This window comes from Schistocerca piceifrons, chromosome 2, assembly GCF_021461385.2.
Source record: "Schistocerca piceifrons isolate TAMUIC-IGC-003096 chromosome 2, iqSchPice1.1, whole genome shotgun sequence".
In the NCBI taxonomy this organism is placed as follows: domain Eukaryota; kingdom Metazoa; phylum Arthropoda; class Insecta; order Orthoptera; family Acrididae; genus Schistocerca; species Schistocerca piceifrons.
The window spans coordinates 196,938,112-197,226,469 of record NC_060139.1 but is presented as its reverse complement, the minus strand read 5'-3'; the positions used below and the strand labels follow the sequence as shown (position 1 = coordinate 197,226,469).

Below are 288,358 nucleotides of genomic sequence, written 5' to 3'. Positions count from 1 at the left end.
TTTATGTAGGTTCACTTTTACTATCTGCTGTTTTAGCATGAACCATGTGGGCGTCATTGTTTAAATCTGATTGATGCAGTCTTGTATAAAATTAGCTTGACTTGTCGCAAACCGAAACAAGCTGCGTACGGTGGTTCTTTCTCCCTTGGATGAGATTTGCTTTATACCAAATCTTAGTTTTAGCTACTTGTTCCTGACCTCGGGCACTTTAATGAGACAGCCTCTACCTGTTTATGAGAGAACGAATAGTCTTCCTGTGATTTATGTAAGGTCTGAATTTCAAACGCACAGCAATCATCTGATTTAATATTTCAGCCGGCCGCTGTGGACGAGCGGTTCTAGGCGCTTCAGTCCGGAACCGCGCGACTGCTACGGTCGCAGGCATGGATGAATGTGATATCGTTAGGATAGTTAGATTTAAGTAGTTCTAAGTTCTAGGGGACTGATGACCTCTGATGTTAAGTCCCATAGTGCTCAGAGCCATTTGAACCATTTAATGTTTCAAATTATCGCTGAAGGGTAACAGTTCTCTCAAACGCTTATGTAAGCAGCACAAATCACAGTTTCTGCGGATGACTGACTCGCTTCTGTAGCGCAAGTATAGTCTGTCTGTAAACTGAAGAGCGAGCAGCGCTCTTGGTGGGGGAAGTGGCCTTTCCCGGAAGAGACCTGTCACTGGCCTACAGGGCCACCCAAAATCAACTGCCCCTTACCTGTCTAGCAGTGTAGTTCGGGGTGCAGTGATATACGTCGTTTCTGTTCGTGGGATCTTAGTTGCCAGTGTCAGTCGGTTGACTTTGTATACTCACTGATATACTTCGGTATCCAGAAGTGATGGATAATCGCCCTGCATTGCAAGAAAATGTGCAGAATACGAAGAAGAGGAGGTATTTGCGGGGTAACGAGCGTTCGATCGTCTCTAACGTTATTACAGCGTGTGTTGGGGAGGCGACACAAAACGAACTGTTGGCTAAGATTACCAGTCCCAATCAAAGGGCTGCAGTTTATGCAAACGTCAGCCTCGCCACAAAAGGACGCATAAGGAAGGAACGCGAAAATAAGCCGCATGGTTTACTGGAATCGTCGCAAAGGAAAACTAATAATTTAGGGAGGAAACCCACCGTTATAGACAGTTTAACAAAATCGGTCATTCGACAAACGTCGGAGGACTTTTACATAAACCAAAAAATAGTGCCCCCATTACGGAAATTATTTACTGCCGTGAAACAAAACATACGTTTTCCTTGGCAGAAAGATGTTTCACACAAGACATTGCGAGAAATGGGATTTACCTGGAAATACTTTTCAGACATGTTTACGAAGACGGTGACAAAAAAAGCAGTGCGAATCGAACTAGTATAACACACGAAATTATAAATTTCTGGTCACTTTTTAAACACTCTTCATGATGCAAGAGTTGTTAAGTTTCAATGCAGCCCTTCGAAGAAAACTTCAACCTTTTAGTAGAAACACAAAGTAGGAACAAGCCTTAAATTCTACAGATTTATTGCACTATATCTGCTTCGTCTTACGAATAGAGGAACATAGATTCACATGAGTAGGCATTCGGTTCTATGTTTGTAGCAGAATACTGACTTCCGTTCTTATGTTAATATCAGTTACTCTATAACGTTTTGTTTCGAAGAAGCTATCGTCTTTTGTTTTCCTTATACTCTTGAAGCATTTGTCTAAAAATAAACGCAGCCGGGACGTATCTGCACACGGCGTCGCCACAGATTTAAACGCGCGCCGCGGCAGGGCTGGAACTACGTTGTGAAACAGCCTGTAGAAGCGCCTCGTGACGTAGCAGGGTAGGCAGAGTGGGGACTTGCTCTCTCGCTCTTCAGTTTACCGACAGACTATACTTCTACTTTCTGACAGAATCGTTTCAGCATGTCACATTTTGGCAAAAATTTTCACGAAACTTAAGTAAGAAACAATCGCTCTGTACGTACAATTTAAAAAAATATGCAGAGTTCTGTGCAGTGATGTGTCTTTTGCTTACTATTTTTCCTTGAAGATATGTTGTTTTTAACGTAAAATTGCTAAAAGATGTATGTCGTTTGTTCTGCACCTTGTCAGTTACTCTGCAACGTAACGTAATTTAATCTGCGTGAAGTGCTTAGTGCGTAACGGTTTGTGAGTTTGCGCCAATATTTCATAATGGAAGTCTCACTGTGAGTTACTAGCTCTGTCCCGTCAGTGCCCCGGCGAAACACTCGCACTGTGAAGTCACAAGAAACATTCCGGGGCCCAAGAGAAATACACCCCTCACCCCTCCCTGCGTAACGAACGTGTGACGCCACAGTAGTCGGCTTCTCCGCCACATTATGCGAACACTCGGCTGCGTGCAGGGCCAACGGGAAATGTAATTGTAATTGAGATGGTACCCACTATAATTCCAGTCCCAAAGAAAGCAGGTGTTGACAGATGTGAAAATTACCGAACTATCAGTTTAATAAGTCACAGCTGCAAAATACTAACGCGAATTCTTTACAGACGAATGGAAAAACTGATAGAAGCCGACCTCGGGGAAGATCAGTTCGGATTTCGTAGTAATGTTGGAGCATGTGAGGCAATACTGACCCTACGACTTATCTTAGAAGAAAGATTAAGGGAAGGCAAACCTACGTTTCTAGCATTTGTAGACTTAGAGAAAGATTTTGACAATGTTGACTGGAATACTCTCTTTCAAATTCTGAAGGTGGCAGGGGTAAAATACAGGGAGCGAAAGGCTATTTACAATTTGTACAGAAACCAGATGGCAATTACAAGAGTCGAGGGGCGTGAAAGGGAAGCAGTGGTTGGGAAGGGAGTGAGACAGGGTTGTAGCCTATCTCCAATGTTATTCAATTTGTATATTGAGCAAGCAATAAAGGAAACAAAAGAAAAATTCGGGGTAGGTATTAAAATTCATGGAGAAGAAATAAAAACTTTGAGGTTCGCCGATTACATTGTAATTCTGTCAAAGACAACAAAGGACCTGGAAGAGTAGCTGAACGGAATGGACAGTGTCTTGAAAGGAGGATATAAGATCAACATCAACAAAAGCAAAACGAAGATAATGGAAGGCAGTAGAATTAAATCGGGTGGTGCTGAGCGAATTAGATTAGGAAACGAGACACTTAAACTAGTAAAGGAGTTTTGTCATTTGGGGAGCAAAATAACTGATGATGGTCGAAGTAGTGAGGATATAAAATGTAAACTGGCAGTGGCAAGAAAAGCGTTTCTAAAGAAGAGAAATTTGTTAACATCGAGTATAGATTTAAGTGTCAGGAAGTCGTTTCTGAAAGTATTTGTATGGCGTTTAGCCATGTATTTAAACGAAACATGGACGATAAATAGTTTGGACAAGAAGAGAATAGAAGCTTTCGAAATGTGGTGCTACAGAAGAATGCTGAAGATTAGATGGGTAGATCACATAACTAATGAGGAGGTATTGAATAGAATTGGGGAGAAAAGGAGCTTGTGGCACAACTTGACTAGAAGTAGGGATTGGTTGGTAGGACATGTTCTGAGGCATCGAGGGATCACCAATATAGTATTGGAGGGCAGCGTGGAGGGAAAAAATCGTAGAGGGAGACCAAGAGATGAATACACTAAGCAGATACAGAAGGATGTAGGCTGCAGTTGGTACTGGGAGATGAAGAAGCTTGCGCAGGATAGAGTAGCATGGAGACCTGCATCGAACCAGTCGCAGGACTGAAGACCACAACAACAACAACAACCCACTATACGTCTTAACTTCGTCGTATGCTAAATCGACGTTTCGACCCCTCTGCTGGGATCTTCTTCAGGATCTTCCGGTGTCCGCTATTGCTAGAGTGTTCCAGATCCTGAAGAAGATCCGAGCAAAGGGCTCGTAACCTCGAGCGATCTAACACCCCGAAGATTTTAACTTTAAGAGTTATTATACTCGGCTGATATAGTTACTCACTCGCGGCCGGAGACAGCTGCTGGCATCCTTAAGACCTGCAGTGCCACGTGCTGTGGAGTACGCGCCACAGCCTATCTTTCTCGTGGGCTTCACACAGGCCTAGTTGCCGTCCCGTTCTTCGCGGCACCTGCCGACACGACTTTTGGACCCGGGGGATAGCAGGTAGGGCCGCCCCGTGTCGTGTCACAGCGTGTCGTGTCCAGGGACAGACGCGCCGACATTACTGGCCATAATTGCCGGCTCGGCCGCCATTACAGCCCTGCTTTTGTCTAGATTACCGCCGCGCTCGACAAACGACTTCTCGGAGGACGCTCAAAAAAAGCTGTCATTTCACTCCTGCCGACTCCTTCCGCTCCACACACACACACACACACACACAAACACACACACACACACACACATATCTACTCGTTATGAAACATCTTCAAGGCTAAGCTATTGTTGTAAGCTTGTTTACGTGACGAAGTTGCGCTGCACCTTCTCCCGTCATTTCCGCCATCATCTTACGGCACTTACGTTCATCACACAGGATACCCAAGGTGGAGTAAAATAATTTCTTTTCAATCCATTTGAGTGCTATAAATCTTTATAGATGTGGTCCTATTAAAATTGACGTATGTGTGTATTTTTACTCTTTCTTTTCAGAACAGTCAACACCACGCTTACTTGCGTTGGAGAGGGTATTGTAATACTTTTTTGTTACCATCTCAATTAATTTATTCCTGTATTTTTGAGTCCTCAGTCTTCTGACTGCTGGAACCGCGCGACCGCTACGGTCGCAGTTTCAAATCCTGCCTCGGGCATGGATGTGTGTGATGTCCTTAGGTTAGTTAGGTTTACGTAGTTCTAAGTTCTAGGGGACTGATGACCTCAGCAGTTAAGTCCCATAGTGCTCAGAGCCATTTGAACCATTTTCTTCTGACTGGTTTGGTATGGCCTGCCACCAATTTCTCTCCTGTGCCAAGCTCTTCACCTCACAACGGCACTTTCACCCGACGTCCTCAATTATTTATTGAATATATTCTAACCTCTTTCTTCCCACACAATTTTTACCCTATACGTCTCTATCAAGTACCATCGAAGATACTCCTCAAGGTCGTAACAAATGTCCCATCACCCTGCCCACCCTGTCAATATTTTTCAAACGTTCCTTCTAGCCGATTCTAAAGAGACCCCTGATCCTCATTTCGCATCAGTGAACCTAATTTTTAGCATACATTCACGGGAGTAGATCGTAAGCTCTTAGATTCTATTCTTTCCAAGACTTCCAACAGTTCACGATTCAGTTTTCTCATTCTGAGAAGGCCGAAAGAGCGATCTGTTTTACTTGCTAAAAACATTCAACAGCGAAGATAGCATAAATATTTCCTTATTCAAATCAACCGACTTCGACAGTCTTTGCGAAAGATTATTTAAGACTTGAAGATGGCGGCAATGTCTGTCGAAACCGGTTATCTCACATAAAGAAATATTTAAGCGATCTTCGCTGTTGAATGTTTCTAGCAAGTCCATGATTCACTTCCAAACAACGCCACGCCCTAAATGTATAATCTCAGAAATTTCTTGTTCAAATTAAGTCCTGTGTTTAGAACTAGCAGCTTTCTTCCTGTGAGGAGTGCCCTCTTTGCATATGGTAGTCTGCTTCATACATCCTCCTTGCTACTTCCGTCATGTGAAATTTTGCTTCCAAGGTTGCAGGATCCCTTCACTTCGTCTACTTCCTGGTCCGATAACTGAAAATGTGACAAGGATTCACCACATGAAATACGTACTATGACCCATTACAACAGTCGCGTAGCTGTCACTGCGGGAGCACATGAAGCCACCACAGTTGTCTTATACGCAGCCTTCTTGACGACGCCACTACGTATGTTAGGGGCGAAGGATTCTATAAGCAGCACTGCTTTGTGAGTAACATTGTGATACACATTCCTAAGCCAAAACATTATGACCACTGCCCACCGCGGCGTTGAAAACCGCCTGGTGGCGTTGCGGGCACGTGCCGTGGCAACTAGAATGCGAGGTGCGTGGGTGGAGAAGAGTTTGTACCTCTTTAATTCTAGCGAATTTTGCATGAGAACTGGACATGCACTCGACCCCCTCCTTACCTACCACCTAATTGATTATGTGCATAACGATAAGGATAGTAATTGATGGTGGACCCTGCTAGTTGGTAAAATAAGAGGTGCACACTCATAAAAATTTGATAAAAATCATTATCCACTCAGTATATAAAAAGGGAATTTTATCATAATGAACGACAAGAAATGGGATTCTACATCTATCTATGAAATTATATGTCGATTAAAAATTACGAAGCGATTTATTATAAATCAGAACACAAAGGTACTTGATTCACAATACAAACTTTAGGCTAAAGGGTAGGTCATACTGAACTATTATGAGAATAAGAGTTTGCTCGACCACAAGGGGCTCCTACTCTCTGTGATGCCATAGACTGACAATAATGACCGGAGGTCCTAATGAATCATATATTACTCCCCCGCTTATAATGCAGCAGTGCGATTAGCTGCGAGAGTTCGAATGGGATCACATGACGAAACAAGTAAGGTGGACTTTTAGTAAAGCGAGCACACGTGCCGCTGAGGAGTTCAGTATAAAAATGATAGGTCCTACAATGCCAGTGCCGCAAAATACTTTACAAGTCCTGAAACCTGCAGCACATTGTCGGTAGGCAGCGTTCTGATTATGTAGGCGCCGACTTATGCTGTGCAGCAACTCTGTTTCAACCAATGGCTCGAAGGCTGTCCAGTTCTGCCGAAAAAGTATGACTAAGTCGCAAGACTGCCCGACTCCAACAAAGATCAGATCCCGAATGTCCTGCGCCCACGCAACGCAAGAACGAAGCCAACATTACTCAACTCCCCACTACTCTCTAAAAGCGCGAATCAGCATTCAGTGCTGATTCCAAAATTCCCCAACACTATCTCAAAACTTCATTCGTGCCCATTCCCTCCAATTTCGAGCAGGGCTTTATGGCGTCAGGTGGCTTCAGTTGAAGTTGACCGATCAGGCCTCTGTTATTTAGCTTGGGGCACTGAACTTGCCATTTGACCGGCTATGAAAGCAACATGCCTAGACCACCGGCCATGTGGCGCTAGACAGTCGCGCCCAGCAGGGCACAGTCCACAAATATTCTCAGAATCATGAGGACAATGCAGTCAGTCGGCGCCAGCAGTCTTCGTTCCAGACGCGCGGAATGGTAAACACAGACTGCAACGACTCTCAGACGGCTCGCAAGTCGTTTCGCCCTGCCTACAATATGCGAAACTCGACCAAGGTCAGTCGTCCCACCAGTCGCTCAAGCCCATAGCTGTACGACCCTTTCAGTATTCACTGAAGTACAGCCCAACACCGGAAATGCAGTGTGCTGCGTCCTCCGGTGCTCGCCTTGCACAGGCCACCCAGGGAAGTAACAGAGAAAACTAAAAGCAAGACCACATACAGTTCCCAACATGCATAGCAATCATGTGAAAAGTATTTTGGGCTCTCAGTACAAATACTCTCATTAGAATAACCTTATTCGGCCTGTTACCACCGTGCAATGACAAAAAACATTAATAAAATTGATGAAAATGAGAGGCGACATGCAAAAGAGGGCATGGAACCTCTCAAAAGTACGCCGAGGAGAAGACCCAGACGGCCGATTAGCCTAGCATAGATATGGGCTCCAAATAGGGATATCCATCGAGATAAGCGACTTTGACAAAAGGCAGATTATTATTATGCAGAACTTGTGAAAGAGTATCCCGAAAACGGCGAAGGTGGTAGGATGTTCACGTGCTACTGACGTGAGGATCTACGGAAAAACTTAGGACAGTGAAACTACCCCTAGGCGCTAAATGGTTGGACGTCTACGACTCTTCACAGAACGTGGGCTTCGGAGGCTTTTCTTCTCTGTAAAGTACTACAGATGGTGATCTGTGCATCTGTACTGAAAGAGCAGAATGCTGGTGCACGCCCAAATTTTTCGGAGCACACCCTCATCGTACATTGTTGAACATGGAGCTCCGCAGCAAATCACCTCTACGTGTTCACATGTTGACCCAAGGACATCGTCAATTACGACTGCAGTGGACACGGGACTATAGCGATTCGACCGTCGGGACTATCGCGATTCGACCGTCGATCAATGGAAACGTGTCGGCTCTTCCGGTGAACACATTTTTGCTGCAGTACGTCGCTGGTCGTCTCCACAAACGTCGTCATCGAGGTGAACGGCGGCTCGAAACGTGCGGCGTGCCACAGACGCAGGCTGGTGTGAGCAATATTGTGCTAGAGGAGACATCCTCCTCCGCTTGCATGAGAGCTGTGGTAGCAATTGAAGACACGCTTACAGTTGGAACCACCTGCATCCCTTCATGCTCGATCCATCTTTCAGCAGCTTACTTGTCTGTGTCTCAGAGCTAGAACCACGAGCATAATAAGATGAATGAGGGGTGTTTCCTCTGTTGGCTTTGCCGTTTGCCATCGGGCTTCGGAATGCCTCCTGAAGGAATCATTTTATTCCACGATAATGACCCTTCCTCCCCCCCCACCCCCCTCTGCCAATAGAAGGAAGGCGACACATTTAGGGAATTGGCTGGGGGGAAACTCTGCAACATCCTTCTTCCAGCCTGGATCTTTCACAGTTTGATTTTCACATCTTTGGCGAGCTCAAAAAAAAAAAAAAAAAAAAAAAAAAATAGGGCAAGGAAGGATGTCGGTTTCACTCGGACGAGGAAGTGCAAGAGTGGGTGCGGTTGTGGTCCGTCAGTGGCCAACCTCGTTCCACGAACGAGGTATTGATAGTTTCTTCTCCGAGCGGGATAAAAGTCTTAAAACGTGTGGTGATCACTTTTGAATTGAATCATTTCATAATCATGTTATGACGGCTGTTCGGTTTTCATTTGAATGCCCCTCATACATAGTCGATGTGCGTTAACCAGTAGTGTTCATATTTTGATCTTACCTGAAAATTTTTGTGACATTGTGGTAGTTCACCATTATTTATGGCGTATCTATAGTCTCCGATTCCTTTTTTTCGTCGAAAAGAACTCCCTTACCAACCTGCAGATGACCCGGTAAGTGTGCGACCCAGCCTTAACAAAAATGCTTCGTATTGTAATTGTGAGAGCGGGCCGCACAATCTTACTCTAAGTCCTGCTAAATTTGCTTAAAGCCAAAAATTTCTTCAGAGAAACTTTATGAATTTAATAATGACTTTTAGTTGACAAATGCGACAACGATTTATTGAACGAAATATAATCTGGAATTTAACAGCGGTTACCGTTTCTTCAGTAAACATGGGGATTAACCAATGGCGTCCAGAAAAAGTTTACAAGTTTGTATGAGAATGGTCCGACACTTTTAGAACTGAACTGGTCTTCGGAGAAGTTTGTATTTGCGGAACACGTGCAGAATCTCTAAACTTCATCGCGTGATATGTGGGTAAATATCAAGTCTTGATGTGCTCAACATGCTGCTTCGTAAATTACGTCCTGAAGCCACACAATCGAATGAAATAAAAGTTCAGGTTCCGCTAGTTCCCTGTACATTTTACCTTACACAGCATGTCCCAGGACGAATGGTCAGTATTCTGGGAATCCAAAATCAGATAGCTCGGTACAGATTTAATATACATCACTATTTATTTTCATAACTAACAATTTACATAAAATGTTTTATAACTCGCTAACCATTCGAACTGCTTCAAATTATGAAACTTCCTGGCAGATTAAAACTGTGTGCCAGACCGAGGCTCGAACTCGGGACCGAGTTAGAGTCTCGGTCCGGCACACAGTTTTAATCTTCCAGGAAGTTTCATATGAGTGCACACTCCGCTGCAGAGTGAAAATCTCATTCTGCTTCAAATTATAGTGTCTGTCGTACCCTTGAATATTGACCATTCCTGCCAGGACACCCTGTATAAGGGTTACTCGTAGTAATCGTAGTTCAACTTCCAATATGCTTCGAAAAATTTATTAAAGGGATTTGTTACGTATTATCCAACTTCGACCAAAAACAGCGAATTCGATAAGGAATCTACCTTACAATACTTGTTTCCTTAAGTGTGTGTACGTATTGTGGCGTGCTTTCGATTCCAAAACCATGTAGCCACAAGGAAAGTTTGCAAGCATTTAGCGGTATTAAGGATAGCAATATTTAGCGCGTCGGATGACATATCTCGCTTCATATATAAATGAAATTGACAAATGAACTTCTTGGAAGATATTTTAAACTCAAGAAACTTAATTATTCCTTCGGAGACGATATTCCTTTGGAGGATTTCCTTGAAATGTTTATAATAAGAAGTCTGATTATATATACACATTACTTTTTAATCAGACTGCGTAAGTATTTCCGTACTTTCTTAACGATATAGTTTTGCTTCTCATCTCATGGTGAAACCGTTTTGAAAGGCTATCTCTGACCTTAGTTTTATTACGAAAACGACAGCTTATTAATTGAGGAAATGCTAAACTTTAGGTGGGTAGACAACAAATGAAGAAATGCTGACTCGAACTGGAAAAAAATGAAAACTTGGCTTAAAGAAGGGGTCAGTTAACAGGACCCATCACGAGAAATGAAGAACTCGTCGGTCTAGAAATGAGGGAAATGTTGGTGAGGAGGGGTGGGGTGGGAAGTATAAATAGGAGGGATGTATCATGCGTTGACTATAGCGAGCAGGTTCTAATGAATGTGGGCTGCCGTAGGTATGCAGAAATCAAGAGGCTTGCACAGGATACAATGGCGTGGAGAGCTGTATCAATCCAGTCCTCCACCACCACCACCACCACCACCACCACCACCACCACCACCACATTATACATTTGCTTCCTATGAATTACGTGGTTGGTTTTACCCACTACGCGCTTGCGGCTTTCCGTATGGGTTAAGGTACCTAGAAACCACGCAACACGCTGAACACTATCGTCACGCGGGTTGTCGCTACAAGCGCCTCACTGAATGGAATAATATTGTTAATACCGACAAGCTGGTTGGTTCGCTATTTTGAATAGGAAGAAAGATATGTGTATACGTCCTACACCATCTTCATTGTGTAGAATGCGTCATTTGTGCAACAGCTACACGCATTCCGCCAAATTAATACTTTGGCTACTTATTTTTATTTAGACATTTGTCTGTGCAACAGAAACAGTTGTCGGAAATAATAAGCTTTAATCTCTGCTATCAAAAGTTTCTGCTGCCATACAAACTATGGTAATGGTTGAATCAGTTAAGAACTCTATAATTGTGCATTTTAATTCTCCCAAGAAAAATTCAGCTTGGCTAGTAGTATATATAATGTTTCCCCTTCTGTTATATTTGTAAAAGTCGTTGTTAATGTCAAACAGTAACAGATGTTATCCCTCCCACTGCTTAAACAAATAAGTAGATCATGTACGTTTGTGTATCCCTACATTTTTATAGTGAATTCTTTCCTACTAAGTGAAGGATAAACGCAAAATATTGTTCCATGCATCATAAGTATTCCAATGGAACTGATTTTTTCGTTTCTGTAGTTAGAAATTTCACTCGAGGAATTAATCTGAAACTAATCGTTTCACAGTGAAATTTTTTGTCCTGGATTAAGATTTCGTGATTACGAACTCCTAAGGTTGATTACTTTCTACCATTAAAAATTCAGTCTTTTAATTTACATTAAGAAATACAGAACAGGATATGCTACGAGGGCTATTCGGAAAGTAAAGAACGATACGTCGCGAAATGGAAACCACAGTGAAAATCAAAACTGATTTATTTGCAACAGTTGGCTACAACTTCAGCTACTTATTTCCATAGTTGCCGATCCGACTTAGACGTTTGTCGTAGCGTTGTACCAACTTTCCAATACCCTCGTTATAGAAGGCAGCCGCCAGTGTTTCCCGCCAGTTCTCTACGCTGGCCTACAGCTCGTTGTCTGTGCCAAAATGTTGTCTTCATAGCCAGCTGTTCACGTGAGCAAAGATGAAACTCAGAGAGAGACCATTACGGGCTGTATTGTGGGTAATCAAACATTCCCAACTGAAAACGATACAGGAGCATCTTCATTGCCCCTGCAGAATGCGGCTGAGAACTGTCTTGAAGCAGAAAAAGCACGACCGTTATGTAATGTTGGCTGCATAGCTTCAGGCGAAATACCTCACCAGGCCCTCGTACTTGACAGGAAACACTATTGTTCTAAGTATTTTTATATGCTCCCTGTGTGCTCAGAACTAAAAAGAATGACGTAACGCGATCGTCGGGCATGCTAGAGACACTGCCCAACACACCTGTGCAAAACTTCATCGGATTTTCACTGTGGTTTCCATTTCGCGACCGATCGTTCCTTACTTTCTGAATAACCCTCGTAAAATATGACGTCGTCGTCGTCGTCGTCGTCGTCGTGTGTTGAAGGTTTTGTCCATTATAAATATGTGCAACAGCTTTTAGTGTTTCAATGCAAATATATACAAATCCTAAATTGTATCATAAATATAAATGAATCCAATATAATGTAATATATAAATATACGATATGTTATTTTCATGTACATTCAGATATAATTTCTATGTAATACTATCATAGTGGGAAATGCTAACACCCGACAGATAAAAAAATTCGCCCCTGCAACTTCATCGAGGAGGACAGGAACCTCAGGTGGACAGGTGGACAGAGAGGAGATGGCAGGTTTGTTGGCGGAGAAATGAGCGTAATTTCGTGGAAGGTAAGTTGTTTCCTACGTGGTAATATTTGGATAGCAAAGTGCCGAGTGGAGTGTCGGAGTGTAGAGAAATTGGAAAGCAATTTTAGAAGTTTAGCGAAGAACGGATTGAAGATGTTGCCAGAATGGGTGATTACGTCATTGTTCTAATGAGTCATTGAATTTTAAGTCGAAACATCGAGGTCTACGTGGAAAGTGAGAAGATGAGAAGAGCGGAAGATTTTCAAGATAATCGACGCGGAATATCATTGAGAAGGCAGAAATAAAGGTGACGAAAAAAGTAGTGAATTGTGTGGAGTTTCGTCACAAAAGTGCTAATGTAAGGAATAACAGCTGTGACGGAGCACGGAGAAGATAACTATTTACTAAAACAGAGAGAAAAGTGAACCGCATAATCAAAAAGTGACTGCTGCAAGAAACCTCCTGCACTGGGAAACATACATTGGGAACAGTGCACAGAAGTCAAAATTATTTATTGTGAGGTTGAAGCACCGATTAGCTGGACAGTGAAGTTTGAATAAACCGACGCCACGCCACACGCCACTTACATACACTCCTGGAAATTGAAATAAGAACACCGTGAATTCATTGTCCCAGGGAGGGGAAACTTTATTGACACATTCCTGGGGTCAGATACATCACATGATCACACTGACAGAACCACAGGCACATAGACACAGGCAACAGAGCATGCACAATGTCGGCACTAGTACAGTGTATATCCACCTTTCGCAGCAATGCAGGCTGCTATTCTCCCATGGAGACGATCGTAGAGATGCTGGATGTAGTCCTGTGGAACGGCTTGCCATGCCATTTCCACCTGGCGCCTCAGTTGGACCAGCGTTCGTGCTGGACGTGCAGACCGCGTGAGACGACGCTTCATGCAGTCCCAAACATGCTCAATGGGGGACAGATCCGGAGATCTTGCTGGCCAGGGTAGTTGACTTACACCTTCTAGAGCACGTTGGGTGGCACGGGATACATGCGGACGTGCATTGTCCTGTTGGAACAGCAAGTTCCCTTGCCGGTCTAGGAATGGTAGAACGATGGGTTCGATGACGGTTTGGATGTACCGTGCACTATTCAGTGTCCCCTCGACGATCACCAGTGGTGTACGGCCAGTGTAGGAGATCGCTCCCCACACCATGATGCCGGGTGTTGGCCCTGTGTGCCTCGGTCGTATGCAGTCCTGATTGTGGCGCTCACCTGCACGGCGCCAAACACGCATACGACCATCATTGGCACCAAGGCAGAAGCGACTCTCATCGCTGAAGACGACACGTCTCCATTCGTCCCTCCATTCACGCCGGTTGCGACACCACTGGAGGCGGGCTGCACGATGTTGGGACGTGAGCGGAAGACGGCCTAACGGTGTGCGGGACCGTAGCCCAGCTTCATGAAGACGGTTGCGAATGGTCCTCGCCGATACCCCAGGAGCAACAGTGTCCCTAATTTGCTGGGAAGTGGCGGTGCGGTCCCCTACGGCACTGCGTAGGATCCTACGCTCTTGGCGTGCATCCGTGCGTCGCTGTGGTCCGGTCCCAGGTCGACGGGCACGTGCACCTTCCGCCGACCACTGGCGACAACATCGATGTACTGTGGAGACCTCACGCCCCACGTGTTGAGCAATTCGGCGGTACGTCCACCCGGCCTCCCTCATGCCCACTATACGCCCTCGCTCAAAGTCCGTCAACTGCACATACGGTTCACGTCCACGCTGTCGCGGCATGCTACCAGTGTTCAAGACTGCGATGGAGCTCCGTATGCCACGGCAAACTGGCTGACACTGACGGCGGCGGTGCACAAATGCTGCGCAGCTAGCGCCATTCGACGGCCAACACCGCGGTTCCTGGTGTGTCCGCTGTGCCGTGCGTGTGATCATTGCTTGTACAGCCCTCTGGCAGTGTCCGGAGCAAGTACGGTGGGTCTGACACACCGGTGTCAATGTGTTCTTTTTTCCATTTCCAGGAGTGTATGTTAGTGAGTGAGTGTCCTTGTTGAAATAAAAAAGTCTTTGTATTCGTAATATGATACAGAGAATTCTCAGCGCTGTACCTCATCTGAAGTGATTCCACACTTTCATGTTACCGATTTATTGTTTTGAAGCGGCTATTTTGCAGGAGAACTCCGTCTAGTGTCAGCTGCCTTGCAACTGCCTGCACTAGTAAAAAGTCCTGATAAAGGAAGGGAGTTTGGCATTGGGCTCACGACCCAGTCCCGTAAAAAGCTATTTGTTACGAAACGCTAAGCTGCCTCGGACTTGGATGTACAAAAGGCGTTCAAAAAGTTTTGCACAGTCGTCTCTAATTTTTTTTATTTTGTGCAGGAGGTGAATGAAATTTTTTGTGCACATACTCTGAACATTTAGCTATAAGTTGATATATAGAAATATTCACAGGGAGTTGCTTCCTGTTTATGGGGAGGACGCAGTGGATCGCAGCAGTATCCACCGGTGGTTACAGAGGTTTCAAGAAGGTGATTTATCTCTACTAGACAATCCACAGGGCGGTAGACCTTCGACGCAGTGAGTGATGGGAATAAGGAGACCATTGATCATATCATCCAAAATGACAGATGTGTGACGACACGACAGCTTGCTGAAATGACTCGTTTATCATTGGGTAGTGTGGTATCACTGGTACAATCACTAGGGTACAGAAAAATCTGTACACGTTGCGTGCCTAGCTTACTGACAAGAGAAATGAAAACAATGAGAAAGAACGTGTGCGAGGGTCTCGGGAAAACCTTTACTGAAGTGTGGAAACAGTGTTTTGACGGCGTCATTACCCACGATGAAACATGGTTGATTTTGTCCGAACCTGAGAGCAAAACCCAATCGATGGAGTGGCGTCATCCGGGTTCCCCTCGGAAGAAGAAACCAAGAGCCGAACAGCAGGCTGAAAGGTGATGGCCTCCTTCTTCTGGGATCAGTGTGGTGTCATTTTCATTGACTTTTTTGAACCTGGCTCCTCAATTAACCGGGACCGATACCGCTTGTCAGTGGACTAGCTGCGACGTGCCATCAAGACCCACAGACCACAGCTTCAGGGTCAGCTCATCAATGCCAAACCCAAAACAGCCCGTATGACGTAAGTGAAAATCAGGAAAATGGGTTGGAAAATTGTCCCTCATTCTCTCTACAGTCCGAACTTAGCTCCGTCTGATTTTTACCTCTTTGGTCGTCTGAAGGCCCACCTGCGCGGTAAAACATTTGATAGTGAGAAAGACTTTATTTTCTGTGTCAAGCGATGGTGTAAAAGCCAATCCCCAGAATTTTACCAAAGTGAATTTACATCATGGAAAGAATGTTGGGCCAGATGCGTCACAGCTGATAGAGCCACATTCAGTAGGCTCAATGTGTAGCTAAATGTTCCAAGTATGTTCACAAAAAATTTCGTTCTCCTCCTGCAAAAAATAAAAGAATTAGAGGCGACAGTGCAAGACTTTTTGAACGCCCTTTGTATACAATGGAATACGACAGGTACAAAGGAAAAACTGTCTCATTTGGAAATATTAATTTTGTACCTTTGAATGCTCAAAGCCTATATATACCACACAACACTCGGACTATGGTCTCAGAAATTAAGCGATATGAACTGGACCTTGTGACAGGACAAGAGACAAGATGGTTGGGTGAGGGTACTCACAAACAAAATGGATACTTACTATTTTAAGATTTTATTAATTCGGCACTAGTTTTGTAATACAAGACGGAACAGCAAATTCTGTTAAACAATTAAAAACTGTTAACAAAAGAGTATACTACATACCACTAGAAAACCAAGTGCTAGGTATCGCGCCGTGACAGAGGGTAAAACAAATGAGGAAACGTAAGAGTTCTGTGACCAAGTAGAACAAACATTTGAAAGCACACTACCCAGAAATATCGAGATAGTTCTTGGAGATTTTAATGGAAAAGCAAGAAAAGAAGAATTCTATATACGGCTGTAGGACGGCACGGTCTGCACGACGAGACCAATGAGATTAGTCAGAGGATGAAAAGCTTAGCTGTCTCAAAGAACCAGGGAGTAAGTTCGACACAGAATTCACAAGGAGACCTGGCATTACCGGATGGAACAACTACGAGCCAGACACATTACATTTTGGTGGGACTGTGCTATAGCCATCCAGTCATGGAGCACAGGTCGTATACAGGAGCCGACTGCGCAGCGGACCACTTCATCCTTGCGTATGGACTTGAACTGAAGATCACCTAGATGCACGAGACTATGAAGGAGACACTACAACCCGCTTTGAATATGATGAGACTGCAAGAAAGTGTGACTAAAGAAAATATGGTACTGAAATCAATAACTGTTTTGAAACCCTGGATGTAAGAGAGAACGCGGCGGAAAAGTGGAAATAAATTAAGCCCATGGCACGAACTGTAGCAGAGAATACGTTGAGAAGAGAGAGAGAGAGAGAAAAAAAAAAAGAATGAAGAAGACAAGAGAGTTCAACGAGACCTACCAGAAGGCTACAGAAAAGAGAAGGAAAGTGAGGGAGAAGTGGATACACATGACGCAATATTGCGATTAACTTGTATAAATTCCAGTAATCGTGCGTATGTTCGAACAGGCTAACCCGTAACGATCCTTAAATGCAGCCGAAGTAATTGAAAGACCGAAGGTGCACGTCGTCGGACACTCGAGAACAGTTGAAAGTCTATCCTAGATAAAGTGTTCGTGCTTCCTCCGCCGCTCCCGCTCCCCCTCCCACCCCCCTCCGCCGCCACCAATGGCGCTGAGGACCACAGTGACAGCAGCTGATATGGATCACATTACCTCTAAATTTTATCGCCTTCCATAAAAGGTTTCAATGACCGTGCGTTGATACCTGGAAGATTCGGCATTTGGGCAGAGAGGATTGAGCTCGAGACCAGCACCAGTTGGGACCGTCTCGCTGCTCCCGTACTATCCCAGCTAAAAAGCGGAGGTCGGCAGCTTGGTCCCGGAGGAGCGGACCTCCCCGGATAGGTAGGTGGGTACCCAGTGACCCGGTTGCTTACTATGGTAATGAGGCCCGGACAGGGGCAGCCTTTTACAAATGATGGCCTGTCCAGTCTCGGCGGGACGCCGTCCTTCTGACCTGCGGAACACGTGGCCTGTGGGGGCACGTGTCATCTGCCCCCCCTCCGCATTACTTCCTTCCCCCCCGCCCCCCCTCTCTCTCTCTCTCTCTCTCTCTCTCTCTCTCTCTCTCTCTCTCTGCCCCCAACGTGTGCACGCCGCACAGACACAGACACACACACACATATACACACACACACACACACACACACACACACACACACACACACACACACACACGTGTGTGTGACTAAAAATCAAAATGGCGGAAACTTCTGTGAAAAATGGGCATCGGAGCAGGTACACTAGATATGGTGGTGACAATTTTGATATGTACGTCCATAGTGTTTCACATGAACGCCAACTGAACGAAAGAAAGGTGCCGAATGCCTTGGTGTGTCTTTCCTAGACATAACAGTTATTTCATAGGAGCAATTCCAGACAAAGTTTTCTCTTGTCACATCCGACCCCACGCTCGGACCGTTTACGACAGAGAATGGGGCTGGCAGTGACAAACATAGACAATGTTCAAATAAAGAATTGAGTGGTATTTTTATTTCGATTGCTAAGGCATTTTGGCAACAAATTTTTAATTACGACACAAAGGAATTTACTGCATTTAGCTGCTAATGTGCATTGATTTACGTGAATCGGGAAGGTTGAAAATTTGTGACAGACGAGTATTCGAACCCACCAGCAACTAAATGTCATAAATTCCTTTATGTCGTGATCAAAATGGCGTCCATTACATATTTTTAACTCTCCAAAAATACAAATTGTCCATAATTAATCAGAATTAGAAACTAAGCAAAATAATCACAAAATTAAAATTAGTTGAAGATCAAATACGGCCTCATTATGGAGGTGAATCAATAATATATGAAAATTATGTTTTAGTACAAAATAGGAATTTAACGTAACAAAAAATGGAAAGGTCAGGTCTCCTCCTTCACGAATACAAAATAACAATTAAATGTGAACAAGTCGCTCATCAGTCTCATGGCAGTTACGTCAAATACTATAGCAACCGACATCCGTGCAGTCTGAGTGAGACCAGAGTCCACACTTTCCGTCACATTTCTCCAGACCTGCTTTCAGTATATTGTGTAAGACAAACAAGACAAAAAACTTTCTCATTTTCTGATGATGGTGGAGGCGTCTTCCTTTCATTTCTTTTTCCTTTGCCTTCTTTGTTAAGTGAGTACTTTGATGAATTCTTTTTATTCATATGTTTCGCCTTTTCCCGTTGTTTGGCTTCGAATTCTTGCCTGATCACTTCCTTATCACGCGTATCTGTGTAAAGTATGGTTTCTTTTTAGTTTTGTAACCTCGGGTTCTCATTTTTTTCTCTGAGAAGCCTTTGGGTGAGGCCGTTGGAGTAGTCACAGGATCACTCAGCAAAAATGAGAGAGAGAGAGAGAGAGAGAGAGAGAGAGACAGGGGGGGAGGTATGTTTCTTAATCATTCTTCATGCCTTGAGTAACTCTGTTGCTGCGTGTCTGTACAGAACGCTCATTAGGAAAGACATCATTTTGCTGTCGACATTTGCTGAACTGCAAAGGGCGCAGTTTGCGTTGCACCTGCGTAAAAATTAACGTTAGTGGGGAGAGAGAGTGCGTGATTTCACGAGTTTCAAAGCAAAATATTTCAGAATTATGTGTTATTTATTTATTATTCTGTAATATGCGAGTATGGAGTGTGACGTAAAATTAAATGAAGCGAAGACAATTTATAAAATCTGTTGTTCATCGAAATGGGACTGAAGGGGAAAAAGTAACGGAGTACATGTATTGCGTTAGTGAGTGAGGAAGTTCTTTATTTACAGCAGCTCGCTTTACCACAACGTCGAAGAAAGAGAAAAAAAGTGTGAACTGGCTTATTGCGTCGAAATGAATAAACATGAGGACAGCATAATTAGTGAGTCCCTGGGCGTTCTTGCAACCCACGAACGTATCGCTATTTTGTGCGACCATGAATACAAATTTTTTGCATGAAAATTCACTCAACGGAGGAGGAAATTATCTCCACTAACTTAACGAAATTTTTCGGTCGAAAACACAAGGTTATTCATTAAGCTGTAGCACTTATACAGGGAGAAACTCACATAAATACATTTGCTTAGTATTTATCGTCTATGTCATAGTAATATTTCACACTAATAATATGTGACAAACAAAAATAAGAACATCACTTTTCCACATTCTTAATTCTCTTAACTTTTACCTGTGTTACTTATTGAATAGGTTCCTTACGACTTTTTGGCGCTGTTCAATAGGTTACTTGTGAGTGATTTGTCGCTTTTAATGATTTCATTTTTTTAAAATTTGAAACCGGCCAATGATGTTTTATCTCTTATTATCAGTCTTGTATCTGCCATGATTAACACAAGTAAAATTTTAAGGCCACATGTGCCACTTTTGTACTTAGCGTGAGCACAACCATAAATTAATGACGATATTGTAGTGTCTGTGTTATTCTGATTACGATGCAGAGTTCCTTTGGACACATATGCATGCATGTCTAAAGGAACCTTGCATCGTGAGCAGAATAACACAGGCACTGCAAAATTGTATTTATTTGCCGATGCCGGGCAAGCGGCTTTCTTGTACAACGTCTGACCTGTACGGGAATATACATAATGGACGTGCGAGTACAGGTCGCAGACGCATGGTTAACGGCATAAGGAAGTTTGGATCGGGCCGTTAGTTGTGCACGGATAGCCGAATGGTGAGACGACCGCTAGCGATAAGCAGGAAAGCCGGCTTCGAATCCCGGTGCGGAACAAATTTTCGTTGTCATTCCATTCTACAGCTGATGGTAGTCCCCATTTGGAATTGCGAATTAATTTAATGTGCTAAATTAATGAAGCGAGCTGAGGCGTTCGAAATGGAATCAGGGAAATAAATTTTGGTAGCTGCTCGCTAGAAAAAGAATGAACTGGAGAGAATCATCTTGTGTAAATATTTAGGGGTAACAGTGAAAAGGGATATGACAGGGATCACTTAAAATCAGCATCAGAGAGGGAGAATGTAAGGGTTCTGACAAGGAGCAGTGCATATCGAATACAAGGCGCCAGTGCGACCACCTGTATTACTCCAGCGTTTGGAGTCCTCACAAAGGAGGCACGGCAACAGACGCCGAACGAATTCAGAGGCGCACTGGTAGGATCAGAAGAAGTCAGTTTAAACTACCCCGTCCGTGCAAACAGTTTCTGGACCGGGTTAAGAAAAAAATAGAGAAAACTTATAATGTTGAGTTCAATGATCCAAGCGTTCTACATAGTCTCTCCCCCCACCCCCAACGCCTCCTATCACCCCCACCCCCCACCCCACCCTCCATCCCTGGTCTTCCTGACGAAAACGCACAATGCTTCATACGATCATGTTAAACAGTAAAGTCCTCCTTTGGAATGATGATGATCAACTCGGATTGAGTGACGGTTATGTCGTCAGAGCGTCGACCCTTCCTGCCAATTTCTGTACTTCGTCGTTCCGTCGCAGACTCTTATTGGTAACACCAAGCCATGACGTTCGGATGTCTAGGTGTGCGAGTCAAACTTTGTACACATTTTTCTCTCCTTCGGAAGATTGCGGAGAAAGTCTTGAACACTTGATTCAGAGATGTAGCTCTATCGTGATTTGTGACAACAACTTTGGCGCAATACGGCCGCGTATGTACTACTTAACACTGTCTACTCACAACTGAATGGACGAATGAACAGTTGTTGTTTACAGTTGTTATTTCAAGCTTCCACCGTGGTTACTGCGCTGGCGTCGCCTAGACGTTAGGAATAACATTAATCTCGGAACGCTATGGACGGGCGGTGTATACGAATGTGTAAAAGAAGTGCTCTGGCATTCTTTGGAAAAATGACTACTTAGTTCTCGCGACATCCAGCCCGATAAGTGTCGGTAGTCTCTATATTATACCTCGTTTGGGATCGTGAATTTAAGAGAGATTAGAGCGCATGCAGAGGTATATAAGGAAGTCCCGCTGTCGGAGTACGACTGTAGTAGGCAAAATACAAATATCAGTACGAGGTGCCCACCGTCACGTATTGTAAAATGTGTTGCGGCGTATATGGAATAAACCCGAACGCCGTCAGAATTTAGGGTTTGTTCAGGAATATTTTCTGAATACTTTGGTACAATGGAGCCGTGGTGTCTTGCGGTTCCTTACATGTTTGCTGCATTTCGTTTGATTTTTTTGCATTATTTATCTTTCGACCTTTTTCGCAGTGAAAGTACCTGTACGCTCAAGAAATCGAACAAACATACAGTCATGTGCCCATCGGACAGACTCTTGTATGGACGACGTATAATATGCATCACTGGCATAGACAAACCAATGAAAGATTTGACAGCAAATAAGTCACCAGGGACGCGTTAAGTCCGAAGTCGGCTTTACGAAGAGTACTCCTTGGCATCAACTCCTTATCCAGCCTGTATTTATCGTGAATGTCTCACCCAGCACAAAGTCTCAAGCGACTGGAAAAAAGGGCAGATGACTGCGGTATGTAAGAAGGATAGAAGAACGGACCTGCAGAATTACAGATCAATATCCCTGATTTCTGTTTGCTGCAGAATCCTTGGACATATTCTCAGTTCGAATATAATAAACTTTTTTGAGATTGAGAAGCTTATATGCACGAATCAGCATTGTTCTACAAAGCACCGCTCGCGTGAAACTCAGCTTGCCATTTTCTCACATGACACATGATGTACGGCGAACTATGGATGAAGGGTAAAAGGCAGAGTCCACATTTCTACATTCCCGGAAAGCATTTGACACGGTGCCTCACTGCAGCATGTTAACGAACGTACGAGAATAAGATATAATTTCGGAGGTTTGTGAGTGGTTCGAAGAATTCTTAAAAAATAGAACCCAGAATTTGTACTCGACGGCGAGTGTTCATCAGAGACAAGGGTATTGTCACGAGTGCCCCAGAAAAGTGTGATAAGACAGCTGTTGTCCTCTATGTACATAAATGATTTGGTGGACAGGTTTGGCAGCAGTCTCCGATTGTTTGGTGATGCTGCTATGGTGTACGATAAGTTACCCAAATTGAGTGACTGGAAAGATACAAGGCGACTTAGACAAAATCATTTAGCTCTAAATGCGCAAAAATGTACCTTAACGAGGCTGAGTAGGAAGAACAAACATGTAATTGTTTGCCTTCTCGAGGTTCAGGGCAGGTGGGTGGGGAATTTCTGTTCGCGAAAAAAAAAAAAAAAAAAAAAACGAAGTGCCCACGCGCCCGCCCTAAATCTCTAGAAGGCAAACAATTTCATACGAACATGCTGCTGCTGCTGCACGCGAAATGCCTTCTTATGTTTTTTGCAGGATGAATGTACCAAAGGATGGAATGTTTTTAATTTTTGACTTGAGCATGTCTACTCTAAGCTTTGACTACACCCTTCTCGCAGTGTAACTTTACGGCTTTTAAATTTTCATTCTGATGAAGACAATCTTGGAGTTGTCGAAATCTAAGGAAATGTATTGAAAAATTATTTGTAATCAGTTTGCGTGTTATTTCTCCTTTGGAATATATCCACTGCTAAAAGTAATTTGTTTCACTAATTACTGCTTGTGTATACTGTAAAGAGCCATCTGTTGGTCATTTTGTGCACTTGTTTTGTTTTCAATGAAACTCCATGTCAGTTCAAATGTGCGTGTCAAGTTTTACTTCTCTACCTATATTATTCCTTGAAGTAATGAATTTTCAAATGTTAACGGACATTCGAGTCACCCTATATTTTCACAGAAACAAAAGCAATTGGAAAGTAATTAATCTAATAAATGATAATTACGTTGTTAATTTGTAAAGAGTGAATCACAAACTGACGGAAAAGCGAAAAATGTGGGAATTTGAACTTTTCAGATATGGTTCTATAAAATAACACTGAAAATTAAGTGAACTGTTAAGGAATGAGGTTCTATGCACAATCGGCGAGTAGAGGAACACGTCGAAAACATTGAAAAGGAGAAGGGAGATGATGATAGGACATGTGTCAAGATATTAGGGCATGATTTTCGCAGTGCTTGAGGGAGCTGTAAACGGTAAAAGATGTAGTGGAAGACAGAGATTGGAATGTAACCAATTTTTCAGTTAATGACAAGAGAGAAGGGAATAGAATAAAATCCAAGGATCATGCTGATAGGACGATAGACTGCGAGAAAAGATAACGAATTATCAGCCGACTGGAAAGAAAAAAAACTAGGTGGTCTTTGTAATAGATGGGTAGATGGGTGGGTGGATAAATGACAAAGATCGGAACAGTGACCACAACATTCAATCCTTGAAACGACATGAGATGATGATAGCTAAAGACGATGGACTCAAGTGCTTTTCTGAGATAAGGGGGTTATTGGTATAGGCGAGAAATTCGTGACGTGTCACATTAAAGCAGTCGGAAGACTTATGAAGCAAAAAAAAGTTCCCCTGGATTTTGCAGTGTAGCATTGGTTATTGGTGAGAATGACCCTGTCCCACCAAAAACGCTCACGTTGGCGAAAGATGGTCGTGCCTTTTACATACATTTTATATACTGGAAAAATCCACTCTGCTTTCCCCGATCCGTGATCCGTGCAGATGGTGCGTATGCAGTGGCGGAACACAGCAGGGGCAAGGCGTAGCGTGGTGAGCGCAGCAGCGGTTACTGGACGTGGACATACATGCCTTGGTGATGCCACTTGAAGATGTCATGAACTCCTAGAGAAAACAGACATACTACAGTGTAAACGCTCAAGACAAATGAAGACTGTAAATGTTAGATCTTAAGTCGATTTTGGTGTGGTCAGACATATGGAATGATGTTTTTTAGTTTAGGAGTTATTGATAATTGGACCGATCTTCACAATTGATGTGAAAAGTTGAAATCATACAGCATATTATCGTTGAAGACGGTTTCGTCATTCAATAGTTAGAAGTAGTGAGACACACACTTACGGCATCACCTTGCCTGGAGACGAAGTCGAGAAGAGTAAGTTCGCGCACGGCCGTGGTTCTGTGTAACCGGACCATGAGAACAAAACAAAGAGAGGACTGTATTGTAAAAAGAAAAGTAAAACTTAACTTAGACCGCATAAAACTGACAGGTCCACCAACCTCCAAAATTCTGTAGCTAGAGTCGCAGTTCACCCTGTAAGCGTAGTACACACACCTCAACGAATCTTTCGAATATTATAGAGTTTACTACAATGACTTCCCATACTCCACATTCTGAGGTTTTACAATGCCTTATCAACACAATAAACATAATTCCTTGCGCAAACAAGAAAGATCTTGGTTACTTACAAAAAAATCATAACAAAGCAGGCTCTCTCCTAAACGTAAAAAACAAAAACAGTGAAAATGTTTATCTCGTGGTGATGATTAAGTATTAAGTATTAAGTATGTCCTTCCCATACACGGATGTGTTCTTCCAGTCTGCCAGACCTGCTCTGGATGAGAACAAGCTAATCTCGGGGCATGAGGTCCTACTTCTCAATGGCAGCTTCAGTGAGGTCCTGAAAATTGTCAGGTGGATTTGGTCGCTGTGCGATGGCCACCTTCAACAGAACCCGTGCATGATGAATTGCATTAATGTCTGGGGACTGTGCTGGTGAATGCATTCGGTAGATGTTGCGTCTTTGAAGATACCGAGATATTACGCTGTCATCGACTACGATGATTTTGTCACCGACTACATGTCTTTAGAGCCTTACAGTTCCCTTGGAGGTATCGGGGACCAGTCAAATTGCTGTAGATGGCAATTAGAGGAGTCACTGACGCTGCGCAGAACATTACACTTCGACCTCCAAATGGATGGACTTCCTGAAGGCAACAGAGTTCCTTGTGTCGTCTGGCACTTCTCCAAACCCTAACGTCTAATGTCCGGTAGCAGATCAGTCCTGGTCTCTTCAGCAAGCATGACATTACTCCATTCCGCAGTGGTCCAATGTTGATGTACAGGAACCCAGGTCCTTCGCTTGCGTCGGTTAAGTGCAAAACGCCTCATTGGTCTTCTGGAATGAAGGCCACCCTGATGCAATCTTCTGCGCACTGTTTGGTCTGAGATACGAATCCCTGTTGCCCGGGAGAAGACATTTCCAATAATTCTGCAGTTGATGTTAGGCGCCTGCGAGCCAACCGTTGGAGGACAACGACCAGTGCGAGGTCCATCGTTCACATTCCCCGTCTCTCTGTACTTTCTTCACACCTTAGACACACAACTTTGAGTGACATGTATCCGATCGGAAACATATTTCTGTGTGTGACCTGATGAAAGTAAAGTCACTATCCTGACTCTATCAGTGTGTTGTATGCCTCTAGGCGGCATGTTACTGCAGTGCTGAACACAAACTGAATGAAGCTGTTGTTGATAGTGGACTTCACGCGGTGTGCTGCTGCGGCAGTGGTGTGTTTACATGACTGGGAAACTGATACAAAGCATGCCAGCAGTAAACGCCATGCAGTAGGTAAGCTTGAGAGATTGCAGGTCACTCTCACTTCTGATTAGGTGTTATGCCGCTTCATGTTCTTAGGGAATATGATCTTTATTGCACTTTAACTTCATACATTATGATGAAATGGTAGGCAGTAGTTAATGCTCTTGCTTGCATGCTCTAGGGAAGGAATAACGGTAAGCTTTACCAGCGTTCAAAGAAATAAGGCGCCGATTTAAACGACTGCATTAAAAGTACGGCGACGGTGAGCCGAGGGAAGCTCATTTTCCCTGCGGAACCTGGGAGGAAACATTTCCGGATGGCCGAGTTCTGCTGTCTCATTGTGCAGACACATTGGTTGGCGCCAGTCAGCCAGCATCCACGTCCAGGTACACTGACTAGCCCCGGGAAGTCGCTGCTGCAATGGAAAGCGCATTGTATACAGGCAATAAAGCAGAGGATGGGGCCTTGTTAGGCATGAAGCCAATGGGACATCTGTGTGCTTTCTGCGAATTTCCGTGGGACAGGTCACTGGCGCCCAGACGTCCAGACTCTGTTACAAAACACATTTGTGAAAGCACGAGGCTTTTAGGGAATTTATGGCCGTTCTTTGGAAACTTCGAAATGGACGAAACAGGAGACACAACAAGCTTTTTATGGAGGGCTGTGGTTCCATCCTGGCCATGTTGTTAGCAAAAGGCACGGCGTAAACGAGTGGGAAAGAGGTCACCAACCTGAATCTTTTTTCCTTTTCTCCCAATTAACTTTAAAGTCTCTGATTGGTCGAATCGGTGAATGCAGAGCAAAGGGCGCTCTCCCAGATTCGAAAGAAGCGCCCGTGATTGGCGTGTGCTAAAGTGGGGGAAGTCTAAGATGTAAATGTGCTTTGCTACCGAGCTGAGGAGGAAGCTGACAGAAAGAGAAGAGATCTCTAGTAAAGAACTGCAGGTCTCTACCCTAAACGATGAGACTTGTGTCCTTTGCTAGTGTGTCACTTAGAGCCTGTGCAATTCACCTTCTGAGACGTCATAGGTACTGCTTCTAGCATTACGCACACGAGTGATGCGTGGGTGTACTTATTTGTCCTGAGTCGGCCGTCTAAACATTTGACATATTACGTCACGCATAGTCGTGGGACGGAGTCAGCAAACGGCTCCACCTGCACGTTAGAATCCACCGAGGTTTCAGAGGCTCATAGGAAAGTACCTGCGTTCCGAATTAACCGAACGAGAGACCGCATGCTTGCATTTTTCGGGCGCGTGTCATTAATAACAGATTGCGGCCGTCTACTACTTCAGTCGCCGGACGCATCGTGGTTTGCCGCCCTGACTAGGAGAAGGGTAAAGTATTCGCTGCTACAGCGTAGGGCTCCAATATATGTTTCTCAGCACCCTGTTCTTTCGAACCATATTTTTCTTTTTTGGAATGGTAGAGTATAGATGATTGTGGGGTAGTTTTTGTGCCATAACCCGTGTATGAAGTCAGATAATGCGATTAGTGATCTGGTTAGTGTCGTGTGCGATTCCCAGCTGATCACTTAGTCCACCATAGACCCCATGTTAGTGAAAGCGTTTGTCAAACGAAAATGTTTGTGAGACGGTTCTTTAGTAATTTTTTTGTCTTGTGATGTTAAGAATGAATAAATCTATTGTCATTTAGATTACAACTTATCCCTGTGTTCTGATTAACAGTACCTTGCCATTTTATTGACGTCTATATTCTAAAGGAGAGTAGCAAGCTGTAACTGGATAATGCAGAGGTCAGAGGAACCTCTAGTATTGTAGATTTTACCCATAGTATTCCAAACTTCTGTTAAGTAGTGTAGACCCACCTTATATCCTACATATCCTGTTCCCTGCCCCTCCATCAATTACGTTCCTCTTCCCACCTCTACCTTATCGTGCCACTGCCTTGTGGTTAGTGTTGGGAGAGATGATGATTAAGGGAGAAAACCCTAAAAGAGAATCTGGAGTGGGGCTCCAATGGCAGGTGTAAGGCGTAGTGTGTCCTCAGCCGACAGCTCCTGCAACCGAAGTTATACCCTATGTATTGTCTTGCCCTTCCTCTGGGCACTATCATTTAGGTCGAGTGGGGTGACCGTCGTGCTTGGGTGATTCACGTGTCTTTATAATTATCGTTCAAGCGTGTATCACTTCAGCGACGTCCGGGGACTTCGGCGCAACAGGGCAAGAGGCAGTTGTTATCGGTTATAAGCTCTCTCTGATAGGCCTGAGACTCGAGCCAGATGTAGATACGGATGTGGAGGTGGGTTTGACGTTTTTCTTGGAACGGAGCCACACACGACGCACTCTGGAAGGATGGAGGGGCAGGAAGCACGCCGCCGTTGACGTGTCACGCCGCCACATGTCAAGTCACGTCACGTCACGTCGGGTCAGAATGTGCGTCACGGGCGCGTGCTGGCTGGAGAACGACCTGGGCAGACGCGGCAGTGAGCCGCTGCGCCCTGTAATCCCGCCGCTCTCAACTACACCTGCCGCCATTGTTCGCCTAACGCATGTAATTTAGTCAAAGTATTGTTTCTCTCACATGTATCTCGCGGCGGGCGGCTGCCATTACCTCCCGACAATCCCACACCACCCGTACAGCTAGCAAGTAAATAATAACAGGCCCGTTCCTGCTCAACGACTTTCTAACTTGTTAGAGCGGCCGCGGCGGCCACAAAGAAACCGCTGGAAGACGCATTCCCAGCTACTCTGGCGCCGCGTGCGCGCCTCCAACTCCCTTTCTCTCACGTACGTACGCACGCTAGCGGCGCCGCCAGCATACTAAAACAGAATTTCCTCTTCTTCGATATAATAGATCTGGCTGCGAGATGTAAGTAGGAAGAAATTTCTACTACGGCCTATCGTGTATACCACGAAAACAATTTCAATCGCTCGCGTGTTCATGGTATAGCAACCAAATACGTTAAAAACTAGTACGAACAACGGATATATTATGGCACGCAGCGCCAGAGTTATCCCTTATCACTTGCGGGACGTTGAGGATCATTGATGTTGTAAACATGAATTACAGCAGTCCTCGCATGAAACGCAAGTTACTCTGTTCGTTCACGAAATCAAGATCGCTTGAGATGGCGATGGTCGGGTGGCGTCGGTGTTTCTTAGCTTTTCAGTCCCAGTGTTTGTACATATTAAAAGTTAATGTCACTTCTTTTCGTCAAGAAATGCGCTCAGAGCATTCAGATAATATACTTACATGGATATGGTGTCTGTTCTTTCGGACATCTCCGGAAGAACAGACACCATATCCATGTAAGTATATAGTTCTAACAATACCGGCCATGACCTCCTCCCGTGCGGATGCACACATATTACCGAACTCTTACGGGAATTGGTAAGTATGTATCCCACGAATGTGTTGGGTAGGGACACTACGAACGTAGTGTGTGGACATATAAGGTGGGAATGTGGGTCTCGCGGGAGGCGTGCGCGAGATAGTCCCTGCAGTCGCACTACCCTCTGTGCCCTCGGTGGTTCAGATGGATACAGCGTTTGCCATGTAAGCAGGAGACCCCGGGTTCGAGTCCCGGTCGGGGCCCACATTTCACCTGTCCCCGTTAGTCTAGATCAACGCCCGTCAGCAGCTGAAGATATTAATATATAATTCTAATTTCATTCAGGTAATGCCTGTCTGATCATGCTCGAACATAAAAACCATAGCTGTAAATAAACGATACTAGCTTAGCATAACAGTGCCTATTTCTTTAAAGTTAAACAGAGCAAGATTTCAGCTACAGATTGTGGCTCGATATGCACTTCTGCTAACTATTAGCGAGAGCCCCCATGTCGCCTGCGCTCTAAGAACCTGACACAGCTGGGACTAGCCGCAGTCTCAGAGCTTTGAAGACAGATTTTGAGTCAGGACAACGTTGGCCCCGTATTCGGCCTTTCCTGAGCCCAAAGAGATGTAAGTCTTAAGGTGCAGAATTTGAACCACAGTTGCGCGCTACCAAAACTATGGTTCTGTAGTTTTTGTACACTACATTAGTGACGTAGTAATGGTAGGACTGCCGTTAGTGCTGGTTGGCTCTGGTAGGGAAAGAAACCTAAATGAATGTAAAAAGCTTCCAATGGTGCTGAGCCACATGTATACGGTATTTTTCGAAAGAAAATGCTGCCATTTGACTGCATATTACTGTATTTTTCTAATGTAAAATTTAGATTTCGGCTTTTACGCCATTATCGAGTACAATGCTGGAAGTTCTTAGACTAATAACATGCTATACGCGGTAAAGCCCAAAGCAGTCTTGTTTACCTGCTCTGGGCTGACTTTACCACGTATGACGTGTTAATGGTCATCATCATCATCATTTAAGACTGATTATGCATTTCAGAGTTCAGTCTTGAGCATAGCCCCCCCCCCCCCCCCCCTTATAAAATTCCTCCATTATCCCCTATTCAGTGCTAACATTGGTGCCTCTTCTGATGTTAAACCTATTACTTCAAAATAATTCTTAACCGAATCCAGGTACCTTCTCCTTGGTCTGCCCCGACTCCTCCTACCCTCTACTGCTGACCCCATGGGTCTCTTGGGTAACCTTGCTTCTTCCATGCGTGTAACATGACCCCACCATCTAAGCCTGTTCGCCCTGACTGCTACATCTATAGAGTTCATTCCCAGTTTTTCTTTGATTTCCTCATTGTGGACACCCTCCTGCCATTGTTCCCATCTACTAGTACCTGCAATCATCCTAGCTACTTTCATATCCGTATCCTCAACCTTGTTGATAAGGTAACCTGAATCCACCCAGCTTTCGCTCCCGTACAACAAAGTTGGTCGAAAGATTGAACGGTGCACAGATAACTTAGTCTTGGTACTGATTTCCTTCTTGCAGAAGAGAGTAGATCGTAGCTGAGCGCTCACTGCATTAGCCTTGCTACACCTCGCTTCCAGTTCTTTCACTATGTTGCCATCCTGTGAGAATATGCATCCTAAGTAATTGAAACCGTCCACCTGTTCTAACTTTGTTCCTCCTATTTGGCACTCAATCCGTTTATATTTCTTTCCCACTGACATTACTTTCGTTTTGGAGATGCTAATCTTAATACCATAGTCCTTACATTTCTGATCTAGCTCTGAAATATTACTCTGGAAACTTTCAATCGAATCTGCCATCACAACTAGTCATCCGCATATGCAAGACTGCTTATTTTGTGTTCACATATCTTAATCTCACCCAGCCAGTCTATTGTTTTCAACATATGATCCATAAATAATATGAACAACAGTGGAGACAGGTTGCAGCCTTGTCTTACCCCTGAAACTACTCTGAACCATGAACTCAGTTTACCGTCAACTCTAACTGCTGCCTGACTATCCATGTAAAGACCTTTAATTGCTTGCAAAAGTTTGCCTCCTATTCCATAATCTCGTAGAACAGACAATAACTTCCTCCTAGGAACCCGGTCATATGCCTGGGTCTAAGAAATTTTAGCATTGTACTCGATAATGGCGTAAAAGGCGACACCTAGGCTGTACAGAAAAAAAATTCAGTAACATGTAGTCAAATGCTGGTGCGTTCTTTCAAAAAAGAAAAAAATGAATGTGTGAGATAAACTGGGAGCTGACTTCTTCTCTTTCTTTTTTGTGTTTTTATTTGTTTTGCATATACTTAAAATAGCACATCGTTCAGTGTTAGTCCATCGCGTATTTTAATAAAAATCAGTTGATCGCGTAACTTCTGCCATTTTATGTAACCAAAGCAATTACTTTTGATGCAAGTAGACTTTACAGGAGCAAACCTAAAAAACATCTACGTAATAATTGTTGTTATCTACTGAACAGTGTGTTCCTCGTCATGATCAAAGGCAAGATTTTCCTGTTATTACTGACAACTGCAAAAACTGTTTATGAATAGCAGAAACATGTTTTCTACATGCTCCATGAAGTACTGAAGAGATGTTTGATACTTTTTGCTTTTTTTTTACTTTATCTTCTTTGAGAAAATTGCGTTTTCTAGCTGCGTGATATATATTACAACATCCCTCAGTTTGACGTTACAGATCAACAATTTCCGGATAAAACCTGGATTAAACACTGACAATTTCATTTTGCTAGAAATACTGTTTATTTTAAGTAACAGTGAGGTGGGTAACTACGAAGAACAAAAATATTCCGAAGGTTATGCGGCACTTTATAAACCCTCACTCAGTTTCCAAACGGTTCAACGCTTCCGGTTACTAGTGGAGTCTAGTAAGACGTTGATACCATATGCAGACAATGCGATCGCAATGAGATAACGCCCAATAGGTATGCAACACACCTAACAAACAGGTAACGCGGGTGCAGCTGTAACAGACCAAAGCCACCGCGAAAACTCCCGCAGTCTACATTTACCTCTGGTAGCCTACAGTAGCTTTACAATAATATAGACTGTTCACTGCATGTAAGGCAGTCCACCCAAATCTGACGAAGAATTTCACAGTAACAAAACTCTTGTGGGGCCTGGAGTTGTTATGCTGTAAGCGGAAGTTAGTACCCTTCTATGGCCTGACTGGAAATTCGGGTTTCCAGCCTAGTGAGTATTGCCTTGCAGCGCTTTGAATTGAAAGTTGCCTTAGGCTCCAAGACATCCAAAAGAACCATACCTTACCTGTTTCGGGAGTATGTCCGTATCACCTTCCCTACGGATGGCTGTCTCGAATTAGTTCTTTTAGAAGAATTTTCATGTCGCCAATCTTTTCATTATCCTTTGGATTCCAACTTGTACTGCTATACTGATTATGGCAAGTCTCATCTCCAGCGGTTGTAAAGTGTACTGCTATCTTGGACGTTATAACGTAGCGATTTGTACTTACTTATTACCGGCTTGTGGATTTTTCGAAGCAGAGTGCGCCTTTTCTCTGGCGGAATTGACCTGCTGTATAACGCAAGGGTCGCGCGCAGCCGCGTTGCGAACAAAAAGTATGAAGCCTTTGCTAGAAAGTGTAACTGAAAGTGGGAAGTATTGAGTCGGTTTGTAGGGAAAAATGTGTTTCAGTAATTCAATTACTTCGCGGAAAGGCACGCGGATTTAATTATGAGATTTTATGATTGAAACAGTACTGTGTTTGTGTGAAAAGGTTTTCAAATTCCTCTACCAGTTACAACATTTGTTGGTAACTAAATAATTTATTTAGCGACACGTTTCGATGCGGTACCTCACATCAGGTTATATTGGCTTCACGAAAACACTCAACACATTTTTTTAACAAATATTAAAGCTACTTTACATGACTGATGTGATCATCATGTGGAGGGGAGAGGAGGATAGCCTAGTAGGAGGCGATGTCACTTTATGTAGTGCTCTTCCGTTCACATGAAAATTTTGTTCAAATGGTTCAAATGGTTCAAATGGCTCTGAGCACTATGGGACTCAACTTAAACCTAACTAACCTAAGGACATCACATACACCCATGCCCGAGGCAGGATTCGAACCCGCGACCGTAGCAAGAGCAGCGGCTCCGGACTGGAGCGCCTAGAACCGCACGACCACCACGGCCGGCGAAAATTTTGTAAAACAGTCACTTGATTCTTGTGGCGTGGCAGTTTTCTTGTGATGAGATAAGCCATCGCTATTTCCAAGGCTCTTTTTCGACTTTTTGACCGTTGCTCACAGAATTCACAACGGTGTCTTTAAAACGCGGAACACAAAAGCAGTGCAGAACACAAGCTGGCGGTCAAACCAAGGCTAGTTTCGATTTGACTGTCAACAGCTGTCAACAAATTTTGTGACTGGTAGCGGTATTTGGAAACCTTTTCATATTTTTGAAACAGTCACGGTCGATTAATAGTCAATACGACTTCAAATTATTCTGTTTCTGAATCAGTAATTTTCAAGGAGCAACATACTGACAGCAGAATGTAAAATGAAGTGATCAGTGATTACTTGTTTACTGAATGTGGTAACATAATGTAGCAGTGCTTACTTTAGTATGAATGTGAAACGGGCATAAACTTTTACACAAGAGTTTAGGTATTGTTAGGGAAACGTGTTACATGCTTAACGGGCAATAAACTAAGTCACTTGACCTTTACTGTTATTATCTCAAAGCCACATTTTCCAGTTTTAAATTGAGCTTTAATATTTGGAAAGCACGTAAGGCGCTTATTCGTATTTGGCACATCGTCAGGATTATTTTGTAACGGAACGCGCTCTCTTAGTAGGGGTCCGATAGCTGCAACGTTAATTAAAATAACCGGAAGGAGAAGTTTTACATCTGTCGCCCTGTCAGGGATACAGGTACTACAATGGTGATACCTCGTAGTCATCCAGCAACTCCCAACAACTTTTCATTCGATGATTTTTTGGTCTTGTGTAAGCATCCATAGCAACCATCTCCCACCCACTTTGTGTTAACCAAATATGCCTAACGTCTTGTCTAAGGCACTGCAGCTGACGTTCAACTGTACAAACAATTTCTTGGACGTAATCCACCTGCCCATTATGAGGGATGACAGCAAAGCAGGGTCGACCGAAGTGTGGCATGTACTGAAACGATGCACCCAGCGCTTCACATTACTCGTACTTACTGAATCGTCTCGAAGCACCTTTAGCAACGGTAGGTGGACTCCGCTTGGCTCGTTTGTTCAGTGTGACATTTCTTTTCTATGCCCATATCTACCTCTGCCTCAACATCAACACTTCTTGCAGCACTTTATGGTGTGTAACAGATGATACGTTTTGCACCACTGTCAGTTACCCACCTTAGCAGCCACTGAGCCACACGAAATTATCATTACACGGCAGAGTACATCCTGCTACACAACGCCTCTCGAGTAGCGTACCGAGCGAGGTAGCGCAGTTGTTAGCACAATGGACTCGCATTTGGGAGGATGGTGGTTCACAACCACGTCCGGCCATCCAGCTTAAGGTTTTCCGTGATTTTCCTAAATCGCTCAAGGCAAATGTCGGGATGGTTTCTTTGAAAAGGCACGGCCGATTTTCTCCATCCTTGACACAATCCGAGCTTTCCCTCCGTCTCTAAGACCCGACGTCGACGGGGCATGAAACCTAATCTTCTTTCCTTCCTTCCTTCGTGTAGTGTCCGCCAGTGGAACTAGCTGAAGATCTCTCTGACACTTTCACGCTTGCTAAATGTGACGAAACAGTTTTTGATGTTGCTGAGCAACAGTCATAAAATTTTTTTGAAGGAACACACCGCAATCTGACTGTTTTATTGATTATTTAAATACAACCCAGGTTTCGGCGTTTTATCCCAGTTCCAAGTACTTGATTTTATGTCTTTAACTTATATTGCAGGACAGTTAACACGTTGTCAAGCTCAGCTATTAATCTTTGGATCACGGTTTCCTCTGCTATTCCTTTCTGGTTCAAATGGCTCTGAGCACTATGGGACTTAACAGCTATGGTCATCAGTCCCCTAGAACTTAGAATTACTTAAACCTAACTAACCTAAGGACATCACACAACACCCAGTCATCACGAGGCAGAGAAAGTCCCTGACCCCGCCGGGAATCGAACCCGGGAACCCGGGCGCGGGAAGCGAGAACGCTACCGCACGACCACGAGCTGCGGACATTCCTTTCTGGTATAGGTCCCAGACTGAAGTGCATTATTCAAGCGTTGGTCGAACAAGGGTTCTGTAACGTACCTCATCCGTGGGTGGACTTCAACTGCTGAGAATTCTTCCAATTAATCTATCATTCAACCGGCTTTTGCTTCGATGAGGATTATGTGGCCGTCTCACTTTTGAATCACTCCGTACGTCTCCCCCCACGTATATAATGGATGTAACTGCTTGCAGTAACTGCTGTACAATGACGCGTTTCACGACGCATATAGTGAGAAGTTTTCCGGATCGTCTCAGTCCATCACACACAATTCGTCCGACTACAGTAACGGCTGCGATAAAAATGGCGTGTTCGCAATTAAGAGGATTGAGGTGCAATGATGGACAGACTGCTCGCTTCTCAGACGCTGGGGGGAGGGGGGGGGGATGGTATTTGCAACAAATGTTGTAAATATAGTAGCTTCTGAAATTTGTGGAGGTAAATGGAATTAATTATTACTGTACCGCAGATTTAGGATTTTGAGTCTCTCTGACATCAAGTAACGTGTGGCGCCATAGTCCATCAACAGCGGCAATTATCTGAGGGATTTGGGGGGAGGGGGCTATTCAGCGGGAATTCTGTGCGTCATCATCAAGGTTTGCAAGTTGGTGCCCTTATTTTGAGCACTGTGCGAGGCTAAAGCGGAACTTCGACTCGGTAGACTAGGGTTCCTTACCTCAAATTGGTACATAAATCCTTCTCTGTTATCCCCGAAAGCTTGTAACATCACCTCGGAATCATCCTGGATATTCCGAAATGTGGTAGTGTTTGGTATCACACACCATTTGGGAACAATCACTTGCCACTATCCGTGGCAAGGCAATGAAACTAACATAAGCGGGAAGATTAAAAACAGTCTTGCTTGGGTCCTCAAGGACAATACGAAAAGAAAACGAGGCATTAATTTCCAAAAGATCCCCGTAGATGTGACGCAAGTTGTAGTGCACAGTGGTGATGAGAGTAGTGGTTGCCAAGGTGTTACCTCCCGGAACCCCTTCCCCCAGCAAACACGCCACACTCGGTTACGCAGCCGCCACCCCTGGAATGCGGGTTTTCACTTAGGGGCGCGCTGCCCGCTCCCCGCGGTGCTCACAAATCTACCCCGGCAGGGCCACCGGGTCAATTATGGCTCCTAATTTACTGGCAGGCCGAGCCGGACGGCGCTAATGGAATTAATACGGCCGTTCATCACGAGCGCCGTAATTGCGTTTCTCTCGGCCTCCCACGCACCTGCGGCCGAAACAAAAGACTGGCGACAGTGCTGTTCCCGCCTCGCCAAACGCTTTCCCCAGTGGTAGCAGGCCGGTGGCTGTGGTCTGGCGTATTTATCGCTGCCCCGTTCTGCCGTGACAGCTCCGAAGAAGTGAGCAGGTGCGAACAATCTGTACAGGCAGCTTTCTACACGACCCTGCGAGGTGGCATCTGCCTCTGGTGTCGACTCTGATTCAGTATCTTAAGGCGGGAATCACACTGGCAAGAGGAACACGACAAGTGCAATACCCCGATTTCCCAGAAACTTCGCTCAGCTGAAGAGGGGCCAAAATAAGCGAGCCGCTGCCATTGCTATATCGTGTCTCGGCTTATCCGTGGATACTCGTCCGTTTATCAGACAACGATCGTCGAAGTTTTCGGCGTAATGTAGATGCCTTTTAGCGCGCGCTACACTCTTCCCGACTGGCGGCATAATGGCTAGCGATGCACTTTCGCGTCTCGTGTTCGAAACCCGATAACGGGTTTTATTTATTTGATTTGATTTTATTTTTATTTTCTTATTTATCTTCCTATGCCCGTAGAAGGCTACTACACGAATGTTTCTTATCAAGTTAGAGGATAAAAGGGCTTTATATTAATTGAGTTTCGCAGTAAATGTCATACATTTATTATATAATACATGTGTGTATGGAAGGGGTTACAAGCTTTTTAAACTGTCATTTTTTATATTTCATTCTTATGACAGTTTTCAATTCTTGTATTTTATTCTTGTGGTTATTCTTTAGGAAAATTTGGTGCATTCCTTTCTTCCATGATCACGACCGTAGAATCCTTCGAAACTAAGTAATTCCGAACATCAGGAGCATCGTGCGAAGGTATGTTTGCCACAGTGATATTTCTTCGTACGAATTTCATGCAGGGAAAGAAACATCGTTAACATCGCTGAAGATTTCATGTGTCGGCAGTAAATTAGCCGCAAACCGCACGTAATGGATCATTTTTCCGAAAAATGGCGCTTTCAGTGGATTGTGAATCAAGGTACACAACAGGAATTTCACCGAAAACAATTCCGAGTAATTTTTCGAATATTTTACTGTTTTTTTAACTTTTTAAAAATTCACTCGCCAGACACAAAACTAGCAGAAGAATAAGGACAAAGTTATTTCAATATACATGGGAAAACATTCGCTTAGTAGTAGATAAATGAAAAACAAAAGTACAAATAAAAATACTAGTCCGTTTTCGAACACGGAGCGCGAAATCAATGACCAGTGATGAGTTGCTGTAGATAGTGAACTCTTCGTAGGGGTGAAGAAATGGGGGGAGTCCATGATGATAACAAAAATCCCAACTTTTTCTCTTGAGCTTCGTCCAGCTTCTCAGTCTGAAGTAACGGGAATTTAGCTTTCAGATCTCTTTTAAGCCAGTCGCGAAGTTTCCTGAAATCAAGGAGCATACACTGAAACATGAAAACAGTCATCGGCACAGGCTGATGTCTCCGAATGTCTTTCCATTTCATTACGTTTTTCGTTTATCTCTTCGGCTTGTATCGGCAGCATACGAAAAAGGTAAGCACGAAGTAGCTTCATATTCTGCCTAGCAGGCGGCAAAAGCGTCGTCCAATGTATTACACGCATTTTCTCGAGAATGGAAAGAGGTATCGCTCTCCTCCCACCGTTAAAAACAATTTTGTTATTTTAGCTACATTTCGTACCTAATACCCATCAAACTTAAACTGGCCAGCGACTGCATACTTCACTGCGATCTTTTCGGAATATGTCTACATCTACATTTATACTCCGCAAGCCACCCAACGGTGTGTGGCGGAGGGCACTTTACGTGCCACTGTCATTACCTCCCTTTCCTGTTCCAGTCGCGTATGGTTCGCGGGAAGAACGACTGTCTGAAAGCCTCCGTGCGTGCTCTAATCTCTCTAATCTCTCTAATTTTACATTCGTGATCTCCTCGGGAGGTATAAGTAGGGGGAAGCAATCTATTCGATACCTCATCCAGAAACGCACCCTCTCGAAACCTGGCGAGCAAGCTACACCGCGATGCAGAGCGCCTCTCTTGCAGAGTCTGCCACTTGAGTTTATTAAACATCTCCGTAACGCTTTCACGGTTACCAAATAACCCTGTGACGAAACGCGCCGCTCTTCTTTGGATTTTCTCTATCTCCTCCGTCGAACCTATCTGGTACGGATCCCACACTGATGAGCAATACTCAAGTATAGGTCGAACGAGTGTTTTGTAAGCCACCTCCTTTGTTGATGGACTACATTTTCTAAGCACTCTCCCAATGAATCTCAACCTGGTACCCGCCTTACCAACAATTAATTTTATATGATCATTCCACTTCAAATCGTTCCGCACGCATACTCCCAGATATTTTACAGAAGTAACTGCTACCAGTGTTTGTTCCGCGATCATATAATCATACAATAAAGGATTCTTCTTTCTATGTATTCGCAATACAATGTCCGGTGGTTTACTTATTTGCGAAGTATCAGAACAACTGCTGGCAAGTAACTAAAAGAAAACTTGTTCATTATTAAATTGTGATGTCAAACTGCTTGCTCAAAATCGAACGAAAAAGACAGGAGAGAACACCCGCAAATAAAAAAAAAAGTTTTTATTTTTTACTTAACAAGGGAAAGTTCTACTGAGAAATTAACTACAGACACTGGTGTAGCTTTGCTTCATCTATACGATTTTTTTCTTTTTCCTTTTTTTTTTGGAACTACATCAGATGACTTGAAATTTTCCTCGCAGTGTATTCTCGAAGTTGTGCGGAGCGATCAGCACACCGTGTTGCACCGGGCGGTACGACACAGGTAAGTGTTGATGTACCTCTGCGATCCCAGTGTGAACCAGGTAAGTCGCTTTAACTACTTTTCTAGGCGTTCCACTAATGGTGGTTGCTTCTGATCCGTATCGCGAGTCGCATCGCGCATCGCGAATCGCCTGAGTGTGAAACGCGCCAAACGGGACAACCACAAGGTACGAAGACCAGTTTTAACGCCCCGTCGACAAGGTTAGACACGTAGCACAATCTCGAATACGGGAAGGCTGGGAATGGAACCATTCCAGCATGTGCCTTAAGCCAGGGGGTGGGCATTTATTTTGGCTCGGTGGGCACTTTGTGGAAGAGGAGGTTAGCGGGGGGCCGCATTCATTAGTTAACATTACATTTCAGGAAAGTTATAAATTTTTCTTAAAAATCAATAAATATAGATTCAATAAAATAGTGGCAATTTTAATCGCTTCATTTACTGCGCTAATTTAATATCACCTATATCTGCAGGCACAATTAATTTTAAACTCATTTTAATTAGACAGTGTATCCTGCCACCCAGTTCTACATCAACCCTGACATTGCTTTGTTGAGAGTCTCGTTGCTGCCTGCAGGTTAACGTCTGTTGTAGAGCATCTAGAGCCCTATATTTATGCAGTTATGATACTACATTTATTAAATATTACGCTCATTTTTGCTTAGTATTTAGAACTATAATTTCTTTCAGGCATTACAAGTTCATTGAAGTTTTGAGATGTGATATTGCGGCTAAAAAAATGCGAATTTGCTTTCAGATATTTCAGATAAAATGCTGGATGTTAGTAAACTGCATGTCCTCGTATGAGATTTTTTACTCTGCAGCGCAGTGTGCGCTGATATGAAACTTCCTGGCAGATTAAAACTGTGTGCCCGACCGAGACTCGAACTCGGGACCTTTGCCTTTCGCGGGCAAGTACCAAAGCACCACTCACGCCCGGTCCTGACAGCCTTACTTCTGCCAGTATCGTGCTTCGGTAGCTCAGATGGTAGAGCACTTGCCCGCGAAAGGCAAAGGTCCCGAGTTCGGGTCTCCGTCGGGCACACAGTTTTAATCGGCCAGGAAGTTTCATATCAGCGCACACTCCGCTGCAGAGTGAAAATCTCATTCTGGAAACATCCCCCAGGCTGTGGCTAAGCCATGTCCCCGCTGTATCCTTTCTTTCAGGAGTGCTAGTCCTGCAAGGTTCGCAGGAGAGCTTCTGTAAAGTTTGGAAGGTAGGAGATAAGATACTGGCAAAAGTAAGGCTGTGAGGACCGGGCGTGAGTCGTGTTTCGGTAGCTGAGATGGTAGAACACTTGCCCGCGAAAGGCAAAGGTCCCGAGTTCGAGTCTCGGTCGGGCACACAGTTTTAATCTGCCAGGAAGTTTCATATCAGCGCACACTCCGCTGCAGAGTGAAAATCTCATTCTGGAAACATCCTCCAGGCTGTGGCTAAGCCATGTCTCCGCTGTATCCCTTCTTTCAGGAGTGCTAGTCCTGCAAGGTTCGCAGGAGAGCATCTGTAAAGTTTGGAAGGTAGGAGATAAGATACTGGCAGAAGTAGGGCTGTGAGAACCGGGCATGAGTCGTGCTTCGATAGCTCAGATGGTAGAGCACTTGCCCGCGAAAGGCAAAGGTCCCGAGTTCGAGTATCGGTCGGGCACACAGTTTTAACCTGCCAGGAAGTTTCTGTATGTCCTCGTGTTTCCAAAGTGAAACTGCCACCTTAAAACAGTTGACGGCTTTCTCTTTGAAAACTACTTCTTGTATTCTTTGCTTCCTGGTATCATAAAGGTTGCTTTTGTTGTCAGCTCCGCACCTCAAACTACTGGTCCTAATGAAGAGGAATTGCGTGACCTGTGAGTAGACATTTTGTGCCACGTACCTGCGGAAACCTGGCAAGGACTTCTCGAATCGATGCAACCAGAATCGCTGTAGTCTTAGCTACAAAGTATGACGTAGGTGGTCATAATGTTTCGATTCGTCAGCATGCTTTGTAGCGGCTTACAATAGACGCAGTGCAGGCTGAATGTGGTAAATCTCAGGTACACGGTAAAATTAAAATCACCTCATCGACAACGAAACCATTTCACTACCATAGTGGGCAGTGGCTATAGTACGCATGGTAGCGCCGCAACAACATCGGACCATTACCTGGTAAGATGACCGTAAGCCGAGGCGGTGGTGACTCACGGGCGGCCTCGGACGCGGAAGCTGCGGCCGGTAAGCGACACCGCAGCTGAGAGCGGCACGCACCCGCGGTCACCGGGGCACGCAGCTGTTAGGTGGGGGCGTAACCCGAGGCATCTGGCCGTACTGCCTCTGACCACAGGACAGCCGTCGTACGCTCCAAGAGCGTTCAACAACGCCGCGTCAAGGCGAGTGATTAAAGACTGTCTAATTATCTGAATAACACTCTCCGAACAATAATATTTACTATACTGTCGGTAACCGGTTTCAGCCACTACAGGCCAGCTTCAGGTCTATGAATGAACGTTGAAAAATTGAAATTATCTCTGCATGGGCCGGCCGGAGTGGCCGTCCGGTTCTAGGCGCTACAGTCTGGAGCCGGACGACCGCTACGGTCGCAGGTTCGAATCCTGCCTCTGGCATGGATGTGTGTGATGTCCTTAGGTTAGTTAGGTTTAATTAGTTCTAAGTTCTAGGCGACTGATGACCTCAGAAGTTAAGGCGCATAGTGCTCAGAGCCATTTGAACCATTTAGCTATGCATGGTGATTCGGCTGCCCCTACCGGTGGCGTTTTACGCAACCCACAATGTCATACTTGCCCTTCTTAAACCACAAGCGACGTCTTCACATTCTAACGTTCGCTACACGCATACCCCTAGTCCTACACAAAAAAAATGAACTGCAACTTTTTGTAGGAAATTTGACCGTAGTTACATTTTTTTTTTTTTACAAGGATATATTTTAGCTGGAAACTGTTTACCTCGAGTGACAGAAGTGAATACTTCATTCCGTGCTGCTTTAACTCTGTGCCAGGGTTCCTCAATTGTACACTACTGGCCATTAAAATTGCTACACCACAAAGACGACGAGCTACAGACGCGAAATTTAACCGACAGGAAGAAGATGCTGTGATATGCAAATGATTAGCTTTTCAGAGCATTCACACAATGTTGGCGTCGGTGGCGACACCTACAACGTGCTGACATGAGGAAACTTTCCAATCGTTTTCTCTTACACAAACAGCAGTTGACCGGCGTTGCCTGGTGAAACGTTGTTGTGATGCCTCGTTTAAGGAGGAGAAATGCGTACCATCGCGTTTCCGACTTTGATAAAGGTCGGATTGTAGCCTATCGCGATTGCGGTTTATCGTATCGCGACATTGCTGCTCGCGTTGGTCGAGATCCAATGACTGTTAGCAGAATATGGAATCGGTGGGTTCAGGAGGGTAATTCGGAACGCCGTGCTGGATCCCAACGGCCTCGTATCACGAGCAGTCGAGATGACAGGTATCTTATCCACAAGGCGACAACCATCTGCACGAACAGTTCGACGACGTTTCCAGCAGCATGGACTATCAGCTCGGAGATCATGGCTGCGGTTACCCTTGACGCTGCATCACAGACAGGAGCTCCTGCGATGGTGTACTCAACGACGAACCTGGGTGCACGAATGGCAAAACGTCATTTTTTCGGATGAATCCAGGTTCTATTTACAGCATCATGATGGTCGCATCCGTGTTTGGCGACATCGCGGTGAACGCACATTGGAAGCATGAATTCCTCATCGCCATACTGGCGTATCACCCGGCGTGATGGTATGGGGTGCCATTTATTACACGTCTCGGTCACCTCTTGTTCGCATTGCCGGCACTTTGAACAGTGGACGTTACGTTTCAGATGTGTTACGACCCGTGGCTCTAACCTTCATTCGATCCCTGCGAAACCCTACATTTCAGCAGGATACTGCACGACCGCATGTTGCACGTCCTGTACGGGCCTTTCTGGATACAGAAAATGTTCGACTGCTGTCCTGGCCAGCACATTCTCCAGATCTCTCACCAACTGAAAACGTCTGGTCAATGGTGGCCGAGCAACTGGCTCGTCACAATACGTCAGTCACTATTCTTGATGAACTGTGGTATCGTGTTGGAGCTGCATGGGCAGCTGTACCTGTACAGCCGGCCGGCGTGGCCGTGCGGTTCTAGGCGCTATAGTCTGGAGCCGAGCGACCGCAACGGTCGCAGGTTCGAATCCTGCCTCGGGCATGGATGTGTGTGATGTCCTTAGGTTAGTTAGGTTTAATTAGTTCTAAGTTCTAGGCGACTAATGACCTTAGGAGTTAAGTCGCATAGTGCTCAGAGCCATTTGAACCATTTTGTACCTGTACACGCCATCTAGGATCTGTTTGACTCAATGCCCAGGCGTATCAAGGCCGTTATTACGGCCAGGGGTGGTTGTTCTGGGTACTGGTTTCTCAGGATCTATGCACCCAAATTGCGTGAAAATGTAATCGCATGTCAGTTCTAGTATAATATAGCTGTCCAATGAATACCGGTTTATCATCTGCATTTCTTCTTGGTGCAGCAATTTTAATGTCCAGTAGTGTAGTTGGAGGCGATTGAAAGCAACTCGTGGCCCGGGTGTCATATCTGGAGAAGCTGCTGGCCTGGACAAGCGTCAAGCATCCTCGTACCGACTGGGTGACCAACTCTCCCGTATTTCCAGCAAGTTCCCCTATCGTAGCCATTTGTTTTAACCCTCACGGGTCCCTTATTGACCGTCTGTTTCTGCAAGATATTTCATCACTGATTAAGTCATAAATATCAATCCCACGAAGTACTAACGAAAGTTCAAATTCCCTGACTGACAAATCGCTACAAGTTTTCGTATAATAACCGGTACCATTGTCGATATACAGAGTGATTCAGCTGCCGCTATCGCTGCGTTTTATGCTATCTGTAAAGCCTTCGGATACCATGTACAGTATTTTCATATTCTCTCACTCACTACGAGTAAACTAAAGTCCTACAAAAAATGTAAACATGAGTTTTTTTTTCTAGAGAATTTTGTACTGGGACACGTTCCCGGTAAAAGGCACGGTTTTTTGGAGATATTCGAGAGAAACGAGCTTGAAGGCGACTTTCGTACGTTTTTCTTGAATAATTCTAAAAGCATGGTCTTTAGAAAAAAACATCCCAGTACAAAACTCAACTACTTTAAATTTTGTACTGAAAGGTACTGTTCACTTATTCTGTAGGACTAATAGTTTGTGTGTAGAGAGTGAGAGAACACGGAAATATACCATGTGGCACTTACAGGTTTTGCAGGTTGCATAAAAATGGTTCAAATGGCTCTGAGCACTATGGAGGTTGCATAAAACCCAGTGGTAGGCACAGCTGAATCGCGCTATATAATGTATTTGCTGTTCGCGTATCTGCAGAAAATAGATGATTTGGCTCATGGGAAAGCGAGAAGTGGAGGAATAATTACATAGCCTACGAATCTAGAGGAGTCGCAGTCGTGATAGAAGGGAATGTTTACTTGCTTCTCGGCCAGAACTGGTGACTCTTGGATGCGCTCACATCGAACCGATCACCAGTTGTTGTATAAATTACACACAGAAATAACATGGACTGTCGGAATCGGGTTACACTTTTCTGAGGAAACGAAGGTCAAAGTTTGCGACGTAATGTAGATGCCTTTTACCGCTCGATAATCTCAGTCGAAATGGTGTCCAAGTGCCTTGCATCTCGTGCTGTCTCTCTTGCGCCCCATGTTCGAAACCCAATTATTGTTTTTGTTAATTTAATTTTTTTATTTATCTACCCATATCAGTAGAATGCTACTATATGAATATATCTTACCAAGGTATGGAATACAAGGATGTTATATTAACCGTAAAATTACAACTGAGTTTCAAAGTAAGTGTTGTACTGAAAAAGTTTCATATCAGCGCACACTCCGCTGTAGAGTGAAAATTTCATTCTAGAAGTGTTGTACTGTTTCTCTTGGGTGGACTTGGGTTTTAAAAAAATGTATACTAAATATTACCACAAATTTTATAAATAATCGACAAGTACGCCAAAGAAGAAGAGATAGAACTACAATGGACATTTTATTCCATTGACTCTTGCGCTTCTATGCATGAAATATCTTTCCTTTGTCATTCGCTTGAATTCGGACCTAAGAGGACGTTCTTGTGTAAAGCTCATCTTGCTGTACCAGCTGATAATGTAAGTTGTACTTAAAACCCGAAAAATATAATGATTATTTAGTCAAAAGAATTTCTGTATGTGGCCAATCTATTGTAAATCTGATACCTTTATTGTCTTAAGTAGATATGGGCCCTAACAAAGAATTTTCATTGTTAGGCGCCATCTTAGAAAAATCTTTAACATTTTTCTTTTAGCTCATGTACGAGACGTGCCGTCGGTTAGGACAATTAACTTTATTTCAGATCCCACGAGACCGGAGGCAGCTACTAATAATTTGACAATTTTATTTACAGATTTTCTTTATATAGCGAGATAACATCCCAGGCATAAAAGGTCTGGTCATAGGATTCCAGTTCCATTATAGGATTTCATTTGTAGATGCTACTCTTGTTATATTGGGGAATCGAGACGAAACCACGATGTATCGACGATTACGTAACTACCCTGAGAACTGAGCTAGTTTACTGAGTGCTTCAGGGCTTCCCAACGTGTGGTCCGCCGGCTCTTTCTAGGGGGTCCGCGGCCACCCTTCACCAAATCGTGTAAAATAATGAATAAAATTATTGAATAAAAAGGTGAAAATCAAATTCATCACTTTTTTTTCGTGTGAAAAAAATGTGTACTTTTACTTCAGGTCGTATTCCCAAGCAGCCTTTGCGGTTCCTACGTGAGAACGCATACACAGTATAGTGCCGGAGAATGCGGATTCTCTGATCGACTGTTTCGCAACAATACGGGGGTCGTTTGTGCACCGGCTCACGGCGGTAGATGCGCTGAAACCTTTTACGCATGGGCGGAGCGAGCTTTGTCGATCAATCACAGCACTTGCTTTGTCAGTGCACTACCTATTTCATAAGTCGATTTTTGACCTTCAAGTTGGTTTCATTCATCTCTAAACCAAAGTCTATTGATACTTCTGGGGGGGGGGGGGGGGAGGTAACTGGGAACAGACTAGGGGTCCGCCACGGATTGTCGACTGAAGAAGCGGTCCACCAGCTGAAAAGGTTGGGAAGCCCTGGCCTATACACGTCGGGCTAAATTAAACAACGTATTACACTGTTAATAATATTCCTACATTAGTTATTTATCTTTTATGCTGAGCCATTGCATTAATGTGTATTTCTTTTTTGTATAAGTCACGGCTCATATTTTATTTTATTACATTACACTAATAGTCACAAAACAAATAAATTTATATTTTATTATATTACAGTGTTTATGTATATACATGTGTGCGTGTGCGCGATATTTTAACGGGTTACAAGCATTTTAAATTCTCATATTATTATATTTCATATTTATACTTATTCCTATATTTTATTCTTATGTTTATTCTTCAGCAAGATCTGGTGCATTTCCTCGGATGATACCGATCGCAGAAACATTCGAAACATGTAAATTCCTAACTCCACGGGCATCGCGCGAGGTCACGTTTGTCATAGTGACATTTCTTGTATGAATCTCACTCGGGAAAGAAACGTCGGTAACATTGCTGAAGATTTCGCGCCTTGGCAATAATTTCGCGTCAAACAACGCGTAACGGATCACTTTACCGAAAAATGTTACCTGAAATTGATTATGACTCAAGATACGGTACAGGAATTTGACCGAAAACAATTTGAAACATTTTTCTCATTCATTTATTGCTTTTTTTAATTATTTCACCAGTCACACAATTAGCAGACGAACGAGAACAACGTTATTTCAATAAACATTGGAAAACATTCGTGTAGTAATCTTCTGTGAAGAGAGGTGGGTGAATGAAAAAAACAAAAATAAAAATAATAATCGGGTTTCGAACACAGGACGCGAAAGTGTGAAGTCGCTACGCTGGCCGCTGTGTCACGTCTTCGGTTGAACTTTTTCAAATGGTTCAAATGGCTCTGAGCACTCTTAACGTCTGAGGTCATCAGTCCCCTAGGACTTAGAACTACTTAAACCTAACTAACCTAAAGACAGCACACATATCCATGCCCGAGGCACGATTAGAACCTGCGATCGTAGCAGTCTCGCAGTTCTGGGCTGAAGCGCTTAGAACCGCTCGGCCACAGCGGCCGGCGGTTGAAATTTTTATTCTTTTATATTTATACATGCAGTACCTAAAAACTTCTGGCCATCATTTTCTCACAAATGGCCGAGTATCTACGGATAAGCCGAGGCACGCGTTGTCTGATTTTGACCCGTCTTCCATTGAGCGACATATCTGGGAAATCAGATTATGGCGCTTGCCGTGTTCTCCGCGTCAATAACGGTTGCCGTTCCGACAGTCCATGTTGATCCAGTGATCGTCGCACTGTCCGTATGGATACTTGTCTTGCTGCCGCTGCTGTGTGTGTGTGTGTGTGTGTGTGTGTGTGTGTGTGTGTGTGTGTGTGTGTGTGTGTGTGTGCGCGTGTGTGTGTGTGTGTCGCACAGGGGTGGGGTTAGAGAGAGAGAGAGAGAGAGAGAGAGAGAGAGAGAGAGAGAGAGAGAGAGTCACCGGGAAAACGAGAAATTCCTAAACTGGTGGGGATAGGTCGGACAAGGACTAGCCCATGTAAAAACGCTCAAGACTGAAGACGAAATTAAACGAACGTTAACATACGGCACGCGGAGGCTTTTATTTAAACTCGTCTTTCTGGAAGCGAAGGGCGTGACTGTCCAATATTCTAACGATACTTGAAGGGCCTTCTACCATGGTCGTCTTCCTGTATGGAATGGCGGTTTAACTGGGTACTGTATACGGTAATGAGCTCTTCGCTCAATTCCCGAGCCCTCGTAAAAAAGGAATTCAGTGTTGGAGAGTAGAATGGGAAATTAAATCTTAGTGTTTATGACTGTGCTTCCAGGGAGAGTGTGACTTACAAATCGGTGGAGAGAGAAAAAAAAGGGGTGGGCTAGAGTTTAACATCTCGTCGAATCCGAAGTCATTAGGAAGGAACACAAACTCGAAACGGGAGGAATCGGCCGAGTCCTTGTTGAAGAAAGCATCCCGGCATTCGCCTGAACGAATTTTGGAGAAAATATCTTTATGGTCGGAATGGAGTTTGAATAGCGCTGTACCTGAACGTGTGGCCATTGTGTTAACCATAGAGCCACCTTATTAGCAGTACCTTCAATTATTTCGTCCTTAAAGAGTGACATCATGAGCATTCCTAAAACCGGGGCCACCAATAAGTTATATCGGTGCAGTAATTTTGAGCTATTTACAGTTCATGCATTTCTAAGCCTCTTTTTTAAGAGAGAGTACTATATTTGCCCAGGCAGTACTTTTTCGTTTGACAGTGTGCTGACACGTGAGAAGGGACAGATCCCCCTCGTATGCAGTGTGCATGTTCGTATGAATTACCAGCAATAATACACACTGGATAACCTGTGCTAGATGTGAGGACCAGACTGCAACCATTTTATTTTCCTCCTGTCGTATCACGGAGGCGTTGTGCTTTTGTACTTACCTGAATACGCAGGAAAGTTTACCTATCCTTGTCCTCTGTCTAGTGGACGAATGTTGATACACATGAAGGACTTCGAAGCCAGGGGCTCATACCTCAATGTCGACCAGCAGGCGAAGATGAGAGTGGGTCATTCCCCCTAAATACGACCGGGATGTTAGTACAAGGTCTGGAGGTAGAAGGAAGAGCGCTTACTAGGAGTCGCGCGATCTAGGCGCCTTACCACGGTTCGCGCGGCTCCCTCCCCCCTCCACCTCTCGCTGTCTGAAGTGTGATGTGAACGTTCTAAAGGCTTGCTAAGACCCGCAGAATTCCTTACTCGTCCGTCTTGTAAGCGATTTTCTGTGTGACCTATGGGTGGTGGCTAAGTGACTATTCCCTCATCGCACTGTCCGTTTATGTTAGCTTTCATTCAACAACCCGCTTATTCTCTTCCACACACTCCTGATCTTCAACGTTTGCTAGAAGATTGTTTGTTATAGACTGGTCATGAGCGATAGCGATGGCTACCAGGTACAAAAATTCCTGTCAAACACTTTGTCGGGCGAAGTCCGGCTGCAGCCTTCTTGCAAGCAATAGCTGCAGTACTTAACATTCTTGAAATTTTATATTTGCGTATAACAGACATACATAAACAGACCACTTTAAGAATGTTAATTATTGTAGTTGTAGAATGCACGCTCTGAATTTGACCGATGTCGTTAGACAAAGTAAAAGGAAGTACAAATTCCATATACTGTGCAGCAATTCTAAAATTTTTGAAAGCTATTCGACATCGCGTGCACAAAATACAATATTGAATAAATCGTTTTCCTATGTGCTCTTGACACAAGTTCAGCACATAGATCAGTTTCTCAACATGGAAGTAACTGAACTGCCTGCTCCACCCCACATAGTTCACCAAGAACCGGCTTCATTGGCCCTTCGAAGACTACGTCTACTTTCGGGGTGGGCAGTGCCCCTAAGTTTCCTTAGGTTCCTCCTTTTTAGGACGTCTAGCTTTATAACGAACAACAATTTTCGTTCCTACCATGTTCTTGTAACGCTTTATTTTGGTGTCAACAAATTAATTTCTTGCCAAAGATGTTTTTTGTCAGCATACATAATCACGATAGATGAAAGGAAAGAAACGATAGTTTCAACAAAACAAGTAGTTGCTGCTACATGGCGACACATACATCAGCTGCAAAACTCTGGTACCACAAGTAAACGGTTGTTTAAGAAACGGGAAAGAGCAAATTGTACTTACCCCCTTACCGAAATGTGCGAGAGAAACAGGAAACTTACCTGAAAAATAAAAGACAAAATAATTATGAAGCCTGTTTATCTAGGCATGCAAAGTAGGGTAATACACGAAACAAAACAAGGTACCTTTGGCTACAGGATTAATGAGTCACAGATAGACCCAGCCACGTCATAAAAGTATGCGGAACAAACAACGCGTAGAGAAGTGGAGTCACCACATGGGTTCAGTTGTAGAAAAGGAGGAAAATTAAGGTTTAACGTCCAGTTGACGACCAGTCATCAGAGATGGGGCACAAATACAGTATGCGTTTCAATAGAACGATACCGGCATATGCCATAATAGATTTTGGAAAACCACTGCAAGCCTAAATCTAGAGTCTTACCACAATGCCATCTCATACGATGCTCTGTTGTAGATAAAACAAATCGCAGGGAGGATACTGGAAAACTGCAGTTTATATAGAAATTAAATGCATATGTATACTTTTAGGGATCATATTTCAGCAATACTCAAGTGTGCGGGCCCTATAGTGTCTGTAGAGGTACATTAGTTCATTTTATTGGTTATCTGTCTCTTCAAACTGTCCACGTGAAGCGTTGTCCATCGGTACATTGTCATTTTCGTACATAAAATTCTGTTGAATCAATCTAGATTACCTTTTAATGTTTCTGTAAATAACGCTTGTGCGTGTGGTCCTTTCACATCCATTTCCAGCAATTAATATTTTTTAAAAAATTATTCTAATCACAATATAAAATTAACATGTTCGAAATAATTATTTCCTCTCGAAAAAGTAGTTTATATACATTACAATTATTCTGACAAGTACACACAAAATCTTTCTTTTATGTCAACTCAGTATATCTTTGTAATTCACTATTTTCGTATGTTGAACAGCTTCGAGTCGAGAGTGTTAGTATCCGTTATAGGAGTACAGATGTTATGTGACCAAAAACAGGGTGCCGTAAATAAACTGAAGTTTTTAACGGAAATAGGTATTTAAATTAACTGATAAAGAATAACACAGGTACTAAGTCCACTTCCAGCACACAAAAGTCAAGATTCCGGGAATGCATGCAATGAAGTTTCGACAAGATTTTCAGTACAAAAGGTAAGTAACATTACGTTGCATTTCCTGTCCATAAATATATTTTGAAACGTTGCCGTGCTCCAATATATTAGTGTAAATTACAATTACCATTTAAATATGAATCTATTTGATACTGAAGCAGAGAAGCGTTTCAGACAGCATACCAAGTAAGATTAACGAGAAACATCGTGCATGTACCAAGAAAGCCGTAAAATAATCAACGGAAGAAAGTAGCGACTACAACCTTCTTTAGACTAAGTTAGCCTTAGCTTATGAGAAAACATATCACGAAATAAACAGTTAAAAATAATAGAAAATAATGCAACAGTATGTCATTCCATGAAGGTTAATAAATCACAGTTAATAAAATATTCCGGGCTATAATGCCGTGGTCTAAGGGATTTCACTTCAGAACCCGACGTTCCGTCCCTATCTGCGGAGAAAATTATTTGGCACATTTAAAATTTATATTATTAATTTCACAGTCTAGTACTGTTTACTATGTTTATTTCTGGATTCATTATGAAATAATAATCGAAACTAATAGAAATTCATTTGTCAAGAAAAATTATAAGCCCTTTGGAATATTGTTATCACCTCAGAGTGAAGTGGTAATAAACATGCCTCTGATGTGATCGGACGTATTTTTGTATTTCGGGCGTACAATGTTATTTCTGCTTTCTTAATGTGAAAATTCAGAAGACTGTATGATATATTAAAATGTGACAAAATACATTAACGTAGCAACAAAAATTCTGCAACAACAATCTTCAAATTTATTTACATCAATTCAACCGTGAGGACCTAAAATGTAATAAGTTCAGCTTCAAGAATCAGACCCCTAGGCAAGAAGAACTGGAGTCAACTGTACACGAGAAGCTAAGTGAACTTAAAAGTTTATTGTAATATTCGCTCCTCTCAAATTATTCATAAATGATTTTGCTTATTGTGCACAATAGCTGGAATTAGGAAGGGGGAGGAGATTACCACTTCATTCCTCTCCTGTAATTTAATTCAACTCCTTATTCCTGATATGGCAAGTGAATGTAGTTCCATGAAAACTTTTGACGTCAGTTCCTCCACTGAATACACGGTCAACCTATCAGAATGAAGAAAACCTGGCTGCTAGCCATTACTTCAACTTCAATTCGACGCAGCACAAAAACAGAAAACAAAAATCCCACCCAAAACGACACGGGCTATAAAAGGCATATTCCCACACAAGAGTGAAGGCAGTGAACACAGTACTATATTGCCACATTGTAGCTGTAATTCTTCATGAGGAAAATGTCGTCGACTCTGGTTTCAACGCTTTGTGTCCATTCAATGCTATGTTTCTAGTTGTTATCCAATTCACTACATTTTACGCACTGTAAGGCGGACACTAAATCGCGCTCATACGAACATTCGATGGCCTGTTCTCCAGATCGAATAACGCTTCAATCACCAGAGATAAAAACGGCAACAGTGAGTATACGAGTATATATTAGAAAAGCGAGCGCGTAATTCTTTCTTCGCCGACTGGGAATGCGTTATCTTGAGGAATGAAGTGCCCGCGGACGCGCCGCTTCGCAGGAACCTGCCGGCCGTCGCTGCAACGTCCCTCCGTGCGCCGCATCTCAATGAGGCCCAAGCAGACGAAAGGAACATTGCGTACGTGGCCGCGTAGGCTGAGGGATGGCGTTGGGGGCCGAAGAGAACGCTCAAGTCGGATAAATGGCGTCAGAGCCAGGCCGAAGGGTCTGCTGCTAGTCGGCTTGACGAATAAGATTTCGGTGAGAATAATGTTTTAGGGGGCTATTTACCTCACATGAACTACTTACTGGAGATCTTTATCGTCTAGTTGTCGTTCATGCGAGAAGTATCACATCCAAGGTGACACCGAGGACGTGACGAGAAAGGCGCCAGCCAAGGGCAAAGGGACGAAAGGAGGGCACAGAAACTGACCAGGAAAAAAATAAAAAAAACTGAGAAGACGAGGAGTGTATTTGTTGGGACCCAGGTTGTTAACAGTCGGTTAAGCCGCTCAATTGGAAGGTTCTTTCAGAACATTTCTACACTACTGGCCATTGAAATTGCTACATCAAGAAGAAATGCAGATGATAAACGGGTATTCATTCGACAAATACATTATACTAGAACTGACATGTGATTACATTTTTAAGCAATTTCCGGAGAAATCAGTACCCAGAACAACCACCTCTGGCCGTAATAACGTCCTGGGTACGCCTGGGCATTGAGTCAAACAGAGCTTGGATGGCGTGTAAAGGTACAGCTGCCCATGCAGCTTCAACACGATACCACAGTTCATCAAGAGGCCTGGAGTATTGTGACGAGCCAGTTTCCCCGCCACCATTGACCAGACGTTTTCAATTGGTGAGAGATCTGGAGAATGTGCTGGCCAGGGCAGCAGTCGAACATTTTCTGTATCCAGAAAGGCCCGTACAGGACCTGCAGCATGCGGTCGTGCATTATGCTGCTGAAATGTAGGGTTTCGCAGGGATCGAATGACGGGTAGAGCCACGGGTCGCAACACATCTGAAATGTAACGTCCACTGTTCAAAGTGCTGTCAACGCGAACAAGAGGAGACCTAGACGTGTAACCAATGGCACCCCATACCACCACGCCGGGTGAGACGTCAGTATGGCGATGACGAATACACGCTTCCAGTGTGCGTTCACCGCGATGTCGCCAAAAACGGATGCCACCATCATGATGCTGTAAACTGAACCTGGATTCATCCGAAAAAAAAAAAAAAAAAAACAAAAACAAAAAAAAAACGTTTTGCCATTCGTGCACCCAGGTTCGCCGTTGAGTACACCGTCGCAGGCGCTCCTGTTTGTGATGCAGCGTCAAAGGGTAACCGCAGCGATGGTCTCCGAGCTGATAGTCCATGCTGCTGCAAACGTCGTCGAACTGTTCGTGCAGATGGTTGTCGTCTTGCAAACGTCCCCATCTGTTGACTCAGGGATCGAGACGTGGCTGCACGATCCGTTACAACAGTGCGGATAAGATGCCTGTCATCTCGACTGCTAGTGATACGAGGCCGTTGGGATCCAGCACAGCGTTCCGTATTACCCTCCTGAACCCACCGATTCCATTTTCTGCTAACAGTAATCGGATCTCGACCAATGCGAGCAGCAATGTCGCGACACGATATACCGCAATCGCGATAGGCTACAAACCGACCTTTATCAAAGTCGGAAACGTGATGGTACGCATTTCTCCTCCTTACACGAGGCATCACAACAACGTTTCACCAGGCAACGCTGGTCAACTGCTGTTTGTGTATGAGAAATCGATTGGAAACTTTCCTCATGTCAGCACGCTGTAGGTGTCGTCACCGGCGCCAACCTTGAGTGAATGCTCTGAAAAGCTTATCATTTGCCTATCACAGCATCCTCTTCCTCTCGTTTAAAGTTCGCCTCTGTACCACGTCATCTTCGTGGTGTAGCAATTTTAATAGCCAGTAATGTAACAGTCAGCTCACCGAACGCTGGCCCATGGTTTCATTTTACACGGACAACCCAAAAAAGTGTAGCTTTCGAAACACATTTTGTTGAACTTTGATGACGACAGTCGACATTAGAAGAAATATAAGTCACAAAAATAATGAAACTGAGCCAGTAGCACGGCCGTATGTGAAGTTTGTCAAAAAAGTTCCAAAGCTGAATAAGCCTTATTTTTATAAATTTATTTCTTGTTGTCCACTTGGAGGAGCTTTTGCTGCTATCCGATAGGATTTTTTTCAGTACACTGACATGTGAATAAAAATATTTCTTGAAAACCCTTCTAAAGCTGAGATCGCCCAAAATATTTTTTTATTCAATACAACCTGTTTCAACATTCTTATTTGTCATCTTCAGGTCTTAAACATTGTTTTGTAGTAAAACATATTCATTTTACGCTGAACCTCATGCACAAGATGTCAAGTGGATAAAACTCAGCACATCCACTTGACATTTTGTGCATAAAGTTCAGCGTAAAATGAATATGTTTTAGTAGAAAAAAATGTTTAAGACCTGAAGATGGCAGCAAAGACTGTTGATCTTGAATAAATAATATTTTGTGCGATCTTAGCTTTTGAAGGGTTTTTAACAATTAAAACAGATTGCCCTTCAGTACTGTCATAGTGAGAAAATTCAATCTTATTTCTTAATTTACTGAATGTAATAATGCTAAAACGTGTACATTGTAGATACTAAGAACATACCCTTACCTCTTAGATATGAATGTAACCTTATATTAAAATACATACTGAGTAGACAACCGTTAAACACGTCATGGAACACAAACATGTAATTTGACGAGAGTACTGTTGCTGAAAATTTTGAAGTTGTTATGTGATTTCATGTAACTTTTATTATTCTGATAAAGATAGTCTTAGAACTATCAAAACCTGGTTAATGAGTTTTTTTTTAAGTTGTTTGTCACCGGTTGGCTGATAGTTACATTTTATATAATTGCATACACGGTTACTGAGTTCGCAGCCAAAAAATGTTTAAAATGTCATTTGATGTGGAATAGAACACCTTTTTGTTTTGTCTTTTTCAGTCCTGCATTGGATTATATGCAGCCATTTCCAAGTATATGGAGTAAACCAAAAGACTAACATATATTTCGGTTATAGTCAATTAAAAAAAGGTTTTTTGGACCTGCCAACCATGTGAAGTGTTTAAATATCCATGGTCTTTCTCATGAGTGCTACTCGGCCATAAGTCGGAAAGCTATTGAATGTTTAACCACTTCATCAGTTTATATTGTTGCGAAATTATGCACTCTTACATACAAAATACGTCCGTCTGACGTGTTAAATCACAGCTACACTTTAACAATCAATGACTGTAAGCCATTTATGTTAATTTGACGAGTTGTACTATGCACTTGAAAATAACTACACAGCAGAAGTCATTCAATGAAATGAATACCCCTAGCTACATAAAGGCGTTGATATAAGTCAAGGGGAACAGTTGAAAATGTGTTCCCCGACCGGGACTCGTACCGGGGATCTCCTGCTTACATGGCAGACACACTATCCATCTGAGCTACCGAGGACACAGAAGATTGCGCGACTGCAGGAACTTATCTCTGGCACGTCTCCCGTGAGACCCACATTCGAAACTTATTGTCGCGCACTATATTCCTGGTGCCCCTACCCATTATACTCATTACTCGCGGCTTTACCGCCGATTCCCGTAAGAGTTCGGGCACTGTTTGTGCATCTGCACAAAAGAAGATGGTCAAATGGCCGGTGACCTTAACTATATATACAGGGTGTTACAAAAAGGTACGGCCAAAGTTTCAGGAAACATTCCTCACACACAAAGAAAGAAAATATGTTATGTGGACATATGTCCGGAAACGCTTACTTTCCACGTTAGAGCTCATTTTATTACTTCTCTTCAAATCACATTAATCATGGAATGGAAACACACAGCAACAGAACGTACCAGCGTGACTTCAAACACTCTGTTACAGGAAATGTTCAAAATGTCCTCCGTTAACGAGGATACATGCATCCACCCTCCGTCGCATGGAATCCCTGATGCGCTGATGCAGCCCTGGAGAATGGCGTATTGTATCACAGCCGTCCACAATACGAGCACGAAGCATCTCTGCATTTGGTACCGGGGTTGCGTAGACAAGAGCTTTCAAATGCCCCCATAATTGAAAGTCAAGAGGGTTAAGGTCAGGAGAGCGCGGAGGCCATGGAATTGGTCCGCCTCTACCAATCCATCGGTCACCGAATCTGTTGTTGAGAAGCGTACGAACACTGCAACTGAAATGTGCTGGAGCTCCATCGTGCATGAACCACATGTTGTGTCGTACATGTGAAGGCACATGTTCTAGCAGCACAGGTAGTGTATCCCGTATGAAATCATGATAACGTGTTCCATTGAGCGTAGGTGGAAGAACATGGGGCCCAATCAAGACATCACCAACAATGCCTGCCCAAACGTTCACAGAAAATCTGTATTGATGACGTGATTGCACAATTGCGTGCGGATTCTCGTCAGCCCACACATGTTGATTGTGAAAATTTACAATTTGATCACGTTGGAATGAACCTCATCCGTAAAGAGAATATTTGCACTGAAATGAGGATTGACACATTGTTGGATGAACCATTCGCAGAAGTGTACCCGTGGAGGCCAATCAGCTGCTGATAGTGCCTGCACACGCTGTACATGGTACGGAAACAACTGGTTCTCCCGTAGCACTCTCCATACAGTGACGTGGTCAACGTTACCTTGTACAGCAGCAACTTCTCTGACGCTGACATTAGGGTTATCGTCAACTGCACGAAGAATTGCCTCGTCCGTTGCAGGTGTCCTCGTCGTTCTACGTCTTCCCCAGTCGCGAGTCATAGGCTGGAATGTTCCGTGCTCCCTAAGACGCCGATCAATTGCTTCGAACTTCCTGTCGGGACACCTTCGTTCTGGAAATCTGTCTCGATACAAACGTACCGTGCCACGGCTATTGCCCCGTGCTAATACATACATCAAATGGGCATCTGCCAACTCCGCATTTGTAAACATTGCACTGACTGCAAAACCACGTTCGTGATGAACACTAACCTGTTGATGCTACGTACTGATGTGCTTGATGCTAGTACTGTACATCAATCAGTCGCATGTCAACACAAGCACCGAAGTCAACATTACCTTCCTTCAATTGGGCCAACTGGCGGTGAATCGAGGAAGTACAGTACATACTGACGAAACTAAAATGAGCTCTGACATGGAAATTAAGCGTTTCCGGACACATTTCCACATAACATCTTTTCTTTATTTGTGTGTGAGGAACGTTTCCTGAAAGTTTGGCCGTACCTTTTTGTAACACACTGTATAAACTATTCAGTAGCGAAAACAAAAGATATTCTAATCCAAGTTACAACAGCTAGTATGTCAGATTGTTGCATTCAAATAAAAGTGACAATTTTCCTTTGTAGATGACAGAGCCAGTACTCTTGCGGGTGTCGAGGCCAACGAGGTATACGGGCCCTGCAACGAACCTGTGACGTCACACTAGTGGGCTTGTCCCCCCACACTTCGCGAACGTTCGTTCACTCCCAGGCCAATATCTAATTAGAAAGGTGCATACTAAAGGTCTCAATTTTTTCCTATGGTATCGAGAAGTTGCATACGCTTACACACAGTCAAAAATGATACAACTCCTCTGAATTAGTTACTCGCTCTTCGTCAGAGACGGTTGCTGATACTCGCTGATGTACTGCAGTGGCACTTGTTGTGACGTACGCGCCACGGCTTGTCTTTCTCTGGGCTTCGTGCGAGTGTTTGGTGACGGCATCAGACAGAAAGGTATCCCCGATACGTGTACGTGTGTACGTGAGCTGGGAGTGCCACGCTCGCTTCCTGCCGACGCGGCTGGCGCATGCCTGACACGGCACGGCTCTGGAATGGAATGCGTCCTCATCCGAGGCGGTTCCCCGTCCACTGGATAAACCCACCGATCATATACATAAGCCTCTAGGCACGATTGGCAGATCTGGGTCAGCTTAGTCTATCCCCTCGTAAATAAGATACGTTTAGTGTATACTTGGTGAAAGCCTACTTCTTTTAAGAAATGGAAAGTGGTTGAACCATGAAGTACCAGTTCGATCTCTCTCAGATTTTGTGGATGACGTTCACCGCAAACTTTCATTCAGTTCGGAAATGATGTCCACTATCAGCAACATCAGTATGAGATGTGTTCTCCACAGGTACGAATGCACCCATGTATTCGATGCGGCTTAGAAGAAAAAATCCTCCGAGTCTCATCTGTTGCCATACCCGAAACGCATGCTGTGCTGGTCAGTTTATCGAAGATTGCTGATTAGAGGCCCGTGTGAAAGTATACACTCTTCTCGTCGCAGCCCACACATTACAGGTGGCGAATCAGTCGAACGGGTAGGCCAGTCAAGGACACGCACATTCCTCAGGGCGTATCAGTGCATTGCTTACGGCGTCTGTGTTATGCACTGCAGTGAAGGAGTTTGTATCATTCTGGTGGAAGACTCTGTCGGTAACTTGGCCGTGAAACGTAACACAACAAGTTTTACCACTCCTTCCACATAATGGCAAGCATTCAGCCTTCCTTCAACAACTGCTATTTTTTTTGTGGATTCAGCTACGTAGCGAATATCTACAGGATTTTTAGCTGAGCTGTATTTTTTATTTCATCTTACTGACTATCTCACACACGTACGATCGATTACAAGACGTTTTCTTCTAATACCTGTTACGCGTGTTTCATCAATTGAATGTCGTTAGCACAGTGAGTGTCGTTCCACCTCTAAGGCTTTCAGGTGTTTTCTGCCATTGTAAATAATTCACATTTACTGTAGTGGTAAAAAGACGCATGAGCGCGCTGCACGAGTGGGGGTAAGATCCTTGAATCTGTATTTAATGTAATCTGTGGTGTACTTGGTCACCTGGCAGTTGTGGAGAGCTGGGGAATTCTTATTAGAGGCATCTTAAGGGAGACAAAATAGCGAACTGTAGAGTATTCAGAGAAGGAGACTTGATATTTTTTTTTAATCTGGGAGAAATTATCTGGAATAATTTATTGTGGAAGCGAAAACTTGTTTGTAAACGTATGCTATTGATTCTATTGATGGAGAAGATATTTTGGAGAAATTTTTGATGGTAACTAATGTATGCACAAGAATGAAATGTTTGTTTCTCGAAACTATTAATTGACGGAAATCTTTGTCCCTTAGATAACTAATAATGTTCATAATTAGTGTTAATTTCATCTCTTTGTTTTCATTGCGTTACAAATTACACACTTGGTTGAACTGTCTGTAACTGAAGTGTCTGTAACTGAAGTGTCTGTAACTGAAGTGTCTGTAACTGAAGTGTCTGTAACTGAAGTGTCTGTAACTGAAGTGTCTGTAACTGAAGTGTCTGTAACTGAAGTGTCTGTAACTGAAGTGGCTGTAACTGAAGTGGCTGTAACTGAAGTGGCTGTAACTGAAGTGGCTGTAATTTTCTTAATGACAGAATTTCGTTATTGTAAGAGTCGTATTATGCTGCAGACTCTTTTTGACCATAATAGGACTTTAATTGTTTAAGACCAATTATCGTTAACTGAGACACTGCTCCAGCATTCTTGGTCGTTGTGCGTTGCATCTTACGCCACATGCGGCCACAGATCTTCTGTGGCAAGAAAAGAAAAATTTAGAAGAAAATTACTTTTCTTTAGCTGCATTTGCTGATTAAAATTTTCTTTTGAGAACGTCAGTACACCAGACAGAAAACAGTTTGCTGAGCAAGAGGTAAGTTCTATAATTTCAAGGCCGATCTCACTTTGCTTTCTCGAGAGTAAACCGTACACATTCAGAATTTCCAAGTGCTTTGCTACTTAAGCAGATTAATCTACAGTGAACAGTGTAGGTTGTCTTAAACAGTTATTTTCTACCGTGTTGAGCTGTATTTTATTTGATGACTATTTCAAGTCAGTGATTGCACTTCATATTATGTCACTTTCTCAACATATTTCAGTGTTGAGTTTCAGTTAAATAATTTTCGCGGAGTACACAACTAGACTCTTCTGGAACATAATTAGATTCCTTATCATTATTTCAAATTCAATATTTCACTAAGACTGAAGTTTTGTTTTAAGACGCCGTTCACATGCGCAACCTAGAGGAAACAACAGTCAGTATTGCTCAGCAGTTGAATACGAATCTAAACCACACGTTACACTAAGAGAAAGTGTTTGAAAAAAGAATATTCGGTATCTCACATATATAGAGATAAATTACTTTTGAAGCTTACACATTACGGGAGGCGTCTGATAGAACGAGCTACGGTACTTACTGCTTCGTTTCATGAAGCACGCGTAACAGGTACCCGAGGACGAGACAAAGAGCAGAATAACGTAAAATATACAGTTGCAAGGAAATTAGCTTTGATTGGAATAAATTACGAAAGCAATCCTGTTCACACAGTCAATAGCTACCCACACCACAACTCCAGGAGCTGGAGAGGTACGGGTCTCGATAATCACTGGTTCCTGAGACCCTCCACCAGGCCGTATGCGGATACCTGGCATAAATCTGGCAGCCACAGGCAGAATCGAAACTCATCGCGGAACACCACAGACTGCCACTGACTGTCCCTGTTGACACTGGCTCTACATCGTATAACAATCTGTTGTTCGTGATATTTAAGCGATGTACGACTCTTGGCAACTCAGGACCTCAACCAGTTTCCACTAATCTGGTTTCGACGGTTCAGGGAGACATTCTGGTTGTAGCCTCTTCCTGGATTTCAGCTATTGGCGAATGGACGAATGACAAGTGCCTACGATCTTCTCGTGATGTAATCCTATGGTAAGCACCCATGCTGTTGTCTTGAATCCATCTCACCACCACTCTTACTTGCAGTCACTGGTGGTTTTTTATTCCATTATATTACAATTCGTCACCCTGAACACGTGTCTACCTTGTGCCAATGACAAACTGAAACATACTGCATACAACAAATTAGCTGTATCACAGTATTGCTGAAAATGCAGGAACAGTTTTAATACTTTCACAATAGCAGCTGGCGTAAGCTTGGCTGTAAAACTGAGGTCAGGCTAGTAGTTTCAATGGTCTGAAGAAACGAATAGCCGCAGAAGAAGAGAGAAAGGTGTCACATTGGGTACCATAATGGGGTGAGGTTCCAGCATTGGTTTAGAGACAATCGTGACACCAGATTGCGTAACGATTTCAACCTAACATTTTCGATACCCATGAATTTTTCCCTTCGCAGTCCGTGGCTCTGATTATATAGTTTATGCCACTTTTAGCTAAAACGCTGAAAGATGACCGTTTAGAACAGGCACCTTCCCTGTATCGCAGGACCGTCCGACGGTCGATCTAACTCGTTTCAATCACACTAGAACTACAGTATATTTATTTTAAAAATGAAGAAATCCCTCCAGCTGTATTTAAGGTGTCGATTTTATTTTTACAACTAGATTCAACGTTGTTACAACGTCATCTTCAGGCCGCACGCAGTTGACGTCAACAAGTGTATGGGCCTGAAGATGACGTTGTTACAACGTTGAAACTAGTTGCAAAAATAAAATCTACACCTTAAATACAGGTGGAGGAATTTATTCATTTTTATAAATTTATACCAGCTGACGTCCCACTGTCCTCCATTTCAACTATGGATGTACGAAAGAACAACATTAGGTGTCTCTGCCAAATGGAGGAAGTGCAGGTGTGTGTCAACGCGAGGTAAGGGCTTGACAACGTTGGTCGGCAGTTTTAGTTTTTGTTTGCGCCATGCTTCGTGAGACAACCCTTATTTCCTCCAGCTTCGTCGTGGGGGCAGTACGCTGTAGCAAGCAGTTTCCGTGTCTAGCGTGAATATGAACCCACGTGACCAGCAAACCTCGGTATAATGGCAAGATCGCAGGCTACAATTGCTTTCAGTTAGTTGGGAACTGCGTTAAAAGTAAAATCGTGTTGCTTCCACGTGTTTGCGTGTGCAACTCTCGCATCCAGAATATCGTGTCTTTCACGCATTACTTGATTCAGAACACTGTGATCTGAACACATTTCCGAATTACGCGTCTGTAAACCCAAGTAAAAGTAGCCTCTTACTCTCATTTCCAAGGAAGTTTTCAGAGTTTCTTTTATGATTCCGTGATTACATAACAAACTTTCAGGGGTAATGGAGAAGGTAAAGCGTATTAATTTGAGGTAAGGGGCACTGGCCCGGAAAAATCCGAATCGAAAGTTATAAGCGAAAATCGTTCTGGTACCTCTGATCGTGGAATATATGTGCGGGGTATACTTGTTGCTAACATTGTAGCGTAGGCAACTTTCATAGATGGTAGTGTGGACCAAAAGAGTAAATAAATGTCCATTAGATACGGGCTCAGAACGCATTCATTAAGAGCTATGAGCACTTGTTCAGCGGAAGAGATGTGTTTGAAGATAAACTGATGCACACAGATCTTAAGGTATCCATTTCAGAGCCCATATCTACTGGATTTTTACTTATTTTGGTCCATACTACGTTCTCCAAAAATATGGAAAACCAAGAGGTTCACAGTAACGAAGATGAAGAATTGCTCATAGTTCTAAGGTACGTACTCTAGAGCCCATGTTTACCACACACATTTCCTGGTTTTAGTCCATACTATCACTTCTGAAAGTTGCTGCCTTGCAGTCTCACTGAACCATGTTACATGTTTCGAGATTTACGCTGGGATCGATTGACTGGTTTGTCTTCGTAGAACGTCTTTGGTGGTATGGATGAGGCGTGCGAGGCCAGCAAGAGAGAGGGCATGCGGACAAGGACGAGACGTTACTCTGCACGCGCAGGAAGAGTTTGCGAGCGGTAAGTGCTAACGAGTTGACGGCTTTGTTGGGGCTGTTGGGAACAGAGGAGCGTGCGTTTGCGAAGGAGGGCACATGCTCAGACTTTCGCTAGTTCGGAGGAAGAAGACTGCACGCCATGATAGCGATCTTGTGTAGAATGATGGTATGTCGCTTTTGAAACTTTTGGTCACTGAAACCAAGGGGGACTGGTTTCGGTTTCACATGATGAAGTGATCAGAACCTCATAGAACTGTATTGTGAAGCTGATCTTCTAAGGGGGGGGGGGGGGGGGAACATGGACATTGCCGCTAACTAATAAGTTGATTTGGTTTGAAAGAACGAAGGCACCAACTGTAATCTGCTGTACTGGTCTAGAAGAACCTGTTGTTCTGGTGGTCCGGCCTGAGAAGTAAGGTATCAGTAGTACGAAGGCACGACCGGTCAAAGGGGTGGGTAGATGTTAAATAATTTTAAGTAAGGTTGGTCTGTACATGGTGCTTTGATAAAATGTTGTCTTTTCTGTTATTGTAACATCTCAGTGTATACAGTTATAGAGAGTGTTACAAAAAGGACTTTACAACTTTAAAAATTCATATAAATGTTTGAAAGAAGATATAGATCTGGGTTTAGTGTTATTTTGTAGGAAAGCGCATCAAGTTCTTTTTACCTTGAACTAAAGATGTTGTATGTAGCTTCCGTTGTTTATCCTGCACACATACCATCGGAAGTCAGTTTCTTCTCAAACTCGTTGTAGCATTGCAAATGTAACTTTCTCAATGGCGGCGTAAATTCTTGCTCTAAGTTCAGGTAGAGAAGCCGGCACAGGAGGTACAAACATGATATCCTTGATGAATCCCCATAAAAAAATCGAGTGGCGTCAGGTATGGTAAACGTGGGGGCATGCAATTGGCGCAGCACGGCCAATCCATTGACCTGGAAGGTGGTTACTGAGAAAATCCCGGACGTCAGCCAGGTAGTGGGTTGGTGCATCATATTGCATGAAGTAAACATTTCGTTCTTGATCATCCTCATCGATCTGTGGTATCAAAATAGTTGTAATATCCAGGTACACTATCCCTTGATGGTTCTGTCACGGAAAAAACGTGGGCGGTACACTTTGTTCTTGCTCAATGCAAAAAAAAAAAAAAAAAAAAAAAAAAAAAAAAAAAAAAAATATTCAGTTTAGGGCAATGTTGCAATGTGGATTTTCATTCACCCAAATCCTTCAGGTATGCGTGTTTACCTTGCCACTTAAGTGAAAAGTCGACTTGTCAAGAAAGATGATTTTGTTCAAGAAATGTTCATCCTCATGTAATCGATTTAACATATCCGCAAAGATGTTCTTGCGAGCAATTTTTTCTGTTTATTTTATTGCTCGTACGATCGTCAATCTGTACGGTTTCAATTGCAAACGGTTTCTTAGCACACGCCAATCAGTCGCATGTGGGATTTGCAATTCGCGAGATGCACGCTTGGTCGATTTTGCAACGCTGTTGACGAAACGTTGTCTCTCTAGCTCAACTACGTTGTAAGATGTGCTTGGACGACCTGATGATTTCCCACGTCTTACTGAGCACCCTGTTTCTGCGAAACATTTATGCCACTCATAAATTGTAGGCCTACTTGGAGGATCTTTAGCGTACTTGGTACGGAAATTACTCTTAACTGCTGTCGCCGACCTCGATTCTTCAAACCGAAACACGCCCGGCTCCAGTGAAGGCAGCCGTATTTATCGCAATTGCCGCTAGCCCTCCTTACGGTAAAATTCGGCACTAGCGAACTATGCGAGAAAAAACTTGTCGTATTTCCCTACAAATTGACACTACTATAACTTCTGTAAGTACTATGAATTAATGCATATGAATTTTCAATGTTATGAAGTCCTTTTTGAAACATTCTAGTACTCTGGAATTTTTCTTGTTTGAGGATTGAGCGTATTGGCACAGTGTAGTAATTAGTAGTTTAAAAATCTGATATTAAAGGATTGAAATGCAGCTTTGTTCAGTGGAGGTTGTTTCCAAAAATTGTTTTAATATTGTTACTTAAATTCTTTTGGTTGGTTGGTTGGTTGGTTGGTTGGTTTGTTTGGGGAAGGAGACCAGACAGCGTGGTCATCGGTCTCACCGGATTAGGGAAGGATGGGGAAGGAAGTCGGCCGTGCCCTTTCAGAGGAACCATCCCGGCATTTGCCTGGACTGATTTAGGGAAATCACGGAAAACCTAAATCAGGATGGCCGGACGCGGGATTGAACCGTCGTCCTTCCGAATGCGAGTCCAGTGTCTAACCACTGCGCCACCTCGCTCGGTAAATTCTTTCGGATATTGCCTTTGCATAACCTCTTGTTAGAAAAAAAAAAACAAAAGGATTTCTGTGTAAGATGGAACTGATTAATTAATGCATTTGGATCTTAAATAATGGGAATGACTAACACTTGCCGGTATCAAAATAAATGTAATCGTATGGCACGGTGTTGATTGTTCAACCGATGTATAAAACAGGTTGTTGGACTACTGAAAATTAACAAACTTTTGTGATAAGGAGTGGTCGACTTTCAGTGTACAACCAGTACGCTCCATTTCCCCCTAAATCCGTCTCTGTCTATCATTTACCAACAACAGCGCCGGTACATACAGGTTGACAATTACTGAACTAAATGAATAAGATCATCATAACTTCTGAACGGTTTGCGTTAGAACGCTCAAATTGCACGTCTGGTCGCATGGCATGATGGGAATTAGTATCCGCAGTATGGTTTGGTTTAACGATGAAGCCCACTTACATTTGGACGGGTACGTCAATAAGCAAAATTGGCGCATTTGGGGGACTGGGAATCCGCATTTCGCGATCAGAAAGTCTCTTCACCCTCAACGGGTGACTGTGGTGTACAACGTTCAATCATAGAATAATCAGTGCGATACTCCTTGATGGGACCGCGAATACCAAATGGTACATGAAGGTTTTGGAAGATGATTTCATCCTCATTATCAACAGTGACCCTGATTTCGATAAGATGTGGTTCATGCAAGATGGAGCTCGATCCCATCGACGCAGGAGAGTGTTTGATGCCCTGGAGGAGCAATTTAGGGACGGCATTCTGGCTCTGGGGTACGCAAAGGTCACTGGCATGGGCAACGATTGGCCGCCATATTCTCCGGATCTGAACACAAGCGACTCCTTTTTGAGGACCTATATCAAATACAAGGTGTACAGCAAGAACACCAAATCCATTGCTGAGCTAAAAACAGCGATTCAGCCTCGATGTTCCGACACTTCGGCGGGTCATGCAGTATTGCGCTATTCGTCTGTTCCACATCTTCAACAATAATGGCAGGCATATCTCATAATCAAAATCCAAGTATCTGTAGTGACGTTTACTTATTGAATAAAGTTTGTAACTAATTTAAGTGTTTTTTTTTTTTCATTTAGTTCAACAATTGTCGCTCTGTGTTTGTGACAGAAGTATCAGAATGATTTTCGATTACAGCTTTCGACTCTGTCGTTTCCGCAACAGGGTCCCTTACCTCAGACTGATACATTTTTCCTTTTCGATCCACCCTGAAAGTTTCTATCACTACCACCCCGTGACTCTGTATGACTTATCCATTCCACTTATATTTCGTGGATTCGTTAATTTGCACCATTTCCTGGTATTGCCAATTTCAGCGACTGGTACCAGCATCCATATTGGAGTTTTCATGTACTTTCATGTGGTGACCTACTTCTTACTTACTCTTTAACTTATATTCAGGGCTACATTGCTCTTGTATTCCCTGTGAAGCTTTTGTGTGACGAACAATTTGGGCATATTTGAAATAGACGCAGGCACTTCGAGATCTACGGCCGTTGGGTTTACGTGGTTTGTGTACCATTGCATTCACCACACAGACTAAAGGTTACAGACCGTTAGGCAAAGTAGGTAACACACGACGAAGACATTTGACCTTGCACAGACTATACCTATAAGACCCGACTTCCAAGATTTCGAGCTTGTATATGTTTTACAGTTTTATGCACGTGCTCACTATTCAATTTCGTTAGTTCCAAATAAGCTTCCCCCATCTTGTTGAGCTTTTCGTGAGCTCGTTTTCTCCAATCGTTAATAAAAATGGTCAGATTCATGGGTCACATTCACTTTATTGGGGATAAATATCAGGGTATAAAATGTGTCCATCGTTTTGTATGAAAACTTGTAATTCGTCAAGACAGGAGGGCGGCTTCCAGTAGGAAAATGATGCCTGTCAAATATCCAAGTGAATGCAGGAATGCAGTACGGCACCTTCGCGTTACGATACTTGCAATGTTTGTGCTCATTTACGTTCGCATAGTGTCATTCCTGGCCGTTCGTTTCACGAGTTACTGTGAAACGTATTCAGATTTTTTGATGACGATTTCTTAAAACCTCTACACCGCTAATTATGTCATTTGTGTCACCCGAGGCTGACTTTTAAAATGCAAGTATTTCATTAATAGGTCCTCCTCACGGTCAGTGTTTACATACCGTTATTACATGCTGGAGACTTCTAAACTCACTGTCCGCGTAATTTTTTAATAACTTCGTATTAAAGTTAAGGAATCTGTTAGTATCAGCCTTAATCTTGGGAAGAAATTTCTGAGAACGTAGATTTGGAGCACAGCATTGTATGGTAGTGAAACATGGACTGTAGGAAAACCAGAACAGAAGAGAATCCAAGCGTTTGAAATATGGTGCTACAGGAGAATGCTGAAAATTGATTGATAAGGTAAGGAATATATGGAAAACAGACAAGAAGAAGGAACAGGATGATAGGACATTTGTCAAGACTACAGGGAATAATTTCCATGGCACTAGAGGGAAGAGCAGAGGCTAAAAACCGTAGAGGCGAACAGAGATTTTAACACATGCAGCAAGTAACTGAGGACGTAGGTTGCAAGTGAAGTGCTGCTCTGAGAAGAAAAGGTTGGCACAGGAGAGGAATTAGTGGTGGTCCGCATCAATCCAGCCAGAAAACTGATGACTCAAAAATAAATAAATAAAGTAAGTAACATAGCTTTCCAGCTGCCATCAGTACCAGTGAATAAAGGATTTCTGAGATCAACTGGAAGCCGTTAGATTTCTCAGGTGTGTATCGATTTAGCTTGCCACATACCAGTACCTCGCGACCTTGGACGGCGACTTTGAGCGCTCGCATTGACCGCTGACTCACCGCTGTGCCAGTCCTACCGTGTGCGTGCATCTACAGAAGGCCTCATCTTTTTTAATGAAAGTTCATCGTGAGACTCAACGAGTATCCTGGCACGCCTGAAGACTTTAATACACGGCCTACACGGCTGCATCATGGGCCGTTTCTGCGCTATAGGTCAGCGTAACAACAGGTACTGCGCAAATATTCCACGTGATCTACTCTTAAGCAAATACAAAAAACTCATCATGAGGAAGAATGATTTTCCAGACTTTCACGTAATTTTCGGCATACTGACGACACAACTCATGATCTAAAAAATTTTGTGGAATTTGCTCTTTCGACAGGCAAGGTAACTTCCAGAAGCGATATGGAGAAAACTTTGACTATGGTGATTACTAAATATGCACTGCTGTTGTTGAGCAAAAATTTGTGATTATGAACACTTCATAATCATCGCATCTAAAAATGCGTTTCCAAAACCAAGCGAAAACCAAAAAAGCGGAAAATATGTTGTAGCTGAGTTAGAAAAAATGGGTTTTGACGGTGGTGAAGGAGAAGGTGTCATCAGTCTGAAAGACGTCCAGCAATACAGTACTCCGTTAGGCACGTCCTGTTGGGGGGGGGGGGGTGATCTGCCCTTGCCTTCATCTGCCCTTTGAACTGGCTTATAAAGCCAGTTCTAGTGGGACCTACATTCAAATAATAAAATATCCGTTGTTAGTTTTTTTATCTGTCCAATCATTGTGTAGATCACGCTACTCTCTTATAAAGACTTTAATATAACTGATGGCGTAACTAACAACTGGTTTGAATCCCAGTAAACAAATTGAATGTGAAAGGTTGTACAGAATAATTAAAAAAATAGACGGGAAAAAATTAGAGTGACTGTGAGAGAAACCAGAGTTCCTTAGGGTTCGATTTTGGATCCACTCCTATTCCTTACATGTATTAATGAACTTCCACTTAACATTCATCAAATAGAAATTGTACGTTATGAAGACATTTGTAGTTTTGTAACAAATCCCGTTAGAGAGAAACAAACACAAGAAACTGTTAATGATATTAAACAAATAATTATGAAGTGGTTCTCTTAAACAAAGTCTTCCTTAAGTGTGAGAAAACACAATATATTGAGTTCTATACAAGAGTCATATCAAAAATGGATGGAACACAAACGAAGTAGAATTCTGTTAGTAGGCTAATATTTTTTGGTATAACTGGTACATTGTGTTGCTGTTTTTGTGAAGGGGTCTACTTTTATCTTGATTAATTTTTCCCATTTCGCATATAATTGCTTTAACTTATTATTTACATTCCCGTTTTTGAGTGTACATATTGAGGAAAAGACAATTGGGAAAAACGTATTACTGAGCTATTCGAACAGTTAAGTACAAGTACATATGATTTCATAATTGCTATACTTAAAAAAAAATCAGCCTCCTGATATTTTGCATACTTCTACTCAATAATGCTTTGTGGAGCAAATTTCTGGGGTTGGTTATCGCTTGGAAATGAAGTACTGATTGCACAAAAGCAAGCAGTAAGAATAATACGTGCTGTTTACTTGCAGTCAATACAAGGACTCCAACTGGTATGAGGTGTGTGTGTGTGTGTGTGTGTGTGTGTGTGTGTGTGTGTGTGTGTGTGTGTTCTCATAAATAACCCATCATAATTTCAGAACAGAACATCGATAGCCAAACCTACAATATTAGAAGATGAATAACCTGTAGTACTCATTATCAGAGTTGTCTGTGGCGCAGAAAGTAGTCCATTACCCAAAAACATAGAAAGTCTGCCTGGTAGACTGACTAAAATAAAATGGTTTCTACAGGACAACTCTTCCTGCTCCATAGGCGAATTTTTGCTTAAAAACTAGGCCCTATGAAAGAAGCCGTTTCTGCAGTACATTTACAAAAGCTGCCGAAAATATCGATCCTATATAAAGTTCATAGCAAAATTAGTATTTGAGTAAGATTTTGTACTATCTGTAGCACAGCTCCAGACGTAAGTCTCGTTTTTTCATTGTCTAGGAATGAAAAAGAGCTGCAGGTTTTTTTATTCGTAGTGAACCAGGTTTTCTTCGATCAAAATATTTACTAGTTTATTTCACATATCAGATTCTTGTTAGCATATCAACACTTCACAAGGAAAATTATTTTCTTACTAAAGAGAAACACAGTTCGCCAACGCAAACATAAACATACAGACAAAAGCCGCAATATTGTCACATCCATGTTACTCAAATTGTTGCAGGCAAAGAAACAGTGTTTCGCACACACGTTACATAGTATATGAGACTCTACATCGACTGCCGAATGTGGAGTGCAGTTTGTTCTGTATGTTAGAACAAAACTTTCTACAATATTCCAGAAACGGTAATAATTCCAATAACAGTTTTATATTCATTTCATCTTTATCAGTGGTTAATAATTTTAACAAAGCTATATTTTTTAAATTAAGGAAAATCTAAGGATAAATTTAGTGGAATAGGTTGCTTTAAATAACTGACAAATATAATTTTTAAGATTTATAAATTTGTCAGGTGCTTAAGACACAATATTTTGCTTTGTGTATTGTGCGATTGTAAAAACGAAGTCTGCTTTTGATAAACAATAACAATTTCACATTTTCTAAATAAAGAAGTTTCTGGAGTAAGAGAACTGTTGATAATTATCTGAAAGACGTGGCTTGCTTGCTTGGAACTCACGTAAGAAAGAACCTCTAGGATAACAAATTTACTTAACACATGGTTAATTCACAGATACAAGGTGACAATTATTGAATTATATGAAAAAAACGTCAATTAGTTACAAACTACGGCGAGCACACAATTTATTCAACCAACGTGACTACAGATATTCTGATTTGGGTTCTGACATGTTCGATATGCCCGCCATCATTGGCGATGATTTGACGCAGACGAATAGCGAAATTCTTCATGGTCCGCTGACGTCTCGGAACATCGATGCTGTCGATGATCTCCTGAATGGCTGTTTTCTGCTCAGCAATAGTTTTCGGGTCATTGCTGTACATCTTGCCTTTAACGTAGCTCCACAAAAAAGGAGTCATATGTGTTCAGATCAGAGAATATGGCAGCCAATCGAGGCCCAAGCCAGTGGCCTCTGGGTATCCCCGAACCACAACGCGGTCCCTAAAGTACTCCTCCATGAACCACATCAGGGTCGTTTTGGATAATGAGAATGATACCATCTTCCAAAACGTTGACGTACCTTTCGGTAGTCACCGTGCCATCAAGGAATACTGCACCGATTATTCCGTGGGTGGACGTTGCACACAGTCGCCCATTGAAGGTGAAGAGACTTCTAGAGCGCGAAATGCTGATTCTGTTCCCCAAGTGCGCCAGTTTTGCTTATCGACGAACCCATCAAAATAAAATTGGGCTTCGTCGCTAAACCAAACCGTATTGACGATACTAATTCCCATAATGCCCTGCGACCAACAGTGCAGTTTGAACTTCCTAACGCAAACCGTTCAGGAGTTATGACGATTTTATTTCATGTAGTTCAATAATTGTCACCCTGTATATACAATCTTACTATGTTGTGCACCGTTACTCAAAAAAGGTGGTATCGCAAATTTAAGTATTTCCAGGCTTTGCCATAAATCTCTGTTCGTCAGGAACTTTCAAGAGGTCAGAACGTTACTATCCAAAGGAACAAACCACGTATACTTATTCTTAAACTGATTAGTTTCATTTTGGGAAAAACGTCATTTTGTCCATGGAGTGCGTGATTCGTTCTTTTGTAATTTTTTTTTGTTTATTTAAGACGCAATCACATGTTTGCGACACAGTCATAACCGGTTTCGGCCATACAATGACCATCTTCAGATTCTAAAGGCGGAATACACTGAACACAGGTTCATGCGTTGATTAGTTTCATATCATTCCGATAAAAAGAAAATTATCTACGGAACATTAAGTAACTAAAATGGACTCCCAACTACGGCGAAACTGCATTTTTCACATTAACAAATATTGCCAGGTATGAAAAAAGTGGTATTTGGCAGAAAGCATTCTACGGCTGATCTGGGATCGAAACCTAGATCTTTAGACTGAATGATGAAGACCAGGTTTCTAAAACTGGAAGAATGCTGTAACTTCTGTATTTTACACGAGAAGATACAGAACAGATGTAAAAAAAAAAAAAAAAAAAAAAAAAAAAACTGAAGAGCTATCAGTGACATCACGATACTGTACAAGGTAATAATTAAAATTACCACTATCTACATACGAAACGCTAGGAATTTTAAGCAAGGAAATGGAGCAGATGATAACTAATTTTCAACATTAAATGACAAATAGCTCTGGAGAATCTAAGTATCGATTACAGCTATGTTAGAGTACCGAAGAACACATATTTACAATGCTAGAGCTTCCAATATACTTAACATGGATAGAAATTCAGAACTGAGACAGGACGCTAGGCAGGAGATTCTAAGTCACTAAATTATCATCAGTCGTCCTACAGGAAGTTTCCAGACTCTTAGGGTGCAAAAACTAGTGGAGTGCGTCCACTCTACTTGTGTGTAATTTATCCATCTGACTTTCGACGTCTATGTTCAGCTGCTGGTGGATACATCCAAACTTTGTTACCCACTGAAGGCCCTTTACTACACAAGTTGTTTCTTTCTTGATTTCAGGACTTCTCTCCATGTGCTACACTCTAGCAGATAGCCTTGAATCAGCGTGTTAGTGTGGATAACAGCAGGAGAAGTGAAGTGCTTGTTCTGGAGGAGCGATCGTATCTCGAAGAAAACGATTTGTTGACATATAGTCAGCACGGATTCAGAAAATATCGTTCTTGTGAAACACAATAGCTCTTTATACTCATGAAGTAATAAGTGCTATCGACAGGGGATGTCAAATTGATTCCATATTTTTAGATTTCCAGAAGTCATCGAGTAAAACAGAAGTAATATCCGGCGTTCCCCAAGGAAGTGTTATAGGCCTTTTATTGTTCCTGATCTATATTAACGACATAGGAGACAATCTGAGTAGTCGTCTTAGATTGTTTGCAGATGATGCTATCATTTACCGTCTTGTAAAGTCATCAGATGATCAAAACGACTTGCAAAATGATTTAGATAAGATATCTCTATGGTGCGAAAAGTGGCAATTGACCCTGAGTAAAGAAAAGTGTGTAGTTACTCACATGACCACTAAAAGAAATCAGCTAAATTTCGATTACGCGATAAGTCACACAAATCTGAGGGCTCTAAATTCAACTAAATACTTAGGGATTACAATTACAAATAACCTAAATTGGAACGATCACATAGATAATATTGTGGGTAGAACAAACCAAAGACTGCGATTCATTGGCAGAACACTTAGAAGATGCAACAGGTGTACCAAAGAGACTGCTTACACTACGCTTGTTCGCCCTATTCTGGAGTCCTGCTGTGCGATGTGGAATCCGCATCAGGTGGGACTGACGGACGACATCGAGAAAGGATAAAGAAGCGCAGCTCGTTTTGTATTATCGCGAAATAGAGGAAATAGTGTCACAGACATGATACGTGAATTGGAGTCGCAATCATTAAAACAAAGGCATTTTTCGTTGTGATGGGATCTTCTCATGAAATTTCAATCACCAGTTTTCTCCTCCGATGGTGAAAACATTCTGTTGGCACCCACCTACATAGGGAGAAATGATCATCACGATAAAATAAGAGAAATCAGGGTTCGCACTGAAAAATTTAAGTGCTCGTTTTTCCCGCGTGCCGTTCGAGAGTGGAACGGCAGAGAGACATCATAAAGGTGGTTCATTGAGCCCTCTGCCAGGCACTTTATTCTGGATAGCAGAGGAATCACGTAGATTTAGATGTAGATCACAGTTACCATCTCTTAGAGTATTAATTTTGTGAGCTTCTTGACTGGCAGATATGCGTAGTCCTTTTATGCACACACTTAAAAGAACACGCCACAAAGAAACTATCCGAACTGGATAGTGGCAAATGTGATGTACACGTACTGACGAAAAATTGATTGCAAATTCAGAAAAATTGTATCTTTTATTCAAGAGAAACAGCTTCATAAGTTGAGAATGTTAATAACGCGTTGCGCCACCTCTGGCGCTTCTCCAGTCTGTTATTCGTCTCGGCATTGATTGACAAAATTGTTGGATCTCCTCCTGAGGAATACAGTACCACATTCTGTCTGCTTGGCGCATTATATCTTTCAAACCCCCAGCTGGTTGGAGCGCCTTGCTCATAAGGCTCCAAACGTTCTCAATTGCAGAGAGATACGGTTCGTTGCTGGTCAAGATTGGGTTTGGCAAGCACGAAAACAAGTAGCAGAAACTCCGGCCGCGTGCGGGCGGGCATTATCTTGCTGAAATGTAAGCCCAGAATGGCTTGCCACGAACGGCAACAAAACAGGGCGTAGAATATCGTCGGCGTACCGCTGTGCTGTGAGAGGTGCCGAGGATGGCAACCAAAGGGGTCTTGCTAAGAAAAGAAATGGCACCCGGACCATCACTTCTGGTTGTCGGGCAGTACGGTGAGCAACACTCAGGTTGGTATCCCACCGCTGTCCGTGGCGTCTCCAGACACGTCTTCGACCTGGAATCTCATTGACTGAAGTAGAAATGACTTCAGTGACGAGTCCACATCGAAATGAGACGCGATGACTAGTTGCTGCAAATTTAACAGATTTGTCGTGAAACATTCCTTGAACCGTTTCGCCTTTGTGATTCAAGCTGCAACGAGAACAACCTGCATTTTCCGATTGTTGCAAAAAGGTTGTTTCAGAAAAATCACTTTCAGTGTCAATGAAGCAGCAAAGGCAGCAATATGTTTACAGCGTTCCGACGGACTTGCTTTACACCCACATTCACGTTTGACCACTTTCTGTCACAGCCCCTCTAAAAAACAATGAACTACTGTACATGTCGCTTATTAATATTACACATATGAATTTCTCGTATTACATAATTGCAATAAACATATTCACTCGACAACTGAAAGAAAATCAGCCCTCGGTCACTATCTTCAACAAATTAACCTGCTTTCGACACTGCTAGGAGTGTCTTTCTCAGAATTTAAAACAAAGAAGGGTCTATATTCTATAACATGGTCACAGAATTATGACTAAAAACGTATGATAGAGTATAAGTACGGAATCGTTGTCAAAGACTGGCAGTACTTATATGTCATTTATGTTGTTGTTTTTTTGGGGGGGAGGGGGAGGGGGGGAAAGAGACCAGATAGAGAGATCATCGGTCTGATCGGATTAGGGATGGACGGGGAACGAAGTCGGCCGTGCCCTTTCAAAGGAACCATGCCGGCATATGCCTGAAGCTATTTAGGGAAATCACGGGAAACCTAAATCAGGATGGCCGGACGCGGGATTGAACCGTCGTCCTCCCGAATGCGAGTCCAGTGTGCTAGCCACTGTGCCACCTCGCTCGGTATATGTCATTCATAAAATAATAAATATGCCAAAAGGGCATTAGTCACAAAGGTATTTAAGATAAAGAAAACTGTGATAGCGAGCCACTAAGAGCTGCTCGTTACCTGCGTGGTGCAGGTTGCAAAACCTACCTGAGCCCCCATCTTATTCTGTTACTCGCTCCTGTGAACGGGAACGCGTTATGCAGATCTTGGTGTCACTCGCGTCCATCTAGAAAAGTTTTTACTGAGTTTAACGAAGGCGATGTTAGCCTGATATATTCGACGATGCCCTTTGGCTACACTGACTAAAGAATTCTTCTAAGAAATACCAAATTAAGATAACCTGAAGATGCCTAAATAAGACGAAACGCGTAGCTGAAAAATAAAAAAAACTAAAATTGCAAGCAAGCCTGTTTTTAACCAATACTGCAGAAAAAGTATCATACTGATCTTTAAGAATAACAAAATGCAGTCGCAGCGGAATCCTCCGGTGCTCTCGATCAGTCTTACACGGAAATTCCGGAATTTCCGTGGCTGGGAGCGCCCCGGCCACGACGTGATGTGATCTGAGGCAGGTGGTCGCAGAGCGCGCGCCGCGGCTCCGGGTCGGCCTTTGTTCGCGCCAGCAGCAGCTGCTACTGGAATGTCAGCTGCCCCGCCCGCCTCAATAGGGCTGCCTGTCGGGACTTGCACTTTCCGAGGACTGGATTTACGATTACGCCGCATTCTGGCTGGGTAAGTTGCTATACTGCTGTATAACACTGCTCTTCGTAATTGCTAATGCTGATGGCAAAAACTGTATTGACCTTGTGTACAGTAAGTGTCTGTGTCATGACGTGTTAGCTTTATATGTTAGTACAGCACGAAGACTCATAACCTGAGCTGCGGTAAAATGTGTGCGATACTGCAGGAATAAGAGGAGAGGAATGGAAGGAGGAGTGGTTGGCGAGAGGCAGGGGTTCTGGAATATAGGGTGAGAGACAGGAATGGGTAAGATGGGCAATCGAGGGAGAAGGAGCAAATCGAGAGAAAGTAGGATTCAAGTGTAAGAGGAAATCAAGGAATGGAATGGGATAGACAGGATTTGGAATGAGAGATACAGAAGCAGAATGAGAGATAAAGAATCAGAATGAGGGATAGAGGGGTTAGAGAAGTAGAGGGACGGATAGAGAGCGATAGGAAGAGGGAGAGGAATTAGAGCGAAGTGAGTGAGGGAGGGAGGGTGAAAGGCAGAGGGAGGGAGGAAGGTGGAGGGAAAGAGGGTGGAATGAAGGAGACCGGGAAGGGTGAAGAGGAGAATAAGGAGGTGGAGGAGAATGAAGGGAACTGGAAGGGGTGAGTAGGGAAATAACGATGAGAGGTAATGGGGAATGAAGGGAGGGAGGGAAAATGTAGCTTATTTGGGACTATTTCATTTGCCTGTCTGAAAGCGTAATATTGGGAGGAGAACGATGGAAGGCACTGGTGCATGAAATTAGTCGTCACAAACCATCTTTCTGCTACAACGAAACAGCGAGATCATCTGTCTCGTCGGATTAGGGAAAGATGGGGAAGGAAGGCGGCCGAGCCCTTTCAAAGGAACCATCCCGGTATTTGCCTGAAGCGATTTGGAGAAACCACGGAAAACCTAAAACAGGATAGTCGGACGCGGGTTTGAACCGTAGTCCTCCCGAATGTGAGTCCAGTGTCCTAACCACTGCGCCGCCTCGCTCCGTTGTTGTTTTGGTAAAATGAATGTGGCTGAGTAAAAGTTATGCAGATCCAGTTGAAGACTGATGCGGAATGCAAAACACATTAAATTGTAAATTGTGGAAAGAGCAGCGTGTAACAGTAATTCTTTTTGCCAGAGACATAATTCGATATTTAAAGGAAAGGAAAGGAAGCTAAATTACGTTCAAACATTCCCTCGCTGACAGGGGCATTCGAGACTAAGCGCATAGTTCAATGGGACAAAGACGCAGAAGAAAGTTACCAGGCTCCTTTCTAGTATGAGCATCTCAAAATTTACTTCTAGTGATTTAGGGGAACCAAAGAAGACTGCAGAAACATGAATTGTGTGCTATTTGCTGATTGTAAGATATCAATTGATGAGGCTACAATGAAGAGTTTATAGGCGGCATTCAAAAGGTCTGATCGATATTCTACAAACGTGTATAAAGAAGAAGGCAACTGAGAATAAAACGGTAAAAAGAGTTATATTTAAGCAGGAACAAAGCTTCATTGTTTGTGAAGCACCATTACTATTCATAGGAGGTGCGATGTAGAAATTAAGAGAACAATATCAATGGGGAACGTCTTATTCTGGAAGAAACAAACATCGTTCATACTTGGTTACCCGGTTAGAAGAGAGATGAAGGTATAATAATTACGCTGCCAGCATCAACCAACTGCCGCTCACGTCGCAGCGCATCGATTACAAAAAGATAAGCTGCAACGCCAAACTCTCCTCTCCGTAAAGACAGAGCAATCCATGTAGTTTCACATGTTATTTCTTTCTGTGACGAACTTCGTAATTTTGCTTTCCTTACAAATATAAGTAATTTCAGTGAACTGTGTTTGGAATCTGCGTCAGTACCATTTGCTATCTCCATTATTCTCTTTTGTTTTATTGTAGCTGTTATTGGTACGTTTTCCGCATCTTTGGAGGTATGTGTTGCAACATGTGTGTGCAGTTCGTTTATCACGCAAATTGATGAGTTTTGTTGTTGCGGTATTTGGTGGTCCTCTTAAGTTCCGAGCGTCGGCCAATCATTGTAAGGCTGTTCGTTCGCTATTGGTGCAAGGCACGCTGTAGGTGGGATTTTGAATATAACAACAGTCAGCTACGTAAGCCATGTCCACGTTTAGCATACTGGTTGATTTGGGGGAGGGGACCAAACAGCGAGGTCTTCGGTCCCATCAAGATGGGGAAGGAAATCGTCCGTGCCCTTTCAAAGGAACCATCCCGGATTTTGACTGGACGGATTTAGGGAAACCTCGAAAAACCTAAATCATGATAGCCAGATGCGGGTTTGAACCGTCGTCCTCCCGAATGTGAGTTCGATGTGATAACCACTGCGCCACCTCGCTCGGTACGTTTAGCAGAACGTCCTGTTGGTGCAGACAGATGAATCATAACCAACTGCGGGCTTGTTTGGCTTTCCATAAAAATTAAGGGTAATTACAGTCATTTCTTTAAATATTTACAGAATTATTTACGAGATTCTTTGTGTTTTATGCTGTTTCAGAGTTTGGTACAAAACTCCGAGGTGATTCTTTTGACAATCGTTTTATTTTGAAACTCTTTCACTGGTCCGTGTTTTCATAAAAACAACAATATGGGATTGTGCGTCCGCTTACATAGAAAACACTTTTATTTATTTATTTACCCCCAAACTAGTTTCAGCGACAATATGACCATCATCAGTGGGTTGTTTAATTCTAAAACATGCAGAAAACAGCATAAACTTCATGAAACACTTTTTTACGTTAGTACCTCTTTGGTACAGAACCGTGGCGTGGTTGCTGGCGTCGTCTTTGGAGTTCCTGGCGCCACCAGCTCGATCCGTCGTGTGATGTCCCTCTGATATGAAGACGTTTATATCTTTGCTCGAAGTGGGTAATGGGGGACGAGGAGTATTGTGGAGTGGCGAGGCCGTGGTGGTGGTGGTGGTGGTGGTGGTGGTTGGGGGGGGGGGCGGAGCGCGAGGAGGGATGGTGTGATAGGGCCGCCCGGCGCTTAAGGCGAGTACTTGCGGAAGCATCTTTGGGCACAGAGTCCGGCGACTCGTTGAAGGGCATATTTGTGGGCCGATTTGAATTCGTGGCTGACTTCGAGTGCCGTCTTCGTGCGGAGCCTGGCCAGCCAGTTAGCCAGCTGTGGGACGTGGCACGCCGATAAGAGAGTTGAAGCCAGTTTCGCTGTGCTGAATTCTGGGCCGCCTTTGGGGCCGGCAGCTTCAGCATCGATTGGTGAACTTCAGTTAAGTATTGGATTTTGAGGTCTTAGCTGTTGTTACAGACTGATGAATCATAACCAACTGCGGGCTTGTTTGGCTTTCCATAAAAATTAAGGGTAATTACAGTCATTTCTTTAACTATTTACAGAATTACTTATGCCTGCTTTCTGTTTGGTAATTTTACTTAACTGAAGGTCCGTAGCTCGTGGTCTTGCGGTAGCGTTCTCGCTTCCCGCGCACGGGGTCCCGGGTTCGATTCCCGGCGGGGTCAGGGATTTTCTCTGCCTCGAGATGACTGGGTGTTGTGAGTCTCGCAAGTCGCCGAAGTGGCGTCAGCTAAAAAGGCGGTCGAACACCCCGCATGGGGTCTCCCGGCCAACAATGCCGTACGATCATTTCACTCAACTGAAGCTGTTATTAAAGAAAGCCTGCCTGCTTTGTATTTGGCGTTTTCACTTAACTGAAGCTGTAACATTGGAGCACCCTGTTCTCTGTTTAGTAATATTACTCGTACTTAACTGAAGCTGCTGATACTGAAGTCCTGTCTATTAGTATTTGGTAATTTTACTTAACTGAAGCAGCTATTGAAGGCTTGCCTGTTGGTATTTGGTAACTTTACGTAACTGAAGCTGTTATTAGAGATGGCCTGCCTGTTTTCTATTTGGTGATTTCATTTAACTGAAGCTGTCATTAAAGAAGGCCGACTTGTTTTCTATTTGGTAATTTCACTTAACTGAAGCTGTAATTACTGAAGGCCTGCCTGTTTTCTACTTGGCAATTCTACTAACTGAAGCTATTACCATTGAAGGCCCGCCTGTTTTCTGTTTGCTAATTCTCCTTAACTGAAACTTGTCATTGAAGGCCTGCCTGTACCCTTTTAATTTAACTAAGAGCTATTTCATAATTTGAGTTAGCTGAAACTCTTGAAGGCTTACCTGTTTTTATTGCTCTATTATTGATATCTGGTTTCTTCCTCAATCTGTGTTGTAATTAACTGAAATTGCTGTTGCCGAAGGTCTACCTGTTTCAGACGTATTTATGTCAATAAGGCAATAACAGAAAATGACACATGAAGGCATATGGGCCCTAACTTTTCGCTCTACATCCCTTTATCCATTGTGTTATGTGAGTAGTTCCATAATATCTTATTCACTTTAAAAAATGTTCGAATGTATGTGAGTTCCTAAGGGACCAAACTGCTGAGATCATCGGTCCCTAGACTTATACTAAGAACAACACACACACCCATGCCCGAGGGAGGACTCGAACCTCCGGCGAGAGTTGCCGCACAATCAGTGACGTGACGCTTCTAACCGTGCTGCCACTCCGCGCGGCTATTCACTTTAAGTCACAGTACGGTTTTACTTTTGTTGCCATTATTTCCAGCCTGTTTTGTCCTTTTTTTAACGATTCCTTCGGCGTACAGCATGTCATCTGCAACTATATGAATAAACACTACCATCTCTTTAATGTCCAAAAACGTCTGAGGCAGTTTATACCGAAAACTAACAAACAGAAGAAAATTATTACGCGCAAAAGTCTGTAGTGGAAGGGGAAAACGTAACAAACGAAAACTCAACATATCGCAACACCGCTGTAAGGTAACTGACACAGGACAGGAACAAAACACTAACTCTCTCTCTCTCTCTCTCTCTCTCTCTCTCTCTCTCTCTCTCACACACACACACACACACACACACACACACACACACACACATATATATATATATATATATATATATATATATATATATATATATATATATACTCCTGGAAATTGAAATAAGAACACCGTGAATTCATTGTCCCAGGAAGGGGAAACTTTATTGACACATTCCAGGGGTCAGATACATCACATGATCACACTGACAGAACCACAGGCACATAGACACAGGCAACAGAGCATGCACAATGTCGGCACTAGTACAGTGTATATCCACCTTTCGCAGCAATGCAGGCTGCTATTCTCCCATGGAGACGATCGTAGAGATGCTGGATGTAGTCCTGTGGAACGGCTTGCCATCCCATTTCCACCTGGCGCCTCAGTTGGACCAGCGTTCGTGCTGGACGTGCAGACCGCGTGAGACGACGCTTCATCCAGTCCCAAACATGCTCAATGGGGGACAGATCCGGAGATCTTGCTGGCCAGGGTAGTTGACTTACACCTTCTAGAGCACGTTGGGTGGCACGGGATACATGCGGACGTGCATTGTCCTGTTGGAACAGCAAGTTCCCTTGCCGGTCTAGGAATGGTAGAACGATGGGTTCGATGACGGTTTGGATGTACCGTGCACTATTCAGTGTCCCCTCGACGATCACCAGTGGTGTACGGCCAGTGTAGGAGATCGCTCCCCGCACCATGATGCCGGGTGTTGGCCCTGTGTGCCTCGGTCGTATGCAGTACTGATTGTGGCGCTCACCTGCACGGCGCCAAACACGCATACGACCATCATTGGCACCAAGGCAGAAGCGACTCTCATCGCTGAAGACGACACGTCTCCATTCGTCCCTCCATTCACGCCTGTCGCGACACCACTGGAGGCGGGCTGCACGATGTTGGGGCGTAAGCGGAAGACGGCCTAACGGTGTGCGGAACCGTAGCCCAGCTTCATGGAGACGGTTGCGAATGGTCCTCGCCGATACTCCAGGAGCAACAGTGTCCCTAATTTGCTGGGAAGTGGCGGTGCGGTCCCCTACGGCACTGCGTAGGATCCTACGCTCTTGGCGTGCATCCGTGCGTCGCTGCGGTCCGGTCCCAGGTCGACGGGCACGTGCACCTTCCGCCGACCACTTGCGACAACATCGATGTACTGTGGAGACCTCATGCCCCACGTGTTGAGCAATTCGGCGGTACGTCCACCCGGCCTCCCGCATGCCCACTATACACCCTCGCTCAAAGTCCGTCAACTGCACATACGGTTCACGTCCACGCTGTCGCGGCATACTACCAGTGTTAAAGACTGCGATGGAGCTCCGTATGCCACGGCAAACTGGCTGACACTGACGGCGGCGGTGCACAAATGCTGCGCAGCTAGCGCCATTCGACGGCCAACACCGCGGTTCCTGGTGTGTCCGCTGTGCCGTGCGTGTGATCATTGCTTGTACAGCCCTCTCGCAGTGTCCGGAGCAAGTATGGTGGGTCTGACACACCGGTGTCAATGTGTTCTTTTTTCCATTTCCAGGAGTGTATATATATATGTACACTCGCAAAATGCGATACATTCTCGAGACACGAGTGAAGAAGATGACGTAAAGTTTTAGATTCCAACGAAGGTGTAACAGTTATGTTTCTCTAAAAGCAACTGCAAGCGGACCGACGAACATGAATGCATGACAAACTGCGTAACAAATCAATGAACATAAAAACTGAGTCCACAACACTCTTGCAGTCCCAACAGTATATCGCTGACGTATGTAAGTTCACTTTTTGCTGCTTGTTTACCAACGGCCACTCAAGAGCTGCAGATGACATGCGGTATACCGAAGAATCGGCAACAAAAACAGAAAATATGCTGTAAATGACGTCAACAAATGTAAGAGCCATGCTGTGACTTAAAGTAAATGCCGGCCCGTGTGGCTGAGCGGTTCTAGGCGCTTCAGTCTGGAACCGCGCCATTGCTAGGGTCGCAGGTTCGAATCCTACCTCGGGCATGGATGTGTGTGATGTCCTAAGTTTAGTTAGGTTCAAATAGTTCTAAGTCCTAGGGGACTGATGACCTCAGATGTTAAGTCCCACAGTGCTCAGAGCCATTTGAACTTAAAGTAAATAAAGTGTTATGAAACGATTCTCAGAACACAGTATTTGGAACAAAACAGAATAAATGTAAAAATACTTTAGAACGTTTATAATTATGCTATTTTTGGCATGTTTTACGAAAAGAGCCCACTGATGATGGCGATATTGTCGCTGAAGCTAGTTTAGGAATAATTAAAAAACAAGTGTTTTTCATCAAGGCGGACGCACAATGCGACACTGGGTTCTACATCTACATGGACACTCTGCATATCACATTTAAGTGCCTGGCAGAGGGTTCATCTTCACATTCTCTATTATTGCAATCTCGTGTAGCACGCGGGAAGAATGAATAACTATATCTTTCCATGCGAGCTCTGATTTCCCTTATTTTATCATGGTGATCGTTCCTCCCTATGTACTCAGTCAGTCCTATCTGGAAAGGATCCCACACCGTGCAACAGTATTCTAAAAGAGGACGGACAAGCATAGTGTAGGCAGTCTCCTTAGTAGGTCTGTAAGATTTTCTATGTGTCCTGCCAATATAACGCAGTCTTTGGTTAGCCTTCCCCATAACATTTTCTTTGTGTTCCTTCCAATTTAAGTTGTTCGTAATTGTATTACCTAGGTATTTAGTTGAATTTACGGCTTTTAGATTAGACTGATTTATCGTGTAACCGAAGTTTAATGAGTTCCTTTTAGCACTCATGTGGATGACCTCACACTTTTTCGTTATTTAGGGTCAACTGCCACTTTTCGCACCATTTCGATATTTTTTCTAAATCGTTTTGCAGTTTGTTTTGATCTTCTGATGACTTCATTAGTTGATAAACGACAGCGTCATCTGCAAACAACCGAAGACGACTGCTCAGATTGTCTCCCAAATCGTTTATATAGATAAGGAACATCTAAGGGCCTATAACACTACCTTGGGGAACGCCAGAAATCACTTCTGTTTTACTCGATGGCTTTCCGTCAATTACAACGAACTGTGACCCCTCTGACAGGAAATCACATATCCAGTCACATAACTGAGACGATATTCCATAAGCACGCTATTTTACTACGAGCCGCTTGTGTGGTACAGTGTCAAAAGCCTTCCGGAAATCCAGAAATACGGAATCGATCTGAAATCCCTTGTCAATAGCTCTCAGCACTTCATGTAAATACAGAGCTGGTTGTGTTTCACAAGAACGATGTTTTCTAAACCCATGTTGACTGTGTGTCAATAGACCGCTCTTGAGTTTTGATAATTCAAGGTCAAAATTACACAAAATATATCTCCGAGGACCGTGTTTTCCCAAGGGGAGCAAAACTGCATCGCCGCCTTTCGCACTTTTTATCCGAGCACTTCCCTCTTTGTCTCCATTCCACTGCAGTTACGTGTCCGTTTTGCCGCCCAGAACTGCCACTAGCGCAGCCCCACCAGGCGGTGCCTTTCTGAGCTGCGGAACGGCAGCTGAGCGCGCCTCGCGGCCGGTCGCAGATTCCGCGCTGACTTACGAGTCCTCCCGCGTCCCGCCTCACCTCGGCTTGCCGCGTCTGTTCACAGAACTCAGGAGTAACGGCAGTTTCTACCCGCTCTCCTCTGCATACGCCCGAATGGAAATTTATTGGTCGACCTGGCTGCAAAAAAAGTTCTTAGAAGCTAACAGCCTTCCCCACTCTGCATGCGACAGGGCAGAAACAGCGAACCCGTAAGGGGAGCCGCACTGCAGCAAACTCTGTTTACAGCTCCTCTCCTGTAAGGAAAGTAGCGAGAAGTGGATAGGAAGGATGCAGAGTGCCTTTGCAATGCAGTTGATCATAATTTCTTGCTTTGAGTGAAGAATAATGCCACGTTCCGTTTGCTCATTGCTCAAGGTAGGTAAGGAAACGGAACTAACGAGTTATAATTTCTGAAAGGCTTCGTCAGCAATGTTTGGAGATTACGTACATCTTCACAAGAAGTGGCAATAAATATTAAGTTGGTTGGCTGGTCTGAGGTACAAAGGGACCAAACTACAGGGGTCATCAGTACCTTTTTCCTGACGAAGACTCAAGGTACAAAAACACGGAACACCACACCTAAAAAGAGAACGAACGAAATGAACAGAAAACGGGAATAACAGACACCACAAGGAAAAGTAGACGAGAATATTAAAACCATAGAGCAGATGGTCTGCGCTGGTTGATCACAATAATAAACGAGGATGAGCCAGCCACTCTGCAACTTATTAAAATGTCCACGCCAAAAAGACAAGGTGACATGGTCACATGTAAGGAAAAGACGACCACTAAGACAAACAAATGCAAAGAAAGTGCGACAGAGTTAAAATGGAGGGAGGGTGGCGACCTCAGGCAGAAGGCTGAATGCCCACCCTTAGACGGTACGATAAGAAACCCCCTCATAAATAAAACGTAAATCTAAATCTGCTGCTGAGGCATTGTCGCCCAACATCGAAGGTAGGGTGCTGGGAAGGTTAAACGTCCGCCGCAGAGCGGCTGAAAGGGCAGTTCAGCAAGATGTGGACGACAGTCATATGTGAGCCATAGTGACACCGAGGTGGGTCCTCACGACAGAAGAGATAGCCATGTGTAAGCCACGTATGGCCAATGCGGAGCCGGCAGAGAACCACAGAATCCCTGCGAGAGGCCCGCATGCAGGTCTTCCACACATCCGTAGTCTCCTTATGGGCACGCAGCATGTGCATACTGACTATGCCATTCCCTCTCCCAAAGCTGAAAAACCTTGCGGTGTAATAATGATTGCAGGTCAGTTACAGGAATGCCGATCACCAGAAGTGGTTTCCGTGTAGCCTGATTGGCCAGCCTGTCGGCAAGTTCATTTCATGGGATTCCGACGTGGTCTGGGGTTCACACAAACACCACGGGACTACTGGACCGTTCCAGGGCACAGATGGACACCTGGATGGTCGCTACCAAAGGATGGCGGGGGTAGCACTGGTCGATAGCTTGTAAGCCGCTCAAGACGTCAGTACAGAAGAGAAAAGACTCGCCAGGGCATGAGCGGATGTGCTCAAGAACACGAGAAATGGCCGCCTGCTCTGCAGTGAAAACACTGCAGCCATATGGCAACGAGTGCTGTTCAGTATGTCCTCCAGGAACATACGCGAAGTCAACGTGACTATCTGCCATCGAGCTGTCAGTGTAAACCACTTCATGGTCCCGGTCCCTGTCAAGAATCGAGAAGAAGTGACAGCGAAGAGCCGCGGGATGAACTGAGTCCTTAGGACCATGTGAAAGGTCCCGGAGAAGCTTCGGCCTAGGTGAACACCATGGAAGTGTACGTGAATGGACCTCGAGTATAGGTGGTAAAAACAAGGACACCACTTCAGACAGAAGAGATCGGACCTCCGATGCGGGAGGCTGAACCGCCGTGGATGGGAAAAAGAGACGGTAATTCGGATGCTCAGGAGAATTACGAATGTGTGCAACATAACTGGCGAGCAGTTGTGCACGCCTAACCTTCAATGGAAGGACTCCGGCCTCCATCAGGACGCTGGTCACCGGACTCGTCCTGAAAGCTCCTGTTGCCAGTCGAACGCCACAGTGGTGCACAGGGGCGAGTAAACGCAACGCTGAGGGCGCCGCCGAACCATAGACCAGTCTCCCTTAGTCAAGGCGGAATTGAACAAGGGCTCTAGAGTTGCAGCAGGGTAGCGATCTGCAAACCCAGTTGGTGCTGCTCAGGCAGCGGAGGGCATTGAGGTGATGCCAACATTTTCGCTTCAGCTGACGAAGATGAAGAAGCCATGTCAATCGGGTGCCGAAAACCAGTCCTAAGAATCCATATGTCTCCACTACCGGATGCACGGTGCCACGTCGACAGAAGTGCATGACACACGACTTGGCGCCTGAAAACTGGAAGCCGTGGGCTAGAGCCCCTGACTGCGCCCTGTGGATGGCTTCCTGTAGGCGCCGCTCGTCGACACCAGTACTGAAGGAGTAGTACCAAATGCAGGGAAGGTGAAACCGACGCCCCTACAGATGCTGCTGCTAGGCCGTTAATGGCCACTAAAAATAGAAATACACTCAATACTGAGCCCTGAGGAACGCCATTCTCCTGAATACCGAGGAAACTATGAGGCACCAACTTGTACATGGAAAGTACAGAGCGACAGGACGTTCTGGATAAGAGTCGGGAGCAGGCCCCCGAGACCCCACTCGCGCAATGTGGCAAGGATATGATGTCGTCAGGTCGTGTCGTAAGCTTTTCGTAAATCAGAAAAGACGGCAAGCAGGTGTTGGCGTCTGGAAAAGGCTGTTCGGATGGCAGACTCGAGGGACTCTGGATTATCACTGGTAGAGAGACCCTGGAGGAAAACGCCCTGTCATGGAGCCAGTAGGCCATGTGACTCCAGGACCCAACCCAAACGCTGACTTTCCATAGGTTCTAACAGCTTACAAAGAACGTTGGTGAGGGTGAAAGGTCGATAGTTATCCACATCAAGCGGGTTTTTACCGTGTTGGGGCACTGGAATGATGGTGCTGTCTCGCCATTGCGATGGAAAGACGCCATCGCTCCAGATCCGGTTGAAGGTGACGGGGAAATGTTGCTTGTACTCGGACGAGAGATGTTTGATCCTCAGACTGTGGATCCGATATGGCCCAGGAGCTGTGTCAGGGCGATGTGCAAGGACACTGAGGAGCTCCCACTCTATAAATGGAGCATTATAGGGTTCACTGTGACGTTTAGTGAACGAGAGGACTTTCCTTTCCATTAGCTTTCTGAGGGTGCGAAATACTGGGGGATAATTCTCTGACGCGGGGGCACGAGCATAGTGCTCAGCAAAGTGTTCAGAAATTGTGTACCCGTCGGTAGATAACACGCAATTGATGTTAACGCCAGTAACACCTGTCGGTGTCTGGTACCCACAAACACGTCTGATCTTTGACCAGACTTGGGAAGGTGACGTATGGCACCCAATGGTTGAGACGTGCCTCTCCCAACACTCCTGTTTTCGTCTTCTTATAAGCTGGCGGAAGCGGGCACGGAGCCGTTTAAAAGCTATTAGGTGCTCTAGGGAAGGGTACCGCTCATGTCGCTGTAGCGCTCGCCGACGCCCTTTAATGGCCTCATCGATTTCCTGTAACCACCAAGCAGCCTAAAGATCAAGGGATCGTGTTTTCCGCCGCAGAAACGATCGTTCTAGTGACCTGCTGAACTACCACACCGAACCGACGGTACCGTGGGGGGGGGGATTCAACCGTGACAGCAGAAGCGAAAGCGTCCCAGTCTGCCTTGTTTAAAAGCACATCTTGGTAGACGTCCAGGGGAATAGCACTAAGGGAGTGACATGAAGATGGGAAAGTGGTCACTACCACACGAGTCATCGTGGACTCTCCAGTGGACAGATGGTAGAAGTCCTGGGCTGCAGAGGGTTAAATCAGTGGCTGCGTAAGTGCCATGAGCCACACTGAAATGTGTTGGGGCCCCAGTATTTAAGAGACAGAGGTCGAGTTGAGACAGAAAAGTTTCGATATCCCTACCTCGGCCAGTAAGCACAGTGCCACCCCACAAGGGGTTATGGGCGTTAAAATCTGCCAAAAGAAAGAAAGGTTTAGAGAGTTGATGAATCAGTGCAGCCAATGCGTTCAGGGATACTGCACCGTCTGGAGGAAGATATACGTTGCAGACAGTTATTTCCTGCGTCGTCCTTATCCTGACAGCCACAGCTTCAAGAGGGGTTTGAAGGGGCACAGGTTCACTGAATACTGAGTTCAGGACAGAGAAACAAACTCCACCTGACACTCTATTATAGTCGCTACAGTTCCTGTAATATCTCCTATAGCTATGATGACTGATCACCCGTGGTCTAGGGGTAGCGTCTTTGATTCATAATCAAAAACGTCTTCGGTCCCGGGTTCGATCCCCGCCACTGCCTAATTTTCGATAAATAATCAGCATTGGCGGCCGAAGACTTCCGGCATATGAAGTCAGCCTCATTCTGCCAACGGCCTTGTCAAAGAGGGCGGAGGAGCGGATAGAGGTTCAGGGTACTCTCTTGTCCTAGGGGTGGGAAATTGCCCCTAAAGGCGGAAGAATCAGCAATGATCAACGACATGAGGATGCAGAAGGCAATGGAAACAACTGCATTAAAGACACGTAACGTGTATCCACAGGACATGTGGCCTGTAATTGAAGAAGTGTCATGATGATCTCTCCATTGGCAAAAGATTCCGGAATAGTCCCCCATTCGGATCTCCGGGAGGGGACTGCCAAGGGGGAGGTTACCATGAGAAAAAGATTGAATAATCAACGAAAGGATAACGTTCTACGAGTCGGGGCGTGGAATGTCAGAAGCTTGAACGTGGTAGGGAAACTAGAAAATCTGAAAAGGGAAATGCAAAGGCTCAATCTAGATATAGTGGGGGTCAGTGAAGTGAAGTGGAAGGAAGACAAGGATTTCTGGTCAGATGAGTATGGAGTAATATCAACAGCAGCAGAAAATGGTATAACAGGTGTAGGATTCGTTATGAATAGAAAGGTAGGGCAGAGGGTGTGTTACTGTGAACAGTTCAGTGACCGGGTTGTTCTAATCAGAATCGACAGCAGACCAACACCGACAACGATAGTTCAGGTATACATGCCGACGTCGCAAGCTGAAGATGAACAGATAGAGAAAGTGTATGAAGATATTGAAAGGGTAATGCAGAATGTAAAGGGGGACGAAAATCTAATAGTCATGGGCGACTGGAATGCAGTTGTAGGAGGAGTAGAAGAAAAGGTTACAGGAGAATATGGGCTTGGGACAAGGAATGAAAGAGGAGAAAGACTAACTGAGTTCTGTAACAAGTTTCAACTAGTAAGAGGAGGAAGTATACTTGGAAAAGGCCGGGAGATACGGGAAGATTTCAATTAGATTACATCATGGTCAGACAGAGATTCCGAAATCAGATACTGGATTGTAAGGCGTACCCAGGAGCAGATATAGACTCAGATCACAATATAGTAGTGATGAAGAGTAGGCTGAAGTTCAAGACATTAGTCAGGAAGAAGCAATACGCAAAGAAGTGGGATACGGAAGTACTAAGGAATGACGAGATACGTTTGAAGTTCTCTAACTCTATAGATACAGCAATAAGGAATAGCGCAGTAGGCAGCACAGTTGAAGAGGAATGGACATCTCTAAAAAGGGCCATCACAGAAGTTGGGAAGGAAAACATAGGTACAAAGAAGGTAGCTGCGAAGAAACCATGGGTAACAGAAGAAATACTTCAGTTGATTGATGAAAGGAGGAAGTACAAACATGTTCCGGGAAAATCAGGAATACAGAAATAAAAGTCGCTGAGGAATGAAATAAATAGGAAGTGCAGGGAAGCTAAGACGAAATGGCTGCAGGAAAAATGTGAAGACATCGAAAAAGATATGATTGTCGGAAGGACAGACTCAGCATACAGGAAAGTCAAAACAACCTTTGGTGACATTAAAAGCAACGGTGGTAACATTAAGAGTGCAACGGGAATTCCACTGTTAAATGCAGAGGAGAGAGCAGATAGGTGGAAAGAATACATTGAAAGCCTCTATGAGTGTGAAGATTTGGCGGATGTGATAGAAGAAGAAACAGGAGTCGATTTAGAAGAGATAGGGGATCCAGTATTAGAATCGGAATTTAAAAGAGCTTTGGAGGACTTACGGTCAAATAAGGCAGAAGGGATAGATAACATTCCATCAGAATTTCTAAAATCATTGGGGGAAGTGGCAACAAAACGACTATTCACGTTGGTGTAGAATTTATGAGTCTGGCGGCATACTATCTGACTTTCGGAAAAGCATCATCCACACAATTCCGAAGACGGCAAGAGCTGACAAGTGCGAGAATTATCGCACGATCAGCTTAGCAGCTCGTGCATCGAAGCTGCTTACAAGAATAATATACAGAAGAATGGAAAAGAAAATTGAGAATGCGCTAGGTGACGATCAGTTTGGCTTTAGGAAAAGTAAAGGGACGAGAGAGGCAATTCTGACGTTACGGCTAAGAATGGAAGCAAGGCTAAAGAAAAATCAAGACACTTTCATAGGATTTGCCGACCTGGAAAAAGCGTTCGACAATATAAAATGGTGCAAGCTGTTCAAGATTCTGAAAAATGTAGGGGGTAAGCTATAGGGAGAGACGGGTCATATACAATATGTACAACAACCAAGAGGGAATAATAAGAGTGGACGATCAAGAACGAAGTGCTCGTATTAAGAAGGGTGTAAGACAAGGCTGTAGCCTTTGGCCCCTATTCTTCAATCTGTACATCGAGGAAGCAATGATGGAAATAAAAGAAAGGTTCAGGAGTGTAATTGAAATACAAGGTGAAAGGATATCAATGATAAGATTCGCTGATGACATTGCTATCCTGAGTGAAAATGAAGAAGAATTAAATGATCTGCTGAACGGAATGAACAGTCTAATGAGTACACAGTATGGTTTGAGAGTAAATCGGAGAAAGACGAAGGTAATGAGAAGTAGTAGAAATGAGAACAGCGAGAAACTTAACATCAGGATTGATGGTCACGAAGTCATTGAAGTTAAGGAATTCTGCTACCTAGGCAGTAAAATAACCAATGACGGACGGAGCAAGGAGGACCTCAAAAGCAGACTCGCTATGGCAAAAAAGGCATTTCTGGCCAAGAGAAGTCTACTAATATCAAATACCGGCCTTAATGTGAGGAAGAAATTTCTGAGGATGTACGTCTGGAGTACAGCATTGTATGGTAGTGAAACATGGACTGTGGGAAAACCGGAACAGAAGAGAATAGAAGCATTTGAGATGTGGTGCTATAGACCAATGTTGAAAATTAAATGGACTGATAAGGTAAGAAATGAGGAGGTTCTACGCAGAATCGGAGAGGTAAGGAATATGTGGAAAACACTGATAAGGAGAAGGGACAGGATCATAGGACATCTGCTAAGACATGAGGGAATGACTTCCATGGTACTAGAGGGAGCTGTGGAGGGCAAAAACTGTAGAGGAAGACAGAGATTGGAATACGTCAAGCAAATAATTGAGGACGTAGGTTGCAAGTGCTACTCTGAGATGAAGAGGTTGGCACAGGAGAGGAATTCGTGGCGGGCCGCATCAAACCAGTCAGTAGACTGGAGAGAGAGAGAGAGAGAGAGAGAGAGAGAGAGAGAGAGAGAGAGAAACGCTATGATGGGCAGGGGTCCGTACTGTCGGGAACCAAGTTTCCTCTCGCGGTTCTAGGCGTTCAGTCCGAAACCGCGCGACTGCTACGGTCGCAGGTTCGAATCCTGCCTCGGGCATGGATGTGTGTGATGTCCTTAGGTTAGGTAGGTTTAAGTGGTTCTATGTTCTAGGGGACTGATGACCACAGATGTTAAGTCCCATAGTGCTCAGAGCCATTTCAACCAACCAAGTTTCCTGGAGGGCAATGCAGAAAGCAGGTGTAAAGCTTAACAGTTGCCTTAGTTCAACCAGGTGGTGAAAAAAACCGCAGCAATTCCACTGGAGGATGACGTTATTGTGAGGTTGGGAAGACATGAAGCATGCAAGGAGGCAGATTACGCCTCAGGGTCACCTGCTGCCACCGATTAAGTATTTGTATTCATTCCTATTGTGGATGAGGCATCAGTGAAATCCGGGTCCTCAAGGGATGCTGAGATCTCCACCTCATCCGCAGGTGCAGAATTGGTAAGGAGTGGTGGTGTTGGGTCCACCGGATGGTCTTTTTTCTTAGTAGACTTCTTTGTTTGCTTGCCCTCTCGCTTCTCTTTAGGAGCTTGCTGGGAGGACTTACCCGAAGCAGATGCAGGCATGGAGGAAGACCGTGGAGCTCTTCGTGCAGCAGCTTTTGGCTCCTTTAGCCACTGGCGAGTGTCCACAGTGGCATTAGTGGAGACGTTGGGAGAGAGTGGTACTTCAGGAGCAGCGGAAGCAGATTTTCCCCCTATCACTAAGGGGGCGGATGTATTGGTTCAAATGGCTCTGAGCACTATGGGACTCAACTTATGAGGTCATTAGTCCCCTAGAACTTAGAACTAGTTAAACCTAACTAACCTAAGGACATCACACACATCCATGCCCGAGGCGGGATTCGAACCTGCGACCGTAGCGGTCTCGCGGTTCCAAACTGCAGCACCTAGAACCGCACGGCCACGTCGGCCGGCGCGGATGTATTCTGGAGGCCCAGAGGGTGGACTGTTCGTGGCACAGAGTGTGGTACGACTGGTACTTGTGATGGCGATGGTAATGTAGCTGCAGCGTATGTGAACGTCAACTGAATGGGGTGTAATCGTTCAAATTTACGTTTAGCCTCTGTGTAAGTCAGCCGGTCCAGGGTCTTGTACTCCACGATTTTCCGCTCCTTTTGGAGTACTGTGCAGTCTGGCGCGCAGAGGGATTTCTGCTCTCGGCAGTTGATACAAGTGGGAGGAGGCGCACAGGGAGTATCTGGATGCAGTAGACGTCCATAGTCTCGACATGTGGCGTTGGTAGTGCAGCGAGAAGGCATGTGCCCAAATTTCCAGCATTAAAGCACAGCATAGGGGGAGGGACATATGGTTTAACGTCACAGGCAATGAATCACCCTCAAACGCCAAGATGCAGCCACCAGTAGCAACTCTATTGTCTTTCAGTCCCCTGTAAACGCTCCGGATGAAATGAACACCCCGCCATTCTAGATTGGCGCGGAGCTCGTCATCAGACTGCAAGAGGAGGTCGCGATGGAAAATAATCACGTGGACCATGTTGAGGCTTTTATGGGGAGTGACAAACAGAAATATCACCCAGCCATTCACAAGCGAGTAAAGCCTGGGATTAAGCTGGGGATGCTGTCTGAATCGAGACTGCACCGCTTCTCATCTTGGACAGCGCTGTCACTTCCTTGAACTTATCCTCAAGATGGTCAACAAAAAATTGAGGCTTCGTAGGTAGAAAGGAGTCCCCGTCCATCCTGCTACAGACTAAATACCGAGGCGAATATGGCTCTCTTCTTTCTGTAGCTCTACGTTCCTCCCATGTTGCAGCGAAGGGGGGAAACGATTTAGGGTCATATCAGAGATGACTTAGTCCGCTTCATTGCGGGTCATCCATCCTGATGCCACCCACTCCAATCAGGGGCTCTCCCCAAGGGCGCCACCCAGCCACAGCAAAGGCCAACCTGGCGGGAGTCCCGATGCCCCAGGAAGACAGGTACTGCTCCTTGGCATCAGGAGTGCGATCACTGTGTTGTCAGGGGGCTACCACCAAATTGGTACATGACAGCACCACCACAACGACTGGCTACTGTGCTGCATATTGGGTGCAGAGAAATCCAATATTGTAATGGGGGTGAAAGAGGACAGGAGCCGATGGAAGACGATGTCATACCCCAGAAAGCGTCCTCGCCCAAATAGTTGAATTGCAGATGGAGATGCAAAGCCATGACAAGAGGTTCAGGAGATCGATCTATGGGCACTATGGATTAGTCATGCACCACGTAAGGAGTCCTTCCCCATATGGCCCGCACTTCTGTAGAATTTGGAAAGTGGCAGGTCAGACCATAAAATGGGACCTGAACTTACAGGGCCGAAAAGTGTGAGACTCCTTTTAGTCGCCTCTTACGACAGGCTATTCTAACCCCCGGACCCGCAGGGGGAAAATATTAAGTCAGGTTCAGATTCAGAAATGGCTGCTAATCAAGTTTTCACTGACCTTAATAAATGATTTAAAGCTAATTAACTATGAAACGTTTAAAAGACACACTGTATCGAGTAGAGAACATGTGAAAGATCTTCTTACAGAATAGGTATAGCATATACTGAAGCGCCAAAGAAACTGGTGTAGGCATGCGTACTCAAATACAGAGATATGTGAACAGGCAGAATGCGGAGCTGCGGTCGGCGACGCCTATATAAGGCAAGTGTCTGTCGCACTTGTTAGATCGGTTACTGCTGCTACAATGGCAGGGATCAGTGCGCGAACATTACCACATAGGTGATTTATTTTTACATAACACGCAAGCTGAATATATCGGATATACGTAAAGATACGCTGAGGTGACAAAAGTCATGGGATAGTGATATGCACATATACAAACGGCGGTGGTATCGGTACACAGCGTACAAAATAGCGGTGCATTGGTGGAGATATCACCTGTACTCAGACAATTCATATGAAAATGTTTCTGACGTGATTACTGCGGCACGAAGAGAATTAGCAGAATTTGAACAGGGAATGTTAGTTGGAGCTAGACGCATGAGACATTCATTTTCAAAAATCGTTAGGGAATTCAATATTCAGACATCCACAGTGTCAAGAGCGAGCCGAGAATATGAAATTTCAGGCGTTATCTCTCACGACGGACAAAGCAATGGCTGACGGCCTTCACTTAACGAAACAACTCTGCAGCGTTTGCGTAGAGTTGCTAGTGCTGACAGACAAGTAACACTGCGTGAAATACCCGCAGAAATCAATGTGGGACGTAGGGCGAACCTTTCCGTTAGTAGAGTGGGGCGAAATTTGACGGTAATGGGCAATGGCAGCAGACGGCCGATACGAGCGCCTTTGCTAACACCACGACATCGCCTGCAGCGCGTCTCCTGGGCTTGTGACCGTATCGGTTGGACCTTAGACGACTGGGAAACCGTGGTGGCCTGGTGAGCTGAGTCCCAATTTCACTTGGTAAGTACACATGGCAGGGTTCGAGTGTGGCGCAGATGCCACGGAGCCATGGACCCAAATTGTCAACAAGACGCTGTGCAAGCTGGTGGTGGCTCCATATTGGGGTGAGCTGTGTTTACAAGTAATGGATTGAGTCCTCTGGTCCAACTGAACCGATCATTGAGTGCAAATTGTTATGTTCGGCTACTTGGTCACCATTTACAGCACTTCATACGCTTCCACGTTCCCAAAGAACGATGTCTCCTCATTGGGCCACAATTGTTCGCGTGTGGTTTGAAGTAGCCCTTCTTGTGTGTGTGTGTGTGTGTGTGTGTGTGTGTGTGTGTGTGTGTGTGTGTGTGTGTGAATACAAACCTGGTGTGTGTGTGTGTGTGTGTGTGTGTGTGTGTGTGTGTGTGTGAATACAAACCTGGTGTGTGTGTGTGTGTGTGAATACAAACCTGGTGTGTGTGTGTGTGTGTGTGTGTGTGTGTGTGTAAATACAAACCTGGGAATGCTCAAAGCAAACACTTACATGAAATTGAAAAGAATCCTGCGTGTGCGAAAACCGATCTCATTTATAAGCAGATAAATAAGCAAACGAATAATTTCATGCGCAGTAGCCTTGGTCAGTGCGAACTGTTTGAAAAAAAAAATTAACTATATTAAAAGAAACTTTAATGTCAATCTGTATAAGAATGCGACCTGAAACACACGAAAATTTCTGCAACAACATATGGCCGTGGTAAAATAAAGTAACGGACTGAACCTCCATTGCTCAAAGGAAACGAAACAATCACGTATTATGAATCTCACCTAAAATGAAGTACTAACAGAGACAGCAAGACTCCGCAACAGCAAAAAAATACTGCTAAAAACTAACTGTAGCGGGTCCAGGGAAATTGGGTTCATAATCTCGACACGAAGTGCCAATGAAACACATGACTCAACCTTTAAGGACTGAAATTTCTGTTAGGAAGGAACTTATCAAAGAAAGCAATTACAGACTCTAATATTAAAATTCATTTAGTCTAATAACTTCGATCGTACAGTAAATTAACTCAGAAGATAAATCAATACAATAATTATCAAAAATTCGACTGAGACGAGGTAAAGTGGACCAACAATACAACTTTTTACCTCATCAAATAATGCTTTGCTCTACATTTCAATACCTTTTTTATGTCCGTATGCTATCGAACCATTGTTATAAGTCATAATTCCTCCTCGTAATACATCTGAAACTCACATAGTTCGAAAAGTACGTCCATGCATTACACTCTACATTCAACGAATCCCCGCCTGCTGCACACCGCAGCTATTCACTACTGACTGTCACAAATTCTACGACTCCACAGTGTTGCCATCGCAGACACACATACTGTTTCCTAGCAACTGTTCCTCTGATCACAATTCTTCAAACACATTATTTCACTCTACAAATATTAACAACTCCTTTAACATAATAACAAAATAGTCTCGTCACAGTACATTCTGGACAGTTCGAGCGAATGGTTTGTCCACCCAGATCGCCTGACGTGAAAACCATCGAACTTTTATAGGACATAACCTAAATGTCAGTTCTTGCACAACATGCTGCACAGGCAACATCTCTGGAATTATGGACGGCTATAGAGGCAGGATGGCTCAATATTTCTGCAGGGGACCTCATACGACTTGTTGAGAGTTTATAACGGTACAGCCTCCCCCAGGACTCATATGAAATGTCCGATACCACCTTTTTTTATATGCATCCGGATAGATATCTGACAATTCAGTGCTTCCTTAGGCCTTGTATGTGTCTTTATGTATATCAATCTGTCCTATTGGATAAAAAGCTTGATATTCATTACGAAAGCAAATGGAATGTTCGGGAAGGAAGTGCGTTGTCATAATTATCGGTGGATTGTTGTCATTGATAAAATTATGTACATATACTAAATTAAATAATTAAGAAACTGAAGCAATAAGTCCTAGCAATAAATAACTAGAGACTGCAGAGACGTTAGCACGAAAAATCAATCAATCTAAAAAAATCCAGTAACAGAAGACCTCACTATCTTGAGAAACAGCTTAAAAGTTATTTCCAAGCGATGTATATTCATTTTTTATCTATTTCTAAGTCTTCCTCTGCAATTAATATGCTTTGTAATTATATTTCTAATTAACTCTCCAATTGTTTACATCTCGCAGTTTTCCAATTTCCAGAATTTGAGGCCTTATTTGCGCATTTTATGTATGTAATCGGACAAGCACGAGCTCTGTACTGCCATTGAATGTTAGTAAACAAATCCAAACTACAATTAATTACGTAACTAAAATAATACAAGAGACATTATTGTAATTAAAATTCAGACTGATTTTCTTGTGGAAAGCTAAGATATTACTATAAAAGATTGTCATTCAATATTGTATTTTATACCTTATTCGGCTGTAACATCAAAATCTTTACATTTTGTAAATTTTAATTATAACATCAAAACTGTACAAAATTACTAATGCTTTATTTTGGAAGCAATTGTTAAAATTCTATATAAAGCGATGCAGCCACCAGTCAGTTTTGAAGTTACCTTTGGAAGTCAAAGAGATCAATGAAGTCCGTCCGTGTTTCGTTTACATGACGAGTGTGTAGATCGGATGTCAATGGTTCAAATGGCTCTGAGCACTATGGGACTCAACATCTGAGGTCATCAGTCCCCTAGAACTTAGAACTACTTAAACCTAACTAACCTAAGGACATCACACATATCCATGCCCGAGGCAGGATTCGAACCTGCGACCGTAGCGCGCGCACGGTTCCAGACTGAAGCGCCTAGAACCACTCGGCCACAACGGCCGGCTTCGACAAATGACCAAGACGGCCACTCTTGTTTCTCCCATCGAAGATGATGGTTGCAGTCGTCGAAACCTCGAAGTATTACCCAGAATTGAGGCAACAAGAAGTCCGATAATGTTTTATTCAAGAATGTCCTCGCGAGAAACCTCAGTGTCATAACTGTAAGGTCTATCGTATAAAGATAATGTGCCGCATTTAATTCTGCAGAAGCAATGTGGGAGCTGGCAGCGACTTAACTACCGCGGAATCGGCGACATGACGAGCCGACTCCGGCTAGCCCGCAGTACAATGGCCGCCTCACCACCATTACGTGCCTCCTCGCGCAGAGACGCGTTCGCGCTGCAGGCACGTGGGAATTAATCCGGAGCGGTCCTGAGTTATAACGCGTTTCTCCGCGCCTTGCCCACCGCGCAATTTACGGCCTCCTTATGTAAATGCTGTCCGGTGGCCGGACCAGGTGCTGGCCGGCAGTACAGTGACGTGGAGTCTGCCGCACCGGCCACGCTCCCCACACAAAGCAGCCGGCCTCCCACGCGCCAGAGGCCAGCCGGCGAGAAACGCCGGGCCCCTTTATACTGGCCGAAAGCACCCACCCACAGCGTGAGTGCGGCGTGCGAGTGTCAACCTCACGCGTCGTTGGCCCAAGAATATTCTGCCCTCTATGTGGGTGCGCGCGAGATACGATGCAAAATTAATATGGCATTACTCTGTCAAAGCTAACAGTATGGACTGGATATGGGCTGTGTGGTTTAATCAGAAACTTGACGACATTATTGTTCCATGTATTGTCCTCTAATTAAGCTTTACAATGGAGTCGAAGGGGAGAAACCCTCCTTGGTTGTTTTAGGGTTGGTGCTGAAGAACGGAGGAGCATCTTTGACGGGTATGTTGATCTGCGAAAGCAGCAAGACGACAGTCTACATATTTATATGCGAGGTATCTGACCATCTCGGTCTAAGGCGCTGCAGTCATGGACTGCGCGGCTGGTCCCGGCGGAGGTTCGAGTCCTCCCTTTCGCATGGGTGTGTGTATTTGTCCTTAGGATAATTTAGGTTAAGTAGTGTGTAAGCTTAGGGACTGATGACCTTACATACGATTTCGCACACATTTGAACATTTTTTTCTGATCAACTAACACACACTGCCAGAAAAAAAAAAACATACTACGGTTTCAAATTCTGAAGGTGGCAGGGGTCAAATATAGGGAGCGAAAGGCTATTTACAATTTCTACAGGAAGCAGATGGCAGTTATAAGAGTCGAGGGACATGAAAGGGAAGCAGTGGTTGGGAAGGGAGTGAGACAAGGTTGTAGCCTCTCCCCGATGTTATTCAATCTGTATATTGAGCAAGCAGTAAAGGAAACAAAAGAAAAATTCGGAGTAGGTATTAAAATCCATGGAGAAGAAATAAAAACTTTGAGGTTCGCCGGTGACATTATAATTCTGTCAGAGACAGCAAAGGACTTGGAAGAGCAGTTGAACGGAATGGATAGTGTCTTGAAAGGAGGATATAAGATGAACATCAACAAAAGCAAAACAAGGATAATGGAATGTAGTCGAATTAAGTCGGGTGATGCTGAGGGATTAGTTTAGGAAATGAGACACTTAAAGTAGTAAAGGAGTTTTGCTATTTAGGGTGCAAAATAACTGATGATGGTCGAAGTAGAGAGGATATACAATGTAGACTGGCAATGGCAAGGAAAGCGTTTCTGAACAAGAGAAATTTGTTAACATCAAGTATTGATTTAAGTGTCGGGAAGTCGTTCCTGAAAGTATTTGTATGGAGTGTAGCTATGTATGGAAGTGAAACATGGACGATAAATAGTTTAGACAAGAAGAGAATAGAAGCTTTCGAAATGTGGTGCTACAGAAGAATGCTGAAGGTTAGATGGGTAAATCACATAACTAATGAGGTGTTGAATAGGATTGGGGAGAAGAGAAGTTTGTGGCACAACTTGACTAGAAGAAGGGATCGGTTGGTAGGACATGTTCTGATGCATCAAGGGATCACCAATTTAGTACTGGAGGCCAGCGTGGAGAGTAAAAATCGTAGAGGGAGACCAAGAGATGAATACACTAAGCAGATTGAGAAGGATGTAGGCTGTTGTACGTACTGGGAGATGAAGAAGCTTGCACAGGATAGAGTAGCATGGAGAGCTGCATCAAACCAGTCTCAGGACTGAAGACCACAACAACAACAACGCCATTTTAGACGTTTGCACTTCATATGTATTGTTGCAACAGTTTATGTGGAGTACAGGGAATGATTACATTTACAGATCAGTAGCACAAGCGATTCTGAGGTACCAGGTATCGACCCATTCTGAAACATCCATGTTAGTTTGTGGTATAGCCTCCAGGGGCGGAAATACAGGCGCTGACTCTGGCATCCAGTCGAGCCTACCGATGGAGAATACTGTCGTGGGACACGTATGCCACGACATGTTGACGTAGATCTGAAAGGTCACTTCCGTCCCGTCTTATGCCACACGTGCTCGTCTGGAGGTGAGTTAGGAGATCGTTTCCCAGGGACGTTGCTGCACGTCTTGCAGAGCAAGTTAGAGTTTCAAGGGCAGTGTACGCGCGGGAAGTATGCTGTTGGAACAACCCATCGCCTTCCTCTTGCAAGAACTGCAAAACGGCGGGTCTAACAACACTCTGCAGGTACCGAATATTGGTTAGCGTCACCTGTACAAACATCGAAGGAGAACGAGAGTTGTAGCTTTTCACACCCCAAACCTTACGGCTTGGGGTGCGGCCATGGTGTCTTGGATGAACGCACTATTCAAGACAACGCTTGCGAGGTCTACGTCATAAGCGCAGACGACTATCACTTGCCTTCAGGCAGAATCTGCTTTCATCACTGAAGACCACGACGCGCCATTCCATCTTCCAAGTGATTATGTGATTCCACCAGTCGTGCCGTGCACGTCGATGCTGTGGTGTGATTGGAAGACGGGCCACAAGTGTGTTCGGCCGTAGTCCCATTGCTAATAACCGGATCGCAACAGTTCGTGTTGACAGGCCTGAGCTCACAAGCCCTCGTATCTGTGCTGTGGTGACTACGAGCTGCCACTGCCGCCCTTACATACGATCCTGGCGGGCGTCTGTGTTGCACGGACTCCCAAAACCTCCACAGGTGTGAGTCACGTGACCACTAATACTCTTGGATCGGGCCGCGCGGAAGTTGAATGCCCGCCGGAACAAATGGAAGTCGATAGCCGATAGAGGGCAGTGTCGCCTAGTGAGTGTGCCACCGTCTCGTCAACAGTGTCCCTCGCGGCCGGCAGAAACACCGTCTCGACCGCTCAGTCAGTCGGTGTGCTTCTTGTGATGTCTTTCGTTACTATCTCCACCTTGACGAGTACTTCGCTTGATAGTGGGTTTCCTCATTGGTCTCCATTTGGATTGTGGCTCGTACGCACTTCATCTGTTAACAGCGAGTTAGAAGTTTGTCGCACTTCGTTGTAGGCTGAACTGTTTACTTAAGTGATTGGTGTAAATGAACGCTCAAGTAATGTTAGCTTGTTCTTACATTCATATTTCTTTGAGCTGTGAGTCTATGTAAATTGGCTTTGGTATGTTGAAGATCATTAATTTTAAATTTAATAAAATTTCAATAAAAGTTTTATGTAAAATGTGTGAGTCAGTCTCAATCAATCGCTCCACCCTTTTAATCCTGATGGTCCAGTACTCTTCAATAGCTGCCTACTGAACACGTGAGCAATAAATGGTCTCTGGTTTCAGCGGTTGTTTTATTCATCTGAGCGCGGGCAAGCAAGTAGGTAACAGCCCAGTGGAGTCTCGGTCTTACGCTGCAGCAGCAGCAGCAACAGCAGTAACTGTAGTAGCAGCATCAGCAGTAGTAGTAGTAGTAGTAGTAAGGTTGTGGAGCGAGGGTGTAGTGCCATGGCAGACTGAGCAGCTTGAATAGCGGATGTACCGCACAGAGATTTCTATTGAGATCTTCGATTACGTATAATCTGAGGATGAATGATGTTTTTTAAGATGGTTGTGTTAAGAGACAGCCGGCCGTTGTGGCCGAGCGGTTCTAAGCGCTTCAATCTGGAACCGCGTGACCGAGTCGGTCGCAGGTTCGAATCCTGCCTCGGGCATGGATGTGTGTGATGTCCTTAGGTTAGATAGGTTTAAATAGTTCTAAGTTCTAGGGGACTGATGACCTGAGATGTTAAGTCCCATAGTGCTCACAGCCATTTTCTGAAGAGACAGCATTTCAGAAAAAGGTAATTTAATATGAATTTGTTGGCAGCAAGTGTGAGTTCAGTAATCATTGCTGTGCAAAGATATCATTACGTCTAATAATATTTTCATGTTGGTAAACAGGGAGAACTATCAATCATGTGTTCAGTACTTTGAACAGCCTTCGCTCATTAAAAAAAAAAAAATGGCTCTGAGCACTATACGACTTAACTTCTGAGGTCATCAGTCGCCTAGAACTTAGAACTAATTAAACCTGACCAACCAAAGGACACACACGTCCATGCCCGAGGCAGGATTCGAACCTGCGACCGTAGCGGTCGCTCGGCTCCAGACTGTAGCGCCTAGAACCGCAAGGCCACTCCGGCCGGCGCTCATTTACATTAATTAAATAGTAGTACATTAGGAACCCAAGAAAAAAAGTTCTAAGAGAAATATTTTGTGGAATCAGTAATTGTGGTGTATGACAATGCGAAGGAAGACAATGCTGATTGTTCATATTAGTTTGAGTTTACTTTTGTGTCATTAAAAGGACTGAATATAATTTCGAAGCACTTCCTTTTGTCATTTATAAATATTACACGAAACATATCCCCATTTTTGAAAGAAAAATGTATTTGGTAATATTTGCATTGCGACGTCTTGCACTTTGGCGTCAACAGTAATTAATATTGTTGAAAAGAGAACCTAAAACCTAATTTGCTAAAACAGCAATTTAAATGGAAAAGAACACGAAGACAAACTGCCGCTCAGTGATTCACGCCAGCTTATTTTTTTTATTTTATTTTATTTTTTCAGAGCTACCAGAGCAGAGTCAAGTTATGATGCAAGGGAAGAATTTTTTACAGGGCCTAATGAACCTTTTGATACAATATTAGGGTTTTAAATTAAAGAAAATTCACTTAAATTCAACAGATACTTTTTTGTGTAATAGTGTAATTGGGTACATTTAAACTACGTTAAGCGACGTTAAGTTCTGCATACTCTTGTGACTCATTCTCTTTTATGCAATCTAATTTACACACAGTCAGATGCACTGCAGATTGATTAAAATCACATTCCTAAAATGTAATCTGCATAAATAAGTTCATGTTCAAAAGTGGGGTACCTACGCTGAGTCTAGATCAGAATCTGTAACTGCAATTTAGAAATCAGTTTTCAGATGGTTTGCGAGAAATTGAGTTACGTACAGTTTCAGCACTCAACTTTCGACTTACATAGAACTTTCATCCTAATCTCATGGGCAAGACGGCATTCTGTAAGCAGTCAGGCGATCTGTGATTTGGCACAGTGCTCCGTTGATGACTTGATATAGTTGAGGCTAACGGGTAGAATGTGTGCTACGGTCCAAAATGCGGAAGACAAGGAAAGCACAAAAAAGGCAAGTTGCTAATGATGTACATCACCACAATTATAGCCGACGAAGTACTATTCATTCTTCTAGTGAAAGCAGAAAATATCTCCACTACCGGTTCTCGGTGTATCACGATACAAAGTTACAAGATCATATATTGCCATAGGGTGCGACGCCGAAGTCCGGCAAACACTCGTATCAAAAAATTGACTTATTTTAAAAAAATGGTTCAGATGGCTCTGAGCACTATGCGACTTAACTTCTGAGGTCATCAGTCGCCTAGAACTTAGAACTAATTAAACCTAACTAACCTAAGGACATCACACACATCCATGCCCGAGGCAGGATTCGAACCTGCGACCGTATCGTTCGCTCGGCTCCAGACTGTAGCGCCCTGAACCGCACGGCCACTCCGGCCGGCCTGACTTATTTTAAAGAGGAAACCATATTCTATGACACGTGCAAGAAGCTCGTCTTCCGATTCCTCGAGATTGGTACAAAATAATAGTTATTGCATAATTACGCATTGTATTTTATCAAGTTACATACCACTGTGACAATTACTTGTGTTAAGCATTTCATCTTTTCTTTTTTCTGTTTTATATTACTACATTGTTGGGGGAGGTGATTTGATGGATTATTGTCTTTTAACTGCACGAAAAATAATCCAATCGACTGTGAATCGTTGCCGATTGCACCCAATATCTTGTTTTTCTGATGTGTTCTACATCCTGGACGATCTCCTGACTATGGATCTATTGGAACGAAAAGTACATCTGATCTTCAACACTATTATTTGTAATGAACCTCTGTATGCCTATACGCCAAGATGAATAGAAACAGAAGGCTGCTTCGATTAGATGGTTCACAGATCTGAAAAAATTAGGTACGTATTATGCCCAATAAAGTGATTTTTGTCGAACTTCAGTTTTTAGATGTATAAATCTATAACGTAAATAAGCAAAAGCGTAGAAGTCTTTACGATGAAATGTAGTTGACAGTACAATATGAGGTAGGTAATGAATTAATCACACAAACTGTAATATTAAAAACAGAAAAAGTAAGAAGAAAAATGTGACAAAGTAGAGCGAAAATGACTAGTGCAGAAAGAAATGATTGTGAAAGATCCGGATGCAGAGTGGAAAGAAGATTAACTAGGAACAGCAGCAACCTTTAACAGAAATTGGAAAAACTGGTGGCAAGAAGGAAACACGTTCTTGTACTTGCATCAGGTATTGGGATACTGTGCAATGCTGTTAAGGCTATTACGAAGCGTCAGCTTTTTATTAGAGGCCACTCAGTCTCCCGTACATGTGGCGGTGCGAACAAACCAAATTCTAGCGAAGACAGTACTCACGACGATATACCTGTATTTCTTAAACATGACTTTTCACTTGTATAAATTGTGTTCACGAGGACTAACAGTCTCTTCTACGCGCACATGTTTCCTTAATCGTGGTAAACGATACGAAAAACTTGAGTAGCCACTTCCTGTACTTACATGCGTGTTTTCCAGCATCGCGGTACTTGCAGTCCTCCGGCGCCATTTATTTCAGTGCTGCAGGTTCGTTGAGCCTACAACGTAAGCAAAAAGGTCTGGCTGCAGGGGAGCGGATGAGTCGTAGCGCATGTTCGCAGTATTTTCTCGGAGCCGCGGGTGCACGCTAGCGCAGAAGCCGCCGCTTCTGCAGAACGAGTCGCTGCCACAGGTCGCATTACATCGCAGTGCATGTGTGGCGAGAGAGAACGCAAACAGCACTTCATCTCCCCAGAGGGAAGACCAGGGTTCGCACTCTAGTATGTGTGGAAGTCGTCTATCACCAATACGAAGGCAGGACATCGACTGAAAAAAAACTATACCCCGCCAATAGCAATCACGCGGTGCACTCACTTCGCAAGCTTGCATTCACGTAATTTTAAACAGTGGAAACACGGTGGTATAAAAAAAAAAAAGATGTTTTGAAATGTACACACATCAGCTAGAACCATAAACTTTTAATGATCACCTCCACGAATAAAGTTACGAAATGCGTTTATTATTTCTTCTGTCACGAAATCGTATCCTATGCCAACTACTTCATCTCACACTTGCATACAATGTCTTCAATTATTTGCTGGACGTATTTCAATCTCAGACATCCTCTACAACTTTTGACATTTAAAACTTCTTCTAAGACCATGGAAGTTGTTTCCTGATATCACAACACGTGCCGGTATCATCTTACCCCTTCTTCTTGTCAGTGTTTTCTTTACATTCGATTCTACTCCGATTCTGCGGAAATCCTTGTTCCTTATCAGTCCACCTAAATTTCAACATTCTTTTGCAGGACCACATCTCAAGCGCTTCTTCTTATCGGGTCTCCCAATAGTCCATGATACACTACAATGCAATTTTGTGCTCCAACGTACGGTCTCGGAAATTTCTTAGAAGAAAGTCTAGATCTGATACTAGCTGATTTCGTGTGGACAGCGATACCTTCTTTGGGAGTGCTATTCTGTTATTTCCTCCTTGCTTTTTCCAAGGCAGCAGATTTCCTTAACTTCTTCCAATTCGTGGTCACCAATTCTAACGTTAACTTTATCCTGAACTTCATTTCCGCTTCTCCTAGTTATTTTCGTCCTTCTTCGGCTTATTGCCGTTCTGTACTCCGTACTCATACCGCTCATTCCATTCAATACTTCTTGTGATTGTTCCTCAGTTACACTGGGGATGAGAATATCGTCAGCTAATCTTACCACTGATAACCTGTCACTCTGAACTTTAATGCATGCCTTGAGCGTTTCTATATTTGCGTCATTGCCTCTGCGATATATAAATTGAACAGTAGAGGCGAAAGACAGCATACTTATTTTACAACTTTTTTAATCCGAGATCTTCGTTCTTAGTTTCTCTGTCGTATTGTTCCCCCACATTCTTGTACATATAGCCTATCACCCGTCTTTCCGTGTAGCTCACTCCTAATTTTCCTCAGAATTTCCATCATCTTGCCCAATTTTACGTTTTTCAACGAATCCTATGAGCGAATCTTGATTTTTTCTGAAGTATCTCTTTCATTATCAAGCGCAACGTCAGAATTGCCTCTGGTGCCTTCGCCTTTCCGAATGCTGAACTAATCATCTAACAGATCCTTAGTTTTCTTTTCCGTTCTTCTGTGTATTATTCTAGTCAGTAACTTGGATGCATGATATGTTAATCTGATTTTGCGAGAATTCTCACACTTTTCTGCACTTGCTGTCTTCGGGATTGCGTGGATATTTTTCAGAAAATCGAAGTATTTCTCCAGTTTCTCCAGACTTCCACATGCAGACTTGAATGATCGTTTGGTTATAATGCGTATCAGTGTGATTTTAACTGCGAAATGCGTCATTTGTGCAGACACGATCAGTTCTAAAATTCACCATCACTCCCTTCTTGGAGATTTACTTCAGTTGAAACTACGTATACTGTTGCCTTCCGTAGCCGGCGATGCCAACTCCGCCACTAGCGCCGAAATCCAGGCAACCTGCGCATCGGATACGTCGTGCAGTCTGCCTAATTCAACTGCCTGGCTACACCTCTCTCTCGAGCTCCACTCGTGTAACACAAAGGTTAGGATTTAATTCCACGTCGACGACGACGTGAGCTAACGGAGCCCAATTAGAATTGGGCAACGTTAGGGAAGGATAGCATCTATGTCGTCCTCAAAGGGAACCGGCAGCGTCTATCGTCTTGTTATTGGTTTTGCCCTCATACTTCCTACGAGGTTAAGTCAATTATTACCCGCAATTTAGTTATATTTTTGTTTATTTTGGCAGGACTGTCGTTTTACGTTGGTGACGCATGCTTTGCTTATTTGTTGTTATATCTTTGCAATTTTCAAGCTGCTATGTTAATTTCGTGATCGCTGCCGTGCAGTTAATCATGGCTGCTCCGCTGTCTATTTGCACCAAAGAAGAGTGATCCATTTTTTGCGGTCGGAAGGCGTATCAGGGACCGAAATTCATCGGAGACTTTCGGTACACTAAGGGAACACTGTTTTGCCACAGCGGAGTGTCTACGAATGGATTGAAAAATTCCGAAATGGTCACGTAAGTGTTACGCACGATGAAGGAGCCCGACTACCGTTTACCGCCACAAATGAAGAAAAAATGCAGCGTTCACGTCAAATGATTCTCTTGGACAGACGATTAACTATTGACGAAGTGGCACATTGTTTGCAAATTAGTCACGGTTCTGCCTACGAAATCATCCACAACAGACTTGGGTTTCATAAAGTTTGTGCAAGATGGGTCCCAAACAACTCACACAGTTGCATAAACAAACACGCTTGGACGTCTACGAAAAAACATTTGGATCGCTATGGTAACGAAGGGGACAACTTCTTAGACAGTATGATTTCTTGTGACAAAACATGAATTCATCATTACGATCCGGAGAGTAAATGGCAGAGTATGGAATGGAAACATCCGAATTCGCCGTGCAAGAAAAAGTTCAAGACCCAACCGTCTGCAGGAAAACTGATGCTTACGGTTTTCTGGGACGCACAAGGCCCAATACTGGAACATTATAGGGAAAGGGGCACTACAATAAACAGTGTACATTACAGTGAGATGCTTACTGCCGTGATAAGGCCTGCAATTGGAAGCAAACGCCGAGGATTGCTGTTAAAAGGTGGTGTGTTATTGCACGACAGTGCCCGTCCGCATACTGCTGCCCACACTGCTGAAACGCTCCAGAAACTAAAATTTGAAGTAGTGAATCATCCTCAATATAGTCCCGATCTTTCCCCTTCTGATTATCACTTGTTTCGTGCACTCAAAAAGGCATTAAGGGGCTGTCGATTTGCCTCGGATCAAGCAGTAAAAGAAGCGGTGAATTCCTGGCTCGCAGCTCAACCGAGAACCTTCTTTTATGAGGGCATCAGGAAGCTTGTACAACGATGGACCAAGTGCGTTGAAACGTAAGGAGACTACGTCGAAAAATGATGTTCTTGTAAGTTTCCTATTTGATTACAATAAAATTTTATAACTACTTTGCGGACAATAATTGACTTATCCTCGTACATACATCACAGAGGCGGTTCCGTGAATGTTCTCAGTGACGCAGTTCCAGCTACCTACCGTTCCTGATCGCCGTTCAGCGCGCTTTGCTGCAAACGTCCTCAAGCACTCACTTTGAAATAGTACAAATTTTGGACTCGTCATTGAAAGGTTACAGTCACCATCCAGTTGTATCGTTCTATATTCATTTACACACAAACTAAGCCTAGCACAAATTTTCATGCCTTTAGTACCATGGTACATTCATCAATACGAAGACTGTTTTGAACATCACAGATATAGTTCCGTTGCAGGTGGTAGGCCGTTGCCTTCACAAGCCCTCTGGACTGATTGACACAGCCAGTTATAGAGGATCTGTACTTTAATGACGGCAATTTTCATATCAAACAACATTGCTAGAGGTGAAAGATGTGATAATTGATGGACTGGGGATTGAACCCGAATGCTGTGCAAATGAAAAATATCTCTTCATGGGTCATAAATATCAAACCTACCCGCCTGCTTTGACGTAGATCTCGGGCAACGGATCGGTACGTCGCCATAAATTTCATTCCAGAAACTAATATAGACAAAATAAAGGTGTTCAATTTCTGGTTGTGCACGTATGACCAAGGCACCAAATCACTATCACTTTACAGGCTAAAGCCGATGTCCAGTATCGGTAGCTTCTCTGTGTGTTCATTTATGGTAGCCTATGTAAGAACCACGAAGCAATTCCTTGTTATATTTCTGGAACACTGCACTTTAGGACTTCTTACACACTTCACCCTTGTTTTCTAAAACTAGTATTACATTAAGAAAACCAGTTAAACATGAAACTACGTACGCAGAATGTAATACTTAGGACAGAGACAATCTGCAGCTTTGTGATACTGTATTGTAACAATTATTCAGTGCCTAAGTTTTGAATAAGTTGCTGTGAACACTTATCACACCATAAAACAAGTATCAGGAAAGGCAGATGCCAGGATGATATTTACAGGAAGAATCTCAAGGAACTGTAACTCATCCATGACAGAAGTGGCTAACATGGCGCTTATTCGTCCGATTCTGGGATACTTACAAGCAGGCTTGAAGGAAGAGATAGAGAAGTTCCAAAGCAGAGCGGCGCGTTTCGTCACGGGATCATTTAGTCCGCGTGAGAGGGTTACAGAGATGCTCAACAAAGTCCAGACGCTACAAGAGAGGCGTTGTGCATCACGTTGAGGTCCACTATTGAAATTCCAAGAACGTACGTTCCGAGAAGAGAAGAACAACATATTACACCCTCCCACGTACGTCACGCGAAATGACCACCACGAGAAAATCCGAGAACTTAGAGCTAGAGGTTTACCGAAAATCACTCCTCCCACGCGTCATTCGCGAAAGGAACAGGGAAGTGGCCATGAGATAGTAGTCCCAGAAGCACCCTCGGCCACACACCATAAGGTGACTTGCGAAGTATAGATACGAATATAAGAATGTGATTGTGAAGCGCGAGCTCGTGAATTATCTTTCCTTCAATTTAAATTAGGATGACAGACACATTCAATGCCAGCAAGGGTTTAGCTGCAGTCAAGTCTTCGAAGGAAGCACTCGAGAATTCGTGACATGCAGAAAAAGATGGTCCCAGTATGCCAATATTAATAATTTTTGAGAGGTGCTTATGGGTCTGAAGATGGCATACTGAACTGCCGAAATTGACAGCGAAAATAAAATAACTTCTCAATTTGCACGGCTGTTCGGCGATTTTTTTTGCTAAATACTTTGAATATGTTCTCTTGAAGTCCAGTTACGCAATAAACGCGTCGACATGCTGGCAGAAGAAAGAATAACATCATAAAACGCAGAGTTTAATAGGAATGCGGACCACAAGCAAGCAGCAAATTCATTCAGATCCTCCACTTGTAGCACAAACGATGGAATGCTGCTCATACAGCGAGGCGCACATATGGTTTTATCCAAAATACAAAACAATATAGGAAATAAAGCACCTGATCCTTAAAGAGGGCTGACACACTTGTTGACGGACCACAGGTCTTACACCAATTACTGGCATTGAATGTGTGTGTCGTGAAGAAGGCACGCCAGAAGATACGATCTTGAGATGTCCGCTGTGCGCTGATGATATTCATTTTGATCGACAGAGAATGAATCAGAGTGGAACAGCCGATGTCAAGCAGATACTGCGTTGCGAGACAGATTGGTTGGTTGTTTGGTTGATTTTGGGGGAGGGGACCAAACAGGGAGGTCATCGGCCCCATCGGATTAGGGAAGGATGGCGAAGGAAGCCGGCTGTGCCCTTTCAAAAGAACCATCCCGGCATTTGCCTGAAGCGATTTAGGGAAACCAAGGAAAACCTAAATCAGGATGGCCGGACGCGGGCGCGAGACAGAATGGCAAATGCTGGACAATATTGCCGATACTATTTCAAGAAAAGATTGGGTAGTGCATTACCTTATCGATCAAGCCCTGTCTATTGCACTACAGAATGCGAAACAAAATGGAGAAGCAATGCGGCGAAGAGTTACGGCAGAGGAACAGTCAATCGCGCAGGCACGAAGAGCCTAACAACAGCACCAGAATAGAAACATAACCGTTTGCCGTGTCTCGCCAGTTTAGGAACTGGAAACAGGGTGACTTGAGTCTAAATGTGGTTAAGCTTCTCCCTGGCTGCAACAGTTCTCCCTCGACCAGGGGAGTTTCCTCTGCAACCAGGGAACCGATAAATAATAGAAGAGGCAGCTGCAATCACAACACCAATAGCAGCGCCTAAGGAACCGGCGGGATATGCCTACGGACCGGTCAGTGATGGAATGCATTGAAGAATGTGCCAGACAATTTTTTTGTTTCGGTTTATCTTAGGGTGCAGAAACATCTGAGGCCATAAGAGCGCCTGTCATAACCTGAGAGCAATAATACGAAAAAAGAGTTGAAAGGCACTATACGTTAAAGGAAGGAAAGAGAGGTAAGAACAAGTTGTTCCTCTTCGAGAAAGGTCCACAAAATACACCTTAGGGACAGCGGAGGTCCGAATCTAACGCTGAAATGTCCCTCGCCATATTTCTGCGACGGATAAAATGTAGGCTAGAAAGCGGTCGACAGCCCGCGCATCGTTCGCGAAAACGACCAGTTACTCAGACGGTAAATGGACGCTAGAACGTAAGTGGATAAAGAAAAGGCATTCGATCAGGAATGACGAACCGACGTGGCCGCAGGGCATGGTGCGACTTTTGATGTGAATATTGTTTGGTTTCACGACGACGCCCACTTTCATTTCGGTGGGTTCGTCAGAATGCAAAATTGGTGCATTTGGGGTACTGAGAATCGGCATCTGGTGATCGAGAAGACTCTTCACCCTCAACTGGTGACTGTGTGGTGTGCAATGTCCACTCACGAAATAATCGGTGCGATTTCCTTCATGTCATGGTGACTACCGAACGGTACGTGAAGGTTTGGAAGCTGATTTCGTCCCTATTATCCTAAGTGACCTTCATTTCGAGAAGATATGGTTCACGCAAGACGGAGAAGCACTCTGGGTTACCCAGAGACCACTGGCATCGGCCTCGATCGGCTGCCACATTCTCCGGATTTGAACACATGCGACTCCTTTTTGTGGGGTTATATTAAAACAAGGTGTACAGCAGTAACCCCAAAACCGTTGCTGAGCTGAAAACAGCCTTTCAGAAGGCCATCGACAGCATCGATGTTGCGACACTTCAGCGGGTCATGCAGAATTTCGCTATTTCATCTGCGCTACATCATCGTCAATGATGGGAGGCATATCGAAAATGTGATTACCTAAATCCGAATATCTGTAGTGGCGTTTACATGTTGAAGAAAGTGTGTGCAAGCAGTAGTTTGTATCTAATAACTAATTTACGTTTATTTTTCGTGTAGTTCAACGATTGTCACCCTGTATGTTCATGTCGCTATCTCAGGACTTTTGTCACCTCACTGTGTCACTGTGTATGAGAGAGAGAGAGGGGGGGGGGGTTCCAGGCCGTCAACTGTGCGATATATTGCGACCCGGACAACGTCGGATATTGCAGAAATAAATAAATATTATAATGTTGTACTGATTTTTTTTTAATGAACGGTAAATGGTAGAGCCAAGAACAGAACAGATACTTTCGAAATAGATTGCACTACAAGAATGCTGAAGGGTCGCTGGGTAAGTCGGTTAACTAATGAACAGGTGTTAAATCGAACGGGGGAGATTACATGATTAAAACAAGGGAGCGGTTGAAAGTATACGTCCTGTGGCATAGAGGAATGGTTTGGTTACGGAAGGAAGTGAAGAAAGTAAAAATCGTTGAGGTAGACCGACGCATGTTTGCAGTAAGCTGTAGCTGGAGTAGTTATTCCGAGTCGAGTGGTTCTCACAGCTTACACTAGCGCGGGGAACTGCATCCAAGCAGTCTTCTGACTGGAGACCGCAGCAAAAATACTGATGGCACTGGAGAACGCTGGAAGCACGTACTCCTCGGCCAAACGACGAGCTCTCCTATTGAGCAGACGCGCGAGGCAGCAAGTTATAGGTGTGCGAAGAGTGGTCGTTATTCAGGAGGGGCTGAACTGCCAGGCAGATGCGAAGTGTGAGGGGGCGGCGATGATGGGCTATCAGCGGCCTCAGTGACGGCCGCCGGCAGTAAATCACCGCCGCGACGCGACGCGCCTTAAATCAACCTCTCGCCCATTGTCGGCGCGGTAATGGCGTCGGCCAGACAATACACGTCGGCTGCCGTCACGCACCCGCGGTACCCGCTTCGTTCCCTGGCGCGGGGCCTGGCGAGAGTGTGCGTGAGCCGCTCCTGCAACCGTGCCCTCGCGCGTTAAACGCTTCTCGGGCGCTCACAATACATTCCACACAAAAGCTGGTCCTACGCTTACTCGCACGGCTGCCGCACTCCGAAGCGCGGATGGTAAAAGCTGCTCGAGTTACAGACTGCGTATTTTCTGTAGGAATGAAAAGTTGCCCTGGAAGCACCTTGTCTAAAGACGCGTACGCACTAGGCGAACAAAGACAAAAACTGGACTCGGCCGAACGTTGGTCGACAATGCACTGGCGTCCGGCTTCTCATCCACGGCAAACGAAGGGCTTGGGCCAAGTGATTGGGCCATGTGGAATCCTTGCCTCTGGTAACTTGCAGACGTTCCTCGCGCTTTGTTGTTGTTGTTATAAAGCAGCATTTCAATTGCAATTTCAGTGGCCGATATTACAAGGGGAGAAGAGGATTTAGCAGCTGTCGCATACACTGCATTTATTTTTCGTACAAGAAGCTGTTCAGCAGAAAGAAGAAGAAGAAGAAGAAGAAGAAGAAGATGCAACGCTGGTGGACCACATCTCTCTTAAAACTGTCAGTGCCAATAAAATTCACCAGCAGCCGTGTACTGTAAGATTTTTTAATTCGGAAAGCAACCAGTTTCGGCACTTCATTACGTTTCTTCAGTATACATGTAGACATGTAGTATATAAGGGTGTAGAAAGAAAGCTTACAGAAAATGACGGGTAATCATAATACCGCTTAAGCTTGAAAATGAAAGTAGTGGCGTTAAATCAGTTCTTTGTATACATCCAGCACAATAGACTAAAAATGTGTACATATTTGTTGGTCATAAAATTATTTAACACTACACATACACAAGGGAACATGCAAATACATTTAAAAAATGGTTCAAATGGCTCTGAGCACTATGGGCCTTAACATCTGTGGTCATCAGTCCCCTAGAACCTAAAACTACTTAAACCTAACTAACTTAAGGACATCACACACATCCATGCCCGAGGCAGGATTCCAACCTACGACCGTAGCGGTCGCTCGGTTCCAGACTGTAGCGCCTAGAACCGCTCGGCCACACCGGCCGGCAATACATTAAAAAGATCAGCACTAGACCGTATACAATCAAGAGCTCCGTTCAAATAAAGCTCGGGCGAGGTTTATTTAAACGGAGCTCTTGATTTTATACTGTCTGGTGCTGATCTCTTTAGCCCGCATCTCGTGGTCGTGCGGTAGCGTTCTCGCTTCCCACGCCCGGGTTCCCGGGTTCCCGGGTTCGATTCCCGGCGGGGTTAGGGATTTTCTCTGCCTCGTGATGGCTGGGTGTTGTGTGACGTCCTTAGGTTAGTTAGGTTTAACTAGTTCTAAGTTCTAGGGGACTGATGACCATAGATGTTAAGTCCCATAGCGCTCAGAGCCATTTGAACCATTTTTTTTATCTCTTTAATGTATTTACATATACAGAGTAGGCGCTATCGCGGAGGGTGATACGATTAGTTGTCACAGCATCAAAAATAGTATGACGCAAAACCCAACGGCAGTCGACATATTAAGAGAAAATGGCGTGCAAAGCGAACGCTAAGGATGTTCGCAACTACCTTGTGGCCTACGTCATACAGCAAATCGAAATACAAAGGTATGATTTGGTTTCCTTTATATCAAATAAGAGGTCCGCGTTACCACAGTGGAAGCAACCAACAAGGATTTCAAATCCTACTTAAGCAAACCGAGTCCTCTAAGTTCTCAGCTGACAACGTCATACAATTTCACTGGGAGTATAAGGCACTACCTTAACGAACTATCTATAGATGACAAACCATATAAATAATAAAACACAACAAGTTGTGTCGCGATAGGGAACGGGTACGGAAAAATAAAAGGTAAATGAGTGTGCGAAGACCACCAGACCATCAAAGTTGAAGCCCATAAAGCGAGTGTCATCATATAATTCCATGAACACGAAAACTTGTCTCTAATAAGAACAGCACAACATTCCCCCTAAGGTGTATGAGGAAGTAAGGACAACGCTGACACCCCGTTAAAGTAAACTGGTCCTAATCATACTCTTAAGGTACAGTCAAGACGTACAGAATTCTCACAAGTGAACTGGGGAATGTGTCAATTTGGATCTAAAAATGCAACTGGCTAAAAGGTGGCTAAAGCGGAATTATTGAACGCAGTTTTCCGAAATTCCTTCACCAGGGAAGACGAATGGAATATTCCAGAATTTGAAACACGAACAGCTGCTAGCATGAGTTTCTTAGATGTAGATACCTTAGGGGTTGCGAAGCAACTCAAATCGCTTGATACGGGCAAGTCTTCAGGTCCAGATTGTATACCGATTAGGTTCCTTTCAGATTACACTGATACAATAGCTCCCTACTTAGCAATCATATACAACCGCTCGCTCTCCGATAGATCTGTACCCACAGATCGGAAAATTGCGCAGGTCGCACCAGTGTATAAGAAGGGCAGTAGGAGTAATCCATCGAACTACAGGCCTATATCATTGACGTCGGTTTGCAGTAGGGTTTTGGAGCACATACTGTATTCAAACATTATGAATCACCTCGAAGGGAACGATCTATTGATACGTAATCAGCATGGTTTCAGAAAACATCGTTCTTGTGCAACGCAGCTAGCTCTTTATTCGCACGAAGTAAAGGCCGCTATCGATAGGGGATCTCAAGTTGATTCCGTATTTCTAGATTTCCGGAAAGCTTTTGACACCGTTCCTCACAAGCGACTTCTAATCAAGCTGCGGGCCTATGGGGTATCGTCTCAGTTGCGCGACTGGATTCGTGATTTCCTGTCAGGAAGGTCGCAGTTCGTAGTAATAGACGGCAAATCATCGAGTAAAACTGAAGTGACATCGGGTGTTCCCCAGGGAAGCGTCCTGGGACCTCTGCTGTTTCTGATCTATATAAATGACCTGGGTGACAATCTTAGCAGTTCTCTTAGGTTGTTCGCAGATGATGCTGTAATTTACCGTCTAGTAAGATCATCCGAAGACCAGTATCAGTTACAAAGCGATTTAGAAAATATTGCTGCATGGTGTGGCAGGTGGCAGTTGACGCTAAATAACGAAAAGTGTGAGGTGATCCACATGAGTTCCAAAAGAAATCCGTTGGAATTCGATTACTCGATAAATAGTACAATTCTCAAGGCTGTCAATTCAACTAAGTACCTGGGTATTAAAATTACGAACAACTTCAGTTGGAGAGACCACATAGATAATATTGTGAGGAAGGCGAGCCAAAGGTTGCGTTTCATTGGCAGGACACTTAGAAGATGCAACAAGCCACTAAAGAGACAGCTTACACTACACTCGTTCGTCCTTTGTTAGAATATTGCTGCGTGGTGTGGGATCCTTACCAGGTGGGATTGACGGAGGACATGGAAAGGGTGCAAAAAAGGGCAGCTCGTTTTGTATTATCACGTAATAGTGGAGAGAGTGTGGCAGATATGATACGCGAGTTGGGATGGAAATCATTAAAGCAAAGACTTTTTCGTTGCGGCGAGATCTGTTTACGAAATTTCGGTCACCAACTTTCTCTTCCGAATGCTAAAATATTTTGTTGAGCCCAACCTACATAGGTAGGAATGATCATCAGAATAAAATAAGAGAAATCAGAGCTCGAAGACGGAGGTTTAGATGTTCGTTTTTCCCGCGCGCTGTTCGGGAGTGGAATGGTAGAGAGATAGTATGATTGTGGTTCGATGAACCCTCTGCCAAGCACTTAAATGTGAATTGCAGAGTAATCATGTAGATGTAGATGTAGTAAGGAACAATGTGGTAGGGCAAAATTAATGGCTCAAATAGCTCTGAGCACTATGGGACTCAACTTCTGATGTCATTAGTCCCCTAGAACTTAGAACTAGTTAAACCTAACTAACCTAAGGACATCATGCACATCCATGCCCGAGGCAGGATTCGAACCTGCGACCGTAGCGGCCTCGCGATTCCAGACTACAGCGCCTTGAACCGCACGGCCACTTCGGCCGGCGCAAAAGTAATGTCTGAGCTTAAAGCTGATTTCGAATATGTGCTATTTTAAACTTTTTTTCCAATGAAAACTAAAGATTTCAAAATGGTACCGAACTGTGTATGCATTAAAATTTCCGAAGGTAACTCCCTCTTTCAGAAGAGAGAAGTACTGTCACCAGAAACATATTGGTCGCACCTAGTTTTGCTTTTTTGCCTCTGTCGACCAAGGCGAAAAGATGTTAATGAAGACACCACTTTGTTTTTCACATTGTGCATATCACTTTGTAATAGCTGAGTGATTTCCCTCCAAGCGTCTAGTCTTTTCAGTTTGTTTTCGTAATCGTATTTTGTAGGGGCCCATAAACACTCCCGCCGCTCATGATAGAACTGTGTCAGCTTTAATGCTCTGTCCATATTTCTCTCTGAACTCCAGTATTTTTAATCACAATAAATATACACCATTAGCGAGAGCAGGCATTGCCTGCAGGGTGTAACGTCTCTTAGCAAAACACATATTACATGTGGTTAAAAAAAAGGAGAAAGGAATAATTGAACTGGATGATTGTAATTGCGTGGACAACGATTGTGTGAACTTTATGTAATAAAGAGAAAGTATTATGTGTCATGTTTTGTTCTTGTATAGAATTATGTACTGATTTTTTAAAATAATATCTGTGTCGGCGAGTACTGAAACCGCCACAGACGATACTTACTAAATATCAAACAAAGATGAGAATAGGTGACTAGTATAAATAGTAAAAAACGAACATTAATTTCTCTGTCGTCTTCTTGTAGTTACGTGAGTAGGATGAGCCTGTGACGTTATATTGTATGCTTGCGTAGCATTCTTTTGTCAAGATTGAGACAGGGACGCCATTAGACATAGATTTGGAAAGGTGTGTAATAACTTAATCTGTTTAAATGTTTTGAATAGAGTTACTTAGTGAAAACTTGCATTATGATTTGTAATAAGCTTGCCTGGCATTTTATCCCATCCCTTTAAGACATTTTCAGTTATTTAAATATTATTCGTGGTGCAGAGCTGCGCTACGAACGAACGAGCCGCTACCGCGGCGCATTCAAACTGCATTAAATGAAACCAATCATACCGCAAAGAAGCGGGCAGGTAATAGTGAACTAAAATTATTTCTTTCAGCTTCCGGAATTGCAGAGCAGCATATTTTATGATGTGTTTTATAGGTTGACGCGGGCTGCTAATAATATATTATTAACAGTGCAAAAAGATAATTTACCTTCATAACATAAAATAAATCTTGCTGTGCGTAGTTCTGGTCTGGCAAACCTTGTAGTAAAAACATCTTTTTCTCTGATAATAGTCTCATGTTCTCGTGTTAGTCGTGGTACATATTGGTGTTTTAAAAAATGGTTCAAATGGCTCTGAGCACTATGGGACTTAACTGCGGAGGTCATAAGTCCCCTAGAACTTAGAACTACTTAAACCTAACTAACCTAAGGACATCACACACATCCATGTCCGAGGCAGGATTCGAACCTGCGACCGTAGCAGTCGCGCGGTTCCGGACTGAGCGCCTAGAACCGCTCGGCTACCGCGGCCGGCTATTGGTGTTTTAGTGTTAACAAAAATCCACTGCAATATTTTGATGTTGAACAAACATTGTGTACTGTAACATCAGTACTGATAACGAAACAATTTTCAGTAACCTGAACTGTAAAGTCAGGAAGATATGTTGGACTTTATGGCGAGTTACAGTAACGAAAAAATGTTCCTTTAATAGAAAGCCAGACCCAGAACAATAAGAACATAATCTATTTTGTTTTGTTGAAAATTAATGATCCAAAGAAAGTCACAGCACAGCATCACTAAAAGGTGTTTCGGGGCTCTTTTCGTAGAAGATATTTTATCTCATATATTAGTTGTTACGCGAGTAATAATAAAACAAAGCAAATAGTATAGGCAGCGAAAAGGGTAAACGGCGACTGTTGAAATTAAGTTTTTCAGGACAGCCGCAAGTCGCTCTCAGTATGTTTTATTGACTGACACCCCAGCTGTAGTGTACGTACAAGTTTCCAGTGTGGAAAGGTACGATCTCCCGGTATGAAGACACTCTGGACGCAGCGATGCGGCTGATAAGGTGGACGGTGCGCAGTTTCCGGGAGCGCGCGCTTAGCGCTCTGTCGGCGGGGGGAAAGCGCGCTCATGCATTAATGCATGCCGGCCGGGAGAGCCACGTAATTACGGTCCGTGCTGCGCATAGGCAGGAGCACGTGCGCGGGTCGCGGCGCATTCCACAGCCTAATCACTGTTTACCTGCCGCGCCGCCCACTGCCGCCGTTTCGCTTGCGCTGGCTCACACTCGGTAACGTGCAAACGCGAAGGGGGGCGATTGGTTGGACGGCACCTGCCGACATTGGCCCAAACCACGTGCCGTTTTCTTCGGTTTTCTCTTAGGGCGCAAAAACATCTGAGGTCATAAGCGCCCATGTCATTGCCATAGAACACTAATAACTAAAAGAGTTAGAAAGCGACTACGCGTTAAGCACTATCAATAGAGGGTTCAAAAAAATGGTTCAAATGGCTCTGAGCACTATGGGACTTAACTGCTGAGGTCATCAGTCCCCCAGAACTTAGAGCTACTTAAACCCAACTAACCTAAGGACATCACACACATCCATGCCCGAGGCAGGATTCGAACCCGCGACAGTAGCGGTCGCGCGGTTTCAGACTGTAGCGCCTAGAACCGCTCGGCCACCCCGGCCGGCCTGTCAATAGAGGGAAAGAGAAGTGAAAACAAGGACTTCCTCTTGGAGAAAGGTCCATAATATACGCCTTAGAGATTGTGGAGGTCCCGAACCAAAATCAACTGTCCTTCGCTATCTGCTACGATGGACAGCCGGCCGTTGTGGCCGAGCGGTTCTAGGCGCTACAGTCTGGAACCGCGCGACCGCTACGGTCGCAGGTTCGAGTCCTGCCTCGGCCATGGATGTGTGTGATGTCCTTAGGTTAGTTAGGTTTAAGTAGTTCTAAGTTCTAGGGGACTGATGACCACAGATGTTAAGTCCCATAGTGCTCAGAGCCACTTGAACCATTTTTACGACGGACAAAAAGTAAAAAGCGGTCGACAGGCCTTACGTCGTTCGGTAAAACGGCCGGTACCTCATCCGGCAAACATACTCTGGAACGTAAAGGCTAAAAAATGGGAGCGGGGAGCTTTCGGTTAGGAGATGGCGAAATGTCAAAGGTTGATGACAATGAGCACAAAGTGGTGGTGGATCCCCGCTTAACAAATGGTGACGGCTAAAATGACAGTGCCTAATACGCAGCCTAGCTAAAGAGATCTCGCGACGAGAGGGCCGAGAGGGAGTCGGCCAAGGCGTTAAGAGAGTTTTAAATCCCCGAAGCTTGTTCCCGTGAAGAGAAGACAGCAGTGGTCATGCCAAAGTGACACCATCTGCCGGCACACAGCAACACGGGAATCATGAAATCATTCGAAGGAATGGAAGAGCTAGAGGAGGGAGATAGGACTGCAGCCTAGGCAGCAGCCTCTGCTGCCTCGTTTCTTGTCAGGCTCACGCGACTCTGACCCACGTAACCAGGAACCCATATCAACATCAAGGTGAATCCTTAAACAGTGACCAAGTGGAAGTTTTCCTGTATTTGTTGAATTAAGGGATGGACTGTGTACGCTCGTCGTGGAAATGGTATTGTGCTGCGAAATGTATCCTTCGTCACGAATTACAGCATCATGTTCGCCAAAAACGCCAGCCCAGTAATGTTTGCGGCAATATATTTCTTCTTCTTCATCATCATCATCATCATCATCATCATCATTATTATTATTATTTCCTTCACTTTCTCAGACGTTAAGTCCGGTTAAAAATGGAGTGACACGGACCTTGATCAAGCGTCACTTCCTTTTAACTGTACGGTACGTGTTATATTGCATTTCGGAACTTTCGGGTAATTGAACATGTATCAATAATTACGGATTTCTGTAGCTGTATATATATGTTTGGATGTAGCTGTATTGCATTGATGTACTGGTGGATATTGTGTGGTATGACTCCTGTAGTTGATAGTATAATTGGTATGATGTCAACTTTATCCTGATGCCACATGTCTTTGACTTCCTCAGCCAGTTGGATGTATTTTTCAATTTTTTCTCCTGTTTTCTTTTGTATATTTGTTGTATTGGGTATAGATATTTCGATTAGTTGTGTTAATTTCTTCTTTTTATTGGTGAGTATGATGTCAGGTTTGTTATGTGGCGTTGTTTTATCTGTTATAATGGTTCTGTTCCAGTATAATTTGTATTCATCATTCTCCAGTACATTTTGTGGTGTATACTTGTATGTAGGAACGTGTTGTTTTAAAAGTTTATGTTGTAAGGCAAGCTGTTGATGTATTATTTTTGCGACATTGTCATGTCTTCTGGGGTATTCTGTATTTGCTAGTATTGTACATCCGCTTGTGATGTGATCTACTGTTTCTATTTGTTGTTTACAAAGTCTGCATTTATCCGTTGTGGTATTGGGATCTTTAATAATATGCTTGCTGTAATACCTGGTGTTTATTGTTTGATCCTGTATTGCAATCATGAATCCTTCTGTCTCACTGTATATATTGCCTTTTCTTAGCCATGTGTTGGATGCGTCTTGATCGATGTGTGGCTGTGTTAGATGATACGGGTGCTTGCCATGTAGTGTTTTCTTTTTCCAATTTACTTTCTTCATGTCTGTTGATGTTATGTGATCTAAATGGTTGTAGAAGTGGTTATGAAATTGCAGTGGTGTAGCCGATGTATTTATATGAGTGATTGCCTTGTGTATTTTGCTAGTTTCTGCAAGTTCTAGAAAGAATTTTCTTAAATTGTCTACCTGTCCATAATGTAGGTTTTTTATGTCGATAAATCCCCTTCCTCCTTCCTTTCTGCTTAATGTGAATCTTTCTGTTGCTGAATGTATGTGATGTATTCTATATTTGTGGCATTGTGATCGTGTAAGTGTATTGAGTGCTTCTAGGTCTGTGTTACTCCATTTCACTACTCCAAATGAGTAGGTCAATATTGGTCTGGCATAGGTATTTATAGCTTTTGTCTTGTTTCTTGCTGTCAATTCTGTTTTCAGTATTTTTGTTAGTCTTTGTCTATATTTTTCTTTTAGTTCTTCTTTGATATTTGTATTATCTATTCCTATTTTTTGCCTGTATCCTAGATATTTATAGGCATCCGTTTTTTCCATCGCTTCTATGCAGTCGCTGTGGTTATCCAATATGTAATTTTCTTGTTTAGTATGTTTTCCCTTGACTATGCTATTATTCTTACATTTGTCTGTTCCAAAAGCCATACTTATATCATTGCTGAATCCTTCTGTTATCTTTAGTAATTGGTTGATTTGTTGATTTGTTGCTGCCAGTAGTTTTAGATCATCCATGTATAGCAAATGTGTGATTTTGTGTGGGTATGTTCCAGTAATATTGTATCCATAATTTGTATTATTTAACATGTTGGATAGTGGGTTCAGGGCAAGGCAGAACCACATAGGAGTTAATGAGTCTCCTTGGTATATTCCACGCTTAATCTGTATTGGCTGTGATGTGATATTATTTGAATTTGTTTGGATATTAAGTGTGGTTTTCCAATTTTTCATTACTATGTTTAGGAACTGTATCAATTTAGGATCTACTTTGTATATTTCCAATATTTGTAGTAACCATGAGTGGGGTACACTATCAAAAGCTTTTTGGTAATCAATGTATGCATAATATAGCGACCTTTGTTTAGTTTTAGCTTGATATGTCACCTCTGCATCTATTATCAGTTGCTCTTTACATCCTCGTGCTCCTTTGCAACAGCCTTTTTGTTCTTCATTTATAATTTTGTTCTGTGTTGTATGTGTCATTAATTTCTGTTTAATGACTGAAGTTAATATTTTGTATATTGTTGGTAGGCATGTTATGGGGCGATATTTAGCTGGATTCGCTGTGTCTGCTTGATCTTTAGGTTTCAGATATGTTATTCCGTGTGTAAGTGTATCAGGGAATATGTATGGGTCTGCAATGTAACTGTTAAATAATTTAGTTAGATGTGAATGTGTTGAGGTGAACTTCTTTAACCAGAAATTTGCTATTTTATCATTTCCAGGGGCTTTCCAATTTTGAGTAGAATTAATTGCTTGGGTGACTTCATGTTGCAAAATTATCACTTCAGGCATTTGTGGTATCATCTTGTATGTGTGTTTCTGCTTGTATCCACCGTGCATGCCTGTTATGTTGTACCAGGTTTGACCATATGTTGCTCCAGAAGTGTTCCATGTCTGTTATGTTTGGTGGATTGTTTATTTTAATGTGTGTGTTATCTATTGTCGGGTAAAATTTCTTTTGGTTTGTGTTGAATGTTTGGTTTTGTTTCCTTCTACTTTCACTTTTTTTGTATCTTCTGAGTCGTTTGGCTAATGCTTGTAATTTCTGCTTCTTTTCGTCTAATTGCTCTGTCGCTTCTTGTTGTGAGATTTTACCTAACTTTTTTCGTTTTTTTTCCGAGATTTCATTTCTTATAAATTGTGTTAGCTGTCCGATGTCTTTTCTCAGTTTTTCTATTTTGATCTGTAGCCTGTGTTGCCATGCTAGTTTTGTGGGTTTCTTCTGTGTGTTGGTTGGTTCTGATCTCTGCCTAGTGTGTATATTTAGTGTAGTGAGTGCTCCTATATAAACCAGTAGTTGTAACTCTTCCATAGTTGTGTTTTCATTTATTTTGTTGTGTATGATTGTGTTGATAGTTTTTATTGTTGTTTCGACTTGTGGGTTATTTGGTGGTCTATGCAAGAATGGTCTAATGTCTGTATTTGTGTCTTTGTATTCTATATATGTTAGCTGAAATTTTTCTTCTATATCTAACATCTGTGTCACTTCGTGTTCTATTTGTGCTTGTTCTGGTGTCTGTCTTAAGATTTCGTTTTCCTCTGATTGTTTAATTGGTGCATGTTGTTCTTTGTTTGTTTGCTCTGGGATGTTTGAGTCCATTACTGTATTTTCTTCTTCTTCTGATTGCACATTATTTTGTTCCAGTATTTGTTGTACTTGTTGTTTGATGTTTTCTAATTCTGACTGGGGTATCCTGTTATTTTTTATTATTACACGGATCTGATCAGCTAATCGTTGTTCTGTTAAAAATTTTAATTCTGGGTATCTGGTAATAAATGTTGTGTATACTTGTGATCTGTATCCAGTTGTGTTGGTTCCTAGGTTTGTTGCTTGGTAATAACAGAACATGAGGTGTCGATTAACTTCATCTGACCATCTCATCCTCTGTCTTTGTTTTCCTTCTAGGGTGGTTGCAGGAAGCACATCCTGCAAAACACCTCTATTTGGATTTAAATCATTTTCCAGTTGGCTAGCAGTGTCGTTACCATTGTGGGCGGGCATAGGGTTCAAGCGTCGTCCCCGACCATGACGGCGCTTGTCCGAGGCTTCTTTAGTTCTGTCCTGAACCAACTAATCACACTAAAAGGGGGGTTAGCCCTATTAGTGGTTTGTTCTTTTCGTCGCCTTTTACGACTGGCAGAACATACCGGAGGCCTATTATACACTTCAAGGCTCAGGCACTTGTGTCTGTTCCGTCTCTGCTTTTCACAGCCACCTCACCTCATTCCGGCCCTTCCTGTGTCCCTTCTTCCTCTTGGCTTGTGCAGCATGGCCAAGTGTGCACTCATTCTTTGTACGTGATGCTTCCACTACATTTTATTTTGTTCAGTCTTTTCGTTAATATTATAAATATCTAGTTCGTCAGAATATATTACCAAACGAGGTGGCGCCGTGGTTAGCACACTGGGCTCGCATTCGGGAAGCCGACTGTTCAAACCCGCGTCCGGCCGTCCAGATTTAGGTTTCCCATGACTTCCCTAAATCGTTTCATACAAATGCCGGGACGGTTCCTTTAAAAGGCACGGCCGACATCCTTCCCCATCCTTCCTTAATCCGATGGTACCGATGACCTCGGAGTTTAGTCCCACCCCCAAGTCAACCAATCAACCAACCAGCCAGCCGAATCTCTTCATTTCTTTAACGGTCTTCCCTGGAAACAGCTCTCTCTTTCCTAAAAAATCTCAGTTCTGCTACCTGTAGTTAGCTTTTATCGCGCTTTTTAGGAATCCGTGATACTTTCATAAAGCATACAGCATAGTTTTATAAAATTTTGTTTCCTTTCATATTTTGTTCTGCAACGTTTCGGTGGCCATTCCTCTTATTGACATATTTGTTAAACTTATTCTCCATGTCCTTGTCTATGTTATAGCTTAAGTCGCATCCCAGAAAATTTGTTCAAGTAGTAATTAGTCTATTATTGTTTTTGAGTGCGTCTTGTGTTTCCCATGATGAGTCATGATTTTAGTTTCTTTTGTTGATATTCGAAGGCTGTATTCTGTTTTCCCTAATTGATGCAGTCTATTAATTGCTTTCTGTAGCTCGTCGTCACTTTCTTCTAACAGGCTATCATCATCTGTGTACATGAAGATATTAATATATTTAGCCGGCCGCGGTGGCCGAGCAGTTCTAGGCGATTCAGGCCGGAACCGCACGACTGCTACGGTCGCAGGTTCGAGTCCTGCCTCGGGCATGGATGTGTGTGATGTCCTTGGGTTAGTTAGGTTTAAGTAGTTCTAAGTCCTAGGGGACTGATGACCTCAGAAGTTAAGTCCCACAGTGCTCAGAGCCATTTGAACCATGTGAATGCCACCCCGAATAAATGCTTGCATAATGGCCAGAGGTGGGACAACGCGATGTTGACTATCTCAATTTGTGAAGCTTTCTCTTCCAAGTTTTCTTAAATTTTAATAATTTGGCGGTCTCTACATGTACATCACATCTCTCGATTTCCGTCCCATTCGAGTAATTTCTTCGTAGTGCGTCGTTTTCATTTATTTATTCACTTTTTTCTGTTTTAGAGTATATCTGAAAATATCCTGATACACCGCCCAGCGTGGTGATGAACATTTCTTTTAATATATGGTTTCTGCCCACAGACCATTCTCATATGTCGTAAAATATTTGCAGCGGATTAATGAGCGATATAAAATCATCGGAGTCAAATAATCACTGTGTAAGAATGATTTGACTCCATTGATTTTACACCACCTTGTTTGATGTTGTAAATACAGGGTGTTTATAAATGAATATCGGGGTTTTAACGTTTTATAATATTTATTTTTATTAAACGTAGTTATAAATGATACATCAAATGAAAGATCAAGTCAAACAGTTTTACCAAGAACCTTATAAACGTTCATTGTGAGCACCATTTGTCACACGGCACACATCAAGTCTATAGCCGAGTTCTTCCCAAACGTTGATAAGTGTGTCTTCAGTGATTGTAGCAACAGCTGCTTCAATCCGGTTTCTTAATTCAGGGAGGTCTGCTGGTAGCGGAGGCACGTACACACGATCCTTGATGAAGCCCCAAAGGAAAAAATCGCATGGCGTTAGGTCGGATGGACGTGGAGGCCATGCAAAGTAAGCCCTGTCATTGGGGCCCTTGCGGCCTATCCAGCACTTGGATACAATGAAGTTCAACCAATCCCATACTTCGCTATGCCAGTGAGGTGGCGCACCATCTTGCTAGAAAATGAAGTTCTCTGGCTAATCTTCTGCCAACTGAGGGAAGAGCCATTGCTCTAGTGTATCAAGGTAAGAAGTGCCAGTTACAGTAGGTTCACCAAAAAAGAAAGGCCCATAAACTTTCCGCCAGGATACGGCATAAAAAAAGTCACTTTTGGGGAATCTCGTTGCATTTGTACCACCTCGTGAGGATGTTCTGAGCCCCAGATGCGCACATTCTGAGTGTTAACTTGTGTACTAAGGTGAAAGGTCGATTCATCACCGAAGACAACATGATCCAGAAAGTCTTCATGTCATGAAACAACATTTCATTTTCGAAGTTGGCACATAATCCATGGTCTGCCGGCTTTAGAGCCTGTAATAACTATGAACAGTAAGGACGTAGTTGTACGCATTTTCTTAAAACTTCCCAAACAGTCGACACGGGAACTTGCAATTCACCACTAGCCTTCCGGACTGATTTCTTTGGGTTCTGATTGAACCTTAAGACCCCGATATTCATTTATAAACACCCAGTATTTGCAACAGCAAACAAGGTGGTGTAAAATTAATGGAGTCAACAGTCTCTTCACTAACTCTTAGTCGTCCTGTGCTCTTCCCTTTACAAAGGCAGCCGGTACCTTCAAATTGATGATACCATCTACGAATGTTATTATCACTTGGAGGATCACAACCGAACTTCAGCCGGCATGCGCGTTAAACAATAACTACAGATTCGGTCTTTGCAAACTGCAAAACGCAAAACACTTTCTGTTCACTAGTCGCCATCTTCGATACTACCACTGTCTAGCGGACTGCGGCGGAAACATTGAAAGCTGCGCATGCGCACTGTTGCCAAACACAACTGTTTGAAACTTCCTGGCAGAATTAAAACTGTGTGCCCGACCGAGACTCGAACTCGGGACCTTTGCCTTTCGCGGGTAAGTGCTCTACCATCTGAGTTACCGAAGCACGACTCACGCCCGGTCCTCACAGCTTTACTTCTGCCAGTATCTCGTCTCCTACCTCCCAGACTTTACAGAAGCTCTCCTGCTAGGAAGTTTCATATCAGCGCACACTCCGCTGCAGAGTGAAAATCTCATTCTGGAAACATCCCCCAGGCTGTGGCTAAGCGATGTCTCTGCAGTATCCTTTCTTTCAGGAGTGCTAGTTCTGCATGGTTCGCAGGAGAACTTCTGTAAAGTTTGGAAGGTAGGAGACGAGATACTGGCAGAAGTAAAGCTGTGAGGACGGGGCGTGAGTCGTGCTTCGGTAGCTCAGATGGTAGAGCACTTGCCCGCGAAAGGCAAAGGTCCCGAGTTCGAGTCTCGGTCGGGCACACAGTTTTAATCTGCCAGGAAGTTTCATATCAGCGCACACTCCGCTGGAGAGTGAAAATCTCATTCTGTAGATAACTGTTTGAGTTGCTCTTTCATTTGACGTATCATTTGTAACTGCCAGTTTAATGTATTAAATATTATAAAGCGTTAAAACCCCGATATTAATTTATAAACACCCTGTATTTTGTGATCCTGATGATGGTCTATAGACAGAAAGTGGTCGTACAGCAAAGAAATATTCATCACCAGCTGTTAGCGGTGAATCAGATTATTTTTTAAGTGTGTGTGTTGGAACACATTTTCGCCTGTTTGCTGCACCACAGATAACCGGAGACCACTGCCGGCTGCCGCATAGCGCGGACGGCGACCAGTAGTACGTGGAGAGGCCAACGCCCTCGCACCGCCTGGTGGGACACACACTCGCGCAGAAGCTGACTCAGGCCACACACAATGTTCCGCGGTCGCTCCCCCTACGGGGTGTCAGCCGCAGCTCGCCAATTGGAAATCCCACCTAAGCGATCGCCACCCAAGCGCGAGGCGCAACTGCTCAATTCCGCGCCGGCAATGGAGCGGCGTCGCAGGACGAGCTCTGTGAAGTGGTTTATATTCCGGCAGCCGCCTCACACGTGTGCTGGCCTGCGCACAAAGGCGGAGAGTCTACGTAAAGCCTGCAGCGGGGGTGGAAGCGGCACAATGGGCGCTGCCGGGACGGGTGAACGGCCGATGGCGGGCCACAGCACAGCACGGCTGCGACACCAACACTCGTTAGACGTCTCCTAAGCACAGTACAGCAGCGGCTGCGAACCACCGCTCCAGCGTACGACGGCCGCGTAAGAGCGAGACATGTTTTTTGCAATTCGACAACAATATGAACAGGATAACGGAAAATACACTACTGGCCATTAAAATTGCTACACCACGAAGATGACGTTCTACAGATGCGAAATTTAACCGACAGGAAGAAGATGCTGTGATATGCAAATGATTAGCTTTTCAGAGCATTCACACAAGATTGGCGCCGATGGCGACACCTACAACGTGCTGCCATGAGGAAAGTTTCCAACCGATTTCTCATACACAAACAGCAGTTGACCGGCGTTGCCTGGTGAAACGTTGTTGTGATGCCTCGCGTAAGGAGGAGAAGTGCGTACCATCACGTTTCCGACTTTGATAAAGGTCGGATTGTAGCCTATCACAATTGCGGTTTATCGTATCGCGACATTGCTGCTCGCGTTGGTAGAGATCCAATGACTGTTAGCAGAATATGGAATCGGTGGGTTCAGGAGGGTAATACGGAACGCCGTGCTCGATCCCAACGGCCTCGTATCACTAGCAGTCGAGATGACAGGCATCTTATCCGCATGGCTGTAAGTGCAGCCACGTCTCGATCCCTGAGTCAACAGATGGGGACGTTTGCAAGACAACAACCATCTGCACGAACAGTTCGACGACGTTTGCAGCAGCATGGACTATCAGCTCGGAGACCGTGGCTGCGGTTACTCTTGACGCTGCATCATAGACAGGAGCGCCTGCGATGGTGTACTCAACAACGAACCTGGGTGCACGAATGGCAAAACGTCATTTTTTTCGGATGAATCCAGGCTCTGGTTACAGCATCATGATGGTCGCAGCCGTGTTTGGCGACATCCCGGTGAACGCACATTGGAAGCGTGTATTCCTCATCGCCATACTGGCGTATCACCCGGCGTGATGGTACGGGGTGCCATTGGTTACACGTCTCGGTCACCTCTTGTTCGCACTGACGGCACTTTGAACAGTGGACGTTACATTTAACACATGTTACGACCCGTGGCTCTACCCTCCATTCGATCCCTGCGAAACCCTACGTTTCAGCAGGATAACGCACGACCGCATGTTGCAGATGCTGTATGGGCCTTTCTGGATACAGAAAATGTTCGACTGCTGCCCTGGCCAGCACGTTCATCACATCTCTGACCAATTGAAAACGTGCGGTCAATGGTGGCCGAGCAACTGGGTCGTCACAATACGCCAATCACTACTCTTGATGAACTGTGATATCGTGTTGAAGCTGCATAGTCAGCTGTACCTGTACACGCCATCCAAGCTGTGTTTGATTCAATGCCCAGGCGTATCCAGGCCTTTATTACGGCCAGAGGTGATTGTTCTGGGTACTGCTTTCTCAGGATCTATGCATCCAAATTGCGTGAAAATGTAATCACATGTAGCAATTTTAATGGCCAGTAGTGTAAAATTAAGTATCTGCTAGATGATTACTTTGGCTTTGAAAGGTAAAGGCACCAGAATGGCAGATCTGACCTGCGAATGATTACGGAAGCGAGACCAGAACCATCAGGACACATTCATAGGATTGGCTGATGAAACAGCCTTAGACAATGTGAAATTGTGCAAGATGTTCGAAATTCTGAGAAAAATGGGTTTAAGCTACAGGGAAAGACAGATAATATACAGTAAGTACAAGAACGAAGATGGAACAATAATACTGGAAGATTAAGAACGATGTGTGTGGGTTAAAGTGAGTGTAAGGCGTCGAAGAAGCGATGAAGGAAATCAGAGAATCAACAGTAGGATCAAAATTCAGGATGAAAGGATACCGGTGATAAGGTTCGCTGGAACTGAAGAATTACAGGACCTGTTGAGGGAAGTGAGCAATCTAATGAGTACAGAACATGGACTGAGGATAAATCGAAGAAAGACTAAAGTAATAAGGAGGAGCAGACATGAGATTAGCAATAAAAGCGGTATCACAAGTGGGGGACGACGAATTCACTGAAGATAAGGAATTCTGCTTCCTTGAAAACAACAAAAGACGGACGAAGCAAGGGCGCCACAAAAAGTAGGCGCACAGGCAAAGAGGGTACTTTCGGGTAAAAGGAAATGTACTGATATTAAACATTGACCCTAATCTGTGGTAGAAATTGTGTGGTTATCAAACACCGACTGTGAGAAAACAGAAAAAAAAATAGAATCGGGAAGTTCCAGATGTGAAGGGTAAGATGTTGAAAATTTGGTGGACTCCTAAGATAAGGTATGAAGAGGTTCTCTGCAGAATCAAAGAAGAAACGAATATGTGATAAACACTGTCAATAAGAAGGGACGGGACGATAGAACAAATGTTAAGCCATCTGGAAATATCTTCTGTGATACTAGAGGGAGCTGTAGAGAGCAGAAAATGTAGAGGAGGACAGCGAGTGGAAGACATACGACAAATAATTGAAGACGTAGGGTGCACGTACCTCAGTGAGACGAAGATTTGGGACAGGTGTGCGACGGGGCGGAAGCCTAATGATCAAATGATTCAAGAACACTCCAGAAACAATACTGATGCCGACATATATACGCCTGTGTAACAAGCCTTCCTTTAGACAGGCATGTATACATACAGAACATATTAAATGTGCATACTTCCAGATTCCCAGAAGGCTTTCGACACTGTCTTCTTAAACGGCTTCTCATAAAATTGCGTGCCTACAGATTATTAGAATAGTATTCTCATGTGGAGTTCCAATAGAGATATGACGGGTTGCCTACGCAACTACACAGATTTGATGATCTAGCGACATCTAAACTGGTCTTACCGTATACAAAATGTGCACCAGGGACTGAAAAATAAACGCTAAACTATTTTAAGTATCAATACTGTTACTGATTTCTCTCGTGACGAATATGTCTGTGAAATACATAAAATGACTATAGCTGACATATGTATGTATACAGGGTGTTCATTTTAACTGAAGGCACTGCAATATCTGGAAAACTACACATCGGATCAAAAAATTATAATTTCAATTTGTTTGTCTCGGAGGGGAACATCCAACGACACCATATTAGACCCGCCCCCACAACCCATGTGTTGGTCGCAGGGCTAACTTTAAAATCTTCAATGGGAACCTGTGTTTTTTATTAGATTACGATTCTATGGCAGAATCCACATGCACTTTGTCTGAAGCATTTTCTTCGTTTCGCCACAGATGTCGCTGTAATTGGATGAATAGAAATAGATACAAAATAGTAATTTGCGACGTGCTACTCTATAGCCCTTGAATATCCAAAGGCACGTGGTATCCCACACCTCCTTGCTCCGAGGATAGGTCAGACCAGTATTTCGTAGCTTCTGATTGCAAGCCCCATTCGCAATGTTTTATTCCTCCGACATATCGAACAGGAGACTGCCTACTCGACGCACCACCGTGGCCGTGTAGCGAACTACACTGCTACCGGACGATTCACGTATCATATCTGTGGCGCCCTCTCCGCTATTTTGCGATAGTACAAAACGAGCTGCCATTCTTTGAACTTTTTCGATGTCCTCCGTCGATCCTACCTCATGGGTACACCACACCGCACAGCAGTATTCCAGAGGACTCTTTAATAGACCTGTTGCATTTTCTCATTATGCAGCCAATATTTCGTAGTCTTCGGTTTGCTTTACCCACAACATTATCTATGTGATTGTTCAAAGTAAAGTTATTGTGATTGTAACCCCTAAGTATTTAGTCTAATTTACAGCCTTTAGATCTATTGGATTTATCGCGTAACCAAAGTTCAGCGGATTCCTTCTGGTACTCAGGTGGATGATTTCATACTTTTTATTATTTATAGTCAACTGCCGCTTTTCACACCATACAGGTATCATGTCTAGATCGTTGTGTAGTTGGTTTTGACGACCTGATGACTTTATACGACGGTAAACGACAGCATCAGTTGCAAACAGTCTAAGGATGCTACTCAGATTGCCTCCTAATTCGTTTATGTAGATCAGGAACCAAAGAGAGCCTATAACACTTCCTTAGGAAACGTCAGATATTACTTATGTTCTACTCTATGACTTTCCGTTAATTACTACGAACTGTGAACTTTCTAACAGGGAATCACTAATCCAGTCGCACAACTGAGACGATAATCCATACGCACACAGTTTGATTAGAAATCGCTTGTGAGGTACGGTGTTAAACGCCTTCTGGTGTATATGGAATCAGTCAGTAGCACCCGTTACTTCGTTAGGATAATGAGCTAGTTGTGTTCCACAAGAACGATATTTTCCGAATCTGTGTTGGCTGTTTATCAATAAATCGTTTTCTGCGCGATAACTCATAATGTTCGAACAAAGTGTATGTTCTAAAATCGTACTACAAATCGACGTTAGCGATGATCCTGTAATTCAGAGGGATTAATCCTATCTCCATTATTGGGTATAGGTGTGACTCTGCAACTTTGCTGTGTTTAGGTATGGATCTTTCAACGAGCGATCAGTTGTATATGATTGCTAAATGTAGAGCTATTGTACCAGCATACTCTGAGAGGAACCTGACTAGTATACCGTTCTTACTGTACAGTACTTCAAACACGCAAGAAGGATCTAATACGTGAATGCAAACGTTTTGTATGTGCTAAATGTTGGATGTAACAGTAAAACTTCCAGCACTGGTTACTGGCAAAATCTTTCTGCATGATTTCAATGTTACACTCCCTTGCCTCCAAAGATGTTTAATTATTTTGCGAGGTCGTAGAGTACGCCTTCTAGAGCAGATCTTTATTGCCCTGAGCCTGCGCGCATACCTCACAATGACCACTGCCGATGGTGAAAGGCTCCAGACTTTCAGCTCCGCACAGAAGTCGCCTGTGTTCCGTAGAAGTCCACTCGGCTTTGTGTGGGCAGAAGAAGTCGCCTATTGTCGAGGTAACAGCAGCAGTTTGCGTTCGCGCAGATTGCAACGGCGGAGCCAGCAGCGTGTTGCGATGATGGACAATGGACGAGGGAGGAGCGGCCGGTCTGTAGCAGCTCCCACCAGTGCACGCAAAATTGCTCGCGTAACGTGACTGCTTTACGACGGTACTTAAAAATCTAGTGTGTGTGTGTGTGTGTGTGTGTGTGTGTGTGTGTGTGTGTGTGTGTGTGTGTGTGTGTTCACACGCGCGCGCACTCGATAACCAAGGGAGCATGCGAGTTTCTCAGGAAACGTGGGCGATGTCTTGAGTACTGGTGTTCAGACGTCATCAGCCATGACCGAGAGAGCGAACTGTGAGTGATAAACGCAGCAGGTGGTCCTGTCGGCGCCTGGTGAACTGCTTACATTGAGTGGCGACACTAGAGGTACTACTGTTGGGGCCCGTATGATATGTTGAACTCAACGGTCGTCTGTCTTAATAAGAAACTGATAATTGGAATAAATGAACAGGGATATAAATCTGTTTCTGGAACTGTTTATTCAATGTTTCATTCGCCTGCACCGACTTTCCGCTATGGTGTGCGTTCTGTTAACATTGTTGAGAGGAGAAATTCGTCCGTTTCCTCCTAAACATGCCATATGTTAGATAAGTTGAAAAAAGGAAACTATAGAGTGGCATTTAAATATACATACTGCCTTCGTGTAACTGTCGTCTATTGGAAGAGTTCACAAAAGAGTAGAACCACGAGTAATCGAATTAAATGGAGAGTTTCTAACAGATTCATCCTTTTTTTATTAGACTATCATATACACCAGGCATGGACAACCTTTTGTGACACGTGGATCGCCTCGTCAAATAACGGGACATCGACGCTCCTAGCGCATAAACTCAAAACTGTAGCGTCCGTGACAATTTTTAGGGGGTAACGCACCAATATGAGTGTAAACCCCTTCCCCGACACCCTACACCAGCAAATGATGTCTCAAAACATGTTTTTTTTTCAGAGTAAATTCCTTTTATATTCACCCCATCTTCAAATGTTAATGTGTGTTTACGCTCCGTGAATCTACATCTACATCTACATTTATACTCCGCAAGCCACCCAACGGTGTGTGGCGAAGGGCACTTTACTTGCCACTGTCATTACCTCCCTTTTCTGTTCCAGTCGCGTATGGTTCGCGGGAAGAACGACTGCCGGAAAGCGTCCGTGCGCGCTCGAATCTCTCTAATTTTACATTCATGATCTCCTCGGGAGGTATAAGTAGGGGGAAGCAATATATTCGATACCTCATCCAGAAACGCACCCTCTCGAAACCTGGTGAGCAAGCTACACCGCGATGCAGAGCGCCTCTCTTGCAGAGTCTGCCACTTGAGTTTATTAAACATCTCCGTAACGCTATCACGGTTACCAAATAACCCGGTGACGAAACGCGCCGCTCTTCTTTGGATCTTCTCTATCTCCTCCGTCAACCCGACCTGGTACGGATCCCACACTGATGAGCAACACTCAAGTATAGGTCGAACGAGTGTTTTGTAAGCCACCTCCTTTGTTGATGGATTACATTTTCTAAGGACTCTCCCAGTGAATCTCAACCTGGCACCCGCCTTACCAACAATTAATTTTATATGATCATTCCACTCCAAATCGTTCCGCACGCATACTCCCAGATATTTTACAGAAGTAACTGCTACCAGTGCTTGTTCCGCTATCATATAATCATACAATAAAGGATCCTTCTTTCTATGTATTCGCAATACATACTGTGTCTTTGGTTACGATGTTTTACAATAGCTGTCTTAAAAACTTCCTTAGCAAAATTCTGCAACGCTATTAGTAAATAAACAATGTTCATGACAAATAAACGCAAACACCAAAGATGGGATGGCAATCCTCTTGAAATGTCATAATGGAAAAATAAACGCCTATAACAGCAAATGGTTGCAGTTAATTCATTATAAATTACCTTCACTTTCAACAGTTGCAGTGTTGCAATACGTACACAACGGAGAAGAATCCTTCATTAATGTTAAGATGAGATAGAAAAGAAAACATAAGACAAGTCCACAAGCAATAGTAACTTTGCAATTTTTTGGTCACAGGCATTTCAGTCGAATGTTTGAGATTTAATGTGTTAATAGACATAAACACTACGAGTAAGCCTTTTTAAAAATATTCGTCCAAAAACACTTTTGATAACTGGTAGCAGAAATAACTGAAAATACGTCCCGAATTGAGTACAATGTAAGCAACTCACTCTCCCACGAATTTCTTCAGCGAGCTGGATCCAGCCCGCGGGTCGCCGGTTGCCCACCAGTGTTCTACATGAATGAAGATGGGCGTTTTGTGTGGATTTAAACGTACAAAATCGTGGCATCAGCTGTGAGCTTCCATTTCCGTTGATTGCTGGTAGCGGTCACCCTAGCTCGCTAGTTTATCAATTCATTTCTCATCGTGCATCGAGACGAAATAGCGGTTACACAACTACAAAAGGTGTTTCTGGTTCTTGGTTTCAAATGCCGCATTTCAGTTACAAATGGGGGGTGTAATTTTCGTAAAGTAGGGTTTTGCATCTTCAACAGCGTAAGAGACGTTCCGGTGTGGCGTTGAACCACTGACCTCCAAGATCGCCTGATTTCGCCGAACGCGACTTCTGTTTTAAGGGTGTAGGAGACGCTGGGTTGTGCACTGTAGACAGACTAGGACGCCGTACGTCAACGAGAGGTAACAGACGTCTTTGACTACCGTCTGGGTTTTTATTGCCCGTCCAGCAGAAGACAGAATGAACTTTGTGGAAGGTAAATGAAAAATTTGGTCCTAAGGGTAAATGTAAAATGTGGCCCAGAGTTGTACGTGCACGCATATGAAAGACACACACATGTAAAACAGAACGGTTCTTCTTCAAAGCTTTGTAGTGCTATGCCTAAGTTAATAACAAGATATAGGGTCGCAAGAATGGATAAATCTTTTTGGTATTTTATTTTCACAGCTGTTTATTCAGTGTTTCTTTCAGTGTAACTCTGTGGGTGCTATGTCACATGACCCATCTTTCATTTAAAATTTACGAGCTGCATCCAAGATGGTGGCATCATATATGACTGCAATGTTGGTAACATAGCTGCACAGGTCTCCCCCCCCCCCCCCCCCCGCACCCTCCCCCCCACCTTCCCTACCATCTCACACTATTTTGCCTCTTTTTTTTTATCCGTATGTTTTTATTTCAGGAGGCTGGTTTCACACCAATGGGCCACCCCGTGTGATATAAATGAAGCACTAAACTTATTTGCAATTGTAATACAAAGTACATTTCTTGCCCACTGAACTAGCTCAGTATCTGATAAATTTGCTGAAAACGTGGTCTTAAATTCGAGCAGCAATGAGTTCGATAAAATTAAATTAATTACTTTACTGGCAAATCTGGAAAGAGTTTTTTTATACTTTCTGTCTTATTTATTGCGCTTGAGGTGACTGAAATGACCTCGTTGTGGCTTGTCATGTCAAGCCATGCAGTATTCCGGTGTTTAATCACCATTTCTGATACAAAATTGTTTCAAGCGTTATTGAGAAAAGTTTTTCTAACAGTTTTGGTCAGGTCAGACAGGGAACAGTTTTTGTGTCGCAACGCGTTTGCATTTTCGTGTGCTTGCTCTACGAGTCGGAGTAATTGCAGTAGTAATTCTAGTACTCGCCTTTTTTTCAAAACTAGCCACGTGTTTCTTTCAAACCATGAAACTTATTTTTACGAGAAATTTTCACTCCGATCTCGCGTGTATTTGTCTAAATTACCAGATCCACTATTAGAAAAATGAATTAGTTACACAGCGGAATTGTCCTTAGGGCACTACCGGCTGTTCTTTTTTATGATCTTTTTTTGTATTTTAATTGAGTCTGATAGTAAGAACTTTTACAGTTCCAAACTCTACATGTACGTCATTGGTAGGTCGCAGGGAGTATAATATTCCCTCCTGACACAAGTGTTAGTCCTGTCAAGGAGAAAAGCCAAATGTAATACCACCATTAGTTCTTACTAATTTAGCAACATGCCGATAATGTTACTCCAGTGAATGAAGCTAGATTTGAACGTGATAGTTTTTGATTTTTCATCTGTAGAAATATTACTATTAAAAGGAAACAATAGCAGAACAAGCGGGATTCGTATCAAGGTTCTACTAGTTGTTCAGAAATGGTTCTGAGCACCATGGGACTTAACATCTGAGGTCATCAGTCCTCTAGAACTTAGAACTACTTAAACCTAACTAACCTAAGGACATCACACACATCCATGCCCGAGGCAGGATTCAAACCTGCGACCGTAGCAGTCGCGTGGTTCCAGACTGTAGCGCCTAGAACCGCTCGGCCACTGCAACCGGCTGCAAGTTGTAAGTGAACCGCTATTACGTAAAAGGAAACAGTCGCCAGACTAATTAGGCAAAGTTGCACCAAGTACTAGCACTGTTTAGTTTATAAAGAAAGTTAACTATTGGGATTAACTTACTTGGTACTGAAATTCTATTTTGCAAATAAGATACAAGGCAATAGCACAGTGGTTTGGTACGAACTACACAGAAAGAATATTATCCGCTTTTGCAACAGCAACAACAACAACAACAATTAGCTCTCACCGACTGTATATTAAAGCAGAAATCAAGTAACCGTTACAGCTAAATGATTGCTAATCGTGGAGCACCACTACCTGGACAGGAGTTTGGTTATTGAAAAATACTATCATTGAAATGGTTTTCAGATAATTATACTCTTAATTCGGATTACTGCTTGCCTTCTCAAGGAACATTCACTTCTTTATACTATACAGCTCAAATGAAATATGTGGTCGATACCTCTGCTACAGTGTGAACAATAATAGCCGGTTAGTTACTATAGTACTCAGCTGTATAACTGAGACTAAGGTGGTGGCTGTGGAGATCTCATGTCGCTACTACAAAAAGCAGTAAAAGTATCCATGGCTCTTTCTGTACAACAGCCTCTGAAAATCCTCTCCTTAGCGTCGAATTTTCATAGTACAGAGCTGAGCAATATATGCCATGGATAATAAGCCAAACTTCTTACACATCCGAGGTTATATTAAATAATCTGTCTACTCTTCTTGTCCCGTTCAGCACATAAGATGAGAACACTTTACATATTAATCACCGTCTAACTCCTGCCACACAGGGGCCGTTCAGTTTGACCGCCAAAACCACCTTTTGTATTTCAGCTAAGATAGGTTCGTTGCGGACGGACTTCCGTCGGCGTTTTACATCATTACAATTCTACTTCCCCTCTGCATGAACCAATAATGCAAGTATATTTATAGAACACCATCTTAAATTTGTATCCACAGCTTCATTACAATGACGTAAATAATGAACGAAACATTTACATAGATGTTACAACAAACAGCATGGTTGTACAGAACACAAGCACCCAAAAAATTATGTAAGTAATATCGATATTAGTGTAACAAGAATACCTTACGGTGCCGCTATATATTCTCACCTCTCCTGCCTCATTCACGAATGGCGCGTGCGAAGAAAAAATTTCGGTAAACCTCCACAGTAACTAAAATTTCTCAAATTTTCTCATTGCCGCCGTTTCGTGAGACATGTGTGATGTTACGTAATACGTAGTTCTACTCTTCCCGGAACGTACACTACCCTCCATAAATTTGGAAACACCTAGGAATTATAGACAATGGAAAGGAAATACAGTATAAAAATACATTTTGTTGTTTTTCATGTATTTATTAAGCTCAGATAACACACAGGAAGATGCAACAATTAAATTTTCGATTCCTCAAAATAGCTACCCTTTGCTTTCGTCACTGCCTTGCACACTCACTGCATGCGCTGTGTCAGTTTTGCCAAGGTTTGCAATTTATCTCCATTCTTGCTGCAGGACCTCCCACAATTGTGATCCACTCATGATTTCCCGTTTTCGGATCCTCCCGTCCAATTCATCCCATAGCAGCTCGATTGGGTTACAATCAGGGGATTGGGGCGTCCATTCCATGTTTTTCAATATTTTACGAATCTCTAGAGACTTCACATAGTTCTGACATAAGCTAGACGTATGTTTCGGGTCGTTGTCTTGCTGCAAGACAAACCCTTTCCCAATCAGGCGCAAACCATATGTCTTAGCATGTCGCTGGAGAATGGCATAATAATCCTTTTGGTTCATTTTTCCATCTATTTTAACCAAATCTCCAATTTTTTCCCTCCAAAGGATCCCCATACCATCACAGAATCCCCTCCATGCTTTACAATCGTAATTACGCACTGAGGATTCAAGCGTTCGTGGGGTAAACGGCGTACAAATTGGCGGCGTTTACTTCCAAATATTTCGAATTTGGGGTCAACAGTGAATAAGACTCTTTCCCAATCCCCCGCTGTCCAATGTTGGTGTGTCTTAGCCTATTTCTTTTCTTGTTGTTAACAGGGCGCAATAGCGGTTTCCTTGTTGCTACATAACCTCGGAGGTCGTTGTCTGCCATGCGTCGTCTCACTGTGTATCCCTCGTTGCGTTTAGTTCAGCAGTCAATTCACGGACAGTTTTTAATCTGTTACGTTTACTGCTGGTCCCGGTGGAGGTTCGAGTCCTCCCTCGGGCATGGGTGTGTGTGTGTTAGGTTAAGTAGTGCGTAAGCTTAGGGACTGATGACCTTAGCAGTTAAGTCCCATAGGATTTCACACACATTTTTTTTGTTACGTTTACTGGTCACTACCAGATACTTTTCCTGGCGTTCTGATATTTTCCTGGGTGCTGCTGAGTGCGGAAGATCTCCATAGGAGCCTGTTTCTTGACGCCGGTGTATGGTTTTGACAACTCTGCTGATCAAAAACATAAGTTTCTTTGCTATTTGTCGGACCCTATTGCCTTCTTGGTCCCTATTGCCTTCTTGGTGCAAATTGATTATCATTACCCGTGATTCATTAGCAATCTGTCACTTTGCGGCCATTTTCAATTACTTTCGTGGCGTGTTATTCCTTTATGCGAACGCAACTATAACTGAAAAGAAATGTAAACAACGTACCTCTAGATAGCCATGCGGTCTACTAGCGTCACCTGGCGTGTTTAGTAGAACTGCTTGGACAGGTAACGTCGGTTTACATTAAACATACTAGTATGTTCCAATATGATTATATGTACAGTAATTAAGTGTACAATACTGTACGTGTCGTTATTCATCGTTATTTGAGCTTCCTATTCCGTTTTCTAACCAATAACTCACACAGATCACTTCCATCTTGCTCCATTGTAATACGCAACATGGTGTTTCCAAAATTATGGAGGGCAGTGAATTTTATCGAAATTTCAATACTTCACCTCTCCTTGATGCAAAACGCCTTTCTCATAGCGTATGCCGCTGGAATTTGTTAAGCACCCCCGAAGTGCTCTCGCACCGACTAAATGATCCCGTAACGAAACGTGCTGCTCTTCGTTGGATCTTGCCTATCTCTTCTATTAACACAACGTGGTAAGGGCCCCAAACGGGGAAGCAACACTCAAGAATTGGCAGGCCAAGTATTATGAACGCTAGTTCTTTCGTGGATGAATTACATTTTCTTGTAAGATTCTTCCAATGAATCTCAGCCTGCGATTCCTACAATTTGTTTCATATGATCATTTCAGGTCGCTACGGATCGTTGCTCCTAGGCACAGAGTGACTCAAGAGTTACTTCACGGAATTATGTGAGCAGACAGTTAAAAATTGACACACATGCTTGAAATAACATGGGTTTTTATTGAAATCAAAAAAGTGCAGAAAATGACCAAGAGATGACGCTTCGTGTGATACAAAACCAAAATTAGCATACTATTTGATTTTTCGTAAAGACAATGTTCTTACTCATCAGCAATACCTGTTGTGAACAGCACTGTACAGCATGTCGGTAGATACGACGAGAAATTTTTGTCGGATGTTTTCTAATGGCGAGCGGACGATCGCCGTAGACCAGCGACTTCAGGTGACACCACAACCAGTAATCACACGGATTGGGGTCTGGGGACCTGGGAGGCCAAGCATTGACGTACGTGGCGGCTCAGCATGCGATCACCACCAAACGAAGTGCGCTAAGATATCTTTCACAATTGTAGCAATATGGGTTGGAGCGCCATCCTGCATAAATGTCGTACCTTCCAGCAGGTGTTTATCAGCCAGACTATGCATGATATTATGGTGTAACTCGCACTCGTCACAGTGGCAGTTTGAAAAGCAGCACCCCGCATTTCCTCGGAGAAAAATGGTTCGATCATGGTAAATCCACACCACACCGTGAGTTCCCGTCATGCAATAGGATTTCCACGACAATTCTTGGATGCTCGGTGGGTCAAATTCAGCAGGTTTGGGTCTTGGCAGACCCTTGTAGTGTGAGATGGGCTTCGTCGTTCTTGCGCCATCTGTTGGCCGCTCCTTACAGTCGGTTTTGGTTTCAACAAAAAGCCGTGGTATTTCAAGCATGTGTGCGAATTTTTATCTCCCTGTCTGTATTATTCCGTGAATTAGTGCATTTTCAGGGAGCTTTTGGGCCTGCCTGTATTTCGCGGTAGTTACACCAGCGCCTTGGAGTGCCGATTCGCGCAGACTACTGCCATGCTCGGCACACGCGAGGACAAAGAGAAACGCACCTTGCCCCAGCTGGCAGCGCGCTGGCGCCGCTGGCTCGCCGTCACATCACGACCAGCTCACTTGGCCCCGCCTCAGGGGTCGCCGCGCGTCCTGCCAGCTGCGTGCGTCCTCCGAGGACTCGATCGCTACCGGGCACTGCGGCCGAGCTCACGTCTAGCGGCGGTGACTCCTCCCAGCCAGTGCGCGGACGGCGAAATGCCACTTACTGACATCAGTCATCACTAAAATCTCTCCAAACAAGGCATCAGGACAGGATGAGATCCCTGAGATTCTACAGAGATTGTGCAAAGAACGTGCTCCCCTTCTGGAAGCTTATCTTAGGTCGCTGGAACAACGAAGGATACCAAGTGACTGAAAAAAAAATGTTGTTGTTGTTGTTGTTGTCTTCAGTCCAGAGCCTGGTTTGACGCAGCTCTCCATGCAGTTCTATCCTGTGCATCTCTATCCATCATCTCCGAGTAACTACTGTAACCTACATCCTTCTGAATCTGGTTAGAGTATTCATCCCTTGGTCTCCCTCAACGATTTTTACCCTCCACACTTCCCTCCAGTACTAAACTGGTGATCCCTTGGTGACTCAGAACGTGTCCCACCGACTGATCCCTTCTTCTAGTCAAGTTGTGCCACAAATTCCTTTTCTCCCCAGTTCTATTCAGTACCTCCTCATTAGTTACGTGATCTACCCATCTAATTTTCAGCATTCTTCTGTAGCACCACATTTCGTATGCTTCTATTCTCTTCTTCTCTAAACTCGTTATTGTCCATGTTTCACTTCCATACATGGCTACACTCCATACAAGTACATTTAGAAAAGACTTCATGACACTTAAATCTATACTCGATGTTACTAAATTTCACTTCTTCAGAAACGCTTTCTTTACCATAGCCACTCTACGTATTATATTCCTCTCTACTTCGCCCACCATCAGTTATTTTTCTCCCCAAATACCAAAACTCCTTTACTACTTTAAGTGTCTCATTTCCTAGTCTAATTCCGTCAGCATCACCCGATTTAATTTGTCTACATTCCATTATCCTCATTTTGCTTTTGTTGATGTTCATCTTATATCGTCATTTCGAGACATTTTCCATTCCGTTCAACTGCTCTTCCAGGTCCTTTGCTGTCTCTGACAGAATATTCCGAATTTTTCTTTTGTTTCCTTTACTGCTTGCTCAATATACAGATTGAATAACATCGGGGATAGACTACAATCCTGTCTCACTCCCTTCACAACCGCTACTTCCCTTTCATGCCCCTCGACTCTTATAACTGCCATCTGGTTTCTGTACAAATTGTAAATAGCCTTTCGCTAGCTGTATTTTACCCCTGCCACCTTCAGAATTTGAAAGCGAGTATTCCAGTCAACGTTGTCAAAAGCTTTCTCTACGTCTACAAAGCTTTCTCTAAGTCTACAAATGCTAGAAACGTAGGTTTCCTTTCCTTAAACTATTTTCTAAGGTAAGTCGTAGTGTCAATATTATCGCACGTGTTCCAACATTTCTACGGAATCCAAATTGATCTTCCCCGAGGTCGGCTTCTACCAGTTTTTCCATTCGTCTGTAAAGAATTCGAGTTAGTATTTTTCAGTCGTGGCTTATTAAACTGATAGTTCGGTAATTTTCACATCTGTCAATACCTGCTTTCTTTGGGATTGGAATTATTATATTCTTCTTGAAGTCTGAGGATATTTCGTCTGTCTCATACATCTTACTCACCAGATGGTAGAGTTTTGTCAGGGCTGGCTCTCCCAAAGCTATCAGTAGTTGTAATGGAATGTTGTCTACTACCGGGGCCTTGTTTCGACTTAGGTCTTTCAGTGTTCTGTCAAACTCTTCACGCAGTATCGTATCTCTTATTTAATCTTCATCTACATCTACAAATGTTCAAATGTGTGTGAAATCTTATGGGACTTAACTGCTAAGGTCATCAGTCCCAAAGCTTACATACTACTTAACCTAAATTACCCTAAGGACAAACACACACACCCATGCCCGAAGGACGACTCGAACCTCCGCTTGCAGCAGCCGCATAGTCCATGACTGCAGCGCCCAAGACCGCTCGGCTAATCCCGCGCGGCTGTACATCTACATTCTCTTCTGTTTCTATAATATTGTCCTCAAGAACAATGCCCTTGTATAGACATACTCCTTCCACCTTTCTGGTTTCCCTTCTTTCCTTAGAACTGGGTTTCCATCTGAGCTCTTGATATTCATGCAAGTGGTTTTGTTTTCTCCAAACTCAAAAGCGTATGAATCATTAATGTTTTCCAGAATTGCCGTAGAACTAATGCACGTACACTGGCGTGCAATATATAAAGACAAAAGAAGCTTTCGCATGATGTGTCTTTGTCAAGTGACGTAACTCGATTTACCTTTTATCATAGATAGAACGATCTTCTACAGTACAGTACTGAAGGTAATTGAAACAAATTGCGCAATGAGAGGAACAGAAATGACCCTTAGAATTTCAGTTAAGTAACCACCATTAACAATGGTTTCCTGGGCATTACAAAGAGTGTGACATTGTTCTTCATAGAGTCTGTGACCACGACAGCGTTCTCACGCTGGTTCCGAGGTTGGTAAGCAGTTATCGTGGCAGAACGTCCCATTCCTCCACTAGCGCGGTTTTGACAGCTGCTGTACAGTCTATGGTGCATGTGAACGTGCTGCAATGCAGTTCCCCGACTCATCCCGCGCGTAGTCGATGGGCGGTGGGATTTATCTCAGGCGGGAGGGGGGGGGAGGGGGGGATTCAGGCTACTCCATTCGCCGAATATCCTCTCACTCCAAGACCACCTACAGCTGTGTCGTTCGAGGAGGTCGTGCAGCTATCCATAAAAATGAAGTCAGGGGCGAATGTACCCCTGAAAAGAGGCTCATGGGAAGGAACACAGTGTTGCCATAACCTCTAACGTGGAGTACACCCCTTCCCCAAGCCAATCTTCTCAGGGGGCATTCAGCGGCTCCGAACTGCGCAGCTCTGGCAGCGACAAGATATTGGCCGGATGGACTGTCCTGCCCATTCCGTCGCTTAAATCCCATCAAGCTCGAGAGGGACTCATTGGAGACAGATATTGCAGCAGGTCCGCATGCATCACCGACCATCCAGTAGTCGGGGAATGCAACGCCCTGCGACAAGAATTCCTTACCAAACTTGTGCCGAGCATCGGACCATGTTGCGGAGCAAGCTTTGCCGTCAGCGGTAATCACACAACCTATTAGAAACCATTTCTCGCCTTTTGTAATGTCCAGGGGAGCATCATGAATTACGGTGACTTCATTTAAATTATCGTCTTTGAATAAACTATCAATTCTGTTCATCTCATTGCGTATTTCTCTCAGTTACCTTCTGTATTACGCTACAACAGATCTTTATACACTGAAGCGAAGAAGAAACTGGTGTAGGCATGCGCATTCAAATACAGAGATACTGTATGTATAGAGGCAGAATACGGCGCTGCGGTAGGCAACGCCTATATAAGACAACATGTGTCTGACTCAGTTGTTAAATCCGTTATTGCTGCTACAGTTGCAGGTTATCGAGATTTAAGGGAGTTTGAACGTGGTCTTATAGTCGGCACACGAGCGATGGAGACAACACCTCCGAGGTAGCGATGAAGTGGGGATTTTCCCGCACGACCATTTCGTGAGTGTATCGTGAATATCAGCAATCCGGTAAAACATCAATCTCCGACATTGCAGCGGCCGGAAAAAGATCCTGCAAGAACGGGACCAACGACGACTGAAGACAATCGTTCAGCGTGACAGCAGTGCAACCCTTCCGCAAACTGCTGCAGATTTCATTGCCGGGCTATCAACAAGTGTCAGCGTGCGAACCAGTCAACTAAACATCATGATATGGGCTTTCGGAGCCGGAGGTCCACTCGTCTACCCCTGATGACTGCACGACTCAAAGGTTTACGCCTCGCCTGGGCTAGTCAACACTAACATTGGACTGTTGATGACTGGAAACATGTTGTCTGGTTGGACGAGTCTCGTTTCAAATTGTGTTGAGGGGATGGACGTGTACGGGTATGGAGACAACCGCATGAATCCATGGACCCTGCACGTCACCAGGGGAGTGTTCAAGCTGGTAGAGACTGTGTAATGGTGTGGGGCGAGTGCAGTTGGAGTGATATAGGACCCCTGATACTTGTAGATACGACTCTGACAGATGACACATACGTAGGCTTCCTGTCTGATCACCTGCATCCACTCATGTCCACTGTGCATTCCGACGGGCTTGGGATTCCAGCAGGACAATGCGACACCCCATATTCCATAACTGCTACAGAGTGGCTCCAGGAACACACTTCTGAGCGTAAACACTTCCGCTGGACACCAAACTTACCAGACATGAACGTTATTGAGCCTGTCTGGGATACGTTGCAACGTGCTGTTCAAGAAAGGTCTCCACTCTCTTGTACTCTCACGGATTTATGGACAGCCCTGCAGGATACATGGTGTCAATTCCCACCAGCACTACTTCAGACATTAGTCGAGTCCATGACACGTCGTGCTGCGGCACTTATGCGTGTTAGCGGGGGCCCTACACGATATTAGTCAGGTGTACCAGTTTCTTTGGCTCTTCAGTGTACGTATGGTCCAGGTTTCATCGAGCTATGTCATTTGCTACACATAATGCGAAGGTTACTTTCGTCCTTAAGTTTTGCAGATCAATGATTATTGATCTACATCGCTGAAATCTGTTTGCTGCAGAGTTATAGAACATATTCTATGGTCTCGCCTTATGAACTTTCTGGGGAACTATGATACTCTCTATAGAAACCTAAACACATTACTTCAACAGAAATCTTGCGAAGGAAACCGACTTCCGGAAGGCATCCGGCAAAGTTTCGCATTGCCTTTTAGGAGCAAAGTACTTTCTTACCCTCTTTATGATCCGATTGTGGCTGGATTCAGGATTTTCTTGCATACAGCACGTCGCACTTAACGGAACAAAATCGACAAATGTAAAGGTAATTAGAGTAAAATATTGTAAAGCCATACTGACTGTTAAACGACCGTGACTGTTTCCAAAATATGAAAAGCTTTTACAAATACTGATACGAGTCACATAATCTGCGGAATACTTAAATTATTTAACTGTCAACCTGTTAAAGGTTAGATATCATCAGGCTACAGTGGCTGCTAAGATCAATGCACAAGTGTGGCCGGTTGGTAAAACAGAGTACGTGTTCTGGTTTCCTGCAGATGCAGTTTCGTTGTGGTTCGCATAACAGGTGCATCAAAGTGTAGGAGTGAAATGGCGGAGCAAATGGAAACGTACTACAAAGTTGAAGTACCGGGAAGAAAGATTCTTGCGGGTAAAACGTCTAAATTGCACACACAGACGCCGTGAGACGCTGGTGGTAAATTTATCATACGCTCTGTCGCGTCCAGTCTTAGTGAAAAACTGCAAGCAATTTTTACCGGTATTTTATTAGGGTTAACATTGTCTAGCCCTACCAATTAAGCCTGATTTCTGCCTGCATGAACCAACACTTATTGCGAAAAGCATCATAAAGCCAAGGAATTCGTCGTAGTTACAATGCAATCTTAAAACTTACAGTTGTGCGTTATGCCAAAATCACAATCTAGAGAGAAGACGTAAGGAAGTGTGGACTGGACGAATCTCATGTGCAACGATGGGTTGCTTCAGAAGGAAAAGACAGTTTCAACGAGAAAATCACTCAGGGGACTGAAGTAAAGCTAATATCCCGAACGTTGAGCTTTGTTTCTTTCCTATGTGTAGGAGGATAGGCGTGATGTCCAACTCAAGATAAATAATTCAGCTGAAGGCCTTGGAAAATGGAAGAGTCTTAAACATGCCAAAAGGAGAATTCCGTGAGAGTATTGGTTGGTGCCGTCGGTTTATGGGGAGAAATAGCCCTGCTCTCCGACACAGAGAAAAGAAACTGATTATTATGTCATCCAGTTCCGAAAGTGTCAGTGATACCCTTTTTCATCAGATTGGCAATGCTGAGGAAACACCAGTATTTTTTGGCATGCCGACCAACACGACAGTAGACATGAAAAGGCAACAAATTTCACATTAAGAGAAACCGGAAACGAAAAATAGAATAACTGTGATGTTTGATATTACAACCAATTGAGGAAAGTTTCCCCAGTATTTCATTCTAAAGACGAAAAACTATGCCCAAAGAAAACTTTATGACAAACGCAATTGATTGTTGGCTGCCTGTCTACTGTGTGGAATCGCATATCTGGGGCACTGCTTGCTAAGAGAGCCATGTTTTTGGATGCTTTTAAGGGACACCTAACAAAGTAAAAGATAAACTTGCTGCACAGAAGACAAACCTTGTCGAAATATCCGGAGGAGTGACTTCATAACTACTAGTGCTAGACTTGGCCACAGACAAGCCGTTGAGGGACCAGGGACAACATTCGATATAACGTATTCAGTTTGGCTCCTGGAAGAAGACCATGCTCTTACAGCGTCTGCTAAGATGAAAAAGTCATTAGTCACCCTTCTGTAAGAGTAGATTTTTGCTTCATAGTCCTCCATATGATCTGAGTCAGTCATCAAGGGGTTGAAGAAATGCACCATACCGATTGCGCTGGATGGCACTGAGTACTGTGGGAAGACAAAGAAGAAAACGATGGGAGCGAGACAGAGCGATGACGTGAACGCTGACACTGGTAGTGATGATAGTGGAAAACACGAAATATGGTAAAGGTGTATTAGATGCCCGTGTGACGTATAATACGTTAGAACATATGTATACAGCGCATACCTACGTCTTACATGTAAGTACAAGTAAATTTCTGACAATTTTTCTCCCCTGAATCAATGCACGGCTTATTTTCGAGCAATTTTTTTAAATTTCTTCCACGAAATTTGCGGGTGCGGCTTATTTGCGGTGGTGGTTTATTATAGGACCAATACAGCATTAGCTATGGGGAGCAGAACATTTCGTAAAAATATTTCTACTTGCCTGGGTGTCTTCTCTAGAGCAAGACTGTAATCCCATTAGGTCCCGCAACAAATTTATTTGAGACGCTTATTTGCCAGGTCAGAGACTTAGATTAGTTATGATTTTTACATTAATACTGGCGGCGTCATCATGAACTGAATTAGCAATTCTAATTCACGTAATCCCTGCCGGCTGCCAGCCCGTCCGAGGTCTTATACTACGGAGCAATAATTTATTACCCGCTTCAGCAGGTAGTCACTGCCGCGGGTAATAAAAAGGACATGCAGCAATTAAAAGGACATCAATATGGAATGATTTAGTACATGTTAATGGTCGGCGGTAAGAAACTTCTGATGAACGCGAACGGCTTCCATAAATCATCATTCGTGCAGTGTATTGCAACTGTGTCTTTTTCTAAGATAAATTTTGCTAGTACTTCAACACACGCGTACTTGTGTTTATAAGAGTTATTAAGTTTTTAGGGACTTGTCTTTATTAATGTGCTGCATCGACAGTCTTCCGTAATCCAATCAGATTTTACTTAATGTTAGATCCTTCCTGAGTGTCCTGGAGACTGCTTACTTTAACAACACTATTTACAAACCAGAAGATGGTGACGAAAATGCAGGATAATAAATTTGCCCTAACAGTACTCGTTCGTATGCAAATTTTCGGCTAATTCATCAACATTCATTCCTTTTTTTCAGGAAAGAAGGTGTATAAATTGTCTGATGTGTAAGTGGCAGTCAAATGGAAACGAGACAACTGGAAAAAAGTAATTATTTCAAAAAGGATCGCTGTAAATGTTAACACGTTTATTCCACTGTGAGACAAGACGGTCACTGCCTTCACGGAAAAATGTTTGCTGTTGTCTGCGGAACCATGATTGAATCTTCGACCGAAGCAAATCGACGGCCATGAAAAATATAGAAATCGCATAGGGAGAGAAGGGGACTCTATGGAGGAAGTGTGGGCGCCGCTCAGTACAAACATTTCAGTATCAGACGAGTTGAGATGGCTAATGATATTGTAACGTTCTTTTAAAAAGATTTGTGTTTTTGTTTGCCAATGAATATGATATGCGTAATGTTAGTGTCATGCAGATTTAATGTGTGATTTGTTGAGGAAATGACAATCTGCAAAACCAATATGCAATTTTCATAATGAAATCAATCCCTCTGAAATTTACCCAGTCTCGTGAACACCGGGTTCTATGGCCGTGTGCAATAAATTGATAAAATTTCCGATGCAAATAAACAATGAAGTAAATCTTCCTTGGCTCCAGAGTCGCAGCGGATATGATCTTGGTATTCTGTTCTCTCCACAGCAGGCATAGAAAATATTCAATCTTGGCACAGCGAAGTGCAATGCCGGCAATAAAATAGCTTCATACAAATAATATCAGTAGATTGGTTGATAAATGAATAATGTTCAGTGAAAATACTGATGTTGGCTAAGAGCGGTGCGATGCTGCCCGCAATGAAGCTGTTACGAGCGTTAACACTTTTCTGATTCTGACACATTAATATTTTTCTGAATATGATTGAAAAATGATTTCTTTAAGAAAAATATTGATTGGGTTCAAATAAAAACGACAATGAAGAAGATGAGGTACTGGTAAGGCGATATCCTAAGACCAAATGCTTCAGTTTGAAAATTGTATTCAAAATAAAGTTTCTCCATCAAAAAATCTGATATGAAACATTTTATACTAACTTCAAAATCAGTGAACTTCTCAACTGTTTTACAGTTCTCACTTACTGTTGTAATTAAAAATACTTGGATTGTTACACGAGAAAAAGTCTGACTCCAAAATTTAACTTCTCTGTATCAGGACTATAAAACACACAAAATATTACAAATCGGGTTTACCCAACCAACCTATACATTAAATCTGAAGGAAAGTACTTGGTTCCTACATTCAAGGATCAGCACTGTAAAGATTAGCGAAAGCCACACTGCGTTGCTGCATACTTAAAACTAAACATACAAAAATTTCTATACCTTACAAATTTGTTCCAGTTGCTTTACCTTTGAGTTACAGTATAAATTCATTACTGGGTATCACTTCAACTCCGGATAATCCTACAGCCTCTCAAATTAATAACACACTTTAAACTTCTATAGAAATAACTACGACCTAACATTTACTGGCTCTGTGTGAGCATAAACAAAATCGTTCGTCCACAGACACACTACTAAATTCTCCCAGCTAGCCACTAGCTTTAAGTCTTACATCCTACCTATGACAGTGCAAAGGTAACTGCTACTGCGCTCTTCGCTCTCCTATTTACAATCGATTCTGCCACTCAGACAACACTTTTGGCTTAGTGGTGTCAAAAATACAATCTCTTGTACATATGACCATCGTTTCAGGTCATTTTTCATGAATTATATTACAAAATCGGGCTCCACGTACAAGTCGACCCCTCACACTATATAGTGAATTACTCATTCTTCTTTTTCTTCTTTTCAGGTGTTAGGCTAAATTGCCTGTTGTGTTACCCACCGCTGCCGGGCTCTTCCTCTATCTCTTCTTCGATGACACATTTTTTAACCTTTGAAGGGAGTCTGTCACGTTCCAGGCTTTCTAGGTGTTCGTTCCATTTTCTGGCATACTCTACAATTTTGTCACTTAGACTAAAAATTTTTAGTTCTTCTCTAACATAACTTTATTATTAGTATAGGTTGGTTGGTTGGTTGGTTGGTTGGTTTAAAAGGGGGGAAAGGGATCAGACTGCGAGGTCATCGGTCCCCTGTTCCCAGTAGAACAATTACCCAAGGAAAAGAAGAAAACAAAGAAGACGTACGGCACAATAACTGGAGAAAGGAAAAACCGGAAGAACGACAGAAAGACAACAAATACTATAATGGACGAAACAGGACAGGAAAACCACAGAGACACGCAAGAAGCAGGGAGAAGAGATTAAAAACAAGAAAGATTACCATGGCTGGCTGACCATGAGAATGAAAAAGGAGAAGCCAGCCACTCCGCATCACATTAAAGCCTCCATCCTAAAAGCCCTAGGGTGGAGGACACAAAGGACATGCGCTAAAACTTAGATCAAATGATAAAGCCCGCCCTCACGAATAAAACGTAAAACGAAAGCTGCTGTCGAGGCATTGTCACCCAACACCGAAGGTAGGTTGTTGAGAGAGTTAAAAGTCCGCCGCAGAGCGGCTAAAAGTGGGCAGTCCAGCAAGAGGTGGACGACTGTCATTTGGGAGCCACAGCGACACAGAGGTGGGTCCTCGCGGCGGAGGAGGTAACCATTTGTGAGCCACGTATGGCCAATACGAAGCCGGCAGAGGACAACGGATTACCTGCGAGAAGCCCGCAACGAAGACTTCCACACATTGACAGTCTCCTTAATGACACGCAGATTCTTGTGCATACTGTTCTGCCACTCCGTCTCCAAAAGCCGAAAAACCTTGCGGCGTAAGACATAACGCAGGTCAGTTTCGGAGATGCCCATGTCCAGGTTCAGCCTGTCAGCAAGTTCGTTGCCTCGGATTCCGACGTGTCCTGGGATCCACACAAATACCACTGAACGACTAGACCGTTCCAGGGCAGAGATGGAGTCCTGGATGTTCGCTACCAAAGGATGGCGAGGGTAGCACTGGTCGATAGCTTGTAAGCTGCTCAGGGAGTCAGAACAGAGAAGAAACGACTCACCAGAACAGGAAAGGACACTGAAGTGCACGAGATATGGCCACAAGCTCTGCAGTGAATACGCTACAGACAGCGGGCAAGGTATGCTGTTCAATACAGCCTCTGTGGACATAGGCAAAGCCAACATTAACATAAGCCATCGAGCCGTCAGTGTGAACAACTTCAGAGCCCCGGAACAGGTCAAGAATCGAGGGGAAGCGACAGCGTAGAGTGGCGGGGTTAATCGGCTCCTTAGGGACATGCAAAAGGTCCAGACAAAGCTTCGGCCTGGATGTAAAACATGGAGGTGTACGTGACTGGAATTCAAGTAGAGGTGGTAAAGGGAAGGACTCCAGGTCGGCCGGCCAGCGATTCTAGGCGCTACGGTCTGGAACCGGGTGACCGCTAAGGTCGCAGGTTCGAATCGTACCTCGCGCATGGATGTGTGTGACGTCCGTAGGTTCTCCATCTACATCTACTTTTATACTCTGCAAGCCACCCAACGGTGTGTGGCGGAGGGCACTTTACGTGCCAATGTCATTACCTCCCTTTCCTGTTCCAGTCGCGTATGGTTCGCGGGAAGAACGACTGTCTGAAAGCATCCGTGCACGCCCGAATCTCTCTAATTTTACATTCGTGATCTCCTCGGGAGGTATAAGTAGGGGGAAGCAATATATTCGATACCTCATCCAGAAACGCATCCTCTCGAAACCTGGACAGCAAGCTACACCGAGATGCAGAGCGCCTCTCTTGCAGAGTCTGCCACTTGAGTTTGCTAAACATCTCCGTAACGCTATCACGGTTACCAAATAGCCCTGTGACGAAACGCGTCGCTCTTCTTTGGATCTTCTCTATCTCCTCTGTCAACCTGACCTGGTACGGATCCCACACTGATGAGCAATACTTAAGTATAGGTCGAACGAGTGTTTTGTAAGCCACCTCCTTTGTTGATGGATTACATTTTCTAAGGACTCTCCCAATGAATCTCAACCTGGCATCCGCCTTACCAACAATTAATTTTATATGATCATTCCACTTCAAATCGTTCCGCACGCATACTCCCAGATATTTTACAGAAGTAACTGCTACCACTGTTTGTCCCGCTATCATGTAATCATACAATAAAGGATCCTTCTTTCTATGTATTCGCAATACATTACATTTGTCTATGTTAAGGGTCATTTGCCACTCCCTGCACCAAGTGCCTATCCGCTGCAGATCTTCCTGCATTTCGCTACAATTTTCTATGCTGCAACTTCTCTGTATACTACAGCATCATCCGCGAAAAGCCGCATGGAACTTCCGACACTATCTACTAGGTCATTTATATATATTGTGAAAAGCAATGGTCCCATAACACTCCCCTGTGGCACGCCAGAGGTTACTTTAACGTCTGTAGACGTCTCTCCATTGATAACAACATGCTGTGTTCTGTTTGCTAAAAACTCTTCAATCCAGCAACACAGCTGGTCTGATATTCCGTAGGCTCTTACTTTGTTTATCAGGCGACAGTGCGGAACTGTATCGACGCCTTCCGGAAGTCAAGAAAAATAGTATCTACCCGGGAGCCTGTATCTAATATCTTCTGGGTCTCATGAACAAATAAAGCGAGTTGGGTCTCACACGATCGCTGTTTCCGGAATCCATGTTGATTCCTACATAGTGGATTCTGGGTTTCCAAAAACGACATGATACTCGAGCAAAAAACATGTTCTAAAATTCTACAACAGATCGACATCAGAGATATAGGTCTATAGTTTTGCGCATCTGCTCGACGACCCTTCTTGAAGACTGGGACTACCTGTGCTCTTTTCCAATCATTTGGAACCTTCCGTTCCTCTAGAGACTTGCGGTACACGGCTGTTAGAAGGGGGGGGGGGGGCAAGTTCTTTCGCGTACTCTGTGTAGAATCGAATTGGTATCCCGTCAGGTCCAGTGGACATTCCTCTGTTGGGTGATTCCAGTTGCTTTTCTATTACTTGGACACTTATTTCGATGTCAGCCATTTTTTCGTTTGTGCGAGGATTTAGAGAAGGAACTGCAGTGCGGTCTTCCTCTGTGAAACAGCTTTGGAAAAAGGTGTTTAGTATTTCAGCTTTACGCGTGTCATCCTCTGTTTCAATGCCATCATCATCCCGGAGTGTCTGGATATGCTGTTTCGAGCCACTTACTGATTTAACGTAAGACCAGAAGTTCCGAGGATTTTCTGTCAAGTCGTTACATAGAATTTTACTTTCGAATTCACTGAACGCTTCACGCATAGCTCTCCTTACGCTAACTTTGACATCGTTTAGCTTCTGTTTGTCTGAGAGGTTTTGGCTGCGTTTAAACTTGGAGTGAAGCTCTCTTTGCTTTCGCAGTAGTTTCCTAACTTTGTTGTTGTACCACGGTGGGTTTTTCCCGTCCCTCACAGTTTTACTCGGCACGTACCTGTCTAAAACGCATTTTACGATTGCCTTGAACTTTTTCCATAAACACTCAACATTGTCAGTGTCGGAACAGAAATTTTCGTTTTGATCTGTTAGGTAGTCTGAAATCTGCCTTCTATTACTCTTGCTAAACAGATAAACCTTCCTCCCTTTTTTTATATTCCTATTAACTTCCGTATTCAGGGATGCTGCAACGGCGTTATGAGCACTGATTCCCTGTTCTGCACATACAGAGTCGAAAAGTTCGGGTCTGTTTGTTATCAGTAGGTCCAAGATGTTATCTCCACGAGTCGGTTCTCTGTTTAATTGCTCGAGGTAATTTTCGGATAGTGCACTCAGTATAATGTCACTCGATGCACACGTTTAAGTAGTTCTAAGTTCTAGGGGACTGATGACCTCAGCAGTTAAGTCCCATAGTGCTCAGAGCCATTTGAACTCCAGGTCGGAGAGAAGAGATCGCTCGCGAACCGCAATCGCGAGCCCTGACCTGGGCCGCCGATGTGGGAGTCGAATTGCCGCGGGTGGGAAAAGGAGACAGTAATTCGGATGCACAGGAGAACCACGAATGTGTGCAGCATAAATGGCGAGCAGATGTGCACGTCGGATCCGCAGTGGGGGGACTCCTACCTCCACCGGGAGACTGGACACCGGACTCGTTCTAAAAGCTCCCGTCGCTAGGCAGACGGCACAGTGGTGCACTGGGTCGAGTAAAATCAACGCTGAGAGCGTCGCAGAACCGTAAACCAGACTTCCACAGTCAAGGCGGGATTGAACAAGGGCTCTGTAGAGCTGCGGCAGCGTAGAGCCATCTGCATCCCAGTTGGTGATGCTCAGGTAGCGGAGGGCATTGAGGTGCTGCCGAAGGTGAGGTAGCGAAGTGAATCGGGCGTCGAAAACCAGTCCTAAGAATCGATATGTCTCCACTACAGTGAGTGGATCGTCGTTAAGGTAAAGTTCTGGTTCTGGATGAACGGTACGACGCCGACAGAAGTGCATGACACACGACCTCGCAGCTGAAAACTGTAAGCCGTGGGCTAGAGCCCATGACTGCGCTTTGTGAATGGCTCGTTGTACCGGAGGAGCAGTACGAAATGCAGAAGTCATCCATACACAGAGAAGGTGAGACCGACAGCCCTACAGCTGCTGCTGCCAGGCCGTTAATGGCCACTAAAAATAGAAATACACTCAATACGGAACCCTGCGGAGCACCATTCTCCTGAATACGGGGGAAACTATATGAGGCATCAACTTGGTCATGGAAAGTACGGAGCGACAGAACGTTCTGGACAAAAATCGGGAGCGGGCCACGAAGACCCCACTCATACAATGTGGCAAGGATATGATGTCGCCAGGTCGTGTCGTACACTTTACGTAAGTCAAAAAAGATGGCAACCAGGTGTTGGCGTCCGGAAAAGGTTGTTCGGATGGTAGATTCCATGGACACAAGGTTATCAGTGGTAGAGCGACCCTGGCGGAAGCCACCCTGACATGGAGCCAGTAAGCCACGTAACTCCAGGACACAACCCAAACGCTGAAGCACCGTACGTTCCAGCAGCTTACAGAAAACGTTGGTGAGGCAGATGGGCCTATAGCTATGCAAATCAAGAGGACTTATACCGGGTCTGAGCACCGGAATGATGGTGCTCTCCCGCCATTGTGATGGAAAGACGCCATCGCACCAGATCCAGTTGAAGATGACCAGAAGATGTCGCTTGCAGTCAGGCGAGAGATATTTAATCATCTGACTGTGGATTCGATACGGCCCAGAAGCTGTGTTGGGGCAATGTGCAAGGGCGCTGAGGAGCTCCCACTCAGTAAATGGGGCGTTATAGGGTTCACTGTGGCGTGTAGTGAACGAGATAACTTTCATTTCCATCCGCCTTTTGAGGGTGCGGTAGGCTGGGGGTGTAGTTCTCCGACGCAGAGGCTCGAGCATAGTGTTCAGCAAAAGTGCTGGGCTATCGCGTTTGCATCAGAAGAGAGCAAGCCATTGATGGTAACGCCAAGGACACCTGTTAGGGTCTAGTATCCAAAAAGACGTCTGATCTCAGTCCAGACTTTGAAAGATGACGTATAGCACCCAATGGTCGACACGTACCTGTCCCAACACTCCTGTTTCCGTCGTGTTAGAGGCGGGCGAACGCGGGCACCGAGCAGCTTAAATGGTATTAGGTGCCCTCGGCAACGGTGCCGCTTATGTCGCTGTAGAGCTCACTGACGCTCTTTAATTGCCTCAGCGACTTCCGGCGACCACTAAGTGACTGTATTTCGCCTCAGGCACCCTAGAGAACGATAGATCGCGTTTTCCACCGCAGAAATTATCGTTGTAGTGACCTGCTCAATCACAACATCGATGGCACCACGTGGGGGGAGATTCAGTGGTGACAGCAGAGGTGAAGGCTACCCAGTCTGTGTTGTTGAAAGCCCATCTGGGTAGGCGTCCATGGGCATGGCGCCGGGCGAGTGACAGGAAGATGGGTAAGTGGTCAGTACAACACAGGTCGTCATGTGCTCTTCAGTGGATAGATGGGAGACGTTCTGGGCTGCAAATTGATAAATCAATGGCCGAGTAACTAATATGAGCCACATTGAAATATTTGGCGGCCCCAGTATTTAAGAGGCAGAGGTCGAGTTGGGGGAAGACCTGAAGGACCGGGCTTTCATTTCGAGGCTAGTTCCCATTCAGAGGTTGATGATCTAGCGTATAGAGTCTCCGCTAAGCTATGGTGTGGGACACACTTTGTGTGGTTCCTCAGTCGAGAGCTCTCCGGCTTGGCTGACCCTGCCAGTAGCTAAGCTACCGCCAGCACAAAACTCGACCTTATCAAAGCACCCTCAACATCCCGCGCGGCATTGAAGGTGCCTACGATAAGGCGGTGTCCCCTGGGAGGAACTGAAGTGATTTACTTGCTCTAAAATCTTTTTACCTACCACTATATTGGTTCTGTCTGTTCTTTCCCAATGAAAGCGATTGTCTTATTTTTTCTGTTGATATCTCCATGTCAAATTTTGCTCTTATTTTTTTCAGTAAGTAAATTCCTTTCTGAAGGTCCTCTCCTTTATCTGCTACGATAACTGCATCGTCAGCACATAGTAAGTCTAGGTATACACCTGTTTAGAAGTTCTGATTTTCATATATACATATTTTCATGTACATAAATGTTAAAGTTGGGGAGATACAGCAGCCTTATCATACTCCTTTGTTAGTTGATATCTCAGTAATCTTTCCTATGAGATCTAGAGTGATAGTCTTGTTCTGATAATACTTTCATCGCATTTGTTAGATGCTTTGGATATCCGAGATACGTCATTAACTTCCAAAGTTTGTGTCTACAGACACTGTCAAAAGATTTTTTAAAGTCGATAAAAGAAATGTGTGTTTCTTTATTATATTCTCTGAGTTTTCTATTATCTGTTGTGAAATAAAAACTACATCTGTCGTAGAGGGTCCTTTCCTATGACCCATTAGATCCTGATACAGTACTGCTCCCTTTACATTTTTAAGTCTTTTGTTTAAAATCTTAGCCTACATCTTGTTTGCTTAGTCTAGCTGCTGCATAGGCATTTGGCTCCTTTTTTAAACAGTGATATCACTGTAGCAATCTTCCAGTTTTTGGGGATACTTGTACTCTTCCAATGTTCGTGTAAGGACGTAACAGTCGTAGATGGATGGTTGATTTGGGGGAGGGACCAAACAGCGAGGTCAACGGTCCCAGTCGTAGATGTAGCATCATTCCTCAGTATATTAGCGGTTTCTGTTTGTAAGTTATTTAAAGCATATTTTATTTCGTCAGGCTGTATTTCATTTAATCATTTGTCATGTATTGATTCAGTACCAGTTTCCTGTGCTGTATCATCATGCCATAAAACTTTGTAATAATTTACCCACTCTTCAATATTGTTTATTTGCATCTTCTCTTTCCCTATTGAGTTTAAAGTTTTTAAAACTTTGTAGGTCATTTGCTGTCTCCCATGAACATCATTCTCGGTCTTAGAATTTTAATAAATGATAAGCTAGCGAGTGAAGTAAAGGATACAAGAGTTCACAAAGAACAAGATATAGGGTCAGATCATTTTCTAGTAATTTCCAGAATATTTCATTTTGCAAAATGGAAGAAAATGACAAAACAAATAAGTAACCAGCAAAAAATGTTCAAATGTGTGTGAATTTCTAAGGGACCAAACTGCTTAGGTCATCGGCCCCTACACTTACACACTACTTAAACTACCATATGCAAAGAACACACACACACACACACACACACACACACACACGCCCGAGGGAGCACTCACCGGCGGGAGGGGCTGCGAGTAACCAGCAAGATCAAATCGTTTATAAAGTATCGTTGCTGGAAGAGAACAGCACCATTCATCTTTACCAAAGCACAGCTAGCAAACTTGCACACTAAAGATAATATAGAAGAAGAATGGCAAAATCTAAAGAACGTGCCATTTAGGGTAGCAGGAGAAGCTCTCCGTAAAAAGAAGAAAATAAGGAAAAGAGAGGGCTTAAAAATTTGGAAGGAGGATGTACGACAAACTGTTAAACAAAACCAGGATGCATATATAAAATAGATAAGCAACCGCACAGCTGAAAAAATGCAACCGTATAGGGAGAGAAGAAGTACTGCTTAATGTGTAGTAAGAAGGGCACACGAAGATCATTGGAAAGATTTATTTCTAATATCGAGAATGATATTCATGGAAGATTCACTCAGTACGCTATGAAAAGTCAGGTTTACTATTCTGGCAAGCTGGGTAGCCGTTTAGGGCCCCAGACTCGTGAAAGAAGAGGAGTAGGGGGAGGGGGGAGCGTAGGCGGAAACAGGGTGCGCGGAGGAAGGATGAGAGATCAAAACTGAGGCGGGGGTGGGGGGTACTCAATGCTTTCGGGAGGGGAAGTGTCGATACTTTGGAAGACAGCGAATTTTGAACGAGACATCCACATCATTTCTATTAACTGACTTCTTTAGCTTGAATTATCACCTGTTTAGCCGCCTGGCCAGTGTAATAAGAAAGAAATATTTTTTGGGCACGCAGTTAGCAACCAACTTCATCCTAGTTCTCCATTCTATAGGAGTGTTACATAAGCTGTATCTAAAAAGCGCACACAGTGCATAACGAGTGCAGAACGGCAAGCTGAACGTTTTTCAAACGTGGAACCCCTGTGATGTAATGCACAGTTTGGGTTCTGTAGGACGTCTATGCTTGAGAACCGTAGCACCAAGGTAAATTATGCTACACAGTTAGCTATCAGTCTTTGGTGGATGCACGGTATGTTCCTATGGAACGATTAGTATTTTGAGAGGAACGGTGAAATGGTTACAGTTTATTTTAGTCTTGACTTCGGAGGAATTGCAATGAAAGAAGTAATTGAGTTCTGCTTGTCACCGTCTTCCCTATCGTCAGATTAGAAGGACTTCAAATGACGGTCTGCCCTCTCTGGACCGTAACGGCATCGGTCTGTCATGTTGGTAAATTTGCTGTGTCGATTCCACGTAAGGTATTGTGTGCAAATGAGGACATTTACTCCGTAGAACCCTCTCAGCTGACGTGAACGAACCGGGAAACTGGTGGGCGCGGGGCGTTTAGAACGGTGCTGTCGTACAGTCTCTGTGCCCGGCCAGGTCGCCAGCCGGGTTTCGGACGTAGCGAGATTTTAGGCGCCGTACCTCGCCCAACTGACCCCACGGTTCGGCGGACACGGCGCGCGCCTAAGAGCCTTGCCGTGTTACTCAATTACCAAACACCCATAAAGATGCCACCACTATCTCCCCCTCTTATATGGCAAATACAAACGGCAATCGCACGTCACGGGTACTCCAACTCTCCAAAGTGCGTTTCCCTTTCTTCGTCGCGAATGCAAGTAACTTTTTCTTTGTCTGAATGATAACATTCCGCCGCGTTCGTTGCAATGGATTGGACTGAAGTGTCCTTTTATCTTGCATTCACCAGTACCAGGCAACGGAACGCATGAATACTTTGTGAGATGTTGTGGCCTTTTTAATGAACTCAAAAAATGTGATATTAGTCTTGACCACTGTATGTATTAATTTTACACTGTCTTACGCGTTTCGGTCTTACGCCTTTCTCAAAGGCTCTACAAGAGAAATCTATGAAAGGGTATTAGCGAAAAAACGTTGGTACAGTTACGCAGAACGTATATGTAATCACGGAAGAGGCAGGCACTCAGCGAGAAAACATTGATAAAATACATGAAATGCACACCATAAAAAAACTGAAGAGAAGTAGAGTTCACCAAAATGTATGTAACACATTCTCAGGGAACACTAAACTGCATTTTCAAACATGGATACAACGTATCTGGTCTATATTATTAGATGGCATTTTAGTGCAAACTGACTGTACACGTCAAGGTATTAGGTGAAGATGACCGACGGAGAGCAATATTCCTACTATATGGTGTTTATGAAAATTATGTGTTTTGGAATACAGAAGTACCGATACAGTTGATTGATATAATGTAGTTTTAAATGACAAATAATATTATATTACATAAACCAGTTTATTAGTCTATGTAATAAGTATCTATCTTGTGCAAGGAGAGTGGCGAAAATTATCATCGGGAAATGGCGACAATGTATAATAATGTAATTAAGTGAAATAAACAGTGCGACCAAGTATTAATTTATTGTGAGCGTGGTAATCTAGTAGTGGATGTCACTTCTAATGAACGTTACAAGCTGGAGGAAGACAGTACGTCGCTGTTGCTGCCGCCAACGCTAAGCGCGAGAACCGGAGACGTGTGTCATGGGGATTTGAGACTCAGCAATCTGACAACACTCCAACCCCCAGCCCCTCCTTCGCTATTGCAGGAGGCGATATCAGCAGTCAAGTGAAGAATTCTTACATTACTTGCTGATTTCTTCTAAACAAATGGCCAGCAGCTAGTTTAGCCAAGAGGGTTATTTGAATGTAAAGATAGAGCAGAAAGTAGTAGCAGATGATAAAAGTGATCATTCTGAATATGAAGGAATACCATTAAAGCTCACCAGTGCAGTAAAGTCCGTTGCGACCAGTTAGAATGCCAAGTATGGGTGTGGCACTGCCAGACTGGATGCAGTTACTGCATTCAGAAAGTCAAGCTAGCAATGATACACTGAAGTCCGAAATGGGCGGTGCGAAGTCCGACATGGGCGGTGCGAAGTCCGACATGGGCGGTGCGAAGTCCGACATGGGCGGTGCGAAGTCCGACATGGGCGGTGCGAAGTCCGACATGGGCGGTGCGAAGTCCGACATGGGCGGTGCGAAGTCCGACATGGGCGGTGCGAAGTCCGACATGGGCGGTGCGAAGTCCGACATGGGCGGTGCGAAGTCCGACATGGGCGGTGCGAAGTCCGACATGGGCGGTGCGAAGTCCGACATGGGCGGTGCGAAGTCCGACATGGGCGGTGCGAAGTCCGACATGGGCGGTGCGAAGTCCGACATGGGCGGTGCGAAGTCCGAAATGGGCGGTGCGAAGTCCGAAATGGGCGGTGCGAAGTCCGAAATGGGCGGTGCGAAGTCCGAAATGGGCGGTGCGAAGTCCGAAATGGGCGGTGCGAAGTCCGAAATGGGCGGTGCGAAGTCCGAAATGGGCGGTGCGAAGTCCGAAATGGGCGGTGCGAAGTCCGAAATGGGCGGTGCGAAGTCCGAAATGGGCGGTGCGAAGTCCGAAATGGGCGGTGCGAAGTCCGAAATGGGCGGTGCGAAGTCCGAAATGGGCGGTGCGAAGTCCGAAATGGGCAGTGCGAAGCCAAAAATAAGTGCATTAAATTTTAAAACGGATTTCGGTCATGGAAAATTGAAGCAGGAAATGTGTAGTTTCAGCCAAGATATTAATGAAAAACTTAATTTCAGCAACAGTTTGCATTGTTCCACCAGAAACAAAATTAGGGAAAGAAGTAGAGAACTTAGAAGTAAATTTAAACGCTGACATCTACGAAATTTGTAAAAAAAGTAAAGTGAACACTAAATTGTCAGAAAAAAGTTTAGTAGAAAGAATGGACCAAATGTCTTAACTTTGTTCTCAGACAAACAGAAGCTAACAAAATAGTCAACTGTCAGAAAGAAATTTAACTAATTCCATCACCAGATTTGATCAATTAGATATGAGAACTGCTTGTGCAGCAGAAAGCAGAGAAAAAGTGACTGAGCAAGTACATGTACTGGTCGGTGAAACTGAAAATGAAGTAGTGTCAGTAGACAATCAGATTGCAGGTTGGAACAATAATATTAACACTATTAAAAAGAAAGTAGCTTCTGGTAGTTTTTCTAACACCTCTGTGCAGCGTGTTGCTTCTAATGATGTCACTTTCACAGGATGTCGGCAATTTTTACCATTCGATCCAGACGAGCAGATACACTCATTAGATTTCTGGAATGAATACTGCGTGGGTGACCTGAACGTGAGAAAATTTCGTTTATATGGGGTCATTTGTCATGCCATGCTTTGCGCTGGTCAGCTGGCGTAATGTTGCGCTTTAAAACGCTGTACTTGACGAAGCATTTTCGAGTTATACTGGTCTCACAATAAACGCGAAGGACTGATAATTTTGGTGTGAGATAAAGTTTACTCCATGTCTCGAGTCAGTTTAGGCATTCGGGAAAAGTGGGTTTCGCGTTTACCAAATTTGCGAGAAAATTTGAAACAGTAATGAACCTAGGAGAAAATTGCCATGCAACTGGCAAAACCGTCATTTCCGCACCAAGAGACAATCCAGATAAATTTAGCGATTATTTGGAAAGGATAGAGACAGTGACTGCTAGTTAAGACCACATAAATAATAGGAGGCCTTTGTATAGGAATGTCAATACCAAATCTGCCCAGGGTGTAAAAATGATTGTTAGCAATTTCGAGGTTCGGCGTACGGCCAAACATTGTCGTCCCAGCGGTAACAGAAGAACGGGTTAGCAATCACCTCGATTTCAGAAATTTAAGGAGGAAAGTCAAATGACTTCGGTACTTTTGAGACAGTTAAGTGGACAAATTAGATCCAGTAACCAATCAGTGATCAAAGCTAATTAATAAGGATACACAAACAATTTAATTAAATGTCAGCAGCTCTTAGTAATTTGGAAGTTTTTTTTGACCATGCTCATGAGTTAGCTGACAGTATATTAAACACTCTAGAGGGAAGGGTAGCTGAGTGGGTAGGAAGGAGAGAGGTAGGCGAAGACGTGGAAGAGAGACTTTAAAGAAATGGTAACGTAAAATTGTGTTAAAATACAAACTGAAACTTCTGTACAGAACGACAGGAACACGAGTAAGTTGTTGGTATCACCATACATCAGATGTAGTTGACAAGCGTCTTTGTATTCAAACAAGGAGACCAGTAATTAGTTGCCATTGGTTAATGATGTAAACATGTGTTGAATTACGTGGACTGGACGACACTTTCAGCTTGGTAATATTGAAAAGGTTGAGTATTTAAAAAAAAAAAAAAAAAGGCAAGAAAGAAAGAGAACGGATAGGAAGTGGGAGCTGCCGAACTACCCATATAGTTAAGGAGAATAGTTTGGTAAATGACGAAATATTTTTATCTGTCGTAGTAGGAAATTTCCGAGTCTCGTACGTCTTGATTCGAACGGAGCAGTAAAAGCCAATACTACTAGAAAAAAACAACAAACAGCTTGCGGATGATTTTGAGGTCTGCTTGTTCTAAGAAATTTCCTTACTTGCGCTGTCCAGCAGCTATGCATTACTGCGTTAGTTTCCGGAAAATGTGAGTGTCGACGGCGAAGGCTGTGGTATCAAAACTGGGGAACAGAAACCACAGGCGTGTTAATGTTATTTGCATCTACTGTAACATTTGGTATACATTCTCTGCAAAAGCACTGTACAGTTCCTGGCAGAGTGCACAACGTAACTATATTATCGCTTTCCTATACTATCCCATTGGCGCTCTTAGCGAGGGAGAAATGACTGTCTACTCTGTGTGCGCCCCTTATCTCTCTTATTCTCACTTCCCCTACGCAAGATATACGCTAGTGGCAGAATAATAGTCGCGCAGTCCATGCTTCGAATAAGGTTTGTCTAAATTTACCAAACAGGGACATCCGAGGATTACCATTTTTTTCGATCTTCAGGGCGCAAATTTCATTATTTCAAACTGAACTGTCTGGAGCAGTGTCGCCAATCTTCAGTGATGCCAGTCTTTCTCGTAGTTGCAGAGTAATTAGTCCGAACTGAACTACCAATTCCATTGTCATACACAGCGATCGACGGAAAATGAGTATGTTTCCTACAAATAAGCACCGCGGGTGACTTCCTTTGACGACTATATCGAATTTTGATCCCCATTTCAGTTCCCCAATCATTTCTGTTGTACTTTCGAGTGGACTTTGACAAGATTCTTGCAGTCCGTCTCCGGATTCGTTCTAAGCCTGTTTGAGAGGGGCACTTCATGAGGCCTCCGTGCACTGGAACAGTTGTCTAGAATTGATCGTACTAGCGTCTTATATGCACTTTCCTTTATAGATGCGCTGCATTTTCCCAGATCCCTTCCAACAAATCAAGTGACCATTCGCCTTCCCTAATACTGGATTTAATGTGATCTGCCCATTTCATACCGCTTCTTAAGAATTCTGGCTTGCACAAGATGTTCACCACTAATCTTGAAACAGAAGCTGTTGGGTTCTCTATCTTTGTTATACTCATTATCTTATATTTATCCATATTCATTACACCAAGTGGAAGTGTTTTCCAACCCTTCCCGCAATTACTTACGATCATCTAGGGACGATACTTTCCCGTACATAATTTCATCGTCGGCGAAAATCTTATAATGCAACTGATCATAGTGTACCGTTTTGTGTATTAATCTATTGTGTATTCTTTTTCAGGAAGAATACGAGGAAAGACACTAGCTTTTCCTAGTGACACTGCCAACAACGCAACTATTCGTCAGCACTACATAACGAGTGCGACTATTGTGATATCACACAATAACGCGCATTTTAATTATCAAATTAACTGGACCACCTTAAAAATAAGAAAGTTTTGGGCGGGGATGTTGTTATTGCATCCTTCAGACATACTAAAGTCATTAGACCGCAATGGGAAAATAAGGAGTTTTCATTGTAGATGTAAATATAGCTAAGGAATTCGCAGTAATCTGGGTTACCGTGACACAATCGTTTGATTCAACAGTTCTTGGCCTTCCAACCTAAGCTGAACCTGGACATAGACGACAAAACAGGCTGTCACCACGACCTTCATTTAAGTAAAAACACCACAGAAGATGACGTTATCGGTCAAAGAACGTCAATATCATGATTTTCGCTACGTCGACTGTTTTCCTTGACACGATGCTTTTTACATTTTCTTACACAAGCAGACCGGTACTTTTTTCCGCTTAAGGGATATTCCATGTGAAGTAGGGCACACTTTTGATATTTAAAAGTTTAAAATTTGGTACTTTTTATATATTTTTTGAAATGTGTGTGACAACAATGGTTTTTGGTCCACTATTGCTTTCCTTCCATAATTTGTAGCCATTTTTACAACGCCATATGTTTTTCATATGATGAGAGTGTGAATTATTGTCGATTTTGCACCTTCATTTGGCAGGTAAGAATTAGCATATCATTATTTATATTACTGTTACATACCCTAATGTATTGCATAAATAGTATAAAACTGAAGTAGATAAATTATAGGTTTGGGTAAATAATGTAATACAACAGCATGAACTTTCATGTAACATGAATCATTTTCTTGTAATTAAGTTTTTATACCAAGAGATATATTAGAGATAACTTTATCTTTTTTAGTAATTTGCTTCTTAGTGTGAATGTGTAACTAATATCGCTACTAAAAATTTCCCAATTTCAACCAATACTGAAAAACAGAAAATTAAATGTGTAACGTAAGTCACTTAATCTGAGTCACAGTTGTATTATTTTAAGGTTAGAGGAAGTGTATGACCGTAGCAGAAGCATAAAGAAAGTAGGAGGGGGAAAAATTAAAGAGTGAAGGAAACTATGAACAATTTAAGAAGCAGCATCTGGAAGAAGCACGCACCTTTTTCAATATATTACAATATTTCACATGGTATTAATATTTTTAGAAGTCTGGAACTCTATCATTTGAATGCCAACCTAATATGCATTTCCTTTGATAAAAACCAGATCCATACTCCTAACAGTTTGAAGACACTTTTTATCTAAAATGCACATTACGAATAGGGTGTCCCAAATATGTAACAAGAGTCGCAACATAAATTACATTCATACTCCTTAATTTTAATGCTCTTCTCTATTAAATAACACTTCAAGATCTTCGCCTGAATAACACAATTTAGAATTATGACTTACAAAAGAAAATATAGGTTTATAGATTGATGAAAAGTCAACATAATACAACACTGATTCCAAAATGTGATATGAGTCACCATGGAATCTTCCGCAGTATATTTTCAATTGAAGTACTTCGCCTGCCAATACACTGAAAGCAACGATACGTAAATAGCATCACAAAACTTGAAACTCCTGGAAGATTAAAATTTTGTACCGTACCGAGACTCGAACTACGGACTTTCACCATTCGCGGGCAAATGCTCCAGTAATTGGGCTGCCCGGACACGACACGTGACCCGTCTTTACAGCCTTACTTCCTCCAGTACCTGGTCTTCTACCTTCCAACAGAATTTCGATTGCGAAACTTAGGGGACGTCGTGAGTCATTGATTGGTAGCTCAGTTGGAGGAACACTTGCCCGCGAATGGCGAAATTCTCGAGTTGGAGTCTCGGTCCGGCACACAATTGTAATCTGTTAGGAAGTTTCGCATCCGTGTATACTCAGCTGCACGGTGAAAATTTCATTCTGATTGCAAAACCTGGTGTTAAAGCAAAATTAGCGAAGTCTTAACAGTATCAAATCAATGTCTAAGGTGAAATTCACGTGCGAAATGTGTAAACCTTTAGAAAAAACAACAGCTATTAGACAAGGTGGTGGCTTATTACTTCTACTGTTTAAACGTTCAGGAAGTAGTTGTAATGATCTCGAATTTGGAGCTAAAAAATCGCAAAATCTAACTAATAATTCTGTCAATGAAACCAGATGGAATTAAGGAAAACTGCCCGGCTTGTAATACTTTCAGAAAGTCTGACAGAAGCATTTACTGCTAAAACGGCGAATAGAACTGGTCTCAAGATAAATTCATAACAAATACAAACGAATCACCAACAAACACCAAAGGAAAATATATAAAAACAGAGCGAGTTAATAAATTTAAATATCTTTTGAAACCATTCAGCAGAATGCTTTAGAAGAATTTGCTATAGGTGTAAGCGTTAATCTAATCGAGAGATCATACGGTTATAACTATCTAGAAATGCAAAACTAAAACCGAATACCACAGCTGTAAAGCCAGGATATTTATACGCATGTGAATGCTTAACGATGAACTATAAGCTGGGCAGAAGAGAGTGTCTTAGAAAATTAATGAGAGCAACGAAACTATAGATGTTTGGAAAATGATGATTACTAAGAAATTATAGCAAAAGATGCGGAAAATATCGGAAGTAATCAGAAAACGGAAGTTAATCTTCTTTGGACATCTGTAGAAGATGAACGAAGAAAGGCTGACGAAACAAATATTCTGTACTTCTATTAAAAAAAGAACGAAACAAATGCAAGGATAACAGAAATTAGAAAAGAACTAGGAAGCAACAACATAAATCGGAAATAATTAAGAAGCCTTTTTAAGAATGAAATACTAAATTTAGGAGGACTTTCAAGGAAGAAGATATAATTAATCCCGAACGGTACGGGTAGAAGAAACGAGAAGGCAGAGCGGGGAGTAGATGGGGTACTGTAAAAGAGGAAATAACGACAAAGAAAGGAACGGAGTTCAAGTTGTTACGTGATTATACTCCGTGAGTACGAAGATAAAAGGAATGGCAGTCGTTTCAGGAATGCTTTGTCCCGGCACTCACCATTCTCATCGCCACTTCCGCGTCTGGAAGATACTTCCAGTGAGCGTCGAGTCTATTCCTCGGCTTTCTCCAGAAGTAGATGCGATTGACTGCCCAGGAAGCGCACATTTCGACTTGCTCCAGACGCTGTCTGCTCGGAACGCACTCCTACACTTTGGCACTTTACTGCGCCTGCATCACTTCGACACTCGCGATACGGCGGCGTTTGTTTACCACGCGGAGCCCCACCGCACGGCCCACAGAGCTGCCCCCGCGCCGCGCTGCCGCTCAGTGGCTGGACAAAGTGTACAGTAGACACCGCTGGTAGCTGCGCCTCACTGACACACAAACGTGGGACACGGCGGCGCGCCATCTGGCCCACGTCCAGCACCGGGCACATCAAACCGCGACACACAAGGCGGAGTACTCCACTTACACCGACACTACCTCACAGCAGCTAACGTTCCGTGATGAGGTAACCAGTGAAGTACAATTTATCAGGTTTCGGGAAGGGTAAATTCTATAGTGCACAAAATTTCCGTGAGGACACTCCCATCACCTTCGGGCGAAGTCGGCTTACTTCGCCAAAAGGTGATGACAGTGGCACTACATCTACATCCACATACATATTCGGCAAGCCAGCGTATCGTCCCACTACTAGTTATTTCCTTTCCTATTTCACTCGCTAGTATACCGTGAGAAAAACGACAGTCTACAGGGTGAAAAGTATTTAAACCGACAAACTCTGGGAGGTTGTAGTGACATCAAAACAAATATTTTTCCCTAATGTCATTTTTTCCTGTGAGGATTATTTAAACCGGTGGAGGCCGTATTACGCTCTTCAGTTGTTAGAGCCCGTATTACAATCTTCTGCTGTAGGCAACTGCTGTCCACCATCTACATCTACATACATACTCCGCAATTCACCATATGGTGCGTGGCGGAGGGTACCTCGTACCACAAATAGCATCTTCTCTCCGTTCCACTCCCAAACAGAAAGAGGGAAAAATGACTGCCTATATGCCTCTGTACGAGCCCTAATCTCTCTTATCTTTGTGGTCTTTCCGCGAAAGATAAGTTGGCGGCAGTAAACTTGTACTGCAGTCAGCCTCGAATGCTGGTTCTCTAAATTTCCTCAGTAGCGATTCACGAAAAGAACGCCTCCTTCCCTCTAGAGACTCCCACCCGAGTTCCTGAAACATTTCCGTAACACTCGCGTGATAATCAAACCTACCATAGCAAATCTAGCAGCCCGCCTCTGAATTGCTTCTATGTCCTCCCTCAATTCGACCTGATGGGGATCCCAAACGCTCGAGCAGTACTCAAGAATAGGTCGTATTAGTGTTTTATAAGCGGTCTTCTTTACAGATGAACCACATCTTCCCAAAATTCTACCAATGAACCGAAGACGAATATCCGCCTTGTCCACAACTGCCATTACATTTTTGTCCCACTTCATATCGCTCTGCCATGTTACGCCCAAATATTTAATCGACGTGACTGTGTCAAGCGCTACACTACTAATGGAGTATTCAAAAATTACAGCATTGTTTTTCCTATTCATCTTCATTAATTTACATTTATCTATATTTAGAGTTAGCTGCCATTCTTTACACCAATCACAAATCCTGTCCAAGTCATCTTGTGTCCTCTTACAGTCACTCAACGACGACACCTTCCCGTACACCACAGCATCATCAGCAAACAGCTGCACATTGCTATCCACCCAGCCAAAAGATCATTTATGTAGATAGAAAACAACAGCCGACCTACCACACTTCCCTGGGGCACTCCAGATGATACCCTCACCTCCGATGAACACTCACCATCGAGGACAACGTACTGGGTGCTGTTACTTAAGAAGTCTTCAGGCCACTCAGATACTTGGGAACTAATCCCATATGCTCGTACCTTAGGAGTCTGCAGTGGAGCACCGTGTCAAACGCTTTCCGGAAGTCAAGTGTAGTAGTGCATTGTCTCTGTTTCTTAATGGAGCGACACACCTGGAGTGAGTACACTGATAAGGTTGGTGCGTACTACGTAGCGCACCACAACGGACGAGCTGCACAGCGGGTTTATCAACAACAATATCCTAATCGCCGTATCTCGCACCATACGACCTTTGCTGCTGTGTACCAACGTCTGCGTGAGACCGGGTCATATAGCAGATTACCTGGACAGGGACGCCGTCGCACGGTAAGAACGCTGCAATTTGAGGAAGCTGTCTTGCAGCATGTGGAGCGGGATCCTTCAATCAGCACTCGTGCAATTGCACGTAGCATGGGGACGAATCAGACGAATGTAAGAACAGTCCTTCGAGAGCAATTGTTACGTCCATTTCACTTACAGCGTGTCCACAACTTGGAACCAGTTGATTGTCCACCCAGAGCAACGTTTTCGCAGTGGTACCTGGAACAGTGAGTGTGAAATGCATCCTACATTTCCATCCTCTGTGTTGTTCACCGATGAAGCAACGTTCGGGCGTGATGGAGTTTTCAGCATGCACACTTCGCATGTTTGGATTGAGGATAACCCACATGCCACAGTTACTAGCGCTCATCAAGTGCGGTTCTTCGTTAATGTGTGGGTCGGTGTTGTTGGGAACTGTTTAAGGGTATACGGAACGCCCTATGCTTACAATGTTAAATTGAGCTAAAAGTTACGAACATTTTCTCATTTGTTATTTGGACGATACTCTTGATTTTTTCACAGAACGCAGAGATATGTTCTGCTTTTATGCTGAATTATTAATTTTGAAAAAATAATGTATAGTTTTTCAGATATTTTATTTTTTGTAAATGTTAAAAAAGTTATACATTTTAACAAGTATTTTAAAATGTACATCCATTAATACAAAATAATTCCACATATCTTTTAATTCAGATATATTAGAAGGTCTTAAGGAACAACTACAGACAATTTCATCTTTCTACTATAAATAGGCCCTGAGGAAATGTACCTTATACACAAAAAAACTAAAGTTACGGGAAATTAGCTTCAAAGTTTTTACTTCAGTACAAGCCTGCTCCATAGCTTGTATCATCAAAATCGTCCAAAAGCTTCCTCTTGATGGCTCTGCTATGCTGTCTAGCCATCTTTTATGGCATTATCTGAAGACCTGAGCCGTTCCTTGTCCAAACAAAGCATAGCTGCGGCAGTTCGTAGTCCTACACAGAGCCCAAACTTCTGCACAACTTTGCACTTTGTTATATTGCCCTTATTGAATCATGAAACAGCATCATAAACGCCAAAGTGAAGTGTGTTTATACCCACAAACACAGTTTTAGGTTCAAATGGCTCTGAGCACTATGCGACTCAACTGCTGAGGTCATCAGTCGCCTAGAACTTAGAACTAATTAAACTTAACTAACCTAAGGACAGCACACAACACCCAGCCATCACGAGGCAGAGAAAATCCCTGACCCCGCCGGGAATCGAACCCGGGAACCCGGGCGTGGGAAGCGAGAACGCTACCGCACGACCACGAGATGCGGGCCAGTTTTAGGTAGTCTATTCCATATCACATGGTTCACACACTCATTTGGATTTTGAGTCCGGCCATGAAGACATTTCTTTAGTAGACTAATATCTGCGAGGTCTCGGAATATTGGTTTTATTTCATTCATTATGGCAGGTGGCAGGTGATGAGGGTGATTGTATTGTTCCTTACAAGGGAACCTCCCCATCGCACCACCCTCAGATTTAGTTATAAGTTGGCACAGTGGATAGGCCTTGATAAACTGAACACAGATCAATTGAGAAAACAGGAAGAAGTTGTGTGGAACTGTAAAAAAAAATAAGCAAAATATACAAACTGAGTAGTCCATGGACCACATAGGCAACATCATGACAATGTAAGCGCAGGAGCGGCGTGGTCCAGTGGTAACGTGAGCAGCTGCAGAACGAGAGGTCCCTGGTTCAAGTCTTCCTTTGAGTGAAAATTTTACTTTCTTTATTTTTGCATAGTTATTATCTGTCCGTTCGTTCACTGACGTCTCTGTTTACTGTAATAAGTTTAGTATCTTTGTTTTGCGACCGCATCGCAAAACCGTGCGATTAGTACACGAAAGGACGTGCCTCTCCAATGGGAACCGAAAACATTTAATCGCAAGGTCATAGGTCAACCGATTCCTCCACAGGAAAACATGTCTGATATATTCTATACGACACTGGTGACGGCATGTGCATCACATGACAGGAATATGTTGTCGACCCACCTAACTTGTACACTTCGCGAATGGGTACAAAGATTCTTCTACCCTGCCCGATTTAGGTTTTCTTGTGGATGTGATAATCACTCCCAAAAAAGTGATGAAAACATAAGAGTTTGTCACATAAACTGAAAATAAAAAATTAAAATTTTCACTCGATGGAAGAATGAACCATGGACCTTTCGTTCCGCAGCTGCTCACGTTACCACGAGACCACAGCGCTCCTGCGTTCTTAAAGTCCATGATATTGGATATGTTCCCATGAACTACTCAGTTTGTACATTTTGCTTATTTTTTTCACAGTTCCACACAACTTCTTCCTGTTTTCTCAATTGATCTGTGTTCAGTTTTTCAAGGCCTATCCACTGTGCCAACTTATAACTAAATCTGAGGGGGGTGCGATGGGGAGGCTCCCTTGCCTCTGTTGTACTTGCACCAACTATCGTCTCCTTTTGGATATAGCCCATGTTGGGGATTCTCATTGTTTAAAGCTGTATGAAAAAACAGAGTCCAGACTGCTCTTCTCATTAATTCTGCATCTGCTGCATAGCATAGCATAGCACTTCTGAATATGATCTATTGTAGCATCTGTCAGTCTATTTTTCCCATCTAAAGTTTTTCCATCGCTCAATTTCTTGCCTTTCATGCTAGCCTTGAGCCGTCGAAGTCTTGATCCCATCCTTTTCTGAACATGGCCAACACACTCCAGTTTGGAAATTTTCACATCATTACCATAGGGTCTGTTCCTCAATTTCTTTGAAAGCCTTTGAGTCACCATCTCCAAGATAATTTATGTATCTAACGTTGTACCATTTTACTGAGCGTTGATAAATGCTTCTTACACCAGCAACTTCCATACCACCACGTGACCCATAGTAATTTGCCATGCACTCCTCTTCATGTTTATTTTTCATTTTCTCCTTGCATCTGCAATGCTTGGAAGGTATTGCCACATCAACTACCTTACCAGTGTCCACACTTGTAGCTGTTACTACACCATTCAGAGATGTGTGGCCTCTCTTCTGCCAGCTTCCATCAAAAGTTATGGACAAGTCTCTGCTATTATTATTTTCAACAACTGCTTCCTCAACAGCATCTTTCATGTTTTCCTGTGCCACATCTTCTACAGCAGAGCCTATTGCAATTATGTGTTTGTTAAATTTTGAAGGTGGAGGAGGGAGGTTCATCACACCACACCACACAACATGGCACCTCCAGCCCTGTCCTTTCCTATACACCGTAATCCATAAACCAGTCTAATGTTTATATCGTATAGTTTACCTGTATCTGCAGTACCCGTGGTCTAGGGGTAGCGTCTTTGATTCATAATCAAAAACGTCTTCGGTCCCGGGTTCGATCCTCGCCACTGCCTAAATTTTGATAAATAATCAGCATTGGCGGCCGAAGACTTCCGGCATAAGAAGTCAGCCTCATTCTGCCAACGGCGTTGTCAAAGAGGGCGGAGGAGCGGGTAGAGGTTCAGGGCACTCTCTTGTCCTAGGGGTGGGAAATTGCCCCTAAAGAATTAGCAATGATCAACGACATGAGGATGCAGAAGGCAATGGAAACAACTGTATTAAAGACACGTAACGTGTATCCACGGGACATGTGGCCTGTAATTGAAGAAGTGTCATGATGATCTCTCCATTGGCAAAAGATTCCGGAATAGTCCCCCATTCGGATCTCCGGGAGGGGACTGCCAAGGGGGAGGTTACCATGAGAAAAAGATTGAATAATCAACGAAAGGATAACGTTCTACGAGTCGGGGCGTGGAATGTCAGAAGCTTGAACGTGTTAGGGAAACTAGAAAATCTGAAAAGGGAAATGCAAAGGCTCAATCTAGATATAGTAGGGGTCAGTGAAGTGAAGTGGAAGGAAGACAAGGATTTCTGGTCAGATGAGTATCGGGTAATATCAACAACAGCAGAAAATGGTATAACAGGTGTAGGATTCGTTATGAATAGGAAGGTAGGGCAGAGGGTGTGTTACTGTGAACAGTTCAGTGACCGGGTTGTTCTAATCAGAATCGACAGCAGACCAACACCGACAACGATAGTTCAGGTATACGTGCCGACGTCGCAAGCTGAAGATGAACAGATAGAGAAAGTGTATGAGGATATCGAAAGGGTAATGGAGTATGTAAAGGGGGACGAAAATGCAATAGTCATGGGCGACTCGAATGCAGTTGTAGGAGAAGGAGTAGAAGAAAAGGTTACAGGAGAATATGGGCTTGGGACAAGGAATGAAAGAGGAGAAAGACTAATTGAGTTCTGTAACAAGTTTCAGCTAGTAATAGCGAATACCCTGTTCAAGAATCACAAGAGGAGGAAGTATACTTGGAAAAGGCCGGGAGATACGGGAAGAGTTCAATTAGATTACATCATGGTCAGACAGAGATTCCGAAATCAGATACTGGATTGTAAGGCGTACCCAGGAGCAGATATAGACTCAGATCACAATATAGTAGTGATGAAGAGTAGGCTGAAGTTCAAGACATTAGTCAGGAAGAAGCAATACGCAAAGAAGTGGGATACGGAAGTACTAAGGAATGACGAGATACGTTTGAAGTTCTCTAACTCTATAGATACAGCAATAAGGAATAGCGCAGTAGGCAGCTCAGTTGAAGAGGAATGGACATCTCTAAAAAGGGCCATCACAGAAGTTGGGAAGGAAAACATAGGTACAAAGAAGGTAGCTGCGAAGAAACCATGGCTAACAGAAGAAATACTTCAGTTGACTGATGAAAGGAGGAAGTACAACCATGTTCCGGGAAAATCAGGAATACAGGAATACAAGTCGCTGAGGAATGAAATACATAGGAAGTGCAGGGAAGCTAAGACGAAATGGCTGCAGGAAAAATGTGAGGACATCGAAAAAGATATGATTGTCGGAAGGACAGACTCCGCATACAGGAAAGTCAAAACAACCTTTGGTGACATTAAAAGCAACGGTGCTAACATTAAGAGTGCAACGGGAATTCCACTGTTAAATGCAGAGGAGAGAGCAGATAGGTGGAGAGAATACACTGAAAGCCTCTATGAGGGTGAAGATTTGTCTGATGTGATAGAAGAAGAAACAGGAGTCGATTTAGAAGAGATAGGGGATCCAGTATTAGAATCGGAATTTAAAAGAGCTTTCGAGGACTTACGGTCAAATAAGGCAGAAGTGATAGATAACAATCTATCAGAATTTCTAAAATCATTGGGGGAAGTGGCAACAAAACGACTATTCACGTTGGTGTGTAGAATATATGAGTCTGGCGATATACCATCTGATTTTCGGAAAAGCATCATCCACACAATTCCGAAGACGGCAAGAGCTGACAAGTGCGAGAATTATCGCACAATCAGATTAACAGCTCATGCATCGAAGCTGCTTACAAGAATAATATACAGAAGAAAGGAAAAGAAAATTGAGAATGCGCTAGGTGACGATCAGTTTGGCTTTAGGAAAAGTAAAGGGACGAGAGAGGCAACTCTGTCGTTACGGCTAATAATGGAAGCAAGGCTAAAGAAAAGTCAAGACACTTTCATAGGATTTGTCGACCTGGAAAAAGCGTTCGACAATATAAAATGGTGCATGCTGTTCGAGATTCTGAAAAAAGTAGGGGTAAGCTATAGGGAGAGACGGGTCATATACAATATGTACAACCACCAAGAGGGAATAATAAAAGTGGACGATCAAGAACGAAGTGCTCCTATTAAGAAGGGTGTAAGACAAGGCTGTAGCCTTTCACCCCTACTCTTCAATCTGCACATCGAGGAAGCAATGATGGAAATAAAAGAAAGGTTCAGGAGTGGAATTAAAATACAAGGTGAAAGGATATCAATGATAAGATTCGCTGATGACATTGCTATCCTGAGTGAAAGTGAAGAAGAATTAAATGATCTGCTGAACGGAATAAACAGTCTAATGAGTACACAGTATGGTTTGAGAGTAAATCGGAGAAAGACGAAGGTAATGAGAAGTAGTAGAAATGAGAACAGCGAGAAACTTAACATCAGGATTGATGGTCACGAAGTCAATGAAGCTAAGGAATTCTGCTACCTAGGCAGTAAAATAACCAATGACGGACGGAGCAAGGAGGACATCAAAAGCAGACTCGCTATGGCAAAAAAAGGCATTTCTGGCCTTAATTTGAGAAAGAAATTTCTGAGGATGTACGTCTGGAGTACAGCATTGTATGGTAGTGAAACATGGACTGTGGGAAAACCAGAACAGAAGAGAATCGAAGCATTTGAGATGTGGTGCTATAGACGAATGTTGAAAAGTAGGTGGACTGATAAGGTAAGGAATGAGGAGGTTCTACGCAGAATCGGAGAGGAAAGGAATATGTGGAAAACACTGATAAGGAGAATGGACAGGATGATAGGACATCTGCTAAGACATGAGGGAATGACTTCCATGGTACTAGAGGGAGCTGTAGAGGGCAAAAACTGTAGAGGAAGCCAGAGATTGGAATACGTCAAGCAAATAATTGAGGACGTAGGTTGCAAGTGCTACTCTGAGATGAAGAGGTTAGCACAGGAAAGGAATTCGTGGCGGGCCGCATCAAACCAGTCAGTAGACTGATGGAGAAAAAAATCTGCAGTAACATGTGAAGAATTGAAGAAAGTAACGCTGTGTTTGCATTAACTGCACATCAACTCTAATTCACAAGCAAGTCCTACATGTAAGTTTGTTTTCAATGAAACACCACATTTTCCACATTGTTTGCAGCACACATTGTTCTCCAAAACGTCTGATAATAAAGAGACGTTAATTACCTCATATTTTGTAGTCCCAGCATTTAGTTTCTTGTATTCTTCTTCAATTCCTTCAATTTCTTCTTGAAGCACTTTCCGGTGTAGTGGCAGCGGCATCACTCAATGTATCACTACCAGTGTTGAGGTTAGTCGCTACTGGGACATCAGATACTGATGAAGATGAATCAGACGAATTTTTAGTACACTTTGCTTTCTTGCGCCAATGTACACGCTTTCTAAATACCTTCAGACTAGGTCTTGGCATGTTGATGGAAAGAAAACTCAATGACTTCTCCACATACGACTTTCACAACAATGACATGGATGTACTCACAAAGGTAACAATACAAATTGTGCAGAATCTATTGTCAACTCTCTAGCAGTGTAGCCAACAGAAAAGCTAACTCTCTTGTGCTCAATTGTATCTCTGGCGAGGCTGTCTATATCAGGTATATTTCGCGTCTCATATACAAGGTGCGGAACATCGTGTGTCGAAGTTATTTTAAAAAATTATTTAAAATAGTTGTATTCACGTCATCCAAATATTTTATACATGATATTAAACGGGAGAGTCTAAATTTTTCGAAAATGCATTTACCCAAAAATCGATTTTTTCACCGAAAAACTCATTCCGTATACCCTTAATGGGCCGTATCTGCTACCTAGGCCATTAAATGGCACTACCACAATTTTCTCGCCAGAGCATTGCCAGAATTGCTGGAAGACGTCCCGTTCCCTACAAGACAACGCATGTGGTTCCAACATGACGTGGCGCCGGCACATTTCAGTCGCCGTTTGCATCAAAAGTGATAACTGCTGCATTATTGTTCGTGGAATACTCTTTCTGCTAAACATTCTTCAGCAAAAGGACATTAATTTAAGGTTTGTAGAGCACAGAATGTAAAACCTTTGCGGAATTTGGTTGTTTGTTAGGGGACAGCGTTCTATTTTGGAGGCAGGTTCAGGGTCACTTTAACCCACCGGAGTGACATGTATGACATGCACCACGGCGAGATACTTGGCTTCAGTGCCGCGTCTTAGTGTCCGTCACTTGTCACAGCGATGTGACAGCCTTCAGGGGAATGACACACTCTGCCACCCGCGTTCCCTGCAGGCTTCATTGGCAACTTGGTCTGCATGTTCATTTTCACAAATCTCCACGTGTCCTGGTACACAGCAGAACGATACCTGTTTCACCTGCAGAACAGATTGCCCAGAATTTTTTGTATCATTTTCTACGCTGGGTTGATTTGTTGCAATGCTTGTAAGGCACAATGGGAATCGGAGCAGAAACTTTTTGGTCTGCAGATGCGTCATTTGCTTCTCTGCCTTGAAGACTGGATGGAGCTAAGCGGAAAAATATAGCGTACCCACTGGGAAGGCGAATCCTGAAGACGCTGCCAGATAACGCTACAGAAGAGTGAAGGGTGTCCCATTGCCTTGAAGCACCTCTGTACACGATTACCTAAAATGACATAAAACGTAGACTAAAGAAAAAATTCTGCATTGCACTCTTTCTTAAAATTTGTCAATTCTAAAAGCGTCTTTAGGAGCCAAGATAAGAATTGCTCCAACCTTGGTACAAAACTTTAAAATCAGTCACACCCATCTCTGAAAGGCGATCCTTCGCTTGAATATCACAAGGCCTCGTGGTTCGCTGTCGATTATGAAATAACACAGTATGTCTGGATTAGTGAACTGACGTTTGCTAACATATCTCCCGTGCCATACACTGATAATTGTGAACATCACAGACCTTCAATCCGAAAATGAAGTATACTGAAGTAATGGGGAATCCATTTAGAAATAAGATGCCCTTGTTCGTTAAGAACATAAAATGCGAATATGATTCTTAACATAATCATTTTAGACACGCCTATAGCACGTCTGTAACACGTACAAAGAATCTGACCAGAGCCATATCAATTGCTGATTTTTTTATGGTCCAGTTATATACATTTTTACATTCCAAGCTAAAATATTACTTTAACATATAAGGAAACGGTCATGAAATTTTAAACTGTGCTAAGTAATTGCAGAAGGGTGACACGTGGGAAAAATTATTTTATCAACTAGTTTGGAGAATATATTCGAAGACCTTGCAAGCCATCTCCCAGCTCAGTATTCTGTGCATGCAGTACCGGGGGAACTGGGATGGAGACGCACAACAATGGACTAAGTGGAACCACATCCACAAACCTTCTGTTTCTCTGAAGAAACAGAATAATTCTGAGATCGTATTAGTCAGTAGTTGCACTGTATTCGTTCTGGAATTCGTTTTGTGGCTGTGTCAAGCTTTGTGCATCTACATCCACATAGATACACCGCAAGTCACCCTACGGTGCATGGCGGAGGGTACCCTGTATCACTACTTGTCATTTCCTTTCCTGTTCCACCCGCAAACAGAGCGAGGGAAAAACGATTGTCTGTGCGTCTCCGTATGAGCACTAATTTCTCGTGTCTTACCTTCGTGGTCCTTCGTGCAGTGTATGCTGACGGCAGAAGAATCGTTCGGCAGTTAGTTTCAAATGGCGGTTCTCTAAAATTTCTCAATAATGTTTATCGAAGAGAACGTCGTCTTCCCTCCAGGGATTCCCATTTGAGTTCCCGAAGCATCTCCGTAACACTTGCGTGTTGTTCGAACCTACCAGTAACGAATCTAGCAGCCCGCCTCTGAATCGCTTCGCTGTCTTCCGTCAATCCAGTCTGGTACGTATCCCAAACACACGATCAGTACTCAAGAACAGGTCACATTAGCGTTCTATATGGGTCTCCTCTTTCCTAAAATTCTTCCAATAAACCGAAGTCGACCTTACCTACCACAGTTGTCATGTGCTCGTTGCATTTCATATCGCTTTGCAACGTTACGCAAAGATAGTTAAACGACTTGACTGTGTCAAGCAGGACACTAGAAATACTATATCCGAAATCACAGGTTTGTTCTTCCTACTCATCCGTAAAGGGGAGACGGAAGGCAAGTGGGCTTCAAAAATTCGATTTTTAGATTTTAGCATATTTGAAATGCCTGGTCCTTCCTGCGTGAAACAGTTTTCGTTTTATATAAATACGACAATTTTTTCGTGAGTTATGATATTCTTCCTGACCCACGGTCTTCACCCGAATGATCCTGACACTTGATGCAAGTACAGAAGAAGTGCCAGATATGGCCACAAACATTCTTTACCTGCATCAGTAACCCATATTTAGAGACCTTTGTGAAGATACCTTGTTGAAGAAATGTCTTCATGGGAAAACCCAAAATTCAAAAGAATGTGTGAATTCTGTCATTTAGAATCGGTTACCGAAAACTGCATTTGTTCAGCTTACAACCCTCAAATTTGGTGCTTATGATGCTATATTATGCTTCAATGGTGGTGTAATTAGAAAACTGGATGTTTTGGTATTATTGGACATAAAATCTAGTGGAAATACTGCAAAATCCTTGGTGCAAATACATAAAGATAGAACCCGCAAAGCAAATATTTCTAATTTAAAATGCACAAAAGAAGCCAGACAGAAAAGAAGAGGGACCAAGAGAAGACAAGAAGATCAGTATGATTCAGATGATACTCAGTATGGTGCAGGAAAATATTAGTGGTAAGTAATTCTAATCAATAACTATACTAGAACGGCAATATTAAACTTTAAATGGATTTGTCTCAAAACTACATTTTTTTTTACTTTCAGGTACCATTATTTGATAAACTAATGGGGTTAGAAACATGAAATTTGGCCAATTTGTAGTGCAGATGGTAATAAGTTATTAAAAGTAAATTGAGACCCATCAAACAATCAGGAACTGTTTTATAATAATTAATGTACAAAAAAGGTAAATTTTACTAATGAAAGAATAATTTTTTTTTCTTCAAAACCATAAGAGGTATTGCTTTCATTTTACTTGTAAATTGAGGCATATATGTTTTATATATATATATATATATATATATATATATATATATATATATATATATATATATATATACACTCCTGGAAATGGAAAAAAGAACACATTGACACCGGTGTGTCAGACTCACCATACTTGCTCCGGACACTGCGAGAGGGCTGTACAAGCAATGATCACACGCACGGCGCAGCGGACACACCAGGAACAGCGGTGTTGGCCGTCGAATGGCGCTAGCTGCGCAGCATTTGTGCACCGCCGCCGTCTGTGTCAGCCAGTTTGCCGTGGCATACGGAGCTCCATCGCAGTCTTTAACACTGGTAGCATGCCGCGACAGCGTGGACGTGAACCGTATGTGCAGTTGACGGACTTTGAGCGAGGGCGTATAGTGGGCATGTGGGAGGCCGGGTGGACGTACCGCCGAATTGCTCAACACGTGGGGCGTGAGGTCTCCACAGTACATCGATGTTGTCACCAGTGGTCGGCGGAAGGTGCACGTGCCCATCGACCTAGGACCGGACCGCAGCGACGCACGGATGCACGCCAAGACCGTAGGATCCTACGCAGTGCCGTAGGGGACCGCACCGCCACTTCCCAGCAAATTAGGGACACTGTTGCTCCTGGGGTATCGGCGAGGACCATTCGCAACCGTCTCCATGAAGCTGGGCTACGGTCCCGCACACCGTTAGGCCGTCTTCCGCTCACGCCCCAACATCGTGCAGCCCGCCTCCAGTGGTGTCGCGACAGGCGTGAATGGAGGGACGAATGGAGACGTGTCGTCTTCAGCGATGAGAGTCGCTTCTGCCTTGGTGCCAATGATGGTCGTATGAGTGTTTGGCACCGTGCAGGTGAGCGCCACAATCAGGACTGCATACGACCGAGGCACACAGGGCCAACACCCGGCATCATGGTGTGGGGAGCGATCTCCTACACTGGCCGTACACCACTGGTGATCGTCGAGGGGACACTGAATAGTGCACGGTACATCCAAACCGTCATCGAACCCATCGTTCTACCATTCCTAGACCGGCAAGGGAACTTGCTGATCCAACAGGACAATGCACGTCCGCATGTATCCCGTGCCACCCAACGTGCTCTAGAAGGTGTAAGTCAACTACCCTGGCCAGCAAGATCTCCGGATCTGTCCCCCATTGAGCATGTTTGGGACTGGATGAAGCGTCGTCTCACGCGGTCTGCACGTCCAGCACGAACGCTGGTCCAACTGAGGCGCCAGGTGGAAATGGCATGGCAAGCCGTTCCACAGGACTACATCCAGCATCTCTACGATCGTCTCCATGGGAGAATAGCAGCCTGCATTGCTGCGAAAGGTGGATATACACTGTACTAGTGCCGACATTGTGCATGCTCTGTTGCCTGTGTCTATGTGCCTGTGGTTCTGTCAGTGTGATCATGTGATGTATCTGATCCCAGGAATGTGTCAATAAAGTTTCCCCTTCCTGGGACAATGAATTCACGGTGTTCTTATTTCAATTTCCAGGAGTGTATATATATATATATATATATATATATATATATATATATATATATATATATATATATATATATATATATACAGTAACAATTTCATTGTTTTATCACTTACAGTTTTTTTGAAAAGTGTACCTATTCAAAGGGTAAATTAGCATTGGCAGAATGGGATAAAAATTGCCTTTCGTCTCCCCCTATAAAATTGTGGTGGTTCCATTTCTTACAATTTTGCACATTTTGAGCTAGTTACTACTCACCACGTCTCCCATAAATTTTGTCTAAGTTGTCTTGTACCTTCCTACAGTCACTCAACTTCGACAATTCACCGTGCACCACGGCATCATCAGCAAAGAAGCGCAGATTGCTGCTCACCCAGTCTGCCAAATTACTTATGTGTAGCCGGCCGCGGTGGCCGTGCGGTTCTAGGCGCTGCAGTCCGGAACCGCGTACTGCTACGGTCGCAGGTTCGAATCCTGTCTCGGGCATGGATGTGTGTGATGTCCTTAGGTTAGTTAGGTTTAAGTAGTTCTAGGGGACTGATGACCTAGGATGTTATGTCCCATAGTGCTCAGAGCCATTTTTGAGCCATTTATGTGTACAGAGAACAACAGCCGTCCTATTACACTTCCCTGGGGCACTCCTTACGAAACCCTTGTTTCTGATGAACATTAGTCGTCGAGGACAACTTACTGGGTCCTGTTGCTTAAGAAGTCTTCGGGGCATTCACATTTCTGTGAACTTATTCCATATGCTCGTACCTTCTTTAACAGCCTGCAATGCGGCGCCGTGTCAAATGTTTTCCGAAAATCCAGGAATATGGAATTTGTCTGTTGTCCTTCATCCATAGTTCTCAGTATATCATGTGCGAAAAGGGCAATCTGACTTTCGTAAGAGCAATGCTTTCTACAACCATGCGGTTTCGTGGACATAAGCTTCTCAGTCTCAAGAAAGTTTTATATATTCTAACTGAGAATGTATTCAAGGATTCTGCAGAAAACAGAAGTTAAGGAGATTGATCTGTAATTTCGCGGGTCCGTTCTTTTATCCTTCTTTTATACTGGAGTGACCTGCGCTTTTTTTTTCAGTCGCTTGGGACTTTGTGCTGGGCGAGAGAGTCACGATAAATTCAGGTCAGGTAAGGGGCTAATGCTGTAGAGTGCTATTGCAATTATCTTCCATTCTTTTTCAGACTGTTCGGATGTTATTAGGAGGCGAAGTGCCCGTATTGTTAGGAAGACTAGTGTTTCTTGTAAAGTCTGATCGGGCGTGAAATGGAAGCCACAGTGGAAATCAAAAATCTTATTTGTGACACTGCACTACACCTTTCAGCTACTTCTCTAAGCTCTAGCATGGTAACAACTTTGCAACTCACTCGCCATGGAAAGCAGCCAGTCGTCTGCGTTTTTGACCCATTCTCAACGCTAGTCTGCAGATCGTTGTTTGTGTCAAAATACTGTCCTGATAGCCAGCGTTTCATTTTAGTAAAGAGATGAAAATTAGTGGGAGGCAAGTCCCAGCTGTACGGAGGATGAGCATACAATTTCCATTAGAAACGCTCCAGTAGTGTCTTCGTTGCTGTTGCAATGTGCGGCCGAGCATTGTCATGAAAATAGACGTTGCCTGATGACAATACTCCTCTACCCTTGTCCTGAAATGCTCTCCGCAGGTGATCTTCTGGAATCGCCTGATCCACTCACTGAACAAGATCATCGATTAACACCTGGGTTGGCAGGTGTTCGGTTTTTTACCGAAGTGTTCTGTATTTCAGCCCTGTGTTCAGTGTTCGGTACCGAAGTACGAATGGTACGGTATTTTTAGAATTCCATTCACATCAGTAACTTATTTATTGATTCTCAAAATTATCGGAAGGATGACGTCGCTCCCATTAAGCAATGCATAATTATGTGGAAACATTCTTCAGTCAAATGAATCATTTGCGGTCTGATGCTAGAAACAAAACGAGTGTCGACATAGTAAATGCAGAATAATGACTCTGTTGTAATTTGAAGTTTGCTACATGCAGCGACTACTACGAAGAAATTAAACGTAACGAAAATTTGTTGAAAGCTGTAAATAGCAATAATAAATATAGTTTCTGACGTAACTAAAATTTGTTGAAAGCTGTAAATAGCAATAATAAATGTAGTTTTTGATACTTAATGTTTTATTGTGTTCACCTTCAGCCCTCAGCGTGTCCTTTCTCCAGGCAATGGATTGGACTGGAGGGAGGAGACCAGACAACGAGGTCATCGGTCTCATCGCATTAGGGAAGGGAAAGAAGTCGGCCGTGCCCTTTCAAAGGAACCATCCCGGTATTTGCCTGGAGCGATTTAGAGAAATCACGGAAAACCTAAATCTGGATGGCCGGACGCAGGATTGAACCGTCGTCTCCAGGCAATGGTCAGTAATTTTGTGAATTTCATCTGGCAACCGCAGGTAACACTCGCTTCTTTCCCTGACCGCCTGCGTCGTGAACATCCGTACGCTCAGCTTCGACGTTCCTGCGTCACTGCGCATTTCTCTGTCACTCATGACAGTTGCGTTATGTGGGCTGCATGAAAATCAGGTGGAACTTGTCAGCATGAAGAGACTGAATGACAGTACTTCGCGCTTAGCAGGAGACACTATTGTTCCACACATCTTTACATGCTTACTGTGCACTCTGAACTAAAAAGTGCGATGTGACGCGATCAACAGGCACACTACAGACACTGCGCAAAACTTCATCGGATTTTTACTGTGGCACTAATTTCGCGACCGACCGTATAATTAAAAAAGAAAAATGCCATCATATTAAAGAATATACTGAGGTTTTAGTTTAGTAATCAATGATTCCGTTTTGCGTGGTAAACCGATATTAAAGCATTCTCATTAAATTTCGAGTAATTTTACATAAGGTGCAGCGTTTTTTTTTTTTTTTTTTTTTTTTCGCGTTACGTCGAGACAGATATTTACTCTTTGTCGTAAATTTACTATTCTTTGGTTTGGCGAGAGACGTCCGTAGCGATGGAACACTATTAAATGCATGACATGTATTCGCAGGTTGCGAATATGGACAAACATCAGCTGTTTAATGGCAATACAATGACAATTTGTGCCGGAACGGGACTCGAACCCGGATTTCCCTCTTATCATGAGCGGTCGCCTTACCATTTGGCTTTTCGAGCACAACTCACAACCAGATCGAAAGTTCCGAGCGTCTTCAACCATGTGCCTACTTTTGTATCCCACCTGGATAGGCGGCGCGTGGATCTGCTCCTGTGAATTGCTTCTGCAAAATAGGCCGAGAATGAAGGACGCGAATAGGAGCACGAAAAGGTAAAGCACTTCGGTGCTGCGTGTAGGTTAAAGGTCTTTTACTGGTATATGAACGGATACAAATTCTAATATTACTTAACTTTGTGTACAGATGAGCACGTAGGTGCGAAGCCGTTCATGAATCAAAGCTGAAAAAAAAAACACTCCGTCTACAGGCCACAAGTGGCCCATCAGTACCATCCGACCGCCGTGTCATCCTCCGAGGAGGATGCTGGTAGGAGGGGCGTGGGGTCAGCACACCGCTCTCCCGGTCGTCACGATGGTATTTGTGGTGTCACCACCAGACACCACACTTGCTAGGTGGTAGCCTTTAAATCGGCCGCGGTCCATTAGTATACGCCGAACCCGCGTGTCGCCACTGTCAGTGATTGCAAACCGAGCGCCACCACACGGCAGGTCTAGAGAGACTTCCTAGCACTCGCCCCAGTTGTACAGCCGACTTTGCTAGGAAAGGTTCACTGACAAATACGCTCTCATTTGCCGAGACGATAGTTAGCATAGCCTTCAGCTACGTCATTTGCTACGACCTAGCAAGGCGCCATTATCAATAGATATTTAACTTGTGATCCCTGTACCGTCAGACCGATGTACACCACTTATGGATGAAAGTTAAGTATTCTACCAGTTACCTCCTGTTTTGCTAGTCTTATTTCTCTGACCTGTTCCAGAACTCACGCCAGACTGCGTGAGCTTAAACGCGTGCCTTTCGGCTATCCGTCATAGTGGATTGGCTGTCGGGCCAGTCCACTACAGTATTCTTGACCGAAGCCGTTACTATTCGGTCGAGTAGCTCCTCAATTGCCATCACGAGGCTGAGTGCACCCCGAAAAATTGTAACAGCGCATGGCGGCCTGGGTGGTCACCCTTCCGAGTGCCGACCACGCCCGACAGCGCTTAACCTCGGTGATCTCACGGGAATCGGTGTATCCACTGCGCCAAGGCCGTTGCCCTGAACTAGAAGTTACAAAGGCAAATCTGTAGTGGCTCGCCCACTATGAAGTACAAACAATGTTGCTTGGTCGACTACTCGTGATCAAATGGCTGAATCTGGAGCGGCGCTTGTCGAGCTCCACAGTGTCGGCTAGAGGGCGCTGTGGTCGGCGTCGTTCGTCCGCTTTCGTAGTGCCAACCTACGAGAGCGCAACTACGTTGTGGCATTCGTATCTATCGATACCACATCTACAATGTGTATTCTTACATCCATTGTGTATATTCCCGCACAGGTGAGACATTTTAATTGAAAGTTGCTTGCTCTGTGTCGGCGGATAAAAACGACACTGCAGTGCAGGCGTTGTTCACGACGTTACGTCGAACTTTGGAACAACACAAGCGCTGCAATATCGTATTATTGAATGCAGTCAGATGCGAATGCCAGGATCCCAGTTATGACTTTTATACCGTCTTTCCATGATATTTTTGTTATAAGCCCCTTATAGCGGTGCTTCACCGGGACAGACTTTATTGAAGTAATCAGGAACTAGCTGCACAAAAATATACTTTACTTCTCAGTCGGTTTCAGGCACTCGGTGCGCTTCTTCAGGAATTTATAATTATTAAATTATCCGTGAGTGTCAAAAATGTGATGCATTCAGCATATTACCATATTGGTGTGATCACGCACAGGCACTATGTACCACACAATCACAGAAATATGCGGCATGCACCTTACTTTTCACACTCGCAAATAAAGCGACAGTTATAACCTTATGAAGAAGGGCACTGGATCCCTGGAACCGGTTAAGGAAATAAGATTTCTGTTGTGCAACTGGCTGCTGATTATTTCAATAAATACCACTACAGTTGCGGAAGACAAGCAAAATACTAAACTGTAATAAGTATACAACTACTGAACGTAGCGCACGGGATCGGATGACTTCTAAACAAAATTCAAGCCTCTTCACATTTAAAGAAACGGAGCCACCACACTTTTATTTAAGAAATATACGACTTCACCAGTGTCATAATTTTCAGACTTCATTTTGTTGACTTTTAACCCAACAGCCACATTCGAGGAAGTCGTACGGCAATAACATGAGATTCTTAGCTCCCGTAGGGGCGTGGCACCGAACTCGCACGAGTCTTCAATTGAGGCCATTAAACTTCCATCACTGAACGTAAATACTGACATCTCAAGCACGGCACGCTCTCTCCGGGTGCTTGTGTCGCTCAACGGCGCAATAAAGACGGATTAAAGCCTCACTCCAACGTACCATTACGGTATCGTCCGGAGTTTACTCACCTGTGGAGACGGTGTAAACATCTGGGTGTCAGCCTCGCGGTGGACGACTCTCTCTCGGGGCTTGTTGTGACAAGAAGATTGCCGTCTGCTGGGCGATGATGTCTGTGAGTGGAGCGTCGTTCCCGTTACGGCGGCGACTGACCGTTATTGCGTAACTTACGAGAGGGACGCCGCGTGCCGGATCTATCAGCGGCGGCGGAGATGATATCGACATGATGTAATGAGATCCGGCCGGGGCGATTCCAGTTTACAGAGAGCAAAGAGTCCGACTAATTCCACGGCAGGGCCCTAAATCACGGCGCCTAGGGGATAATTTCGCCGTAAGTCAACGGCCGGCGCCGCCTATCGCTTTGCCGGAATCTCCGGCACAGCAGGAAGTTGTCCGTATCACGCGCCTCCTCTCCAGCCGCTTAGCCGCTAGGTCCGGTATCTTGCCTATCGGCCACGGCGTGGTACAGAGTAGGCACGCGAGGCTAGTCTGCCTCTGCTACATTAGGACCTGCGCGGCGTTCTTCTGAAGCGAGTTCAATAGCTCCCTTGACAGTCCGGAACCGCGCGACTGCTACGGTCGCAGGTTCGAATCCTGCCTCGGGCATGGATGGGTGTGATGTCCTTAGGTTAGTTAGGTTTAAGTAGTTCTAAGTTCTAGGGGACTTATGACCTCCGATGTTAAGTCCCATAGTGCTCAGAGCTATTTGAACCTCCTTTCAGACGAGAGAGGGAGAGGGAGAGAGACAGAGAGAGACAGAGAGAGAGAGAGAGAGAGAATGGTTCAAATGGCACTAAGCACTATGGGATTTAACATCTAAGGTCATTAGTCACCTAGTCTTAGAACTACTTAAACCTAACTAACCTAAGGACAAAACACACATCCATGCCCGAGGCAGGATTCGAACCTGCGACCGTAGCAGCAGCGCGGTTCTGGACTGAAGCGCATAGAACCGATCGGCCACAGCGGCCGGCGGAGAGAGAGAGAGAGAGAGAGAGAGAGAGAGAGAGAGAGAGAGAGAGAGAGAGAAAGGGGGGGTACATGTGCTGAATGCACTGAAGGCGCCTGGAGTCGTTTCAGCCTCAGGGGTGGCCAAGATTTCCGGTCGTGGGCAGTGCCCTGGCACTAATACCACAGCACTCGCACAAAGCATACACTGGTAAGCCAAAACATTACAACCACTGCTCACCGCGTCGCTGGATGCCACCCGGACGGGGCTATCACGCTAACAAATACACTACTGGCCATTAAAATTGCTACACCACGAAGATGACGTGCTACAGACGCGATATTTAACCGACAGGAAGAAGATGCTGTGATATGCAGATGATCAGTTTTTCAGAGCATTCACACAAGGTTAGCGCTGGTGGCGACACCTACAACGTGCTGGCATGAGGAAAGTTTCCAACCGATTTCTCATACACAAACAGCAGTTGACCGGCGTTGCCTGGTAAAACGTTGTTGTGATGCCTCGTGTAAGGTTGAGAAATGCGTACCATCACGTTTCCGACTTTGATAAAGGTCGGATTGTAGTCGATCGCGACTGCGGCTTATCGTATCGCGACATTGCTTGTCGCGTTGGTCGAGATCCAATGACTGTTAGCAGAATATGGAATCGGTGGGTTGAGGAGGGTAATCGGAACGCCGTGCTAGATCCCAACGGCCTCGTATCACTAGCAGTCGAGATGACAGGCATCTTATCCGCATGGCTGTAACGGGTCGTGCAGCCACGTCTCGATCCCTGAGTCAACAGATGGGGACGTTTGCAAGACAACAACCATCTGCACGAACAGTTCGACGACGTTTGCAGCAGCATGGACTATCAGCTCGGAGACCATGGCTGCGGTTACCCTTGACGCTGCATCACAGACAGGAGCGCCTGCGATGGTGTACTCAACGACGAAACTGGGTACACGAATGGCAAAACGTCATTTTTCGGTTGAATCCAGGTTCTGTTTATAGCATCATGATGGTCGCATCGCGGTGAACGCACATTGGAAGCGTGTATTGGTCATCGCCATACTGGCGTAACACCCGGCGTGATGGTATGGGGGTGCCATTGGTTACACGTCTCGGTCACCTCTTTTTCGCATTGACGGCACTTTGAACAGTGGACGTTGCATTTCACGACCCGTGTCTCTACCCTTCATTCGATCCCTGCGAAACCCTACATTTCAGCAGGATAATGCATGTTGCAGGTCCTGTACAGGCCTTTCTGGATACAGAGAATGTTCGACTGCTGCCCTGTCCAGAACATTCTCCAGATCTCTCACCAATTGAAAACGTCTGGTCAATGGTGGCCGAGCTACTGGCTCGTCACAATACGCCAGTCACTACTCTTGATGAACTGTGGTATCGTGTTGAAGCTGCATGGGCAGCTGTACCTGTACACGCCATCCAAGCTCTGTTTGACTCAATGCCCAGGCGTATCAAGGCCGTTATGACGGCCAGAGGTGGTTGTTCTGGGTACTGATTTCTCAGGATCTATGCAACCAAATTGCGTGAAAGTGTAATCATATGTCAGTTCTAGTATAATATATTTATCCAATGAATACCCATTTATCATCTGCATTTCTTCTTGGTGTAGCAATTTTAAAGGTCAGTAGTGCATGTTAACTTCAGATGGATAAATCCACTGATATAAATGACTTTGGCAAGGACAGTTTATTATCTCGCAAAGCCTGTGAACGAGTATCTCGACAACGGCAAAGCTGGTCGAATGTTCTCTTGGTTCTGTCGTGAGCAACTATGGAAAGAGGTAGAAGAACAACCAAACTACCACTAGCCGCTAAATGGTTGGACGTCTATGACTCTTCACAGAACGTAAGGTTCGGAGGCTTGCCTCCTCTGTAATGTAGGATGGATGGTGACCTGTGGCGTCTCTGCGGAAAGAGCTCAATGCTGGTCGACGCACAAGTGTTTCGGGGCACACTGCTCATCGAGCGCGGTTGAACGTGGAGCTGCGCAGCAGACCACCCCTACATGTTGACCCAATGACATTACCGATTACGGCTGCAGTGGGCACATGACGATCGGGATTCTACTGTCGATCAATGGAAACGTGTCGGCTCTTCGGCTGAATCACGTTTTTGCTACACTAGGTCGATGATCGTCTCCACAAATGCCACCAACGAGGTGAACGGCGGCTCGAAACGTGCCGGACACAGACCGGTGGAAGCAGCATTATGGTAAGGGGGACATTCTCTTGCGCTTGCATGGGACCTGTGGTAGTAATCGAAGACACGCTGACAGCTGTGAATCATCTGCACCCCATCGTGCTTGATGGCTTCCCCGCAGCGATGTTATATTTCAGCAGTATAATTGACCATGTCTAGGAACCAGAACCGTACTGCAGTGCTATGAAGAGCATTATAGTGAACTCACGTTGGTATCTCGGCGACCAAGTTCGCTTGATGTAAATCCTATGGAACCCATCTGGGTCGCTATCGAGCGCCATCACCGCGTACGCAAATCCGCAGCCCGCTATTTACGCAACTTACAAGGCATGTGCGTAGTCTTTAATTCCGGATCCACTGATGTATTTCGTGCCGAAGGCGGACAAAGAAGCTCTTAAAGTAGTGGTTATAATGTTTTGGCCCATCAGTGTATCAGTCCTGTTGGTACTGATCGAAGACTGACGAACAGTATTCAAGTATTAGTCGTTAGAGCGCTCTGTAAGCTATCTCCTTTATGAACGATCTACATTCCCTGAAGAATCTTCCAGTGACTCACTTGGGCATTTGCCTTACATGAGATTAGTTTTCTGTGGTCGTTCCATTTCCGCTTCATACGCACACTCCTAGATATTTTATGGATGTGGCTGCTTCCAGTGTTTGTTCTGCAAATGTTTCATCATACAACAGTGGGTTTTTCTGCTTATTTATGTACAATGGGTTACATTTGTTTATGCTGAGGTCAATTGCCAAACCTCATACCAAGCAGCGACTCTCTGTGGATATTCCTGCATGTCGCCGCAATTTTTCAGCGTTGTGACCTCTCTGTACACAGCAGCGTTATCCGTGAAACCCTCATGGATCTTCCTATGTAACCTTCTAAGTCATTTATAGGTACTGTGCAAAGTAACAATCCAGTAACATTCTCCTGAGGTACACCCGAAATTCCTTTTACACCTGTAGAATTATCTCTTTTGAGAATGCTAATTCAAGTTATGGGCTGAAATTTCATCCTTGAGGATGAAAATGTTGAATACAAATGGCCAAAGTATTATAAGATACGCGCTAGACAGGTATGTGCCGAGCAAAGTTGTCAGGGAAAGCAAAGATCCACGGTCGTTAGACAGTCTTTTTAGAATGCTGCTTTGAAAGTAACGAGATAGTTTCTTAAATACATGTTGGAAACGTCATTTGCTTTAATAGAAATATTGTGGAATGAGTCAGTTTACAGGATTTGTACACATGATTAGTTTCAACGGATGGGTACATTCTGGCCATACCAGAGTCTAGTGGGATGCGTATGGAGATGCAGTCTCCTACTACATACTAATGCAGACATCGGTTAATAAGTTGTATGGGTTTCTGAAAAGGACTACACGGATCTGAGGAGCACTGTAGTGATGTCTCGGAGACCGAATTTGCCTAATGTAAATAGTATGGACACCCATCATCGCGCGCACGCAAATCAGCGGCCCGTTATTTACGTGCATTCCACGAACTGTGGGTAGACATCTAATGCCACGTCCCTCCACAAACCTACCAACAGACTGTCAAGCCCTGATACGCAGGAAAAGCGCGCTATTAAGTAGGTGGTCATAATGTTTTGGTTCGTCAGTGTACAAGTAAGTACAGGGTGATTCAAAAAGAATACCACAACTTTAGGAATTTAAAACTCTGCAACGACAAAAGGCAGAGCTAAGCACTATCTGTCGGCGAATTAAGGGAGCTATAAAGTTTCATTTAGTTGTACATTTGTTCGCTTGAGGCGCTGTTGACTAGGCGTCAGCGTCAGTTGATGCTAAGATGGCGACCGCTCAACAGAAAGCTTTTTGTGTTATTGAGTACGGCAGAAGTGAATCGACGACAGTTGTTCAGCGTGCATTTCGAACGAAGTATGGTGTTAAACCTCCTGATAGGTGGTGTATTACACGTTGGTATAAACAGTTTACAGAGAATGGGTGTTTGTGCAAAGGGAAAAGTTCTTTTTCTTCGAAGGTGCTACTGTAACTGGACTACAGTATCTGGAGATGTTAGAGAATTGGCTGTTCCCTCAGCTCGAACAAGAAGCACAACAATTCATATTTCAGCAGGATGGAGCGCCACCACATTGGCACTTATCTCTCCGTAACTACCTGAACGTCAACCACCCGAGGCGATGGATCGGCCGCCAGGCAGCCCGTGACAGAGCACTTCATCACTGGCCTCCAAGAAGCCCTGATCTTACCCCCTGCGATTTTTTCTTATGGGGGTATGTTAAGGATATGGTGCTTCGGCCACCTCTCCCAGCCACCATTGATGATTTGAAACAGCAGCTATCCAAACTGTTTCGCCTGATATGCTACAGAGAGTGTGGAACGAGTTGGAGTATCGGGTTGATATTGCTCGAGTGTCTGGAGGGGCCATATTGAACATCTCTGAACTTGTTTTTGAGTGAAAAAAAAACCTTTTTAAATACTCTTTGTAATGATGTATAACAGAAGGTTATATTATGTTTCTTTCATTAAATACACATTTTTAAAGTTGTGGTATTCTTTTTGAATCACCCTGTAGTAAGGTCTTTTCCGTAGCGAAGAACGGGAGGGCATGATCTCGGATCCGCTCCTTCCCACCCCCACCCGTTTGGGTACCTATCGCACTTAGCGCAGCACCAGTCACGCTGCTGTTTTCTCTGTATCTCACTGACTCATCTCGCCTTTCTGCCGGGTTTGATTTGGATTTGTTAGTTTTCAAGTTAATTACATAATCCAGAGAATAATTTTTACAATATAGGTGTCGTTGCGAACGAAATACACTGACTGAAAAGAAATCGCAACACCAAGAAAGAGTTGTGTGACATAACCGAAAGTTGGTTGGGATGTTTCTACATCTGAAGCTACTAGCGCCACTATAGAATGCAAATCAGGCTAGCTTTAAATGCACTCTGTAATGTTCGTGAGCGTTAGTTACCTTTGAGATTAGACATGGTGTGTTGATGTTAGTCAAGGATGCCTTTAAGGCACTGAGTTTGAACGAGGTCGTGTAACAGGGCTACGAGAAGCTGGATGTTCCTTCTGCGACACTGCAGAAAGACTTGGCATTAATGTAGCCACTGTACATGATTGTTGGTGGCGGTGGTCACGGGATACTACGGTCCCAAGAAGACCGGGCTCCGGACGGCCACGTCGCACTACCGCGTCTGGCATACACACGGCAATCAACTTTCACTGTCACACACTTAAACAAATTAGATAAGGTTATTACAGCCCAAGGTGTATGCAGGTTTCACCAACCCACTCAGTATGAGGATAAACCAAAGCAGATTTTAATTTCCCTAAATATCAATGTGTTTGTTAGCATTTCTCCTCAATGTTGACATACGGCAATTTAGGTCACTTAGCCATGCACAATTCTCCAATACACAACGTAACATAATTATCAGCTCATGAAACATAGCGTAGGCTATTACCACTGCACTGATAATAAATTTCACAGTTAATAGAATATGTCAACGTTTGTAACGGTGATGTAAAAATTCAGAGACAAAATTTTGGCCTGAAGCTCGATCCAGATATTGTTCACGCATGTAAACGGTACGCTGACTGGTCATCGTTATTTTGACGTTGATAATCCACTCGATGTGCGTCGTTTCAGAGGTGCAATTGTCCCTGACTTCATTTTCAGGGGTGATAATGCCCGAAAGCAACGAGCAGCGCAGGTGGAGAGATCTTGAACAAAAGGATATTTGGTGGACTGGCGTGTCCGTGATCCCGGCTTATATCCCACCGAGAACACGTGGTGTTGAGATGATGTACTGCTACACGTCCACAAGCACCAAACGACCATCCAGCGCAGCAGTTGTCAGCCTCGCTGGCGGAGTAATGGAACGCATTACCATACGAAATCCTTACCAACTTTATGGCCAGCATTGGTGTACGTTGCAGAGCATATATCGCCATCCGTGGCGATCGCACACCCTATTAAGACCCATGCTCCGCCTTTTATAATGTCCAAGGGATCATCATATATGGTCGAGTCTTCAGAGTAATTACTGTCTTCAAATGAATAACTTGAGTTCGTCTCATTGCCGATTTCTTCCAATTACAGTTTATACTAAGCTGTAGCAGCTCATTCTGTGTGTGGTCCAAGTTTTATCGAGAAATGTTATTTGGCAGTGACACGCAATGCGAAAGTCCTTAAAGTTTGCACGCCAGTGTATTTGGGTCGGGTCGGCATGGGCTCACAGCAGACGAGGCGTCTCCCAGGGCTTGACTGTGGCGAGACAAACCCCATCTACATCCGCCACTCCGTCAACCCGAAGAAGGGCGAATACCTTGTAGCCGAAGGATTCGTATTAGCAAAAGTGAGAAGACCAAAAATTCAGTCGACGTCAGCTGGACCTACAATAATAAAATGAGATGGGAGAATTAATACACTGAAGCACCAAAGAAACTAATGCGGCCATGCGTATTCAAATACAGAGATATGTAAACAGGAAGAATACGGCGCTGCGGTCGGGAACACCTATGTAAGACAACTGTCTGGCGCAGCTGTCAGATCGGTTACTACTGCTACAATGGCAGGTTATCAAGATTTAAGCGAGTTTGAACGTGGTGTTATAGTCGGCGCAGGAGCGATGGGACACAGCATCTTCGAGGTAGCGATGAAGACGGGATTTTCTCGTACGACCATTTCACGGGTGTATCGTGGATATCAGGAGTCTGGTAAAACATCAAATCTGCTACATCGCTGTGGCCGGAAAAAGATCCTGCAAGAACGGGACCAATCACAACTGAAGAGAATCGTTCAACGAAATAGAAATACAACTCTTCCACAAATTTCCCCAGATTTCAATGCCGGGCCATGAACAACTACCAGCGTGCGAACCATTCAACGAAACATCATCGATATGGGCTTTCAGAGCCGAAGGCTCACTCGTATACCTTTCATGACTGCACGACTCAAACCCTTAACCCCTCGCTGTGCCTTTCAACGCCTACATTGGACTGTTGACGACTAGGAACATGTTGCCTGCTCAGACGAGTCTCGTTTCTAATTGTATCATGTACCCATGGACCCTGTGTGTCAGCAGAAGACTGTTCAAGTTGGTGGAGGCTCTGTAATTGTGTGGAGCGTGTGCAGCTGCGTCTGTAAGACTGACAGGTGACACGTACGGAAACATCTTGTCTGATTACCTACATCCACTCATGTTCATTGTGCATTCCGATAGACTTGGGCAATTCCAGCAGGACAATGCGACACCCCACACGCCCAGAATTGCTACAGAGTGCCTCCAGGAACACTCTCCTGAGTTTAAACACTTCCGCTGACTACCAAACTCCCCAGACATGAACATTATTGAGCATATCTGGGAAGCATATCTGGGACGCCTTGCAACGTGCTGTTCAGATGATTATGGACAGCCCTGCAAGCCGCGCGGTTAGAGGCGCCATGTCACTAATCGTGCGGCCCCTCCCGCCGGAGGTTCGAGTCCTCCCTCGGGCATGGGTGTGAGTGTGTGACGGTACGTCACATAAATGGACATTTAGAGTAAGGGAAATGAAATTTTTGTTATGAGACGTGTGAATAATAAATTATTTCAAGACTGTGTATGTGTGCGCGATGTATAACAAATACTAAAGAACGTAAGTTATTATTATCAAAAAACAAATATCGATGTAACTGACAAAACACAGTTTTTTTGGTATAGTCTCTGTATAACATAGGCCATGAAGATCAGAGACAATGATTTGATTGAACTAGCTCTCCTGTTTTGTTTCGTCTAGCGGTAGGCCGCCATTGTAGTGCTGTCTGATAATTAACGTAAGTTTTATCTGTATTTTTGAAAAATACAGTAGAAATTGTTATTGGAAAGTGTGTATTATTGACTTAGTTGTCACCTCGCATGATCGCAACCATGAACTACAATTAACAAAATTTTTACAGAACTTCGTAGTGCAGGGAGCTCATCTCCCTTAGCTGGATTTAGTCGGCCATTACGCTGACTGTATTATTTAATTAAAATTTCATATCATAATATTAAATGTAAATGCGAGAGACTTCTCAATTTTGATCTTTCATTAATTTCGAAGTTAAAATTAATTTCAGTTACCAAAATTCACAGCACTGAATGAGTTCAGTATGTTTCATTTTGGCCGCCTAACGGCAGACGGGATTCTCTCCAGTTTTGCCTTACAAATAATGAATAAGAAATACTGAAAGGCATTACATTCCGCAATATCTTAGTTAATCTTAATGTAATTTGGTACATAAATAACCAGTAGCCCCTGAGACCCATATTAATAATTACAGTTTGCGTAAGGATACGCACATTTTCTTTTCTAAAAAGCAGCACTCACGTTAACTATTTATTAGAAGGCGGTGAGTCGCGTGCTCTGTTTAAAAAATATTATATCGTACGTACTTCGCGGCATCCGATGTCCGTACGAGTGTTACCGCGGTATAAGTTAGTTAAAAGTCTCACACTAGCCCACAATATTTAAAGCCACCACAACTAAAATCATAAAATATATAATTATAAAAATGGAAATATATACTTATACCATGATAAGTGTTGTCCTTAGCGTTAAATTAGTTTAAATAGGGTGTAAGTCTAGGGACCGACGACCTCAGCAGTTTGGTCCCTTAGGAGTTCACACACATTTGAACATTTTTGAACAGCCCTGCAGGATTCATAGCGCCAGTTCCCTCCAGCACTACTTCAAACAGTAGTCGAGTCCATGACACATCGTGTTGCGGCACTTCTGCTTGCTCGCGGGGCCCCTACACGATATTAGGCAGGCTTATCAGTTTCTTTGGCTCTTCAGTGTATGAAGGCCAGAGGCGATACTACGCAGTATTAACGTGGTGCCACCTGGGTGCGGCTGATTTTCTGCCCGCTGCTTTGGCTGACACGGCCAGTGAGAAATGAGCGTCCTTGTACGGTACACTGAATAATTCCACCTTCCACAGGGACTTCCCTCAGTGTTAGCCAGCCACGTGCGGTGCGCAGATATCTTTGGCAGCGCGCTGGCATTCCGGCGAGTGATGGTGACCTTTGAAGGTCGCCTCTTCTGTAGGCATAACACGCTGCCTGGCCCGTGAGGACCTCCGTCCGACCGTGGATAAATCACTTCGCTCTCGCTCGGTGAATTCCCCTCTCCCCGCTGTCGTCGGCATTCAAATCACTAAGGTCGTCGCATAGCGTCACGCAGCCACACTCTTCGAAGCGTTCGGAATATCGACGCACGAGTCTATAAGAGCACGGACCATTACTGTAGAGGGGCACCTAACAACATCTCACAGTCTGTTTCGTTTAACCATCTACATACGAAATATATCACCATCACGCAAAAGTAACGGGAGGATATTATACACATGTGCAGCACAGAAGTTTTTCCAAGCTAAAGACTCAGATATTTCATCGATCTGAATTAAAAGTTTGCATATCACAGATTCTTGTAATAACAATGCATGATAATCAGATGACGTCATATGAACAGGAGATAGAAATATCCACCGTGCAACTGGGAACTGGGAATTATGTGAAAATTCATAAACAAATTAAAACAGTAGCCTCCCGTTATATCTGGGTTCTCACGCGAAGATTAATGAAATCCACGCATTATATTTGGTTTCCCACGCCACCATTTTAACGGACTGAAGCTGTATGAACGGTTTATAATGAAAGCACACGTTATAAAGTTATGAACACTAAAAATATATACAATTCTAAGTGTGTCTGCGTCAAAATTGATATCGCAGATAATATTCGTCAAATTTATTAGTGAATTTCGTTAAATGTTACAAATCTGTGAAATTCATTTTACGAAAAATCTATCCTGCGACATTTTATGACAAGAGAGTTGAATACATTCACTCGTGTCGCAGGCGGAGCTGATGCAGAGAGTGATGATAGTTTCCCGTGTTTGTCTTACCGATGATTACGCATCAACAAATATCAGTGCTAGGTTTAGTAATTTTGAAGGCGATAAGGTTAGAGTTTTTATATCTGGGTTTTACTACAGCGTTGTTTGGAATTGTTTCCGCATTACTAGTTTTGAAAGTACACTCATCTGTAGACATTTCGTGTCACTTGTAAAGATAAGTTGCCTGCCAGGACAACAATGCACATTGGTCAGTTTTGTATTAGAAGACAGGCACTTGGAAACAGCGGAACTGCTAGACAAGTCCAACTGCCAGCGAGAAATGTAATGTTCATTTACGCATCGAGAAAAAAAGCAATCCTTTTCTGGACTTCTACAAAGAATAAGAACTGTACAAATTCAAAAATGAAATGAGATATTTAGATGTTAGAAAAGTATACCTGTAATTACTCAAAATCTAACATTTTATTTCATCTGCATCCTTAAAATCTTACTGTAACGAACATGAAAAGCTACAAAACACATTAGGTGAACATGGTATGTAGTTCTTATCAAAATATATTTATTGTCTTTATTGCTGCATAATTCTGTCCATGGAGATTCACAACATCTTCATGGAGCTGCTTGAAGCTCACAAAATAGCAGATTTCGCTGAAAGTCCTCTCGCTTGTAGGAGGCAAACCAGTAACTCTCCACCTCTGATTCCTCAGAGAATGGAACTCCCGTGCATAAAATAAAAGGCTTCAGATATAGGACGTTAAGCATGCACGTCCTTTATGGTTGAAGACGCAAAATTTCTGTTGATTTATTAGTTTCGGATTTGTCATCCTCAGACTAATGAAGAAATTAAAACTAAAATCAGATGATTATAGACAGGGTAATTTGCACTCCGCTTTAAGCAAAAGCATGCTTTCCTCGCATCTCAGTGTTAATGACGTCATATCTCTAGAATTGTGTGTGGAGCACAATTTTACAAGTACATCCGCTGTTAAATGTGTGTACTACCTGCAAAATGCGTTGCGTACGGTTACTGGTGAAGAAGTAAGAAAATAAAACTTCATACCTAATGCTGTTCAAGTCATGAAGGTCTTTTCTTTCGTTATTTTGTGTGGCGTGTCCTGATAAAACGTTTTCAAAATGTATGAAATTGTGTGTTAAGTTCGTTGGAAGTCACTAAGAGCTCTCATTCTTCTCATTGTCAAATACTGGAGCCGGCCGCTGTGGCCGAGCGGCTCTAGGATCTTCCCTCCGGAACCACGGGGCTGCTACGGTCGCAGGTTCGAATCCTGCCTCGGGCATGGATGTGTGTGATGTCCTTAGGTTAGTTAGATTTACGAAATTCTAAGTCTAGGGGTCTGATGATCTCACATGTTTAAGTCCCGTAGTGATTAGAGCCATTTGAACCATCAAATACTGGGTAAATAGAGTATGCGTCATTTGCGCGTCGTGATATTCACTGCCTCAAGATAATATCTAGTTTTAAATTCAATACACTGCACAACACTATTAAAGGATCACTTTTTAGAAACCTCGTAATTGTTTCCAATAGCAAATCAGAAATCTGGAAACTGGCTCAAAGGTGCCTCCAACCTTTGTCTGTAATGCTGCAAAAGCAAGGTGCTGACACATGCGAAAAAAAAGGCGGAGTTCAGAAGCTCATGTGAGGTGTAAGGTGGGTTGGTGACGTCACATTGGCACAAAATTTCCTCACAATTCTGCTCAATGCCACAATGCACGTGTCACACGATACGAAAGTCGTGACTCCCGCTCTTAACCCGTATGTCACTCCTTCCTCTGACGCCTCTGCAATGGAGGTCGAAACTGCGACGCCCAGCGGGGAAACTACTTGGTTTCTTGTGGGTGGCTGAGGAAAGGGTTTCACACGCACCGCCGCTCAGAAACGACAAGAGAAGGCCTCAGGGGGTGGTGTAAAAGGGCGTCAAGGCAACCACCTCTTGTCTTGGTGGTCGAAAACGACAGCTCGCAGTGCTGTCAGCAACAGGATGATGTTCTATATAACCTCTGACACTGCTGGCAGCACTCGGACGATTCAGCCCTTCTCTGAGGTGACCGTGGGGCTGCAACGCTATTCGGCGTGATAGAACCCTTTTGGAATGCAGACGATCGAAATTTTTGCTCTTGTAGAACCATTAGGTACCGTTCAGAAGCATTCGATGAAATCCGAATGACGGCCGGGGTGGCCGAGCGGTTCTAGGCGCTACAGTGTGGAACCGGGCGACCGCTACGGTAGCAGGTACGAATCCTGCCTCGGGCAAGGATGTGTGTGATGTCCTTAGGTTAGATATGTTTAAGCAGTTCTAAGTTCTTGGGGACTGATGACCTCAGATGTTAAGTCCCATAGTGCTCAGAGCCATTTGAACCATTTTTTTTTTTTTTTTTTTTTTTTTTGAAATCCGAATGCGATCCCAAGCATCAAAGTGTGCTTATGTTTCTTCTGCGTTCCTGTTTCGCGCACTCCTGTGGCGCGGTCACGGAAGGGTGCAATATTGACACATGCTTGAATAAAATGAAAAAAACGCCCTCTCAGCCACCCCCGCCTCCCCTTTCCCTACCGCGTCGCCCTACTGCGTTTGCTGAGCACTTTAAAAACGTAACTTTACATAAAGAAGCAGCGGCGAGAATCCCATGCACCTGCAGGCGTGCTAAGCTGCAGCTCTTGCGCCTGCTAGCAGCAATGCAGAATGGTAGGGTCGTCAAAGTGTTGCCTGTTACAGGGCTTCGAAAAAGTGATCCTCAGTGTTGCTCAGTGCACTTCACTTGTTGTGATATAAATTTTTGGCAATATTTTCGGGAACCAGCGATCTTGTAATCTATATAAAATCAGTGAAAAAACAGTGCCGGCCGAAGTGGCCGTGCGGTTAAAGGCGCTGCAGTCTGGAACCGCAAGACCGCTACGGTTGCAGGTTCGAATCCTGCCTCGGGCATGGATGTTTGTGATGTCCTTAGGTTAGCTAGGTTTAAGTAGTTCTAAGTTCTAGGGGACTAATGACCTCAGCAGTTGAGTCCCATAGTGCTCAGAGCCATTTGAACCATTTGAAAAAACAGTCTAGATCGCGAAGGTACTTTATTAAAATGACTGGTTTCGGCCTATACTTAGGCCATGTTCAGACAGCAGCGTCAACTGAAGTTCCCGATGCGTACAACAGCCAGTTGACCTCAGTCGCTGAAACTGTGAGCATCGCGATCTGGACCATTTTTCTCACTGATTTTATATTGTATTAAACCTTTAAACCGAGAGTACACGTCTAAACGTAAATAATATGGTACCATTTTAAATTTTTCAATCGTGTGAGATACTCATACGTAATAATGAATATGGAATTTTTAGACGGGCAGCCTTCAATGGTGGCCAGGTGAATTTTGCTGCTTACTATACAGATGATGTTTCCACGGTACACATGTAACAGAGTTCGGTAAGGGCAACGCTACGCCGGTCACAGATCTCTGTACGTTGCAGTAGAAATAACCAAGGCTTGTAGCGAGAACGTGGATATACGGTACCAGGCAGGCGCCGACGCTGCCGCGGTAATCCCTCGCAGCGGCACTGCTCCTTACTCGCACCTGAACAGCGCGGGCGGAGCACCCACCAGCTGTCGGCTAAGTAGAATGCCTGCCTGCCCCGTGTTCGCGACGGCGGATTCTTGCGTCGCCGTGGCCGGCCTTTGTTCCGGATGAAATACGCGAAGCGCGCACACAATGCGCCGGCGGCGGAGATGCAGCGAGCGCCTCTTTATCTCGCCAGCCGGCCGGCCAGCCCGAGAGCGCAGTTTATGGCAGGCGGCGGGTATTGAGACGTTCCCGGCAGATCGTACACCGCGCCAGATCCCGATACATCACACTCCGGCACGAGCAGGACTGCAGAGCTTCAAATGTGTCCACACGGCAACAGGAACTCCTTTACCCTAAGAGACATCTAACTGACATGCGATGCACTCACGGATTGCAATAGTACCGACCGTCACAGTAAGACAGGCACAGAAAATTGCTCACCTCAATCACGAGGCGGGTAATGGAGCCAGGGTATGTGGCGACAGTACGCTGCACAGTTCCGATCCACTGCTTGGGCTAAGGACTGGTTCGCACCAGACAGTTAATTGAGTTTAGTGGCTAGTATATACGGAGATGACGAAACTCGTGGAATAGCGATATGCACATATCCAGATGGCGATAGTATCGCGTGCACGAGGCATGCATTGGCGGAAATGTTATTCATACTAACGTGATTCATGTGCGAGAGGTTTCCGACGTGATTATGAGCGCGTAATGGTAGCTGAAGCCAGACGCATGGGATATTCCATTACGGAAATCGTCAGAGAATTCAATATTCCGAGATACACAGTGACAGGAGTGTGCCGAGGGTACCAAATTTCAGGTATTACCTCTCCCACGCAAAGTCGCCGACGACCTTCGCTTAACGACTGAGAGCAGCGGCGTTTTCGTGGAGCTATCAACGCTAACAAACAAGACCCATTGAAATAAGTGCAGTAATCGATGTGGGACGTACGACGAACTTATCCTTGAGAACACTGCACTGAAATTTGGCGTTAAAGGGCTATGGCAACAGATGACCGAACAGAATGCCTTTGCCAACTGCACGAACCCGCCTGCAGTGCCTCTCCTGGGTTCGTCATCATATCAGCTAGACCCTATACGACTGGAAACCGTCATCTGGTCAGATGAGTCCCGATTTCAGTTCGTAAGAGCTAATGGTAAGGTTCGTGTATGGCGCAGGCACCACGAAGCAATGGACGCAAGTTGTCAACAAAGCACTGTGCAAGCTGTTGGTGACTCGGTAATAGTGTGGGCCGAGTTTACATGGCATGGACTGCGTCCTGTCAACTGAAGCGATCGTTGACAGGGAATGTCTATGTTCTGCTACTCTGAGACCATTTTCAGTCACAAAGGGACTTCACGTTCCCAAAAACAGTGGAATTTTTTTGGATGAGACTGCCACGTTACCGGGTGGTGATTGTTCACGATTTGTTTGAAGAACACTCTGGACAACTCGAGCGAATGATTTGGCCACACAAATCGCCCGACATGAATTCTGTCGAACGTTTATGCGATTTAGTCGAGAGGTCAGTTAGTGTACAAATCTTGCACCGGCAACAATTTCGCAATTATGGACGGCTATAGAGGTAGTATATCTCAACATTTGTACAGGGGACTTCCAACGACTTGTTGAGTCCATGCTACGCCGAGTTGGTGCAATACGCTCGACAAAAGGAGGTCCGACACGATATTAGTCAATCGCAAGTGCTTTTATCTACAGGATACTCTTATGCTAACTATAACAGTTAACTTTGGAACGAAAGACACTTCAATATGTGCAATACCTTCATTATAAAATATCTTGATACCACAATTTTGGCCGGTCGGAGTGGTCGGGCGGTTCTAGGCGCTACAGTCTGGAGCCGAGCGACCGCTGCGGTCGCAGGTTCGAATCATGCCTCGGGCATGGATGTGTGTGATGTCCTTAGGTTAGTTACGTTTAATTAGTTCTAAGTTCTACGCGACTCCGGGTTCCCGGGTTCGATTCCCGGCGGGGTCAGGGATTTTCTCTGCCTCGTGACGACTGGGTGTTGTGTGATGTCCTTAGGTTAGTTAGGTTTAAGTAATTCTAAGTTCTAGGCGACTGATGACCATAGATGTTAAGTCCCATAGTGCTCATAGGCATTCGCACCATTCATTCTACACGACTGATGACCTCAGAAGGTAAGTCGCATAGTGCTCAGAGCCATTTGAACCATTTGAACCAGAATTTTGTTTCGTTTCTTTTTTGCCTATTTTTGATACGGAACAAGAGCGAACACTATTTAACCGAATGTAAGAATTATTTGGAAATTTGTGGTAAGTACCTGTGGGACCAAACTGCTGAGGTCATCGGTCCCTAGGCTTACACAATACTTAATCGAACGTAAACTAACTTAGGCTAAGAACAACACACACACACCTACACCCATGCCCGAAAGAGGACTCGAACCATCGACGGGGGGAGCCGCACGAACCGTGGCAAGGCGCCTTAGAACGCGTGGTTAGCCCACGTGGCAAGAATTATTTGTAGACTTTCTAAATTACCAACAAAAAGAAGTATTAAGCAGAGTCGATTCAATCAAAGTGCTACAGCAAGAATGAGGAATCACAAAGGAATTTATCTTTCTTCCTTGTGCAAATAAATGCCCAAATAAATGAAGGGCAAGTTGTGGAATTCGGGCAGCGGGATTAGTGCACCCTTCCTTGCCCTGTTTTCAGTTTCGGAGATCGTGTCTGACCGTTTCACTGGACTGAAGCGTACGTAAGTCCCGTTTGCAAATGTTTGCCGCTGCTATTCACAATGCTGCTTTGCCTCTCGAAAATGTGGAGGAGATCGGAATACGGAAGTTGAAAAGTAGCCGTTCTACAAGAATGGAATGTCGCAAGATATTTTCATACACCTTCCAATGTGGGTCTTGGAGAACTCGCAGTTGAGAACTCAAAAGAATGTTTTCCCCACACTGAGAATATCGACAACTTGCTTCACTTTCCCTTGGATGCCGCCTAGCGATACTCATTTACGTGGAGAACCAACGGTCTCCTGCAATACCGCATAAATATACGCGAAAGGAGATTCAGTTGGTACATTCCATGGTGATACCGGCTTTCATATATGTTAGTTAACCATATATATTAACAGTATCGGCATTGGCTGCCCTCTGTGAAAGCAAGAAGCAACACGGTGGAAACTAATGTCGTGATAAACAAACACCTACCCAACTCAACTTTTCAGACACTAGGAAAATAATGCTGTACTGTCGAATTTACATTTTAATGTAATTTCATACTATGTCCAACGTCATTATAGACAATTTTTAAGAAATAGAGTGCATAAAAATAGAAAAAAAGTGAATCTGCTACTGTTCTTTAACTGTACCTGTCCAAGATATTTAGTATACATCAAGTCGTGGAACAAACATCATATGTTTTCATCGTGTTAACAATGTCGAATTTTGTGCCAGAAAGTGATGATCTGCGGAAAGCATTAATTTTTTGTTTTCATTTGAAAAAAAAAGTGCTGCAGAGTCGCATCGAATGCTTGTCGAGGCATATGGTGATCATGCTCTATCAGAAGCAACATGCAAAAGATGGTTTCAACGGTTCAGAAATAATGATTTTGATGTAAAAAATGAAGAACGTGGAAGACCACCAAAAAAGTTCGAAGACGCCGAATAGCAAGCAATATTGGATGAAGATGATACTTCGAGTCAGATGTAAATGGCAGAAATGCTAAATGTTGCACAACCAACAATTTCTGACCGTTTGAAAGCTATGGGAAAGATCCAAAAGTGTGGAAAATGGGTGCTACATAAATTGAATGAAAGACAGATGGAAAACAGAAAAACCATTTGTCAAATTTTGCTTTGAAGACATGAAAGAAAATCACTTTTGCATCGAATTGTTACTGGCGATGAAAAATTGATTTTTTTAAGAATCCTAAAATCGGAAAAATCATGGGTTAATCCGGGACAACCATCAACATCGACTGCAAAACCAGATCGATTTGGCAAGAAGACAATGCTCTGTGTTTGGTGGGATCAGAAAGGCGTGGTGTATCATGAGCTTCTAAAACCCTGTGAAACTGTGAATACTAATCGCTACAGACAACAAATGATCAATTTGAACTATGCATTGATCGAAAAAAAGACGATAATGGGCTAGAAGACATGGAGGAACACTTCGATTCCTACGAAGAAGTCGAAAATTGGGTGTCTGATTGGTTTGCTTCAAAAGACGAAGATTTCTATTGGCGTGGTGTCCACAAATTGCCAGAAAGGTGGCCAAAATGTACAGAAAGCAACGCTCAGTACTTTGAATAAAATGTTTTTACTTTAGAATTCAAAATTAGTGTTTCATTTTCATAAAAAAACGCTCATTTCATACCGGGTCACCTGGTGCACTGTGTGCCGGCCGCTGTGGCCGAGAGGTCCTGAACGCTTCAGTCCGGAACCGCGCTGCTGCTGCGGTCGCAGGTTCGAATCTTGCCTCGGGCATGGATGCGTGTGATGTCCTTGGGTTAGTTACGTTCAAGTAGTTCTAAGTCTAGGGGACTGATGATCTCAGATGTTAAGTCCCCTAGTGCTTAGAGCCATTTGAACCATTTGAGACTACACTGTGCATAAATAAGAACATAAACTTATAAAACAGTTTTTATTAAAATTATTTCTACCAGTGACAGAAAAGTGAAATATACAATTCTTTTTGAAGTTATTTGGTACCTACAAAGGAAAAAATAAGTAAGTTACAAATGCGTGTATGTGTGGTACACAATCTGATCAGAAGTATCCCGACACCCGTAAGTAATGCGGCATCGATCACCATATGTAACGAAAAACGCATCCGCCAGTATGAAAGGAGGCAGGGACTATTGTGCTGTCAGGAGAGAAACAGTAATATCAGAACGCGTCGGTCTGAAGAGCTCAGACTTCGTTGGTGGACTATTCGTGGAGTAACAAAGCCATCAGGGACATTTATAACCCTTCTCAAAGTGCCTGACTGTTGCCGATGTGATAGAGAAGTGGAAACACGGAGAAAACCTCAGAAAGATCTCATGTATTGATGGACAGGGATCGTCTGGCATTACGGAGGGTGACTGTAAGAAAACCCGATGAAATCGATGAAAGAACTCGCCCTTGAGTTTCAAAGTTATGCCAGCAGTAAGGCTAACACAATGACTGTGCTGAGGGAAATGATGATAACGGCCTAGAACGGTCGAACGGCTGCTCAAACAAGTGACGCTTGAGGTGACATACAGAGCGGCGCCACTGGATAGTGGATGAATAGAACAGAGTGAGTAGGGGTGATGAGTCACGCTATACCAAGCGGCAACTTGTTAGATTTGGTGCATGCCTGCAGAAAGTCAGCTGAAGTGATGTGTATTACGAGTAGTCAAGTGCGGAGAAGACCAACGACCTTGTCGCAGTGGTAACACCCGATCCCGTCAGATCATCAAAGTTAAGTGATGTCGGGTGTGGGTCACCGTCCGGGTCTGCCAAGTGATGTTGGCAAGAGGGGTGCACTTAGTGCTTATGACGACCACCGAGGAGCTACTTGATTCAGAAGTAGCGGCAGTGGCCACGGCAGCTGACAAAGGCCGGAAGAGCGGTGAGCTGATCACACGATCCTCCGTATCCGCATCCGGTGACGCATAAGGGCAGATGATAACGGGGCGGCCGGACTGTACCGCTGGGCCTTCAAGGCTAGTTCGGATTTTTTCTAAGTGTGGCTGAGGTGTTGTTACGATATGGGGGAGTTTATCGTAGTTACGGTGTGGAACCCTTGTTGCACTTCATGCCTGAAATGGCCTAATCTATTCGAGGTCTCCATATGAACCTACTGCAACACCTATGGAATAAGATAGAACATCTCAAGATCACACTGTTCCACATTACTACATTTTCTGGATTCAGATCTTGAGGAAGAATTAGCTGCCGTACCTTGACAGGCATCCTGACACCTCACTGAATGTATCTCCAGCAGAGTTGGAGGTATAATAGAGGCGAAAGATGGATACACCCTGCATAAATGTCCACTAAGAAGTATGCGGATCCTTTAGATTAGAAACCAGTGATTATCTTCTGTAGCAAATATTAAGTTGGTGCGTAAGTTCGTAGCGGTTTTCCGTAAGTTCAATAAACGCAACAGATACACGTAACAGAGACTTTGATCAGCAATAATATATTCTCCTTCACTACTTACAATAGTCTGCCAACGTTGCAGTAACTTTCCGACTCCGTGAGTGTAGAAATCACGTCGTCTCGAGGCGAAGAACGCGTCGAGTCATACACCCGATTATTGAACCTTCTCCACTGCATGCCAATGTCCCACGATGGTGGGATGATCACAGTTCATCACATGTACCAGTTGTCGAGTACAATCACGTGGATAATTGTGGATTAATGCGTTTACAAGACCCCGAAGTTCTTCCTGAACGCTGACAGACACTAATGTCAAAACGATCCTCCTTAAAAAAAAGAGAGAAACATTTTCTTTTCGTGCTCTGTCCAGTGGCACTAACTCCACACACGGAGCAAATGTTTATGTTTCTGGTTGCCTCCGGTGCTGTCACTCCTCTAGTGAACTCTAAAGAAAGAATATGCCAGAAGTTCCAACTTTTCCACTTGGCACTCCATTTTCTAGCGTCCACAGCTCCACTCGGTCTCTCCGAAAGACAAAAGGGGGCAATATGTATACTCAAATTGCATCAGTGAACTAAAAATTTATAAAAAAATTACGATCGACAAATAAATTCATTGCAACCGCAATACCAATACAAAACAAGAACGCTACGAACTTATGTACCAATCTACTAAAATGTCAGTGCTTTGAATTGTTTGGTCACTTTTCCTTCGGCTTACCGCTCAGAAGTTTACTACAGAAACTTTATCAAGTATATTTATGCTGAATTTTGCTTTGGCCTTTGATAAGCCATTGTTTTCAGAATGAGATTTTCACTCTGCAGCGGAGTGTGTGCTGATATGAAACTTCCTGGCATATTAAAACTGTGTGCCGGACCGAGACTCGAACACGGGACCTGTGCCTTTCGCGGGTAAGTGCTCTACCATCTGAGCTAACCAAGCACTACTCACGCCCAGTCCTCACCGCTTTCCTTCTGCCAGTACCTCGTCTCCTACTTTCCTAACTTCACAGAAGCTCTCCTGCGAACCTTGCAGAACTAGCACTCCTGAAAGAAAGGATATTGCGGATACATGGCTTAGCCACAGCCTGGGGGATGTTTCCAGAATGATATTTTCACTCTGCAGCGGAGTGTGCGTTGATATGAAACTTCCTTGCAGATAAAAACTGTGTGCCGGACCGAGACTCGAGCTCGGGACCCTTGCCTTTCGCGGGCAAGTGTTTGGTTAGCTCAGCTGGTAGAGCACTTGCCCGCGAAAGGCAGGGGTCCCGAGTTCGAGTCTCGGTCCGGCACACAGTTTTAACCTGCCAGGAAGTTTCAAATCATTGTTAGTTCTTAAATTTACATAACATTGTCGTGGAGCGCAGCGATCTGGTGACATACTTTTGTTAAAACAACAGTCGAGAGCCGCGCGGGATTAGCCGAGCGGTCTCAGGCGCTGCAGTCATGGACTGTGCGGCTGGTCCCGGCGGAGGTTCGAGTCCTCCCTCGGGCATGGGTGTGTGTGTTCGTTCTTAGGTTAATTTAAGTTAAGTAGTATGTAAGCTTAGGGACTGATGACCTTAGCAGTTAAGTCCCATAAGATTTCACACACACACAACAGTCGAGATCCCAATCACACGTGTTTACTATGAGCGGTTTTGGCTTACGTCAAAGCCATCTTCAGATTATTTGGGCCCTCTATGGCTGGCGCTAGTAGCTCCTCGGTTTTTCACGCGATACCACGATCGTATACTGTGCAGCACCGGCAGTAGCTGGCCGAAAAAATTTGAGGATGCCTTTAACATAAACAGAAACCGTTCATAAACAATAAATGTTATTGGGATCTCAACTGTTGTTTCAATCAAAGCCTTGTTAGTTCTTTAGTTTTGACTGTTCCGAATTTTTGTGTTACACGGATGGTATCTCCTAGCCTCAGTTTCACAGCTCAGTACGAAACTCGGTTGGGTAACGTCCTTTACGTTTCATCTACTGTGAACACACGACCATTTGAGGTTTCGTCGCCTTCCAACTCGTTCTACTGCCGCCCAGCGCCGCTTCTTCTACATCTACATCTACATTTATACTCCGCAAGCCACCCAACGGTGTGTGGCGGAGGGCACTTTACGTGCCACTGTCATTACCTCCCTTTTCTGTTCCAGTCGCGTATGGTTCGCGGGAATAACGACTGTCTGAAAGCCACCATGCGCGCTCGAATCTCTCTAATTTTACATTCGTGATTTCCTCGGGAGGTATAAGTAGGGGGAAGCAATATATTCGATACCACATCCAGAAACGCACCCTCTCGAAACCTGGACAGCAAGCTACACCGAGATGCAGAGCGCCTCTCTTGCAGAGTCTGCCACTTGAGTTTGCTAAACATCTCCGTAACGCTTTCACGCCTACCAAATAACCCTATGACAAAACGCGCCGCTCTTCTTTGGATTTTCTCTATATCCTCCATCAACCCGACCTGGTACGGATCCCACACTGATGAGCAATACTCAAGTATAGGTCGAACGAGTGTTTTGTAAGCCACCTCCCTTGTTGACGGACTACACTTTCTAAGTACTCTCCCAATGAATCTCAACCTGGTACCCGCCTTACCAACAATTAATTTTATATGATCATTCCACTTCAAATCGTTCCGCACGCATACTCCCAGATATTTTACAGAAGTAACCAGTGTTTGTTCCGCTATCATATAATCATACAATAAAGGATCCTTCTATCTATGTATTCGCAATACATTACATTTGTCTATGTTAAGGGTCATTTGCCACTCCCTGCACCAAGTGCCTATCCGCTGCAGATCTTCCTGCATTTCGCTAAAATTTTCTAATGCTGCAACTTCTCTGTATACTACAGCATCATCCGCGAAAAGCCGCATGGAACTTCCGATACTATCTACTAGGTCATTTATATATATTGTGAAAAGCAATGGTCCCATAACACTCCCCTGTAGCACGCCAGAGGTTACTTTGTCTGTAGACGTCTCTCCATTGAGAACAACATGCTGTGTTCTGTTTGCTAAAAACTCTTCAATCCAGCAACACAGCTGGTCTGATATTCCGTAGGCTCTTACTTTGTTTATCAGGCGACAGTGCGGAACTGTATCGAACGCCTTCCGGAAGTCAAGGAAAATAGCATCTACCTGCGAGCCTGTATCTAATATTTTCTGGGTCTCATGAACAAATAAAGCGAGTTGGGTCTCACACGATCGCTGTTTCCGGAATCCATGTTGATTCCTACAGAGTAGATTCTGGGTTTCCGGAAATGACATGATACGCGAGCAAAAAGCATGTTCTAAAATTCTACAAGAGATCGACGTCAGAGATATAGGTCTATAGTTTTGCGCATCTGCTCGCCGACCCTTCTTGAAGACTGGGACTACCTGTGCTTTTTTCCAATCATTTGGAGCCTTCCGTTCCTCTAGAGACTTGCGGTACACGGCTGTTAGAAGGGGGGCAAGTTCTTCCTGCCGGTATTTCTTTGCAGGTTCTAATTCTAGCGTACCCGGCCTCTGGCATGACTCAGACGTTGTGTACTGCCGCTACACGGAGACGACAAGTAGTTGAGTTTCGCTTTCATTAGAGCTCGCGCCGAGCCGGCCATATAAGCCGGTACGGCACGATCTAGTTTCCGCGTCCACCGCGGCCGTCGGCCGTCCATCGTGCTCGCGGGGAACCGGTCCACTCCACACAGCACTCTAGACCGCGCTCTCACGAGAATCTGACTTTCATAGTCACGAGCGCCGTGTCCCCGCCGGCCGGATTATGTAACGCGAATTTACTGGCCGCCTCTCTTTTATGTAAACACGCGATTAAGGCGCAGCCGCCGCCGCGCACAGAACAATGTTTACGGCCCCAGGCGAACGATTACTTGCCCGGTGCATGCTCCTAATGCGAATCTAGCGCAACGCTAACGTAACGAGATCGACGTGCCGTGGACGGAAATGCAGAGATTACCGACGCATGTCACTGAAAGCGGTTAAAGCTGTTGGGGGAAATATGGTTACCGCTGTCGTCTTACCGACGTTTGCATCGTCCCTGATCTGAGCTTCATCAGCGTAGGTGGGGGCGGCACAACTCTCACTATTAGTTTCGCTGAATGCGGAGAGGTAGCGGAAACGAAGGACAATCATATATTATGTAACTTAATACTATTGAAAAACTGAGTAAGTTGTTCTTTCGTTAGAGACCGGCCAAGGATCACGTTTATGATAATAATTTAGTTTTCCTGTTTCTCCAGTACTAATCCATCTACTTTTTTCTTTCGTCTGTCCCGGTATCCTTTTCTTTCCCATTTGGAACTGCTTTAACTTGTAAACCTTCCCACCTCTTAATTTTGTTCCGTCTCTAATTTATTGCTTATTTATTCAAATATCTTCTAGGTCTTAACGCTCATCCCTAAAGCAGTAGGGGTTGCCTTTTAATTTTTCAAAACACTGTACGATTTTTTTTATTCTCCTGCTGGGATTCACTCCTTGAATGTGCCCACAAAACGTTCGTCGTCTTTTCCTAACTGCGTAATGTACTTCTGTGTCACTTGTTAATTTAAACATTTGTACTGTTGTCGCCGGCCGAAGTGGCCGAGCGGTTCTAGGCGCTTCAGTCTGGAACCGCGCGACCGCTACGGTCGCAGGTTCGAATCCTGCCTCGGGCATGGATGTGTGTGATGTCCTTAGGTTAGTTAGATTTAAGTAGTTCTAAGTTCTAGGGGACTGATGACCTCAGATGTTAAGTCCCATAGTGCTCAGAGCCATTTGAACCATTTTGTACTGTTGTCCTGTTTCCTAATATATCTCTCGCTATTTTTCTTTCCTTTTTCCAGATTTCTCAATTTTCTACTATTGATCCTGTAATTAACATAAGGAGAGATAGGAACACAACAATCAGTCGCAATTCCACTAGTTTTTTTATTATTCCTGCATATCCAGATTTCAGCTTTAAATAACAATCTTGAGTGCATTTGAATGAGTTATAACTGAACAAATTCTCAGCAGTACATAAAACCCGTGTGATTTAACTGTTGTATAAACCAAACTCTGTCCGAACAGATCTCGGAAGATCCATCGGTACTGACCGACCTCCGTCTCATCCTTAGCCTATAGGCATCACAGGAGGCGGATATGGAGGGGCGCGAAGTCAGCGCACTCTCCCGGTCGTTGTCGTTTTTCGTGTCCGGAGCCGCTACTTCTCAATCAAGTAGCTCTTCAATTTGCCTCACAATGGCTCAGGGTGCCTTGCTTGCCAAAAGCGCTCGACAGACTGGACGGTTACCCATCCTAGTGTTAGCCAAGTCCGTAAGCTCCGGTGTTACCTATGCAGCAAGGCCGTTGGCTTGCTGGTGTATAAGAGGAAGTAAGTTTCCTTCTGCCAATATAGCAGCCTACTTTGTACACAGGCGCTGTGCACAACTGTTCCTTATGGAACCAGAGCTAGACTCAAATTAATGTTTCTCGAACATGAGCAATCTGGTCGAATTGCTCTTCTTTAATGATGAGTTTTTCATTTCTAGAAGATATTTTATGATAAACAAATTGAATGACACGCTAGGTCCATCTTTCTTGATCTATCTCTGATGATTTCTTTTTCAGATTCATTAGGCTGGATCATTTCTCCTAGATACTTAACTCGTCCGTTTTTGATACTAACATATTTTGCTTGTGTAACTCAACAATTATACTAATGGTGGCATTGTATAACAGGAACTTATTACCTACTACGTGCTTAATCTGAAGAGAGTGAGTTGTATATTAGGTGACATGTTATTAGGTTTTCTGTCAGGCAGTGTTCAAATAGTTGTGAATAATTTGCTACTATTTTGACACTGCTCAGTAACATAATGGTAAACATCTCAAAGCGAAGGTACAACGCTACTGGAAGCTTTAGAAACATGAGTCCTCTGGCATTTTCAACTGCAAGCAGAATAGCGGTCACTTGCTAAATATTTTTGTCATTTCACGACAAATGGTACCTGTAACGCCACCAAATGGACTTAGAAATTTCCCTACAAAATCATGGCTTATGTATATTGCATTGGAGAATGATAATCATTAGTTTCATCGTTTTTCTCAAACATGAATTTTAATTCTATTAATTCTATATAAAATCATTTATATCAGCTGGTGTGCCTCATGTATCGGTATATCCAAATGGTTTATAAAGGTTAAGCTACATTCAGATCCGATGATGGCACCTTTAGTGTGTTGAAACCGGTTATCCAATAAGGAGAATTCAAGCGGTCTTGGCTTTTGAACTATTTCTACAAGAGAGTGATGACCCCACAAGCAGTATTTTTTATTTATTTTTTTATTTATTTATTGATTTATTTAACCTGGCAAGATTAGGGCCATCAGGCCCTCTCTTACATCTAACCAGGCATTCTACTTATTTTACATTCATACGTTTTAGTAGGCATGTTAAACTACATCTAGTACAAAAAGTGAAATAAACAATTAGAAAGGTACACCTGGAAAAATACATACATATAGAGTTTATATTCGTAGATCATAAGTACTGTTATAATTAGACATTATTGAAGAGACAAATTTTAGATAGGAGTGCTGGCAGCAGGGAGTATGAGGGAGACTCATGGTGAAGGGAGGAGAAGAATAGACATGATGAAACATAATTAAGGAAACATAAGGGAAAATAAGATTGCCTGGCTAATAGAGATAGATGAAGGGGAAGGCATCTCAGGAACAAGATAGGAGACGCTAGCTTTGCTATTTGACAGATGAGAGGATTGGCCTGGTACATTAATTTTGTGGAGAACTTTATGAGGATGATAGTAGGAAATGCTTCAACTTCTTCTTAAAAGCAGCAGGGGATTGAATTTTGCTCAGAAAAGTATGCATGTTTAACCTAGTACAAAAACTTGAACTGGCACATGCTGTAAGACAGCCATGAACTAAACCACAGAATCCTAATTACGAAGATTCAGAAACCACAATTGATGAATCTAGAAGTCAGGAATTCCTGTAGGTGGTCGAAATATCGTGTCTTCTGGACGACGCTACTCGGCTGAATATCCGAGAACTATTCAACATCTAAAGATATACTACAGCCGCTTAAGTACTTCTTCCGTAGGACAGCAAACCATGATTAATCTAATTGCAGCGAGCAAGGAGGCATTACTCTCGCGCTCCATACGCAAATGCGACAGGAAGAAAACCAAATACTTGAAAATACGGGAAGCAGCCATGCCATACACGTTACTGTGGTTAGCGGAGTGTGGGTGTACAGGCAGAAGCAAAGTCTCGTAATCTATGAAGCGACACTCCTTTCTCCAGGTTTTCATGCGAGTCCACAAAGGCTGAACGCCGTTTCTGAAGGGTGATGCCGAGTAAGTTTCCGACTAACAATACCCTAGACATGTCCGATGGGTGATGTTTCGGGCCAGGGTATGAGGGGCAACCGTCTTTCGACAAAGTATTCTTCTACATGGCTCCCTTTATATATCTGGTTTCGCTGAAATACGACAAATGGAGTTCCTTGCGCTCTGAAACGTTTTCTCACGAAGCGACTGGGGTTCAGAATGACCGCAGTAACATTTACAATCGCAATTTGTATCATTCTACTTTAGCGCCCGCTGCTCCACTCGCGTAGACTGTATGTTCTGAACAGTTTTCTCTCTCTTTGAACGAATTTCTATGTTATTCAAAAACTGCAACATCATCTAAACTTTCACTCTAAGGTCATAGAAGCATAATCTTTTCTGAACGTACTTCTGATCAAAAAGCGTTTCTGCTGGTCAAAGTCCAAGGTTTTTCTTAATCACGTCTTCTGCGTCCTTGTGGTGACATTTCCATAAAAACTTTCATCCTCTAAGACATATTTCTTTATATCTAACCGAGAAATGAAATACCAGTTTTCATGGACTTGGCTTTAAGAACTTTTTAATGTAACGGAATATTTTCGTAAAACTTTCATCCCGTATTTCACCCCCTTACGAGCTGAATTTCCGAAAACAGAGAAACACCAATGCTTTTATTTCCAACCGAGAACCCAAACACAACTTTTTATAGACGTAGCTTTAAAAATACTTTAGTAGTTCTTTACTAATGATCTGTTTAAAAAAATTCGCCCACTATTATTTCCAAATATACTGTAACACTATTTTCTGACTGAGAAACCAGATACCAATTATCGTAGTTGTACCTTCAAAATTGCTTTAATAGCGATATATTTTCAAAAAAAGGCACTATTTCACCCCCTTACGAGTGTAATTTCAAACAATCCCTCCCTAACTGATTATTACATTATGAGATCCACACCCTCACCAAATTTAAAGTTTCTATCCTTAGCGGTTTAGGCTGGGTAATGATGAGTCAGTGAATCAGTACAGTATGACCTTGTTTCAGCCCCCCCCCCCTTCGTAGGATAGAATGTCCAAAAAAACGGCGAAACACGTATTTTTCGTTTCTAACAAAAAAGCCCATTACAACTTTCAAAGACTTAGTTTTAAAAATTCTTTCACAATGAAATATTTTCATAAATATTGCATCCCTTATTTCAGCCCCTTAGGGGTTAAATTTACAAAAATAGTGTAGGGCGCATTTTTTATTTCTGATAGAGAAACCAAATACAAATATTCATACATTTAGCATCAAAAATTCCTGCACAGTAAAGTATTTCCATGAAAATTTTCACCCCTTATTTCGTCCCTATAGGGGTTAAATCCCCCCCATGAACCATGGACCTTGCTGTTGGTGGGGAGGCTTGCGTGCCTCAGCGATACAGATGGCCGTACCGTAGGTGCAACCACAACGGAGGGGTATCTGTTGAGAGGCCAGACAAACATGTGGTTCCTGAAGAGGGGCAGCAGCCTTTTCAGTAGTTGCAGGGGCAACAGTCTGGATGATTGACTGATCTGGCCTTGTAACATTAACCAAAACGGCCTGGCTGTGCTGGTACTGCAAACGGCTGAAAGCAAGGGGAAACTACAGCCGTAAATTTTCCCGAGGACATGCAGCTTTACTGTATGATTAAATGATGATGGCGTCCTCTTGGGTAAAATATTCCGGAGGTAAAATAGTCCCCCATTCGGATCTCCGGGCGGGGACTACTCAAGAGGACGTCGTTATCAGGAGAAAGAAAACTGGCGTTCTGCGGATCGGAGCGTGGAATGTCAGATCCCTTAATCGGACAGGTAGGTCAGAAAATTTAAAAAGGGAAATCGATAGGTTAAAGTTAGATATAGTGGGAATTAGTGAAGTTCGGTGGCAGGAGGAACAAGACTTCTGGTCAGGGTTATAAATACAAAATCAAATAGGGGTAATGCAGGAGTAGGTTTAATAATGAATAAAAAAATAGGAGTGCGGGTTAGCTACTACGAACAGCATAGTGAACGCATTATTGTGGCCAAGATAGACACAAAGCCCATGCCTACTACAGTAGTACAAGTTTATATGCCAACTAGCTCTGCAGATGATGAAGAAATTGATGAAATGTATGACGAGGTAAAAGAAATTATTCAGGCAGTGAAGGGAGACGAAAATTTAATAGTCATGGGTGACTGGAATTCGTCAGTAGGAAAAGGGAGAGAAGGAAACATAGTAGGTGAATATGGATTGGGGGGAAGAAATGAAAGAGGATGCCGCCTTATAGAATTTTGCACAGAGCATAACTTAATCATAGCTAACACTTGGTTCAAGAATCATAAAAGAAGGTTGTATACCTGGAAGAATCCTGGAGATACTAAAAGGTATCAGATAGATTATATAATGGTAAGACAGAGATTTAGGAACCAGGTTTTAAATTGTAAGACATTTCCAGGGGCAGATTTGGATTCTGACCACAATCTATTCGTTATGAACTGCAGATTGGAACTGAAGAAACTGCAAAAAGGTGGAAATTTAAGGAGATGGGACCTGGATAAACCGAAAGAACCAGAGGTTGTACAGAGTTTCAGAGAGAGCATAAGGGAACAATTTACAGGAATGGGGGAAAGAAATACAGTAGAAGAAGAATGGGTAGCTCTGAGGGATGAAGTAGTGAAGGCAGCAGAGGATCAAGTAGGTAAAAAGACGAGGGCTAGTAGAAATCCTTGGGTGACAGAAGAAACATTGAATTTAATTGATGAAAGGAGAAAATATAAAAATGCAGTAAATGAAGCAGGCAAAAAGGAATACAAACGTCTCAAAAATGAGATCGACAGGAAGTGCAAAATGGCTAAGCAGGGATGGCTAGAGGACAAATGTAAGGATGTAGAGGCTTGTCTCACTAGGGGTAAGATAGATACTGCCTACAGGAAAATTAAAGAGACCTTTGGAGAAAAGAGCTCAGATGGAAACCCAGTTCTAAGCAAAGAAGGGAAAGCAGAAATGTGGAAGGAGTATATAGAGGGTCTATACAAGGGCGATGTACTTGAGGACAATATTATGGAAATGGAAGAGGATGTAGATGAAGATGAAATGGGAGATAAGATACTGCGTGAAGAGTTTGACAGAGCACTGAAAGACCTGAGTCGAAACAAGGCCCCGGTAGTAGACAACATTCCATTAGAACTACTGACGGCCTTGGGAGAGCCAGTCACGACAAAACTCTACCATCTGGTGAGCAGGATGTATGAGACAGGCGAAATACCCACAGACGTCAAGAAGAATATAATAATTCCAATCCCAAAGAAAGCAGGTGTTGACAGATGTGAAAACTACCGAACTATCAGTTTAATAAGTCACAGCTGCAAAATACTAACGCGAATTCTTTACAGACGAATGGAAAAACTGGTAGAAGCGGACCTCGGGGAAGATCAGTTTGGATTCCGTAGAAATATTGGAACACGTGAGGCAATACTTACCTTACGACTTATCTTAGAAGAAAGATTAAGAAAAGGCAAACCTACGTTTCTAGCATTTGTAGACTTAGAGAAAGCTTTTGACAACGTTAACTGGAATACTCTCTTTCAAATTCTGAAGGTGGCAGGGGTAAAATACCGGGAGCGAAAGGCTATTTACAATTTGTACTGAAACCAGATGGCAGTTATAAGAGTCGAGGGGCATGAAAGGGAAGCAGTGGTTGGGAAAAGAGTGAGACAGTGTTGTAGCCTCTCCCCGATGTTATTCAATCTGTATATTGAGCAAGCAGTAAAGGAAACAAAAGAAAAACTCGGAGTAGGTATTAAAATTCATGGAGAAGAAGTAAAAACTTTGAGGTTCGCCGATGACATTGTCATTCTGTCAGAGACAGCAAAGGACTTGGAAGAGCAGTTGAACGGAATGGACAGTGTCTTGAAAGGAGGATATAAGATGAACATCAACAAAAGCAAAACGAGGATAATGGAATGTAGTCAAATTAAACCGGGTGATGCTGAGGGGATTAGATTAGGAAACCATACACTTAAAGTAGTAAAGGAGTTTTGCTATTTAGGGAGTAAAATAACTGATGATGGTCGAAGTAGAGAGGATATAAAATGTAGACTGGCAATGGCAAGGAAAGCGTTTCTGAAGAAGAGAAATTTGTTAACATCGAGTATAGATTTAAGTGTCAGGAAGTCGTTTCTGAAAGTATTTGTATGGAGTGTAGCCATGTATGGAAGTGAAACATGGACGATAACCAGTTTGGACAAGAAGAGAATAGAAGCTTTCGAAATGTGGTGCTGCAGAACAATGCTGAAGATAAGGTGGGTAGATCACGTAACTAATGAGGAGGTATTGAATAGGATTGGGGAGAAGAGAAGTTTGTGGCACAACTTGACTAGAAGAAGGGATTGGTTGGTAGGACATGTTTTGAGGCATCAAGGGATCACAAATTTAGCATTGGAGGGCAGCGTGGAGGGTAAAAATCGTAGAGGGAGACCAAGAGATGAATACACTAAGCAGATTCAGAAGGATGTAGGTTGCCGTAGGTACTGGGAGATGAAGAAACTTGCACGGGATAGAGTAGCATGGAGAGCAGCATCAAACCAGTCTCAGGACTGAAGACCACAACAACAACAGGGGTTAAATTTCCAAAAATGTTGAAACATGTGTTTCTTTTTTTCTGACCGAGAAACCAAATATCAAATTTCACATATCTAGCTTCAAAACTGTCTTAACAATAACATTTTTCAAAGATCCTTTCAACAATATTTCACCCCCTTACCAGTAGAATACCGAAAAACTGCGCCTACAGTGTAGGATCTACACCTTCTCTATCCTTAGCGTTTTTGGCTGGACGATGATGAGTCAGTCAGTCAGTACATTGCCTTTATATGTACCCCCTTTTCAAGCCACTTCGTGCGTTTAGGTTCGTGGTTTGGTCGTATTACGTGGATCTGTAAGCGCTCGCGAGTGGCTATGACAATCTTCTGTTCACTGGATTCACGCGACCATCTGTGTCGACGCAACATGCCGTTTGAGTGTAAAAACATTGTGGTGTGACCTAAAATAGATCATTTGCCATTGGACGATATGACGCTTCTTCACTGATCATTTCACTCACAAGCCAAGGCACTACTTGGCCTACATATTCACTGATGAGCCAAAACATTATGGCGACCTGCTCTATATCGTGTTGATCCACCTCTGCAACACAGTACAGCAGCTTTTCTGCGTGGTATGGATTCCCGGAGACACGTGGCACAAGATGTGGGTGCGGAGCTGTCGCGCGATAGTGACCAAGGTTTCTTCTGTAGGGGTCTTATAGGGGGAATTTGGTGGCCGAGGCATCAACGTAAGTTCACTGTCACATTCCTCAAATCTTTGAAGCACGATTCTGGTCTCGTCACACGAGTAGTTCTCCTGATATATGTCATCTGTAGGGGAAGACACAGAGCCTGGAAGGATGCAGGTGATTCGCAATAATGTTCACGCAGTCAAGAGCTGTCGTGCGCCCTCGATTACTAAAAAAGACCCAATGGAAGCCCAGTACTGCCCCCAGAAATGATACTGACCCGCCAGTGTGTTCCTGGTGCGCTGCGTGTTTCGAGCAGCGTTCGCTGGATGACGGTGCATTTGGGAGCGACCATGTGCAACAAGAAACGTGCTTCTTTTGACTAGGCGACACATTTCCATTTATCAACTGTCCAGTCTCGACGATCCCACGCTCACTGCAGTTGTAACTGATATTATCGTTGAGTCAACGTAGGGGCACGAACTCCCGCAATCAAAAATATGCTCTGAACGGTGTGCTCCGAAACGTACGTGCTCCGGCATTGTTTCTGGTGTCAGATCTTCCACGGACTGTCGCCTATCCTGAAGTAGTTCGAGCTAAGGAATTTGTGGCACAACTTGACTAGAAGAAGGGATGTGTTGGTGGGACACGTTCTGAGTGATCAAGTCATCACCAATTTAGTACTGGAGGGAAGCGTGGAGGGTAAAAATCGTAGAGGGAGACCAATGGATGAATACACTAAACAGATTCAGAAGGAGTAGTTACTCGAAGATGAAGAATCTTGCACAGGATAGAGTAGCATGGAGAGTTGCGTCAAACCAATCTCTGGACTGAAGACCACAACAACAACAACAACAACAACAAAATGCTGCATCGACAACGCTTTGGCAGTTATGAATCAGAATATCTCAGTATTTCACGGAACTTCCAACGACTTGTTAAGTCCAGGCTACATCGATCTGCTGCACTACACCGGAAGAAAGGAGGTCCGACACCATATTAGGAGGTATCCCACGATTTTTGTCGTGTCAGTGTATAAATAATTCGTGATTGCCGGACGTTGTTCTCACCCATTGCACTTGAAAATGACTTACCGTGGTGAAATTATTAGTCACTCTGTAAGAGCCAGAATGGAAAAAGGAATTGTCGATATAATTTTCAACACTAACTGCTTTTCGTCCGCGTTTTACTTTTGTATACGGCTATAGTCCTGACAAACACTTCCAGAAATACTTTTTTCTATGTTAACAAATTCCTCTTTTTCACAAATGTTTCCCTTGGTGTAGCCAGTTTACGTTTTATATGCCCTCTACTTCGGCCATCAGTCACTTTGCTGCCCAAATAACAAAATTCGTGGACTACTTTTAATGTCTCTTTTTGCTGTTCTAATTCCCTCCGCAGCTCTTAATTTCGTTCAAGTACTTTTCATTACTCTTGTTTTATTTTTGTTGACCATCTTATAAACTCTTTTCAAGAAAACATACATTACGTTCCATTGCTCCTCCACATCCCTCAAACGTTTAAATTTTTTTCCTGAAGTGTAATACCTTTTCAAAATCTCTCCTGGGTTTCTAAAACACGAAAAAAGCGTGCCAGGACAGGCACCAGAACGGAACGACTGTAGGCACGCGTGGAGCTTCCAGCTTCCTGCCGGCGTTAACGGAAGATGAGAGAGCCGCGCCCGCCGGCCGATGTCTGACATCTGACGGCCGACAGCAGATTAAAACACGCCCACCATTAACCGCGGCGGCGCCGCCTGTTAGAGAACCGCTTCCCTGCCTCATCTCGGCCTTCCTATTCCGGCTTTCTAACAGCAGTGCTGGAAGTCTTCCACAGGCAGCCGACAGCGGGTACATCCAGCTTTGGTCAAGTACAGGGGGATGGTGGTGGTGGTTGTTGGGATGTTTAAGGGGGACTAAACAGCTAAGGTCATCAGTCCCCCATTCCAAAAACAAGCGAGACAAAGTCGCAGAGCAGATAAAACCCCAAGGGGAAGGAGACTGCCCCCCCCCCCCCCAGGTGCTAAAGAACACAAATTAGGCAACGAACACTACAGAAAAGAAGAGTACAGACGAACACCAGACAGAAAGAAATAGAAGAAAAGAAGATGGCCGGGGACTGGTTGACTGACCACGACAACAAAAAAGGGAAAGAGTCAACCATCCGATGAGACACCAAAACAGCAACAAATATGGAGAGACGCGAGGACAAAAGACACAGAAACGGAAAAGTGCAGGACCCCCCTAAATGGATCCATAAAAAGGACTAGCACGGATAAAATGTAAAACATTGTCAGCCATGGAGGCATCGTCGCATAAAATCAAAGGCAAGGTGCCCGGGAAATTAAAAGACTGCCGAAGAGTGCGCAGTCGGGGACACTCCAATAATACAGGGGGAATTCGATTTCCAATGACAATATTTCGGAGGCAGCTGAGGGAGATCTTGTGAGTGTATTGGTACAGGGACCTCTGGTCTTCGGTGGTTCGCATTGCGTCTCATTTCTTACCACATTATTAGAGTCTCACACATCGTCACCGATCTTTGCTGGACTTGCGATGTAAAGGGGTGGAAGACATAGGTATCATTCCTTTGGAATTTTTTGAAGTTATTGTGTGAAATGGCAACCCGATGGCTATTCAACTTGGTGTGGAGTATCTATAAAACTAAAGACATACCAACAGACTTACGGAAAAATGTCATCCACCCAGCTGCGAAGATGCCGAGCGAAGGTAAGAGCGACAATTATCTGAAAATCAGCTTGATAGCTCACTTCTCCAAGTTTCTCACAGCAATAGCATACAGAGAAATGAAAAAGAAAACTGAGTATTTGGCTTTAGGAAAGGTAAAGGCCTTACCAAGGCACTTCAGACGCTGCGCATGATAATGCAAGCAAGTAAAATTTTTCGTCGGCTTCGTCGACGTAGAGAAAACGTTCGAGAATGTTAAATGGTGGAAGATGGTCATAATTCTCAGAAAAATAGATATAAGCCATATAAATTGTGTACAGAAGCCAAGTAGGAACAGTAAGAATGGATGACCAAGAGTAGGGCGCTCGGCTGAAAAAAGGGTGTAAGAAAGGGATACATTCTTTCGCTCTTACTGTTCAATCTATACATCGAAGAAGCAATGATGGAAATAAATGAATGATTCACTAATGGGACTAAAATTGAGGCTGTAGGGATATTACTGCTATTTTCAGTGAAAGTGAAGAAGAATTACACGGTCTAATAAGCACAAAATATGAATTGAGAGTTTATCAAAGAAAGTCGAAAGTCGGTAGTGAGATTACCAATAAGCTTTACATCAAAACGGAGGACCGCAAAATAGATGAAGGAAAGAATTTCTGCTACGTTGGGAGCAAAATTACAGCTAAGCGAGGAGCACTTAAAAAGCAGACTGGCACAGGCAAGGTTGGCCGTTCTATCCAAAAGAAGGGTACCGGCATCAAACACAGGGCTAAAATTGAGGAAGCAATTTCTGATAACGTACATTTGAAGTAGAACATTGTATGATAATGAATCATGGACAGCGGGGAAACATAAAGAGAAGGGGGAATCGAATCATTTGAGATATGGCGCTCCTGAGGTATATTGATAATTAATTAAGTGGACTAATGATACGAAATTATCCACGGAATTGGAGTGGAAGAAAAAAGGGGAAGAAGAAGAAGAAGAAGGGATAAGAAGACAGGATATGTGGTAAGGCATCAATGAATATCTTCCATGGTACTTGAGGGAGATGTGGAGTGCAACAATTGCATGGGAAAATGGAGACTGGAAAATATAGGGCGATTCAGCTACCTACCTAGCCATCAGTTTTACGCAACACTTTCAAATGCCAAGCACTCGCTCTTCTTCTTCTCTCACTCGATACACGCAAACTCAGTCCTTCAAAAAAATGAACAGGATCTCTTTGTAGAAAATTTAATGTAGTTAAATATTGTACTGGGATACGTTTCTGCAAGGGGCCGTAGTTTTCGATTTACTCAAGAAAATCTTTAAAAAGTTATCATCAAACACGTTTTCTTTGAATAACTCAAAAACCGTGGCCTCCAGTGGAAACGGACCCCAGTACAAAATTTAAATACATTACATTTCTGTTCATATTTTCTGCATTTTATGTATAGCGAGCTAGGGAATATGAAAATCTCACACGTGGTATTTGAAGGCGTTGCAGGTTGCATAAATTGATGGATAGGGGCAGCTGAGTCACCCGGTATACAACATGAAGAGCTTGTATGGGAGACTAATTCTGGGCAAGTCACATCAAACCAGTCAGAAGATGAAGACGATAAAAAAATCCAAACCTCCATCAGGGTTGCGCCACTGACACGTAACTTATGAACTGTGATAGAGGTTTCTCTGAAGCATTTAGGGGCTGATGTAGTGAACAAATGGGAATTTTTGTTTCACATAAAGTAGCAGTTCATAAACTGCTCCATGTATCATCGTATAGCCTAATATGGAATCTGAATTCTTTTTTCGAGATCGAAATGTCACCCGCAATCAGACACAATGCATCGTAGAAAGTTCGATACATATACGAACTTGGCCATACATTCTCACGGGACATGGCTCGCGAGACAAGCGCGAAGAATAACGAGCTAATGAAACCCGAGGAGGTATCAGGTTTCGGAAGAGTCGGAATTTACTGGCTGACACTCGGTTCCATTTTCCCAAGCTGTCACGGCAGAGCGTGGCGCGGCGGTCGCTTTCGCAAGAACATCCAGCGGCAATCCGTGTTCCCCAGCGGACGCAGATTAGTCACAAGACGGCCGAGGCTAATCTGATCTGGGGGAACAGCCGGAAGGACCGGCCGCCGTATTAATCTCTCTGTGTGTCCGGCGCTCCCCCCTTTATGTCACTTTTATGACGGTCCCACAACGGTACCTCACAGCTCGCCGGGGACTCTCCTACCAGGGCCGCGGAGGTCCGGTCCCAGGTGTGCACCGACTCGCATGCCCGCATGCCCGTCTGGCAGGCAATGGATTCACTACGCGTCACAGAGGACCCGTTCTGGGCCACGCTGACCACCGCTTCCGAAGCGCACCGTCGACAATCCTGTTTCGTCACTGTAGATGTAACGTCGCCGGTTTTTCTAGTTGGTTGTTGATAGATTAGTATTGATCGGCCCTGGCTAAAACTCGGCGATAGTCGGTAGAGCGATGATACTGTTATTAGGTAAATACGACGTTGCAAAAAACAGTGCTGAACTGTACCCTCGACGTGTCTGTGATATTTACTTCACCAACTGTGACCAATATTGCACTACTCGTCGTAATTAACTCGTTTATATTCGATGGCTTAACAGTTGCTATTAAAATGTTAATGATAAATTCAATTCAGTTCCACCAACACCAACTTCCCCATAGTTTGGTTGTAATTTCAAATCTCTAATAAGTCGTAACATTGCGATTTCTTCCTAACGTCAAAGAGTTTTTATATATGCGCCGAGCGCTTCAGTCAAATATTATCGCAGCACGCAAAAGATCACAGTTATGGCTCTAAACAATTTTGTAATTTGGAATCACAAATGCGTAAATTGGCACGAAAGGGTGGTTTATTTCACAATAACAATCACTTCCTAACAAGGCAGTGAGGAAGAAGGTTTCCCAGGTGGTGGTGGTGGGCGGATTATAAATTATCTGCTTTAAAGCTATTGCGAAGTTCCAGACCATTTGCAATTACGAATGAAGTTAATCGTCTATCATTGTTCAATGCCTAACTAGAGCTGAGTTCGAGTTATCTACTTAAAAAGTTCACTTCGGTCTAATATAAAGCAGTCCTCTATCTGAATTCTAGACGATGTTATAGTTGAAGTCAATGTTTCGTTTCACTGCGTCACAGTAGATCGCAATTATCAATCCTCGAAAAACAATATAACCGCGCCTACATGTACGAGGATTCAAACAAGTCTGACCAGCTTCGCCTAACTCTCGTAACGTAGTGACAATGGATCAAATTTTCCTTAGCCACTACTCACGATTCTCAAAGAGTACTCACATGAAGTATTCTTTGAGATCGTTGGTTCTACTTCGCTAATTTTAATTATAATGATTTTGCGATATACTATTATATTGAATTTAAGTTTACTGGGATTCTATCTTTCTTTTGTAAGTTGATAAATTACTAAGGATAATTTCAATTACTGGTTATTATCCAAATAATAGTGTTCAATGGAACTTTGATTACTTGTTCACTTTTCATGGAACTTGGAACTTGTTTTGGTGAAATTTTTGGGGTACTGGTTGCTATTTTTTCTTTTTTCAATTTTCGTCCCAGGAAGTGGCATTACATAGTTCTGATGATTTATATAAGACCAAACAACGCTGTAATTCTGCCAACCTTATCTCGGTACAGAGGGTGTACTGATACACGAGTAATACAAACAAAAAGGTGACTCTCGGATACAAGATTATGCCCATAAGCAAGAGAATAAAAATTGTGTGATATACAAGTTTCTTGGAGTGTTTCTGGAGACTGGAACATACCGGGTGATTATAACCAAAGTGGAGCTATTCACAAGGTCCAGCAGGGCTGTGATTGTCGTGTTGTTGTTGCTGTGGTCTACAGTCCGAAGACGCGTTTGATGCAGCTCTCCGCGCTACTCTATCCTGTGCAAGCCTCTTCAGCCCCGAATAACTACTGCAACCTACGTACTTCTGAATCCACTTACTATATATATCTCTTGGTTTCCCTTTGCAATTTTTACCCCCGCCCCCCCCCCCCCGCCACCCCACTTCATCCAATACTAAACTGATGATCCCTGGATGCCACAGAATGTCTGCTATCAAGCGATCCTTTCTTCCAGTCAGGTTGAGCCACAAATTTCAGCCGGCCGGGGTGGCCGAGCGGTTCTAGGCGCTACAGTCTGGAACCGCGCGACCGCTACGGTCGCAGGTTCGAATCCTGCCTCGGGCATGGATGTGTGTGATGTCCTTAGGTTAGTTAAGTTGAAGTAGTTCTAAGTTCTAGGGGACTGATGACCTCAGAAGTTAAGTCCCATAGTGCTCAGAGCCATTTGAACCACAAATTTCATTCTCCCCGATTCTATTCATTACCTACTCATTAGTTGCGTGATCTACCCACGTATTCTTCAATATTATTCTGCAGCGCCACATTTCAAAAAGCTTCTATTCTCTTCCTGTCTAAGCTGTTTGTTATCTACGTTTCTCTTCCATACATGGCTACATTCCACACAAACATTCCCAGAAAAGACGTCCTAGCAGTTAAATGTAAAATATCTTTTCTTCAGAAACGCTTTCCTTGCCAGTCTACATTTTTTATCTTCTCCTTTTCGGCCGTCATCCGTTATTTTACTGCCAAATAGCAAAACTCATCCACTACTCCAAGTGTCTCATTTCCTAATCTAATTCCCACAGCATCACCTGCTTTAATTCGACTACATTCCGTTATCTTAATTTCGCTTTTGTTAATGTTGCCTTTTATCCTCCTTGCAAGACACCATCTATTCCATTCAACTGCTCTTCCAAGTCCTTTGCTGTCTCTCACAAATTACAATGTCATCGGCAAACCTCAAAGTTTCTATTTCTCCTCCATGGACTTCAATTTCTAATCCAAATTTTTCTTATTTTTTTCCTTCACTGCTTGCTCAATATAAAGACTGAACAACAGTGGGGAAAGGCCTCACTCCCTTCTCAGCCACTACTTCCCTTTCATGCCCCTGGTTCTTATAACTGCAGTCTGGTTGCTGTACAAGTTGTAGCCTTTCGTTCTCTGTATTTTACCCCTGCTACCTTCAGAATATCAAAGAGAGTATTTCAGCCTCATTGTAAAGTGCTTCCTGTAAGTCTACAAATGCTGTAGATATAGGTTTGCCATACCTTAACCTATTTATGACCTAACTCGTATAGTCAGTATTGTTTCAAGTGTTCCTACATTTCTCCGGACTAAAAAACTGATCTCTGCCCGAGGTCGTCTTCTACTAGTTTTTTCGTTCCTCTATGAAGAATTCGTGTTAGTATTTTGCATCCATGACTTCTTAAACCGATAGTTCGGTAATATTCACAGCTGTCAGCGTATGTCAGCGAAACTTAGTAGATATCCTGATGTGTGAATGCGGAATCTATTTAGGCTGGAAAACAGTTAGTTTCTATTTTGCCCACTAGATGCAAATTTGAGGCTGTGAGTGCAAGAAAAACGTATTGAAATGTTTGCATATGTAGTGGATTAGGAACAGGACGTCGGCGGAAAATGTCAAACAAGTGCGGAAAGCATAATGCTGATTTTATTATTAACCGGCGCTTACATAATTTGTTCAGTGTGGGCACTGGAGACGTAGACGAGATGCTGTACCCATAATATGACGTGATCAACAGTTGCTCGCAGCAGTTCCGGCGGAATATGAGCAACGTATTCCTATCTACTGGCCCTTTGGTTAGGTAGAGAGCGAACATGCCCCTGGTAAGAGTGTTCTATTAGCTATCCCTACAGCCAGAAGTCAAATGATTCACATCAAGTGATCCTGCAGGCCACGTATCTGGAAAACCTCTGGAGATAACACGTTCGTGGAAGGTTGCCCTCTAGGTGTATTCTTTTGAACAAGAACGGAGCGAGAATAAAGGTGCTTGCGAATATACACTAATGGTTGCGTATAGAGTAGCAAGCGCAGAATGCCGGTAGTCAACTACACAGACAACGTCCATCAAAATGGCTAGATCTGAAGATGATCACGTAAGAATCGAAACTGGTCACCTTTGAATGAATGCACCTTGCTATCTAGACTCTTATAATTATTTTCAAGCAACCATTATTGTTTGAAGCAGCAAACTGGTGAAGTGCATTCTTGTGAGTTAGTGTCCTCAGTTCTTTGATGCTACATTGCAGGTAACACAGTTTTTCCCTGATAATATTACAAAATACAAAAAATAACCTTTAGAAATGATGTTTATCTATTTCGTTATTTCGAAAATGTATTTATCCGAATTGTTATACAATTACGAACCTTTTCATTGACCAACATTGACTACTGAATGAAGTTTCCTTTTATTATTGTTTTGAAAAGAGTCACGGATGACAAGTAGCTGTTTAAATGGTTGGACGAGGTGCTAGGTAATGAAGATTGTAGCGATCTATAGTCAATTTAGAAAGTGCTCAAAATTCTGAAAGTGAGCAGTCTTCGTACGAAACTCATATCATCGATAAATTTGACTTGTGTGTTTTTAAAGATGGTTTGCGATGGAACCATCGACCTCTAATTCAAAGCAGGGGAGTGAGAAGAGCTCAACATAACGTTGTCACGTATTTACTGGGAGTCATAGACGAAACAAAACCCGCCAAGTATCCAGTTGATTGTTTTCAGCTTTTTTTCACAGACGAAATTTTAGAAGAAATGCATGCTGTAGTAATATTTACATATCTACCATTCGTTCTAAATATTCCAGATAAAGTTAGGCTGCAGACACTAACATTACAGAAATCAAGGAATGTTTAGAACTTTTCTTGGCGGGTGTTCTACGAACATCACACACAAATTCACAAGATCTTTGGGCTGCAGACGGTACTAAGGTGAAATACTTCAGACTTTCAATTGGCAAAAGTCTATTTAGTTTTTCCTGACATGTCTCAGATTTGATGTCATTTGACGTGATGAGGAACAGAGTTCATCGGAAAGAAACTGACGTTTTAGCCGCTGTTCAACTCTTGATCGATCATTTTAATGAGAACTGCAAGAAACAGTTTAACGAAACCAGTTACAGTGGATGAAATGGTGGATGCATTCATGGGTATATGTGGACTTCTGCAATACTTTCTATCGAAACCGGTAAAATATGGTATAAAAACAATTGGAATTACAGATGCGAAGATGTTTTATGCTAGTCACTTAGAAATATGCTTGGAATTTTTTCAAAGAAAATTCCCCAGTGGCTGTATGAATGATTTTTATTAAATCTGCGACCGATTTCGCACCACTTATCGGCGCATCCTCAGGCAATTGCCCTGTAGCCACTCCCCACCATTCACGTCCAATATGCCGTCGTCTGGTGAAAGCGGTAGTTAAAATTTAAAAATTAAAAAAAAAATTTTTTTAAATGATGGGAGCGGCAATGACCAAGAAAGTTGAGAAGAGCCGCACGGCAGCGTACACGGCCTAAATACTGTGGATGGGCCATATCTCTGTGACAACACATCGCACATTTTTGTCAAAAGAGTGGTGATATTCAGATCCAAATCTGGCAGAAATATAACGCGATAATTGGTTCATATCCATTCCACTTACGATTCACTTGTTGGAAAATGAAAAATGGTAATGGTTGAAACAATTCGTAAAAAGAAGTGCAATTGCTCCGCTTATGACAATAGCAAAAAACTGTCCTTTGGAATCCAGCATCTTTGCTTTTAGGGAGAATATGACACTTGTTTCATATATGCCTAAGAAAAACAGTCTTTCTTAGATTGTCTACTTTACATGATTATGATGGTACTGACAGTGATTCGGAGAAGTCATTGCCAGAAACCATAACTTTTTATAACGGTACTAAATCTGGAGTGGACGAAGTTGATGAGACGAAATGTACATACTCTTTGATAAGAATTACCATAAGGTGGCTATTTACAATTTTTCCTCTATTCTGAATACCGCTGAAATCAATGGATATGTAATCTACAAGAGTAATTCAAACTCAACCATTCCCAGAAAAAGACTAAACATTCTTGGCAAAGAACTGTTGCTTGATTATTAGGCACTGAGGATCAATCAGCTAAATACTCCAGCTGCAGACTGGCAGGGAGCTGGTGTTGAGTGGAAGGGTACTGGGCTACAAATATATTGACATATTTATTAGAAACACAAACCAGTTTATTAAAACACAAAAGACAATCTCAGCAGCTACCCCCTTCCCCCCAGGTTTAATTTAATTAATGTTCAACAACACAGCTGTTGGCTGATATTACATAACTTTCAGAAATGACTGACTGAAATTTTATGTATATATTTGAGAACAGCATTAAGTTAAAAAAATTTGACAGGTGCTTAACAGTGGTCTAACCAGATCACAAGTCTACAAAACTGTTCTGCATATTCCACATTACAAATTTTAAAGGCATGTTGAAAGTAGCTAACAGGTTGTCAGCGATCAACTATCACGTGACTGTTTGCAGATAATCAGAAGGAAGATCACCGCTTCCAAGCAAGCGGAATAACCTGACAACGTTAAATTCGAAGTGTGATACAAGAGGGAGCTACAGAGCCAAGCAATGTGTCTTTCTTCATTTAAGTGTGGATGGCGATTACCACTAGAGAGATAGCCTCTCTTACAGGCATTTGTCGTACCCATGACCCTTCAGCCGGACCCACAGTATGAACAATAGAAACGTCAAGCTAGCCTGCAACATACGAAGCACTAATTAAGAACTTGCATTTACAACACAAATAGACACTACAAATACACTTGAAAAGGGCGAACGTTGCACATGAAGCACCTGATTCTAAAATAAACAACAAATTTTAATTAAACAGCTCGAGCACCAGTGGTTTAATCACACACATTCACAGAAACGTAACTTCAGTGAGAACATTTAATACTATTGAATGAAGATGTTTACATGTCACGATGGATAACAAGCCGTTGATCGAGCGGTTCTCAACTTGCGCTTCGATCTGCAAGAAATTACGGTGAACGTCCGACTGCTATGTCCGTGATTGTGTTTTGTGGCGCAGTGGCTATTTCAACTGGATCGGCAAGTGTAGTGGTGGGGAGACTCAGGAGTTGAATTGGATAACCAAACGTTTAGAGTGGAAGCAACCGTAGTTCTCACGCGGGACAAGTGGTGCTGCAGCACACCATTCTCTGATGTTTGTACAGACAAGACAAATGTCAAACACAGTTAATCTCATGGGGTGCATGTGGCGGCAGGTACCCACTGTCTACAGGCTGCTGGCTGCTGGCTCTGTTCAGAATACCAAAAAGCTGGCAGGGCTCTCACTTCTGCCTGTCTGCCTGGGGAGGCGTACCTCCCCTTTCAAATCAACTTAAAGTCGGAAATGGAATTTCCGAAGGTGTCAAAAAATGTAACATCTTCGGAAATGCCATTTTTGACTTTGTTATGTTGATTTGAAAATGGGTCTCGGCCCGAAAGTAGTCTTCGGATGAAAAATAAAATATTTACAACTTGGACTGGTTTTTAGTTCTATTGATTAATAGAATTGCTGACCCGTGTTACTCCAGCGTGGTGGAAGTTCGTAAAATTCATGACAAATAAAAAAAATAAAATAAAAAATAAAAATACATAGGAACAGAAACAGGTAAAAACGGGGAGAGTTATTAAATTTCAGTGTCAGAAAAAATGTGCAGCTGATGTAAGAGTTAATATAATGGAAAGACGATATGGATTGACAAAAATATCTTCTACAAGAAATGTATATCCAGAAATACTAAACTAAAACAGCATAGAACAGTGGTAAGACCAGAATATTCCTATGCATGTGGGTGCTTAACGATGAACTATAAGCTGGACAGAGTCAAGGTACTTGGAAGACGGATTACTATAAAACCAGTTGGCGCAATAAAAACTACAGATGTTTGAAATGTGGCACTTACTGAGGAAACCTAGCAAAATATTCAGAGAATCGGAAGTAATGGCAAAGCGAAGTTTAATCTTCTATTAACACCTCTATTGAAGAAAAGAGGAGAGGCTAATGAAATAAGTATTCCTGAACTTTCGAAGCAAGAAATAAACAATAGCATAACATAAATCAGAGAAGAACTGAAATGAAACGGAAGCAATAGAAGCAAAGCTTTTTTAAGAATAAAGCTCTGCCGGCCGCGGTGGTCGAGCGGTTCTAAGCGCTTCAGTCTGGAACCGCGCGACTGCTAAGGTCACAGGTTCAAATCTTGCCTCGGGCATGGATGTGTGTGATATCCTTAGGTTAGTTAGGTTCAAGTAGTTCTAATTTATAGGGGATTGATGACGTCAGATGTTAAGTCCCATAGTGCTCAGAGCCATTTGAACCAATAAAGCTCTAAATTTAGAAGGCTTTCAAGGCAAAACAAACAAGGTATCGGAACCAACACGGACAAAACAAAGGGAAAGACGACTTGGGGAGAAGATGAATTTGTGGAAAAACAGGAAACAACAACATAGAAAGAAGAGGGAGTGAAGTTGGTACGTGGCTCCTAGTTGGTCAGTAGTTGATGTGGTCTTCAGTCCTGAGACTGGTTTGATGCAGCTATTTATGCTACTCTATCCTGTGCAAGCTTCTTCATCTCCCAGTACTTACTGCAACCTACATCCTTCTGAATCTGCTTAGTGTATTCATCTCTTAGTCTCCCTCTACGTAAGATGACAAAAAAATGGGGACGCTGGGATTAAGTTCTGATCGGAGATGAAGTTGATACAGGGAACGACGTCGCGACGGGCCGAATCAAACCAGTCAGAAGACTGATGATACAAAATTTTCCTACTTCTATCGGAGAAATGAAAGAGAGAGAGAGAGAGAGAGAGAGAGAGAGAGAGAGAGAGAGAGAGAATGTTTTACATGCGCATACGTGCGTAATCGTCACTCTGAAGCGGCTTGTGTTGCTTGCGTTTGTTGATGAAGTCGGAGGGGACGGGAGGAGCGTGAATCATCAGTCACAGTGGGAAATAAAACACAACGGGAGAGTCCGGGGTGAGCTCTGTAGGAGAGTGGTATTAAGCAGGCCGCGCCTGGCGTTACATGACGTGGCGCAGTGTGTGCCGGCGCGTAGTAACGGCGCATCCGTGTGCCCAGGGCGCCGCTGAGCCGTGTACTGGCTCGCTCTGTACACACCTCAGCCGCTGGCACTGGGCAGACGCAGCTGCGCTCCAGACGCAGACGCAGCCGGGCAGACCCACAACAAATGTCTGCCCCGCCTGGGCCCTGACCCACTGGCTCCACAGCCAAGTAGCACACGCCGCCGCGCCTCCACCTCCCGTCTGTCGGCCACTAAAGGTCAATTTACCCTACAAAATAACTATAGAATGGAGCTTATTAGCAGATTATAACTGGATGCCGGACGGGCTCTCGAACTCGGGATCTTGAAGTTCGCAAGCAAGAGGTGGAGGTAATGGTGGGGGTAGAGCTATGGGGGGGGGGGGGGGGGGGGCGCACGTCCTGAGTAGTGCCTGGAACGCACACACTTTCTGCATCCGCACCTACATGACTACCCTGCAATTCGCAATGAAGTGCCTAACAGGGGTACACAAAACCGCCTTCAAGCCATTTCTCTATCATCAATGACAAAATCCGCTACAGCTGTAAAATTATTCATATTTATTTCTAAAAACGAAAGCACAATCCGGTTTCAGGACCTGCGCCCCATCTTTAGGTGCATATTAAAATGTGACTCCATAAATGACCCGTAACTGAGGTTAAAACAGGTTAAAATACGTTACAATAGTGCATCCCTGGTACATGGCATGAAACAGGATATCTTCTTCGACGGCCAATAAACTGCAGTTGGTGAAGACAACAACTCGGCCGTGGCGTTCCTCTTGCCGGTTGCTCAGGTGGGAAGAAGTGACCCTCACGCGTCTTCAGATTTGGCACTGTTCTCTCATACATAGCTTTCTATTACGGCGGGAGGATCCACCGTTTTGTGATCCTTGTGGTGTTCACAGCTCTGTCCGCCAAATTTTAACAAACTGCATTTTATACCGTGACGCAAGGGCAGAAGCACAAGTTGATGGGAACCTGCCCTACGTTTTAGCTAATGATGAGACGTGTGTGTCTAGGGTTTTAAAGTTTTGTGGTGTGTCTGGAAACTGGCCTAAACTTTTAGGCAGGAGGTTTCAGTGTATTGCAAAGTGGCAGGCTCCTCCCTTTTTCCCTGCGGTCAGCCAGCCACTTCCATCTGCTATATTGTTTTAGCTCCCTCTACCACTTTCTTCCTGTGTTGTCCATGTTTCACTGCTGGCGGCATGCTTCGTCCCACACTCCGGTGTGGGTAGGCACATATTTTTCCAAGCTTGTTACCTGTGTTTTACGTTCTGTTTTATCTTACTATTCTGAGTCTTTTCTTGACACCCGTCTCAACCTGTTACTGAGCAGGCGCTGAAGACCTTGCCGTCGTGCGCCCATACAACCCCTCCATCCATCCATCTATCCATCCATCCATCCATCCATCCATCCATCCATCATCTTCTATCCTAGGCCAGCCAGAAAGCCTCTCGAGCAGCACAACGGTCTGCGCTTGAAGGCGTGTCACATATGTCTCTCGAACACAATCTGCATACACACTCATCAGATCCTTACCTAGCACAACCCAAAGTCGGCATTTCAACTTCGAGTTGTGCTTTCTGGCAACCCTAGGATCGCGGAGGATTCCTGTTTCATATCATGTAACAGGGGTGCACTATACGGCAAGTTGGAAAAGAGTGAGTTAGAGAGAGAAGTGATATAGGTGTGTATGATCAACCCCCTTCCCTCAAAAATATTTCTCTTCTTCATACTTCCTCTGTGATACCACGCCGGCCGGAGTGGCCGTGCGGTTCTAGGCGCTACAGTCTGGAACCGGGCGACCGCTACAGTCGCAGGTTCGAATCATGCCTCGGGCATGGATTTGTGTGATGTCCTTAGGTTAGTTAGGTTTAATTAGTTCTAAGTTCTAGGCGACTGATGACCTCAGAAGTTAAGTCGCATAGTGCTCAGAGGCATTTGAACCATTTGTGTTACCACATATGACGTGTCACTGATCTCATTTGTACTAAGACTGCAGTGCACGCGAGATGCCTGTTTGCTTCCATGGCCCTAAGTGGGACGCATAAGTTCTAATAAATGTTGCCGCACGAAGTGGCCTCGCGGTTTGAGGCGCCATGTCCCGGATTGCGCGGCCACTCCCGCCGGAGGTTCGAGTCCTCCCTCGGGTATGACTGTGTGTGTCTCTTCTTAGCATAAGTTAGTTTAAGTAGTGTGTTAGTCTAGGGACCGATGGCCTCATCAGTTTGGTCCCATAGGAATTCACACACATTTCAATATTTTTTAACAAACGTTTACCAAACTGCAGTCATCTTTAGTAGGTGTCCCCTTGAGCAGAAAACAGCACTTAGGTCGTGAATCGGTAATGCTGAGGCTGTGAGAAACTTTGCGAACAACTGTTATTCTAGAAATGATTAAATTTCCAATCAGTTTGTTTATACGGAATGTCACTCGCTTTTTATTGGCACAATTACACACCTTTTTAGAGTCACAAAAGATGTCTATTCTTCATAAAATTAATGAGCTGCATATTTCCGTAATTAGTATCACACTGTTCTCAACTATATCCCCAAACAACCACGCTTTGCTAATAAAGTCGTAACTAACACTGACCGCGGCAGACTACTTGTCTGTCTTCCGACAGTGCCGAACCAGCTCTAATTTACACACTACACATTGCTAACTAAGTTTTAACTGATACCACGGCGGACAACATGTCCGTCCTCCAAAACTGCCGAACGAGCACTTAATCTTACAGCCGAACCACTTCTCCAGCCATCCAAGTTAGGCGCGATCCGAAGACCATCGAAGTGCTTCATCTTCCTTCCCGTTTTGCACTTGTTTGTGATTCTACTGGTTATTAATAGTTGTGAAATAATTAATGATAGCACGCTATTGAGAGATACTTTAAATATGACATGCAAGTAAATACGCTATGTAGTTTGTCTAATATTAAGTTAATAGAAGATTATCATTCTGGCGCGCAACTTCCGAATGCAGCAGCCAGTCGCGGAGAAGGACCACAACTTACGCGGTCTTTCTTAGGATACCCGTACCTAACAAACCATCTGTTACCGGCACCTCACACCACATTAAGTCGTCTTGCAACCCCTGCCTTCTCACCTGCTCTAAGAAGAGCTTCTTGAACCTGAATATTATGGCTACAAAGTCAGAAATATTACACCCGAGGTTGTTGTTGTTGTTGTTGTGGTCTTCAGTCCTGAGACTGGTTTGATGCAGCTCTCCATGCTACTCTATCCTGTGCAAGCTTCTTCATCTCCCAGTACCTACTGCAACCTACATCCTTCTGAATCTGCTTAGTGTATACATCTCTTGGTCTCCCTCTACGATTTTTACACTCCACGCTGCCCTCCAATACTAAATTGGTGATCCCTTGATGCCTCAGAACATGTCCTACCAACAGATCCCTTCTTCTGGTCAAGTTGTGCCACAAACTTCTCTTCTTCCCAATCCTATTCAATACTTCCTCATTACTTATGTGATCTACCCATCTAATCTTCAGCATTCTTCTGTAGCACCACATTTAGAAAGCTTCTATTCTCTTTTTGTCCAAACTGTTTATTGTCCATGTTTCACTTCCATACATGGCTACACTCCATACAAATACTTTCAGAAATTACTTCCTGACACTTAAATCTATACTCGATGTTAACAAATTTCTCTTCTTCAGAAACGCTTTCCTTGCCATTGCCAGTCTACATTTTATATCCTCTCTACTTCGACCATCATCAGTTATTTTGCTCCCCAAATAGCAAAACTCCTTTACTACTTTAAGTGTCTCATTTCCTAATCTAATTCCCTCAGCATCACCCGACTTAATTCGACTACATTCCATTATCCTTGTTTTGCTTTTGTTAATGTTCATCTTATACCCTCCTTTCAAGACACTGTCCATTCCATTCAACTGCTCTTCCAAGTCCTTTGCTGTCTCTGACAGAATAACAATGTCATCGGCGAACCTCAAAGTTTTTATTTCTTCTCCATGAATTTTAATACCTACACTCGAGGTATGAATTAAAACACGCATTCAGTCACAATTTTTCGTGTTTTATTCAGTGCACGATGCATTTCTGACCCTGTGGGTCCATCTTCAGGTGTAATTCGACATAATACACGCTTTACGTGTTCTCTTGAATGAAATGAACTGCATAATCCTGTCATAAAAAGGTCTGATGCTAGGTTATGAATTTCCTAAGTCAGACGCGGCAAATTCGTGCGAAATAGTGGAAAAGATGAATAGTGTAAACGTGCCAAATAACCAAGAAAAGCGTTTTTAACCTTTTGGTAACAGTATAAGGTTTTTCCTCCATCGTTTTCAAGTATATCACTTCATTCAAGAGGCACATTCGCAAACACGTGTTTGTAAATACTTAACAGATGTTTTTGTACATGGTGTGGTCAAAGATGCATTTTTCGTAGTGCTAAAGATATAATTATTAAACAGCTGACATATGCAGGAAACAATTGACATATGCAGGGAATAACTTAAGAACACATCTTTAAAATTACTGAAATAGCTGTGGCTTGCGAAATCTGTTTGTTCATTTAACATCGATTCTGGTTTTTTGATTTTGTGGAGGTATATCTCCAGTTGTTCTAACAGATTTACGGTCTTACCATTGGCATACCTTTGGCATCTTTGACCACACCATGCACAAAAACATCTGTGGAGAGTTCACAAACATGTGTTTGCGAATGTGGCTCTTCAATGAAGTGACATGCTTGAAAACGATGGAGGAAAAAACTTATGCTGTTACTAAAACGTTCGAAACGCTTTTCTTGTAATTTGGTAAGTTTACACTATTCATCATTTTCACTATTTCACACATATTTTCCGTGTCTAGCTTACGAAATTCGTAAACTAACATCAAACCTTTTCGTGACAGGAATATGCATTTCATCTCATTCAAGGGAACAAATAAAGTGCGTATTAAGACGAATTATACCTGAAGATGGACCCACAGGGACCGAAATGCATCATGTACTGAATAAAACACGAAAAATTGTGACTGAACGCGTATGTTAATCATACCTCGAGTGTATTGAGTACAGTCACGTTTGAAGCTGCAAAATGTGGATAAAATTAAAAAGAAATATTACAACTTATTTAGCGTATTTTAACCTCTGTTTTGCATCATTACTGGGGCCAACATTTTAATATGCACCTGAAAATGCAGACAAGTCGTGAAACCGGGTTGTGCTCTCCTTTTTGGAAATAAATATAAATATTTTTAAAACTGCAGAGGATTTTATCGTTGATGGTGAGTAACAGTTGTGGATGTGCCGTGAAGAGAGACATTTCTCTCTGCTCCACTCTCGAAAAGCGTGCGGTAAATAAGAAAACTTCGGTCTTTCCTTGCGAGCTCTGATTTCTCTTATTTTATTACCATGACCACTTCTCCCTATGAAGATGGAAGTCAACAAATCACTTTCTCATTCGGAGAAGAAAATCGGTGACTGAAGGTTCGTGAAAAGATCTCGCCCCAACAAAAAACGGCTTTGTGTTAGTGACTGCCACCCCATCTCGGGTATCGTATCCGTGACACTCTGTCCCCCATTTGGCGGTAATGCGAAAGGAGCTGGCCTTCTTTGAACTTTTTCCATACCCTCCGTCAGTCCTATTTTATACTCCAGAAGAGGTCCGACTAGCGTAATGTAGACAATCTCTGTAGTAAACGTGTCGTACCTTCGAAGTGTACTGAGAATAAAATGCAGGCGTTAGTTTGCTTTACCCACAAAAATACTTCCAATTTAAGTTATTTATATTTGTAGTCGAACTGACAGCTTTTAGATTTTCTGTAGTTTATCGTGTAATCGAAATTTAACGAATTCCTTTTATTACTCATGCGAATGACTCAACACTTTTCATTATTTAGAGTCAATTGCCACTACTCGCATCATAGAGTTATTTGTCTAAACCATTTTGCAATTTGTTTTTGTTCTGATGACTTTACGAGACCGTAAATGACAGCATCATTCACAAACAATCTAAGAGGGTTGCTCAGATTCAAAATGGTTCAAATGGCTCTGAGCACTATGGGACTTAACATCTGATGTTATCAGTCCCCTAGGACTTAGAACTACTTAAACCTAACTAACCTATCTAACCTAACGACACCACACACATCCATGCGCGAGGCAGGATTCGAACCTGCGACCGTAGCGGTCGCGCGGTTCCGGACTGAAGCGCTTAGAACCACTCGGTCACCGCGGCCGGCTCCATCACTTTCAGTCGAATACCACGAGCAGTAGCCTTTCTGATAGGATGTCTCGAATCTAGTCGCACAGCTGAAACGATGCTCCAATTTCATTAGAAGCCGCTTGTGAGAATCTGTGTCAAAAGTCTTCTGGATCTCTAGAAATATGGAATCATTTTGAGATCTCTGTCGATAGCACACATTACTTCTTGCTAATAAAGAGCTAGTCGTATTTCGCAAGAATGATGTTTTCTGAATCCGTGCTCACTATGTATCGTTTTCTTTGAGGAAGTTCATAATGTTCGAACACAGCATATGTTCCAAAATCCTACGGCAAATATACGTCAGCACTGGCCGCGACAGGCGAGGTACCGTCTTCGTCATTAATTTTTTTAAGTCGATTCACACTTGGTTGAGCGGAACGGCTCGTCAAAACTTCCGCGACGCATTTAAAACGGCGCCATTTACAGATACAGGCAACGGAAAGGAGCGGAACGTCAAAGTGAAGGTTCCTCGGGAAGAAGGTTTTGACACTGCTCGTCGTTGGCTAACCTATGTAGTTAACCATTTTCACCATGCATTTGTTTACGTGACGCACTGCGAATGTACTATGAGTATCGCATTCGGCAGGACGACGGTTCAATCCCGCGTCCGGCCATCCTGATTTAGGTTTTCCGTGATTTCCCTAAATCGCTCCAGGGAAATGCCGGGATGGTTCCTTTGAAAGGGCACGGCTGACTTCCTTCTCCATCCTTCCCTAAACCGATGAGACCGATGACCTCGCAGTTTGGTCTCTTCCCCCAAGACAACCCAACATCCTATGAGTACTCTGATTTTTTTCCATTTTCTTTCATAAGAGGAGCACGAGATGTGAGCGCAAGAAGTGCTTTAGGCTATAGAATATCTCGACCAGCTTACAGGGTAGCTATAATTCTACTTTCGCTACTTGATCCAGTGCAGACGGTAAACTATTTACCGCACGGCTACCCAACTTCATAGGAAAGACGTTGAGGCTGTGCGCTCCAGGATTCGCGTTGTTGGTAGTATTAGTGTCATGACTTGCCGTTAGGCGCCGGTACTGGGGCGGCGACGCAGGACTGAAACACGAGCATGTGTGTGCATTACAGTTGCTGACAGTCAGTAAGGGTCTGGACAAAGTGAGCAGGATTTTACTCGTAAGGCTGTTTTATCAAAATAACACCAATAGTACTGCTGCTCTTCAGGAGTGTAGACGCATTAATGTAACACAGAAAGGCCCTCTTTCCGCACCGGAGTTGAAGAATCGGATTCAGAAGTTTCATCCAATGGTTTATTTTTTTTTTATTTCACTTCCACAAACTTTAGTAGTCCTACGATCTGGAGACCTAAAGTCCAGCGCGTATGTGTTCTTCAATAATATCTGCACAAAACTACTACATAAAACCCGCAATGTTCTCTGCGGTTGTTGTTGTTGTGGTCTTCAGTTCTGAGACTGGTTTGATGCAGCTCTCCATGCTACTCTATCCTGTGCAAGCTTCTTCATCTCCCAGTACCTACTGCAACCTACATCCTTCTGAATCTGCTTAGTGTATTCATTTCATGGTCTCCCTCTACGATTTTTACACTCCACGCTGCCCTCCAATACTAAATTGGTGATCCCTTGATGCCTCAGAACATGTCCTACCAACCGATCCCTTCTTCTAGTCAAGTTGTGCCGAAAACTCCTCCTCAATCCTATTCAATACCTCCTCATTACTTATGTGATCTACCCATCTAATCTTCAGCATTCTTCTGTAGCACCACATTTCGAAAGCTTCTGTTCTCTTATTGTCCAAACTATTTATCGTCCATGTTTCACTTCCATACATGGCTATACTCCATACAAATACTTTCAGAAACGACTTCCTGACACTTAAAGCTATACTCGATGTTAACAAATTTCTCTTCTTCAAAAACACTTTCCTTCCCATCGCCAGTCTACATTTTATATCCTCTCTACTTCGACCATCATCAGTTATTTTGCTCCCCAAATAGCAAAACTCCTTTACTACTTTAAGTGTCTCATTTCCTAATCTAATTCCCTCATCATCACCCGACTGAATTCGACTACCTTCCATTATCCTCGTTTTGCTTTTGTTGATGTTCATTTTGTATCCTCCTTTCAAGACACTGTCCATTCCGTTTAACAGCTCTTCCAAGTCCTTTGCTGTCTCTGACAGAATTACAATGTCATCGGCGAACCTCAAAGTTTTTATTTCTTCTCCATGGATTTTAATACCTTCTCCGAATTTTGTTTCCTTTACTGCTTGCTCAATACACAGATTGAATAACATCGGGGAGAGGCTACAACCCTGTCTCACTCCCTTCCCAACCACTGCTTCCCTTTCATGCCCCTCGACTCTTATAACTTCCATCTGGTTTCTGTACAATTTGTAAATAGCCTTTCTCTCCCTGTATGTTACCCCTGCCACCTTCAGAGGTTTCTCTCTGTCTACAAATTCTAGAAACGTAGGTTTGCTTTTTCTTAATCCATCTTCTAAGATAAGTCGTAGGGTCAGTATTGCCTCACGTGTTCCCATATTTCTACTGAATCGAAACTGACCTTCCCCGACGTCGGCTTCTACCAGTTTTTCCATTCGTCTGTAAAGAATTCGTGTTAGTATTTTGCAGCTGTGACTTATTAAAATGATAGTTCGGTAATTTTCACATTTGTCAACGCCTGCTTTCTTTGGGATTGCAATTATTACATTCTTCTTGAAGTCTTCACGCAGTATGATATCTCCCATTTCATCTTCATCTACATCCTCTTCCCTTTCTATAACATTGCCCTCAAGTACATCGGCCTTGTATGGACCCTCTATATATTCCTTCAACCTTTCTGCTTTCCCTTCTTTGCTTAGAACTGGGTTTCCATCCGAGTTCTTGATATTCATACAAGTGGCTCTCTTTTCTCCAAAGGTTTCTTTAATTTTCCTGTAGGCAGTATCTATCTTACCACTAGTGAGATAAGCCTCGACATCCTTACATTTGTCCTCTAACCATGCCTTCTTAACCATTTTGCACTTCCTGTCGATCTCATTTTTGAGACGCTTGTATTCCTTTTTGCCTGCTTCATTAACTGCATTTTTAGATTTTCTCCTTTCATCAATTAAATTCAATATTTGTTCTGTTACCCAAGGATTTGTACTAGCCCTCGTCTTTTTACCTACTTGATCCTCTGCTGCGTTCACTACTTCATCCGTCAAAGCTACCCATTCTTCTTCTACTGTATTTCTTTCCCCCATTCTTGTCAATTGTTCCCTTATGCTCTCTCTGAAACTCTGTACAACGTCTGGTTTAGTCAGTTTATCCAGGTCCCATCTCCTTAAATTCCCACCTTTCTGCAGTTTCTTCGGTTTTAATCTACAGTTCATAACCAATAGATTGTGGCCAGAGTCTACATCTGCCCTTGGAAATGTCTTACAATTTAAAACCTGGTTCCTAAATCTCTGTCTTACCATTATGAAATGTATCTGAAACCTGTCAGTATCTCCAGGCTTCTTCCATGTATACAACCTTCTTTTATGATTCTTGAACCAATGGTGAGCTATGATTAAGTTGTGTTCTCTGCGGTATCAGTAAATAATTAAATAGTTCAGCTTCTCTGCTCTACTTAAGACACGCCACCACGTTATCGCCTCTGAAATGTGAGGGATGTTCTGAACCAAAATCTCATAATAGAATGTAGTTTCTGAGCAGTGTCTGTAAAAACTTCCACTTAGGCCCTGAGGACCGGCCGAAACGAATAGCTTCCAGGATATCGCGTTCCCACATGAGGGGAGCGGTAAACATTTAGTTACTACTGGTACACGACGTAACCGGTAATGGACGTGACGGTAAAAGAATCACAGGAGTTTAGTAGACTGCGACCGTAAGGTCAGCAGTTACGTTCGATCGTTACTGCCACGGGTTTTACGCTGATGCTCAGTCGCCGTCGCGTTCAATCCGTGTCTTGCCCCGGCATTGCCGACCTTTAACGGGAAAAGCGAGGTCGTTTCTGGTGATTTACAAAGCTGTCTGTCTTACACGTACGTACAAGAGAAAACGTTTGTGGAGCTCAGTATGGGTGGTTCTCGTTTTGATATGTTTAGGGTTTTGAAAGACATCCAGGAAACGTTGAACTACTATAAAGCAAATTGAGCAGACTTTGAAAAGGTAGCAGTGTTAACACAAGGTCTGTTCTTAACACTAGGTTACGACTGGCCACGAACAACTTGAAACCTGTTCCCGACAATAAAATCACGAAAGCAGCAATGAAACATGGTGGATTCATGTTACGAAATGGGACGCTCATTCGCGAGAATAAAGGTTTAATCCCTGTTTAGTTATCGTGATACAAATTTCCAAGACTATCGACATCATTCAAAGTAACTGAATAAACGCTTTCTACAACTACTCTGTTACAATGACCTTGTGGATGACATCGGAAGTTCACTGAGGCTTTTTGCGGATGATGCTGTGGTGTATCGAGAGGTTGTAGGAATGGAAAATTGTACTGAAATGCAGGAGGATCTGCAGCGAATTGACGCATGGTGCAGGGAATGGCAATTGAATCTCAATGTAGACAAGTGTAATGTGCTGCGAATACACAGAAAAATAGATCCTTTATCATTTAGCTACAAAATAGCAAGTCAGCAACTGGAAGCAGTTAATACCATAAATTATCTGGGAGTACGCATTAGGAGTGATTTAAAATGGAATGATCATATAATGTTGATCGTCGGTAAAGCAGATGCCAGACTGAGATTCATTGGAAGAATCCTAAGGAAATGCAATCCGAAAACAAAGGAAGTAGGTTACAGTACGCTTGTTCGCCCACTGCTTGAATACTGCTCAGTAGTGTGGGATCCGTACCACATAGGGTTGATAGAAGATATAGAGAAGATCCAACGGAGAGCAGCGCGCTTCGTTACAGGATCATTTAGTAATCGCGGAAGCGTTACGGAGATGATAGATAAACTCCAGTGGAAGACTGCAGGAGAGACGCTCAGTAGCTCGGTATGGGCTTTTGTCAAAGTTTCGAGAACATATCTTCACCGAAGAGTCAAGCAGTATATTGCTCCCTCCTACGTATATCTCGCGAAGAGACCATGAGGATAAAATCAGAGAGATTAGAGCCCACACAGAGGCATACCGACAATCCTTCTTTCCACGAACAATACGAGACTGGAATAGAAGGGAGAACCGATAGAGGTACTCAAGGTACCCTCCGCCACACACCGTCAGGTGGCTTGCGGAGTATGGATGTAGATGTAGATGTACCTTCGTCGTTTACAGAAGCGTGAAAACTACGTTTGCGGTCAGCCAGAAAGTCATGGTGAACAAACTGATCATAGTTCCTCATCTGCGAGTCCACATTACTCTTTGTGCTCACACAAAGGAAATGTTCCTATTTTGTTATTTACTCAGCGGTGTCAGAATATGACTATAAATAAAAGATTTGAGTTTTGGCAGATTGGTACATTCAGTAAAAGTTCATACGCACAAAGTATAATAATATCCCTAATGGCCGGACGGAGTGACTGAGCGGTTCTAGGCGCTACAGTCTGGAACCGAGCGACCGCTACAGTCGCACTTTCGAATCCTACCTCGGGCATGGATGTGTGTGATGTCCTTAGGTTAGTTAGGTTTAAGTAGTTCTAAGCTATAGGGGACTGACGACCTCAGATGTTACGTCCCATGGTGCTCAGAGCCATTTGAGCCATTTGCACACGCCCCGCACTATTACAGAGTCTCCACCAGCTTGAACAGTCCCCTGCTAACATGCAGAATTAATAAGGTTGCCTCCATACTCGTATGCATTCAAGTCCAATGTCGGTGTTGTTGAGCCCAGGTGAGGCGTAAACCTTTGTGTAGTGCAGTCGTAAAGGGTACACGAGTGGGCCTTCGGCCGAAAGCCCCTATCGACGATGTTTCGTTGAATAGTTCGCACGCTGACAGTTGTTGATCTCTCAGCAATGAAATCTGCAGCAATTTGCGGAAGGGTTGCAATTTTGTCACGTTGAACGATTCTCTTCAGTCGTCGTTGGTCCGTTCTTTCAGGATCTTTTTCCGGCCGCAGCGATGTCGGAGATTTGATGTTTTACCGCATTTCTGATATTTACGGTTCACTCGTGAAATGGTCGTACGGGAAAATCCCAACTTCATCCCTGCCTCGGAGATGCTGTGTCCCATGGCTCGTGCGCCGACTATAACTCCACGGTCAGACTCACTCACATCTTGATAACCTGCCATTGCAGCAGCAGTAACCGATCTAACAAATGGCTCTGAGCACTATGGGACTTAACTGCTGAGGTCATCAGTCCCCTTGAACTTAGAACTACTTAAACCTAACTAACCTAAGGATATCACACACATCCATGCCCGAGGCAGTATTCCAACCTGCGACGTAGCGGTCGCGCGGTTCCAGACTCTAGCGCCTAGAACCGCTATGCCATCCCGGCCGGCAACCGATCTAACAACTGCGTCAGACACTTGTGACCTTATATAGGCGTTGCCGACCGCAGCGCCATATTCTGCCTCTTTACATTGCTCTGAATTTGAATACACATGCCTATACCAGTTTGGCGCTTCATTGTATATGGCCGCAGCGGGCCTCCAAACGAGACATCTGCTGTCAACCACCTTAGGCACAGGTAGCAGCATCTAAATGACCCCTTCCTCGGACACGTATTAATTAATATCTCTGTCCTTCAACAATTTATAATCATCTTAAGTTGTATATAAATAGTATTAAGTTTGATGTAGTTACTAAAAAAGTTATAGCTCGATTGCGCATGGACTTGGCCAGAAGTTTTAGAACGGAGCTGACAGTAGAACACAATCTTTGAACTGCCTCTTTAAGATTTCTTGTACTTGTAGTTATTTACAATACAGTCTTGAAATTTGGTTCAGCTGTGTTACAGTATGAATGTAATCGAGTACTGTAATCGGAACTTTCTGTTACAGACACAAATGACACTTTATCTATCATTCCAAATTTGGTTTTCAGAAAATAACTTGAAAACTAATAGCTGTAGCTTATTGTTGTCAGATGTGTAAGCTTTTTCACATGTAAATTGTGGTGTCACCGCCAGACACCACACTTGCTAGGTGGTAGCCTTTAAATCGGCCGCGGTCCGTTAGTATACGTCGGACCCGCGTGTCGCCACTATCAGTGATTGCAGACCGAGCGCCGCCACACGGCAGGTCTAGAGAGTCTTCCTAGCACTCGCCCCAGTTGTACAGCCGACTTTGCTAGCGATGGTTCACTGACAAATTACGCTCTCATTTGCCGAGACGATAGTTAGCATAGCCTTCAGCTACGTCATTTGCTACGACCTAGCAAGGCGCCATTACCAGTTACTATTGATGCTGTAAAACATGTACCGTCAAGAGCGATGTTCACCAATTATGGATTAAAGTTCAGTATTCCAGCAGCTACGTACGTTATTGGCTATATTAATTACCTTGTCCTGTTCCAGACCTCACGCCAGCCTGCGTGAGCTTAAACGCGTGCCTTTCGGCTTCCTCATAGTGGCTTGGCTGTCTTGCCAAGCCACAACATAAATGACGTTACATCACATTTTCATCCTTCTATGTGTAATATTTAGCACCTACAATTTTTCGCAAAAGCGCCTAGACCAAAATATTGCTCTGATCAAGTTAAGACTTGTAACTTTTAATTGTGATATTCATTTGCATATTCTGGCCAATTTTTAGCTTTCTGGTCTTATTACTTACCGCCATTTATTTTTTCCTTAAGTTTTGCGTTACATATTCATTTGATTATTCTGAGACATTACAATGTTAACATTAATATACTGAAGCATACACTGACGAAGTTTAGAAAAATTATTTTAATTTTTAATTTCGCTCTTAGATTACGGTGCAACCGTTTGCATGTTAATCACAGGCACCGTACGATGACGTGGAGCTGGTAGTAGTGAACTGGGGTAAGCTCCGGCTCAGTCGCTCGCCTCTGTACCTCTTACAATGATACAGCACTTGTTTCGCCTCATACTGATACCAATGTCAGGATCTAGGAACACGGCTGACGTCATAGAAAACATATAAATGTGCGGTGGTTGTCTTAGAAAAACCGATTATGCTGCATCGGATTTGGAAACCGAAGAACATGCTACAGACGTCATAGACAATAGTCACTAGATAAGCTTAAAAAAGCGAAGTAACGTCAGCAAATAAACCACAGAATTGACGTGTTGTAAGGTCGTATTGTGGTAGGACTTCTCCATTAGTTATACTGAGTTTATTGAGGTTCTGGGCTAATATCGTAAAGGTCTTGATACTCCTGATCAATTGAAGTGAACAAACTGACGTTTGTAGGGCGAGCTCATACTGAGACGCATGACACAGGTGGTGTTCACAGAGTAGTTGTAGAAAGCGTTTATTCAGTTACTTTGAATGATGTCGATAGTCTTGGAAATTTGTGAATAGCAACGGTCCTATGACACTCCCCTGCGGCACACCTGAAATCACTCTTACTTCGGAAGACTTCTCTCCATTGAGAATGACATGCTGCGTCCTATTACCTAGGAACTCCTCAATCCAATCACACAATTGGTCTGATAGTCCATATGCTCTTACTTTGTTCATTAAACGACTGTGGGGAACTGTATCGAACGCCTTGCGGAAGTCAAGAAACACGGTATCTACTTGTGAACCCGTGTCTATGGCCCTCTGAGTCTCGTGGACGAATAGCGTGAGCTGGGTTTCACATGACCGTCTTTTTCGAAACCCATGCTGATTTCTACAGAGTAGATTTCTTGTCTCCAGAAAAGTCATTATACTCGAACACAATATGTGTTCCAAAATTCTACTTTTTCTTATTTTCTTATTTTAATAAATTTTTAAATTTCTTATTTTGTTTCCAAAAGTTTTATTCTTGCTTATTTATTCACTTTTTCTTTGTATTATATGTAAGTTTTGTTAAACTAAATGTTCTATTTTGCAGTAATTTGATTTAATTATCAAGTGATTTTGGATTTAGCAATTGATTTAGTATCGGCATAATTCGTGCCAGCAGCCGCGGTAATACGATTGATACAAGTGAATATTATTGGTTAAAACAGTTATTTATATTTTTAGGGTTAAAATATAAATTTGTAAGGTGAAATGTTAAAATTTATTTATAGCTCTTTTTATGAATCTGTGAAATTTAAATAATAAACTAGGATTAGATACCCTATTATTTTAAATGTTAATTATATTTACCTGGGTACTATTAGTTAAGGTCTTTAAACCCAAAGAATTTGGCGGTATCTTATTCCATTCAGAGGAACCTACCCCATGATTGATAATACACGATTTACTCTACTTAATTTATTTGTTTGTATATCTCTGTTATCAGAGAATCTTTTTAGAGTTATAATTCTCAAGATTTATAATTATAAAGTATTTCAGGTCAAGGTGCAGCTTATAATTAAGAGGAGGTGGGTTACAATAGATTTTTGTTTATAACGGATTTGATGGTGAAATACTATTAATGAAGGTGGATTTGATAGTAATTTAATTTATTTAATTTAACTGATATTGGCTCTGAGGTGTGTACACATCGCCCGTCGCTCTCATTATTGATTATTCTATTTTATTGTTTTAATTTAGCTTCAATTTAGATGAGATAAGTCGTAACATAGTAGATGTACTGGAAAGTGTATCTAGGAAGAGTTTCAAGATATAACTTATTAGTAAAGTGTTTCATTTACACTGAAAATTTTTCTGTGCAAATCAGGATATCTTGATTATTTATTTTATTATATTTATTTTTTGTTTATTTAATTATTTAATAAAAATAATTTTGTCGAATTTTGTCTTAGTATATTTTGTAGAATTGATTTTTTATATTATAGTTTATTGGTAATGTAATTGTTTTATGAAATATTATTTTAAATTTTTAAAAGTAGATTTTATTTATTGTACCTTTTGTATCAGGGTTTATCAAAATTTTAGTATTTACTTTACTTGTCTCGATTTGGGTTGATTTATAAATAATTTATAGTTAATGTATCATAATTATTATTAAATTATTTATAGAAATGAGATGTTAATCGTTTCCCAAGATATCTAGTTTCTTAAGAAAAAATTTAATTTTTTGAAGTTAATTGTTTTTATTTAATTTTTTAGGTATAAATATTAACTTATTTATTCTTTAAGGGATAAGCTTTGAAGTTAATAACCTATAATTTGTTTTAATAAAATATAATAGTAAGCTTTAAACCAGCTATCTTTAAGATTACGTTTTAGTTCATTATTTTTATTTTTGATTTTATAATTATTTTAGGTTTTTTATTAAGATTATAAATTTAATTTTGAAATTTTTGTAATAATGATACAATTAGTATATTTATTTGTATATAATTTTTACCTTGTTAATTTATTATAAGGAACTAGGCAAAATTGATTTCCGCCTGTTTATCAAAAACATGTCCTCTAGAAAATATTTTGAGGTCTGGCCTGCTCACTGAGCAAATTTTTAAAGAGCCACGGTATTTTGACCGTGCAAAGGTAGCATAATCATTAGTCTCTTAATTAGTGGCTGGAATGAATGGCTTGACGAGAAATCAACTGTCTCTTAATAAATTTTTGAATTTAACTTTTGAGTCAAAAGGCTTAAATTTTTCTTTAGGACGAGAAGACCCTATAGAGCTTAACATTTTATTTTTATATAGTTTTTTGTTTGTCTTTCTATATTTAATGATGATGTTTTGTTGGGGTGACATGAAGAATAAATAAACTCTTCATTATTATATCATTTATTTATGTTTGTTGTTTTGATCCATAATTTATGATCATAAGATTAAGTTACCTTAGGGATAACAGCGTAATTGTTTTTGAGAGCTCATATGGACAAAGCAGATTGCGACCTCGATGTTGGATTAAGAAAAATTTTGGGTGCAGTAGCCCAGTAATTAGGTCTGTTCGACCTTTAAATTCTTACATGATCTGAGTTCAGACCGGCGTGAGCCAGGTCGGTTTCTATCCTAAGATTATTAATTCATATTAATACGAAAGGACCATATGGTTGAAATATTTTTTATTTTATTGATTAATACTAATTAAATTACTATTTTGACAGATTAATGTGTTGAATTTAGAATTCATTTATGTAGATTTTTTCTACAAATAGTATTGATACTTTATGATTTATTTATGTTTATTTTGAATTTTCTTTTATTAGTTATTTGTGTTTTAATTAGTGTTGCTTTTTTAACTTTATTAGAGTGTAAGGTTTTAGGTTATATTCAAATTCGAAAGGGTCCAAATAAAGTAGGTTTTGTCGGAATTCCTCAACCCTTTAGTGATGCTATCAAGTTAATTTGTAAGGAGCAGCCAATTCCTATTATATCTAATTATTTACTTTATTATTTTTCTCCTGTTTTTAATTTAATAATTTCCTTGGCTGTTTGAGTGATTTTCCCTTACTTAACTTATATATGTTCTTTTTCTTATGGATTTTTGTTTTTTTTTATGTTGTACTAGATTAGGTGTTTATACTGTTATAATTGCTGGTTGGTCTTCTAATTCAAATTATTCTTTACTAGGTTCTCTTCGTTCTGTTGCTCAAACAATTTCATATGAAGTTAGTTTGGCTTTAATTTTATTATCTTTAATTATTTTAATTGGTAGTTTTAACATGTTTGATTTTATAAACTATCAGCTTTATTGTTGATTTATTATTATTTCTTTTCCTTTAGCTTTAGCTTGTTTTGCTTCTTGTTTAGCTGAAACTAACCGTACTCCTTTTGACTTTGCCGAGGGTGAATCTGAGTTAGTTTCAGGTTTTAATATTGAATATGGTGCAGGAGGTTTTACTTTAATTTTTTTAGCTGAGTATACTAGAATTGTTTTTATAAGAATGTTATTAGCTTTAATTTTTTTAGGTGGTGATTTTTATTCTTTTATATTTTTTATTAAGCTTGCTGTTATGTCCTTTGGTTTTATTTGAGTTCGTGGTACATTACCACGTTTTCGTTACGATAAGTTAATGTACTTAGCTTGAAAAAGTTTTTTGCCATTATCTTTAAATTTTTTTATTTTCTTTGTTGGTTTAAAGATTTTATTTATTTCATTTATTTAGTGAAACTTTTTAAGAAAAGTTAATAGAAGAGTTAAACTTTTAGTTTTATGTTTTCAAAACATATGCTTTTCCTAAGCTAATTAACTTATTATTCCTTAATTAGCTTATCTCATGCGTTTGCAACATGCACATTAATTAAGAAGTATGTAAAGTAAATAATTGTTAAGATTTGTCCTGTTATAATATAAGGTTCTTCAACAGGCCGTTTTCCAATTCATGTTAATAAGCATACAACAACTACTATAATTCAGAATAAAATTTGGTTGATAGGATAGAATTGAATACCTCGGAATGGTGTTTTATTATAAAATGGTAAAATTATTAAGATTCTAATTGATAGGAATAATGCAATAACACCTCCGAGTTTATTAGGGATTGACCGAAGAATTGCATATGCAAATAAGAAGTACCATTCTGGTTGAATATGGACAGGAGTTACTAATGGGTTGGCAGGTACAAAATTATCCGGATCCCCTAGGAGGTAGGGATTAATCAAGCACAATATAATTAATAATGATGTTATTAATACAAATGTAATAGAGTCCTTGAAAGTAAAGTATGGGTGAAATGGAATTTTTTCAATATCTCCATTTAGTCCTAAAGGGTTATTAGACCCTGTTTGGTGAAGGAAAAATAAATGAATTGCTGCTATTGCAGCAATAATAAATGGTAATACAAAATGGAATGTAAAGAATCGATTTAATGTTGCATTATCAACAGCAAATCCTCCTCACACTCATTGAACTAAATCTGTTCCTAAGTATGGGATTGCTGATAATAAATTAGTAATTACTGTTGCACCTCAGAATGATATTTGACCTCAAGGTAAAACGTATCCTATAAATGCAGTTGCTATAACTAAAAATAGGATTACTGTACCAATTATTCAGGTGTGTATGTATATATAAGATCCGTAGTAAATTCCTCGTCCTACATGCAAATAAATACAAATAAAAAATATAGAAGCTCCATTTGCATGTAAGGTTCGAATAATTCAGCCATTATTTACATCTTGGCAGATGTGAACTACACTACTAAATGCTATTTCAATATTTGATGTATAATGTATAGCTAAAAATAGTCCAGTTACAATTTGAATTACCAAACATAGCCCTAGTAGGGACCCAAAATTCCATCAAAATGAAATATTTGTTGGTGCGGGTAAATCAACTAAAGAGTTATTAATGATTTTAATTAAAGGACGTCTCAATCGTAAGGGTTTATTCATTAGTAAATTATCTTATTTTACGAATAGGCCCCCTGGTTAATGTTGGTGATTTTAACAACTGCTAATAGTGCTAAAAATAAATAAATTATTATTATTATTGTAATAATGAATGTTGGTCTATTATATAGTTTTTCTAAAGATATTGTTATTTCTTGATAATTGATTGAATTATCAATATTTATAGTTTCAGTATTTTTGAAAAAGTCTATAAATATTGTTATATCTAAAATAATTAATGTTGATATGATAAATATTCATATTGTTAAGGTAATAATTATTGTAATTGATTTAGGTTGAAATATTTCGTTTGATGCAATTCTCGTAATATAAATAAATAGAACTAATATACCACCAAGAAATGTTAAAAATAAAATATATGATAACCAATATCTTTCCATTATTGTTCCTGTTATTAGCCCAACTAAAAAAGTTTGTAGGATAATGAAAAGCATTATTGATATTGGGTGTCTTAATTTAATAAAATTAATATTTATTACGTTTGATAGTGATATAATTATTATTTTGATCATTTCAGGGGTTAGTTTATTTAAAATATCGGTTTTGGGGACCGATGATGAGAAGCTTTCCACCTCTGAAGTTTTAAAAGCGGGGGTCAGACTTATCTCCGGTTTACAAGACCGGCGTTTTTTTTAAAACTATTAAAACTAATGTTTATATTCTCTGTCTTTACTTCTTTATTGATTTATTTTGCTGGTGTTTATGTTTTTTCTTCTAAACGTAAGCATTTATTAATGGTTCTTTTGAGATTAGAATATATTGTTCTTTCTTTATTTATGTTGGTTATTGTTTTTCTTATTGAGTTTGATTATGATTTTTTTTTTCCTGTTATTTTTTTGGTTTTTTCTGTTTGTGACCCAATTTTATATCAACACCTATTCTGATTCTTTGGACACCCAGAAGTTTACATTTTAATTCTGCCTGGGTTTGGGATTATTTCTCACATTGTATGTCAAGAAAGAGGAAAAATTGAATCATTTGGAACACTAGGTATAATTTATGCTATATTATCAATTGGACTAATAGGATTTATTGTATGAGCACATCATATATTCACAGTAGGAATAGACGTCGACACACGAGCATACTTTACATCAGCAACAATAATTATTGCTGTACCTACAGGAATCAAGGTATTCAGATGATTAGCTACACTATATGGAACTAAATTCAAATTTAATCCACCGTTATTATGAGCTCTAGGATTTATTTTTCTATTTACAATTGGTGGGCTAACAGGATTAGTATTAGCAAATTCATCACTTGACATCGTATTACATGATACATATTATGTAGTTGCCCACTTCCATTATGTGTTATCCATAGGAGCAGTATTTGCAATCATAGGAGGTGTTATTCAATGATACCCATTATTTACAGGATTAACTATAAATAATACATGATTAAAAATCCAATTTACAATTATATTTATTGGAGTAAACTTAACATTTTTTCCTCAGCACTTCCTAGGACTAGCAGGAATACCACGACGATATTCAGATTACCCAGACGCATATACATCATGAAATGTAGTATCAAGAATTGGGTCCACAATTTCTATTGTAGGAATCATTATATTCATTGTAATTATATGAGAAAGAATGGTTACAAACTGGGCAATCATATTTAGAGCTAATATAAGAAGATCAACAGAATGACTACAAAATAACCCACCTGCGGAACACAGTTACTCAGAACTACCATTAATTTCTAGATTCTAATATGGCAGATTAGTGCAGTAGATTTAAGCTCTACAAATAAAGGTTTGACCTTTTATTAGAAAATTAATGGCAACATGATCAAATTTATCCCTTCAAGATGGAGCTTCACCATTAATGGAGCAACTATCATTCTTCCATGATCATACCATGGTCGTATTATTATTAATTACAGTAATTGTAGGCTATGCCCTAAGTTACATATTATTCATTGCCTATACAAACCGAAACATACTTCACGGGCATTTAATTGAAACAATCTGAACAGCACTACCAGCAATTACACTAATTTTTATTGCACTACCATCATTACGACTTCTATATTTACTTGATGATTCAGTAGACGCAATAATTACGATTAAAACAATTGGACGACAATGATATTGAAGATATGAATATTCAGACTTTATAGATGTAGAATTTGACACTTATATAACACCAGAACAAGACCTAGAAAACGACGGATTTCGACTTCTAGATGTAGATAACCGAACAATTTTACCAATAAATACAGAAGTACGAGTATTAACAAGAGCATCAGACGTTCTACATTCATGAGCAGTGCCTGCATTAGGAGTTAAAATTGACGCAACGCCAGGTCGACTAAACCAAGGAACATTTACAATAAACCGGCCTGGACTATTCTTTGGACAATGCTCAGAAATCTGTGGAGCAAACCACAGATTTATACCAATTGTAATTGAAAGAACTTCAGTAAACTTATTTATCAAGTGATTATCTAAGATAATTTAAGGAGTTAGTTAAAATATATAACATTAGAGTGTCAATCTAAAATAACTAAATAATTAGTACACCTTGAAATACATCAGATGACTGAAAGTAAGTAATGGTCTCTTAAACCAAAAAATAGTAAATTAACGACTACTTCTGATGGGGAATTTTAATCTAAATCCCTCAAATATCACCTCTCATATGATTCTCCCTATTTATTATATTTTCGACTACATTAATTTTATTTAATCAAATAAACTTTTTCTCATTTAAACCAAACCTTATTAAAAGAGCAGAAAAAAGAACAATTGATATAAAGTACTTAAATTGAAAATGATAACAAACTTATTTTCAACATTTGATCCATCAACTAATATCTTCAATTTATCATTAAATTGAACTAGAACATTCCTAGGATTATTATTAATCCCATCAATATTTTGACTTACACCATCACGAATTAATATTATTTGAAATAAACTAAACTTAACCATACACAATGAATTTAAAACATTGCTAGGACCAAAATCATTTAATGGAACAACATTCATCTTCATTTCAATCTTTATTATAATACTATTTAATAATTTCATAGGATTATTCCCTTACATCTTTACTAGAACAAGACATATAGCATTAACATTTGCAATTGCTCTACCTATATGATTAAGATTTATATTATTTGGATGAATTAATCATACAAATCACATATTTGCACACCTTGTTCCACAAGGAACACCACCTGCATTAATATCATTTATAGTATTAATTGAAACAATTAGAAATGTCATTCGACCAGGTACACTAGCAGTACGACTAGCAGCAAATATAATTGCAGGGCACTTACTATTAACGTTACTAGGAAATACAGGACCATCTATAGCAATAAACTTAATTTCACTATTAATTATTGGACAAATACTTCTATTAATTCTAGAATCAGCAGTAGCAATAATTCAGGCCTATGTTTTGTCAATTTTAAGAACTTTATATTCTAGAGAAGTATACTAAACTTATGTTAACAACTCACTCAAACCACCCATTCCACTTAGTAGATTACAGACCTTGACCATTAACAGGAGCAATTGGAGCAATAGTTCTAGTATCAGGATTAGCAAAATGATTTCACCTATTTAACATTAACTTATTTATAATTGGATTTGGAATTACACTTCTAACTATAATCCAATGATGACGAGATGTAGTACGAGAAGGAACATACCAAGGACTACATACGGGATTTGTATCAATTGGATTACGATGAGGAATAATTTTATTTATTGCATCAGAAGTACTATTCTTTGTTTCATTTTTTTGAGCATTTTTTAGAAGAAGACTAGCACCTACTATTGAACTAGGAATATTATGACCCCCAATAGGAATTCAACCTTTCAATCCTATACAAATTCCATTACTTAATACAGCTATTCTTTTAGCGTCAGGAGTAACAGTAACATGAGCACATCATAGTCTAATAGAATCTAATCATACTCAAGCATTACAAGGATTATTCTTCACAGTACTACTAGGACTATACTTCACTATACTTCAAGCATATGAATATTGAGAAGCACCCTTCACCATTGCAGATGCAGTTTATGGGTCAACATTCTTTGTTGCAACAGGATTTCATGGTCTACATGTAATTATCGGAACAATTTTCTTATCAACATGTCTACTTCGACATTCAATAAATCAATTCTCACCAAGACACCACTTTGGGTTTGAAGCAGCAGCATGGTACTGACACTTTGTAGACGTAGTATGATTATTCTTATATATTTCTATTTATTGATGAGGTAGATAATTGTTTTTCTAGTATAAATAGTACATTTGACTTCCAATCAAAAAGCTTGATATAAATCAAGAAAAACAATCCTAATCTTATCTACAAGAATTTTTATTAGATTTATTATTCCAATAATTGTTATAATCCTTGCAACAACATTATCAAAAAAATTAATTAATGACCGAGAAAAAAGATCACCATTCGAGTGTGGATTTGACCCAAAAAGATCAGCACGAATACCATTCTCACTTCGATTCTTCTTAATTGCAGTAATTTTCTTAATTTTTGATGTAGAAATCGCATTAATCCTTCCAATTGTAATTATTTTTAAAACTTCAGACATTATAATCTGAACAGTATCAACAATATTTTTTATTATAGTATTATTAGGTGGACTAGACCATGAATGAAATCAAGGAGCTTTACAATGAGCAGAATAAAGGGTTGTAGTTAACTATAACATTTGGGTTGCATTCAAAAAGTATTGATATAATCAATCAACCTTAAATAGAATAAGAAGCGAAATATTGCAGTCAGTTTCGACCTGGAAGATTGGTAAATAAAATTCCCTTATTCTTATTAATTGAAGCCAAAAAGAGGCGTATTACTGTTAATAATATAATTGAACTATAAAGTTCCAATTAAGGAAATGTAAAGCCAATATGAAAGCTGCTAACTTTTTATATTAGCGGTTAAACTCCGTTAACATTTCTAAAATTTATATAGTTTAAATAAAACATTACATTTTCACTGTAAAAATAATATATGTATATTTATAAATACCTAAAAGTAAAAATACTTCCTTAACATCTTCAGTGTCACGCTCTAATTATAAGCTATTTAAGTAAACGAAAAATAATACCACCAAAATAAATATTCAAAAAATAAAAGTTAAAAGATAAATCTTAAAATTAGAATCATATCAACCTTGTATATAACTAATTAAATAAATAAATAGTCTATATAAACCTTGACCACCAAATAATTCACCTCAACCATAATCAAATGACTTTGATGAATAATAACCCAATTTTAAAGGAAGATATCTAATAAACTTAGTTGAAATGAAAGGTATAAACCACATAGAACCAGCAAATCTAACAAAAGAAAGCATACTTAAAGAAAATAAATTTTGAGAAAAATCAAAATTAGAAATAAGATAACCCAAATAAGCACCTAAAACAACTACAGTAATAGTTAAAAATTTCAAATAATAAGGCAGGGCAATCACATGAGGAACAGGAAAAATTAACCAAGACAAAAGGCTACCACCAAAAACAGCAACAAACAATAAACCAATTATACCAAAAGAAATATAATAACCCTTACCGTCAAAAGAAAATCTAGAATAAAAATTATTGTCACCAGATATTGAATAATAAAAAAGACGAAAAGAATAAGAAGCAGTTAAACCAGTAGAAAAGAAATAAAGAAAAAAATCAAACAATTAATTCATCTTAAACAAACCATCTCAAGAATTAAATCCTTTGAATAAAAACCTGCTAAAAATGGTATACCACACAAAGATAAACTAGAAACATTAAAACAAACTGAAGTTAAAGGCATAAAATTAACAATTGAACCTATAAAACGAATATCCTGAGAATCCTTTAAATTATGAATTATTGAACCTGCACACATAAACAATAAAGCCTTAAATAAAGCATGAGCTAATAAATGAAAAAATGCAAGTTTTGAATAACCCATAGCCAAAATTCTTATTATTAAACCAAGTTGTCTTAAAGTAGAAAGAGCAATAATTTTCTTCAAATCAAATTCAAAATTTGCACCCAAACCAGCCATAAACATAGTTATACAACCAATTAAAAGTAAGAATCAACCACAATTATAAGTATCTAATATTGGTCTAAAATGAATTAATAAATAAACCCCAGCAGTAACAAGAGTAGAAGAATGAACCAAAGCAGAAACAGGAGTAGGGGCAGCCATAGCTGCAGGAAGTCAAGAAGAAAAAGGAATTTGAGCTCTTTTAGTTATAGCTGCTAAAACAATTAATATAGTAATAAGCTTTATTTCAAAAGAATTAGAAATAAAATCATAATAATAAATATAATTTCAACCGCCAAAATTCAATATTCAAGCAATAGAAATTAAAATAGCAACATCACCAATACGATTAGAAAGTGCAGTTAACATACCCGCACTATAAGATTTTACATTTTGATAATAAATAACTAAACAATAAGAAACTAAACCTAAACCATCTCATCCTAATAAAATTCTAATCAAATTAGGACTAATAATTAAAAACCCTATAGAAAGAATAAATATTAAAACAATAATAATAAAACGATTTATATTCTTTTCTCCCGATATATAATCCTCTCTATAATAAATAACCAAAGAAGAAATATATATAACAAAAGATATAAAAATAAGAGACATTCAATCCAAAATTAAAGTCATAACAACCATAGAACCATTTAAATTAAAAAGCTCTCATTCAACAAAAACTCTATAATCAATTATTAAATAATAAATACCCAAAATAAAAATTATAGTTCTAGAAAAAAATAGAGAAAAAAACTCAAAGAACAAATAGAAAACAAATTCACGGCCTAAGATGAAAAAATTCATATCATTGATTCCACAAAACAACATTTTTAATTAAAATACTTAAGCAACCTAAACAAAAAAAATACTCACCCTTTAAACAAAGAATATTTAAAGGCAATCAATGTAAAAGTAAAAGATGATATTCACGAAAATAACCAAGAGAACAAGTATAAACACCAGAATAATAATTACCATGCTGAGAATAAGAATACATATATAAAGTATAAACAGCTCTAAAAAAAAGACAAAAAAATTAAAGCAAGAAATCTAAAAGAAGATCAAGACATAATTCTATTTAATAATCTAAGTTCACCTACCAAATTTAAAGAAGGAGGAGCGGCTATATTAGAAGATCTCAAAAGAAATCATCATAAAGCCATTCTTGGCATTAAATTAATTATACCCTTGTTAATTAATAATCTTCGTCTACCTAAACGCTCATAAATAATATTAGATAAACAAAATAAACCAGAAGAACACAAACCATGACCAACCATTAAAGAAAGAGAACCTATACAACCTCATCAATTCATAGTTATCAATCCTCCAATAACCATTCTTATATGAGCAACAGAAGAATAAGCAATTAAAGATTTTAAATCAACCTGACGAAAACAAATAAATCTAACAATAACCCCACCGGATAAACCTAAAGACAATCAAAAATAATTAAACTTTAAACCCAAATAAGAAATAACCTTTATAACACGAAAAATACCATAACCACCTAACTTTAATAAAACACCAGCAAGAATTATTCTACCTGAAATAGGGGCCTCAACATGAGCCTTAGGAAGCCACAAATGAACCAAAAATATTGGCATCTTAACTAAAAAAGCAAGAATTATAAAAACATAAAACATAAAATAATAAGAACCAAAATCAACCAATAAAGGAGAATATAAAGTATTAGAAAAATCATAAACCCTAAATAAAATTAATAATAAAGGCAATCTAGCAACCAAAGTATAAAAAATTAAATAAACACCAGCCTGTAACCGTTCAGGTTGATAGCCTCAACCCAAAATCAAAAGTAAAGTAGGAACCAATCTAGCCTCAAAAAAAATATAAAAAGAAAGAAGGCTCAATCTAGCAAATGAACAATAAAGCATAATCATTAAAATTAAAACTATAAAAACAAAAAAATTAGAATGATAAGAACTTAAATAAACTGAACCTCTAGCAGTAATTATTAAAGAACAAATTCAAAAACTAAGTAGAATCAAACTAAAAGAAAAATAATCAATACCAAAATAATATCTAATCATATTTAAATCTGCATATGAATAAACACAAATCATAAAAACAAAACTAGACAGAAACATTAAAGAATGAACCAACCATCAACAATTATTAACTAAACAAAGAGGGCTCAAAAAAATAGTTATAAATAAATACTTTAACATAAAGATAACCCAAAAGAATTAAAAAAATCATTACCAGAAGAACGAATTATTGAAACTAAAATAGAAAGACCTAAAGCACCTTCAAAAACAGAAAAAACCAAAAAAATAACAGGAAAAAAATAATCATAATCAAACTCAATAAGAAAAACAATAACCAAAATAAATAAAGAAAGAACAATATATTCTAATCTCAAAAGAACCATTAATAAATGCTTATGTTTAGAAGAAAAAACATAAACACCAGCAAAATAAATCAATAAAGAAGTAAAGACAGAGAATATAAACATTAGTTTTAATAGTTTAAAAAAAACGCCGGTCTTGTAAACCGGAGATAAGTCTGACCCCCGCTTTTAAAACTTCAGAGGTGGAAAGCTTCTCATCATCGGTCCCCAAAACCGATATTTTAAATAAACTAACCCCTGAAATGATCAAAATAATAATTATATCACTATCAAACGTAATAAATATTAATTTTATTAAATTAAGACACCCAATATCAATAATGCTTTTCATTATCCTACAAACTTTTTTAGTTGGGCTAATAACAGGAACAATAATGGAAAGATATTGGTTATCATATATTTTATTTTTAACATTTCTTGGTGGTATATTAGTTCTATTTACTTATATTACGAGAATTGCATCAAACGAAATATTTCAACCTAAATCAATTACAATAATTATTACCTTAACAATATGAATATTTATCATATCAACATTAATTATTTTAGATATAACAATATTTATAGACTTTTTCAAAAATACTGAAACTATAAATATTGATAATTCAATCAATTATCAAGAAATAACAATATCTTTAGAAAAACTATATAATAGACCAACATTCATTATTACAATAATAATAATAATTTATTTATTTTTAGCACTATTAGCAGTTGTTAAAATCACCAACATTAACCAGGGGCCTATTCGTAAAATAAGATAATTTACTAATGAATAAACCCTTACGATTGAGACATCCTTTAATTAAAATCATTAATAACTCTTTAGTTGATTTACCCGCACCAACAAATATTTCATTTTGATGGAATTTTGGGTCCCTACTAGGGCTATGTTTGGTAATTCAAATTGTAACTGGACTATTTTTAGCTATACATTATACATCAAATATTGAAATAGCATTTAGTAGTGTAGTTCACATCTGCCGAGATGTAAATAATGGCTGAATTATTCGAACCTTACATGCAAATGGAGCTTCTATATTTTTTATTTGTATTTATTTGCATGTAGGACGAGGAATTTACTACGGATCTTATATATACATACACACCTGAATAATTGGTACAGTAATCCTATTTTTAGTTATAGCAACTGCATTTATAGGATACGTTTTACCTTGAGGTCAAATATCATTCTGAGGTGCAACAGTAATTACTAATTTATTATCAGCAATCCCATACTTAGGAACAGATTTAGTTCAATGAGTGTGAGGAGGATTTGCTGTTGATAATGCAACATTAAATCGATTCTTTACATTCCATTTTGTATTACCATTTATTATTGCTGCAATAGCAGCAATTCATTTATTTTTCCTTCACCAAACAGGGTCTAATAACCCTTTAGGACTAAATGGAGATATTGAAAAAATTCCATTTCACCCATACTTTACTTTCAAGGACTCTATTACATTTGTATTAATAACATCATTATTAATTATATTGTGCTTGATTAATCCCTACCTCCTAGGGGATCCGGATAATTTTGTACCTGCCAACCCATTAGTAACTCCTGTCCATATTCAACCAGAATGGTACTTCTTATTTGCATATGCAATTCTTCGGTCAATCCCTAATAAACTCGGAGGTGTTATTGCATTATTCCTATCAATTAGAATCTTAATAATTTTACCATTTTATAATAAAACACCATTCCGAGGTATTCAATTCTATCCTATCAACCAAATTTTATTCTGAATTATAGTAGTTGTTGTATGCTTATTAACATGAATTGGAAAACGGCCTGTTGAAGAACCTTATATTATAACAGGACAAATCTTAACAATTATTTACTTTACATACTTCTTAATTAATGTGCATGTTGCAAACGCATGAGATAAGCTAATTAAGGAATAATAAGTTAATTAGCTTAGGAAAAGCATATGTTTTGAAAACATAAAACTAGAAGTTTAACTCTTCTATTAACTTTTCTTAAAAACGTCTGATCGACGTTAGAGATATAGGTCTATAGTTCTGCACATCTGCTCGACGTCCCTTCTTGAAAACGGGGATGACCTGTGCCCTTTTCCAATCCTTTGGAACGCTACGCTCTTCTAGAGACCTACGGTACACCGCTGCAAGAAGGGGGGCAAGTTCCTTCGCGTACTCTGTGTAAAATTGAACTGGAATCCCATCAGGTCCAGAGGCCTTTCCTCTTTTGAGCGATTTTAATTGTTTCTCTATCCCTCTGTCGTCTATTTCGGTATCTACCATTTTGTCATCTGTGCGACAATCTAGAGAAGGAACTATAGTGCAATCGTCCTCTGTGAAACAACTTTGGAAAAAGACATTTAGTATTTCGGCCTTTAGTCTGTCATCCTCTGTTTCAGTACCATTTTGGTCACAGAGTGTCTGGACATTTTGTTTTGACCCACCTACCGCTTTGACATAAGGTAGGTGTAAAGCACACAAGACAACTTACGTGTCTCTTCATAATGACATAACATAAGTAACTAAAATTTTTATTATTTACCCGCTGCGAGCCACAAGTACCATAATTGTAGTTTTTTTGTGTAAAATAAATCTCAGCCTTGACAGAATCTTTAACGAAACAGTCGAGTAGACAAGCTACATTGGAATCATAGGAGACAGATACTAGCAGCAGACAAACCTCAAATCAGTTTATGATAGCTCAGTTGTTAAGAGCGTTGTCGGCCTCAACCGTAAGTTCAGATTTGGGTCCTTGCCTATCAAATAGTTTTATCACGCAGCTTCATTGCAATGCATTTCATTATGTGCGTTTTCAGGGCTCTATATCTCAAACAATGAAAGCGAGGCAAGTATAAGATCATCACTTTCTAGTCCCATGACGATAGGGTGTCTCATGTCAGACGTGTCAGACTATGTTGAAGCAAACGAAAATATATTTAAAATAAGTCGTATTTCTCTTATGAATGTAAAGTGGGACACAACGAGCGACTTATAATTTATATCTGTGACTATAAGGATATCGTCAAACTTATTTCCCGCATGTCGAAGGGCCTCCTTGATTGCAAGAACTTCGGCAGTGAAGGTACTGGCTTCCGTCAATAGCTTAAACATAGCCCAAGATAGTGGATCCCAGCAGAGGCAAGCAAGTCCAGTGTCCTCGATTGTTTTGGGGCCCTCGATGAATATTTTGACCGATGCAATCAGATGGGAAATGTCAGTAGAAATAATGAAAGTTCAATCCGAATGTTCATATGGGTGTGAATTCCTAAGGGACCAAACTGCTTAGGTCATCGGTCCCTAGGCTTACACAGTACTTCAACTAACTTATGCTAAGAACAACACACACACCTATGCCCGAGGGAGGACATGAACCTCCGGCGGGAGAGGCCACGCAGTCCGTGACATGACGCCTCAAACCGCGCAACTACTCCGTGCGGCAGTTCAATCCTACCCTCTGCACTGACAGAAGAGTGTGTGTCGGTAGTTCAGTACATCGTATTCCAAGCTAAATGCAGAAGGCAGGAGGTCTTTTAGGACGAGGGGTATCACATATTTATGCCATCTGTAACTTTTAACTTGTTGAAATGCCCTCCTACTTCGAAAGCCATCGGCGTACCCGTTGTCCTCAATGAAGCAGTTAAGATATTGAAGGACAGGATGAACTGGTTGCCCTGATCTACAGAAGAAGGATTTCTGAGTCAAAAAAATCCTCCAGAGTTTAAGGGGCATCTCCCTATTGTCCACCAAATGCTTATTCTCGGTTGTAAGATTCATTGCCCCAAGACTATGTCGAAGTTATACTTTACAAAGCAGTTTTCTTCTGAAGCAGTCGATTATACACTGGTGAGGGGCTTGTAGTCCATCTCAGATTTATGAGAACAGTGGCGAGTTCAACAGAATGATATCTCAGTGCGTCGAAAGACTAGGTGGTCAATGAACCTCAGCTATATGCGGCCGAAGTCAAATTCCCCTTGTTGCAGACGGGTATAGCCTGACTTCCACTGTCTGGTAGGTGTGTATGCAGCGGTGGCTCCGCAGCTGTGAGACTCAGTGCCACAGCAGACACGCACAATCAGTGTGGCGTGGCGTGACGTCTCCCGTGAGCGCGGAAGAGGCGCGCGTGGTCGCGCCAGCTTTCTCCCGCACCTGCCACAGGTGTGGCCTCCCGCCTTTCATGTCGCCGGCCGCTGCCGCTGCGGTAATCGCCCCCCCCCCCCCCTCTCTTTCTCTCGGCGCACTCCTTTCTTCTCCGCCGGAAGTTTGATCCCGTATCGCCTTAAAAAGGAGCGGATGGAGCACGCGGCTCTCGTTCCACGAAATGATTGGTTATTACGTTAAAATGGACGCAGGGAAGCATCAAAGAAAATGACAGTGCGATGGAAAACACAAAGGAAAAGGCAAGAAACAAAAACGTGCGGGCAACTTCGACGCCTTGCCCGAGACAAAATGAGCAGTCGTTCATGCACTGTCTACATCTGTTCACCGAACAAAACACACACATTAGTTACCCCCACCCATAACAAGAACACTCTGCTGGTTTTGGAGCGTTGGAGGTGGTGTAAACTGGTGCCAGGTGGTCATTCGATCCTCCACCACTGGTGTAAGTCATGCCAGTGAAGTGGTGTGTATAAGACATATCTACGTTGAGACATGATGGAATGGAAGAAAGGAGCTAGTCTAAATGAAATGTTGTGACAAGCGGATAAAATGACACGAGAATTTAACGATGCACAGTTTCGCATTGTCGATTGGAACGACTGTTGATGAGCTGCTGGCATGACATCTACTCTAGCTACCGGCTGTGACGTCACTGGTTCTCACGGCACCGCCATACAGAGTGATTCAACTGCCCCTATCACTGGGCTTTATGCAACCCGCAATGCCTGCAAATACCACATGCAAGATTTTCACTCTGTATTGTTCACTAAACGCAAGTTATTAGTCCTACAGAAAAAAATGAACAGGACCTTTCTTCAAATACATTTTTCTTGAGTAATTCGAAAATCTTGGCCTCTAGCGAAAACATATCACAGTACAAAATTTAACCACATTTAATGGTATACAAAACGGAGCTTTTCATTTTTTGGTTTAGGACTCATAGTTCGCACTTCGCGAACGAGAGAATATGAAAATTTTGCACGCGATATTTGCAAGCATTGCAGGCTGCATAAAACACGCGATGTGGGTAGCTGGACCACCCTGTATATTGGCATATATTGACTCCATGTTCGATGAGGCCGCTTCAACCTCGTGATCGCTTAGCTGAAGGACCCCTTCCTATCAACTAATTTTTACTTGAATGCCTTCCCAGAAGCAATTAGTGCAGGCCACTACAAGAGCTTCGTCGAATTTGATTCGGTGACAATTTTTAGAGCATGTATTCTCAGGCTGGCCAGTGTGGCGTAGCGGTTCTAGGCGCTACAGTCTGGAACCGCGCGACCGCTACGGTCGCAGATTCGAATCCTGCCTCGGGCATGAGTGTGTGTGATGTCCTTAGGCTAGTTAGGTTTAAGTATTTCTAAGTTCTAGGGGACTGATGACCTTAGAAGTTAAGTCCCATCGTGCTCAGTGCCATTTGAACCATTTGTATTCTCAGCTAAAGCGGATATTTCTGGGTAGCATACGATAAAACCGCTCATTCTCCGTGCTGCGTTGTTCTGGAATGAGAAAAGTTTGTCCTACGTAAGACTGTCACACTCGCAAGGCCTCATCGCGACCCCAGGAGGTCTGAGACCTACCGCATCTTTAAAAGGTCTCAGTAATACGCAGATTTTAGGCCGAGACGTGAAGATCGATTGACTTTGTTCTTTTCAGCAGGCGAATTATGTTGCTTGACACGGAGCCACAGAATGTAAAAAAGCAAATTTCTTTTCCTGTCTTTCGTCGGTGGACTTACTGCATCCCTTCCTTGAGATCACTTCAGTTAGCTGGTGATCGTTATAAACGTTGTACCTGAAGACATTACGTAGAGGACTGCAACGTTATCGGCGTTTGATATCATTCTTGTATCAATGTAACAGAGTGCGCTTCTGTGCCCGATGATGATGACTGAAGGCGTACAAGAGCGCATCAATTTGAGGTGATTTTCGGTGGGCGCTGTGTCCATTTCGATTGTGGCGGACGAGGACGACGAGAAAGGGCAGTGCATGAAGATATTGTACTTTCATAGTGAACTGGATGCTACTTTTAATGCCGCTGAGAACTTGTCAACTTTTTCATGACTGTGGGGCCAAATGACGAATCTTTCATCAAAGCATAGAATGAAACAACTAGGCTTTCATTGGACAGTGTCTGAGACAATATTTTCAAAATTGACATAAAAGGGTTTGCAACAGAAATAACGTGCTTTCCATTGCAACGCCGTACGATGCATCTACTGGTCGTTGCACAGAAAATAATAAGACGTATGGGTGTGGCAAAGCAACTCGACCCTGTCGCTCTCTGACACTAGCTCGTGGAATTTTAACCACTGGAAGTCCAAGAACATTTTTATTCAATGTTACCGCCTCGAAACTCTTTATTCTTACAGGAGCTGTAGTATTTGGACGTGCCATTGACCATACCTTGAAGGTAATTGACCGAATTGTTGGTATATCAACGGGGACTGTGCAACTTGGTTGGTTGGTTGATTGATTTAGGGGAGGGGACCAAACAGCGAGGTCATTGGTCCCATCGGAGTAGGGAAGAAAATCGGCCGTGCCCTTTCAAAGTAACCATCCCGCCTTTTGCCCGAAGAGACTTGGAGAAATCACGGAAAACCTAATTCAGGATGGGTGGACGCGGTTTTGAACCGTCGTTCTCTCGAACGCGAGTCCATCGTGCTAACCACTGCGCCATCTCGCTCGGTACAAGGAATGACTTACCACTCATAGCTATGTAGCACGGCATAAGGACAATGATCGCACATACACTCTAAGAAAAAGGAAAAAAATATAAAAAGTCGCACCATGAAAGTTTTATCCTAATGGGACGGAAATCGGTAGATGTGATGTACATGTTCAGAGAAACAAATGATTACCATTTCAGAAAAACTGAATGATTTATTCAAGAGAAAGAGCTTCACAAATTGAGCAAGTCAGTGGCGTTGGTCCGTCTTCTGCCCTTCTGCAAGTAGTTATTCGGCTTGGCATTGATTGATACTGTTGTTGGATGTCCTCCTACACGAAATAGTGCCAATTTCTGTCCAAATGGCGGGTTAGAGTCCCTATATGGTTGGAGGGCCCTGCCCATATCCTCCGACCATTCAAAATTGTGGAGAGATTCGAAGATCTTGATAGCCAAGGTAGGGTTTGTCAAGTACAAAGACAAACTCTCACCATGTGTGGCCGGACGTTTCCTTGCTGAAATGTAATCTCAGGACGGCCTGCCAAGAAGGGCAACAAAACCAGGTGTAGAATATCATCGATGTATCTCTGTGCTGTAAGGGTGTCGCGGCTGACAACCAAACTGGTCCTGCTATGAAATGGAATGGAATGGAATGGAATGGCACCCTCGATCACCACTCCTAGTTGGCCGTATAACAGGTGGCAGTCAGGTTTGTATCCCACTGTAGTCCGGGGCATGTCCAGAAATGTCTTCAGCGCGGAATCTCATTGACTGGAGCAGTTGCCGACGTGCTCACGAGACTGTACACAAAGGTTCCTGGTTTGACAAACACTCATGCACCCTACCACATCCTATTGCCCGCTATATCACCCGATGGTAACGCCATAGGAAATATCTGGTACTATTTGGAACTGCGAATGAGAATTAGCATCGCCTCCGTAATTTGGTGTGGCTACGGAATTAAATCATCGATGAGTGGTATAACCGAAGAAATTTACTGATTCTCTTGCTCACCAACGTGAGGCCGTTATCAAGGCTAGAAAAAACGTAATTAGTATCAACATAACGTCTCCTGAGGGTGACTAACGTTTTATCCGGGGTGCTTACATACTTCGCAAGAAAAAGTATAATGTATGTTTTGTGGGTGTGCATACTGTATCACTATCATTTCCAACCTCCTTCTACCAGTCTGTGAAGGTACGCGAGAAGAGATTGTCGATACACTTCAGCATGAGAAAAAATTTCTGTAACTTTATGACTAATTTTGAAACGTGGACAATTTTCGGAATAAGACTTTCCGAGATGTGTTTTCTGTTTCAGCTACTCAGGCACAGTACCGTAATTGTAGAGAATAAATAAAAGCAGTTCAAGGTAAAAAAAAACTGGTCTGCTGCAAGTAGGAATAGCGCTCTGAGGGTCCCATAGAAACCTAGTTATGTATATTGACAGTTCATTCTTCCGGTAACAGAGTATCTCGATTTTTGCCTTTTATCGCCACTGATACTCGGGAATTTCAAGACTTTCGAGAATGTTTTTAAGTCTGATAACAAATGACAAATATTTTTCCGTGATATACAATTAGTCCGCAGCTCGTGGTCGTGCGGTAGCGTTCTCGCTTCCCACGCCCGGGTTCCCGGGTTCGATTCCCGGCGGGGTCAGGGATTTTCTCTGCCTCGTGATGACTGGGTGTTGTGTGATGTCCTTAGGTTAGTTAGACTTAAGTATTTCTAAGTTCTAGGGGATTGATGACCATAGATGTTAAGTCCCATAGTGCTCAGAGCCATTTGAACAATTTTTTGATGTACAATTACAAATCAACAATTTCCAAATTTTTTCCATTATTTGTAGTATTAAACTTTGCTTCTTACCAAGATTCATGATTCTAGGTAAACAGGTTCTGATGAGTGAGTTTGAGAGTATCAGAATACTAGGGCTATTCAAAAAGTAAGTTCCGATTGATCGCGAAGTGGAAACCACTTTGAAAATCAGAAATATTTTATCTGCAACAGTTAGCTACAGCTTCCTGCCACTGCTCTCCATAGTCACCACTCCGACTTAGACATCTGTCGTAGCGTTGTACCAACTTTCCAATACCCTCGTCATAGAAGGCAGCCGCCTATGCTTCCCGCCAATTCTCTGCGCTCATCTATAGCTCGTTGTCTGTGGGAAAATGTTGTCTTCATAGGCAGTAGTTAATGTGAGCAGAGATGAAACACAGAGGGATCCAATTAGGGGCTGTAGTGCGAGTGATCAAACACTTCCCATTGAAAACGCTGCAGGATCATTTTCATTGCCCCTGCAGATTTCGACCGAGAATTGTCACAAAGTAGGAACCGTATGACAGTTCTGTAATGTGGGCTGCATAACATCAGGCGAAATTTCTCACCAGGACCTCATACTTGGCGGGAGACACTATTTTCTAATCGTTTTTATGTGCTCACCATGCGCTCAGAACTTAAAAGAGCGAAATGGTGTAACCGAAAGGCATACTAGAGACACTGTGTAACACATATGTGCCAAATTTTATTAGATTTTCATAGTGATTTCCATTTCGTGACCGATCGGAACTTACTTTCCGAATATCCCTCGTATGTACCATGTAGGGCCACGTCTTTTGACTGTATTGACTTAGAAGCTTACATTTATTATTCCAACAAGGACTATAGCCTTTTTTGTGTGTGTGTGTGTGGGGGGGGGGGGGGGTCATCAGTCTTCTCAGTAGTTTGATGCGCCCAGCTCTTTATCACACAGTAGCACTTGCAACCTACGGCCTCAGTTATTTGTTGGATGTATTCCAATCCCTGTCTTCCTCTAGAGCTTTTGCCCTCTACAGCTCCCTCTAGTACTACGGAATTCATTCCCTGATGTCTTAACAGATGTCCCACCATCCTGTCCCTTCTACTTGTCAATGTTTTCCACCTATTCCTTTCCCCTCTGATTCGGCGCAGAACCTCCTCATTACCTTACCTTATCAGCCCACCTAATTTTCAACAATCTTCTGTAACACCGCATCTCAAATGCTTCGATTCTCTTCTGGGTGCGACGTGTATTTCAATATGATACGTACACCCATTACTGAGAAAAACGCATGTGAACAGATGGACAGTCAGATAACAAATGACAAAAAAAAAAAAAAAAGATTTCGGTGTGATATACCTAAAAATTAAAAATACACAATTTTTCCCTTTAACTGTGACATCTTGCTTCTAGCCAAATTTCATGATTCTTGGTAAACGGTAAATAACCTGTCGGTTTAGATGAGCGAGTTTTCGAGGACGAAAGTATGTGACATAAATGGTCGTGTCTTTTGATTGCATTGTCGTGCAAGGTTCAATTTTTACACCGCCAAGGGACCGTAGGTCTTACTATATGATATAAATATCAACTTGGTACGTCAGCCCGTTCGAGAGGGAAAGGATTTTTAATAGTGGGGCGGGCAGGCAGGCAGGCAGGCAGGCAGGCCGGCCGGCCGGCCGACAGACAGACAGACAGACAGACAGACAAAGTGATCCTATAAGAGTTCGGTTTTTACCTATCGAAATACGGAACACTAAAAAACAATCCTCACTAATAAGCCACGACAAGTAGTTTCTTGATACTTTGAGCCGTTTCTTTTGTTTCGTGTCACTGCGGTAATATTTCCAGAAGGACACGAGAAAATGGTGAGCTGGACTGTATTTCTCATATTCGATGCTGCTCCTGGATCAAGGGGTCCCGGGTTCGATTACCGGCCGAGTCGGTAATTTTCTCCGCCCCGGGACTGGGTGTTTGTGTTGTCCTCATCATTTCATCAACATTCGTGAAAGTTGCAAGACTGGAAATTTGTACGGGCGCTGATAACTGAGCAGTTGAGGAGCCCACAAACCACATATCATCATCACCATCATAATATTCGACTATCATCAATTTATTAGAGAGATTATGTACGCAATACACAGATCAGCAGTTCAGGATACGGACGGTACACTAAAACCTGCAGTCCGTGCGCTCTTGATCACATTTGCAATTCCCAGCAGCAGCTGCTGTGGGTTACCTTCTGAATGATGCACGGCGTCGCATGTTAGGCTTCTTTTCACATCGCGGTTTTGTCTGCCAGACTTCTAATGGCGCAACGAAAGTTTTTGCTTTCTCCACTGATCTTCACTTCAACATTAGGGTATCAACGTTTGTTTCATGAAGTTTGTTACAGATGACAGGTGGCATGTCTTTACGATGAACACAGTGACTTGCCCCCTCTCATATTTATGTCTTACTCTGAGTAATTGGATTTGGAAACTACAACGGAGAATGGTCATTACAAGGCTAGTTAGTATTGAGAACCCAGAAGATCTGAATATTTTCCTCTCTAATTACATGCTGTGAAGAGTTGCTATTTCTTCCCACGCTGCGTCTCTCGCCGCCTGTGTGGTCCGGAAAGACAGGAGTGTTCTGCTGGGGATGAAAGGATTATGCCGACGGGTGTGAAGCAATCGAGTGGATGCTATCCAGATGCCGATATTGTCCTAAGACCGGGGGTGACACGCCTACAGAGCCTGAAGGAGCGGCTGGGCTAGAGATTCCGTTAATTCGCAGAAACTTAGTGAAATACTTTCTGACGGGCTACGAGTGAGGCGTGGGAATGACTTGCGTTCCCAGGCAGTCTTGGTGGGCAAATTCCCGCGTTTTCTGCAAAATCATAACTGTGATTGGCTTGCTCAGGGGATAGCTCCATGAGGTAGCAAAATCGGCGTAGAAATTTACGCCATGTATCTCCATTGGTGGAATAGTAGTGCTTCGGCAATGGAGTGGAATTTTCCACCTGTTGTCGAGTTGCTGATTGGCACGTTTAACCATGACCACTGTGTTCGGCTTGTACGGGTGCTCTTGGGAGAGTTGAGTCTCGCTTTTCGGTCGGAGTAGAATACAAGAGTGAGCTCTCGTTGCTCTGGACAGCGTGCCTTCCGTTGGTTGCCTAGTATACTCTCGTTTAATAGAACCCTTTTGACGAAGTTGCTGAAGTTTCGACTTCAACGTAACTTTCCGAATACAGTTGGCAATTGAGCGTTCTGCGAACAAGCGGCCTATGTGGTCTGTCTTGAGCAGTTTTGGCTAAAGTTGACTGTGTCGGAGTTACTGTGTGACTTCACTTGTTAAAATCAATCACTGTACCGTCAGTGATTGTGTGGCGAGCCTTCTTCGTCTCCCTCAGAGGCGCATTTGAATTGCTAGGAAGTCTTTAGTCTGGAACAACCAGACCAGGATTATTTCTTTCGGGCTATACTCGAGACATTATCGTCACCACTACGGGACGTCGAAGCAACCAGCCTTCTCCTCCGATACGCCAGATCGTGTCCTTGCAGTTACGAAGATAGCTTGGTAATGTATGTCCGCAGCATCGGCAGATTAGGGAATTGTGCTATGTGATAATCAGAGCTCAGCAGAGCGCGCCTGTTACCGTCTTTTCTATCGTGGTTCTGTCTTGGGTGTTCATTGTCTGAGTTCTCACTACTGTAACAGTAATTAATGTTGGGTTGGCTGGGTGTTTCCCTTAAGATTTGAGTTGCAAGGAATTGGCTCCACATACCACTTGGTCATAAATGGCACAAGCTAGTTTATGGACAACTTCACCGTCACAGCATTTATTTTAGTATCCAATTTGAAGTATTGTAAATGTTTCATGTCTTCTTTTAATTTTGAGTTTAGTCATAATAAATCAAATTGTTATTTTGAACAGAACTTTCATTTTGTAGATCAGTAGAGCAACCCTTTCATTTCTCACTACGTTAATGAAACTTTCCTTTATTAAATTAATTTCTGTCAAATTAAGTTATTGCAAGTGCCAAACTCTTCTCTACTCCACTTGCAGGATCGATTACAGTCAGTTCGCTTTTCTTCTTAATCCATGTGCAACAGCAAAAGTCGGAGTTAAAAAAGGGGGCCTTAGAGCATCATTTCCATATGAATATTCTAGAAGAATTAAGTGTTAAATACACTGCTAGCCCTGGCACCTCGCTCAGATAGTGCTTCGATTCAGTACGTAAGTTGTGTAACGGTATTTTGTTGCTACTCATTACTGTGGGAACCTCACTGAATTTTATTTATTATTGTATCATTTACTGTAACCCAGAATATTATCAGCTTTCATACTACTGCAACTACGGAGTGACTAAAATGGGACTAGTCTGTAACAGCGATACAAACTGAAAATAAAAAACAGGTAATTACGACTGGTCCCTTTTGAAATATTTGTTTTCATGGATCATTGTCGTAGGCTTATCACAGGCTCATCGTCATATGGGGCACATCGAAGTTACATATTTATTCCGAAATGCCCCACCTGAAGATGAGCTTGGATAGCTTCAGAAACCGGTATATGAAAATAAATATGCGAGACTGGTCGCTGTTATTTCTATTCACACTCAGTTAATATACCTATCAAAACTTTCTACAACATCCATAACAGATGAGCTTAATTTAAGTGATTTCGACGTTGTACAATATCTGTCCAACATACTGATGGACTTCCTGAGGCCTATTCGTCCGTGCTGATTTTAGTAACTGGAAGACCTGAACCACCAAGGCTCATTTGAGAACTAGATGCCACCTCATTCAATCGTGGCAACGTCCGGTCCGCCCACTACCTTAAGTCCAGTACGACAAGCGAAGTATACTCTTAATTCAGTAGCAAACGCCTGACACTGCTCAGTAATCAAGCACTAGCGAGTCACCAATTTTCTTGTTAGTTCGCACGGCATGAGGCTAACTACATTTTGCTGATGTTCAGCTCACCATTTCCTACAGTGTATGCCTTGTAAATCGCATTCCAACACTGCCACTGAGCCTGTAACCTCGCTAACGCAACCCGTTTTACAGCAATGTCGGAAGGGTTGCATGCTCTCAGGCATTTAAATTTCTATCAGCAAAACTGACTTCGACACCCTTTTGATCCAAATGCACAAATATTTACACGAAGTTTTAAGTTTCACAAAGGCTTTGCGGGTGTTTTATTATCTTTCCATCATGGTAAATATCTGGAAAGGCTCCTATGCATGTGGTGCTGATATTTTTCTTTCTTAGTGCTGCTTTTGCTTGGAAATATACTTTCTCTAGAACAGTGACTTTGCCATTCTGGCATCACATCCCCCCCCCTCTCTCCCTGTCTCTCTCTCTCTCTCTCTCTCTCTCTCTCTTCAGCAGCACTAACAAGACGGTTACACCGTGTTTTTCGTCCCCGATAATTTATCCCTCGTTCTGTTAGAGCAGCTACAGAAATTCATTTTTATGTAATGGGTGCACTGTAAGAGATCTTTGTTAAGGGGGGTAGGACGTCATACGGGACGACTTGGAGCAGGAGAGACGCCACAGGAATTTTTAATTTTCGCTGTCTATACTTTTAAAAATAATTTCATAAAACTTTGTCAGAATGACCAGAAAGGAATCAGGATTTACACTTATAGTGGTGGAAGTTCAAAAATATAAGAAAATAATTTATTTTTTTACGTTTGTATTTCACCTTTTTTCACTTACCATTGGCTGCATTTGCTGCTATAGGTACACTTTTCTTCATAAGTAAGGCAGATTCTTCGATGAATTTTTGCACAGCATACAAACTATACGTACAGGTGTATGAAACTCTAGAATTTTCCAAATCTATTAAAAACTGTGGTAAAAATTGAGATAATTAACTATAAAGTTTGAGTTTTTTTCTAAACATGAAGTTTAAAATGTAACAGCACATTCATTTTTTCATAAATTAAATAATTTCTAGAGTTTCATACACCTGTAAGTATGGTTCGGATGCTGTACAAAATTAATCGAAGAATCTCTCTTACTTATGAAGAAACATGTACCTCTAGCAACAAACGCAGCCAATAGAAGTGAAAAAATGATCAATTTTCAAATGTAAAAAAAATTATTTTGTTATGTTTTTGAACTTCCTCTGCTATGATTGTGAATCCTTAATCCTTCCTGGTCATGCTGACAAAGTTTTATGAATTTATTCGTAAAATTATAGACAGTGTAAATCAAAATGTCCTGTGGTGTCTCTCCTGCTCCAAGACGGACCGATTAACGTCCTATCCCCCTTAACGACAGAGTGACTCCTGTAAAAAGTTAAAAATAAACATAGAAATTGACTAAGTCATATGTTCGCCCTTGTTCTTGTATTAATTTTGAGCATGTATGCTGCATGCAGCTTCGCATTTTCTTTTTTTTTCGTCAGAGAATTCTGTAATGTTCTCATTGTTACAGAATGTATGTGGTCGCTCTGGAGTTTCTTGACGCACAGAAATTTGTATTTCTTTACACCAAGAACTACATGCCAATCTTAGTACAACGCAGATATTTTGTGTATAACTACGTGCACGTTACTGCAATTTTTCTCGGAGGAAAATTCTTCGTGAACAACGCAAATCTACTTACAAGTCCGGTAGGAATGTATTTTCCTTAGACGATGTGGCGCTGAATCAGAAGCTAGTCGAAAGTCTAGAGATACTAAATCAATTCGTTATCCATTGTACTGAGGACGTGCGCGCGATGAGCTCTTGTTGCGTTTCACATTGTCATTGTTGTGCTAACCTAAGCTTACTTCCAACGAAAGGCTTTTGTTTAAGAAAGGTAATAGTTTTTGCAATTTAGAACATGTTCTAAGGTACTGCTACCAAAGTGAATGATACGGGACGGTTGTACTGTAGATCGGGTCTACTTGCCTTTTTGTGGATGGGTGTGACGTGTGGTCTTGTCTAATCGAGATGAATATATATAAAACACCTACTTGGGCATCATCATTTGTTGCAGGTCGTGGTTGACGTTTCACATGTGGCTGAACACTTCCTGTTTCCTTAAGTAACGTAACCATCAGGCGAACGTTCCGGACGCTTGGATGATGTCGACCAGGATACCGAGCAGCATACATAGCACACGCCCGTTGGGCATTTTAATCACAATAGCCATACATCAACACGATACCGACCTTTTCCGCAATTGGTAAACGGTCCATTTTAATACGGGTAATGTATCACGAAGCAAATACCGTCCGCACTGGCGGAATGTTGCGTGATACCACGTACTTATACGTTTGTGAGTATTCCAGCGCCATCTATCACAAAGCGAAAAAAGTGGTCCAACTAAATCATTCATGAAACTTCCTGGCAGATTAAAACTGTGTGCCCGACCGAGACTCGAACTCGGGACCTTTGCCTTTCGCGTGCAAGTGCTCTACCATCTGAGCTACCGAAGCACGACTCACGCCCGGTACTCACAGCTTTACTTCTGCCAGTATCTCGTCTCCTACCTTCCAAACTTTACAGAAGCTCTCCTGCGAACCTTGCAGAACTAGCACTCCTGAAAGAAAGGATACTGCGGAGACATGGCTTAGCCACAGCCTGGGGGATGTTTCCAGAACGAGATTTTCACCCTGCAGCGGAGTGTGCGCTGATATGAAACTTCCTGGCAGATTAAAACTGTGTGCCCGACCGAGACTCGAACTCGGGACCTTTGCCTTTCACGGGCAAGTTCTCTACCAACTGAGCTACCGAAGGACGACTCACGCCCGGTACTCACAGGAGACGAGATACTGGCAGAAGTAAAGCTGTGAGTACCGGGCGTGAGTCGTGCTTCGGTAGCTCAGATGGTAGAGCACTTGCCTGCGAAAGGCAAAGGTCCCGAGTTCGAGTCTCGGTCGGGTCAACCATAGCGCCATCTGGTTTCCCCCTTCAAGCTAGACGAGTTTCGTTCTTTGTAGTTTTTTCGTTTGACGCTTTTTTCGTGAAATATTTGGCCCGGTCACGATCAATGGACCACCCTGTATACTTAGCTATTTTTCTTTTTTTATATGACTGCATGTGCAAGAAGGATGATTTTTATCTTATCGTTTCTGTTATTAAGTGTAGTAGGGAGTATGTACTTACGTGCGTTTGTTCATTTATCACATGTTTGCTTTTACGGCAGACATTTCACACAGCACACACTATTTTGGCGGTGATGTGCAAACGGAAGCCGGCCGAAGTGGCCGTGCGGTTAAAGGCGCTGCAGTCTGGAACCGCAAGACCGCTCCGGTCGCAGGTTCGAATCCTGCCTCGGGCATGGATGTTTGTGATGACCTTAGGTTAGTTAGGTTTAACTAGTTCTAAGTTCTAGGGGACTAATGACCTCAGCAGTTGAGTCCCATAGTGCTCAGAGCCATTTGAACCATTTGCAAACGGAAACGACCACTCTAGACAGACGTCAAGAGCACTGCAGTAGACTGACTTTTCTCGACGAGACTGAGGCAAGGAAGTCGATCGTTTAGATGATACTTTAGACGCGTTGAAAGTTTACCGTCTAACCTCCTTGCCTAGGGATGCCAGATGAAAGTTGATGTCGTCAAGCCCTGAGTCAAAATTGCGCAACGGATAACTGGGGAGGGGAGCTTGAGAGCGCTACCTAGAGAGTGTGCCCTTTCTGTGCGATACTAGGCAAGGGGCTGGAGGGCTCACACGCTGATGTGTGGGTCCCTGCATCCTATATCTTTTATTGTAAATGAATTCCTTTAGCTTGACTTCGTTGTGATTTTTAAGGTATGTTAAAGATTGATGACAACTGATTACCTATTTATTTTAAACATTATAACTCGATTTTACAGCGTTTGCAGCAATTGTTCCAGTTTACAGATATTACAATTTTACAACTTATAGCTCGGGTATATTATGTACCAATCTGCACCCACTTTTCTACGGGCAAGACGGAATTGCGTTGGCCAAATGTATACCACCAAAGCCTCCCAATATTTTACATAGGACATACTACGTAAGGAGGATAACAGGCAAACTGGGGACCAGATACATTAACACAGGGGGTCAAATTTCCTAAATTAACGAGATCATTCATTTCCTTACACAATCCGAAGCTGGAAATAAACGAATTAGTACAAATATTCAAATACCTCTCTTCCATGCGTGAACATTGAGACAGACGCACTGAGGGCACGTCTGCTCACTTACCCGTCTTCTGTAACACTCCTAACATGTGGCGGGCACCCGGAGGTGTTCCTGGGCCCCGGTGGAGGGGGTGGTCGAACCACTTGGCCGTGCCCAACCTCTCCACCCAAAATCTTGTGACACTGGAAAGTCTTTGACTTTTACCTGCCTGTGCTGTCTCTCTGATCCTCTGCCCAGGAGTAAGGTTGGCACTACTGTACTACAGAACTACTTCCCAACAAAGATTTGTCCACGCTTTACGGAAAGGTATGAGAAGGATTAGGAAAGTTCATGTGCAGATTCACATTCACGTACAAGAAATGCATAATACACGACACATATAAATACGTATTATGAAGCCTGACACATTTCTTTCCACCCGTCCACATGGGTTCTGTTGCACCCGCCGCCGGCCACGTCGTGTAATAAAATTGGCTGCGGAGCCGCCTCTGTTTCTATTTCCCGGTGCGAGCGAGCAGCGAAACCTGCTGCTTATACAGAGGAAACTACTGTACCATTTCAGCGTGTATTGGCCACACAGCTGTCGAGACGTAGTCAACGAGTGCTCGTCCGCGTGAAAGCGAGTAAAACCAAACTGCGTGGATAGCGAGGGACGACTGCCGCTCACTCGGCTTCGTCACTCGGACGCAGTGCTAATACTGATCGCTACGTCAGTGTTTATTAGCAGCGGGAACGCTCCCGGACTTTCCTCGGTGAAGGGTGGCGAGAGGCGGTGTCGCAGTGCGGTCGCGAGCCGTCAGCGCGAGTTATTAGCCCGGCAGCCGCAGTCAGCGCCACGGGGCTCCGCGGCAGGTTGCGGGGACAAGGCATCGCGTGGGCGGGACAGCACCGCGGCGGCGCTCCGCACCGGCTCGTGCCGGGCGTGGGAGTATCCGGCTACACGCGGCCCTTCTCTGCACTTGAGGCGCGGGTAATGAGTCCGCGCTGTGCGGGGCACTTCGTGTACACCGCGAAGGTGATTTGTAATGAGGAAGCCCGCCACTATCTACCGAGTCCGCGCGACCCTTTTAGCTTGCTGCAGCTACGAGACGGACGGTCACAACAACGCCTATTACTATACCTAACTATATGGAGCTTACTCGCCCTACTTGTTAGCCGGCGTCCTCATACACTCTGTGCACAACTAAACTGTGCCATCTTAGGAGTAATACGAGGTTCGTTCAATAAATAATGGCTCAAATTTCTTTTTACAGCGATTAACACATGTAGCGGATGGCTATGATTGAAGTGCCGCTACTAACCGAGATACAGTGTGGGTTACAATTATCGTAAGGCAGCGAAACCTTGTAGACGTGCTAATGCGTCAATGCGGAACCAAATTACGCTGAGAAAAAAATTAGTTCCAGTTTTGGCCACCATGCATTACTTCTGTGAAATATCTGGGAGTATGCGTACGGAATGATTTGAAGTGGAATGATCATATAAAATTAATTGTTGGTAAGGAGGGTACCAGGTTGAGATTCATTGGGAGAGTCCTCAGAAAATGTAGTCCTTCAACAAAGGAGGTGGCTTACAAAACACTCGCTCGACCTATACTTGAGTATTGCTCATCAGTGTGGGATCCGTACCAGGTCGGGTTGACAGAGGAGATAGAGAAGATCCAAAGAAGAGCGGCGCGTTTCGTCACAGGGTTATTTGGTAAGCGTGATAGCGTTACGGAGATGTTTAGCAAACTCAAGTGGCAGACTCTGGAAGAGAAGCGCTCTGCATCGCGGTGTAGCTTGCTGTCCAGGTTTCGAGAGGGTGCGTTTCCGGATGAGGTATCGAATATATTGCTTCCCCCTACTTATACCTCCCGAGGAGATCACGAGTGTGAAATTAGGGAGATTCGAGCGCACACGGAGGCTTTCCGGCAGTCGTTCTTCCCGCGAACCATACGCGACTGGAACAGGAAAGAGAGGTAATGACAGTTGCGCGTAAAGTGCCCTCCGCCACACACCGTTGGGTGGCTTGCGGAGTATAAATGTAGATGTAGATGTAGATGCAAATCTGGCGCTGTGAATCCAAGTAAGACATATAGAAATGTTTCCGTATGTAATGGATTAGGATTGAGATGTAGGCGGAAAAGTGACAAAGACATGATATTGATTTTATTACCTACCACCGGTTACAGAGTTTGTTCAATATGAGCACTTGAGACGTCGACGAGATGCTGATCCGCAAAATGACGTGATCAACGGTTGCTCGTAGCAGTTCCGGTGGAATCGGAGCAACGTGTTCCTGTATACGTGCCTAAGTCAAATTTTTGTACGTCCATCCTTTTGACTGGGTGTCTTGGGGACCTCGGCCGTTCACTGTTGTAAGAAAATCAAACTCCTACAGCCGTCCTTACAATCTCGTCTGCAGCTCATACAGAACAAAGTACTCAAAATCATAAGCAATGCTCCGCGTTACACACGCACCGCTGATCTTCACCGAGAGTTGGGATCGGTTGTTTTGGGGAAGGAGACCAGAGGGCGAGGTCATCGGTCTCTTCGGATTAGGGAAGGATGGGGAAGGAAGTCGGCCGTGCCCTTTGAAAGGAACCATCCCGGCATTTGCCTGGAGTTATTTAGGGAAATCACGGAAAACCTAAATCAGGATGGCCAGACGTAGGATTGAACCGTCGTCCTCCCGAATGTCCAGTGTGCTAACCACTGCGCCACCTCGCTCGGTGATCTTCACCGGGAATATCGGCTAGATACCCTCTTGCAGGTATTTCAAAAACTCTCCACACGACTGGACAGAAACACGAGACTCTCGTGTAACCCGTTTATTCTTTCTCTGGGGAATTACGACCACAATCATAGATGGAAACATAATAGACCAAAGACACTATTAGCAAGAAACTAAACATTTATGGTCCATAGCACGCTAACACAACAGCACTGGCGAGCTCCTGCAACACAGCTACTACTGGCAACCCCAGATGCTCGACCCGCCGAAAAACAGGCAACCGCAGGGAAGCCGTACTGTACACAGCACGCAACCAACCACACACACCCCCTACACTGTGAACTGATCTATGACCGATCGCCCACTAATGTATGACGACGTTGAATTGTTACAGGGACGCAGCAGCTGCACCAAGCCCTACAACGAGCTTCCGCAACGACAAAGGTAACGATACACGATACCTCACACTAACCTAACCATCCCTTCCATGCACTGTCGCAGCTACCCGTCCTACTGTCGCAGAGGTCTTTTTCCCCTGGCGCTTGCCTTGGCACTTTTTTCTCTCTGCCATTACAAACCGCTACCCTTCGATCACTTTCGTCCACTATCTGTCTCCTGATGGACAATGCCAATGAGTAATCCTACCCAGACGCATGGACAACACAACCGGCATTCTGTGACTCCTGATTCTAAAACTAACATGTTATACGGAGGTGACAGTAGAACTTTTGGTTTGGTCACCACGTCGGTGCGGGCGTGGAAGAGCCCCATCCTTTATAAAAAAAAAAATAAAAAAAATCTCGTTTATTGTGTAGCTACCAGTTTTGGCGTTTCAATGCGCCATCTTCAGGCCTTAGTTGATGCTGAAGGGGTTCTCACGTTCCATATATACACTGCATCAGTGGCCAACATAACTGGTTTACGCAGAGTCTGTGTAAACAAGATTATAAGGACGCCGGCTGATGTGGCCGAGCGATTCTAGGCGCTTCAGTCTGGAACCGCGCTACCGTTACGGTCGCAGGTTCGAATCCTGCCTCGGGCATGGATGTGTGTGATGTCCCATAGTGCTCAGAGCCATTTGAACCATTATAAGAACGGCTGTAGGCGTTTTATTTTCTTACAAACGTGTACCTGGTAAACGCGTTCTTTTACGTATTCCCAGAGCCAAAAGTCACATGGTCTCGGATCATGTTGATCTTGCAGACTATGCACCTCGGAAACCTCTGGAGATAACACGTCCGTGAAAGGTTGCAATTAACATATTTTTCACTGAGCGGGGGACATGCTCCATCTTGGATGCAAGCAGTAGCTTCCAAAGCAGGAGTCACATGCTGTATAAGGAGGTTTCGATAACATGACAGGCCCTCTGGGTGTATTCTCTTGAAAGAAGAACGGATCGAGAATAAAGGTGGTTGTGAGTCCACGCCACACAGTCACATACGGCGAGTGCAGTGGCTCGCATCGTGTACAAAGTGCAGTTTAACTATACTCAAAATTCCGCAATTCTGTGTATTCACTGCACCCTATGCTATAAAAAGTGTCTAGTTACTCCACAGAATATTGTCCATTCGCATATAATCAACTTCGATCCGCGCTAGAAACCGAAGAACAAATTCAGAACATTGCTGCTGATCATGAAGTTTCTGTTGCTGCACTGTCTGGATCTTGTACGAGTACCAGTGTAAAACAGACCGCAAATCTTTCCGTACTTTTGACCAGCATATGGAGAATTCTTGTGACACTGCACGAGCGCTAACACTATCTGGGGCCCATACTGCATAGCTAGTTACAGCAAAGCAACCTCTTCAGTATCTTCCACCGGGATAAGATGCCTTCTTTTTCTCATCCCTGTTTTCGAATTTCATTATCATCTTCTTGAAACCATCGGGCTTCTCCTTAGGCC

The 288,358-nt window shown here is 42.9% G+C and overlaps 1 protein-coding gene across 1 annotated transcript; it reads left to right on the top strand.

The window, feature by feature from the left end:
* Positions 1–164,336: 164,336 nt before the first annotated feature.
* Positions 164,337–285,026, top strand: LOC124775246. The gene is made up of 3 exons (XM_047250084.1): positions 164,337–165,030; positions 284,499–284,710; positions 284,994–285,026. Exons 1-3 carry the CDS (start codon positions 164,337–164,339, stop codon positions 285,024–285,026), a joined length of 939 nt encoding a protein of 312 aa, XP_047106040.1.
* Positions 285,027–288,358: the final 3,332 nt, after the last annotated feature.

Bases quoted from the DNA above. Each gene is read 5' to 3' on its own strand.
- LOC124775246 (XM_047250084.1), top strand. From the start codon at position 164,337: ATGGGTGTGGCACTGCCAGACTGGATGCAGTTACTGCATTCAGAAAGT. The intron at 165,031-284,498 runs GTGCGAAGCCAA...TCCTCGGTGAAG, and splicing joins TGCGAAGTCCGAAATGGGCA to GGTGGCGAGAGGCGGTGTCG. The intron at 284,711-284,993 runs GTAATGAGTCCG...TTCTTTTTACAG, and splicing joins TCTCTGCACTTGAGGCGCGG to CGATTAACACATGTAGCGGA.